This window comes from Ovis canadensis, chromosome 2 (assembly GCF_042477335.2).
Source record: "Ovis canadensis isolate MfBH-ARS-UI-01 breed Bighorn chromosome 2, ARS-UI_OviCan_v2, whole genome shotgun sequence".
In the NCBI taxonomy this organism is placed as follows: domain Eukaryota; kingdom Metazoa; phylum Chordata; class Mammalia; order Artiodactyla; family Bovidae; genus Ovis; species Ovis canadensis.
In genome coordinates this window covers 154,591,125-154,842,661 of record NC_091246.1, presented here as the reverse complement: position 1 = coordinate 154,842,661, position 251,537 = coordinate 154,591,125, and the positions used below count along the sequence as shown (strand labels likewise).

The 251,537-nt window shown below is 40.0% G+C and overlaps 1 protein-coding gene, 2 long non-coding RNA genes and 1 pseudogene across 18 annotated transcripts; 3 read left to right on the top strand and 1 right to left on the bottom strand.

The window, feature by feature from the left end:
- Positions 1-8,325: 8,325 nt before the first annotated feature.
- Positions 8,326-226,211, bottom strand: RBMS1 (RNA binding motif single stranded interacting protein 1). 16 transcript variants are annotated; one of them, XM_069577334.1, is made up of 15 exons: positions 225,588-226,211; positions 102,827-103,002; positions 47,553-47,611; positions 42,570-42,661; positions 33,413-33,570; positions 31,458-31,537; positions 20,370-20,485; positions 19,283-19,332; positions 19,063-19,156; positions 16,562-16,609; positions 15,622-15,672; positions 12,319-12,429; positions 11,307-11,387; positions 9,915-9,999; positions 8,326-9,108 (listed from the first exon to the last, which is right to left on the bottom strand). In XM_069577334.1, exons 1-14 carry the CDS (start codon positions 225,660-225,662, stop codon positions 9,922-9,924), a joined length of 1,269 nt encoding a protein of 422 aa, XP_069433435.1. In that variant the 5' UTR covers positions 225,663-226,211; the 3' UTR covers positions 8,326-9,108; positions 9,915-9,921. The 16 variants fall into 16 exon arrangements, with proteins under 16 accessions (XP_069433435.1, XP_069433437.1, XP_069433436.1 ...); XM_069577336.1 differs by having other exon boundaries at positions 20,379-20,485; XM_069577335.1 differs by having other exon boundaries at positions 102,827-102,999; positions 225,588-226,094.
- On the top strand, positions 51,428-51,688 carry LOC138433912 (dynein light chain 1, cytoplasmic-like; annotated as a pseudogene).
- Positions 157,957-159,563, top strand: LOC138433914 (uncharacterized). Its single transcript, XR_011254513.1, has 3 exons — positions 157,957-158,399; positions 158,518-158,995; positions 159,317-159,563. It is a non-coding gene; the product is annotated as an uncharacterized lncRNA (long non-coding RNA).
- LOC138433913 (uncharacterized) lies at positions 225,742-231,541 on the top strand. Its single transcript, XR_011254512.1, has 2 exons — positions 225,742-226,070; positions 230,931-231,541. It is a non-coding gene; the product is annotated as an uncharacterized lncRNA (long non-coding RNA).
- The last annotated feature ends 19,996 nt before the right edge of the window (positions 231,542-251,537 follow it).

The following is a 251,537-nucleotide window of genomic DNA, read 5'->3' as shown; positions in this document are numbered from 1 at the left end:
AATTGGAAATAGAACTGCCTTATGACCCAGCAATCCCACTGTTGGGCATAAACACTGAGGAAACCAGAATTGAAAGAGACACATGTACCCCAATGTTCATCGCAGCACTGTTTATAATAGCCAGGACATGGAAACAACCTAGATGTCCATCAGCAGATGAATGGATAAGAAAGCTGTGGTACATGTACACAGTGGAGCATTACTCAGCCATTAAAAAGAATACATTTGAATTGGTTCTAAAGAGGTGGATGAAACTGGAGCTGATTATACAGAGTGAAGTAAGCCAGAAAGAAAAACACCAATACAGTATACTAACACATATATATGGAATTTAGAAAGATGGTAATGATAACCCTGTTTATGTGTTTTTTTGTTAATTAATTTAAAAAAGAAAGAATAAAAAATTATGTTTATTTTTGGCTATACTGGGTCTTTGCTGCTCTGTGTGAGCTTTCTCTAGTTGCAACAAACAGGGGTTACACTCTAGTCGTGGTGTGCTGGCTTCTCTTGGTGCAGAGCATGGCCTCTAGGGCACATGGGCTCCATAGTGGTGGTGCATAGGCATAGTTGCTCTGCAGCATGTGATCTTCCCGGGTCGGATCAAACCTGTGTCTCCTGCATCGGCAGGGGGATTCTCAACCACTGAGCCACCAGAGAAGCCCCGATAATCTGCTTTTGAGTAAGTCAGAATAAAAGCTTTTTGGTACTGTACTTGCAATTTTATGTTTCAAAAAAGTTTTTTTTGAAATTAAGAAACAAATTCAATGGCACCACCACTTGGGGGAAAAAGAGACAGATGTGATAAGGTAAACACAAGATTCCCACTGAGAAAACGAGAAATTTTGTGTTCATGGGGGGCCACACAAGGCTGTACTTCGATGTCCTCCGAGTTCCCTATGCTCCCTCCTCAGCTCTCAAGGGTTCTTTGATGAAAAACTAGAGAAGCAGTATTGAGTCTTTGGAAAGTTTCAGTATTAGGTAATGGAACATGCCATGATCCTGCTTCCCAGCTCTCAGGCTTTGCCACCGTGGAGCAGTGAGTGCCTGCCCAAACCAGCCCATCCAGCCACTGCCCCCTGGGTGGGTGGGGTGGGGGGTACTGCTTCCGGCAGAAGGAAGAGACAAGGAAGAAATGGGCATAGGGCCTCAGGCATCACGGGGAGTGCTCAGTAAGAGGCACTTGGGGCCAGCACCTTTTTTTCCACCGAGGGGCTGAATGTGGAAGAGGAAGGAGCACTTGGAACACTTGTGCCGTTGCAAAGCAGAGATTTGTCTTTCAGGAGCAGAGACATTGGCTTGGTGAGAGCGGTGAAATATACTGCATAAGAACATCTGAGAAGAGACCTAGTTGAGAACATTCATTATGTGTCTATAGCCTTCCAGAGTCACTTTCATGGACTGGTGCTTTGGGATGCTGGCCTTGGCATTCATTGAGGGGCCCTACCTGAAACCACCTTGGGAAAGTGCGATTGTATTGGCACAGAAAGGTGGCAGAAAACTCCGCCCAGTGCTTCCTTCAGGCGTTCCTTCTAAATCTAGTAAATACCTTTTCCCAGAGGATCTGGTAGTCTTGTACTCTTTGACTAGATGTGCGTACCTTTCTTCCTTTTCACTCTGGCTGCCAGGAAACTCAAAACCATTGACTTTCAACTATAGGGATGACGGAGGCCTTTTGGCTTGCAGAGCTACATCCTATGCTCTCCTTGTCTCTTTTCACAGTTAATGTCCCAAGCTCTGATTTTTACATTTGTTTTGTTGTGTTTCTGGTAAGTTGTTTCAAACCTTTGTAAAAATAAAAGTTTGTAAAACAAACAGAGACAGACAGAAGAATCACTGGGAGAGTGAAAGTTGAGGGAAACAAAATCTTCTCTATAAAACTGAGTTAAACATTAGGAAGAAAATCATGCATACAGCAAGAACAGAAGTTCCTTTGGTTATTTATTAGGCAAGGAGGCCAGGAATAATACACGTAACTATTCTGCGTATGTCAAAGCAACGTGTAACAAAGTGGATATGATGAGACTGCTGGCTAGATATCTGTGAAAAGTAAAAAGTATGAGTTCTCAAGACAACAATGGACATGGGAGGGATGGCTAGAAAACTACACAGGTGATTACAAATCCGCAGTCTTGTGCGTGCAGAATACTTGACCAAGGTGGGTAAGAGGAGATGACACTATTAGGAAACATGTTACACTTCATTGTTGACCACAAAACAAAACATGATGATACTTTCTTGTTACACATCCCAAGACTTTCAGAGCAGGAGTGATGGAAAGTCCATGCTTAGGACATCTGCTCCCAGTCTCACTCTGCAAGGCCAGAGCTACAACAGACTTCACTTGTCTGCCTGACAATTTCATGTCAGAAGGCAGAGGAACTAGGCTGGAAATGGCTGCTTTCGAGTAAATTCTTATCAGTGAAAAAGGAACTAACTGGTTGGTAATGTGAAAATGACAAGAATCTCAGGAGAGCAAGTTTATGTGCTCATAGAATCCCCAAAGCTCTTTATTTAGATCACACTTTGGTTACTCCTCCTTGAAACAGTGTCACTTACATACCATCTCTCTACAAGAATGTCCCTTGGGGACTGGGACAACATCATGTCATCTTTGTGTCTTCTGATGTCTGGGGCAGTCCTTTTTAATGCAAGAAATTAATCGAATGCACTAAATTGCAATATAATGAACATAGCTATTTGCATAATTTCAGGATAACCTGATAAGATTCTTTTGAAACGTTTCCCCCGATTATAGAATGTTTTTATTGTAGACAACTAGAAGAATTTGGAAAAGTATGAGAAAATACAAACTTTCCCTAGTTTTTTCATCCATATGTCAGCACTTGGAAATACCTCCTTCTCATCTTTTGTAAATACTGCTTCATAATTAAGATCATACTGTATCTACAGTTCTGTGCCTGAATTCTATTTATCTTATATTCTTTTTTAAAAAAACCTTTAAAAAAAGTATCATTTTTGACTGTGTTGGCTCTCCATTGCTTTTTTGCTGGTGTCCTTTTTGCACAGCGAGCAGGGACTGCTCTCGGAGGGTGTGGGCTTCCCATTACGGTGGCCTCTCTTGTTGCGGAGCATCGGCTCTAGGGTGTGTGGGCTTCAGTAAGTAGCACACAGGCTCAGTAGTTGTAATTCATGGGTTCAGTTGCTCCACAGGCATGTGGAATCTTCCTGGACCAGGGATTGAACCTGTGTCCCCTGCATCGGCAGGTGGGTTTTTATTCACTGCACCACCAGGGACGTTCTTTAGATTTTGTATTTCATGCCTTGAAAACGTTTTCATTTAAAAATGACTATGGCATGTCTTTATTCGAATCAATTGTCGTGACATACACAAAACAAGACCCAAGCTTTAACTGGCTGCAAGCTTTAAGAACTGAGATGTCAAGAAGGAAATGATTTCATCTGCAACAGAGGGACAAAGTTTTCCTGGGGTTCTGGATTTTATCCCGAGTCACTGTGGTCCATCTGGAGGGTGAGCTGCTGGTGTGGAGTGTGGAGCCAGAGCTAATGAGGGACAGTTAAAGCTGCAAGGAGTGTTTAACCCAGAGATCTGTGAAGCCAGAGCTGTCCACATTTGAGGGATGACTGACTTGTCTCATTTTTTAAGAAGATTTTTAAAGCAAATGCCATACATTAAAATAGACTTTTTTGGGTGTACAGCACTATGAATTTTAGCACATATATAGATTTGGGTAACCACCACCATCAGGATAAAAACAGGTTCTTCCTCCCCCAAACTCTCCCATGCTATCCCTTCATGGGCACAGCCTCCTGTCCCCATTAACTCTGGCAATCACTGACATGTCCTCTGTCACTATGCTTTCTTCAGAAATGGGAATGACGGACTTAACTCTGTGGCATCTCAGTTGGCAGAACTAAGGCTGATTGATAGGTAGAAATTAACAAAGATGCAAACTTGACTTTTTAAGCAAGTTTGAGAGCTGGCCCAAAAAGATACAGGAAGCCAAGAAAGGTGGGAAGTACCCCGTACCTGTACGTATTCAAGCAGAAGTGATTTCAGGAATCCTAGGGGGTAGGAGATACCTGTAGTCTCCTTTATATGTATCTTGTGCAAATGAGCAGTGGAATAACCTAGATCAAATCTCAAAACACAATAATAATAAAATGGAGCAATAGCATTAGAGCTTGTATTTAATCCAAAGCCACCTGTTTTCAATTCTGAGCAGCCCGGAGACCTGCCAGCACTTTCTTGCACTTGGAGTCATAAGGTCTGGCAAGGTTTTTGGCTCCCTCCCTGACTCCAGCTTCCTTGAATCTTAAGTCATGTAAGTTACTTGCCAGTCTCAGCAACAATGCTCTCAGAAGGGAGCTGCCAGCATTGGGCAACACTTCTTACCATTAACCCCCAGTTCAAGTAGCCTGTAATCCCCAGCGGTGTGCACACCTCAATTTCCACCAGCGGCGCCCCCTCCGAGGCCTCCGAGGCCGGGGTCTCCTGCCTTCGGATCTCACATATGCAGGTGAAGAGTGACAAAGTCCTCCCTCTAGTGGCTTAAGTGGGAACACTCCCGGGCCCTGTTAAGATCCAGAGCATCCTGATGGGAGACAATCTGGAGCCATTCCACAGGACTGAAATTCCATTGCCTGGCCAAGATCACCCACAGGAAGGATGGGCGCACAGCACCACCCCCTAGCTGTGCGCTGGACCCCCTGGGCATTGGCCTGCAGCCTGCCCGGGCTGCCCAGTGGGGACGCCAGTGTCCCCCTACTCCCTTGCTTATCTCATCACATTGCTATTCAAGGGGAAGAAACTGCTCGGCTTTTCTTTAACTCTGGCTCTGAGATTTCCTGCTTTACCTACTTGTCATCTTCTGAAGCTTTTCGTGAATTGTGGGAGGAGGGTGGTGGTGACTAGTCTGTGCTCTTTATCCAAGGCCCCTGGATCTTCTCCTTTTTGGCTATTTCGGTGGAATGAGGCTATTGCGGTCTCATTTGAACATTTTTCAGCCCCTGCTCAGGCTGGGAGGCATGGCCTTTCCGTGTGACTTTTTAAGCAGCATTTATGAAATTTGAGAGGAGGTGGAATGCAGGCTCCAGTGGATATAGCCTGCTCCACTGCCCTTGAAAGGCATGGGAGGAAACGGGGCTCCCATCCACCACTGCTCTCTCATCTTGGCCCATAAAGAGGGAAGGAGGCACACCAGGGAGCTGCTGCCAGTTTCCTCCCTGCCTTCCAAGGCAAGAATTCCACCCCGCTGCTTGGACCCTGGCCCCTGATGATGGCCCGAGGAACCTGGGGTTAATCCCCAGGGGTGCCACAGGTCCTCTTTCTGTGTGTAAGCGATAGCTCCTTTTTTATTCATCAGCAATCTGGCTTGCTCGGCCCTGTTGCTCAGATAGAAAAGGTGCTCTGAAAAAGCATTTATCAGTTTCTGTATGAATGACAGCCTCTGGGTGTCCCAGGACTCCAATGACATGAGCCATCTTAAAAGAATAAAAATGAGGTTAACAAAACCTAAGGAGCGCAGTAGTATTTTTTTCCTGTCTCTGGCCGGTGGTCCTATGAAGAAGCATGGGGACACCAAGAACATGAGATCACACTGTTTACATTCTTGGTAGCTTGCCTTCATCTCAACGAGGCCACACTTTGCTCCGGCCCCGACATCTTCCCCTCTGATGCACTGGTTATCATCAGAGAACCTGGCTTCCTTTACTCAAGGAGCCAGAGAGGACTGGGGCTTTCTCAGCTCTGGCAAGTGAAGTGCTCTAAACCTCTTGTATTTAATTCACATATCACATTGCATTGGAGGCAGACAGAGATGGGAGGCTACGGATATTTTTCTTGCCCATTCCTTTCATCAGGACAGAGTCATTGGGCAGCAGAAAAAGAAACCTTTATAACTACACTAAAATATTTCATTTACCTTGGGTAAAAGTCAAGTTCTTATACTAAGAGTCTCTCATAAAGCATGTCAGCGTGGGAAAGAGAGTCGTGTCTTTCCTCCATGAATGTTGCACCAGAGCCTCCTACTGGGCACAGCCAAACGAGGTCACTAAAGGAGGCCCAAGTCATCAAGGCAGGGGTAAGACCATCTTGAAATCCTTACCTGTGAACCTGCTTATTGAACAGTGACAGTTTTTATTCTGCCCCCCTTGCTGGGCAATGACAGCACCACAGTCAAAAGGTAGCAGGAAGGAAGGAGGAAAGGGATATGGTTCTTTGACCTTTAAGGACAGACCAAAGGTGGAATTTGCTGAGGGGAAACGTGGTGAGCTAATGGTTGTCCTTGCGTCCATGAACTGAAATAGCCAAAAATGAGACAGTGGGATGGTTTTTCCAATTCTTTTAAAGGAAATGTATTTTGAATATGTACTGAATCTAAAATAATTTTCAACTCAATTTCCAACCAATTCACTGAACTAAAGGAAGAGATCAGAAATGAAATGAAATTCTGATATACATGTAATCTAACCTAAAAAGAAACTGACAGGAAAAATAAAATTTCAGATGTTTTTTATTCAAAGGTTTTCAAAAGAAATAAAACAGAAAAAAAGCTAACAATCTGATCAAATGTACAGTTCAAAAATGTCTTTTGGCGTTTAACAACAAGTCCTAGGAAAGAAAACTACAGAGTTATCTTGAACCGGACAAATAAGTTACCACTGGCAAGTTTGTGGCACTAGTAAAACAAAAATAAAAAATTAACTCTCTTGATCATATAGATATCTCTATGAAAATCTTTTTTTTTCAATCTGTACAAAAGGTCTTTCTTCATAAATTAATTTTTTTATAATTTAATGGCTGTCTACTATGTGATGTTTAACTGATTTTTTTTTTCTTTTTTTATGTACAGAGGTTATGTTTCCCAAATCTTACCCAGACGAGTATGGCACTTAGTTCAGACATTTCTAGCAGCAGATTTTCCCTCCTCTCTAACTGAGCTATCAAATTTCTGTCTTAACTAATGCAAAAATATCAAGTAGTGAGAGACCCAGGTTTATAACGTACTAGGTACAAAGAGGGTGCTGCGTTCGGTCTGGACTTTCACAAAGCAGTAATATTCCAGGGAGCATAGAACCAATAATACCACAACTTTAAAAAAAGGAAACAAAAACAAAAACACATTTCTCTTATGACTATGTAATTTTCACTAGAATCTACACTTCTCAGAGCAGCAAGGACTTTTGAAACTATGAAATGTCACTGACATCTATAATCAAATACAAGCATAAATTTTAAGAACTAAAAAACACTCGAAAGAAATAACTGCTTAGGCCTAGCTCCTGAGCTAGGAAGGATTTGGTCTGTGGAAACAGGGAGGGCCAGCAACCTGTCCCAGCACAAAAGAAAATAGACTCTGAGGTAGATAACTGATCACACACAGTTGACCAGACAGGTACACAGTTTTGGAAGACAACTTAATTTACCATTGCTTTTCAAACATACGCAATTGTCTTAATAAAAGAGCTTTAATAACAGTGAATTATCTTCTAGGTACTAAAGTAGAAATAACTGTGTATTTATGAATCAGGAATTTCATAGTTTCAAAATTGGTTTTTCTTTACACTGAACACTTGTAGTGATGATGTAAAGTGTGGCACTGCTTGGATCCAAATCTTCCTTCACGCTTTTTTGTTTGTGTGTGTCCATACATCAATTAAAATTAGAAAACCTAAATGCAAAGGTACAAAAAAGGCACATTCTCCTAACCGCAAACTGGTCCGGCAAAAATAAAGAGCACAGAAGACGTGATGCTGAGACTAGTTGGAGCTACTGGTTACTGGCTCTTCGGTCTTTGGTGAAGTTACCTTTAAAAGTGCCAAGTAATTTCTATTTCTCAAATTTACGTAATAGAGAGAGCTAGTAGCCAATCGTTTTGCTTCTATTCATATCTCAGCTTTATGTTTGAAGATAAATCCTTACTTTTAGCTTTTGCCATTTAGTTGCAATAGCAACATATTTTTCCCCTCGGTTTGCCAGATCTCAGGCGTCATTCTCATTCTAAAGCACTATCATTAGCATAAAGGAAGGACAAAACATTCGGTGACTCCCCTCCCCCACCCCCACCCCCTGCCCCAACGCTACCTACACTAAATCTAGAACATCAAGTTAGTTTTTTTTTTTTCCTGAAAAAAGGCAAAAAAGACTTTACATTGCATCATACAGCAGATCTCCTAAATCAGTCAAACTATCAGAGGAAACTGTTGGCGCACAGCCTTACAAACAATTCACCCTATTAAAAGTTCCCCAGTCAGAAAATGTGTTTCACACAAAACAGTTTTCCCTTCTTGCATTTCACTACCTTACACATTATGTGAAAAATCATTAAAAACACCTACTACATATTTAAAAAAGCCAAAATTTCAGCAACTTTTATTGACTACCTTTTAAAAGCCCTATGCTGCTGTTTTACAAGGCATAATAGACCAGCCCATTTGGTCAAAGCATTCTACATCATTAGTTTGAACTAACTTTTACTGAAACAGCTACAGCATCAAAAGAGTTAAGGCAAATTGGAATTCATAGAAAAGGATAAGACACTTCACACGACGTGGGAAGGGAAACGGAAAGCTAAGAAAAGAGACACTGGCGGTAACACTCTCACTGCAAGCACAGAACACCAGGGGTGAAGTCGGACTATTTAAACGTCAGAAAGCCCATTTCATACAGCGGAAAAAAACACAAACGAAATACAAAATGAACAAAACCACAAGAATCCGGTCATGCACTTGAGTAAGTCTTCATGGTCTTTGTGCATACCCAGAGAATTGAAGTTTTCTTTTCTTTTTTTTTTTTTTCCCTTTTTTCTTTTTTTTTCTTTTTTTTTTGCATCATAACATTTGATAAAAATCTTTTGTTTTTTTTTTTTTTTTTTGCTTATTTTTTTGTTTTTTTTGTTTTTTACTAAAATAAACCTGTTCAGGGGAACAGCTACTAGATGAATTTAAGGGTTTTATGCACCTTATAGAACTTATAGCAAAAATAGTTTTAGTTGATTTCATTATAAATAACGTTTTCAAGAACCTGTGCAAAACTGTCAATAATTTCCTAAAGCACAATTGATCAGAAAAATCCATGATTGTTCAGCCTTCACAACCTTCTTCATATAAGAACACCCTTCTGTACATCTGGAAGAGAAAAATATAAAAAACAAATGCTCTTGTAACAGTTGGTGTAACAGACCATTGAGCTTTGTCATCTCTTTCTTGCTTTAAAGACATATATGTTTGAGAAAGGATCTGCTCATCACTGGTGGTAGGTCAGTAAGTGCAAATTCTGGAACTGAGGGTCCCTGTCTATGTCCCGAGTCCACCTTTTAAATCTGAGACCAGGGCAATCTAGAAACCCCAGTGCTCTATGTTCCACACAGTTGTTCAATGTAATCTGCATGGCAGAGGGACAAGTTTTGAGATATGTGGTTCAAGTGAGAGTGGGGAAGCAATCTATCAGTCTAAGCATATTCACATTTGATTCTGTCAAGATACTGCTAGTGTGTAACACTAGACTAAGCAAAATCTTACACTGTTTCTCCTTCAGTCTGTGAGCATTAAAATAATAGGAAATATACATATATAGGTATATACTCTCTCACACACACATATCTATCTATCTATCTATCTATATACATAAATGTAGGACACATTTGGTACCTGGTATTCTCTGAGTATGTTACTGATTTTGGAGGCAGATAGGGAAGGAGAGACAGCAAACACACATTTGACTTCAATATAAGGCACTGTGCTCTTTTTGGACAGAATACTTAATTTACAAGACCACAAAATCACTGATTTTAAGATTTCAGTAACAGTGGATTCCCCTGCCATGACTGAAGCAGCGTGACCAGACCTGAGTTGTTCTAAGTACCATTCTGATAAAATCATCACAGCCTTTCCTTGACTTGAGCCCTACAGTGATGGAGATTGTTCCCTCATACCTCACAGTTACTTATTGGGTTGAAAGGTATATGGAGAATGGTCATTAGACGTCTCCACAGTCACCTGCTGCTGACCACTCGCCTCCTACAACAAAGCAGAACAGATGAGACATGTGAGCAATGAAATCCAAACTCTACTAACCAGACTGGACTGCGTCCCACATCGTAGAGACAAGCACTGCTTACAGGTGATTTTCTTAATGTCATATAGAGCCTTCAAGGTTAATTACTTCCCTAAGGATTTTAAGTGTCTGATAGACCCAAAGAACCTCTTCCAACTTGTATGAGTTATCTCTTCACATCAAACTACAATTTATTAAACAAATCTCTTATCCTCTGGGGCCAGAAGTGACTTGGACCTCAGTAATTTCAGATTTTACAATCTGAAATATACTACGCATATGCTGTGTATCACCGATGATAGTGGGGTCTCAGATTGTACTTTATGATCAAACACATTAACAGGTCTGTGCTGACAAGTATGAAGATACTTGTGTAAGGGGGCAAAGATCTTGTCTTGGGTCAGTTCAGCTGGGCTTCTGCCACAGGTCAGGTTTTTGCTGAAGTAGTTACAAAGAAAATTCTTAAGATTTGTTTGTTTCAGCACTGCAGATATGGATTGTGGTTTCCAGTAACTGTGGTTGCCAATAACTGCACAAATTTAAATCATTTAGAGGCAAACAAAGCAAAACAAAAAACGCTACCTCCTCTGTAATTCAGCCACAATCCCAGGGCTGTTTTTGGAATTGGAACCTATGGGATGTGACTAGCTGATGGGATCGACTGGGTAGATAAATTTCCTTAGAATTTCAAGGATACTTTGCAGGAAAACACTATGCTTTCTGCCCAACTTGAATTCAAATGTCAGATTTCTTCCATATTAATATCATACCAGTATCTTCCATAACAAGAACTAAGAGTTATTTAGCTCTATAAGTCTTCTACAAAAACAGGTATGGTTTGTTTTTTATCCCTGTTAAATTCTGAAATATTTTTTCCAAGTATTTAATTATAACAGATTTTTATAATGATTATTATTGATATAATCTCTGGTACCAGGACTGCAAACTCCAGCTTTATCTTAATTTGCCTGGAAGTATCATTTTAGAGGAGATAGGATAGAGACTTGAGGGGGTAATGAAATGTGCTACAAGCTTATAAAATATTAAAATATTTCAGGGAGCCCTGTGGGTGTGGCTTGGATATTGCTATGCTAATCTGTATGCAGAGAATTGTATTTCATAGCTGAAAACAACTCTAAGCATACACTTCCTCTAAACTCAGTTCTTTATGTACATGTGTCACTTTTGATTTGATTCTTCCTTGAGTTCCGATTTACCCACTTTTGAGACTACTCATTGCCATAATGGCCACTGGATGGTGTGTACCAACCTCCACAGGAACTGCCGCCGTCTGCACATGTGTGTACTGTGGCAAGTAGGCCCCTTGCATAGCTGATGTGGCAGGCATGTACTGGAAAGAAGAACACGGTCAGGGTGGCCAATGACAAGCCATGGGTGAAGATCATTACAGTTTCTCATCCTCAATAATTCAATATCACTAATGTGCTATTTTAATCTAGAAGATCTCTCCCTCAAAAAACCTCATTCATTTACAGCAGCTGCCTGAATTAGAACTGTTCCCGTAAGTGGAGACCGAAGAAGTAGATGCCTTAGATCTTCAGCAGGTCACTGAAAAATGGGGAAAAATGGAAAATGGACCCTTGCTTTCCTGATGCTGAAAATTATCCTTCTCCAAAGGCAGGAGAGATTTCTCATTTGACCTATGTGGCCCTGTTTTAGCCTTGATGAGCTGCTGCTGTTTGCTGTGAACGTAAGTAAAGAAAATACTACCCTTTGTTCTAGTAAGTCACCACAGATATGGTCTCAATTAAAAGCCTTTGGTCATCTTACCATCTAAATGCTACACATATCAAACCTGGAAATTAATCTGATATCAGCTCAACTCCATACCCAACGGCAACCCTGGACTTGGGGAAAGTCAATACTACGATTGTGATTCAGTGCCCCTAAAACCCATACAAGTGGAAGTAAGTGGGGAAAAATCCCCTGCCTTTATTACCATGTATCACCTTCATCTTTGGCTTCATGGGACCAGGTCTGCCAGTGTGAATGAATGATACCAGTTACTAGGGCTACCAGTGATTTTGTTTGGATGCTATATTCTGATACAGGAGAGACAGATAGCCAGAGGACAGACTTTTAGTTCATCGATTAATCAAGAAATCTCTGAGTATTTACTATGTGGAAGGCAATGTGGGAGGTGAGAGGGGATCAGATATAACCTCTGACATTATAGAGCCTATAACTGATAAGGAAAACCAGGCTACACGAATTTAGCCTCCTCTGTAAGCTGAGACACATGATATTAATTTGCCACCTACTGTTCCGGTGCTGCCAAGTGACAGATGACTCATTTGCTGGGCCAGAGGGCTGATCATAGAAGCAGGCTGTAGTGACATGGTATGCTCCATGGAGGGAGTTAACACGGCACCCTGGGGAGTCAGACAGAGCAAGTGAGACACACTGAGGGCAGAGGGGAATTCTGGAACCACCTTTTCCATAGGAAATGGCTTAGCCTGCTGCAGAACATGAAGCAAAAATAACCTCCCTTCAAACTTGTAAACTGTCATATGCGATTTCTTAAAAATCGTCTAGGTTGTGCTGAGACTTGTAAAATCTTTGTTTAGCAGCATGTGAGATCTAGCTCTCTGGCCAGGGATCAAACCCAGGTCCCCTGCATTGGGAACATGGAGCCTCAGCCACTGGACCACCAGGTAAGTCTCTCCGAGACTTTTCTAAAGAGCACTCACTTCATAGAAATCCCTTTCTATTAAACACCGCTCCCTTTCTCTTCACTTAACTGTAAAGCAAGCTAGTCCATGGGAGGACTATGTGCTGTGACGGGAAACAAACTACTTTGGGCTGGCCAGGGTTACAAAATACTCAATTCATTTTTAAAGTAAATGACAGCTGATGTTTTATGCAGTCACAACACAATATACTATACTGCATATTATAAATACAGCGTCTTATTAAAAAATGTTAAAAAAAAAAAGTCATTTGATTCAAGGTCAGGCTGTTAGGGTCAAGATCACAGTCTTCATTCACTCAGTGTTTCTCAGAACTTGCAACTGTAATTTGGTGCCAGGGGAGGGAAGCATATTCAGATATAATTAATAATCTAATTTCAGAATCTTTGACTTCATTGGAAAAAATTCTGGTCTTCAAAAACAAAATTAAACATAGCTGTAAAGCAATTACCTTCCAATTAAAATTAATAAATAAATAAAATTAAATTAAATATAGTTAAAAACACAGAGGAGGGGTGAAAAAAATCACTCATATAACCCAGCCAGTCTCTAATACATGGCTATTAGCATTGTCTGGGTAGCACTGCATGGATTCTGGCTTCCACATATTTTTACAGAGTTGCAACCAGGTTCATATGAAATACGAAACTACTTCATATCCTGGGTTTTGCTTTTTAACTTAACATTCCATTATCAGTATTTACCTAACTTACTGCCTTGCTCTCATTATCATTTTTAATGATTACTTAATGGCACCCTGATTGTATATGAAATTCAATTAGTTCTATTTCTGGAGTTTTGCATCTTCTCTAATTTATCCCATTGTAACATTCTTACAGATTATCGCATTCCTCTCACTTCTGCAATCATCCAATTACCTGAGGATGCAATTACTCTGATACATCACACAATTATTAATGTTAGGTTTTTGGTATCACTGGGACTGACTCATCATCTCTTAAAAACAGTTATTTATTGATAGTTAGATACACAATTGAGGGTAAAAGCTGATATGCAGGAACTTTAGTGCTAGTCTCAGGAAGTCTAAATCTGGGTGCGGAAAAGGAATGACTCCTCAGGTGGGTCCTTCTGCACACACTACTGCTGTCTCAGCACACACTACAGCTGTCTCAGTGGTGTTCAACTAAGAGATGTGCTGCCTGTCTCTAATAGGTAAGCTCTCCTCCCTCCAGGAGAAGAGTGCCAAAGGATGCAGATTCACGTCAGAGATAGTAGTTGCGTGAAAGTCATTCAGTCGTGTCCGACTCTTTGTGACCCCAAGGACTACACAGTCCACGGAATTCTCCAGGCCAGAAAACTGGAGTGGGTAGCCTTTCCCTTCTCCAGGAGATCTTCCCAACCCAGGGATCGAACCCAGGTCTCCCACATTGCAGGTGGATTCTTTACCAGCTGAGCCACATGGGAAGCCCAAGAATACTGGAGTGGGTAGCCTATCCCTTCTCTAGCGGATCCTCCCAACCAAGGAATCAAACCCGAATCTCCTGCATTGTAGGCCAATTCTTTACCAGCTGAGCTACCAGGGAAGCCCATGTCAGAGATCACTTGATATTAATATATTTCATAAGAATTTTTTCCTTTAAAAATTTTTTAATGTACATCATTCAAAAGTGAGTGGTAACATGAAATGACTCAGAAGGCTATAAAATTCAGGAGTTGCCTGCTGCTCTTCCTCATTCATCTGTAGGAGCTATTGTCCTAGAAAGCCCCCAGATGAAAAGTGAGCTGATCTCTAGCATTCCCGAATAGGACAGCACAGAGTACCTGGGATGTAGACTGCCATGGGCGTTTGTGTGGCTTAGTGGGTGGATGTGCGTAGATGCATGTGTGGGTGTGTAGAAACATATGTGTGCATGTCTATACAGACAATATAACACATATAGATACACCATCAGAGAGCTCCTCTCCTGTGTTATCAACTACACATGCTTTCTCTCCTTCAAAGTCATCTCAGCAACTTCCTGTTCAGAACGTGTCCCTGTTCTGCTGTTTCACATGCCTGGTCTAACACTGTGTAGTGTCCTCTTTCGGAAGTTGTCCTAAAGAAATTCCTGTCTCATTTTAAGGCCAAGAACAATGTGCTTTTCCCTATGCAACTGATCTGTTTTATAAGCACTATGAGCTATACTGCTTATTAAGATTCCCATTTTGCACTGGTTATTAGAAAGCTTAGGCTCACTTTGTGGTGAGCATCCAGATTATTATATTACGCATTCTTAGTCTTTTTTGTGATTTTTGTTTTTTCTCTTTACTTTTAACATTCTAAACTCATGTTCTAATTCGACAAACTGGATTTTATGTATTTTTGAAAAATACATTCAATATACTATCTAACAAGGTGAAGTGAACTCATTCAATTTAAAAAATGTAATATATATGTATGTACAGTACATGCTTGTGTCACTAAAGAAATCACATTTGTTATTTACCCTCAGTAGGTGTTACTTTTAGTATTTAAAATTTCCATGAAGAGCTTAACACTGATGAAAAAACCCTAGGTCAATTTTGAACACTTTATATTTGCATTAAACAGAATGTAGACAAAGAGCTATTTCATCACAAGTATGGTTAAAAATTTAGCAATTTAAAAACTTTAAAATTTAAAAATTCAGTGGAATGATCTCCTATATTTAAATTCTCATGGATTGCAAATCTAACTTAATGTCAACTACCAATCTGTTTTAAGACAAGGTGAGTCAAAGTTTTATAATGAACTTATACATTCTCAGTATTTCATATTTAACATTTCCCAAATACTACACCACCTTTGCACAAATGATTTAAACCCAGAGAATGGTTTTTAACTTATACATAGCTTACTTGAAAACTACAAAGCCATTAAGAGGAAAAACTTACAGGGTGCTGTAGGATATATGGTTGAGGTTGCATCCAGGAAGGACTTTGCACCTGGAAAAGGAAGGATTTTGGAAGAAACATTGATTTCCATAGGAGCGCTACTTATTTCTCTAGAGATCTTTTAATCATGTTAAAATCTACAGGAGGAAAATAAAGAAACAATACTATCAATTGATAAAAAGGATTTAACTTAAGGCAGTTTAGAGTTCTTGACAAACTGGTCACTCTGAATAGGATGAAATGATTATTCAAAACCAAGTTCCATCTGCCCACTGAAAAAGTATTTGAGTATCAAGCACCAAAGAGGTAAAGGCAATAAGACAGGGGCCCCACCCTCAAGAAATTTACTATCTAACCAAGGGAGATAAACAAGTAAACAACTCAAAGAAACAGTGAAAAGTGTTACAATCAACGTAGGAACATAGGTGCTTTAGGAATACAGAGGAATGAGCATTCATTCCAGCACTTCTTACTAGAAACTAACCCTTAAAGTATGTGCTTACTTTAAGAGTAATCAAATTCAACTCCCTTTTGATACCCAGGACATTGTATTTCAAAAATCTTGTCTGGTGGTCAATAATTTCTAGTTAGTGTGAAATATAAAAATCTGAAATTCATAGAAAATTAAACTTTAGTAACTAGATCCTGACATCTACAGGTAAAAGGATATCTATACAGTAGACCCTCTGGACTGAGAAATGACTGAGAGTCAGATTCTGTGGCATGGAAGAAAGCAGGATTGTTTCTGCCACTCTAGAGAAGAGACTATCAGTCCATTTCTTGATACCCAAAGCTTTCCTGAGGTTAGATTTCAGAATAAGCTTGTCTCTTAATTCTTGAGAACAAAACCCTCCTGCATCTCATCCCCTACTGTTAACTTAAGAGGTTCTACAGAGAGGACACGGGGAAGAGTCATGGGGAAGAATGGATTGTGATTTACCTTGATAGCAGAGCCCCGATACTTGCTTTCTCTGGTTTCCTTTGCCACCTAAGGCAGACCAAAGTTAAGTGCTTCTGCCTCGTTAGCATTTCAGTTATCTGGACTGTAGCCTTTCCCCATCGGGATATTGGTGCTTTCTTGCAGATGCCAATTTCTCAAATCCAATTGTATTAATATAAGCATATAGTGGTTTAGTGGAGAAAGGCCCGCTCCAACATGAGCGCCAGGCCTTCACTGAAAACATCACGGGGAGGCGAGCAGCTCCTTGCAGACCCCAATTTGGGCCAGATGCACTCATCCATGGTATATTTCTGTAGTCCTGATAATCTAATAGCTCATATCATCATGGGGTTAGGGAGCCATGACATCTAATCCAATTTTCTTTCGGAAGCAACAAATCTGCTGCTGTCAATTTCTTTTCCTCAATTTTCCCTAACTATAAAATGGGAATAATAATCTATGTTCTTTATTGGTTCTTTATTCTCTTTTGAATCATGAATCCTTTTGAAAACCTGATGAAGGAAACAGACCTTTCCCTCTGCACCTGACTGCATACATTACCAGTGACACTTTGCATTTAAGAGAATCACAGATCACTTAAAGCCCATTTTCTGACCCCATTGAGCCCCTGAACTTATGGGGTTGAGGATCTAACAAGCAATGCCACTGAGGGCCAGGCAATTGGAATAAAATTCCACATGTATCTTAGGGAAACAGATTGCCCAGGAAAAGAAATCAGGCCTTTGCAATGAAATGCTGTTTCCAGTTAGGTCTATCAAATCTGTTAACAACACTGGTCTCCTAATTTTCTTCTACTCCATGAAATAATTCTGTGGCCAAAATGGTCACTGCCATTATAGCAAAGACAGAAAAAGAGGTTGTGAGGAGATACATTCATAGCTGTAAATATCTACAGTGCATACACTGAAATTAATATGCACAATCTTTCATTTGCCTGAGAATATGCTTACTTGTCCCTATTAGAGGTTGAAAAGTTCAAATAGTTAAGAAAGAAAACTATCCTTTAAAATCAGACACAGGAATTGTTAATTAGGGAAAATGCACTGCAGCAGATCTCAGTGAATCTCAGACAGGCAAGGAAAATAAGCAAATCTTGAGTTCAAAATCATTAGAGAGGGATTAAATGAGTGAGTGCTACACCGAGCAGATGAGCAGACTGAAGTAGCAGCGTAAGAAACTTAACAACCCAAGGAGATAAAAGACAATGAGTGATGGCTCAGAGAAAGGAAGTGAAAAGAACCTAGAAGCTGAGAGAGGCGTAAATGCTACTTTACAACTTCAGTTCTAGTGTATTTAAACACTTCTCTTTGTTATTCAGAGCTACTTCAATGCTTTTAGACAGAACCACCTTTGCTATATTGCTTATGTTGACCAATCCATTATTTTAAAAAAGCAGAATGGATATACTCTTACCAGCCAGCTAATCCTGGATGTAAAGTGTAAAGGACAATAATGATAATCATAGCTAACATTTACTGAGTGCTAATCATAGGCCAGATATTGGGTTGAGCTCTTTATACAGAAAATCTCCTTTAGTTATTATCATAAGTCTATGAGATAGAAACTATTATTATCCCCATTTTAAAGATGAGGAAACTGAGGCTTATAGATGTGAAATCACACAGTTATTAGATATTATCCCCTACCACCAGAATCCAGGGTTACAATATCTAATTCAATTGTTTTAAAGACAAGAATACACAAAAGTTTAGTCACACAGGATCTCAACAGTTAACAAAAGTGTATTCCTATGTCTGTAATTGACTCCGTTGGTGTTCCTGTCTGGGTCAATCAAGGTGGTGACCTTGTGAGAGGCACTCCGATATGGGAGGAGAAATACATGTACACCCAGGATTCACGCAGAATAGGAGCTACCTCTCCAATAAAACCACATCATCAGTATAACCACAAGGTGCTGAAGGAGATCTTGGTTCTAAGTTGGGAGTGTAAGGCAAAGCCTCTTCAAAAAATAACCTAAATGGGAAGCCGCCTCCCCTTTTTTGGCCTCAAGTCTCAACGCATTGCTCATTTCATGTTACCTGATAGAGACACATCTTCATTTATTAGCATTATTTACTTGCTCTTTTGTTAGTTTCTGCTGACAAATTAACAAAGGAATAGTGCAGATCTATTCTGTATTTTACCTAACGGCAATTCTCTTCCAGTTTCAATGTCTGGGACACATGGTGTCCAGCGGCAGGGCCTGTTGTAAAGGAAGCATCTGAGTTTGTCCCAATTCTAAAATGCTATAATTTCAAAACTGACAACCATTTCCCTTTGTTGTACAATTCTCCTAAACACAAAAATAAATCACTCTTGTCAAATAAAAAGCAGCTATTTCTAAATTGGGTATCTAAGCTGCCTAGCATTTGACTTAAAATTTCATTATAAATATTCAAAATTTTAAGATACATAAAATCATAGCAATAATTCATGGTTGGCAAGTTGTCATACTCTTGATGAATCCTAAAGGTACAAACCTGGTAGGCAGATACAGGAGACGCAATATAGGGTGTAATAGAAGTTTGAGTAATCATTCGGTTTGTAGCAATACTGTATGGTGAAGGATAAAATCTAGAACAAACACAAAAGCCTTTATTAAGTAATCCTTTAAGCACAATCACTCATGGAATAAACGTCTGATATTTTCCACCTTCACATTTTCCCTCTAGCTATTATGTATTTATCTTAATGACATACCCATTCTGTATAGCAGCTGTGGTTGGGTCATAAGTAAGTGTCATTCCAGCCTATGGGAAAGAAAAAGAAACATTCATCTGCAAAGGTACAAATTAAAAATTCCATTTCTCAGACTCATGGCAACAAAAAGTGGGGATAGTTTAGTATTTGATAAAATTGAGAGTTTATGTTAGACACACGTAATTATAAACTCAACACGAGAATTAAGCTCTAGATTGGAACTGTACAACATAGCAGCCCTTAGTCAAAGACAGCTATTTAAACTTAAACGAAAAGCTGAGTCCCTCTACCATACCAGCTACATTTCAAAGGCGTTACAAGTGACTAGTGGCAATCACTGGACAGTACAGACTGTAGAACATTCTACTGAATGGCAGTTCCTTAGACATTCTTGAACCAATATGTTACTTTAAAAAAAAAAAACAAACAATTTATTTATGGTTAGTATGGGGGAATGGAGGGCCAACATTTTTATTAAGAAATTGAGCTCTTTTTCTTTTTCTAAAGAACATTATTGAAAAGAATTAGGTAAAAAAACCCTGAATGACAAATATACTACTTATTTTAATAATATTTAAAATAATTTCTAAGTAATTAAAACTGTAATTCTAAGAAACCATAACATTAAAGACCACTTGTGTGGTGGGCTGCTGTCCATGGGGTCGCATAGAGTTGGACATGACTGAAGCGACTTAGCACGCATGCATGTGTTGGAGAAGGAAATGGCAACCCACTCCAGTGTTCTTGCCTGGAGAATCCCAGGGACGGAGGAGCCTGGTGGGCTGCACAGAGTCGGACACAACTGAAGCGACTTAACTGTAGCTGTGCATTTCTTACAGCAATTTAAAATGCACTTTTTAAAAAATAAATGTTGCTAAGTGGTAAACCCGGCTGTTTCCACCACCTATTGTCTGTCGGCTCTGTATTCACTGTGAGAAGTCCTCACATGACACTATCTGGATAATGAAGTTTTAACCCTAGCCCCTATTTTAGAAACGCGATAACTGCGTCAAGATGCTGCACGGGTAACTACTCTCATATTTTGTGTGATGACACAGCCCCACAGAAGTTTCAGGAAAGGACTTACAAGTCTCACCTCTCCTTCTCTGTGCCAGGGCCGTCCATTTGGGATGTATTTGTTTGGGTTCTGCCTCTTCTTCTGTCCGCCATCCGCAAATTTACACAATAATGGTTCTGTAGGAGCTGAATAAACAGGGGAAAATAACAGGAAACCAGAATTGCATGTGCCTACAAGTGACGAAATGTAACTGAATTCCTTTAATAGGAGCAATGCTGGTGCTCGAAGGGAACTGAGAGAATACTTCAAGGCAAAAGTTTATTCAGACCCTTAGAAGTGGACCCGCTGGTGAGAAACAGTACACAAAACGTTAGCTGTTTACTTCAAACTGGAGTGCAATAAACATTTAAAGAGCTATTCCGAGGAGGCAAAGGCAGTCTTTGATCCACTCGTGTATTTCTTTAGGTGTGAGCCCTCTGCAGCTCCATCCCGGTAAATCTTCAAATGTAACTAGCATTGTCACTCTCCCCTCCTCCACTTAAAAATGCTCCTGTAATTTTCCATTATAATTCCTCAGAGAGGTCTTCACTTCCTCCAGGAGAAAACAAGTTCCCCTGTATACTGCTCACACTGTACTTTTTTTTTTTTTAAATAGGTGCTTACTATTTATTCATTCGATTAAAAAAAATCTCTTTAATTTTTTAAAAATTGGAGGGTAACTGCTTTACAATGCTGTGTTACAACAACATGAATCAGCCACAGGTATACATACAAACCCTTCCCTCTTAAGCCTTCCTCCCACCCTCCCCTTCCTACCTTTTAGGTCATCACAGAGCACTGAGCTGAGCTCCCTGGGCCATAGAGCAGCTTCCCACTAGCTGTCTGTTTCACAGATGGTACTGCAGATACATCAATGCTACTCTCTCAATTCACACGGCCCCCCCGCCCCGCCCCCACCACACTGCATTTTTATTTGGAGCATCTATAATACTTTGTGAATGTGGCGATCTGTCTGGTGTCCCTCCCCCCTCCAGAGTGTAAGCTCTGTGGGGGCAGTGACTTCTATTCATCCCTGTTACCTCCAGTGCCAAAGTGTCTGGCATACTGCAGGCACTTATTCCCTCTTGGGTGAACCAACGAATGAATACAAACAGGTCTTATTTTATTTTGGGGCTATAGCAGGGAAACAGCTATACCTGCCCACGGTCTTTAAAGGCTTTTTTTGGCCTCTAATTATCCCACTTGGAATTGCTTTACAATATATCTGCCTCATAAAATGATCCCAAAAAACTGTCAAAGAAAAGCAAGAGGTGCCTAAGATGCACAGACTTTTCTCACCAGGGTTAAGTCTTCATTAGCCAAAAAAAAAAAAAAAGGCAACAACACAGTAGGCCACCCATAACGTCTGCTTTTAAAAATGTTTTTTTCTATAATGGAAACAGCGGTGTATTCCTAAAAGTTGCACATGTTTCAGTATGTTTCTGGTTAACACAATAAAGATACGCACACCTTCGTGTCTGGCTCTTGCATCCAGTCCTTTGTCTACCGTGGAATGGTGATTACTACTTTCAAGCTCTGTTTCAAAGTTAAATAACCATGAAGAGAAAAATATTACTTGTGGAAAATTTACTCCTTTCTCCTTTGCCTCTTATTATCCTAATTCATCTCTTATTTTATATCACTATTACCCACCCACTAATGACAGGGTGTGGAAGCAACAGTGTCTCTCAATGCTGCTCTGCCAAAAAAAAACAAAACATAACCAAAACCCCACTGCCACTCCCCCTTGCAGGCTGTCCACTGGCACTCCTTTCCCCTCTCCCTGGCTGAGTTGCTCCAGAGGGATGGGCTGGCACGTGAGCTCAGGTCTGAATGGCAGCTGTACTGCTATGGGTGCCTGGAGGTGAGAGCAAAACCGTCCTGTGTCTGGTGAGGCACGCGTGCCCGCCACTCACAAAGGGGCCCTGAGTTTCCCTTCTGACTCCATTACCTCCCCCAGCTGCTGATTTCCTGAGCGAGGAACTTCCATTCTTCCATTTAAGGCAAGCCGGGTGTGATGGAAGATGGACAGGGGCCAAATCCTACATTCCTAAACCACATTCTCTGTCTCTTCAAACAAACAAAAAAAAGCTACTGACTTTTGGAAATTTCCACCTCCACCAACAATCACTGAAGGTAAAGTAAATGGATGCAGTGAAACCAGGGAGCTTTCTAAATCACTGACAATGCTTTTAATCCTGCAACTGGCCCTTCAGAATCAGATGGAAATGGGACCGAGAAAAGACGACATTCAAGCAGAAGTGAAGAGAGTGCCTGTCGAGGCCGGTGATGCCTCGTCCTTGACTCCTGAGGACAAACTGAGAACTGAGAGAGAAACAAGAGCTCGCTCTCCACTGATCTAGAAAGGTCCTTATAGTAACAAATGTTTCCTCCAATGACATCTGAGGGTTTTAGGATTCTGTATCCCCATAACCTTTTGGAGCAAGAGAGAGTAAACTCTATGGTGCCGGCACTTTGTGGGGCTTCACTTTGTGGAAGTGCTTTTATCTAGAGGCATTATAAAGATCAGCTCTGAGACTGAAAGTAAAATTAAAAACAAAAAAGTAGTTCCCTTCAAAGGGAACAACGCAAATGCACCATTTTTCCTCCATTAGCAGAGAAAGGAGGTGACCAGGTCAGAATCATTCTGGAAGTTCCCCAGGGCTGCCCAGGCAGGCAGGTGCAAATGGAGGCAGCTGGGGAGCCGTTGTCCGGGAGCACCAAGGCTGCGCCTTTGCTGAGAGGCCAAACTGGCCTTCCCTATCTGTGGGAAGGTGCTCCCAACACATTTTCATTCATCTTGATTAAGCTCTGTCAACGAAAAAGCAATTTCAGGCAACAATCAAGCCTGCTAAAGACATGTAATGAGGAGGTAAACATCAAGTGAGCAATGACATGTTTGCAAATATATCATTTAAAATGAAACAAATGGAACAGAATGTAGCTGAATCTTTCAAAGTGAATTACATTTGCTACATGATTCTGCACTGTCATTAAGATATTTTCCTTCCTCTAAAACCAAAAAGGTAAGTCGTTAAAACAGTGTGTCTATTGGCAGGTGTCCCATATCTTAGGAAAACAAATTTCTTATTTCAAAGAACTACACCCCAGTTGGAGAAGGTAATCAATGGCAAACCACTCCAGTACTCTTGCCTGGAGACTCCCATGGATGGAGAAGCCTGGTAGGCTACAGTCCATGGGGTCGCTGAAGGTCGGACACGACTGAGTGACTTCACTTTCACTTTTCACTTTCATGCACTGGAGAAGGAAATGGCAACCCACTCCAGTGTCCTTGCCTGGAGAATCCCAGGGACAGAGGAGCCTGGTGGGCTGCCGTCTATGGGGTCGCACAGAGTCGGACACGACTGAAGCGACTTAGCATCAGCAGCAGCATAACCCAGTAGAAATGACACAGTTTTCAGACAGTTGTTGGGTTGTTGCTTCAGGGAAAGAGGAATGCCCTAGTATTCTGTGTGAGGCAACATACAATTCTAACCACTTCTTTCCTCTATTATTATGTTCTCTGGTCTGTTTGCAGTTGAAATTTTCACCAAGTGCCTGATCTCTGGCATCGACAGTCCCTCCTAAGGGGCTGTGAGCCACGGGGGGATGCCCACGATGGCTTCCTGCACATCTCCACCAAGATGTGTCCTTACCCAGCTTCTGAAGTTCAGACTCTGCAGTGATTTATTTAGGCTCAACTGTCTTTCCTGGACACCTACACTCAACATCATTTCTAGAACGCCTGCTTTGACTAAGCACTGAAGCACGTGATCAGACCTCCCAGACATCCTCCTCACTTATCTAATCCAGCTGCTCAGAGGACTCCAAGCTCTCTTCTATTTCTACCAAAGTGGAGTTTTCCCTTACCATGTTCTAACAGCTGGAGAAACGACTACCCCCCAGCTCCCATTTTTTTTCTAGCTATGCAGCATTTTATCCCAAATAACAGTCTCTAAGACATAAACTGCCTTTGATAGAAGCTTTTCTATCAGTTTTGGAAAAGTAGCCCACTCAACAACTATCGGGGTTTCCCTGGGGGCTCAGATGGTAAAGAATCTGCTTGAAATGTGGGAGACCTGGGTTTGATTCAGGTTTCTCCAGGGTTGGGAAGATCCTCTGGAGAAGGGAATGGCAACCCATTCCATTATTCTTGCCTGGAGAATTCCATGGACAGAGGAGCCTGGTGGGCTACAGTCCATAGCGTTGTACAGAACTGGACAAGACTGAGCGACTTTCACTTCATAGCAACTGTAATCAGCTTTCTTAATGATCACTGTCAGCCACTTTCAAAGTTCCTCAACTAACACCATGCAAGAAACTATCCAAGACTCTTAAAAATTTCTATCTAAGGATCCAATAAATACTATCCTTTTTTTTGTGTTTCCTGTTTCAGTCCCTTCTTTGTTTATAACCAAACCTTGTGGTCCTCTCTACCATGGGGCACAACCCTGGCTTCTCTCCAGATGCATACCCTCCCATACGGGCTCTGTTAGGGTCTGTCTCTGCTTTCCTGACCCTTACAGAGTGGTTCCATATCCCATTCAGCTTTCCTTGTCAGTAAAATAATGGTTAAACAACAGGTTAAAGAGAAACCAAAAACACAATATTTTCCCATCACTCCAACATAAATATTTTAATATTCTATATTTACTACTTTTCTAAGTCTATATTTATTTTTCATTTTTGCAATGATAGGGGCTTTTCTTTTATCATTTACATTGTAGCTCTTTATCTTGCTACAGAATCTTTTTTTTCTAATGGTTACATAATGTTCTATTTGAAAAGGGATCATGTATAGTTTCTTTGTTCTTATAACTGACACTGTGTGAACATCTGTGAGTGTTATATATTTTATCTCTTTGGTCCCAGGGCCAATGTGATGCTAGTGGTCAGAGTCTGTGCTGGTTGGAACAATGGATCTAGATTAGTCTTTCTGGGTTTGAATTTTGGCTTTTCCATTTACTAGCTCGTGATTCCAGGCAGGTCTCTGGTTTCATAATATGTGAAATGGAGACCATTAAGAGTGCTTACTTCAAAACATTGTTATAATATATATAAATATACATAAAACACACAGAACAATTCAATAAGTATTAGTTACTATTATTATCATCACTATGACCACAGGAGGAGCTCAAATTTTGAGCTGTGGCTCCTCCTTTGAACTGTTAAATTCTTGGGAGAGGAACTTCTGGTTCAGAAGTTATAAATGTTTTTAGGGACTGGCCTGTTTTCCTTGGGATTTGATTCTGTGAGATTTAAAGAGCTGGCTACGGTTGCTACGTTGGCTTGATGTAGACTAAAGAAATGTTTAAGTTGTAGTTAGGGATTAAGTTACTGGCAAACGCCTTTTAGAAAACTGTTTCATAGTAACACCTACATTTTTAACTCAAGATCCTTATGCTTTAATAAGATCTTACTTCACTATTTATGAGCTTCCCAGGTGGCCCTAGTGGTAAAGAACTCGCCTGCCAATGCAGAAGACGTAAGAGACATGCGTTTGATCCCTGGGTCACGAAGATCCCCCGCAGGAGGGCATGGCAACCCACTCCAGTATTCTTGCCTGGAGAATCAGATGGACAGAGGAGTCTGGCAGTCCACCGGGTTGCAAAGAGTCAGGAAAGGACTGAAGTGACCTAACATGCACACACCACCATTTACTACTCCTCTCTAGCAGGACCTGACAGTAGAAAGGTGTAAAACTGACTGGAGTGGGCCTGTGGGCTGGGTGTGATCCGCGGTGGTAACACTGCCTGAAGGCAGTCTCCTCCTAAACCTGGCACAACACTCAAAGTGTCTTCAGCTGAAACACAGGCACGTGTCTGGTTGAGGTCCCTTGTCACTTTTTAAAACCCAGACTTCCCTTCTGGTAGAGAATAAGTTTTAGTTTCGGATCTGCAAGACAGTCGTCACCCCAGTGGTCTCCCAGGATGGTTCCTGTGCTTCTGCTTTCTCGGTGATGATTCACTCATGATTTACCTTTGGAGGGAACATCTCAACAGAACGTGCATTCAGACTCTGCTCTATTGTACGCATTGGGTGAGGGATACGGGAACCATCACAATCCCAGAGGTCTGACCACATTGTCCTAAAGGTACCAGGACCATTGCACATGTCTTCAAGTATTTCTTTTGTCCTAGAGTTGCCCAAATTTTCTGTTTTTAACAGAGTAAATGAAGCTTAAGCCAAACGTGCAGGAAACAAAATGGGCAATAAAAGCCCTTGAACGATGTCCAGTCTTTTTACTAGATTTGTAATTTTTCCTCTAAACATCACCTTTTCTGCCTTCTGACACTGAACAAGGCCCAAATAATTTTATCTATATACAGAACATTCCAGAACACGGGTAAAAGCAGTTTTCAAGCCCTGCCGGGCATATACGTAAACTGAAAAGTCAAGGTAACACAGAAAGCAGATGTAAAACAAGCTGGGGTCTTTGGATGGGGCCGGCCAGCAGTCACATATGCACTTCACTGGAGCTCCTTTGCCTGCACAGAAGAAGCCTCAGGCAATGCAGCAGAATGAAGCCAGCGTGAGGCTGGGAATCTAACAAGCAACTGAACATCCAGTGACTAGGCACTTTTTAAAAAAAAAAAAAAAAAAAACAACAAAAAAACTCTCTGCCCCGACCACACTAGGACGTCTTCACATTCCATTAATGTCACAGAGAGGTCCAGAAGGAGGGACGTGATCATACTGCCTTCTGCAGCACTGGATATGCGTGTGGCCTTTGTCCATGGGGTGTGTGTTGTGGGTGCAGGGCAAGCAGCCCTAGGAGAGTTCCAGCTAACATGCCATATGCATTTGCACTCTCTTCCAGGAAGGTACTGGAAGAACATTTTTCAGACAAATCTCTGAATCATGACCATGAGTGACAGTGTCTTTGCCTTGGGTACATCTCCTAATTTGGACCTCAGTTCTACCCATCTCTCGTTTCTAACATTCACTGTGTGGGAAAGCACCACTATACTATTTCTCCATAACGGAATTTTTATCAACCCAATAGGACATACTGCTTTTAAATTTCTATGGAATTCACCTAGACTGTCTCACAAAGAAGTTCTTTTATCCTCATGGTCCTTTCAAGTAAATGTGACTAAGTGCAAACCAGCTAGCACTCAAAACCAAGGTAAATCCAAACAAAAGAAAATGCTTCAGTATTTTCAGAGAAAAGTGAGAGCCTGAGTGCGGAGAAGGATAGATGGAAAGGCATTCTGAGAAATTTCTTTTTCAACATAAATTGTAATGTATGCTTGAAGAATCTGCCATAAGATAAAGCCTTTGTGAAAATATGGTAATATCAGACACAAAAGCACAAGATTTTTTAAAAAGCAGCTTCAGAAAGAAGACTGTATAACATGTTGTGATGTGGTTGAGTGATTTTTATGGAACTCTAAATATGCATTACCAGGCCCCACATAGGGCACCGAGCTACAACACCCTGGCATGAAGACAGTGCTGGCAGACAGATGGGTGGTATTGGAGAAATGACATAGCTGAGCTCCTCTTGCTTTGCCATCTAGAGACTTTCTGTCTAGTGTCACGCAATGAGTTAACTGCTCAGTTTGCTAATTTTCAAAAAGTGTCTTTGGGAGACTGTGTCTAATGTGTGTTTCTTTTCTATACTTGGTTCCAGTGTCACATGCAAATCACCAGTCATGCAAGAATCAGAGTACTCTGACAGAAGCCAACCTGGATAATTCTGCTTATGCCAGCTAAACAACTTGCATCATTAAATAAACCATCCTCTGACTGTATTTATGAAATGTTATGTCTGCCTAGCAATAAGCCTACACTATTTAAACATGAAAGTGGAGGCCCATTCAATTTACCCTTGTCTGACAATATTCTTTCTTTTTCACCTGGTTCTACTGAAAGTAATCATATGAAGAAACTCCATAATCATATGAAGCACTCCATGAAGAAACCCATGTGCAGAGCAGTCAGTCAGGTAATTGGAGGGGAGAGAGAGGCATTAATAAACAGACTGTAAGTCAAAGATAATTCTCGTATTTACATGGACAGAAAACAATCCAGAGATGTTAAAAATGGTTTCAGTTCTGGTGTGGGTTCTCCAGTTCACTGGAGACTTGTTTGGGGAAAGGTTGTTTATTCAACAGTGGGCTTCCCAACCTGCACTGTACATTTCAAACTCCTGCCAAAACAGCAGCTCAACCACTTATAGGCAAAATCTATCCCAAAAGGCCATCAAAGTAGCCAGCCACGAATCTTGTGATAAGCACTCCATCTGAAAAACGCTCTTGAAAACCCTTGGGTAAACCTCTGCTGGTCCAGGGCGATGTATAGGCTTTGGTGCCTCCCGCAAAATTAAAATACAAAACACAGCCCTCGCCACTAAAGAACTTGCAGTCTAGTCGGGAACCAATACTGAAACACAGGAGAGACCATCACCCATCAGAAAACGGCATAAAGTTAAGTCCTGGTTCAAAGAAAGAGAATGGCTTGACCACACAGCTATCCTCCCTAGGGGATGCTCCTCTTGGAGAAGGAACTGATCTGGTTCTTACACACCCCCTCTGACCCTCAGCACTCCTTGGAAGAAACTATTCATCATTAGCTGCAAAGGTGCAGAGAATCCTACAATCATTTATGTGTGGTTTGGAAATCAGGTCTTTTTTGTTTTTTTTTTCCTAGAATGGGTGTGACCCACAATCTTCAAATCTACTTCAAAGAAAACAGTTAAATGACACAACCATGAAGTCCTTTGGAGAAAAAAGGAAACTGGCCAACCTCAATTCGTGACATGCTGAGATCTATTTTACGCAGGGAACTGGCAGATCTTATCTTAGGCTGATACAACATCAAATAAAAGGGTGCTGTGGTGTTTTTCCTTCTTGAAATTCCCCTGTTGCATTCAAGAACAAGCTGACAAAGTAAGGAGGTCATAGGTGTGTGGATGAGCAGCCCTTCGAAGAGACTCATGTACTTCTCTGGGGTCCTGACTATGCAGAGGACGGCAAGGGGAGGGAGTAGGCCACGGGGGCAGCTGTGTGCAGGGGCCTTGCAAGGCCTGCAGGGCAAGGTTGACAGAAGGCTCCCACGTATGAAATCTTTCCCTTGTCTTTACTTAGTTGGAAGGTAAAAACAATCCCTTCTTGTTTTCTTTAATTTCAACTCAAAAGAAAACTGCCTAAGAAAAACAAAAAAGGAAGCTTTTTCACAAGGTTGAGTTCCTTGAAAGAATGTACTACCAGGTCTTGTATTTTATGCTTCAAACTCATGTCAGTAGGCAGTTCAAGCTCCCATACAGCCATGCAAACTGTATCCTATCAGGTTTTGGTGTTAAAGGATGCAATTAATTCATGGGATCACATATACTTATAAGTTCTCTATGAAGTGGGACTCACCCGGATACCGAAACTAAAGTGGATCCCTAACCATAATCATCAGCCATCCAGTTAAAGATGGAGCCTTAGAGCTACAGGAGAATAAATACTAAACACTCGTTACACATGCGCACATAGAAACATCTTCCAGTTTGTGGTCAGCCACTTGCACGCCAGCTTGTAAACAGTGTTGTCTTGGTAAGTTTATGCAAAATAACAAACAGTTGTTGGTGCTTAGTAAGGTTCAAGTACTGAGCTAGGCATGAAAACCGCAAGATGAGAAAACAGGCTCTGCCTTCAAGGAGCTCAGTTTAGTGCACTGACATGTGTAAACCTGCTAAATTAAATGCTGCCCTCCAGGTGGGTGTCCTCAGGGAGCAATGCAGATGGTGACCCAATGGGAGCAGAGAAGGCTGCTGACGTGGGGAGGCAGGCCTTGACCAGAGTCTTGAGGGGTGAGGAGGGAACAGCCAAGTTAAAGGGGATGGAAGCGAAGCCATCTGCTTAGGACTGCGGTGTGGGAGCAGTTTAGGGAGAGGGCTGTGCGAACTGGTGAGCACTGTGAAGAACTACAGTTTAGGGAAGGGTGAGAGGCTGAGTGAGGCCCAGGGATGCTGAGGGTCTGGTCAGGCTGGAGCTCACTGTCTCTCAGAGCAGGTTTAGTGGGAGTCAGAGGAGGTGTGATGTTGGAATGCAATCTCCTGAGGTGTACTGTTCTCAATCAAGACAACACAGGTCAGAGCAATGGCAGGAGGAGGCTGCAGAGGAGCAGATGGAGGGCCATCGCAGCTGAGTCCAGGCACTATAAGCAGGGAGGGCTCACACATGCTGAAATCATCCAGAACAAAGGCAGGAGCTGGGGTAGAAAGTACCATCATCCTCGATGGATATCACTGAATGACAGGATACTTACTGAATGATAAGGTGTGCCAGAGGATGCCTTTAGCATCCAGGGAGGAGAGGTTTCCAATCCTCTGCAAGGCACACAGCTTCCTTACCAGTACGTCTGCTTCCATTCATATATATATTTTCATTTTACACATACATATTCATTTTATTTTTTGAATTAAAAGAAATTCATGAAGGTATAGTGATTTACTGTGTTGTGTTAGTTTCTGCTGTGCAGCAAAGTGTATCAGTTATACACATACACATATCCCCTCTTTTAGATTCTTTTCCCATACAGATCATTACAGAGAACTGAGTAGAGTTCCCTGGGCTAAACTGTAGCTTCTTATTTGTTGCTGTTTTCCAGGTGTGTCCTACTCTTTGACCACCCCATGAACTGTAGCCCACCAGGCTCCTCTGTCCTTGAGGTTTCCCAGGCATGAATACGGACGGGGCTGCCATTTCTTTCTCCAGGGGATCTTCCTGACCCAGGGATCAGAACCGTGTCTCCCGCAGGTCTCCTGCATTGCAGGCAGATTCTTTACTGTGGAGCCACCGGGGGAGTCCAGCTCCTATTCGTCGTCTATCTTATATATGGTATAGTAGTGTGTATCTGTCAGTCTCCCAATTTATCCCTCCCCCTTCTCCTCACTTTCCTCCCTGGTAACCATGAGTTTGTTTTCTACATTTGTGACTCTATGCTTCCATTCACATTTAAACAGCTGGGAGAAATGAATTTTGAAGTCTTTTTGGAGATCCAAAGAAATAACTTTTAAAGAGCTAAATGAGGAGTGTTTTGTTCTTGATATAAGAGTCACCAGATCCTAAAATTAGAAATAACAGAAAAGACTACTAATATAATTTTAGACAAACAACATACCAGAAACTCCGGGTGGTGTCTTAATGAATTTTCCATTAAAATGACCAATAACAGCTTCACACTTTTCTGTTGATTCCATCCTATTTATACATAAAAATAAGACATAAATAATCAAAGATATCTTAATTTTCATTTTGTTCAGTACACATGAATACAATCTTATAGGGTTATTTGATACAAATGAAACCTAACAAAAAGCGAGTGATAAGAAAAAGTGGACTTATTCCGTCTTTAAGTGTTGTTTGTGTGCTTTCATGATAAAATGAAAACTTGATAACCAGATACCTTCAGAATCATAAAAGAAATAAATTGTACCCTTAATCAAGCATACAGAATATTTAATTTTTTTCTTTATTAGTTATGATACTGAAATCAATAACAAAAATACCAGTTTAATGCTGGTATTTAGTGCTGCTAGGATACTGCTCATTTTAGAGATGGTCCTTCCTTTAAAACGACAGACTCAAAAGTCATGAAATGAATTGGGGTTGAACAGAGGATGTGTTTTACAAGTTTTTCACCTTAGCTTCAAGTTTAAAATTAGTGAAGTCAATTATGTTCCTTCTTGGCCTTCTTGGCTTTAGAGGAAGAATTAAAGGATAGAGCCTGACAACTTATTCTACATCTGCAGAAACATTTCAGGGGAACTAAATAATTTTGATTTATTTTTCTTTAATGGAGGAAACACTGAAAAATCTGCTCAAAATGCACTGCACTCCTGGACTACCCAGAATAGTTGCACTTTGATTTTAATGGGTGGTAATAGTGGTAATTAAAAAGCATTAAAATTTAACTGGGTTCCATCTCTGGATACAGAAACGAAAGTCCTTGATCTGCTTTCAGAAGAACACCCACAGAGGGATGATTTTCAGATGGTGCTGGGCCTTTCATTGTTTCACCTGATCTTTTAACCCATGAAGTGCACAATAGGTTCTGGCCTTGGTTACTTCCCACTTGTAGAATATTCTAGTTATTATAAAATCATCTGGTCTAACAGAAAGAGCAATGGGTTGAAAGCCAGAAGAACTAAGTACTAGACCTTGCTTCATTGCTTGGCAACTCCGTGACAATGTCCTTTCTTTAACTCAATTCTTTTTATATGTGAAAGTGTGAACAATGCTTGCTTTGTTGATCTCACAGGCCTGTGGTAGATGCGACTGTCATCAAACGGGATAATGCACAGGAAGGTAAAAAGTTAGCGATTTCCCCCCCAAAATCAAAGTCAATACTTTAAAACATGTAGACATAATTGGTTACTGCACAGAATTAATAGGTTGCTAAGCGCTGTAAAATCAGTTTCTGTATGTGGGCTTTCAGATTTGAATTATGTCAAAATCAAAGGAAGCAAACTAATCACTGCACTGAAGTACCCTTTCTGGGGAGGAAAGAATAAAAGTAAGATGAAAGAATGAGGATGCTTTAGATACGTGCAACATTTTACTTCTTAAAAAATAATTTGAAGCAAAAACTGTAAAGTGTTATAATGTGTATAACAACTGGTGGTCAGGTGTTTGCTGCACTCTTCTCAATGTGTAAAATATTTCATTAAAAAATCTAATTTACTGATTTTATTGATGATGAACCAAAGTTCTACCTAATGAGACAAAAATACCAATTTATTTATGAAATTTAGGAGTCTGAGATTATTTTTTAAAGCAGTTTAGGCAACCTGATTGAATTAGTCAAAATATTAAGGAAACACACTTGCAAAACTATTGCTCATGTGATATTTCCTTACCCCGAGTCTCCAAATATTTAGGGTCCTCAGGCTCAAGAATCCCAGTGAGTTTTCAAAGTGCTGGGGGAGATGCACATTATTTTTTGTGCATAATTTAAGTTCATGGTACAACTGGCTGCTATAACCCTGGCTTAAATTCTCTCTTCTTGCTCAATTTTTATTCTCCAGGAAATGCAGCAGAACTATTGTTGACATGAAGGTAGGGCAGTAAGCTCACCTAGCAAAGCCAACACCACGACTTGTCCCACTGGAATCACGTAGTATCCTTGTAGAAATCACTTGTCCAAATGGTTTCAGCATATTTTCAAGTTCCTGCTCATCCATGGACAGTGGCAAATTAGAAATATACAAGTTGGTAGGATCTTGTTCCTGTTGCTAAAACAGAACAGAGAATTACCTGTTAATTTCTAATAGAAGGTGAGATATTTATAGGAACATACTTTTACTTAGCCACTCTCTGAGTTCAGGTCCCTTTAAAGTACTAGCAAATGAGAGCACTTGCTACAGAACACCCGAGTCACCCTCGACACTCAACAACAGTGTCTGAAGCTTGGACAATCTGGTGAGGTCAGTCACGATCCCACCAAACCATTCTTGGCAGGTTTGGAAGTTGAAGGGCTGGTAGGCGCTGCTAAGTTGGAGAGGATGCCTTCATGGAAGTATAAGTCTCAGCTGTTTGCAGTGTTCTGCAAAATAACTAACCTTGCGTCCACTACTATTTTTAGGAGCCCATTTCGGGCACACTATTGCACAGATGGTGGTTACTGCTAATAATTTGATCCAGAGACACATGATGGATTCTGGACCAAGTCATCCAAATTCAGTGGTGGTTTGCCCAAATTCCCTTCTTTTGCTCTATGGTGGAGTCCTTAACTACCTTGATCTATGATCACCAAAGGAAAATAGAGGGCTCTTAAGCTAATAAAAATAAAAAAACCTACAAAGCCATACAAAATGAAAGACTAGAGGCAGAGCAAATTTTAGAATCTGGATAAAGCTAAACTCAAGTGTAGAAGCAGGTAGGGCATTCTGGGAAATCTTTGCTATTCAAAGAGTGATCCAGGAGCCAGCTGTGGTGGAATTACCTGCAAGCTTACTAGAAATGTAGGATCCCAGGTCCCATCCTAGACTAATGTTATCAGAAACTGCATTTTAACGAGATCTTCAGGAAGTACAAATGCATATGAAAATCTAAGAAACAACAATTAGACCATTTCCCACTCACCCTTCCATTGCGGAAGTAAAATCAGCTGAAATCAAAGATAAGAACTGAGTTTTCTGAGAATCAGTAACTGCTATGTATAATTTTGACTTTTTATACAGTTCATGGGGTTCTCACAGCAAGTATCTTGATTTACGAAGAGTTTGGTGTTAAATCATGAGGAAATAAGCTTACATGACAACTAGAATATTTTCTGAGCAAATAAAAATTCACCATGGCAATTATGAGATTAGGATGGTCTTAACTTTAAAATAGGCTTTCCTTTGATATTATTAACCAACTGTATCTTTACATATTGAATTATGAAAGTTTATGATTTTAACAAGCACTATTGTGCTGTGCTTCAGATGTGTCTGACTTTGTGACCTAGGGACTGTAGCCCACCAGGTTCCTCTGTCCATGGGATTATTCAGGCAACATTAAAGTGGGTTGTTATGCCCTCCTCCAGAGGATCTTCCCAACCCAGGAATTGAACCCATACCTCTGGCATGCTCCTGCACTGCAGGCAGGTTCTTTACCCACTGAGCCACCTGGGAAGCCCAACAAGTACTATTAGCAAAGTCATTAATTGATGTTTTAGTCTTAGGCATCAGAAAAGTGCACTCATCATATTTTAGATTTTCAAAATGTACAGTACTTTTAAAATATATGTGAAGTATACAAATGTTTGGATTTGTACAGTCTCTACTTTCAAATGTTATTCTGGCATTAATTAAACATGAAATAAAACTTCTCCTTTTAAATAATCTGCAAGTAAAAGTGAATACTGATCCTTCACGCTATACCTAAGTTGTAATTTAAAACAGTAATCTGGTATCCCAGAGAAGGATAAAACACCCTGGTATTTCCGATAATTAAAGTTACGACAGACTGACAAACTACGGGCAAAAAGTACTCTCTATGACTTCCTGGTTCTGACAGAGGCAGCCTGTAACCCCCAGTCCCAAAGGAATGGAGCAGAAGCTCCCAGCTTCTCAGAGGTATGCCAGGTGCAGCTGGGTCCAGTAAAAAAAATTTAAAATTTTCAAATGTTCAATAGTAAGCCAAAAACTTAATCTTAGACAGACTAAACAAAAACGGCTACTACCTTTGCTTCTGGCTGAAATTAAAGTCATTGTGGTACCACTGATTACCTTACGCAGAGCAAAAGCTCCCATTGACAATTACATAAAGCGTATCTTTAATATATAAAGATTGCAAAGTGATTTAATAAATGCATAACAATAGATAAAAGGCTTTAAAATAAGGGAGAAAACAATATGTTCTTAGGTATCAAAATTTTCAATACTTTTGAGGTAGGCTAAGAGGTAAAATCTCCATTCCTTATTTCCCCTTCACTCACTACCTCCTCAATTTTGCCCATTTAATTGTACAGCTTCTCAATTAGCTACCGCATGTCAGCTCTAATCTCCTACGTCCCTGAAGCTTTCATGGAGTATACAAGACTGTATTTGTTCCTGTGGAAGTCTGGTCCTTAGCTGGCAAACACAGGTGGGATCCTTTCTTTCTGAAGGTGCGTACTGAGGGGCCCTGTAACCTAACACAGTCCAATAACATTTACAGTGTATCCTGTACATGCCAGACCCTCTTATACAATAATTATGACCCCAGTCCCGTCTTCCAACAGTTTACAGTTGGAGTTGGGGAGATAGAAACACACGAAATGAATGCTGTAATGGAGACGTGAACAAATTAAAATGGGAGGACAAACGGGAGCTTGTCCTTAGTAGGGAACACTTTTCAGGAGGCATGATATTGAGTTGAGACCTGAGAGACACACATAAGGCATGAGGCTAAAAACCAGACTGTAAAAAGCTATCCAAGGAGTTTGACTTTTTTGTCAGTCATCCCTGCTTAAACTTTTCCACTGAAGGAGTGCAGCAGCAAAGAGAATGACTATGTCTCCTGCCAAGTGTGTGGCCAATGGAGAAAAGAGCTTGCTAAGGCTGCACAATTTCCTTGAAGCCTTGTGCTTTATCTGGGAAAAAAAAAAAGTATGTGAATGTTGCAATCTACTCCCTAATTATCTGAATTTGTTTCAGTATAGAGCAATATTTCTGACCTAATACTTTGGAGTCATAATGACACTCCAGGGAGATAAGCCATATTTATCCTGTAATTTCAGGTATTCTGGTGGCTGAGGGGGGAGGACTAGGAAGGGGGAACCACCGCTAGCAAGCCACGCCCTAAAAAGTGGGGAGCTTCCTGAGGCACAGACGCAAGGGAGTGATGTGATCAAACCTATCTTATTAGAAAGGTTTCTGAATCATGCTTAGTCAGATTCAGAGAAGCTGGGAACTCCCTAATTAAGGAGCATTAAAACACTCCCAGGACAAAGATATGGCATCAGAAATGTTATGTAAGAAACGTGTATCATACATATCATGAGCTTTCCTTTTGGGTTACAATTATTAAAATCTAAATGATGAAATTTAAGAGTATTTAAGAATGTTCATAGAATTTGTCATTGGTGAAGTATTTTCAAAAGAACTAACAATGTAAGGTAACTAAGTGCTTTCTAAATCTGTGTTTTACCTGCTATTATTAAAATATCAATTATTATTAAATATAAATATTCAATAAACATTATTAAATATAATTATTAAATTATTAAAATATTATTCTTTAAAATGCTGATTCAGTTTGAAAGTTTACCAGTGAGGAAAAAAAATAATTAAAAGTGCTAAATCAGAATCCAGAAATTGAGCTCCCAACCCACTCTATGATAGGTAGATAAGGTAGATAGGTAGGTATTTCCTATGATTTTAATGCATTTGTTTTCAATAGCAAAAGGTCAGTCAATTAGCTCTTTTCATTGGAATGACCTCCAGGGCTAATGTTATTTATCTTTCCTTTCAAACGGTCAACTTCTTCTGCATACAGTGTAAAAAAAAAACAAAAAACAAAAAACAAAAATGAGAAGCAACTCCAACCTGGCAGCAATGGCCACAAAAATATCTAATCACCAAAAAAGGGTCCCTGTGTTCTAATCATGATACATTTACAGTAAACAGAACATACAGTACTTGTAGCAAGGGGAGTGGTTCTTGAATAAGGGCAATATTGCGCCTTTAAATCAGGGACAACCATAACTCTGTTTTATGACATGCAATGCTATGTCTGAAAAAACAATTACTCTGTAAATTATGGGTGGTCAGACATAAAAATGCGGCCAATAGGCCTCTTTATATCCCAAGGCGTGGAAAAGGTTCAATGGCTTCTCTAACAAGTAGAAAACTAGATCCCACATTGGCCATGAGAGGGATAAATGGCTACTAATGTTCACTTGAGTAGAAAAGTAGGGCTCAGAGGTCCCACATGGTGTAAAGCACTCAGTCATCATCTGAAAGAAATTAACAAAACCTCCCTGTGCGTGTGGAATGGTTCCTAAAATGCAAGAAAGGGACTTGGCAGGAAGACCAGACATCTGTTTTCTCTTGTACTGAATAGGTTCACCAACCAGCAGATAGCTGCTTACGGGCATGTGAATGCAAACTGCTTGAAGCATGGTAGACCTCTGTGTGGAAGGGCGATTAAATTTCTGCTCCTTTGACTGCCTATTTACTGAAAAAAATTGCAAGCATACCAGTAGGCAAATAACGTGGAATGCTGTGCTGACCCCCAGCAGGCTGGAAGAGGTACTGCTGAAAGGCCCACAGAAATCACTCTATTAACCAATGTTGATTTGAGTTTCATATCTTTTCAGCTCGTTGTCTGGGGTTTCTTTCTTCTTTTCATAGATTCTGAGTCTTTTATTTTGAAAAATGCACACATTTGAAACAAATGCCCAGTGTAACATAAATGGGAATGACCCTGAGCCTTTTGGAAAATTTCATCAGGGTACTCAATGGACAGAGCTCAATAAATATGATTTTTAAATGGTCCATTCTTATCGCTCCGTATCTGCCCAAGCTGGGAAGTTTTTCTCGTGCTTAACTGGATTCTTTGATCATCAACAAAACAAACATTTAATATCTACCATATGCCAAGTACTAAGCAAGGCACTGAAATTAAAATACGAGTAAGAAAATCACTGTTGTCCAAGGCTCTCCATTTGTAGTTTTATAATTCAGTTTTGAATATTTGTGGAGTCCTTTTTTAACTCAGGTAGCCAAAATGTCAAACAATATTATATCCCCCCTCACCTACTAGAATGTCCCTGAATTTTTTTGATTATGCAAAAGGGCAAGCCTTTAATATGTGGCAATGTGAATTTTCAAAAACTTTATAGTATCCAGATTAATTAAAGGAAGTAGACAGTGACAGGTCTCTTATCACCCAAACATAGGAGCCAGGCTTAAACTTTTACAAATTGTCTCCACCAAAAGGTACAAGTCAAATAATCCTGTATCCAGACGGCATAAAGGGGCCAAGTTAACTCCCCATACTCACATCCATGGTTCTATGGCATAGAACAATGGACCCCCTTCCATTTAAAATACCTTTTGTAACTTAAATGATATAATAAAAAAGAAATCAGGTCCAGGAAACTCAGTCATTCTATAGAGACCTGAAGAAATTCACGATGTGCAGGATGTTGGCACACTGCCAGTGTCTCTGAACCCCTGCATTGTTCATTCCCCTCAGATGATGGAGGAAGGGATCATTTTTCCTAGCCAATTTACAGTCCTAAGCTGCCTAAGGAGGTCTTTGAACAGTGCTCATTATCAGTCCACGGGAAAGCTGGCATTCAAAGCGCACTGTTGACATGGGACATACAGTGCCAATCTATACCCACTCTGGCTCTGACTAAATGCATTGTAAAGACTTCTTCAAACAGCATATAGTTAATATACTACGCTACTTAATATCACTGGTACTGAAAAGATGCCTAGGTTCATGCTCATGAGGCCTCTCTAAATAAGGCCTCTGCATTAACCCTAGTAGATTGTTAAAATAGGCCTCTTTCTAACTTTGTTTCAGCAGAAGTCACCAAAAAAAGAACCCCAAAAAACAAAAAACGGGTGTCAGGCACACCCACATGCTAGAGCGAGAAACCAGACCTCCTAAACAGAGTCTGCACAGGAACTGGCTGAAGCCTGGTTTTGGATGCTCAGCTGACCACCCACCTCCTGTCTGCCCGGGAGAGCCTGAGGAGGCTGGGAATAAACACGCAGGTGGAGAGAACCACTGATGTGTTCCATGATGTGTTCCACGCTCCAACCAACTAGGCTTCTTCCTGCACCCTCCCTCCCCTGCCCACCACCAGCCAAGCAAGAAGGGCTTCAAGAGACCCCTCATGAGGCCTGGTCTGTGTCCTCTGGAGCTTGGTGGATACAATGGATTAATGTCTGGCTTAAGCCTGAGGAATCTACAAGGCAAAAGGCTGACTGAAGGGGCCTATAAGTGTGATTGGGAGGTAACTAGTTTCCCACAGACAGCTGGCAGCCAGATCAATGTGGGCCACACAAGACGGAGTTGGCGCAGGGTTGTGTTAGATCCACCCAGGAAGGCTGTCCTGAAGGACAAGAAGGTCCAAGGAGAAAAGGACTGAAGGCCGACCCTTGGATCCTCAGGAGCTGAGGACACGTCTTTTCTAGGGTGAAGGAACCACAGGGGAGAGAGCAGAGCATTCTACCAGGGAAAGCATCAGTTTTCTGCCCAGAGAAATCAACACCACATCACATAATTGTCAGGTCAAGAAGCTTTCCCATCCCTTACCACTGTTCCAACCTGGGATGGGTAAGAAACCACAGCTAGCTATGGAAGAGTGAGAAAAACACACATTTGGAAAATAGGAAAGAACGAACCATGTCCCCATCCCAGGACAAGCTTACTAGTTAGAGCAGACCAGAGCCGGCGGGACGGCGGAAGTTTTAGTATTATATGGCACACAAAATTTTGTCAAATAAACAGGACTGGACATCTCAGTTACGGGCATCACACACTTAGCATTGGAAATGAGTTGTTGAAAAATCAGACATTCAGCATCAAAACGTTAACCATGTGTTACACATCTGTGTGTGTGCTTGTAGACACATAATAATAGAAGGTTGTATTGGGATGTATTAATAATATTTCACATTATTTCAAGAAAAAAAGCATAATGCATTATCATTAATCACAACCTCCAATTTCCTAAAATGTCACTAAATACATGTTTTATAAATCTGTGTGTGTATATGTGTGTGTTTGGAAACATGTAAACGACTGTCTTATTGGGATGTAAACTTATAAAATATCACCTCTTGATCATCAAATTATCAGTGTGTGGTTTTTAGCAGACAACTGCTTTGTAAGCTGTGATTTCTCTTAGCACCAGCAACATCCAAGACGCATATCCCTTTTGCTGACTCTCAGAACTGAGTTTTCAAAACCTTTACACAATTCTGAGATTTTATTAACCATATTTGGAATATAACTTGAGATCTCCCCCTTAAATATCTTATTTAAAATATTATATTGGGGTTGGTGTAAATACATAAAGGAATGGCTGAAAATGTATTTAAAGACAATTATATTCCCCAAAGTTTGGACATGAAAAAAATCATGTCCAAAGAAAAAAATTAACCAAAAAGGCCTGAAATGAAAGAAGCAACTGAAGGGACTTTTCAAAATAATAAAGAGTTGCCAGAAAAGTCATGGGATCTGCCCTAGATTTTATCCATGAGAGGAAGAAACTTATCCATGAGAGGAAGAAACAGGAGCTTCACAGAGTAGAGGAAATGGACAGAACAGAGGGAAAAATACAGTTCTTTTCTGATCATGCCTTCAAAGTCCTGCTTAGAAAACGTGGTTACCCACGGTTTACAGATACATATTAAACATTCTGTAAACCATACACAAGTATTGCATATTACAGTTAAACATACTAAAGCCTCATGATCACCGTCTTTCAACAATACCACAAGAAGGTGCTCTATACTATGGACAAATAATTTAAAAATCAGGGTGCCCTTACTGTAGAGAAGATTGGTCCTTAGTGTTTACAGTTTATTTTAGCTTCTTACTCTGGACTTTATCTTACCCCAAAGGTCTAAAAATATTAAAAGCCGAGGATAACTTTAGAAAGGTGATGAAAGTGTTAGTCACTCGGCTGTGTCCGACTCTTTGTGACCCCATGGACTGCAGCCCACCAGGCTCCTCTGTCCGTGGGATTTCCCAGCCAAGAATACTGGAGTGAGTAGCCATTCCCTTCTCCAGGGGATCTTCCTGACCCAGGGATTGAACCTGCCGGCAGATTCTTTACCATCTGAGCCACCAGGAAAGCCCCTTTCATTAACTCCTGAAATCTTGATTCATGTTGATTCTTTTAGTTAAGGGAAATCGCTATTCTGGTAGCTGCATATTTGTCCTTCAACAGCTTTAAGGACTTAGCAGGTAACTTTTTTCACCCAGGGTTCTTTAACTTTCATAAATCTCCTTCCCTTATGGAAATGTGAGTGCTCCTCAGGGAGATATCACAAACTACTCTTCAGAAGAAGCAGAGGACAGCACAAAATTACTTTGTACTTCAAGAAACTGGATAATATAAAAGTATTGATCTTTTGAAAAGAGTAAGTGCACTAGGTATGAAAAAATCCAAGTTTACATTCAGGCAACAAAACCTGGAGCACAAACAACACTTCTATGATAAGAGTTCATTGAAACTGTAGAATTATTAATTTCATTAATAATCAATGTCTAAAAATGTCTCTTTTATACAGAGGAAATATTATCTGTAGCTGACACTGCATTACAACTACTAGTATATTTGTATAAGCCTACATATGTGACAAAGTATATTATTCTTTCAGAACATGACATTCTGAAGTACTTCTAAAATGTATTAATTCCTTAAACACTGAAAATTTAAAATTATTTTTAAAAATAAAGTACAAAAAAATAATAATAAAGTACAGAGCTTTAGTCCACAAGTACCCAATTACCTGAGAAAATCTGATGCTACTTCTCCATTTACTTATGGGGTTACATAATCTGCTATGTAAAATTTTATACAGTTGTAAAATTCTTTTTCACACATAAAATTATGAGGAATTGTCTTTGGCAAAATAGCTGCTACTGAGGATGTGAAGGCAAGGGGCAAATGTCCCCAGGTACCTGTGACTCGCTGGGATGGAAGGAGAACTTGGATGGTGACAGGAAAAGCCATGTGCCCAGATTCAGAACCCAAGCCAGAGACTGGAGGAGTAAGTACTAGCTCTCAACTCACCTTTGCCATTTGAGCTTGAACCCCACTTGCCTTTAGGGCAGACACAGCCTTCTGAGCTGCTGCAGGACTGTCAAAGTCAACAAAACCATAACCTGAAACGCAAAACACAATTAGTGTTTAAGCTGTTATTTTATGATTATGTAAAGAGGGAAAGGATGACTCCTTTTGGTCTCTGAGGCAGGCAACAGAAATCAAAGCCCTGACGTTCTGACAGTCCCAAGCTTTATAGCCGTACTGCAACGTCCTCCCCAAGCTGTCTGTCCCGCCTATCTGGGCTAGGTAAGTTTCCCTTCAAAGTTTAAAAAAAAAGGAAAAAAAGAGAAACCAGTTTATTTCCTTTTTCAGATCTTTTTCTCAAGTATCTGTACTTGCTGGGGTGAGGCAGGGGATTGGGGAGGAAGACATCCAAGTTATCAATCAAGATTGAAAAAAAAAAAGGGGGGGATCAACTTCAGGAAAACAGTAGCATTTTTAATAATTTGGTAAGAAAGATGGAGCTATCCTACAGAGCTTACAAATATTTGTTTATTCTGTAAACTGCATTTTTGAAATAAATTTAGTATAACAATTGGATACTCCAAATATAAAATAATCTACATATTAGAACTTATTTAAAAATATTACTTATTTATCTAAAATACAGCTCACAATCTCTTCAAAATAAATAAAGGGCAGTGGGGATATGGCTCCAGAAACCCTAAGTAGCTGTTTTGGTGTTCCTGGCCTAAAGTCTAAAAACAAAACATAATAAAGCAAACAAATAAACAACATCCTAAGAGAGGCCCTGGTTCAAAGCTTATTTATCCATAGCTTTTCAAACATTTTTAAACAAGCTGGTCAGCTATTTTCCCTGGCTATAACAAATCAAAAGCAGGAAATTAGAGGAAAGAGGGGTCAGGTTGAGGATAGGGCTGCTACAAAATCATATGGATGGTACCTAGTGAAAACTAACAGCAACCAATAAAAGAGGAAAACAATATAAAGAGCAGGCGTTTACAGAGCATCTGAGCAACCGTTCAATGAACCTACCAATCCCATAAGCATCACTGTATTAAATCAGGCCATCACTTTGCCACTGTGATAAGGCTTAAATTATTAAGAAAAGGTGCAACTGTATTTAAAAGCACATCAGTGAAATGATCAGGGTTCCAGGCAAAAATATCAACAGCGATCTACTTGGGACTCAAACCGATTATAAAATTAATGTTAAATGAGTAAGAATATTTTGAAAAAGGAAAGTCTTGTCTGGAAGTTACACAGAAGAGGGGCCAGGCCTATCATTTATTTATAGATATTATAAAGCTACAGTAATTCAGACAGGAAGGAACTAGGGTCAAAACATACACATCAACACGACAAAACAGAAACTTCAGAAGTAGTTCAAAGAGTGTGCAGTATTAGCAACAAAAATATTGCCCTGGTAAAAAATTAGTGAACTAGACTAAGAATTACAGAAATAGGTTATTTTTGAGAGAGGAGTGTCAAAGCTAAAACAAATAGCAGCTTCTTTCTATTACTTGGAATTGCAATGGAATAAGGCTTAATTTGATATTGACAGTGAGTAGAGAAATGCCCAGGTTGGAAAGCAAAAGAGGAGGCTGACCCAGGTAAAAACAGAATGCTCCTCAGCAGCCAGGTTAGAAATTAGGTTAAATATACTTCATTTTTTTTTTTGAAATCTGTTATTAACGCTAATATGCAACCCACTATGAAGATGTATGCAGGCACACACCTATCTCTCACGCTCATACATATTTTATTACCAAGCAGAGCTTAAGCAGGTCATAAACGAACACCCAACTACACAGAAATGATGTAACTTCTGATGGATGTTTAACAGTCCTTCTTTAATTTTACTGTTGTCAATAAATTACAGTAAGATGAAGATCCCAAGTTTGATGTTAATGTAGCTGAAGTTTCTACTCAAGTACTGTTAGTATTATTTTATTTGTTATTTCCTTATTAGGAAAAATCCATAATGGCTGCATCTTAGCTAACTGTTTACATTCTTTTCTGGCCTTGCCCAGTGCCACTACATAGCTGTTTCATAAATATTTGCTTAAAACAAATATAACATGCTTATGCATGCAACTGTGCGCTCTTCCACGTTCCCTGTTATAATACTTTCAAGTAAATATAAGAGTATACAAACGGGTCTCACGGATTCTCTGGGGGTTCATTATTTAAACATGTATACAGATATTTTTGAAGGTGGGAGTCACTAAATAACACAGCATCCTCTCACTGGAACCCCAGGAGGATCCTTCCAGGTCTCGGGACCAGGCATAGTTACGGCATTTCTGCTTCTTGGGTTTTCTTCCACACTTAGATTACTGAATCACGGGAGTAGGTACGTTATTTTTGGTTTGGCAACCAGGAAATATAGGGCCATTTCTGTAGTCATAGGAAGCTTCCTGCTCTTACCCCTATTTTTCCTTTGGTCTGATTTGTCCTCACCCATTTTGTGTGCGTTGTGTTTTCTGGTCTTATATACAACTCTGTAAACACTGAGCACAATCAATCCTTTGTAAGTTTTTCTTGGTCCTGAACTGCCACGTACACTAGAGCTGAAAAGCATTTAAACACCTTTTGTCGGCTAAGAACTGGCAAAAGCTGAAATGCACGGGAGCAACTGAATAATGGACTTTCAAATTTAATAACTACAGCAACATGTTATTCAGAGCCATGTTTCCTTCCGCTTAATTGTGTCTTCTGGAGAAAGGCCCCCAAATATGTTTTGTGACCAAAAAATGTACTATGATCTCTAAGGTCTCTAATTTTCAGGTATGAAATCCTTTGACTGGTTCAATCTCTAAAAATTAGTATACAATACAAGCAGTTTTCATTTATACTGATAATTTCTGAAGCATCACCTATATTCATCTATCCGTCCACCCCACCCCCACCTTCCCAAGTTATCTATAACATGGCTACTAACATGTTACCAGTTTTTATAGTGAGCTATGCTGTTTTTTTTTTTTTTCCCACTTGTCCCCAAATTACTTTTTTTCAGGAGCTCTTTCATTGCCCCTTCCAGAATTTTACAAATCCATTCCTGCTTACTCTCTGTCCTCACTCACTCATCCACACTCCACATATCTATCATTTTTCCTTTCTGAGAGGCCTGTGTGACACACAAAAACCTTATAAGGTTTCTATCACTGCCCCCACATACAAGCCAATCTCTCCTACGACTCAATTTAGGAGAAATTCTCCAGGAGACATGTATTGAAAACTAGTTCTGATTTATACTTATTTAGAAGCCCCACAAATCTCCCCACTAATCTTTGGACTCTTGTCAAATATCATGCGTTTATATTATTATAAGATGTTAGGTTTAGTATTTTTTTTTTTTTAACTAATAGCATTTCTAGATCACGCTAAGCATTTGGGAATTTTGGTTTCTTGGCAATAGGGTCTTGTTGGATAAGAGTGTAAAACAGCAGTGTCCAGTGCAGAGTTGTAATAGAGAATTCACTCAGGGAGGCTGCTGGGTACTCTCTCTCACTTAACTAGGGCAGCTCTGCTTTTTAACACACTGACCTATGTGAAGACTTCTTTTTTGAGGGAGAGGGAATTGGGTGGGGTCAGGAGGAAGAAATGTAGGTAAGGTTGTAAAACTATTGTCTACTGTGATCTCTCTCTTGGTCTGAAACAAATGCTGAGATCAGCTTCCTGGTTTATACCTGCATGAGTCCATCTCTTAGTGATAAAACCAAAAAGTTTTTTCCTGTGTCCCTGCTCATCCAAATCATTTAAAAATATGTTAAACAAGACTAACCTGGTAACTGGGTAAACATTTCAGTCTAAAATTAGACTCTCTCCAGTTTAATTCACTTAAAATATTAATTGAGTATCACTCTACATAGAGCAAATTCAGTGTCCTACGGCAAAACTGCCTGAATGTGCCATGCTGATTAAACATGGGCTCAGATATTTGCCACAATAGCTCCTTTAAATTCAGGAGCTTTGAAGACGAGACAGGAGTACAATGAATCACTTCAAGTCTAGATTAAAGGAAACGGCTGGCTTCTAAGGTGAGGCCCTACCGTACCATAGGCTTCACTGACATTCTTTGCCTTGCTCAGATTGTGCTAAGTCACAACCGTCACCCCTACTTGGAAAACTGGGGTCTAGTTAATGAGGAGATTTGCCTTCTCTGCCTATTCCTGTCAACCTTATTTCAATTCATGGGGTCAGTTGTTAGACTCAAAGTCAGCTGACTCCATTCTTCCCTTTTCCTAGAAATCACATGCCTATTGTTAAGATGCTGGATCATTAAAAGTCAGAGCCACAGAGCATCAGTGCTGCCTACTGTAGACGCCTCCTCTTCCAGCTCATGGAGCTGGATGAGCTCATCCTAATTACACGGAAAACTGAAGGTCAGTGCATCAAATTAATGCAGCAGCATATTTCAAAGGGGCGTATGACCTCCCTTCCCTATTACAATTTGGTCAGTGAAAACGGTTCTCCCCTCCCTGCTGCCAATATTGTCAACAGGCATTCAGCAGAGAACAATTGGGAGTATTGAAACATGTAATTAAGTACTGCTTAAAACTACTCTATTCTAATTAATACAGCCAATTTGCACAATATGTAATCTTTTCAGTTCTTTAGTACAGTCCAATGGTCTTCGGTAAGCAGCTCTAATCTCCTCAGGCTCAGGAAAGAAAAGCTATTTTCTAACTCTACTCCCTCTTAAAAAGCAGGGGATAAATGCCAGCCAGTATTTTGCATGTTAACTCTACTGGCGTCAAATCTGGGATTCTGGCAAGCGGCTCGCTGCTGTTGGGTTTCCAGCCAAAACTCAACCAGGGACCAGCGCAAGCAATATGCTGACGCTGTGCAAGACACAAACTGGTTGACATGTAAGACTTGGGTTTTAATAAATGGAGGTAGTTTTGAAGTCAAAGATCAGGTTTAAAATTCCACTTTTTTTCCCTAAAGCTCTGATTTAGTAAATCATTAGACAAGGAAACATACCTTTGCATTTGTTTGTTGTCTTATCCAAAATTGCCTTTGTGGAAACAATCTTCCCATATCTAAAAATAGAAGGAAAAAAAAAAAGAAGTTATAATTGAGGAATCTTTATTAATATCTAAGTCCAGAGAACACATACACACACTTATCAAACCTCTGCAAACTTTAACGTATAAAATGTTCTTTACTAGGGGACAGAAAATAAGAATTCGAAACTCAAGCTAAACTAAAAAGGAGGAATGGCTGGACCTCTCATTTGGCTCTTTGGATTATATTTTGATACTTAGCTTTGAGAAATCAGGCACTTACCTGGTGATCTTGGGACCACAGAAGTGGAATGTGAGCTTTAGGAAAAATAGTTTCTCTACAAAAAGCAGTTTCTTCTAGTAACACTGTGTGTCTCTGTGTGTGTGTGTGTGCGCTCAGTAATGCCTGACTCTTTGTGACCCCATGGACTGCAGCCCACCAGGCTCCTCTATTCATGAGATTTTCCAGGCAAGGATACTGGAGTGGGTTGCCATTTCCTTCTCCAGGGGATCTCCCCAACCCAGGAATCAAACTCGGGTCTCCTACACTGCAGGCAGATTCTTTACCGACTGAGCTACAAGGGAAGCCCCATAGTAACACCATGTCTGTGGTCAAATACAAAGCCAAAGGCAAGGCTACAGAATTGTTAAGGGAAAGGACTATGATGCATATAGCCTTTATGAACTAACTGAGGCAAGAAAGCTCCCTGAATCACTCTATTCATTTTGCTTTTGCAGGTGATTCTGTGTGGCTCTAGATCATCACAGAAGGGTGTGTTGGAATATGTATCGTTAACACGCTTGATGGGATATTTAAGTATTTTAAATGTAATATTTAAAACAGGTCTTTTTATCTAAGATTTTGATGATTGTTTATAAATATATTTTTAAGACCTCTTTTAATGCCATAATAATAGTTACACAGTGTACTCACTTATGTATGTGTGGGCATGTGTGTGCAAGAAATAGGCAATAAAAAACAAAAATCAATGAACCAGGAATCAACCACTAATTTATGAGAGTTTGTATGAAAAATGTGTTCAAACTCCTTCATGTACAACAGAAGTTGGGGAAAGAAGGAAAACAACTCAGAATGTTAAAACTGAGTGCACTGCTATGGAAAACAAAGGGGGGACTTCCCTGATGCTAAGACTCTGAGCTCCCAAAGCAGGAGGCCCTGGTTCAAACCCTGGCCAGGGAACTAGGTCCTGAATGTCTTAACTAAGACCTGGTATAGAAAAAGAAATAATTTTTTTTTTTTTTTAAAAGAAAGAAAACAAAGGGGCAAGAGAGTTTAAATATATGTACTACCCTATATCCTTTCACAGTGACCAGACTACAATGCAAAGCACTGCTATCTATGTTTATCTTCAAAAAATAGAGAAGACCTTTGAAAAATAATTCTTAAAAATTACTGGGTCTATGGGAAATGCATCTAACATACTTCAGGTATCTGAGACTATTTCCACATTTATACACGGCAAATTCCCAAATGTTAATTTTCTATATATTCACTTTAGAAATTTTCATATTTTCTCTAACATTATTTTCTTGTGATTGCTGCTGAGGACTAAAAAGACTTAAAAGTTTTAGGAAATGGAAGCATCTGTGCAGTACTTTAAAACATTTTCAATGTTGCAGGTTTCTATTTTGTGCATTTGAACAAGCTGAAAGATACTTATCTAGAAGAAACAAATAGTTTGGGCCACCGCTCTCCCTCAGTTAATTTCACTCTGTGTAATCATGTAATCAGATGATTACTAACTGAGCATAAAAGTAAAGATAACTTAAGGTTTAAATGACAATTACATCCAACAGGCATAAGGCTGCATAAACACCTTCAATTCCCTGTAAAGATTTTCAGTATTTGCAACAACCTTAACAGAAGGTCACTAAGCTTACAACGTTTTTTTAAAAAAATCTGCAAACCAGAAAAAAGTAAGTGATTTAAAGACCACCTTTTAGCAACCATTTATCTACCTGAGTTATTGACATGCTTGATATTTATCAGAACTTTCTCCTTTGTACAAGTTTTAGCTGAAAAGGCTTTTAGAGTACATCCCTACCTCAGCCATTTCCAAAAGCAGGGAAGAAAATTGGTGTGACTTCAATGTAGGATAAAGGTATTGGGAGTTACAGAGATTAAGGGACTTTGCTTGAGGTCACAGAGTTCAGGGTCTTTTGTAAACCAAATAGAAGGAAATTTACAGAAGGTCAGGGGCTGGCCTTCTATCTTTCTGGTTCTGCTCTCCACGTTAATAATGAGGAAGAAGATGTGGAGAGAGGAAGGAGCGGGAAGCAGGGAAAGAGAAGAGGCTCCTGGTAGCACTGAACCCAGAGACTCCATCTGTGCCATACTTTCATCTGGTTTGGGTTCTCTTTGATCTTTGCTACATCTGACATTTCTCCTTACGTTCACACCTTGGCTTCTAGGACCCTCATTCTGGGGATCCCATCTCACCTTTCTGCGCTCTCTTTCAGGTTTTGTGTTTTTGTTTTTGTTTTTTTTTTTCTTCCTCATTCAGCTCCCTCCTCTCTCTCCTTAACCAAGTTGTTTCATCACATTTAATAATTAGTCCTCTACCCTTCTCTTCCCTAGGAAATATATCCAATGCCATGGATTTGTTAAATGAATCTTCTCTGATGAAGCCAATTTCTCCTTCCTGGGTTTTTATTTTAATCTGACCAAAGTTTTAGTTTTTGCCTTCCTCTCTTTACTTAACCATCTTAGTATCTTACTGAAATATAAAATACTTAAATATCTAGTTAAATGTTACCTCGTGTCCTCTATTTTCTAAGTCGTATCTCCCAAGAACCCTAGACAAATCTTTCCTTTTCTCCTCTTCGTGTATCTTTTCATTCTATAGCACCATCAGATTCCCAATCTTCCATGAAGTTTGTGGTCCCTTAAGTGAAGTGAAGTCGCTCAGTTGTGTCCGACTCTTTGTGACCCCATGGACTGTAGCTTACAAGGCTTCTCTGTCCATGCAATTTTCCAGGCAAGAGTACTGGAGTGGGTTGCCATTTCCTCCTCCAGGGGATCTTCCAGACCCAGGGATCGAACCCAGGCCTCTCGCATTGCAGGCAGACACTTTACTGTCTGAGCCACCAGGGAAGCTGGTGACGTCCCTGAGACATCATCAACTCGGCCATTCCTGAATCCAGCTAGTCATTAACTCTTTTAACATGTGTCTAATATTAATTTGCCTTAAACATTACTTTGAACAGGGCTCTCTCTGAGACTTCCCTGGTGGTCCAGTGGTTAAGACTCTTGTGTTCCCAATGCAGGGGGCATGGGTTCAATCCCTGGTGGGGAACTAAGATCCCACATGATGCAGAGCATAGCAAATAAAAAAAACGGGGTGGGGGGGGGAGAGGTGGGAGTTCAACATGGTTCCCTCATCTCTCCATTGCCCCCTCCTATCAATCTTTGAATTTAAAGAACCTGTTGTAACACTAGATTTTCCATGAAACCGTCCCTAATCTCCTCAACCATTCAGTGGGTGATTTTATAAGAAACCAGAAAGGGAATTACATTTACTTAGTTTCTACTAAAGTTCTAGGCATTTTCTGTGTATGATCTTATTTAATTTCACAACAACCTTAAGAGGTAGCTGCTATTATCCTCACTTTTGCAAATGGGAAAACAAAAGCTCACAGAAATTCTGGGTCTAAGATCTTGCGTAACACATCAAAACTGAAAAATTGTTAAAGTTCTTACAGCAGTTTCTCTACGAAATGAGAAATGCGCCAAGGCTTCAGTTGCGACCGCCTCTCTACGCAGGTGTGAGCCTCGCCAGCCCCTCGCCCAGGAGACTGTTGCAGTCAGCCAGCCCCTGCTCCTTGGTAACCATGTGTGACTGAAAGGCTGAGATCAAGAACGCCGATGTGTCAAAGACACAACAGGACTCGGTGGAGTGTGCTACTCAGGCATTGGAGAAATATCATATAGAGAAGGACACTGCAGCCCATATCAAGGAGTTCAACAAGAAGCACAACCCCACCTGGCACTGCATCGTGGGGAGGAACTTTGGTAGTTATGTGACACGGGAAACCAAACACTTCATCTACTTCTACTTGGGCCAAGTGGCCATCCTATTCTAATCTGGTTAAAAGCATGGGACTGTGCCACACACCCAGTGATCCATCCAAAAAGAAGGACTGCAGCCTAAATTCCAAATACCAGGGACTGAAGCCTTCAGCCTTGCCTAAGGGAACACCTCCACCTTTGAACCTTTATTGTGTTTTGTACAGGGCATTCTCTGTACTAGTTTGTGGTTATAAAGCAATTAGCAAAACAGCTTACATTTGTATTTATTTTCTATTCCACATCTCTCTGCCCCATGTTTTTTCTCTTCAAAATCCATTCCTTTAAAGAAATACATTCCTTTAAAGAAGTGTGCACTAATTACCATTTGTTCAAATAATCTATTGAAGATGGCTTATTACTTGATCTTGGGTAGGTTGGTGGGGGTGATTCCTTGAAGTTTCTGTGGGATGTAACAGACTAGCCTATTCAACACTCTTGAGTTTCATTCTTGCCCATCCTGTTCCTGTTGTGCACGGAAGAATACCTCTCAGAAGTGCATGTTGAGAAATGCATGGCAGAGAAACTACTGGATTAACTCTTACTCCTAACCTGACAAATACATTACTTAAGTGCTCCTTTGGGATAACTGCTATAGAGTGTTCTGGGCTTTAGGCCTCAAGAGATGATAAATGTGTAGCAGAACTCCTTTAAGCTTTCTATGGCTGTAAAATGGAAATAAACTGGTGAGAGAGCTGGGCTAATGAGAAATTTGTTGGGCTCTAGATATTTCCCCTCCCCTGCCTTGGTCAAAGTATTTAAAGATTAAAGGTGGTCTCAAAGGGAAAAAGCTTTTGAGCAGCGGTCCTCCATGTGATCTAATAAAGTCTGTAGGAATTAAAAAAAAAAAAAGAAATGATTTTGAGAAACAATTTCCTTTATAAACTCAGAGTATGAAAGGTGAAGGGGAAAAAATAGAAGATCTCTTCTATTAAGGCATCAGAATAGATTTATTTTTCAAGCCAAAGCAAGTTTTTTGTTTGTTTTAGACACAAGAAATAAACAGGTGGTTCACAGTTAAAGGAGGGATGGGGGTGTGTATAGAAAAGATATGTCTAACATTGATCAGTTTTACTTTCTATTGTGGTTTTCATCGTGATTTGTGGGTTAACACTGAAAATGACTTCCCAGAAAGTCAAGACAGTTTTCACTCAGTCCGTGGTACTACTGCATACCAGCCTCTCTCCAATCCAGTGTTCAGGAGGCTGCTTCTACGGAGTTACCACATGTGGTGGTGGGGGCAGGGGTCTGAAGGGTTTTCCTTTCCTACAACATCTTTTCTCTGAGCTGTTCACTCAATTATACTGCTCAGAGCACAAGGGGCTCTCACAAAAATACAGATCCCTGGCCTGGAAACAATACTTTTAAACTGCTCAGGCCCAGGGGAAGTTAGTTTCTCAGGGGCTGATGCAGTCATATTGTGGGGATGGAGCACAGAACAAACTCCTCTGATGACATGAGAAAGATCTAGAATATGGGGAAAAGCCACGTGGCAAATGGCACTTCAATGAGCAGGAAAGCGGGCAGCAGGGTTCAGAGTGGTCACTATCCCTCTCTGCTGGTCTTATCTGTAGTTATGATTTAATAATGTGAGGCAAATGATGGAGTGGCTGGGGGAGAAGTAATTACACATGATTAACATTTAGCCTAATTCTATCGTTGATCAGCAGTGCCTGTAAGAGTAACAGATATCTGGGGGGGAAATTCATAAAGCAACCAGATTTTCACCTCCCCTGCTCCTATTTACAACTTAATTTGTAAAACAAAACAGAACAAAAATTCTAGTAACAGGGACATATGATTTATTGGAGAAAACAGGCCTCCTAACTGGGTAGAATTTACACTTTAAGAATACCAAGGAGACGCATGCCCAAGAGAGCAAGCTGCAGAATTTTATGGGGGAAAATATGAAAACAAAGATTCTTTGGGTTTTATCAGCTTCAAAGTAAGAAGACTCAGACTCACAGTTGTAGCTACCCAGAATATAATAGTCTGTGCTAAGAGTAGACGATCCACCCCAGAGGAAACTCTGACAGTAAAAGGATAGAGAGCAATTAAGGGACATGACTATGGAGTACTGAAAATTTCAAAGGGAGAGGATAAACAAGTAAAAACTCAAATTTAAACCTATTGGCTGGAAAAACCTTTTGCTTAGAATCTACCTAAATTTCTTCCCTTTGCACCACAGCTTTCGCCATATCTGCCCATTTCCATTTCTTCTTTCATTGGCTGTAATATAAAATCTAAGTATATTTAGATCACACTTACTAAAATACAGCTGGATTTTTCTCCTCTGTCCCCCATCACTTAGTCGCTTGTAAATTTTACCTTTTTCATAATTTACCATAATTATGACTATGGTATACAAAAGAAATGCATATTTGTTGTGATTTGAAGACACAGAAAAGTAGATTAAAATACTAAAGTCACCTACTGTCCCGGAAACAAATGCTAAACGGATTGTTGAGTATCTTTATAGACTTGTCCAGTGTGCATGTACATGCATGTGCACATTGCATGTGAGTGTACACGCCTGCACACACACACACACACACGTACACTGTGTCTCTCCCCTTCTAGAGAATTTGGAGCTTTTGAACATTGCTGGTTACAAGCCAAGCCTCTGGAGAATGGAGTTTATTCCACCTACTACCAACAGATGGCGGTAAGGGTTGATGAGTTATTTTAATATTGGTCATCCCAGTTAGAGATTCATTTAAGGCCCTATGGGGTCATTAGCAGTGCTTGTGTTAATTTACTTTATAAACATTATCAAACAAACAAAAAAGGCAATATGTGAAAAAAAAACTACAAAAAAGGGTACACATAATGTAAACAAAAACTGATTAAGTGTGAAAAAAGGTGGGATATTCCTCATGCATATAGGATGATGTTTGTTTGCCTTAATAAGTGAACTGCCTCTGAAGGACAAAGAAACTTCCTACCCTGTGAGAGAGACTGTGCCCATGCAAATGACAATAACCAGCAAGAGGGAGCGAGAGGGGGCTGAAATGAGGAAAAACCAAAACTTCTGACCATGTGCTATCGAATTAGCATCCACACTGGAAAGCCTATGACCTAGTGAGTCAATTCAGGGGAATAACAGAAGTAACAGCTTACATTGATACAGCTCTTATCTTATGCCAGATACTGTTTTCAGTGATTTAGGTCAAATATTTGTAATCTTCCCAGCAATCTTTTGAGTAGGTGAAGTTTTATTACACTTTGTAGATGTGAAACTGAGGAGTAGAGAGAGTATGGGACCCACTGAAGGAAGGTTACACTGGAAAAGGTCAGTTTTCATTCCAATCCCAAAGAAAGGTAATGCCAAAGAATGCTCAAACTACCACACAATTGCACTCATCTCACATGCTATTAAAGTGATGCTCAAATTCTCCAAGACAGGCTTCAGCAATATGTGAACTGTGAACTTTCAGAGGTTCAAGCTGGTTTTAGAAAAGGCAGAGGAACCAGAGATCAAATTGCCAACATCTGCTGGATCATTGAAAAAGCAAGAGTTCGAGAAACACATCTATTTCTGCTTTACTGACTATGCCAAAGCCTTTGACTGTGTGGATCACAATAAACTGTGGAAAATTCTAAAAGAGATGGGAATACCAGACCACCTGATCTGCCTCTTGAGAAATCTGTATGCAGGTCAGAAAGCAACACTTAGAACTGGACATGGAACAGACTGGCTCCAAATAGGAAAAGGAGTACGTCAAGACTGTATATTGTCACCCTGCTTATTTAACTTATATGCAGAGTACATCATGATAAATGCTGGGCTGGAAGAAGCAAAGGCTGGAATTAAGATTGCTGGGAGAAATATCAATAACCTCAGATATGCAGATGACATTACCCTTATGGCAGAAAGTGAAGAGGAACTAAAAAGCCTCTTGATGAAAGTGAAGAAGGAGAGTGAAAAAGTTGGCTTAAAGCTCAACATTCAAAAAACTAAGATCATGGCATCTGGTCCTATCACTTTATGGCAAATAGGGGAAACAGTGGAAAGAGTGTCAGACTTTATTTTTCTGGGCTCCAGAATCACTGCAGATGGTGATAGCAGCCATGAAATTAAAAGACACTTACTCCTTGGAACCAAAGTTATGACCAACCTCGATAGCATATTCAAAAGCAGAGATATTACTTTGCCAACAAAGGTCTGTCTAGTCAAGGCTATGGTTTTTCCAGTGGTCATGTATGGATGTGAGAGTTGGACTGTGAAGAAAGCTGAGTGCCAAAGAACTGATGCTTCTGAACAGTGGTGTTGGAGAGGACTCTTGAGAGTCTCTTGGACTGCAAGGAGATCCAACCAGTCCATTCTAAAGGAGATCAGTCCTGGGTGTTCATTGGAAGGACTGATGTCGAAGCTGAAACTCCAATACTTTGGCCACCTCATGGGAAGAGTTGACTTATTGGAAAAGACCTGATGCTGGGAAGGATTGAGGGCAGGAGGAGAAGGGGACGACAGGGGATGAGATGGCGGGATGGCATCACCGACTCAGTGCACGTGAGTTGGGTGAACCCTGGGAGTTGGTGATGGACAGGGAGGCCTAGTGTGCTGTGATTCATGGGGTCGCAAAAAGTTGGACACAACTGAGAGACTGAACCGAACTGAAGGTTACACAGCTGTGCTGTCCTTACTCGCTCAGTCATACCCAACTCTTTGCGACCCCATGGACTGTAGCCAGCCAGGCTCCTCTGTCCATGGGGATTCTCCAGGCAAGAATACTGAAGGGGGTTACCATGCCTTCCTCCAGGGGATCTTCCTGACACAGGGATCGAACCCAGGTCTCCTGCATTGCGGGGGGGGGGGGGGGGGGGTGGTGGTGGTGGTGGTGGTAGGGATTCTTTACCAGCTGAGCTACCAGGGAAGCTGGTAAGTAACAAAGAAGAGAGGCAGAAGATTGCTTTGGTCAACCATGTGGATAACTGCAGATACTTTACTTGCCAACTGCCGAATATTCCAGAGGTTCAAAGCAGTTCCCAGTGTTGAGTCTGCATAGCTCCAGGCAGGTGGCAGAGGGATGAGGGTGGCCTCTATAACTGCTAAGTCTCTGAGACAGATACTGATAACATTCAGAAAGTTGTTACCTGACCTTCTGGGTAGGCAACATTGTTCTATTTGAAATAAGAGGCCCAAGACAACAAATGTATCAGTCAGGAGGAGGTATGGCTGGCTTTAAAGCTTCAACAGAGTAACCACATGTATCTGTTTGGTGGGAATGGATTTATGAATGAGAGTCAAAACTTCCTTATGACTATGGACTTGTGGGAAAAAAGGGAAAAAAATTCACACACATATACGCACACACAGGTGATACTATATATACAGTTCCCTAATTTGCTTTTTTTTTTTTTTAATGCTTCTTTATCTTTTCAAAGACTTCCCAGGAAAGGGGATTTCCTACAATTTGCTTTAGCTCTTCTAAAAATGGTTGAATAGGAGAAGGAAAAGAAAGTATAAATTATATGCATTCTGCTAACAGCAAAGTTTGTTGGACAATGAGACCTAAAATAGAAAAAAGCAGAAGGAGCTGTTTATCCATATTATCTTGAATCCTCACTATTTTGAATAGCTCAACTTGTTCTCTTTTCTTTACTTAGTATAAGTGGTAAGCATTTGAAGATAAGGTATATGTGAAATTTTAAAATTAGGCAATCAGTATCAGACAGGTATTTTAAAACTTTCAGCTTTTAGGCCTTGAAGATTTTCGCTATCTGTATAAGACATCTAAGATACAACAACGGAAGGTATAGAAAGATATTCCGTTTGTAATTCCCGTCACTTTGGCTTGATTCCTTAATGTTCGGTCACCGCGCCTTTCACTTGTGCTGTACAGCTGGGTGTGCTTCGTGAGTACATGATTCTGTGATGGGACAGAAGAGGAAGGCGCATCTGATGCAGCTGGAATGGCAGCCGGGACTTGAAGGTGGACAATATTTGGCAGGCAAAGTTGCTGCAGTCCTAAAGGTCAAAGGCAAACCTGGTCCTGAAGCTGAAAGGAACACGTGAAAGACAAGTACAGTCCAGAAGGAGGTCGGACTAAGAAATCAAGCCACACATATTTACAGCATGTCTCCAGTAGGCCCTTCACCATCCAAGGCCTATGAGAAATATGTAAGATGCCATTCCTGCCATCAAGGGGAACAGTTTTGGGGAGAGGGAATATAGGGATTTTTTAATATTAAAAAAGTAGCTAAGAATGTTGTGATCTTGTATGATGAAAGCTAAATAAAGGAGCATAAACAGGATGAAGGTCAAGTTCAGCAAAAAAGACTTTGGGGAAAAGAAATTCAGGTAGGCCATGGAAGACAATAAACAGAGGATTCTGTCTAATGCAAGCTGTGTGAGGAGTAAGGCAAGCCAAGTCTGAAAAGGCCCGACAGGGCCTTGGGTTCTAGGAAAAGGAGTCAGGGAACAGAATGTGGCTGGAGGTTTTGCAACTGTGGAATGATATGATGAAAGCAGGATTTGGGTTAAGATTAATAAAAACCTTACAGCTAGAATTAGCAGAGAGAAATGTTACATTTTTGTTTCAGTATTACTCTTTTGGGGGGGCGCTCTTTGTACTCAGGCAATAACATTCAAGTTCAAGAAGTTATCATGGAGGGCTCAGGAGAGCTAGGAGATGAATGGGAAGGTTCTAAAGGACAGGAAAGCTTTAAGACAGAGGACTTGCTTTAACTAGCCTTAAATGCTTTGACTTAATATCTGAGAAAAATAGCCTGTGGTATCTGTGTCATAGAAAGCCAACGGTTTGCCTCTGTGAACAAAGAGGAGAGGGAGAAAAGGAACCACCATGGTCTTCTTTTCTGAACTATTCTGGAAAGGACAGTAAATTCCGCCTCCAGTTCCGGACCTGGAGCCTGTAGATTAATGTAGCAGAAGTAAACACCATCCTCGAGTGGTCCAGCCCTCAGCTAGACGGGCTGCTTTACCACATATGAGCTGATGGGGAATAAACTACAGAAGTTTGGGGACAAAGCAGCACATTTTTCAAGAGAAAATATATTGACATATCTAGTTTTTCATAACACTGAAATTTTAAGATGAACATATCTTTTCAGAATACTAAGAAAATTGGTAATTTATACCCAGATTTGGGATGAATATAACTTAGGACTAAATGTAGAACCACTCCTGTTACTCTGCCTTCTCAACACTGATGCTGGCACAGCTAAACTATTATAAATGCTACACAAAAGCAACAACTGATGCTGTTTATTGCATGTATGGCTCAAACTAAATAATTCATATAGAATGAATATTAAAAACCACCTCATTAGAAACGGCTAAGATGTACTTTTTGCCATATTCTGTGAAAAACTTATACCTCTCTTCTAAATAACAAGCACACCATAAAGCATTTGATTTATTACACAGATTTGCTATTAGAGCTTAGTATCCAGTCTATTACGATCTGCAGTCAAGGCAAAGTAGCTTTACACTATTTTATGTTTTTTTAAGAGCACATAGCACACAAAGGGTCACTGACCCTATCTTATGACAATATTTTAGCCAGAAGTCACTGTACTGAAGCACTTATGCATGCAGTCACAGATGGTCAGCCCACATTAGTGTGCCCAAGTACTAATATGTCAGAGTAAAATAGTACTTGCTGAAAATGGAACCCAGAATTTTGCAAGTAAAATGTAGATAGTCTATCATAAAAATGAGTCTCAAAAAGTCTCAACACACTGATTAATGCCTAACATTTAAAACAAAGGCAATTTAATTACATAAAATCGTGTTTTATTTCTGAGTCGAATTTATAATCTGACAATGATAGAGCATTTAAGAAATTTTCTTCCTCTTCCACCAAAATCTGTGATGTATTTTCTTTGCTCTGACAATCTCACCTTCATGTTGATACAGTACTTCACCAGATGAGAAGGAAGACAATGTTACATTGGGAAGCAGATGGAGCTGCCGAGAGAGAGACCTGTCTCCAAGTGCACCTGCGGCCAATAGCCAGCTCTGTGACTTGGGTGTGCATGTCTGGCCTCAGCATCCCCATTTCTGCCAACGAGGATGTGGTAACATCTCCTTCACGGCACTGTTACTAGGGGGTCAGCACAGCGCTGGCCCATGACAGATGCTTGGTAACAAATAAATGTTAACCTTTTCTTCCACCCCTCCTGGAATTATTTGGATTAAGGGCACTTTAATTCTTATCACTGGAGATCACTAAACTTCCCTCCTCACCTTCACAATGATGTGGTCCTTAAGACAGAGAATGTTGAGAAATGTAGACTCAACCATTTTTTATGGTTACTTTTCAGTTCAGATCTTTGCATAATGAAACCCTCTCAATATATATTGCTTGAATGAATAAAACATAAACATGCAATATACATATTTTCCCTTAAAGGGTTTGGTATGGGGAATTGAGGGAGACTGGCAGCCAGAGCAGGGAAATACTCCATTCTGCCTTGAACATGGCCTTGTATCTTTTCCCAATTTAGCTTATAAAAACAAATGAGGGAAGCAAGGTAATTTAGGAGCTTAATATGGAATTAAAAATTGCTACTAAAAGGAAATCTACAAAGGGTTGGTGGCAGGGGAACACAAAAAACTGAGAAGAGTTTTGGTTCCTAGATTGTTTTGGAATATCAAAACTAGAAAGCTTTTACACACAACACACACAGAGTACCAGAAGTCTGTAAAACAATGCATTAAACGTCAACACTCAAACCATAAATGACTGTTTCATTCAAAACAAGAAGAGTGTGACAGAGAGCAAAAGTAAACATGCTCTCTAAAGTAAAACAGAGAGTTATCTGAAACTATTAAAACAGAGTGTGCAAATTACCTAGAAATTTCTCTTGCTTCTGACACAAACTAAAAAAGGACAGGGTCAAATTGGACATTTCCTAGACTGAACCCTAATGTTGGCTTTGATCCAGCACACGGCACCAGCGTATTGATTTCAAAATGCCGTGAGGCCATCTTTTTTTAAAGTAATAAATCCTGACTGCCTCACAACCTTGAAAAGCCCGTTTGAAGAACAGACTGAGAAGGAAAATGGTATCTGTTTTACTCACTTCAGTTCTAAGAAACCTGGGGATATACTATAAATGCTATGATTAGTTAAAAAAAAAAAAAAAGATACACTTGAGTTGGATAGGCAAGGGAATAGCCTGCCAGCACAGTTGATGTTTCTAAACTTAGATATTTCGTTCAAGGGTCACTCGTGACAGTGGTCACGTCTCTTAAGAGCATATCTGATGGATAAACAGGGCTCACACGTGGGTTTCCCACTGGTTTGTTTCTGAAAAAGACTGTCCTTGGACACTGCAGATAAATATAAACAATCATTCCAAAGACAGAATAGTATGGCTCTAAAACTTAAGAACATCAGAGAGGATGATATGCAAAAGAAGGGATGACACCACCCTTATGGCAGAAAGTGAAGAAGAACTAAAGAGCCTCTTGATGAAAGTGAAAGAGGAGAGTGAAAAGGTTGGCTTAAAGCTCAATAGTCAGAAAACTAAGATCATGGCATCTGGTCCCATCACTTCATGGGAAATAGATGGGGAAACAGTGGAAACAGTGGCTGACTTTATTTTTTTGGGCTCCAAAATCACTGCAGTTGGGGATTGCAGCCATGAAATTAAAAGACACTTACTCCTTGGAAGGAAAGTTACGACCAATCTAGACAGCATATTAAAAAGCAGAGACATTACTTTGCCAACAAAGGCCTGTGTAGTCAAGGCTATGATTTTTCCAGTGGTTATGTATGGATGTGAGAGTTGGACTTTAAAGAAAGCTGAGTGCCAAAGAATTGATGCTTTTGAACTGTGGTGTTGGAGAAGACTCTTAAGAGTCCCTTGGACTGCAAGGAGATCCAACCAGTCCATCCTAAGGGAGATCAGTCCTGGGTGTTCACTGGAAGGACTCATGCTGAAGCTGAAACTCCAATACTTTGGCCACCTGATGTGAAGGGCTGACTCATTTGGAAAGACCCTGATGCTGGGAAGGATCGAGGGCAGGAGGAGAAGGGGACGACAGAGGATGAGATGGTTGGATGGCATCACCGACTCAATGGACATGAGTTTGGGTAAACTCTGGGAGTTGGTGATGGACAGGGAGGCCTGGCGTGCTGCAGTCCATGGGGTAGCAAAGAGCCAGAAGGGACTGAGTGAGTGACTGAACTGAACTGAACTGAAAAGAATCCAACCAAAGAGAGCCAGCCAAATGCTGTAAGTTACTTTAGTATCAGTTTCACAAAATTACTATGTTTCAAATGAAGGTAATATGCCTCACTTTCAAGACAGCTTAAATTTACTGCATTTTCCAGAAATAAGGGGGCTGTGAATGAAGTGGTGGTGGTTTACTCGCTAAATTGTATCCAACTCTTGGGACCCCATGGACTGCAGCTCCAGGCTCCTCTGTCCATGGGATTTCCCAGGCTGGGGCCAAAAGTGCTTCTTGTTTACAGGACACCATCAGCAAGGATTTTCCAATCTTGGTTGTTTTGAGAAAACCTGCATAATAGGAGAGGTGGTAATGGAGAGGAAAAATATCATTCTGATTCTTTAAAACAACAGAAAACTAGATTCTAGAAGCAAAAGGCAGGTAAGGCTAATGCTGATCTGAAGTGAAATTCCAGAATGGACTGGTGAACTAGAAGGTTAGCAAGACTGAAAAGAACAGGCATCAGTAAAGTCCTTTGGAGCAACTCAGGAATATTCAAGTTTGCTCTTTCTACTCAGGGGGTGGGTGAGGAAGGTCAGGGTTGCTAGGAAATGCTACAATGTATATTTTGATTTGAGCTAAATAAAAATCATTATTTGCTCAGGGATTAGAGGAGTATATTTGGGAAGAGGAAGTGTGGTTTGGGTGAGTGGGCAACAAGCTAAACAAGTGACTGAGCTAGTCTGATGGTCAGGGTGACGGTCAGCACGGAGGAACCATCTAGTGATGAGCCACAAGGCTCTGTTCTTGGCCAGCATGTATACATTTAAAATTGCTATAAACCAGGTCACTGATAGTGCATTTATTAAATATATAAACATCCCAAACCTGGGGGTGGTGGTGAAAGTAAGATGTCAGAATTATTTCAACAGGCTAGAATGAATTTTTGGCCAAAGCCAACACTGTAATATTTAATAGGGAAAAGTAAGTCTTAATATAAGTTCCAAGGTGGGGGGTGGTGGGGTGGTGGAGGTCAAATGTATAAATTTAGGGAAAGCCTTGGCTTACTCATATGAAAATACCTGGATTTTTTGATTAGGAACAAATTCAAGTTCTCTGAATGAGACAGATTTAGGTTGTACTGAGGAAAATATATGATCCTGACCATAGAAAGAAATTTATGCTTTTGGGCCTCTTTGCTCAACATTCCCCGACACCCACCACTATGGGTTGAATTGTGTCCAACCCCATCTACACCCCCCTCCCGAAAAAAGTACATCCAAGTGCTAAGCTCCAGTACCTGTGCACGTGATTTGGAAATAGTCTTTGTAGATATAATCAAATTAAGATAAGGTCATTAGGGTAGGCCTGCATCCAATGTGACAGGTGTCCTTGTAAGAGGGCAATCTGGACTCAGATGGAGACACAGGGAGAATGCCATGTGATGACGAGACAGAGCTCGGGGGTGAGGGGGCGGATGCAGCTGGAAGCCAGCACACTCAGGACTGCCAGCAAGTCACCATGGGCTGAAGAGGTGGGGAAGGATTCCCCCAAAACTTTCAAAGAGAACATGGTTCTGTTGACACCTAATTTTGGATTTCTACCCCTCAGAGCTGTGAAATAATGATTTTAAGTTAGCCAGTTTACAGTCCCTGTAACAACAGCCTTAGAAATCTCAAACAGCTCCAGATTACCTGTGGATCCTATATAAGCCCTGCTCCATCTTAACTTCCTGATATTTAAGATGTCACTTCACCTGGGAGATTCAGCACCTTTCTGCAGTCTTGGTGTAAAGCTTGTCTCCAGCAGCAGCAAGCCTTCTCTGGCCTCCCCTGACCAGGCTAAGCGCTGCCTCTGCCACTGCCTGAGCTAGTGTGTCCCACCACCTCCCCGGGCAGCCCTGCATCACCTCCACATCTGCATCCCACTAGATGTGTGCCTTTGGATCGCTTCCTCTCTGTATGCCAGGCCCCAGCGTAGTGCCTGACAGTGATCAACAGTCATAACTCAGGAGAAAGGAGTAAAGGAACAAAGGAATAATGACAGCCTGCTTTCAGAGTGCTTTCTCCAGGAAACATGTTTGTCCTAAACATCTCCTTTTTCTTAGTCTGAGCTCTTCTGGGGGAGAGTGGGCACGGTAGGCAAAGGTCTAGAAATCATATCCTACAAGGAGGAAATGGATGACAGCCTTGCAGATGCTCGCCTGGAAAAGAAAAAAAAAAAACTATAAAGAAGTCCTGTCTAAAAACTATCTTAAGAGAGCTTGCCACCACAAGCAGCGTTCAAGTAGGGCTGGGTCAGAGATGCAGATTTCACAAAAACCAGCCCAGGGAGGGATGGTCGCCAAGTGGTAAACAGAAAAACAAATGCAGGGAATTTTTCAAAGAGTTAAATTTAATCTAAATTTATGGGCTTCTCACACTTCTGGCATTAAACAAGTGCGATTCTTTGGGACCCCATGGACTGCAGCTTGCCAGGCTCCTCTGTCCATGGAATTTTCCAGGCAAGAATTCTGGAGTGGGTTGCCATTCCCTTTTCCAGGAGATCTTCCTGACCCAGGGATCAAACTTGTGTCTCTTTCATCTCTTGCATTGGCAGGCAGGTTCTTTACCAGCTGAGCCACCAGGGAACTCCTATTAAACAAGTAGTGGTATTAAAATAAATAACTAAATAAAATACTTTGGGTAATTTTAAGAAATAGTGACAAAAGATGTTGGTTGTTTTAGCTTGTGTCTTCCTGACAAAATAAAAATTTAACAAATATTACTAACTATTTATAACCAGTGTCTCCAGCATTGCAGGCAGATTTTTTTTTATCATCTAGCCACCAGTAGAAGCTTGTTTAGTGTATTGGTTCTTAAATCCCCAAATCTGGAGAGCCACTAAAATATGGTCGGGTGGTAAGTGGGAAGTTGGCATTCCTGCTTTGAAAAGGAGACTGGCCTGGGTGATCAATCAGATTAATGTTGGTAAGGATAATGGTTACATGCACAGAATCATTCCACTCAAGAATAAAGGCAAAAAATATCTTTCAAAAAACAATACCATACACAATTGAATTTATTTTAATTTCAAATTATAAACTGGGACAAAAACAGCTCAATAAAATCCTGTAAAACTGCACATGAATAGACCACGCTCTCCCCCTGAAAAATACACATAAGGCTCTGATTAGCTCTGTTCTCTCTGGTTTTCTCTATTGGATTTGGCTGAGGTGGGCGTGGTGATGACCACTGCTTACAGCAAAAGTGTAAGTCTCCTTACACTTTCGGAGACTCTCCTGCTGAGGAGAACACAGCCTTCAGCTCCCCTGATTTCCTGCTTCATTTGGGGCTTACTTCCATCAGCCTTGGCTTCCCTTGTAGCTTAGGGGGTAAAGAATCTGCCTGCAGTGCAGGAGACTCAAGTTCAATCCCTGGGTTGGGAAGATCCCCTGGAGAAGGAAATGGCAACCCACTCCAGTATCCTTGCCTGGAAAATCTCATGGACAGAAGAGCCTGGTAGGATGCAGTCCATGAGGTCGCACAGAGTCAGGCACGACTGAGCGACTAACACTTACTTCAATCAGTCTCCTATGCTTAAATGGTCAAGGTAAAATGAGTCCTGAAAAACGCAGCATTCTACAGATCATTACAAAGGTCTCATACAACCTGCAAGGGAGCCTCAAAAGGAAGCCGAAATCCCAGTGATAAAAGAGAATCACCGAAGACATGGTGTTAAAGGAAGTCACCAGAAAGTTTATCACATAACACGGTTTTACATATAGAAGCACATACATTATATGTACACACACATCCACATGCACGTACACAAGAGTTCTTTCTAGGTGAGTGTGAAGCTTTTTCTATTTTAAAGAGTAAGCGCAACATCTCTGGCATTAATGTGAGATGCAAATATAAGGCCACCCAGATAGAGGTGAACTCACTCTTCCCAGACCCCACCCCAGGCACCCCTGGGCGGTGATGGGGTGGGAAGGCCAGGTGGGCTTTCTTTGAGCTTGAGCTGAGTGAAACTAGGGAATATGTGAGACTACGGGGGGAGGTTAGGGATATGACATGATCATCTTGCCTGTGCTTATTTGCCAAATACACATTGCATATTATCTATATCATGGTCCTAATGATACAAACTCCCACTAACTTATAAGAAACATGGTGGCTGTTTTAAAACACAGATAAAGACAAAACCCTAAGTAAATATTTAGGGTTTCCCACTACTTAACTGTTCAAAGCTCAGCTTATCAAAATATTTGTTTTTCTTTCACCTGGGTTGGCCCCCACCAGGCCAGCACCAGTTCCAAACTGTATCCAGAGAAAGGTGATAATTGCCCCCTTAACACCCAGGACTTTATGAGCCCATCTTTGCATGAAATGTTCCCTTGGTATCTGATTTTCTTGAAGAGATCTTTAGTCTTTCCCATTCTGTTGTTTTCCTCTATTTCTTTGCATTGATCGCTGAAGAAGGCTTTCTTATCTCTTCTTGCTATTCTTTGGAACTCTGCATTCAGATGCTTATATCTTTCCTTTTCTCCTTTGCTTTTCATTTCTCTTCTTTTCACAGCTATTTGTAAGGCCTCCCCAGACAGCCATTTTGCTTTTTTGCATTTCTTTTCCATGGGGATGGTCTTGATCCCTGTCTTCTGTACAATGTCACAAACCTCATTCCATAGTTCATCAGGCACTCTATCTATGAGATCTAGGCCCTTAAATCTATTTCTTACTTCCACTGTATAATCATAAGGGATTTGATTTAGGTCATACCTGAATGGTCTAGTGGTTTTCCCTACTTTCTTCAATTTGAGTCTGAATTTGGCAATAAGGAGTTCATGATCTGAGCCAGTCAGCTGCTGGTCTTGTTTTTGTTGACTATATAGAGCTTCTCCATCTTTGGCTGCAAAGAATATAATCAATCTGATTTCGGTGTTGACCATCTGCTGATGTCCATGTGTAGCGTCTTCTCCTGTGTTGTTGGAAGAGGATGTTTGCTATGACCAGTGCGTTCTCTTGGCAAAATTCTATTAACCTTTGCCCTGCTTCATTTTGTATTCCAAGGCCAAATTTGCCTGTTACTCCAGGTGTTTCTTGACTTCCTACTTTTGCATTCCAGTCCCCTATAATGAAAAGGACATCTTTTTTGGGTGTTAGTTCTAAAAGGTCTTGTAGGTCTTCATTTATAACCATTCAACTTCAGCTTCTTCAGCGTTACTGGCTGGGGCATAGACTTGGATTACTGTGATATTGAATGGTTTGCCTTGGGAATGAACAGAGATCATTCTGTCGTTTTTTAGATTGCATCCAAGTACTGCATTTCGGATAGATGGGCAAACAGTGGAAACAGTGTTAGACTTTATTTTTCGGGGCTCCAAAATCAGTGCAGATGGTGACTGCAGCCATGAAATTAAAAGACGCTTACTCCTTGGAATGAACGTTCTTACCAACCTAGATAGCATATTCAAAAGCAGAGACATTACTTTGCCAACAAAGGTCTGTCTAGTCAAGGCTATGGTATTTCCTGTGGTCATGTATGGATGCAAGAGTTGGACTGTGAAGAAAGCTGAGTGCCGAAGAATTGATGCTTTTGAACTGTGGTGTTGGAGAAGACTCTTGAGAGTCCCTTGGACTGCAAGGAGATCCAACCAGTCCATTCTGAAGCAGATCAGTCCTGGGTGTTCTTTGGAAGGAATGATGCTAAAGCTGAAACTCCAGTACTTTGGCCACCTCATGTGAAGAGTTGACTCATTGGAAAAGACTCTGATGCTGGGAGGGGTTGGGGGCAGGAGGAGAAGGGGACGACAGAGGATGAGATGGCTGGATGGCATCACCGACTCAGTGGACGTGAGTTTGAGTGAACTCTGGGAGATGGTGATGGACAGGGGGGCCTGGAGTGCTGTGATTCATGGGGTTGCAAAGAGTTAGACACAACTGAACTGAACTGAACTAATACCCAGGCCTACCCTAGGCTCACTAATTGCTCCAAGCTCCTACTTGGGGATCAGAAAGAAAGCAGGGGACGGCTTGAAGTGGCAGCTCTCTTTCTAGAATTGACTCCAGACACTTCCCAAACCACACATCTCATCTACAAAGGTGATCGGATGCAGAGCATGTGAAGTCAGGGATGGCTGGTGGACAGGAACACGCACTTTTAGGTCCAGTAAACAAAAAAGTTTCCTTCTAGTGCCTGGATATAAAGCACAAAAGATAATCAGAAGAATCAGAGAGACGATGCAATGGAAATTCAGGAGACAATGACAAGCCAGGGTCTTTAAAACTGACAAATGAAACCATGCAATTCAAGCGTGAATCCTGAATGGTGAACCTCAAAGAACAGAGAGAGACAGAAAGTGTGGTCAGCTGTATAGCACAGGGACAGCTCAGGGCCCTGCGATGACCTGGAAGGGGTGGGGTGGAGGCTCAAGAGGGACGGGATGTATGTATACTTACAGCTGATTCACACTGTTATACAGCAGAAACCAACACAACATTGTAAGGCAATTATCCTACAGTTAAAAAGTTACCATATAAAAAAAGTGCGGTCATTTTCAGCGGATGAAAACTTGAGGGGTATAGTACCTTTTCTGGCACCATGTGTAATGAGATGCCCCCATTTGTAAATTCATTTTGGCAATGATAATCATTTTGTAGGCTTACTTCTAAAAATATTTTTATCCTGTCCAATGAGGAATCCTCCATTACTACTCACAAGCATCTATCTACAGTACCTAAAGATTTCCATTTTTCTGACACATTCCACAAGGAGATTTTGCAGAAAAGATGTACAAAGGCACTTCAGGTCCTCCAAAACATAGTTTTGAGTAGACAATGAGATAATGAATGGGGAGTTTCTATTTTGTTTAAAAATTTTTAATTGGAAGGTAACTGCTTTATAATATTGCATTAGTTTCTGCCATACAACAACATGAGTCAGCCATAGGAATTTGTATTTCTGATGAGTGGGGAGGCAGTTAGAAAAGAACCAGGAGAGAAGCTATGACAAGTGCCCGATTTCCAGGATTTCCTTGATTTTAAACTTTTTAAAGAATTGTCACATTTGACGTTTTCTAAGGGCTTTCTCCGAAGCCTCATGACAACCCAGCAAGGGAGATCAGTCCTGCACTGCAGAGGAAGGAAACAGACTGGGGGGACAGTGACTCATCTTTCCAGGGCACGCCTATACACAAGAATCAGAAAAGGAAACCAGGCTCTTTGGTAGATACTTGGTTAAAATGAATCTGAGTCAGGCTCCTGCAGCTCACTGAGTAGCCACTTCCAGTGAAAAAAGTGTGTTAAGGAAACTTGTTGGCTAAAAGGGGAAGAGATCATTGCTAAAGAAAGCCAAGACTGGACCTGAGCCATGAAGAGTGTGTTGGGTCAGGGAAATAACAGCATAATCTTCCTTTAGGGAAATAAAACAAAAACATGTAAATCCAAAATTCATCTTTTTTAGTCACCTTTCCAGGCTAAGTTTAAGACACAAGTTGAAAATTTAGGCAAATAAAAGCAGAGACTGGAGATAGATGGTTTGGGAGGTACAGTCTTTCAACCAAATGACATAGCTGTAATGTATATCGAAAACAAAAAGATATTATCTCAGAAAAAAAGGCCAAATCCCTTCAGCTAATCAGGTAACAAAAAGCAAAGTAATGAAGACTAAATTCTATCTTAATTCCCCATGCAGGGGAAAGAGGAAGAAATGTCTCAAGCTTAAAGAATATGACTTACACACCTAAGCTCAGCAAAGAAAAATAGATGCTTTCTGGAGAAATGGCATGTGACCTATCCATCACCCACAAAGGGGAGGTGAGAATGTGTAGGATGTTATTTGGGGGGAGGGGGCATGAAATAGGTTTTCATTTGATATTTTATTATCAAGCTAATCAACCAAGTGAAAAAAACAAAACAAAGGCACATAAGGATGTGCAGTCCTGTCAAGCTTTACACAGAATACAAAGTAACGGGGAGAAAGAAGGCAGCCCAGATGTCTAGAAGCATTCCATTCATCAAGTGGCTGAGGCTCTCTTACTGTTACAGCCACGTAGCAAACCTGAGACATGACAATTATAGGACAGCAACCTCCTAGGGAGCCGTTCCAACTGTTGTGTGTGAAAAATGGTAATGCGCCGGAGAACACAGTGACTATCAATTTCTAGACATAAACCAGTTCTACACGGTTGGCAAATGAAAAGAAGGAAAGCAAAAGTTGTGTGAGTTCAGGGCTCCTTTTCATCTGTTCTCCTCAAGTACATAAGGCACAGGATGCATTTTCATAAACTCCTGGCTAATTGGACTTACAATCCTGATGCAACCGTATCCCAGGCAGCCAGGCCAATTAGAAACTTCCCAGGCAAGAAGGACACTTTCCCCAGGATCTTCATTATGAAACTTGGATAGCTACATGGGATGCTAACTGCTCTTGGCATCCTTTCATTTCCAGGGAACGGCAGTGGGCTGACTCATCCTACCAGGTAGTCCATGCCAGGTTAAATTATTTACTTCTTAGGGTCTTCATGCTGGCATAAAGCCTGAAAAATATAATTTGTGATGGTCACCCAGTCTGATATATTTCTGCAGAGACTACAAATTAATTCAAACCTTTATCCAAAGTGGGTCAGGATATGCTGTCCTTTCTCATTCTTTATGTTACTTTACACTGAGCAGCTCACGTCAGAGTGTAAAATTCAGTTGTTTTCCCTTTTCTAATAGAGATAACACACACTCTCCATCACAACAACAAAAATCCCCAGGATGGAGAGAAAATTGGCAAAAGAGGCATCTACTCTGCTAAGAGCAAACAGGTCATGTTGGGGGGGCAATGTGAAGCAAAGGCTGCAAACCATTTTTCCTGAGGAAACTATTAAGATCAGGTACAAAATTCTGTGACAGAGTGTCTGCAGAATGACTGTAAATAATCTAAATACTAAATAAACTGCAGAATAGCCATGGGATGAAAAACATATTTTATGTCCATGTTATAGAGACAGCTCCTGCCTGTGGGACAGAGGCAACAAAATCTGGTATTTTGTGGAATATAGACAGTGAAGAAACCACAGACACCTCCCCGCACCTTTTCTCCTGAAATACCTAGACCAGCACTGTCCAATATAAATATGTGGAATGCAGACTGCAAATGTGACCCATATATTTCATTTTAAATTTGTAGTAACCACATTAAAAGGCAAAAAGAAACATGAAATTAATTTTAATATTTTCTTTGATTCCATATGTCCAAAATATAATCTATCCAGCACATAATCAATATATTTTTTCTCCTAAGCCGTATCTGAAATCCCACGTGCATTTTATACCCTAGCACATTTCAGTGTGGATTGGGCATGTTTCAAGCACTCAAGAGCCACATATGGTGGCTTCGTGTTGTTTGTGCAGACCTAGATGCTCACGGGCTGCCATGTGTTCTACAGTTTACGATTTTCCTTGCCATGAAAAATAGTATCCTGGCATCATTTAAATCACGGCGACAGCAGTTGGCAGGTACTAGTTTAGACTGCTTGTGGAAACTGCTTTAGAGTGAGCACAAAAGAGAGCAATCACCCAACTTTTGCACTTCTGACATTATTTTTCTAACCCTGGCTATACAGGAGATAATAAGTATTTACCTTTTGGGGTTAACCTTTGAGAATATCTGAACAGCAAGGTATACTTGTATACTTGAAAGGTCCTGACAGAACTGTCTTTTTGACTTACATGGTAAGATTTTGTGGTTTCTCTCACCGTATGAATTAAGACCTAAGGCACATATACAGCAGAACGTTCTACAATTATTCCTTTATCATCCCCAATTCTTGGGGGCTTTAATCATGTACTCTGAGTGGAATGGATAACATATGACAAGACCACATGTCAGAATGCTACATTTGTTTGATGAGCCTCTTTTTAAGAAAAAAAATCTGTGGGGGCAACCACATACTTACTGACTGTTTGAAAACAAGGAACTGCCTAATCTGAAGTCAGTCGGCTTGTCTCAGGCTCGCATTTAGCCATTTGCTACTATAAGGTTAGGGGAGCCACCAGGGCGACCGCCAGCCTTTAAGACAACTTTCTTGCAAAATGAAAAAAGATTCCTCCGTGGTAGGAAGAAATCCCTCAGGCACAGGACGTGTGTCTGACTTTGAGAGGGATTTCAGTCCCATACCCATGCTAACCAGGCATTTCTTATGCAGGTGACAATGTCCCCAATTTTATGGGGGTCCTGGGAACAATTTCCCAGTTGGCACACAAAAGCAGACATGGGTAGCAAGCCCTGGAGACATAGCAATGAGCTCAATGTATAGGTTATATATTCCCTTCAGGAGCATCAGTACCCAAAATGCCATCCTTAAATGCTGAAGAATGGTGACAGGCCTCCTTACAGACAGGTGAGGCAGAAAATACAGAGAAATCCAGGTATTCAAAAATTGAAACTGTTATTATACATATAAAACTTGGAAATTAAAGTTTTCAAGGTTAAAGCAGTTCTTAATATCAAGAAATACATGGTAAATTTAATAAAAATATTTTCCATAAATCTTTATAATATATAATAAACAATCCTGAGAGAATGTTATGGCCATATGGCACAGATAATAGGGTGAGCACAAAAGAATATAAAATAACCACTCCATGCTTAGAAAAGGGAAGGCAAGGGAAAGAACCAGAGAAACCATATTTGCTCCATACCCTACTTGTGCCAAGCCCTGGGGGAGGAACTTTCGGATGTTATCTTACTTAATTCTCTGACTCTATGCCTGAGACACCAAGGCCAGAGTGAAGACCAATTTGCGGATGATCATCCAGCTATTATATAGGAAACCAGGACTGAACTAGGCCTGCCTGTGCCCTCGGCGCAAGGGGAGGACCTGCTACAGAAAATGCAGAGAGGCCGGCTGTACAGACTTGGGAGGAAAACTCTGTGTTGCATTATCCAAGTGGGTAGTTGTCTTTCTTCTTTTTCCTTTACCAGTTACCCATCTCACTGTAGTCTACTGAAATAAGTTTATTTTCACTATGAATAACATTATAATCTGAGTATAAATTCTAAATTGATAACCAAGTTATCTTAGTAATACTCAACATAAAATTCCAGGAGGGCAAATTATTTTGAGCCTCTGAAGTTTACAGTAACAATGATTTTGTTACCCATTGTTTTTAATGTGTTTCTGATGTAGTTGGAAACAAACAGATGTCAAAGCTATGCTGATGCTCTAAAATTATTTGTGGTGATTTAGAAGTTCTGAGAACAGTATCTGTAAATTAATTTCCCCCACAGTGCCAAGAAATGAAACACAAGGGTGTTTTATTATATACTGTGGACTGTCCTAAAATAAAGTTCTTAGTAAAGTGTCCAAAATAGCAAAATAAATATATGCACGTGGTCAGTGTGTGCACATATCGTTATACATAGGTGTGTGTCTGTGCGTGACGCAATTTAAAAAATGTGTTTGTGTGTTTCTGTGTGTGTGAAATAGCCTTTGTGACTAAAGTAAACTGTAATAAGGAATACTTTGAAAAAGTTAGATTAGTTCTTGCTGTGTGTGTCCTAAGTCACTTCAGTCGTGTCTGACTCTTTGTGACCCTATGGACCTTCACCTACCTGGCTTCTCTGTCCACGGGTTTGTCCAGGCAAGAATACTGGGTTGCCGTGCCCTCCTCCCGGGATCTTCCCAACCCAGGCATCAAACCCGAGTTTCTTATATCAACCTGCATTGGCAGGTGGGTTGGGTTCTTTACCACGAGCGCCATCTGGGAAGCCCAGGTTAGTTCTTAGTTCATAGGTATTTTCTTACAACACAGGAACATATTTAAAGGTATTTGTCTTATCCTTGGATTGGTGATGTTGGGACCATTTGCACTCATATACTGTTCACAACACCATTCAGGGTGCCTACCTCACCTGCTGTCCTTCGAAGAGTCATGTCTCAGTCAATCATCTCCCTTGTTCTCTCTCTCATGCAAATTTGTGCTCTATTGTGCAGACCTTAATGAACCAATTTAGGTTAACTACATGGACATATTTTAAGTATCAACTGGAACACTGTGGAGAGGGGTTCTTTAGCAGTGAAATTACATCTGATTCTTAATTTCTTCTCTAGACTTTTGTATACTTTTTCTTCACGAGCTGTATAACTTTTTAAGAAAATACTAAATACGTTACTTCCTTTGCTGTGATTTACTAATGGATCAACACTATTTAAAGAATGTTAGACAAAATAGTAAAATAGCCATATGAGGCAACCATCAGAAAAGATGTCTAATTCTGCTGAATCCCACTGACAGCTTTAAAAAGGGATATCTTCGGGGTATGTTGCTATAGTGGATATGAGATTCTGCCAGACACTGCAAGGAAGAATTTCTCATAATAATACTCCCCTGAGGCCCAACACCGACTTCTGGCTCCTCAAGGAGTAATCTAGTCAGAGCAGAAATACACCAGCTGACCTCAGGGCACATAAGGGAAAAGGAAGAAAGAAAGATCTCTAAGGAAACGACGGCAGAAATTACAGGAGGCCCGAGAGTGTGAGGAATCAACAACTCTTGGAAAAGATCTGAAGCAGGTGCAAATTCAATAATGAAGAAGTGGAGAGAACCAGAATTTTCTGATACAAGTTACAAAAACAGGCAAACTGTTACCACCATGCAGAAAACAAAACAATAAACCTAACTCAGAGCTAATGAAAATAGTTGTATATGTTCATCCCTTGAAGATGAAATATCCACTTGATATCCAACTACCCAATTATCATCAGAGAAGATACTCTGAATGGTGAGTTTTAATTCAATGATTAGGAAAATTTTCATAGTATACTCTCATTTTTATCATTTCTCTCCTGTGAAATGTTCACCCCTCTGTTTTTGCTTATAAAATTGGCAGGTGCTCTTATAAAATTAGGAACAGTATTAACTGTCTTAAAAGAGTTAAAAAAAATAAATGTATGTGAGCGGCTGGATATATGACTAAAAATTTTTAACAAAACTGAGATAGTGTTGAATATATAAGCATTAATTTTTTTCATTTACTATATTGAGAATTTTGAGCATTTCACAAAATATTCTTTAAAAACAAGATCTATTAATATGATTATAACATGTTTTAATGGATACACTATAAATTATTTCAACATTCAGAAAATGAAGACCATGGCATCTGGTCCCATCCCTTCATGGGAAATAGATGGGGAAACAGTGGAAACAGTGTCAGACTTTATTTTTTGGGGCTCCAGAATCACTGCAGATGGTGACTGCAGCCATGAAATTAAAAGACGCTTACTCCTTGGAAAAAAAGTTATAACCAACCTAGACAGCATATTTAAAAGCAGAGACATTATTTTGCCAACAAAGGTCTGTCTAGTCAAGGCTATGGTTTTTCCAGTGGTCATGTATGGATGCGAGAGTTGGACTGTGAAGAAAGCTGAGTGCCGAAGAATTGATGCTTTTGAACTGTGGTGTTGGAGAAGACTCTTGAGAGTCCCTTGGACTGCAAGGAGATCCAACCAGTCCATTCTGAAGGAGATCAGTCCTGGGTGTTCTTTGGAAGGAATGATGCTAAAGCTGAAACTCCAGTACTTTGGCCACCTCATGCGAAGAGCTGACTCATTGGAAAAGACTCTGATGCTGGGAGGGATTGGGGGCAGGAGGAGAAGGGGACGACCGAGGATGAGATGGCTGGATAGCATCACTGACTCGATGGACATGAGTTTGAGTGAACTCCAGGAGTTGGTGATGGACAGGGAGGCCTGGCGTGCTGCGATTCATGGGGTTGCAAAGAGTTGGCACGACTGAGCGACTGAACTGAACTGATAAATTATTTCAGAATATTCAGGTTGTTTCTAAACCTTTATTACTACAAATGGCACCATGATAAATATCCTTTCACTAATACTGTCTTCAGTGCCATAAATTACCTTCCCTCTGCTCAGCAATGAATTCTGAGTCCCAGCACTCTGATGCCAAAGCTGGTAACCTTGTACCACTGTCAGGACTAGAAAGCCTCTCTCTTGACACCACAGACGGAGAGGAGAATCCCATATTTACTATGAAGTAGGGAGGGTTAAGGGTGGAAAAAGAAACCAGAAAAAAAACAACCACCTACAAACCATAAATCTATTTACACTACCACGAGAAGAGACATATTAGATAGTGAAAAGTGTGAAAGTGTTAGCTGCTCAGTCATGTCTGACTCTTTGCAACTCTATGGACTGCATCCTGCCAGGCTCCTCTTCATGGAATTCTCCAGGCAAGAATACTGGAGAGGGTAGCCATTCTATTCTCCAGGGGATCTTCCCAACCCAGGGATCCAACTTGGGTTTCCCACATTGCAGGCAGATTCTTTACCACCTGAGCCAAAGATAGTATCCAGGAACATTTTTCCTGTTCTCAGGGATACCTAGAAGAAGGTATCTCTAAGTGGAGAGGGGATAGGATTGAGTTACACTATCATCTGTTTTCTGTTTTAAATTAAACAAGTAAGGTATACTAAAATGTCCAAATAATTTTACCTCCCATTTCAGTTTCCCTTCCATTACAAATCTCATGGCATTTCAGAGGACAGATGAATCTGAGCAAGATCTAAAGTTGAACTTTTACCTTCAATATAGTTACATGTTTTCAAACAAACAACTAAATTAAAATATTTAACAAAATCTATGAATAATATTGAGAAAATACAAACAAAAACAAAAACAAAAACACCTTCCTCTCCAAAAGAAAAGCTCAGTAAACCTGGTGAGATTGCTCTTAAATCATTTGTTTTATCTAGCAATAATCAATAAGTTCCACTCTACAGTCTTAATGTTTGATCTCGAACCTGGTAAAACTGTCTCTGAAATCAAGTGCCAGAAACAAACTGTTCAAAGGCCTAATTGAGATACCCTGAGTTCTTGGGACTTCCCTGGCAATCCAGTGGTTAGGATGCCATGTTTCCCCTGCAGGGGGCATGGGTTTGATCCCTGGTCGGGCTGAGAAACTAAGATTCCACATGCCACATGCCAAAAAAAAGACACCCTGAGTTCTGAGCAGCTATTTTACGACTGTCATTTATAGAAATTTGTCTTAAATATCTGACCATTTCTCCTTGAAGAAAATGACTTCTATTAATGTTCGGCATAGTATCATGAAATGTTGGGAGTCAAAATCTTCTTCTGAAAGTGGTTAAAAAGTACAAACTTCCAGTTATGAGAAAAATAAGTCCTGGGGATGTAATATGCAGATAGCATGGTGATTATAGTTAACAACATTGAAAGTTACTAAGAGAATAGATCATCAAAGTTCTCAGTCACAGGAAAAAAAAACTATGTGTGGTGATGAATGTTTTTATTGTGATAAGCATTTTGCAATATATATATACATATATATATATCAAATTCTTATGTTGTATACTTCAATGTAATAAATAAGACATTTGTATTTCATTTTTCAAAAGTCATCTGAGAACTATGTTCCTATACATGTTTTCAACATATACATAGACATCCCTTATAGTTACTGAAAGATACAAAATGTGTAAGGTAAAAAAATCCAACCAAAGAGATTATTTTTTAAACTCATCACATTCATAGTCAATAGTGCCAGCTGCCTATTTACTTCAACGCTCACACAATGCTTCCTCTTAAGATTGTGAAATCAGTATTAGAGCAGAAATAGAGCATATTCTTAGGTGTCAGACACTTCTTCCACCTGGAAGCATCTGCACCATTTGTTCACACTGGAGTCCTTAGTGGGCACATACCAAGTTATCACTGCAGAGGGAAACTTTAAGGAAAAATTTTATGTTCTTATGACCCTATTACAATCCAAACTGGAGATCTTCAGTTGATATATGAAAATATGATTATCTCCTAAGAACTCAAGTAAGGGATCTTGGCACCATCCTGGCACCAAACACATCTCATGGAAACTTACTGACCGAACCAAACTAAGATCCCTGGCGACTTTGTCATTACACACCACATCAAGAAGTCTGTTATTGTCTAGATTAAAAATGCTCACTTCAATCAAATGCTATATTCAAGGAGCGACAAACCCCAGCTCTTATTTATGCTGCCTGCTGCTATTGTTCTTGAGTCATGTCCCACTCTTTTGCAACCACATGGACTATAGCCCCCCAGGCTCCTCTGTGTATGGGATTTCCCAGCAAGAATACTGGAGTGGGATTTTTAGAGGCAAGAATTTCTTTCTCCCGGGGATCTCCCTGACCCAAGGCTTAAACCCACGTCTCCTGCATTGGCAGGCGGATTCTCTACCTCTAACCCTTTTTCTACTAGGGTTAGGAATTTCTCTTTTTGCAGAATTTTAGGCAAGACAGATCCTTATTTCCAGTGAATAGTCTTAAAAGTACAATCAAGGGTTTTCATTAAAAAACTTGTTAACTTCAAAAAATGGCTGTTTAGCACTTCAGAAATTGTATCTTTGAAAAAACAGCTTGCACCTTTGAAAAAATGGCTTGTACCTTCAAAAAAATGACTGTTCAGCATTTAAAAAATTCTCCTTGAATGTCATGTATTTAAAATAAAAAAGTAAAATCCACCTTAAAATAACAAACTGACTTTAATTAGCATTAGGCCACATTTTACTGGCTTATTATAGCCAAGTCCTAGCAGTGGTTCCATCCTAGGTCTGCATATGGAAATAGAACAAGTTCAGTGGGGCCTCCGGCTTCGTTAGGAAGCCTATCGGATTACTGGTTCTAATTAAGGGTTGTGTTACTGGCTACCACACAGCTATTAATGTGCATTATTGTCATTATAGGAAGTTCTGACCTCTGCTGTGCGTCACCTGGACTAAAATTTAATTATCAACCAGAGAATATACGAGTAAGAATGATATAAAATGGCTCCTTATGAGGCATCTGTGGTGGTTAAATACAATCTTACAATTTTTGATTTGATATTAGGAAAATGATTACAACTAAACCTCTTTATAAAATCTGAAAATAATTCACCCAGAGTGTGAGACCACAGTATAACTATACTGATTTTCCTGTGTGTTATTAATGTAGCAAATTCTTTTTATATTTTTCAGTGTACAAGAACATGAGCTACAAGAACTGACTGAAATTAGGCTGACATTTAAAAACAATGTTAGAGGACTTGCATGTTCTAAAACTATGTATCTATTTCCTATCCTATCCTTCACTGGCCAAAAGCCAGTGAACCTGAACAACTTTAGAATTAAGGAAACAGTTGTTACCTTTTGCGAGCACATTTTCTTTTTTTGATAACCTTATACTTTTAAAAAGTCAATGAAATCAGTGAAATCGGTCTATTTCTGATATTTTAATTACTAATGATCTCGTATAGTTCTCACAACAGCCAGTAAAGTAGGTAAAATAGGGAACTTATAAGCAGCAATAGTGGGTGGGGCAGCAAGTATTACTAAAACGGCAACTAGTTTGTTTCTTTAGAAATTTTAACTTCAGATCAACACCTTCCTGAGATACATTCAAGGCAGCCTCAGTCAAAGACAGAACAGAGGGAGATAGGTTTTCATATTCCTTTCCATATCTATGATGTTTTGCCTGACTTGATGAGAACATCATGACTCGTAACAATAAATGGAAACATTGATGGGTCTTACAAGGAAGATGCAACATAAGCTATTTAAAAGGAAGAGGTCAGGTTTTAATTTTTCCACCTGCAAGTAGTATATGGGAATGGCAAAATATTTCACAACTATGACATTTCACAACTATTTACTGAGCGTCTACTATCAGATGTTAAGCTACAAAGAACAGAAAAGAAAATCCAGTATAATCATAATACATGTGGGTACGTGTTAGGTGCAGTGGGCTACACGTGTCTCTGCTTGTTCAGCTTAGTATCATCTTTGCTTCCTGTCATTCAGCACAAAGCAGATGCTCAAATAAAAGTTTGTTAAACTGAACCTAGTGTGCAAAGATACCTTGGACTTGGTTATTGATGCATCATTAATTCTTACCTTACAGTATGATGACAACGTTAATATGAACAGAAACTTCCTCTTGGGACTGTACATGGGTTAGATATTCTATATAACAGCTCAGGTATATCTCTAAATCTCCTAAAAAATAAGCTTAGAATGTTAGTATTTCTACTCCTATTTAAAAAAAAGAAAGGATACTAAGTTTCAAATTCATCCAAGATTACACAGTAATTTCAGAACTGAACTTTCCCTTCCCATTGTAAAACCTGCAATGCTGAGTTGAGTAACCTGTAGGACATTCAGGTCTTACAGGCTAGTAAACAGAAACGTAACACAGCAAGTTGCTCAGAAAAGAGGGCTACACTGGAAATAATCAGTTTACAGAGAGAGCAGATAAAAATATGAAAGGGAGGAGAGTTAGTAGTCAGCATGTGAAGAAGGCAGGAAGAGCGGCCCATATGGAAAAGCTAGTCCTGTCTTAGAAGACACAGTGAAGATTTCTTAAGGGAGACCTGAAATTGCTCATTCCTGTGGGAAGTTAGGAAACTTGGGGTAAGGGTTAGAAATTCACATTCCATATGACATCATTTCCACTTTAAGGGTGAAGAAACTGAAACTCAAATATTTAATGCATTCCTAAGGGTTGACTTATAAACAACCCTTGTTAGAAAAGGGTAAGACCAGGGCCTGAAATCAGGTCTTTGGTCTTTTATTAATACATACTCTTTGAGAATACAGCCCACACATATTATATGCTTAAAATCCCCTTAGAAAATTAGAGAAGCTCCCCCGTGAGTGGGCAGAACATACATAAACCAGCTTGCCAGTGCTTATTCTGATTAGTTAAGAGTCTGCTCTAATCGACTCTCACTCACACCTTCACAGATGAAGGTGGTGGGTAGCAGGAACAATCTTCCTTCATAGTGCCATTAAAACTTTAAGGATGGACACCGCTGTCACAGTCTAGGCTATGTCACACATGGTGCCCTAATTAGCATCCTAAGCAGACAGTGACTATTCAGAGTGAAGGACGGTGTTATTAACTTTACCTTGGGCCTCCCAGAACCTAGCATGGTAAGCACTCTCAGCAGACACTGGCTGAATTACCTGATAAATACAGTTCCCCAAATCTGGGAAGCCTTCTTCCCAGGAGAAAGTCTTCCTGGGAAGAAGTCTTTTCAATAGTGAAATATCTCCTAGGCTTGCCTCTTTCAGTGAGGGTCTATACGCTTCTCATCAGAGGTGAGCTACAGCATTGTTCACCACCAGAATGTAGCCTTGAACTCAAGATATGCCAGCACAGACGTGACGCCAAAAGTATTTCACTCTTAATATGACACAGGCACTGACCAATCAGAAAGGGCAGCTGCCAGTGGGCCCTCCTGGTGCTGAGTGCAGCCCTGACCATTCCTGCAGCATAGTGCCCCACTTAGGTTTTCCTAAGATGAAAATTTGGTCAAAATTTTATAAAATGAAAATCAGATCATGTCTTTAAAATATAGACAAATCACAGAAAATGTCCAAATTTTATTTATATCTATTTCCAGATTTCACCTAAGTTGCCCTGTTGTAAAAAGCTGCCATGTTGTAAAACTGGCTTGAGCTTCCATTCTCTGCCTCTTTCTCCTAAAGATATATTAACCAATACAGGAATGGGGTTAGGGTGAAAGCAGCTAGCAGGTAACAGACAGTACACATTAACTGTCTTCACGATAAGTGCTGTGATGGAACATTCCTTTGTTTTAAGCCATTCTTAAAAGTGAAGATTTTAAAGGCAATACAATGAGAAGGAAGGACCAAGGAACAGAAGTTAATGGTTTTGTGTCCAATAACAAACTCCTCTATAAACACTACAGAGTTCTGAACAAAATTTCTTAAAGTTACCTTCAAAAAACACCAGAGAATTCTAATTTTTCATTTAGGTCCCTCAGTTCAAACCAAATGTAATTATTACGGAGAAGTTCTTTTAAAAAAAAAAACCAAACAAAAAACTTTGCAAAAGAACTGGTTAAAAAGGAAATTCATTGCTTCTTTTTCTAGAAAGAAAGAAAGTGAAGTTGCTCAGTCATGTTCGACTCTTACCAGGTTCCTCCGTCCATGGGATTTTCCAGGCAAGAATACTGGAGTGGGTTGCCATTTCCTTCTCCAGGAGATCTTCCCAACCCAGGGATTGAACCCGGATCTCCTGCACTGTAGGTAGACACTTTACTGTCTGAGCCACTCTGATGCTGCTGCTGCTGCTAAGTTGCTTCAGTCGTGTCCGACTCTGTGCGACCCCAAAGACAGCAGCCCACCAGGCTCCGCCATCCCTGGGATTCTCCAGGTAAGAACACTGGAGTGGGTTGCCATTTCCTTCTCCAATGCATGAAAGGGAAAAGTGAAAGTGAAGTTGCTCAGTCGTGTCCGACTCTTCACGACCCCATGGACTGTGGCCCACCAGGCTCCTCTGTTCAAGGGATTTTCCAGGCGGGAGTACTGGAGTGGGGTGCCACTGCCTTCTCCAGAGCCACTCTGTTGGGGTCTCTTTTTCTAGAAGTACTATGAAAAAGAGATCTTTTCTTATCATCAGGGGGAAAAAAAAGCAAAACTACTGTTAGAAAATGCTTGAGCTTTAACTTAAACATAAGACGTATCAGAGAAAAAAAAAATGAATGACTTTGAATGAGGAATAAAACTGCCTTTAATATTAATGCAGAGGTAGAACCGTAGTTGTCTTTTCCTAAGTCCCAACAGTTAATTGTTCAGAAAACTCAAGCAATATTCTACTACCTCGGTGGCTGTAATAATTCACACGGTTTGAAAATTCAATGAAAAACCCAGCATAATGCTCAGAGTATTTCAAACCATCAAACCACCAAAGTGAACATAACCCTGCAAAATGTAATGTTCTTGAACAATTTTCACATAATAGTTATAACACCATGCAGTGCTTATTTATTTAAACATCATTAAAAAATTTTTTTTCCCTTGGCCGCACCATGCAGCATGTGGGATCTTAGTTCCCCAACCAGGGATCAAATCCGTGCCCTTTACATTGGAAATGTGGAGTCTCAACCATTAGACTGTCAGGGAAATCCTATAAACACCATTTTTAAAAAACTTTTTACTCTGTACTGGGGTACAGAGTAAAAAAAAATGTACTGGGGTATAGCCAATTACCAATGTTGTGATAGTTTCAGGTGAACAGTGAAGGGATTCAGCCACAAACACACACACACACACACACACATCCATTCTCTCCAAACTAACCTCCCAGCCAGGCTGCCACGTAACATTGATCAGAGTTCCACATACGACACAGTAGGTCCAGTTTTACATCCAGCAGTGTGTACATGTCAATCCCAAACTCTTAATCCCTCCTCCCTAATCTTCTCCTCTGGTAACCATAAATTCATTCTCTAAACCTGTGAGTCTGTTTCTGTTTTGTAAATAAGTTCATTTGTATCATTTCTTTTTAGATTCCACATATAAGGGATGTCATATGTTACTTTCCCTTTTCGGTCTGTCTTACTTTACTCAGTCTGACAATTTCTAGGTCCATCGATGTTGCTGAAAATGGCATTATTTTGTTCTTTTTAAAGGCTGAGTATTATTCCATTGCATATATATAAACACCACTTTTAAACCTTATTTTAATCCCCACTGTTAGCATCCATGTGATATCCAGTGACAGAAGAGGACAGTCACAGTAATGGAATTCACTGATGCAAGAGACCAAGTTAGACTGAGGAACTGGAAAATTATTTGGAATAGAACAGTGGTGAACTCAAGACAGCAGGAGGACTGATCCATTTCCTCACTGGAGGTCATCAAGTAACTGAATAACCAAGCTCGACACTAATGGGTGAAACCACCTCAGAGCTAGTCCACTGATTCTGTGCACAGAACGCACAGTTTTGACAGTAGCATTTTTACTGATCTCCAAGCACTGTCACCTACATTATCACATAAATCATAGCATTTCTGAAGAATTTTGCTGTGTTTCATGGCAATGTCTCAAATTAGCCCAACAGCACACCAGCAGAGGTCCTGATAACCCTGATCTTCTGTGTGAACAGACTGTTTTATACTTTATAAAGTGCTTTCACATTCATTATCTTAATTTAGAGTTCATCACTGGGAAAGGAAGCTAAAATAAATGATAACAAATTAGATACTGCCAGTCGCATGGAGAATGGTCAGGGGCAGTATTCCTGATCATTGTAGAAGAGAACAATGGCCCACACAGTCATTATCGCTAATTTTATTACCTTTAACAAGTTTTTCTAATTGTGATCCAATTAAAGAATACCATCTACTGCACTGAAAACAGGATATGAAAGGAAACCATTATATAAATCTACTCAAAATCAACTTGAGGCATTTTTTTTTCTTTAAAATACGGTATATATGCATTTGACACTCCAAATATTTCCCATAAGACATTTCAAAAGGTGACTCACCTCAAAATATCCTCTTCACCAGAGGAATGAAAAGATTTCTAGTTGATGCTTTTCATTATTTTCCTCACAAGAGTAGAAGTGACATTTATTCATCTGTTTATGCATTCAAACATGTAAGCCGCTTGTGTGCATGTGTATATAAATACATATATAAACATATACATCTATACATGTATATTGTCTGTCCAGTTCCTGAAAGGACTTCAGGAAGCTGATGAAAAGACATACCCTACCAGATAAAATAAAGGCAAAAATCAATGGTAAGGAACATGAGACGAAGGGAAAATGAGGCAGGAGCGAAATGGCTTACTGAGAGAGGTCAGTTGTTACAAGTGCCCAACTTCTCATCGGTGGGTAAGTCTGAAGAGCTTGTCTAATGACTATCAACCAGTGCTGATCAAACACAGTGAATGACCTGGATATCAAGTGCCTGGTTGACAAGAAATCTATCATAAGCATCTCTTCAGCACAAGCATACTTCAGGAATAATTGGTCCTAATGATAACTCTGCAATGCAAGTGTTAAGTGTAACCTGCATCATGATAAGAAAATGTCTTTCTTTCCTTGCATCCTGCTGCTTTGAAAATTGACAATTCATATAGAATATATTATATTTATATCATAAAATTAATATAACCTATTTCCTGACTAAACTGGAAGACAGCCCAGTTATTGACTTGGAGATACAAGCCCCTGCCTTATTAATATGTTTTGTGCAGGGATATTAAAGGCCCTCAAAAACAGAAACAAGCAAGGTTCAAGGTCCCTAGAAAGGCAAAGAGTAACCCTTTATCTCTCCCTTTCTTAGACCACAGAGCCGGAAGGCATCTATCAAGGGTTTCAAATAGCTTTCCTCTCACATGCCATCCCTGAAGCATCAGTAGGCTTGTGTTGTGCAGGGAAGGATTCTGAGGCCCAGCCAGGCTCAGCAGGAAAGAGTGTTCCCATCTTTGTATTAGAAATGCTGCTGGGGAGGAGGAAATGAGGCGGGGCGCTGCTGCTTACTTGCTCTATTCCTCATCTCAGTTCAATCTGCTCGTGTTTCCAAGGAGGAGCTAGAGTCTTATAGTGCTGGGCTACTTATTTACCATTTCTCTTTAGATTTATTTTAGCTTGCCTTACTATTTGACATGTCTCAGAAATACACAAAGAAACAATAAAGAGACGTGACAAAACAGGATGAAAGATAAAATATATACCTTATGAGGACGATAAAGTTTGTCCTTGCGGCCAATTCTGAAGCCTTCATTTCACCATGGCCTTTCCCAGTGCTAGAGAATACAGATTCACCCATCATCTAGTTGCTGAGTATGAATGCGTATGTGAGTGTGAGTGTGAGTGTGAGTGTGTGCGTGTGTGACAAATATGTACCTCAGGAGCAGGTCCTAAGCTTGGCTGTCAAGAAAACAAGGCCTCAAGAAGCACTGCCCATTTACTTTGCTACTGTACTTTGAATTACTGGCAATAATACATTTCAAAAGGAGATTTTTAATGAATACAGGTACAGGAAAAGTTAGTTCTGTCAGGGCTATCTGGAAGAAATAAATATTTTTCTTTAATAATAAAAAACAGTGGTCAAACTAAAAGAGAAGAAAACAAAGCTTCTGCAGTTAAGAGAGCTGGACTCATACCTCAGCCTTCCTCTGTGCCATATAAAGAAGCATTTTAGTCATTCATTCAAAAATGTTAACTGGTATTTGCTTATAATAATTAAACAAAAATAAGCAAATTACACAGTATGGTAGAAGGTGGTATTAAAACAATTGGAAAGACCAAGGAAAGGGGGACTGAGATATACAACGCCAAGGTGACACAGAGGCAGATTATAATTTTTAGAAAGGTGGCTGTGGCAGGCTTGTTGAGATGACATCTGAGCAGTCTTGAAGGAGGTGAGGAAGTGAGTCAGGATGACCTGGGGAGGAGCAAGGCAGTTACGTGAGGAGGAAAAACCGTCGCAGGGCTGGAAGGCAGAAGCCCTGAGGAGTCCACCACGGCTGGAGTAAAGCGCTAGAGGAGAATAAGGGAAGACAAGGTCAGAAAACAATGTGTGTGTGGAGGGGCAGGTAACATAGGGTCTTGCAGCCATCCTAAGACTTGTAAATGATGAGTCAAGTGAGAAAGTCGCTAGGGGTCAGCCAGCCAGGATGGCTGAGTTCCCTGACTCTGGAGACAGGGCTGACCTACACATTCTGTGCAGTTGTGGGGAGGGGCAGGGCACAGATTTGAGGAACATGCCCAGAGACGTTACCATCATGGCTCACATCATGAGACACATCCTGGCAGCTGTGTCCGTGTGGCAGCAGCGCTCCTAAGGCCATATTCTGAGAAGGTTCAGAGAGCAAGAGCAAGACAAGTGGAGAGCGGAGGACTGTCCCATCTGCTGTATTCTGAGATCACTTATGAAGCATCACCTCATCACTTCTCTTCAACGGGGTATTAAGATTCTTCTTCCTGGATATTTCTGAATGGTGGACCCACAGAGGAAACCGTGGTCTGGCAAGTGCTGGAGGTCAGAAAACCACTATTTATGAATATAGACAGTCCTCGTACTTGACAATGGTTCCTCTTACAGCTGGCTGGTGCTGTGTACATTCAGCAGAAACTGTACTGTGAAAGATGATTCTTCATCTCTTTCTGGGCTAGTGATGAGTGGGTGGATCCTGTCTCGTGATAGGGTACAGCAGCTGAAGTCCCAGGTCAGCCATACAATCACAAGGATAAACATCCAATACGTTTACAACCATTGATTTCCACTTTCAGTGCAATACTGTGACCCCACTGACTGTAGCCCACCAGGCTTTTCTTGTCCTGGGATTTCCCAGGCAAGAATACTGGAATGGGATGTCATTTCCTACTCCATTACATGAGATATTCAATACTTTATTATAAAACAGGCTTTGTGTTAAATGATTTTGCCCACCTGTAGGCTAACATTAAGCGTTCTGAGCACATTTAAGGTAAACTGGGCTCAGCTATGATGCTAGGGAGGTTAGGTGTGTCAAATGCATTTTTGACTTAGGTTATTTTCAGCTTTGTTGTTGTTGTTCAGTTGCTCAGTCATGTCCAACTCTGCGACCCCATGGACTGCAGCATGCCAGGCTTCCCCGTATTTCACCGTTTCCTGGAGCTTGCTCAATCTGATGTCCATTGAGTTGGTGATGCCATCCAACCATCTTGTCCTCTGGCGTCCCCTTCTCTTCCTGCCTCCAATCTTTCCCAGCATCAGGGTCTTTTCCAATGAGTCAGCTCTTTGCATCTTGTGGCCAAAGTACTGGAGTTTCAGCATCGGTCCTTTCAATGAACATTCAGGACTGACTTCCTTTAGGATTGACTGATTCAATCTGCTTGTAGTCCAAGGGACTCTCAAGAGTCTTCTTCAACACCACAGTTGAAATGCATGAATTCTTTGGCATTCAGCCTTCTTTATGGTCCAACTCACACCTGTACATGAATACTGCAAAAACCATAGCTTTGACTATATGGACCTTTGTTAGCAAAGTGATGGCTCTGCTTTTTAATAGACTGTTTAGGTTTGTCATAGTTTTTCTTCCAAGGAGCACGTGTCTTTTAATTTCATGGCTGCAGTCACCATCTGCAGTGGTTTTGGAACCCATTATCAGGATATAACCCCACACTGCAAGTTGAGGAAGATCTATTTTAAGACTGAGATATAAATGAACCAAAAAGAAAACCAATCCTGAAAAACTCAGAACCGATATATCATTACCGTCTACACACACCCAGTTAGGGCTGGTGCTATCACAACAGACATCCAAAGAGAGGAGAAAGCAGAAGAGAGGGAGACAGAAAACTGACTGTTTTATGATGACCTACTTCTGAAAGAAGAATGTTCCTTCAAGCTCAAGAGTAGGAATTTATCACAGAATTTATCAGGAACTTGTAGTAGGTAGAGAATGAAGCAGCTGCGTAGCCCACAGGAGGTTTAGAAGTCAGAAATCAATATTTTAAACTGTGACTTATGAAGCCACCAAAACACAGGTGAAATAAACTTCCACAGCTAAAACATATACCTAAGCAAGTTGCTGGATGTTTTCTGTCTTCAAACACTAAAAAGAGGGACAATTAATTCAAGGTCAAAGGGAATTCCAAGTGAGAATGGGTATAAGAAACGTAGTTTAAAAAAGCCTTCCTTTTCCTTAAAGATGTCAATCAGGTGAAGAGTTGTTGGGAATCAGGATTTTGAGTATTTAATGACTGTAATGTTTACTGACATCCAGGGAACAGTTGTGCACCCACTTATGCCTTTATAGGACCAGAAAGAAGTTTTCCTTTCCAATGGAAATGCCATTGAATATTCAAACATACCGAGCTTCCCAGGTGGCTCAGTGGTAAAGATCCTCCTGCCATTGCAGGAAGCATGAGTTTAATCCCTGGAGGAGGAAATGGCAACTCACTCCAATATTTTTGCCTGAAACATCCCATGGACAGAGGAGCCTGGCAGGCTGCAGTCCATGGGGTTGCAAAGAGCTGGACACAACTGAGCGACTGAGAATGCATGCACGTACTTGAAAATACCAGCATTCCCCAGAGAGCCACTCAAATTGATAAGAACGATGTGGTACAAACTGACAAAAGAAGATGACCCAGTAAAGTTCTGTCTACTGTGAGGTTAAAACGGGTAGTCAAATAGAGAGCATTTATTTATATTTCTTTCCATAAAAGCTTGAGACTGCTGGCAGAAATGTAACTAACACCACAAGATAGAAATAGATACGTAGTTCAAGGTGGAGGGAAAATAAACCCAGGAGTAGAGTTATTACACAGACATGCAAACCAGAAAATGAAGTCCCACAGAGCTGCCAAAAGCGAACGCAAATTTGGCCTAGAACTTCCTAGCAATCAAAATAAGAAGGAAATATAACAATTATGAAACTAGTGTTCATTAGAGTAAAAGCAAGTCTAGGGTTCAGGAGAAGTTCTTTTTGTTCCACCTCTGAAGCCAGAAGGAGCTTATTCCTGTGGGTCTTCCTGAGGCCACAAGTTAGGTGCAAAGCCAGATCGGGTGACCTCATGCCTGGTGGAATTGTGCCTTGTGGTGCCACAAGTGCCCTGGTGCCTTGTGGAATTCTACAAGGGCAAAGGGTTCTGTGGTTACTACAGCATACTCTCTGCTGACTTTGTAGCATCCAGGGATAAAGTCCACACTCCCTGGAACGGTGGTTATCAAGTTGGGTTCTAATGAGGTACTTTCAGAGTTCTACCAATTTTCTTTTGGAGTTCAATTTCCTAGTCTTCAAATACAAACAAAACAACAACCTTCCCCAGCCCACCCCCCAAGAGAAAACACACCAAAAAACCCAAACAGGAAATGCAAGAATATACACAGCACAACACATTTTAACAATGATAACCATCCTCATATTAAGCCTCTTTAAGGGCAGATGCTGGGTCAACATGCGTCCTGCCATTTCTTCTCGTACATTTGAACTTCTTAAAAAATGACTCACTGATTAGGAAAGTTATAATTCTGTGTTGGTATTCTGGAAATTCAAGCCTGTGCATGTCCATTCATATAAAATTATACAAACAACCTACACATATATCACCTTCAAACAAATGACAGGCCAGGAGCAGGTACAACTAGTTGGTGTACGCCCTCATCATGACCTAATAGCCAGCTGCACATTAATAAGCTGCCTACCACGCTCACTGAATCACAAGGTAATATCACTAAGACTGGCCCTAACTGTTGGGTGAAGTGCCCCTGTTCTGACTTTGATATGGACAGCTGTATTAGGATTCAATGACAAAACAAAAAACTTTTTGGTTCTTTCTAGCTTTTGGATCAGATTAATTCAATTCAAGATGATACTAAGAAGATAAAATGAGGGCTTAGAAGATAGATATCTCTGCAGCTACTTATGGATGTAAGTATTTTCCCTAATACTCTACTACTGAATTGGAAAACAGAAATAATCTAGACGTTAAGTCGTTAATATTGTTCTGCAACCGTCAGAAGTCTCCATCTCAAATTTTTGAGTTCATCAAAACTGCCTCATGGCGCTCCCCAATGCTACATTTCATAAATGCTACAAATGCATTTATAAAATATGCACTAAAAAAACTAGTGTGAAATATTTGTATAGGTAGTTCTGTTTCAAATTTCATTTGACTGAAGAACTTTTCTACCAAAAAATTTCAAAATGACCTCTGGCTAGGGTAGTCCTATGACAGACAGGGAGATACTGATCCCATCACCCCTCCCTGCCCCCCCCAACCCAACCCAAGACTGGATGGGGCGCCTCACTAAGCACTGAGCAGTCTTTAAATCTAATGACCTACCAGTCTAATCTAATCTGATACCAATATAATCTAACACAAACACCATCCTCTTCTATGAGTGGTATGACAAGGTTGGGAAGCTCTCTGAAGAACAAAGGAATTACAAATCGTGCTGGCAATTTTTCATAAATCTGATTTCTCCCAACAGCTTTTGACAAGAGCTGCAGTGGAAAGAACAAAGTTAAGTTCTTTGGCAACAAATTGAAGAGCAGATATTGCATACTCATGATAAGGGCAGAGATGAGGATAGAGTTTCATTCACTCATGAAAAGTAAAGAGAGAAATCAAGATAGGTCGGTGACTGGGGAAGACAATGGGATGTATTCCCAGGCCCGCCACTTCCTTATTTTGATTCCAGAATGGTTACCTAACCTTCTCTGAACCTCAGCATTGTCGATTGTAACAGGAAGGGACTAAATCAGTAGCTTTCAACAGGGACTGAACATCAGAACCTCCTGAGAGCCATACAGAATATATCATGTTAGCAATGATATTCATATGTGCCAGGAAATGTGAGCATTCTATGTGTATTAACCCATTTAGTTCCCCACAAGAACTGTTACAGGTATTATTACCCTGATTTTACAGGGGAGGAAACTGGCACCAAGAGGTTGAGAAATCTGCCCAGTTAAGTGGCAGAGATGGGTGGAAGGACCCCAAGCCAGTGCTCTTTAGTACAATTCCATGTTACACTGCCTCTCTCCATGTGTATCTCTGAATCTTCTGACTCAGACTCTACTGAAGGGCCTGTACATGCAAATTTTAATTCTGATGAGTTTCTTTGTTCACAGTCACTTGAACTAGAAGAGATGTAATGTTCTGTGATTCAGCTTGGAGATGAAAAAGGTGACATAAACTTTTTAATTAAATAAATACTCAAGGCCTTCAGAAATCTCAGTCAAAATTAAATGGGTTTGGCTTTCAACAGCTACACTGTATAGTATCAAACAATAACAACAAAGACAATGAATAAAGAAATAGTAGGGAAAATTTAGGGAACAAAATGTTATCTAGCCAGTTAACTAGACGGATTGCACCAGGTTACTTAAGTTGATTGAGTAATGGAGCAAAACTCAAGCCTATATACATGGGCAGTAACAATAATATTTTCATAATTTTTGGCTTAGATTTGGGGGTGAAGATGAAACATTTTGGAAAAACCCTTGGAAAGGATCAGTGCTTCTATCCAAATGGGCCAGGGATCTCTTTGTTTCTAGGATCACAAATAATCACCTCTTTGTTCCATGTTTAAATAAACAATCCTTATGCTACCAAAAAAGAGGCATCTTTGGAAAAGATGGAACTCTGCATGTAAATGCTGATCCTTTAAATAATGTTGGTTTTTTTTCATACAGGTTCCCTCACTGACAGCTGAGTAATAGAATCAGAAAGATGGTATGGCATAAAGAGAAAATGAGAAAGTCAAGTGATCCTGGTCCAAAAAGCCAGTTGAGCCTAGGAGGTAGGTTTAAGCCAGGTCACTGAGGGTACAGATGGCATCCCCTGGCACAGCCCTGAACTTGGTCAGGTTTGTTTGTGTTGTGAATGTACTTCCTCTCTAATTCTAGATACCCCATTTAGGGAAACTTGTCCTCCTCTCCTCCCACTCAATCCCATGGCTCCCTTACAAAATCTCTTCTCAAAAGTCTCCGGTCTGAAGCCAAATGATCCTATCAAGGGAGTTGCATAGCTCGTTATTAAACAAAACGCAACTTAAAAAAAAATTTAAGTTCCTAAGACTGAACTATAAAAATTTACAAAAATAATGACGTTAGAGGAATATACATATCAACGGTGGCTATACAGATGGGAAGTTTCTATTACACAGTATTCCAGCTGACAAACAGGTATAATTACTAGTCACTCTTCTGCACTAAAGTTTCTTCAGTCTGGAATTGACGTATTATTTCTTTCCACTTAATAGCCACACCAAAAGCACACAAACTCATAAAGCAAACAGGTACTCAATTTGAAATTTCCTGAATGTAGATGAGAATTTGCAGGCAAGAATAAAAGTAAGTTCTTCCCCCTGATCCTTATATCTGTTAATGGCACCAAACTCCCAGTTTCCTAGACTCAAAATCTCACCTTCATCTGGAATCATCCTCCTCCTTGAACTTACCCTCTTTTACATGCTGTCAAGGGACAATCCTGAAGATATCGCCTACCTTCTCAGTGAGGTACAGGCCTTCTTTTGGGATTGAAGGCCCCCATGACACGGTCCTAATGAAGCCCAGACAAGGCAGAAGCCAGGCTTCAAACCTGGGCTTAAGCTGCTCACCCAGACTGAAGACTTAATCAAATGCCAAGCTTTTTTTGATGCCTCCGTGCTAAGTCACTTCAATCATGTCTGACTCTTTGCAACTCCATGGACTGTAGCTTGACAGGCTCTTCTGTCCATGGGATTTTCCAGGCAAGAATACTGGAGTGGGCTGCCATGCCCTCCTCCATGGCATCTTTCCCATCCAGGTATCAAACAAACCCACATCTCTTATGTCTCCTGCGTTGACAGGCAGGTTCTTTACCACTAGCACCATTCAAGGACATGTAATCACGCCCTACCTTGTAAGTTCTGAGTACTTTCTACCTCTCACCTGATACACCACATTCTGGTCCATGTCTATGAGTGAAGTTTATTTTCTATGTAAGACAAGAACCTCGCTGAGGGTGGGAAATGGGTCTTATGCAGTGCAGGATCCAGCAAAATCAAAAAGCATGATGCTTAGTAAATAGTGGAATTCACCACCGAATTCTACTTGTTTCATTTCTCCCCAGAAGAGGTTTGGTTTGTATTTTAATCCAGTTGATACTTGTAGCAAAGTTATAATGCTATGTCACGCCATTTTCTAAAGCACTGTTGTTTAGATTTTCTAGATGGGGGTCTGTAAAAGAATGCTCTTTTCCTATGCACTATGCCCCTCAGGCATCAAGCGAATGACAAACTGCATACCTATCTGTGCTGTGTAATCTTGGGCAGCTGCACACTAGACAGCTAACTGGGAGCAGAGTTCTGTATAACTGGCTGCATTAAAAGGGATTACTGTGTTAGATGTCAGGAAAGATGAGTTCCTCCTCTGTCCTCTCGCCTTTGCCTTGAGCTTTTGATTCTACAAACCAGTCAACTGGACTTAAGGGAAGCTGATTTTTCTAACAAAATCTTGTTAAATCTATCCTGACTGAATTTCTCTCTTTCTGGATCCTTAGGAAATGAGTCTTTCTACAGTCTGTGGTAAACAGAGGGCTGTGGGCACTGATGAGGGGAGGGTGAAGACGATGAACTGGCATTCAGAGGATATCTGGGGAAGTAGAAAGCACAGTGGTTCTGAGTATGGACTCTGGAGTCAGACTGTCCAGGCTCACATCCCGGCTCCGCCATCATCAGCTGAATTATCCCGTGCAGTAAGAGAAGGAAATCTCTCTCACTCCCATTTTTAAAATAGGGATGACATTCAGACAGAGAAAGACAAATATCAGATGATCACTTATAAGTGGAATCTAAAAAAAAAAATGATATAAAAGAATGTATTTACTAAACAGAAACAGACTCACAGACACAGAAAACAAGCTTATGGTCACCAAAGGGGAAAGTGAGGGGGAGGGATAAATTGGGGATTTAGAATTAATAAGTACATCCTAACATACATAAAATGGATAAGCAAGGTCTTACTGCATTGAGCAGGGAACTATATTCAGTATCTTGTAATAACCTATAATGGAAAAGAATCTGAAAAAATACTATACATATTTAAATTTAAAATAATTTAAATGTTCATTTTATCAATTAAAAATTAATTTTAATCCATTAAAATTAATTTGTTAAAAATCAGTTGAAAAAAATAGGGATAACAGTACTGCCCATAATGTTGTTCTTAGGATTAAATAATAAAACACCTGCCATACTTACTGGAACAAAGGACATATCTGAAAAGGTTAGCTGTTGCCATTATTGAGGTGTTTACATATTATACCGAAATTGTTCACATATATTTATTACAAAATGCTGATGGGGAAACATGAGGGAGAGGTTGTAAATTTCTTATATTCATGGTAACCCAATAAGGAAATTCTAAGTCAAACTAAGCATAACTGCCAAATAAAGACTTAACGCTTTTATTCTTGATGATACTACGTTCACCTTTATTTAATAATTAAACACTCCTGAGCTGCTGCCACAGAAGATGCCACAGAAATGCAAGGTTCATACAGAGGAACAGGAAATGGACAAACATACAGTAAACTCCATCTGCTCTTACAGAGGAGGAGAGGGTGCTTCAGTAAAAATTCACGTGGCCCAGCCTTTATCTTCAGGGCTGGTTTGCCAATTCTGCTCAGGCTAACACTGAAACTGATCTGCTATCAGCATGTGCAGTATCTGGGTAATACAGGAGAGAAGGCTCTTAATTATGCCCAGGAACAATAAAAAGAAATCCTTAAGAAAAAGGCCAAAGACAATAAGAAGGGTTGGCTAGAGCTCTACATATCCATGTCAACCAGCAAATATCACACAGAGGATAAATTAGAAAACAGACATAACTGAGATTTTTCTGCCAAAGAATCAAATGCATGTATACATCAGGTATGGGGCAATACCTAAAGCTTGAGGTTTCAACTGCTTGTGATGACACTGAATGTCGCTGACCTGTAGTAATTTTCAGTTTTGCTGTGGTATGTATTTGAATCATGGGCACTCCTAGACAGAGGGAAGTGAATCATGTTGCCAGTGAAGAAGTATAGCCCATGACCCAGAGTCCATATTTCAAGAGGGCTTTGCTGTAATTGTGGAGCAGCAATTCTCAAGAAGGGATTCAATATTGTGTTCATTTCTGAAAATTGCCCATTCCCTTTAAAAAAGCCAACTGACATTTCTAATGATAAAAGGGAAGAAAAAGGAGAGCTGTAGGAAAGAGATGGTTCTCTAATGGAAAGCAGGTATTTGTGGGGGATTTTTTTTTTTTTTTGATGCTGAAATTATGTCTGTGAAATTCTGGGATTTCCAAAAGTCTTCTGATTATATCTTAGTGTATCAAAGATCTATTGTACATAAAGTATTTCCTAAAGTGCCAGAATTCTTTCATACCATGAAGCAATTAACATGAACAAGAAAAAAATTCTATATGCTTATCCAAGAGATGAATAGGAGATTTAGTTAAATATACACTGTTCCTCCTAAACTCTGCAATCGGCTGTGACTTCCATTTTTAGAAGAAAAGATCACAAAATGATATGTATCCTGCTCAGTGTCTAAAGCATCGTGCTTTTCTCTTTGACTACACATACCCTTCTAGTCAAGGCTATGGTTTTTCCCGTGGTCATGTATGGATGTGAGAGTTGGACTGTGAAGAAGGCTGAGTGCCTAAGAATTGATGCTTTTGAACTGTGGTGTTGGAGAAGACTCTTGAGAGTCCCTTGGACTGCAAGGAGATCCAACCAGTCCATTCTGAAGGAGATCAGTCCTGGGTGTTCTTTGGAAGGAATGATGCTAAAGCTGAAACTCCAGTACCTCATGCAAAGAGTTGACTCATTGGAAAAGACTCTGATGCTGGGAGGAATTGGGGGCAGGAGGAGAAGGGGACGACAGAGGATGAGATGGCTGGATGGCATCACTGACTCGATGGACGCGAGTCTGAGTGAACTCCAGGAGCTGGTGATGGACAGGGAGGCCTGGCGTGCTGCAGTTCATGGGGTCACAAAGAGTCGGACACAACTGAGCGACTGAACTGAACTAAACCCTTACTAGAATATGGTCCATGAAGAAAGAGTTAAATTACAATTAGTGGCTCAATATTTTTATGCAATAGATTGGCATGCTTTTTTAAAAGCGTGACATAAAGTCTGAAAAACACATCTTAGATCACATTTTTCAGAAAATGTTCAATTTTCTTGGTTTAAGTCCTCACTGAGTTATTATGTGTCATCCTCTTATGCTAGGAATAATAAAAGAAACCAAGTCCCAGAAAGTATTGCTGTTAGTATTTTGTTTTGAGAATCTTCTAGATCGATGAAGAAAGGATCATTGAGAGGATAAAAATCACCTGCGTAAAGAACAAAAACAATTGGAACTTAAAAGAAACCCTGTTATTTATTATATAAATAAAACCTGTATATGGGCAAGGAGCTACACAATAAAGAAAAATGGCATGTATTTTCTATGATTAACTGTGGCAAACTTATCTTGACTTTTGGGGAGAATTTTTTTTAAGTATGCCAGTCAATAACACTTTTTTTTAAGGCACACACTTAATGAGAGAACTACTTTTTTTTTTTTAAATTACTCTATGTTCCTGTTAACTTTTCTTTTTCTGGCTGTCTTTCAAAGGAAAAGACATAAAAAATTGCTAGACATAGTTTCAGTATATTTGTAAAATACAATTTAAAAAAAAAAACTAAAAATTCAAATGGCTTTGGAATACAATACAACTTCAGTATTGAAATAAATTTCAGTTATCCAAGATGCAGTCAATGCCCAAGAAAAAAAAAATGATCTATGGGTCTTTACTGTTGAGGCATGTGAATTAAATACACTGTCACCACCACCAATACCACCGCCACTGCCACTAAGTAGCTGACACCACTTCAACTTGCCTGGAAACATCACTTGAAGGGTAAATTATGCTTCAAAGAGAGAGAGCAGCTTCTCACTTAACCCTGCTTCCAAAGCTCTGGGTTTGTAAGATTCACAAGCCTGACTTGAGAATGATACTGAATGTAGGCAACACAATCTTTTGGCCCATATCTTTGATGTCTGTGCAGTCACCTGAATACTCCAGCATAAACGCATGTGAGGTGTATGTGCTTCTTCTCTAAAGTAACTGCACTAATAGCTCAGGGTATGTTCAGGCTTCTTGGACTGAGTCATTTCGAGATGCCTGCATGGCCTTGGATCATCGGGCTTTAAATTTTCTCATCGATTTGAAAGTGAGTGAGAATCAGATCACTTTTCGGTGATTTTTCCTACTTCATCAGAGGATGTTTGTTTTGTTTCAATTTAAGGTCTTCCCATTTCACAGAGTAAATTCCAAAGGACTTCATATATACCTGGGATTTCCTAATAGTGGGTCTGGTAGACCTATTGTTACTTTCAGAGTTTAACTTCATATTAGGGTTAAAAGTGGATCATTTAAGCATAAAAAACTAAACTTATCTCACTAGAAAAACCTTCACTTCCAAACGTACCCTAAAAATAGCCTAATGATTTTGAAATAAAAGGGATGATCATTTTATTCTTGGGTTGAGAAAAAAGAAAGTTTAGCTGATAGACTGTTTAAGAAATTTTGGTTACAGAGATAGATGGAAATGTATAAAGAATTATTCCTTATAATTTCAAGTTCTCCATTTACCTAATAGTTTTTCAGTCAGAACTTAAAATATTCTTTTAACATCAGTGTTCAACAACAACAACAAAAAACTAGTGGTTTCAGGAGAGTATTTAGTTTCGTGGGGGCTGTTTGTAGGTTGCATGAATGAATAAAAGTATGGCCACATCTGGGGAACACAGGGAAGGCTGGAGTTTAGGGTGTGAGAATCAGCGAGTGTGTATGCGCTTCATGTCTTCTCTCTCAGCTAAGTGCAACTCACATTTTCATTTTATTCAGAGCTAAAACCTTATAGTCATTTTAAATCCTGCTTCAGACCCTGGGTTTCTATCTCTAGGGTGCCCCTCCCCTCCACCTTTCATTACAGCCCCAAATGAGGGTCATGTTAACTTGACTTATGAGAGCCCCCTTCTCCAAGCCAACCTGTTGACTTTTGGCATAATTACCATTTTGAGAAAGAGAGAAAAAGGAAACACAGAATTGTGTTTCTCTTTCACTCCAAGAGCCAGCTTCCCCTCTGTGACTAAAGAATAAACTCCAAAAGTTTTAGCTTATTATTCAGTGCTAACAATATGCTACCAGCCTGCTTCTCTTTGCTCTACACCCACTCTCCCGACTCCGGACACCAGAAGCCCTGGCTAACAAACAACTGCTAAATGACAGTTATGCGCCAGGAAGTGCTCTTTGTGCTTTCTTAAACACCCAAGCATGCTCACATCTCCTGGGTCCTCTCAGAGGCCTGGAGGACACTATTATTTCCATCCTGCATGAAATCTTCCTTCTTTCTGGTTTAGCATCATCTCCTCCCTGGAAACAACCCTAATTCCCTGGCATTGAGGTTAATGAAACCGTCTTCTGACTCCTCCCACAACACTGCACAGATTATAACATTTACTTTATTCTGTCTCAAATTAGGGCTGGCTGTTTATGTCTGCCTCTGTTGATCTGTCCTGCTTTTTCTGCTTTGCCTTTTTAAGAGTTGCACTGTATTCAAAAGAATAAGGAAAACTTGCAGAGAACAGAAAACAAAGGGCTAGGAAATGAAAATATACTGGGTATTACAATCAGGGAATCATACTTAAAAATATTTCCTTTTAATTAGTACTAGGCTATAATAAGCTAAATTAAATTTCACATTTATATAAAAATCATGCTTTATTTCACTGTGAAGTGAATTAGATATCTATTGAATGAAAGGGGAGAAAAAAACAACAACTGGTTGACCAAGGACTGGTTTGGGAATGAGAGCAAGGTTATAGAAGGTAGGAAGAGCAGAAACATCTCATTTTGTTTCAATATCAACGCACTGTTTTTCCTTTGGCTCAATTGGTAAAGAATCTGCCTGCAGTGCAGGAGACCTGGGTTCGATCCCTGGGTAGGGAAAATTCCCTAGAGAAGGAAATGGCAACCCGCTCTAGTGGCCTGGGAAATCCCATAGACAAAGAAGCCTGGTGGGCTATAGCCCATGGGGTCACAAGAGTCAGACACCACTCAGCAACTAAACCACTACCACCATGAAGCTGTTGATACATTGAGTTATGTAGACCCTTCCATGTGATGTCAATACCACAATAATGTCTAGCCTCAGCCAGCAGAGACCCACATATCTGCCTCTACTGCAAACCAGGAAGAACTATGTACCAAACCTTATACCAAATATTGTTTTTAAATTTTCAGAAAAAAATAGTTTGGACACAATAAAGGACTTTACATCATTATGACAAGGACTAAATCATGGATGAGTGGCAACAAGAATAAACCTAGTGTTTACTTTCCCCCTCCTCCAGCTCCCCCAAAAAGCTCCATGGACAGAAGGCTGGTGGTTTTTGTCAATGCAGCCTATGGGCATTTTGTCAAGTGCCCTGGCTTTCTCAGCCTTCAGGATCAGAATCTGGTATTTCCTTCTTACTTTAAGATGTAGAACTATATGTAATTAAAATGTAATCCAGCAGTTGGGACTATGAGGAGGAAGGGCTCAGTCATGGGGAGACAAATATTTGTTCAATTACAAATGAGTTTCGATGGTCCTAGAATGTGGACCAGTTCCTTTGCTTATATTACTCGATTTAGTTCTAATCACCACCTCCTGATATAAGCATCATTTGACCCATTATACAGGCTACTGACAGAATGAAGTACTTGCTTAGCACTGTGGTAGGTAACTCTGGGGTACCAAAAATTTGCCACCTTGACTACCATGATTTTATGCTGTAGGTAAGAAAGTCATGAAGACGAGATGCTGTCAGCTAGGGCTGCCGAGCTGCCTCCATCAAATGCTCTTAGAAGGTGGACCTACTCTTACTCCGAGTCACCTGACCACCATCGCCAGTATCAATCCCTGCTGGTCCTTGAGGCCCGTCTCCTTCAAGTAACCTAAACTGGTGGCCCCCCAGCACGAGCCCCCTTCCTCTTAGCCATGCAGACCTTCTCTTTACGTTGTCCTGAGTCCCTCTGTAACTTGGAAAGAGGCTGCTTTTCCACCGTCATCTTTGTGTTGACATCTGCTTTTTCACCGTCATTTTTTCTAACATTATAGCATCTGTATATTCTACTCCAAACACAGCATTTTAAAAATACTTTTGGTTTCTCTTGCCAGTTTTCACAACCCTCATGTCATTCTTGCCTTTAGGTTTCATGCATTGTTTGTACATTACTGAGTCCCTATTACAAATGCTCCTAGGCATCTTTTTCCATTCATCTGTTAGATAACCCTCTAAAACATACAAGTCCTCTAGAGAGTCAAATTATTTGTTTCTACTGTTGCCCCTCCCATAATTCAGCTCATCAGGTCAATTTGTAAATTACAGTGCTAAATTTTTATTTCTAATATATTTTTCTTTTTTCGAGCTAAGAGTTTACACCTATCTTTTCTGAGAAGCTCCTGAAACTTTTCTAAAAACTCTCTAATTACATCCACTGGGTTTTTTAAGCTCAAGGATGAGTCACTTTCCCATAAGAGTTCTTGTCACTTCCATGTCGCCAACTAGCTATTCTTTACTGGAAACAATCAACTCCAGAACAGGAATGCCCTTTTTTGCTCTCTCTCTACATTCTGAGACACAAAATTGTCAACAAGACAAATCTGGTACTTATTAGATGCTCTGTGTTAAATGGAATGAAGCTCTCAACAGATATTGACATAAGAGTTCTCTATTACTGTGTGTTTTGCCTCTGTATAATACATAAAGAAAACTATCACTGGAGCTAACTATCAAACTTGGGGTTTTGCAAATGATAGGAGAAAGTAAGTGGCAAACTGTTATTGTTGCTATCGATAACAGCAAAGAGACTGATGTTTACACATGCTAAGAAAATCCACATTCGTCAAAGAGGATGAATTATCTAGGACAGATGATCAAATGCTCTTCTGCTGCATTGGGACATGATTTAACTCAGCTAAAAAAAAAAAAACTTCCAGTTTAATTTTTTGAATATAGATTTACTGTACATAAAAAAATGGTATTATTCTATTATGGTTGTTCAATTCTATCTTCTTTGTGTTAAAACTCACCTTACGTGCTTCCAAACTAGCTGAAGGAAAAATTTGTCTTCAGAAATCTTTCTCCCTTCTCTTGGACCTCACACATGTGAGGCTTATCTTCATTCTACTATTCCCTATGAAGTTGTATTTTTAGCTCCTTAGACTTTATGTTGCTCTATCTACCTGTAATTATGCTGCAAAAACATAGGAAGATGCTGGTAAAGGCCAGCAGCAGACAAGATAGCAAAAGGCCTATTTGTGGTCTTGAACAGCTGCAAAAGGGCAGGGCGCGCCTGGCAGAGTTCCTCTGACTCTGGTCAGCAGGACAAACCCCAGGAGCCGGACTTGCTTTCAAAGTCATCCTGAGCACAGGGACATTATTTCACTGCCCTGGAAGCAAAGGCTGCAGTCCAAGTCCAAAGGGGCTGATGAGAAGGGCAACACGGGAAAGGCCCAGGGAGGGTGCTGAGGGCGACGGTCGTCAAAAGGCTCTCTGGATCCTGACAAGTCATCTCTCACCATCCCACACTCCTCTCTAGAAACCAAACAGAGCAAAACCACCACCACTCCTGATGGAAAGCCAGATGTTACTTTTAGTTCCGGTTTGGAAACGCTGCCCAAGTAAGCTTTAAGATTCTTTTTTTTCTTAGAGCAAGAAGTAATAAATTTATATTTTACCCAGGATAATGGAAATAAGATGCTATTAATCAGATGTTTAGAAATGGAAATACTTTTCAGGGAACAGGAAACATTCTTTAGTGGATATCCTTTTCCACAGTTACATAAAATTCCATTTGTGAAGGACCATGATTGTCTTTGGGTAAATAAAAGATGCTGCTGCATATGCAGGATTTTATAGCTTAAAGTGATTAGCGGTTTTTAGTCTTTGCTTCTGGCTCTTTGGTTTAAATTAGTGCTTTCTTAGTGAGTTAATGCAATTGCAGCCAAGTAGCATATTTCTATTCTATTCCTCGACAACATTAGCATAGAATGTACATTTCCTTTGGAACAAAGTAAAACACATGTGTACATCTCTTCCCAGGACACAACAAAGGCGGCAGCAAGAAGAGGAATAGGAACTTGAGGAATAAGAGTGTCCAGAGCCGAGGGTGAGCAACGTGAACCACAAAACTACAGGTGTGAGTGAAGGCGGATCACCGCTGCCCCATTGGAATTAAGTTTATACACATTTAGAGTTAGGTTAGATGGTAACTGCCTTTCTGACAAACAGTAACAACTGAAGTTTCTCTTAAAGATGAGACCTATTGGCCCCCAGACATGCTTCCACAAAAACAAAAGCACTCCTCAAAAGGAACCAGCCGTGTTTCTAAATAATTCACATTTTCCTTCTCATGTGCCAACAAAGGCAAATTCTACTGAGAAAATGTTCCACTTTATTTTGTTATATAGGTACCCTGTTGATGTTAATGCTGACTGAGAAAGTGTCCAAGGACTCAAAACTTAGAAACTCTGTCGACTATGACCATAATGAGGATTCACAGATTTGTACTAAACCTCTCTTAAAACACAATTTATACCACTCTGTAATATGATCAAGGAGGTATTTAGGAGCTAAAAACAAGAACCTCTACTTACGGCTGACACAGCTTCACCAGGTCCTGGTCTGTGGTGTTGGGAGGCAGTCCCCGGATATAGAGGTTCGTTTTGCTCAGCTGATCCCATCCTGAGTTGCTACTGCTACTACTGTTGTTATTACTGCTGGTGGTGCTGGGGCTGGGAGGGGCCATAGGATGGGCTGGGACCAGAGACTGCTGGAAAACAAAGACCACAGCGTTAGAATGCTCCATGGAACTTGTGTTCAGCACCATTCAGAGGTTGCAAGATCTGCAAATCAAGATATATATATACAGATTATCTTCAGCTACTTTACTACATACATTTTAATTTACATCTTAAAAAAGATCTGTTCATTTTGCAAAAGTATTCTCTCCTTCAACATGAAATTAATAATAGGACAACTCATTCTCTACATGCCCTTGAAATAAGACTAAAATTTTGTAAGATTTTCTTCACATACTTTAAGGAATACGTTCAAGACTCAAAGTGAACTTGCATAAAGTTATGCAATAATATTTTAATACACAGTCATTCAGAAATCACTGGACTTTTGAAAAGGTTTTCAAACGCTGAAAAACACTTGATTGAAAGTTGCTGACAATTTTATTAAGATGATTCTTAGTGATCAAAAAAGAAAAAAAGATTACTCTTCAAGTGTCAGAAAGTTAAAGAGTTCAGTCAAGGTGCTCAAATAACGAAGACTTCACCTCGCGCTAAGACAGGCCCACGGCTTCTTTGAGACATCTGGATAAGATTCACAGGTCAGCTGCCTTTCGCTCTGGCTAACCTTGTGAAATTTAACCCCTGTGAGAACGGTGCAGAAGCTGGACACATTCCCAGGCCTGGCAGCAACCAACGTAACTTCTGTAAAGCCTGCAAGCCAGGGCTCAGTGTGGTTTTAGCCACCTAGGAAGACTGTCTGAAAATGTACTCACACCAGATAATTGTTAACCAATTGAAAGAAACCACAGTTCTCTGTCCCTGTGCCATACACATGACCTCTGAAGAAGTGAAATGGTTCAGTGTGAGATGCAAGTGAGCACACCCTGAAGTGTTCTCACGGCAAATGTTCTGCAATTTCACACCAGGACAGGAATTTTTTCACTTCTCATCTTCTAAATAATAAATAAGACTAACCAATACGGTCCTAATAAAGGACATCACTGACACTGAACAACAGTTTGAAGATGTAAAATTAGTCACTAGACATGGATCCAAAATGTCAAACCTTAGGACTTTTACTACCACAAACAAGAAAATAAAGCATATCTAAGACACAATTCAATTCCTCTTTATATCAAAAGGCAGACCTCTGGCAATACATACAACCCTGCTCACCTTGTTGGCCATCTCAACGCCCCAGGATAGACTGTCCCACTTGGCACTGCCTTGGCCATCCTAATGCCACAGGATCCCGGGGGCATGGGGCTCCTCGTGGATCTAGACATGAAACGTATACTATGCAGATTTTTCTTCTCACTCCCCAGGGTCCTTGCTAAAATCACAGCCCAGACACCACTTTATCTCAAAGGATTGTTTTTCAAAAAGGAGTGTTGCCAGAAGAGTTAACAATAGTCAATGTATTAATGAAGGCTGAACTTGAACCAGGAACATCAGCAATGCTTAACCCCAATGAAACCTGCCTGAGCTCATATCCTAGCAAATCTATTTGATTTATGCCCTTAATAAGCAGGTGAACTCAAACCCTTTCCTGTCATCCCCTGTGTTTCTCTAAGAGGTAAAAATTGTTTTCCAGGTATAAACTAAGCCTTGTCTCTTGCACTGTTACTGCTGGCACTGCAGACCCCCATCCGGCCCACAGAGAGGTCTGTGTTCCTGCTCCAAGGTCATCCAATATAACTGCTGGCTGACACCTGCAATCAGCCAGGTGCCCCTCCTTTCTTTCTTCAGTGAAGAGCAGGGGGACTGGGACGTAACCCACACATCTGCCTCCCTGTCCCTAGCTTTCGATTCACACTGACAGCTGCAGATGATTAGGCAAGACTCAAATTTTTCTTAAATCACTTCTGATCAACGTCCAAGAACCTGGTCCTTGCCACAAACACACTGTTTTTCCCAGTAAGACTTGGTGTGTTCAGTGTGGCAGTCGGGGAAGGCAATGTGCTCACCTGGGTAAGCCTTGTAGGGGTGTGACAGAAGCTGTGGATTTCGGGTCAACGCCCACCTCTCAGGGGGAAGCCATGCAAAGCCAGTGAACCGTTAGGTGTTTGAAAGACTGCATTCCAAGCTGGCCTTGGCTCTTGCCTCCGCTTTTCTCTGGGGTGGAAAGTGGAGTGCCAGGCATGGACTTTCTATCGTTAAAAGAAACACCTGGGGGCATGATTTATCAGGAGATTTTTTTGGACAAGAAGTAGGCTTCTATTCACGTATTTGGCAGAAGTAGAACTGTGATTTACATAGCTGATCTAATATATCTTTGACAGGCCTCCCTATTTATGACAGTAATATTTTCCTACTCTGGGAAGTAGGTGGGGAGCAAATACCCTCTGTCCCTCCCCACTTACTCTTCAACTTACTCTCTGGGGGAAAGAAATCTCCTAGTATTCCTGTCCCAGGTGGGAGAAGGGGGTTCCTGAATGCATCTCAAGGAGGATGACTGGTCTCTGGTGAATCCTGGTGACCAAGTTTAAATTCAAATGTATCCTAATAGCAACTGTCACAAATGGCTGATGACTAAAGAGAAGAAGCATTAAATTAGTCCAGGTTGTCAATTTTCTAAAACTTTAGACCAAAGACTGAGTTTTTAGAACTCATCGAAATTAAAAAGTTAAAGACTGGACACATGTTCAGAGAAGAAAATTCAAACACAATAAAGGAGTTTATTCCAAAATATTCAGAATTGGTTAATGATAACTGTAACAGCAGGGTAATAATTACTATCAAATATTGCATGTTTCATATGTAACAGACACTGTGCCGTGTGCTGTGCATGTATTATCTTACTTAACCCAAACGAGACAAATGCATTCTTGTTTTCGCATTTTGAAGATCAGGAAACTGAGTCTCAGGAGACATTAAGTAATGTGTCATAGGTCACACTTTTAGTAGGTGGCAGGACTGGAATTTGAACTCAGGTCTGCTGGACAAAAAAGTCAAAGCCCTTGATCTGTGTCCTAAGTGGCATCCGAAACACTGTCCATATCCTAAATGTGCTATTTGTATTACTTCATTTTTCTGTGCTCATCCTTCCTACAAGTTAAATGACTAAATTCCAGTTTCTCTGAAATATGATACTTAATACCATTGGTGGCTGCACTTTAAAAAAAATGTCAAAAGTGCCTTTAAGTTAATTTAATGATCACAGAAGTCAGCTTGTGTTTTGATTTTTTTTTTAAAGGAAATCTTTTAAAAGGTCAGTTTTAAAGATTCTACCTTATAGATCTTTTCACTAAAAGAATTCTGCGAACAACTTTGGAAAATTACAGCATGTTACAGATGAACAACAGAGTCATCATTTTAGGAAGCCTCCACTCAACAAAAGAATGAAACCCTCACTCCCAGACTGAAATACAAACCCTGACAAGTCTTTACCTTAGTTAGGACCCTGCTGATCAATTCAAAGCAATTAACATTTTACAGTCACATGCCTCAACAGCATGAACAGCAAACTTACGGGGAGGAAAAAAGCTTCTAAGTGGATGATACTTACCAAACTCCATTTTCATTACTGGCTGTCCTTTTACATTTTGCCTCTCAAGATCCCTAAGCTGCCCCCAAATTTGAAAAGACACCCCCCTCCCCCGCCACCAACCTTTCACCCACTGGATGAAGCGTGTAGACAATTTTCACAAATTCAACCTATTTATTTAAGGAACTGGATGGTTGAATGACCACCACTAAGTGACAGCTCATCCTACAAGAGCTGAGAAGTCTATCCCAGTCTTCTCTGGCCTAATCTCACTGCTTCAGTTCAGGCAAACAATATACCTAGCAAACTGTCATCCAAGGGGAAAAACAAGCTAATTCAGTTTTCACAATAACATTCATTAATAACTGGGCTAAATTCTCATGCAGAGGTGATGGTGAATAATTGGGTGGCTGTTAGCAGAGCTTCTCTGCATTCCCTGTAGGAGTGGGTGTGGCATCAGCAGGAAGAGTGCTTCTCAGCACTCAGGGAGGACTTCCTGTGTGGACCACAATCAGGGAGGACTTCCTGTGTGGACAGCTCTGATGCCTCCATCAAAGCAGGAAGGCCCACTCACCTCCTAAACTAAAAGACTCCTGGCACACAACAACTATACATACGGTAAATCTATTTCACTCCCATCACATCAGCCCTATTCCAACGCACACTAAGAAGCCTCTTCTGTATAAATGCATCTAAAAGTATTTTTTCAAGGGATTAGCTGTGTGTGACCTAAAAATATATCGGTAATCATGTACATTGTTGCAGATTTCTATTCAGCAAAGACAATTAAAGACTGGTCACTATAAATTCTATTGTCTTATTTCCTTCCTATTTCTAACAGGCTAAAGAATAGTGCTCTGACCAATTTTACAGTTGAAGTGGTTCTTCCCCCACCCCTACCTCCCCATTTAGTAACTTCCCTAAGAATATATTTTGAAGGGAAAGGAAATCTAGTACCTCCCTTTTAATTACCCTCAAGTCTTCTTTAAGGTTGTCATCCTTATAGTTTAAGATTATAGTCCATAATCCCTGTCTCCACCCTGCCACCCCTACACACACACACAGACACACACACACACACACAGACACACACACACACACAGGGACAGATAGACACCCACTATCAAACAGCAGGGAGGTCTACCACTTCAACTATTTCTTTATCCAATAATCACCACAGTCACTCCTGAGAGCAGACTGGAGTCACAGACATTATCATTTCTCCAGGAAACAGTATAATATCAAGCCTGGCATGAATGGAGTACTATACGAAGGCACTGTCTACCAGACTAGTTCCACACACTGGTTCTTCTCTCTAAACTTTCAATATGTAAAGGGAATTTAATAATTGAATGGGCCAATTTTCACCACCGTCAGGGCATTTTTGTTGGTTTGTTTTCTTTTGGACATCTGAGTGGCTCCAAAAGGGCTAGGAATAATGGCTGAGAAAGAAAGTTTCTGGCACAGGCAGCTGGGAAAGTACACAGCTGAGAAGTGGGAGGTGAGTTAGTGAGAGATGAGAAGCTGGTCAGGAAGCAGATGTTCTTCCGGGTGGGCCTGGAGGCGAAAGGACAGCACCAGCAGTAACTAAGAACAATGGTGCCCCTTCACACAGGCAAGGTCTTACTCCCCATCCACCACGTGGGAAGGAGGACAAATGGGCAGATATCAGTTGATCCCACTGGATGCCAGGATGTCAAAGCTTAAGATCACAAAGCTAATTAGCTAATGAACTGGCTCTCATACTGTCACTGTCCCTTGTTTGGAAATAAGCTTTGCAGCCTCAAACTATGAAAATGAGCAATAGATCATTCAGTATTTTTTGCTGGATTGTGTTTGTTGAAGCAAAGAGGTTCACGTTATTACGGGAGCTAAAAGTAAAAATTTCTAAGACTTCATAATTAATATTCTCTAAGATACCTATCAAATCTGATCCTTAAGTGTAAAGTCGCAATCTCTACCTATAAATCTCTTATGTCCAAAATATCTTTACCTAAGCATCGTTTTCTTAAGCTTTGGGTAAAAAAAAAAAATAAATTTAAGATGTGCACTGAAATTTTAAAATGTACTATTCTGATGATTGCTGTGGACAATGGAGGGAGTAAATGTATGTGTGGCAGCCAGGGCAGGTGGGAAATCTCTCAATCTCCCTCTCAGTTTTGTTGTAAACCTAAAACTGCTTTTAAAAAATGGTCTTTAAAAAGCACGAACATCAACATTAAGATATCAAACTGAAGGTATTAAATATAAGTTATTCACCAGAAAACTGTGAGGGGCCTACAGCAATGGGCTCAAAACTTCCTTACCAGAAAGCACATTCATTAGGAAGGAAAAGCTTTTAACAGTGGGCTCCTGGCCTTCTCTGCCCTTAGCTGCATCACGTTTAATGGTGTGGCATGGTATGGTTTCTAAAAATAGTTATAGTTCAACCAAGGCAAGATCAGGGATGAAAGGGCCTGGGGCACGAAGGCTGAAGAAGGCTTCACCAAGGGGGCAGACGGCTAAGTGAGCTGCATATTAATGGCAAGTCATTAAAACCGGAGGAAGGGCAGTGCTGAAAGGGATGGGTGTGCGGGGAGAGAGGTGCCAACAAAGATACAGATAGGATGGAGCATTTTTCATGAAAGCCGGGGAAAAGCCCAACCTTGGTTGGCTCAAGGGTATACGCCAGAACAGGGTGATGACACTGCTGCGGACGAGAAGGGACAGCGGGATGACACTAGAAAGGCAGCAAGATTACCTAGAAATCAATACAGAATATGGATGGAAAGCCACACGTGACTGTTCAGGCTCACAGGGAGAAAAGAAAATTCAAATGATAAATGAAGAGCATAGCTTGTGGAAGACATAAAACAAAGGAAATTCTTCCCCCTCCTCTCTATAAAAAGGTATACAGGCACGAAAAATGACTGAATGGAAAAATATCTGGATTCCAATCTTGTCTTGGCCAGTAACGGGAATGTCATCTCTCGACCTCACAGTTCCTCACCTGGGAAATGAGCAGATTGGACTGGGTGATTTCTAAGCTCCCCTCCACTTCCAGATTCTAAGGCTGGCTAATGCTTCTTGCTGTCTCCAGCTAAGGTATATCATGACCAAACTCAGCCAGGTTCCTGGTACTCTTACTGACCTGTGCCACTAGCTGAGAAATGGAGTCAGAGGTTGAATCAGTAGACCTGAGAAGCTACAGGTGCAGCTTAAAGACAGACAGGAGTTGCAATGTGGTCCCAACTCCCTACATCACTCAGGCCAAGCACAGAGTCCTATTAGTCACAGACGTTTATGAGGAAATACTATAAACATGGAAGCTATACTAAAATCAAAACTGAAGTTTGAAGAAACAAATTTTAAAAGTTTTTAAAATATCATATTCAGAGCCAGGGTGGTCTTATGGTGAGAATATTATAGCTGAAGTTGCCTTAATAATGTTGACCTCCTGAGACTTTATGTTGGTTAACAGCCTCATATCTCTTTGTTTCAATAGGTAATTAGTAAAAAGCTGCATTTCATATTCTATTTAATCTCACATATAACAAGGACCATGTAATAGCTTCAAAATCACCCTAAAAGAACATTCCTAACAACCAGCTATGTTCCACACGGTAAACAAAAAATCCTGCCAAACTGCAGGTACAAAACGGATTACTCTTCTGGATTCTGAAAGCAGGTGCATGGAGTATTTTTATTCTCATTCTGGGTCTCAAGTGAAGAATTTTCAAATCCACGCCCATTATATTCCTCGACACAGAGCCCTGTGAAGGGACAAGAACAGACTCTTCCTTTTTACTCAAAATAAACTGGGAAAAAAAAGGAAACTTCCTAAGGGAAGTGTGGGGTTACCTTTATCATGACAGCTCAGAACACCTCTGCAAAGCCTGAATTTCCTGCTTCACCCCAATGAAGTGAGCATGCCGGCATGGACAACTTCCTTCCATCTGTTTTTAAAAGTCTATGTACAGTACAGTTTGTATCTCCTAGCATTTCTTGTAAGTAAAGAATTATCACTGAGACTGCAAAGTCCTCAGGGTGGAAACTACCTATTTAAAAATATACTTTCTTCACACTATACAATACTTACTGAAAGTACTGTAAAGTGATTAACTAAACATAAAGTTTAAAAAGTGATTATGAGCCAGCTTACCCAAAAAAAACCCCAAATGAATTTATTCAAGGTATTCTTTTTTTTTTCAAGATGCAAAGGGACATGTGAATAAGCTGGGAGCATTATGGGTTTCACAAATTAGGCCCTGGAGAAAAAAGCATTCTCTCTACTTTCAGGAAACCGAACAAGTATCTGAAATCTTCCCATAATAATCATTAAAAAAAAAAAATGAAATCTTATCTGACAGTGTTGTGATTTGTATACAGTCAAAGTAAAACATCAACAGGAAAAAAAATTGAGTTAATACAACTCAAAAAAATTAACAGTCACACTTATTTCTTTCTCATGGCACGATTCAGCAGTTTACATCTGACGCAATACAGATAATTAGTGTTAAGGACAGCTCTTTATTATGTATCTCTGTGTACATATCTTGACCTATCTGTGAGCAAACAGAGGGAGGAAACAGATGACTGTCTCTGAGATACACTGTCTTGAGACAAAGCACAGGGGCTTCTCCCTACCCACCTTTTGCCTGAGATCCACCTAAAAATTAATTAACTTTTGGCCTGAGATTGAAACCTTGTATACACGTACAGGCGCAGATATTTAAAACTGAAGCAAAAATTCTGTGAAATAGTTATTGTCCTTTACCACAGACGATGTGCCATTAATACTATCTTTTCTTGGCTATTTCCTTGAATAAGAAATGCTGGCAGCAACCTACCAAATTGATTTCAGATCCCACTAATATTGCCACTTGTGGGTTACAAAACAGTGCTCTGCAGCATTTCTCAAACTCTGTTGTGCACAGGAATCATCTGCATTGTTAAAATGCAGATTTTGACTCAGCCGTTTGGGTAGAGCCAAGATTCTGCAGTTCTAGCAAGCTTCTCTCTGGGTGTTGCCCATGCACAAGGCAGGACTCAAGGCAATGTGTCCTCCTGGTGAGAAAGGAGGCATTTTGGAAAGGCCCCTTGCCAGCTTTAAGAAGGAGCAAGCCTTACCTATCCACAAAATAAGATGAAAACCTCTGTTCTTCTGCTTTCCAGAGCTGAGAGAGGCATCAGAGATCATGCAGTCCAGTAATTCTCAACCGGAAGTATATCGGAAACTTAAAAGATGGGTCAGGAGTGGAGACGGGCAGTATTTTTATTTTTATGCAGGAAGACCTGACTGTTAATGTGTTGATAAATGTTGATCTAATTCAATGTTACTTTTCAGGAAACCCCTCTGAGGTCCAGAGAGGTCAAAGCATATGTATGTCCAATGTCATACAGCTAATTCAAGGCAGAACTAAGTCTCTCTTCCCACCACTGCTGTCAAAAGGCACCAGCCTTATCTGCCATAAGTACTGCAGCAATTATGACAGCACATGCCAAGTTTTCTCAATGAGTCTTGTAAAGGAAAACTGATATGCTAGCCCTATTAAGGCATCATAGAAAAAGTGTATATTTTGTACTGCCTCTGATACATCTCATATTTTAAATGGCTTACCTAGCTGTCCGTGTTTCTTACTTACCATCCCCCCCCAAAATCTCACACTATCTATTAAACTTATCATTCAAAAATCCCTAAAAAATTCTATGAATGCTACCATTTTTATTTTCATGTCTACACTAAAAATTTGTGACTAACACAATCTGTATCTGTACCATCTACAAGGAGATAAATCAAATAGATGAATTATAGCAGTTTGCTGCCTTGCTGTCAGAGAAGTACATTCAGAGTCAACTGGCAATTTAATAAGCTTAGATTAAAACCCTCTAAAAAATCACTAGAATTGTCTGCCCACTGTCTAGTCCCCCTGTGTATGTCACTCACTTAAAGCAAACAACTTCAACCTTCAGTTTTCTTACAAAGAAAACAGAGATTTGTGAGATTCTCCTTTCATGTGTTCCAGTGTTTGGTTTTATCCCAAAGCTTCACAATGGTTATACTCATATAATTCTCTAAGATGAGTAGGTTTTCCTTTAGAAGCCCAAGAAGTTAGGATAAACCTGCTCCCAGCAGCTCACCAGTATACTTAAAAGAACTGTATCTCTTTCAACCTGGTAGGCATTTCTCTGCTTTTTTGCAGGGACAATTTTCTTCCACATTGTATTTCTCTTGTATATCTGAATATCTATTGGGCTTCGCTGGTGGCTCACGTAGTTAAAGAATCTGCCTGCAATGCAGGAGACCCAGGTTCAATGGCTGGGTGGAAGAGATCTCTTGGAGAAGGAAGTGGCAACCCACTCCAATATTCTTGCCTGGAAAAACCCATGGACAGAGAAGCTTGGCAGGCTACAGTCGACAGGGTCACAAAGAGTGAGACGACTTAGCCACTAAACCACCACTGCTTCCAGCAGCCTGGAGACTCTCCTCTGTCTTGTGGAGCCAGCCCGTGCACCACTGCTGTCTCATCACTTCAGGACTGATGGTATCAGCCCTGGGGTACTTGGGGGCCTTTGTAGGAAACTGACCCAAATTCTGGCAAGGTTCATACCTCTCTTCATCATTTCTGAAGTGGATAATCTAATCCACATCTTAATTCTGCAGTTAAGTGGAATGTGGGAAATGGTTTCAGTATTTATGTAAACCAGACATGACTCCTTTTTCAAAAGAAAAATTATTTCATAATACTCTTTGTTTAAAGTAGGGAGTTGTTGCTCAAGAAGAAAAAAAGTTAACCTATTAATCTTCCTGAAGACCTTTTTATTTTTTGTTGCTCAAGTTAATCACAAAGCATCCATTCATCTGAAACTGACCGAAAACTGAAAACTTCAGAAGGAGGTTCTTTTCCAAGAAACCTTGGACAGTAGGAATCATGTTCTAATTCTCGGTAGAAACGAGACCTGGAACCTCTGTGAGTTTGAGGGGCCGGGTGTGGGGGTCACCTCTCCCCCAGCAGCACAGGTCTTACTCATTCCATTGCGTCTTCCCATCCCCCTTTCTTCTCGTCTAGTTTCACTATACTAACATATACCCTTTACCTTTGCAGCATAAAACCAAACATGCAACCTTTCATTCTCAATCATAATCCCAGATTAATCTATTAGTGACAAGAACCCAAAGTGGACTATATAAATCTCTGCCCTTTAAATGCACAAGAAAATGACACCATTTCTTCCTACTCATCAACAAAGAAGTATTATTTTAAAATTTTTATGAAGACAATTGTACCTAAATGGAAATTGGCTTCAGAAGACTCCACACTCCAGAAACCAGGAAGGAGGGACCAGCTCTCTGCATCCACCCCATCTAATTCAAAGCAGCCAGTGAGCACTGCCGGCACAGGACAGGGAAGGTGAACCCCTGCCCTGACAGAGCAGACAGGAATGGTTCAGGTGCGACCTGCAGCCACCTAGGATCTCCTAGGCTCTCCGAACTGTGTGAACACAAAGCAGCTAGCTGCAGAGGAACCTCAGAGAACCTGTGCGTTACCAGATCATTTTGTTGAAACAGAAAAAAAAAAAAAAAATGCAGGAGGGGAACACCAACAGCTTTAAAACTTCTATTTCTCCCTATAGACAACATCACAAATCCTTAAATTCAAGTCTTTGGATACTTCCTTTACATTCTGGAATAGATTTAATCCCCAAGCAGTACTCTCTGCCCAATTTAAAAATCAGGGCATAGAACAAAGGAAGAATGGTAGATTTTTATTTTCTTTTTTTCAAAGGTCAGAACCAGGCATTATAACTTCTAGTATGAGGGAAAAAAAATAGGAATGAGTGGGCAAGCTGCCTCCTCTACACTCCCGCCAGGGAAACCAGAGGGGGCTGTTCTAACCTCATGGCACGGAGGGTGCCAGTCAGCCACTGCTCTGCTCATCTCTGCAACCCAGTGGCTGCTCCCAGTTATGTAAGAATTGTTCAAGTTAAAATATCACCCTAGTTTTAGGAGAACTTCCATTACCAAGCAAATTAGGAGGAGACAGAGATCTAAAAAATAATTTAATCCTGCCTGGATACATTTTTCAAAAGGTAATATATAAATTATAAATACTGAAGCCAGAACCTATCCATTAAAATCTTAGACAGGTTATCTCACTCTGCTGTCCCCAGAAATACACATGGAAACTCTGCCTGCATTGGAGCCTCTAACTTCATCTTCATTCTTCTTACAAAATTCAAGTATGTCTTGCAATAATAGCTGATGTGCAAAGGCTCATTAGACAGAATGCCAAGAAGAATATTTTTCTCTTAATTGAGGGGAGGAGGCTTACACATTTGTTTACCTGTTTTAGTTGGGGCTATATTTTATCGTTTTACTGTCAAATTTATCTAGACAATCTTTTGAAACAGCAAAACAAGCAGAAACTAAAGGGAAAACACCATTTTAAACCATGACAACTTATTGCAAACATTTTTTTCTAGAAAACTGAGTGTTATTTACTGTACTGATTCCTAACACTGTTGAACGTTTATTGTGTTTTTTGGTACCACGCTAGATGCTTTGTATGTATTTTTTCATTAAATCACAATTAAGGAGGTATGATTTTCACCATGTTACAGCTGAGAAAACAGAAGTTAAGAGATTTTTCCCAGCATCATGAAGGAGGTAGCAGTCTGGATGTGAAATATGGTCTGCCTGACAACCTCCTTAGGAGTTAAGCAGAGAGAAAATGCGGGTAAGGGAGGGTGTATCCTTGAGTTTCACTGAGTTGGGAGCCTTAAGAAAATGACCTCTGCTGGAATAGTTTGCCTATGTCATATTAAAAATCTTCCTAACGTCCATCAATAAAAGATTAACTGAAGGTTTCTGGCTCAAGAAAGTGGTTACAAGAATGGTGAAACTTAGTGATATGTCCTCCCTTACCGCAATCCCAACAGTACAGCGTGACTCTGAAAGAATATCACTACAAAACACTCAGGCCACATGCTTTCCTTTAGGTCTTCTCAATACACAGTATTTTAATGTTAACAAACCGTTTAACACTTTCTATTTTTAAATATTAAAAATATTTAAAGATATTTCTACCTTTGAATTAAAGAATAAATCTCCTCCCTTGGCCTGTAAGCCCCTTGAGGACATGTAACCACATCCTGCCTGATTATCCCACCCTGCACAGCACAGCGCCTGGACCAAGCGCTTTTTGTGGGTGGAAAGGGAGGAAACACAGACTGACACACGTTAGAAGCCATGGAACCATAGCAGGACTCTAAGTGTGGCGCGCTGAACGCCTCTGGGCTGTAAAGAGGTGAGAGGAGCTGGCCAGGGCTAGATGATGGGCAGAGCTTAACTGTCTGAGAAAGGAGTTTGACATCTGGGACAAAATGCATCCATCACAGCCTTTTCGTAGCTGAAACAAGATCTCTATTTTCACTGAAATCCAGACTTGAAGCATCTCTGGGACAATTTCCCAACTCTGACAGGTGGACTTTTAAAATTCCTAGTTTCGACCTCAAAAACACCAGGGACGCTAGACAAATTATGATTGATAGTAGGAATTATAATTTAGCGAAAAAGATGAGTCCTAATAATCCTAATCTTATTTCCTTTGGATATAGGAGATATGTGGGTATCTGTCTTTTCAAAACAGATTAATCAGAATTACTATAAACCTTCAAGAAGATGTAATCACTCTGGGATCCTCCTGCCTTCGGTAATGGCCACATCTGGTCAGGCAGTTGTTATTCATTCTTGCCAGGATTTGCTTTATTAGACGCTCAATTGAAAAATGACACCTTCACTCCAATCCTTTTAATTGATTTTTAACATGAGAGAAGTGTAAGACAGAGAGTTACTTAGAGGACTAACTTCTTAATGGAATCATCTGAGTAGTTTGATAAAATTCTCTCAGATGAATTCCAAACCGTTCCTGCCATACCTTCAACTGCAGCGTGGCTTTCAAAAAATTAGACAAAGAAAAAGCTACTCCTTGAAATGAACCTCAATTCTTTAAAAAAAAGTTAATTAAATAATAAGTATCACCATCCTAAAACAATTTAAATGTCATTAGTTTCTATCAGGAAATTTAAAACTTACATTTGTGTAGTAACTGAAACATTACATATGGACATTAAGCCATACCAAAGCTAAAGATAAACTATAAATGAAGAGAAAGTGGGAAATGGCTATATTAGTTTCCCAGGGCTTCTATAACAAATCACCACAAACCTAGTAGCTTACATGGTGTTCCTGGTGGCTCAGTGGTGAAAGAATCTGTCTGCCAAGGAGACCCAGGAGGAGACACAGGAGATGTGGGTTCGATGTCTGGGTAGGGAAGAGCCCTTGGAGAAAGGGAATGGCAACCCACTCCAGCATCTTGCCTGGAAAATGCCATGGACAGAGGGGCCTGGTGGGCTACAGTCCATGGGGTCACAAAAGAGTCGGACACAACAGAGCAACTAACAACAGCAACAACAAATGGCTTATAACAATAGACATTTATCCTCTCACTGCTCAGGAGGCCAGAAGTCAGAAACCAAGGGTTAGCAGGGCAGTGCTCCCTCTGGAGGCTCGAAGGCAGACTCCCTCCCTGTCTCTTCTAGTTTTGGGAGGCTCCTACCATTCCTTTTCTCAAGGTAGCATAATTCCAACCTGACTTCACCTTTACACAGCCACCTCTCTGGGTCTCTCTGGGTCCTCTCCTCTTCTTATAAGGACACCGGTCATTGGATTTCAGGCCCACTCTAATTCTATTAACACTTTTTAATCTCAAGATCCTTGACTAATTATATCTGCAAAGACTGTATTTCCAAATTAAGTCACATTTTGGATTTCTGGTTAGACACGCGTTTTGGGAGCCACTATTCAACCCACTGAAGTGACCTTCTCTAAAGGCTGATCTTGACTCTCCTAATCAGACTTCTCTTAAATGTACTTATATAATCAAAACATGTATAGAAAGTTATGTCAGTACCACTATATTGAGGCTTCCTTGGTGGTTCAATGGTAAAGAATCCGCCTGTCAACCTAGCAGACATGGGTTTGATCCCTGGGTGGTGAAGATCCCCTGGAGAAGGAAACGGCAACTGAATCTCATCTCTTCATCTATAAATAAGGATGATACTGGGAATTCGCTGGCAGTGGTTAGGACTTGGCACTTTCACTGCTGAGGGCCTGGGTTCAATCCCTGGTTGGGGAACTAAGATCCTGTAAACCGTACCATGCAGCCAAGAAAAAATTAAGGATTCTACTGTGATACTGTCTATTCTGGCTCACAGAGTAGTTATGAAGACTCACACTAATCACTGCTGGGCCTCCAGTAAAACACCAAGCTTGGAAGACGCGCTTAATGACTTCCAGCTACATTTGACTTCATCTTTCTCAGTGTCTCTCTCTCAACTTGGTACCCAGAGGGTTCTGCCCAGTATAGACACCACCAGTCCTAAGCTTGAAACTGACTTGTATAGGTAAGCAGCTCCTCAATCCCCTCCCCTCCTACTCTGAGGCTCCTTTGCAAAGCTACAGTAAAGAGAATGGAGAAAACTGAAAATGTAAACTACCCTGTGCGTTCAAAAGTGGAAGAAGCTGCCAAAGGAAAGGGGAACTGCTGGAGCTGATTACCCAGGAAAGGCTCCCTGGGAAGGCTGGCCTAACCAAACCTTTCCTACTCCCTGAGCTTCTCCATTTGGGTTAGTTTTATCACTTGAAATTCCAACTAGAGATGCGTTTAGGTTGGGGCCTCTCTTTTAAAATCCCCAAACTTCCTGAATCTGATGTGGTAAAATAGTCGTCATCTAAAACAGTTGAGATGAGCATCAGCAAGGGAACTTAAAGACATACATTTGTTCCATTAGAGGTGCCTAATTTTTGTTATGTTCAACCTTCAGAGAGACAGGTGGGAGAGTGCAAAAGGCCATCCAATTTACATTTTTCACTATGATTATTAGAAGTAAGAAAGGTATTTTCTTCCTCTACTGAAGGTATCATATGACAAGCCTCTGCTCACCAGAGATTCAGAACTGAAGCTGGCACCACCACCAGTTCTCAAACTCCATTAGAAGATTTTGGGCTTTGGGGCTAACCTGGGAATCTAGCTATTGCTAATAACATTTTGACTGGCAAACCTAGGAACCAACTTATCGACTACAATGTTTCTGTGGGGGAAAAAAAAAAGCGTTCTAATTTTTAAAATTTCAAGTTACAGATGAACTTCTGGATGAGAACTTTCAATATCCATGCAACAGGATGATTTCACTTCTCAATTTAAATACTCAAATTTTATTAATTGTAGGTAAAACAACCCTAGTGCTCTAAGCAGTTAAATTAGTTGGCTAATACTCATGTATGGTCAAACCACCACATACTGAGTTGTATTCAATTTCCCTCATTGTTTTTTTTTTTCCACTGAACTGCACGATTTTATGATTACTTATTCCCATCTACGCTCTTTCTGTTAACAGGTACCTATCTTCCAGTGGGCTGGTACTTTTTGCTAATTGATATTCTCTGTAGTGCACCACTCTTCCCAGCTGGATGTCATCAGAAGAATTGAGAAGCATATTTTCTACACGGTGTACAAGTTGCTGTTTTCAACAAATTCATCTCAGGATATTTTCTGTCTGGTTCATCAAATCCTAAGACTAACCCCACCTCTTGTCTTCCCTGGCTGCTTTTTCTCTCTTAGCAAGAGATAGAGCTATGGGTGACTGTCAATATAGAAGTGAAAAATATCAAAATACTGCCAGCAGCTGCAGTAAATGGGGCTGAGGAGGTGGTCATGATAGGGGAACCACTGAGGCAAGCGAGATGAGAGTAACCATTCCTTTTATCTTAATGGTTCTTTTCGCCCTGTTCCCTAAGGAGTAGACTGAATAAGAATTGGGTAAATCTCTAAATTTTATTAGGAAGAGGTTTTAATAACCAACTGTTGTTTACTAAAATTAACAGGAACTGCCAAGTTTTGTGGACTGTGGCTTAGCAAGAAGAAAAGATGCACTTGGGTGATACTGTCTGATGGGCTGACCGATCCTGTACTTGCTTCTGATTGGACAGCTGTCCAGCTGGTGGGGAGAGGCTTAGCAATGGTGTGAGTCCTGGGACCTTTCCTGTCCCTGCTGCCAATGGCAGTCTTGTCCACTCTGTATGCAGAGCAGAGATGTTGAGGAAAAGAGTCAACAAAACAAGAGAAATGGAAGCTCACTCTTCTCACACACACGTACAGCTATGTGGGCTCTGAGATGCTCAGCAATCGCCTCTCCCCAACAAGTACACCTCTGAGATGCTCAGCAATCGCCTCTCCCCGAACAAGTACACACAGCTAGCGGTATACATAACTCCTCCACCCCCTCAATACACATACACACCCTAGGCAGCTACTTAAAAACACATGCGTGGCAAAAATTCAACTAGGGGATAAAAAAAGAAAAAGCTTTCTGTATTCTAGATTTTGAAGATTTTCATCCGGTCCCTGAGGTTTATGCCTGGCCCTGCATCTTGGCTGGCTCAGCACTTCTACAGACTGACCTCTGAAACCATTTCCAGTTTCCTACAGAAACAGAGAATGGCTCATATGCACCAGTCCAGCTGGTCCAGTGCTCTGGACAACCAAGGTTCCAAGGGACAAATGCAGTTAGCTTTTCTGATGTCGGCCTTGAAAGCTACACCTCAGTTTTTCTTTGGACTCGATTTTGACTTAGTTGCTCATATATATGTCATTCTCTTACTTGGCACCCATCTACTGCCTGCATCACCCCTGGACTTAAAAGATCACTGCTTTATAAGCAAGCTCATTCTTCTAAGTCACCTCAGTTCAGTGCAGTTCAGTTCAGTCGCTCAGTCGTGTCTGACTCTTTGCGACCCCATGAACTGCAGCACGCCAGGCCTCCCTGTCCATCACCAACTCCCGGAGTTCACTCAGACTCACGTCCATCAAGTCGCTGATGCCATCCAGCCATCTCATCCTCTGTCGTCCCCTTCTCTTCCTGTCCCCAATCCCTCCCAGCATCAGTCTTTTCCAATGAGTCAACTCTTCGCATGAGGTGGCCAAAGTACTGGAGTTTCAGCTTTAGCACCATTCCTTCCAAAGAACACCCAGGGCTGATTTCCTTCAGAATGGACTGGTTGGATCTCCTTGCAGTCCAAGGGACTCTCAAGAGTCTTCTCCAACATCACACTTCAAAAGCATCCATTCTTCGGCGCTCAACTTTCTTCACAGTCCAACTCTCACATCCATACATGACCACTGGAAAAACCATAGCCTTGACTAGACGGACCTTTGTTGGCAAAGTAATGTCTCTGCTTTTGAATATACTGTCTAGGTTGGTCATAACTTTCCTTCCAAGGAGTAAGCATCTTTTACTTTCATGGCTGCAATCACCATCTGCAGTGATTTTGGAGCCCAAAAAATAAAGTCTGACACTGTTTCCACTATTTCTCATGAAGTGATGGGACCAACAGACCTTAAAATGTCCCTGCAGCATTTGAGAAAGCGAGGCAGTGGGACCCAGTGATTTATCTTTTTAATAAGCACCCCAGGAAACTGATGCATGTGGTCCAGGGACCACACTTGAGGAAATGCCTACATAATGCATAAAACCAAGAGAGCACACTTTTGAAATTCAAAGACCCTCGTGTTCCTCCTACTCTGGAAGGTCAACCCTCTGGTCTCTACAGTTGATCTGAGCCTTCAGGGCACTGAAGCCTCCGCCCACTTAAGCCCCAGCACCCTGGCTGTGATTACCCTACTCACAAAGTAGCTGCCATCTCTCCCCACCAGGTCTCTTTAAACTCTTCCAAATGACACTTGATCCTTTGACTTGCCGGCAGGAAAAGGCGTCTCCCCATTCTAAAACTGCACACTCTCTGGTCACACCCTCTAGATCCTCTTTTGCATCAGCTGATTCAAGCAATTTCTGGTTCCCTGATCTGACACTTGTTACTAACCCTCCCTCAGATGTGAGAGGTTTTTGTGGCTCCTCCTGGACAGACAGGGAGGGAGTTCAATGTTCAGTTCTACATATATTTCACTGGGTACAAAGAAACATCAACTCGCCTGCTGGGAGCCATGCTCTGGAACAAGGCGCTCGACAGGGCACCTCCTACGCAGTTTCAAGACATCTTTCTCTTCCCATTCAGAGTCAGGGAGTCAAGTCCACATCTGTTCATCTTACAAACTGTCTCAATCCTTACCTAAGTTTGTGTGACTACATGTGGTAAAACAAACAAACTTCAGAAAGTGACAGCTTATCAGCAACTTCATATTGGGCAGAAATGTACCTTCCCTGACATAGAGAAGTGCCAGTCACTGATAAATTCTTGCCTAAATAATGATTGATAAGTATCTCTACTTCACACACTGAGGTAGTTCTGAAAAATTCTTCATGAGAATTCATGTCTTGAATGCATTAAGGAAATAAAATGTTTAAAGAAAACCTGACAATGAAATCAGCAAATATTGTGGCCCAAATAACACTATGCTGCAAAGAAATACAGTTTTCACATACACAGAGATCTTAAACAATCTAGTAGGTAATGAGAAACACGCCCAAACAAAAAGTTAGAAAACTCAGAAATTAAGCAACAATTATATATATAATGAGGAATCCTTTGATAAAGAGAAATGATTAATTTAGCCTTTTTTAAAATGGGTGCCATTAAGATACATCCTTAGTATCTGTCAAAAAAAAAAAAAAAGGAGTGAAGTAGTCCTGGAAGGAAGAAAGAAAAAGGTAAAAGAAAGAATAACAAAAGCAAGGAATCTTTAAGAGAATGGATGAACACCTTTAAATCTTTGTATAAGACTCAAGAAGTTCTGATAACGACGCCACATTCTTACAGAACTACAGCTCTATAACAGCTTTGAAAACAAACTTACAAATGGCAAGAATCTCCTTGTTCTGAAGGACTTGCCTAATAACTATAGGCGCTCACGCCCATTCCAAGTCCCTAGGGGTAACCTAATACCTTAATGGGTAATGGTGCAATGCATCCCTTTCTGAATATAAATGGCATTACTGCTTCTCCACGCCACACACACACACATCCCAGCTGAGATGTGGTTGATGGAAAACCATCATATCAGAATTCTGCTCTCATGTAACAGCAGGAACTGCAGGAAAAAAGAGATCACAGAGATCATCATCCTGCAGGAGGGAGAACTTGAACTTGAACTTCCAAAAGATAGGAGAGTGAGCTTGAAGAGGAGAGGACAGAGTTCCATGGCCATTTGTGACAGCCTAACACAAGTGCGGAGGAGAGGAAGGAAAAACACACTTCAGAAAGCATGGGAAGTGTCAATAACTTTGACTGGAATAGCAGGTATGAACTTGAGCAAAGCAGACTGGGGACACAGCAGTTAGTTCCTCAAGGTCCTGGAAGACTGGGGTTGGAAATGGACGTATCCCTCGCCATGCGCATGTTTACACTATTTCTGTAAAGAAGTATCTTTTATCTTACAGGTTAAACACAACAGAACAAAAAAATCATCTATATATGATGCACAAGAGGGCCACCAGGATAACTAACAGTTGTGTTATGGAAGCCAAGGTGACCACCAGTGAGTCACAAAGAAATTCACCTTTATTTTGGGTCCACCAGGGAACCCAACAGGTGAATGCAATTCCAGGTGAATGCAAGCCTGGTATCAGGTTGTTGTGGGTTGAATTTTGTCCTCCCACCAAAAAAAAACCCCTTATACATTGCAGTTCTAACCCCCAGTATCTTAGAATGTGACCTTACTTGAGACAGAGCCTTTACAAAGGTAACTGAGTTAAGATGAGGTCATTAGGGTGGACTCTAATATGGCTAGTATCCTTATTAAAAAGCAAAATCTAGACAAAGAGATAGACATCCACACAGGGAGACTGTTATGTGAGGAAGGGAGGTAGGAGGGAGGCCTGAACAGATTCTTCTCTAACATGTAAGAGGAAATGTGGCCCTGCCAACACCTTGATCTTGGCTTTCTATCTTCCAGACTGTGAGAAAAGAAACTTCTACTGTTTAATAACTCAGGCTGTGGAACTCTGTTATGGCAGCTATAGGAAATTAAGGCAAAAGATATTTTTAAGGGAAAGAAATTAATATTTTACTCCTAGGATGTTACTTCTATTTTATCACAGCTTTCTGTCTCACCATTTCAGAATTATGACTAAGATTTAGGGATTCAAGATATCAAAAAAAAAAAAGACCAAGATAGTATTGATTATACAGATACATGAAAGAAGCCTCCCCAATGGAACCAAATGAAATATCTAGTCAAGATTGAGTCTTTAATCTAAAACCTTCTGATCAAAGCTAAGAATCAAACCTATACTCACTTGGTTTTATTCTCTGTCTACTCTATTTTGATGGTGCTGATAAGTATCATTACTTCTGGTTTGAGTGCCATTTTCTTTCAATTCTTTCTGTGTACCTTTTGGTAAAAGAATCAGTGAATAAAGGATTCTATAAATCAGGGGTCTGCAAACTACTGTCCAGAGGCCTAATATCATTTGCTACTTGCTTTTGTAAATAAAGTTTTATTGGAACACAGCCCATTTGAACACATTCTCTATGGCTGCCTGGCAGCCACAGGCAGTGCTAAGTAATTGTAACAGAGCCCTTACAGCCTTCAAAGCCTAAAATATTTACTGTTAGGCCCTTCACAGAAAACTGTATGTTGACGCTGGCCATAGATACTCTACAAAGTGTATGAGCCACTTTTATGTAAACTTTTATTTATTATTTCCTTGACTGTCAACAATCCTAGCTCTACAAATACTATATTTTCCAAACTTCACACATTCAGTTAGTGAATAATGAAAAGAAGAGCCTTTTAGAAACTGAATTAGTACTATTTTTGCCTGAATTTCTCTTTGTGCTCTCTACCTTTCCCACTCCTCGTTTAGAGAACTAAAACAAATTTGGCAATGAATTAATGTCAAGAATATGAACGATATACTTCTGTATCTTTTCTACTCTACTTTACACCCTAATAAACTGTGTGTGTGTGTCTTAGTCGCTCAGTCATGTGTGACTTGTTGTGACCCCATGGACTGTAGCCCTCGAGGCTCCTCTGTCCATGGAATTCTCCAGGCAGGAACACTGGAGTAAGCAGTCATTCCTTTCTCCAGGGGATCTTCCCAAACTCGGGGACTGAACCCGGGTATCCTGCATTGCAGGTGGATTCTTTACCATCTGAGCCACCAGGGAAGCCCAGTAAGCAGCTTATTAGTCAGTTAAAGGGTACAGTAACTCTAACATGACAACCAACACAATGACAAAATGGGCCAACTGAGAATCTTGTTTCTATCCCAGAATCAAGTCAAATGCATCTAAATGTCAAATAGTCTAAATTCAGGTCAATTAGAGTAAGATATGCCAGCAAATTTGTAAAACTCAGCAGTGACCACAGGACTGGAAAAGGTCATTTTTCATTCCAATTCTAAAGAAAGGCAACGCCAAAGAATGCTCAAACTACTGCACAATTACACTCATCTCACACACTAGTAAAGTAATGCTCAAAATTCTCCAAGCCAGGCTTCAGCAATATGTGAACCGTGAACTTCCAGATGTTCAAGCTGGATTTAGAAAAGGCAGAGGAACCAGAGATCAAATTGCCAACATCCGCTGGATCATCAAAAAGCAAGAGAGTTCCAGAAAAACATTTATTTCTGCTTTATTGACTATGCCAAAGCCTTTGACTGTGTGGATCACAATAAACTGTGGAAAATTCTGAAAGAGATGAGAATACCAGACCACCTGACCTGCCTCTTGAGAAACCTATATGCAGGTCAGGAAGCAACAGTTAGAACTGGACATGGAACAACAGACTGGTTCCAAATAGGAAAAGGAGTATGTCAAGGCTGTATATTGTCACCCTGCTTATTTAACTTATATGCAGAGTACATCATGAGAAACGCTGGGCTGGAAGAAACACAAGCTGGAATCAAGATTGCCAGGAGAAATATCAATAACCTCAGATATGCAGATGATACCACCCTTATGGCAGAAAGTGAATCGGAACTAAACAGCCTCTTGATAAAAGTGAAGGAGGAGAGTGAAAAAGTTGGTTTAAAACTCAACATTCAGAAAACAAAGATCATGGCATCTGGTCCCATCACTTCATGGCAAATAAGATGGGGAAACAGTGGAAACAGTGTCAGACTTTATTTTGGGGGGCTCCAAAATCACTGCAGATGGTGACTGCAGCCATGAAATGAAAAGACACTTACTCCTTGGAAGGAAAGTTATGACCAACCTCGATAGCATATTGAAAAGCAGAGACATTACTTTACCAACAAAGGTCCGTCTAGTCAAGGCTATGGCTTTTCCAGTGGTCATGTATGGACATGAGAGTTGGACTGTAAAGAAAGCTGAGTGCCAAAGAATTGATGCTTTTGAACTGTGGTGCTGGAGAAGACTCTTGAGAGTACCTTGGACTGCAAGGAGATCCAACCAGTCCATCCTACAGGAGACCAGTCCTGGGTGTTCATTAGAAGGACTGATGCTGAGGCTGAAACTCCAATACTTTGGCCACCTCATGCGAAGAGTTGACTCATTGGAAAAGACCCTGATGCTTGGAGGGATTGGGGGCAGGAGGAGAAGGGGACGACAGAGGATGAGATGGCTGGATGGCATCACCGACTCGATGCACACGAGTTTGGGTGAACTCCGGGAGATGGTGACGGACAAGGAGGCCTGGCGTGCTGCGTTTCATGGGGTCGCAAAGAGTCAGACACAACTGAGCCACTGAACTGAACTGAAATGAACTGAGAGCAAGATAGCTACAGGTTACACATGTTCTTACACCATGGACTTAAATAGCTACACCTCTTATGTTACTGATTCATTTCTACCTTATCTAGTTATTTATACCTGCCCCCTAACTCCCATTTCACTATAATGTTGAGAAGTAAAACCATTAATTTCTCATTCCCTTCCGAACTCACACTGCGCTTGGCCCATAAAATACTGATCGAATCAATGATAATCCAAGATGAATTTGTTTGCAAAGGTTCAAACTGCACTGGTAGTCAGGATATACGAGTTCTACTCCTGCTTTGTTACAGATAAGCTGAGTGATGTTGAAATATCCTCACCTCTAAGGTCCTTTACTAATATTCTGTGCTCCTTTTGTGATACATATGATATTACAGACATTATTTCATATCACTTCATCCAGAACACTAGTATCACATTACAGGATTCATTTAGAATAAATTTTCATGTTGCAGACACCAGAAAAAATTAGTGTGGGTCTCTGACAGGGACCCACTCATTTTTCTTTAAACTAAGCAACTACAAACCGTAAGATACATAAAAAGAAACACTTCAAGTGAACTATTAGCACCTAAAATATCATAATGGTAACAAAGGGCAATAACTGGTCATTTAGATTTTTAAAGAGCATATTTTACTGTGTCCTAGATGGGCCTTTAGCACACAGCAGCACTGTAAAGTCTAAACTGTGGTTTCTTCTATACAGGAACTTAACCTAGAAACCACAGAGCAAATTTTGCATGCTGTAATAAGTCAGGCAGGAAGGGGCTAAAAATATGTAAATTTGTCTACCCACAGCCAATTAGGTGAAAAAGACAAAACAAAATTAGAGGGCAAAAGAATGTTCATTAATAACTAGAACCTGTGGGTTTTCTAGATCACTGATATTTAAAACTAGATTGATTTCCCAAGTTAGTAATCTAGATTTCGTAAATGCTGCAAGAAATAATAAAATAGGTGGGAAAACTAAACTTAAAAGAGGAGCAATTAAAAACAAAACAGATAACAGCTGGCAGATACTAATTTACTTTGTCTGAAAGTAACACATAGCATACCATCCCTAAGGACTTGTTCACAGAATAAAAAAACGTCATATGAAAACAATTCTGAAAACACTAGTGCAAGGGTGTGCCACCCTTGGAAAAGCCAAGATTCTGAAGGTAGTTTAATGGAACACTCAGGTCAAAAGATCTAGGCTTTAGAGCTGTGAGATTCTGAACAAACCATTCAGTGTCTCTGGATTCTAATTTCCTTAGTAAATTACATGGGTTGGACTAGACCATCTTTAAAGTCCCTTCCAACTCTAATATGCCAAAGGTTCCTTTAAAAAAGTGTTTCCCAAATTGTTCCACAGAATGTCTAGTAAATATTCTAGGTACCATGATCAAATAGTTTTGGAAACAATGAGAAACAAAATTTGGACAAAAGTCTACACTGTAGGACTTCTCAGACTTTTTAATGCTGATTTCCACTATCACGCTCTAAAACAGTAACACTATATACCATGTAGTGTTTCCCAAGTTTCTTTGAACACTAAATATTTTAATTCCAGAATGCTCTTAACATTTAAAAGAACTCCAGAATCTTAGAGGACACAATTTTGGAAAAGCGGCTTTGAATGATAAGACTTTATAAACTTAGAATCACATGCTGAAGGAAACAAAATACTCATGTAATAGCTGAAGGACACCTGTTTCAGAAGCCATAACAATATCTCTGTACTGTTTCCCTGTTATAAAGTCCGTCATTAATCCCTTGATCTTTTACTATAGGAAGTAAACAGTAATGTAAGAATCATTCCCATTTATCAATGATAACTGAGTTATCCTTCTAGATCTTTCTCCTCAAAAGTATTTTCGACTAATGAACAGAATGATCACAATCTCTCACTACTATTATCACTTTGTGATCCATCCACTGAGATCCTCTTGCGTAAAGTAACTTGTTAGGTGATATCCCATGAAGGAAGACAGAGCACCTGGTCAGATAATGGGGTCAAGTGCTGTCATGCCTATGACTTCACTGAATCATCTCAATAACATTAAGTAACTATTTTACCTCGTTTTGCCACTGAGGAAATCAAGACGCAGGAAGTTTAAGTAATGAGTTCACAGTAACAGAATAAATGATGAAGTTGGGATCCACACCCATGTCCACCTTTTTTTCTTTAAAAGCAACTTAAGATGTTTTGCAATAGTTTGATGGTATGTTTTAAAACTTAATTTCAGCTTGTGGTTCAGTTGAAAACATGTATTATTTTGGTTTGTGGTTCATGATTGAAGTCTGTTTGATATATGCTTTGATTTACACAAATATCTGAACAGTGGTTTTAGGGAGGTAAAAACTATACAAGAGCCACATCTTAATGATTATAACCATCTGAGCATTTCTGGCATGCCAGGCAGACACACCGGTATCACCTTATTTATTTCTCCCAATAACTCTACAAGATTAAGATCTTGGGACTACGACTTCTTCAAGATCGTGATCAAGGAGCTTCTGATCACTCCCGTTCCCTGACTCCCAGGGCCTTTCCTTTTTATCTTACCAGGATCCCCAAGACATTCCCTGTTCTCAAAGTGCAGTGTCTCTCTCGATCTCACCTGTCTCCTTTAACCTTCACAAAAATACTCTCAATTTCCACACCTAATCCCTTTTGTCGTTGTTATTTAGCCGCTCAGTCGTGGCTGACCCTTTGTGACTCCACGGACTCTAGCACGCTAGGCTTCCCTGTCCCCTACCATCTCCCAGAGCTTGCTCAACTTATGTCCACTGAGTCGGCGATGCCGTCCAACCATCTCGTTCTCTGTCACCCCCTCTCCTTCGGCCTTCGATCTTTCCCAGCACCAGGGTCTTTTCTAACAAGTAGGCTCTTAGGTGGCATCAGGTGGACAAAGAACTGGAGCTCCAGCATCAGTCCTTCCAGTGAATATCCAGGGTTGATTTCCTTTAGGATTGACTGGTCGATCTCCTTGCAGTGCCATTACCCAGATGCTTTCCCTCATTTCTTGCTGGAGAAGGGTCAAAATACCCTGCCAACTCAGACCCCTGCATTCCCAGGGGCCCTCACTATAGCTCAGTCATCCTTTTACCCATCTCTATTTGAACACTCACCAAATTCTCAAGAGCAATTATTCTAAATCTTCTGTTGCACTCCTTAGGCCTACAATCTCTCTCTCTCTCTCTTTTTTTTTCAGTCATAACAGATGACCAAGCCTCTTTACTGAGGTGCAATCTTTTGAAAGGTTGTGCTTCACTGGCCTCCTTACTCCTCCTAACGTCTCTAGCATCACCAATCTCCTCTTTCCTATATCACTGTCAGGCAATTCTCTCAGATCCCTTTCCCATAAGACTAACCTTAAAAAATAACAAAGAAAATAAGACCTAGTTCCAACTATTCCATGTTTTCTATTACCTTGCTCTACTTACAACCAGTCAGATACTAAGATAATCTTGCCTCCATATTGTCTGAAGGGACTCTTTCCTTTGGACATCCGATTTTTCTAAAGACACACCCTCTTCACTTATGCATTCCTTAAACTCTGGCATGCACTTCTTCCATGCTCACCCCTGCTCCCCTTGCCTGTCTACCACACACAAACTACTCTATTGAGGCTTCCATCTTGAGTGCTTTCAAAGACCTTCCAGCGGACATTCCCAATGCCCTCTACTACGTCTTTGTCTTCTAGGCAACACTTAAGAGAGCTGACCAGCTATTCTAGAGACTCCGCTCTTCTTGGGCTTCTGTGATAATCTCTTGATTCTCTCAACATTTTGCCGTTTCTTTCCCCCGCTTTGCCTAACGCTCATCCTTCCTCCCACAGGTTCTCCCACAGAATCTAGGTCTGTCCAGATTCTTCTGGACACCTTCTCTTCCTGAACTGCTTTAACCTGTTCCAATGTGCCTTCTATTAAGTTTCAGGAGGTCCTGAGCTTCCTGCCCAGAACTCTAGTTCTAAATTTCTTGTTGGAAATTTCTGACTACAGTTGGCAGGTGGGAAGGGTGGTAATGTGTGATTCGTGTGGCCAAATTAAAATGGGCAAACCAAGCTTACAGTCTTTCCTCAGAAACTAATTTATTGTGGCAGGATTAATTCTCTAACCCCTTTGCCACCCAACCTGCCATCTTCCATACTTCTGTAGAGGTGGGAATATTTAGTATAACCAAACGCACTTGTTTATTCTACAGATGTTATAGATGACATGTACTATCAAGAAACAATTGCTGGATAAGTACTCTACTCCAAAGAATGTGAGGATCCAGGCCAAACATGAAATGAGCACACCCATGTGACAAAGCCTCTATACTAACTTTAAGACAATCTCAGGGAAGCAGTAAAAATATTTACAACCATCTCTTGGATCCAAAATGAGTTCTTGAAGTGGTTTGCACAAGGTGCCACTAGCCTTTTAGCCTGGATGATTCTTCCTTAAGAGACTGACACGGACACAGAAGGACCTGCTTGCATCTCTGGTGTCTGGACTTTGAATCATGTCACTAGAATTTAGCACCTAACGCCCCTCCTCAATTTACTTTTGTGCCTTAAAAAAATGTAGACAATCCTTGAAAGAGAATGGCTGGATTCTATCTTATCACTGAGCCCAGAGCAAGTAATGGAGCAGAAACTTCATTTCCCCATTCATTTAAGACAAGAGACCTAAGATTCTTTTTTCACTAATACCATCATCCAACCAGTCACCAGCTAAATCCTGTCAGTTCTCTCTGTGCAATAAATTGAATCCACTCCATCTATTATCTTCACACAGCCGTTACTCCATTTTACAGCTTTGTCTCAACTGTCGCCAATACTTTTGAGCTAAGGGCTCTCCTCTCATCTGGGCTTCCCAGGTGGCAACGTGGTAAAGAATGTGCCTGCCAAATGCAGGAGACAAGAGATAGCTTCGATGCCTGGGTCAGGAAGATCCCCTGGAGGAGGAAAGGCAACTCACTCCAGCAGTCTTGCCTGGAAAATCCCACGGACAGAGGGGCCTGGCGGGCTACATTGGACACAACTGAGCACAGCCCAGCAGCTCCTCTCACACCTTAGCAAGCTTGACTCTATCCCTGCTCCACCCCCCAACCTCTACTCTGCAGTCCAGCTCACCTAGATTACTCACTCTTCCCCTAAAAGAGCTCAGGTATTCAACCAAACAACAAAACGAGGCAATACTGCTTTCCTTCTATTTCTCCCTGAGACCCAACACCTCTTCCTTCCATCCGCCAGTGCTCTTTCCTTTCTCTCTGAAGTCCTGTAGCCTCTATGGAGTTCACCTCAAATATCCTGATAAACTGAAAATCCCCCTGGATTACAAAGTAACAGCTTTAATGATTCTTACAGAAACCCTCACTGCCCCATTATATATTAGAGCTATCTGTGAGGAAGCTGTAATATATACTTCTCCCACCCTACTGCCCTTTCAAAAAGCTATACTGAAAAAAAAGTGTGTGATGAAGATAACCATAAGTATTCATGATAAAATAAATCCAAAGGATTATGACATGAGCAGTAGAGCAGTCTTGGTTCATGTTTAGTACAGAAATTAAATGTGAGGGAATTTGTCCACAAAACAGCTGTACTGAAATGCAGTTATAAGTCAAATGACAATAAGAGAAAACAGAGGTAATTCCTCAATATTTTGAATAGCTCCTTTCCTGAAAAGTGATCTAGCAAATGAAATTCCATACATATAACTATATTTTCTCCTTGCTGACTCATATAAAGTAGTGTCCTAAAAATGATTTTTAAAATGCACAGAAGTATTGTTGAGCAGGTATAAAACAGGAAAATACTGAGTTCATAAATATAAAAACTATGTGTCAGAAATAGGTGATTTCCAAAAACGTGATACAGGAATTCGCAGTAAAAATAAGAATACACAGAAACCTGTAAAGAATAGGAAAGGACCACATCTCAAAGGTCAGACATAGCAACAAGTATTATCTACACGCTAGGCTGAAATTCTCATTGACTTGAAAACTGAACTTTCACTGCAATTTTTAAACCTTAAAAATAGTATAATTTTCTAGATTTTTCTTTTCACTTTATCTTTTTCTTGGTAACCAGAGGACTGTATGTTCATGTGGAGACCAAGGGGGACTGGAAGGTTGAAAAACAAATGTAGAGAGAATCATGAAAAGTAAATCATTCATGATTCCATCTACCAACAGAGGAAAACACTTGTTAATATTTTTGGCATATTTCCTTTCAGCCTCTTTTTTAAAATGCATTTTTGAAGCTGTATTATATGCACAATTAACAAGTATAAATACGATTTCCCCAGTTTACATTACATTGCTTTGTATATTCATATACTTAAATAAAGTGGAGCCAAGATATATTTCTATTTATTAGAGCACTACTATATTTACAAGTTTTGTTGTAGCTGCTATTTAATAAGTGTTAAAAAACAATAGTTACATTGATTCATTATTTTAATATAGAATTTAGTTTGCTCCATTTAATGTTTCCACCCTGTCCTAACTTCAGGAAAAGCTTATTACTTCCTTCCTCATGTTATGTCTATCTTATTTTAAAATTTACCAAGCTTTTAGAATGTATTAAGCAAAGCATTCTCTACAGACTCGAGTTTAAAAACAAACACCCACTGAACACCTACAGATGTCCAAGGAGAAAAAAATGTTTATTTTTCTGAGAAAGGCAAAGATGGCACCTTTGAAAACCAAATATACAAACAAGACAAAGGAAAGGATTCAGGAAATCATCATGCATATACTAATAAGCAAATCTGTCTGCTTTTGAGCAAATTAAAAGGCAGTATTTTTCATCAACAACAGTCACTAATGCTTTTTTCCCCCTTCTCCAATCATACATTTGCATAAAGAACGGAGAATTGAAAGGCTTTCTTTCCCCAAAGACACGGCAAATTCTGCTAACAAGAGCATAACACAGGACCACTGTCTTAAAATATGGTGGGATGTTCTTTTCTACATCTTTTTTGGATTTTTTTTTTTTTTAATGTGGTTGAGTCTTGTTTTCAAGCTCCAGATCCTTACCCTTTGGGAGGTTGCCCCTACTTTCTAAACAAAATCCATTCTTACAGGCTGTGTCAAGGTCCCCCAGGATCACACAGTGCCTCCCAGGACCACCCACTGTTGCTTGCTTGGTAGGGACATTAATAATAATAACACCTGAGAAGGATTAACAACAACAACCCTGTGGAGTGTGCACTATTACTTTTATTTAACAGAAACTGAGGCTTTGTGAGGTTGACTGAAAAAGCATGCAAGTGACAGAGCCAGAACTTAAGCTGGGGGTCTTTCAGTGAGGTTGAGTGATGGTTAATGAAGTTAAGATGTGAAATCTGCATTACCAGGGCTCAAGGAATATCCTAAGAGGCAAGATTTTAGGAGGAAAACATGGAAATAATTTTGTTTACGATTATCATTTCTTTTATAACTTGTTTTAAAAAGTGAGTTGGGTTCCCCAGAAATAGATAGGATTATTGGATTTGGCAAATAAAAACCACAGTACTGTGCAATATTCAAGACGTACTTACACTGAAATATTATTCACTGTTTATCTGAAATTCCAGTTTAACTTGATGTCCTGTATGTTATCTGACAACCCTAGAGCAAAGGCCTTTATGACAACAAACAAAAAACACTAATAAATTACAGAGCTAGAATTCCCAAAGCCGAAATCTGGGGTGCTCTGTGTGCCACATGTCTTTGGGAGGCCAAGGAAAGGGAAGTGTCGTGAGGGCTACAGCTGTTCTTGACTGAGCTTCCTTCTTTTTCCTGGTAGCAGACAGAGCTTTTGACTCCAGAGACCAAGCTTTCACCAGCCAGGCCGTTTAAATTCACTACCTCAAAATTCCTGACCTTTTCCTACTTTACATGGCCGTTGTGAAGATTAAATATAGCTGAGGTTGGGAAGGGGATATCATATATATCTTTAAATATTTATTGGCAGAGTGCTTTGGAAATACATTCTCAGAAACTTAGACGAGACAGTCTCCCCGCCACTCCTCCAAGAAAGGGCTTGAAAAGTATTACCAATATATGGTGAGCCCAGTTAACAGAAGACTCTAAAAGGAAGGAAAGAGCAAAAACAAGAAACATGTTTAAAACCTGACGTGAACTATGGAAAATGTAGTGAGATGCCAAAAGGGATACCTAGAGGAAAAACTGGATATCACTAATGATGAATTCCATACTTTCCAAATGGCTATGGATTCTTATTTCAAACATTACCTTGACACATAAGGACTACTGAATCACAAACACATCGGAATAGCCTAGTAGAGAACCAGGAATTGGTATCTTCTAGATACCAATTTAACTATCTGCTAACTTAAAAAAAAAACACCTCCAGTATCAGTGGCTTGAGGAGGTTTACTTTCTTTAAAACAAACAAAAAACACAATAAATTGAAACTGGCTCAGTCAGTGTTCATTTAAACATTTCTCTGAACAACTTTAATCTTCAAACTTTAACAAAAATCCAATCTACTACACATAAATTGCTGTGAACAGAAACTGCTTGAAGAGGATTAATCACCAGCTTTGTATGTCATCCTCTAACAAGGCCAACCACTGAATCACTGTTGAATTCTTCACGTGCAGCTACACCCAGTTAATCTTCAAGAAAGCAGCAAACTATGTAAATCTATTTAAACTGAGGAGATAAGTACTTCACTCATCAAAAGTTAGCAACTCTTATCAAGTACAGCTATTGGTTGGCAAGATCATTTGGAAAGAAAAGAAATACATACACACAAATTTTTATATTCACTCCTCTACCCCAAAAGACCCAACTGCAAACCACCGGGCAAAAAAAGAGGACTTGCTCAAAACCCTAAACAAGGACATGCCTCAATTTGTAAAAAACCAAGCATATGGCATAACTGAGTCAACCTCAAGAAAGCAGTTCCATAATGGAAGTTAAGGAAACACGAAGGGGGAAGTACCTAATAAAACAGTTGAAAATAAAATGGAAATATTTATTTTCTCTAATTAAGACCTTTTCAGCACAAAGCACTTTTTCTACGGAAACATACTAAAATATTTTCACAATTACAGAAGCGGTTTTCATTTTGGTTGTGGGGTGTTCTCATATAATCAGACTAGGTTTGCTTAATATCCTATATCTGAAAGTCACAGTTAACAATAATTGGACACACAGGCTTTTCCACTGAGACTAGAGCCAGCAGTCTTTGCCTAGATACTGTCTCCTGGGTTATCACTCCACTCAAAGCATCTTACTCTGACGAGAGCCGAGCAGGTGTATTTCTAACAAGCTCATAGGCCTGTGATACAGGAAAATCCTGTTTATTCTGGATGATGCCAGAGATCGGTGCTCCTTGGTGCCCTCCACACACAACACGGAGTAGGAGGAGGATGAGCATCACCCACTTCTGCTTTAACTGAAACTGGCTGACTCTGATATTTGCAAAGTTGTAAGAAGAAATCGTACAATCATTCCATAAAGCAATCCTTTGACATTGCTGCCAATCCTCAATATCCTTAACTCACTATCCAAGTCATCCACGTCATCATTCTTCACCTTCAACTCCCTTACCATCCCTCCACCCTGTACCCCAGCCCCCAGTCCAGAAAGGTGGGAGGAATCCCTAAACCAGACTTTCTGAGACTAGAAGGGTGATGGGCAGTGATGTGGAGAAGCTCTCTGCCAGTTTTCATTGAAATGTGCACGTAATAAGCAGGCTGCCGAGGTGTGGTAGTTTAAAGAGCTTGGCTGCCAGGGTCCAAATCCTGGCTCCGCACTTTGGGTCATACAGACTGAGCACGGAACTTAAACTATGTCTCGGTTTCCTCAACTGTAAAACATAAAGATATTATTACCTGCCCTGTAAGACTGTCAAGATGACTAAATGAGTTAATCCACCTAAAGCACTGAGAACAGCAATCCACAGGCCGCAAGATGCTCAATGATGGTTTGCCACTAATATATATGTATAATGCAAATATGACTCTGGCTTATTTTTTCCAAAGGTGATTTTCAAGTATTCCTCACATTCAGTGTTTTCCTCAGGCAAATTATCTTAAATCAGCTCTAACAGCTTACTATATATTAAAATCAAACTGCACTATACACCTAAAACGTACCTATTCTTTCATCTAAATGAACAGAGTATTGTGAACTGAAAGGTGCAAGCTTGATATCACAAAATCTTCTAAGAAGCATTAATTAGACTTCCCATTTAGACTATGCCAGGATGAGATCACAAAGTCACTCATGGTAACCAGGTCCCCGCGCTGGAAGTGTGTTTTCCCAGTGAATGGCTAAATACTAACAAAAGAAACCTTTGACTCAAAATACCACTGGTACCCAGGGTCTTGTGTCTGTATAATGCCTACACATTCATTTCTTTCTTCGCCTATAGAAAAAAAGAGTCTGTTTGTTTTTCTGATTCAGTCAGCCCTTTTAGTCTCTGAATCTAAGGAGAGCCCAGTGAAAAGAAGAGCATCTTATCAGCGTGCTCCAGACCAGCAGGCTGTCCCCCTCCACACACAAAACCTCCAGCCCCTCACAGCAAAAGGCCTCGCCCTCAGAGCTTTTTCCCCATTTCAGAGCTAACACCCCGCTGGGTTTTGACAACAAATAAATGAATACACAAGGCCCTTACATAATTAGCCATCTTTTCAGGTAGAGGGAGGTGGGGGGGGGGGGAGGAGGGTTCAGGAGAATATTCATTGTAAACTGGCTTGGTTTATGAAGTTGATGTAAGTGTACTGGATCCCAGGTATTTCTTTTAAATGAGGCCACAGGAAGAGAGTTCAGAGATGCCGGCTTCTGAATCTTGACAATTTTAGTATATACTTCAACCAAGCCACAAATGTAGATTTTTTTTTTTTTTTTAATTAAAAGGAGGGACTTTTCTTAAGCCAGGTAAAAGTTTCATTTACTTGGGCAGGAAGGGAACACAGACTAGGTGTGTTTACTGTCTTTTTAAGGGGAAGCTAACAAGTGAAAGACACAAGGGCCAGAAAACAATACTTTTGGACGCTGTCACTGTGTTCAGAAAATTAGGACCACTTTCAGACATATTTATGCTAAGACATGCTTTCCCTCCCCCAAAATGAGTCTGAGAACAAAAAGGACTAAACATAATCAGTAACCCTGTGAACGCCTTTAGGAAAGCCACCAGGCATCGCTGTCATCTGTCATGATCTTAACAGAGCCATGGTCTGCATGGAAGCATACAGTTTGATTGAATCATTATGGGGGTAATAACTTAATTGATTTGTCTCAGTGGCTAAGGATGTAGACAAGAGATATATTATGGAAGAAAAATATCTGCAATCGTGTTTTTGTTTTCTCAACAAGCATCTTGCCACTGACCTCTAAATCAGTTTAACCTTTTCTAAACAGACCTGCACATTTTTTACATAATTTAAGGCTACGTTTTGTTTTTGCTGCTGCTGAAAGGCTCTGTGAGATTTATCACAACATGGCTTCAGTAACCTTCTTTTAAAAACAAAGATGAAAAACAAAACAAAAGGCTATGAATATAAGCTTCCAGCTCCACTCATTTTCCCGGCAGGGGATTTTGATCTAACCACTAAAGTGCCTTTGGAGTTCAATCTGTTAAAAAATGTATGAAACGGTATTAAAATAGGAAAAGGCATGTGTATGACTCAGGCTTATCCAAGTATCTCTGCAACTAGATGTCACAGGATTCCCCTTTGCTGCTGGAAACTGAAAACCTTGAGAAAGTGACAGCACAAGTTCCTGTTTCTTTTTCTTTCTTTCTTTCTTTTTTTTTAAATATATAAATGGGAGGGGGGAGCGCGCGCGAACACACACACACACACACACACACACACACACACACACACACACACACACATTGGTCTTCCGGGTTTAGTACGAATCGGGTAGGTTCTTTGAGGTTCCAAGTGAAGACTGTTGTAGCCCAGTGTTACGACTTATTATCTTACTCTTACACACACAAAGGTTTCCAGAAAAAAACCCAAACTTGTTGCAGAGCTAGGCGAAGCCCCCAGCCCGGAGCGCTCCTGCTCTCGCCGCGCCGCCGCCCCTTCCCCTTCCTCCGCGTCCTGCCCAGCCCGGCCGGCGGGAGCGAGGGCATCTCCCCAGCTAAGGTCAACGGCCCGAGCCGTCCCCGCGGGCCGCCTCCTGCGAAACAAGGTCACCGCCCAGCCCGGTCCCTCCGAGGAGGACAGCGGAGTCTGGCCGGGCGCTGCCGCCTTTTGTAGATCGGGGTGGCCGGCCTCCGCGCGGCATCCCCGCCGCCGCCTCACCTGCTTGCGATAGGGCGTCCTGCAGCTGCTGCTGCCCCCGGGGTTGCCGCTGCTGCTGGGGAAGATCATCGCGGCGGGCGCGGGCGGCGGGCGCGGGGCAGCCTCGCCGCGAGGGGGGAGGGCGCAGGGAGGGGGCCGGCCGGGGCCGCGGCCGCTCCGGGAACTCCCTCTCGCCGCGCGGCGGCGGCCGGCGGGGGCTGCAGCTCCGGGCTGACTTCTCCTCCACCCTCGACCTCCCGAGTAGCCTAAAAGTGCGGCGCGGCGGCGGCGGGCAGGACTCGGGCAGCTCGGGCGGCCGCCGCCCTGCGTGCCATGGACGGGAGTTCGCGCGCAGAGCTGGCGGCGCCGCGGACTCTCCCGGCGGCAGCGGAGGAGCAGCGCCGCCGCGTCCCCACCTACCGCGGCCTCAACCACCGCCCCGAGAGCGCGCCCGCCGGGGGCGGGGAGGCGGCCGCGCACCGCCTCGCGCCGCGCCCAGGCCCACCCGCGCCTCCCCGCCCTCCCGCCCGGCGCCGCGCCCGCCGCCCCGCCGGCCCGCCGGCCGGCCCCCAGGCGCTCCCTCCCGGGCTCGGGGCCGGGGCGGGGGCCACGCGGCCGGGGAAGCCGCCGGCGCCCCCGCTCCGGTGCAATGGTTGGGTCTGGCTCCCCGCATGCCGCACATTCCTTGGAGTAGCCACCCCCCCTCCTCTTTTTTTTTTCCTCCTAGATTCTTGGCCTCAGCACCCGCTGCAGCTTTGCACCCCGGCTCGAAGCCCCTTTTCAGGGCACCGCGTCGGGGATCACGCTAACACCTGAGTAGGAAGCCAGCTGGTCCCAGTTCTATCTTTTCTTTCATCCTTCCAAATTACCCCCCCCACACACACCCCCTCTACCGTCCACCCTCCCAGAAAAGGTGCGGGCGATCACACCTACTTCAGTGAACACACCAGCCTTCCATCAAACCTCTGCAAATCCCCGTTCCCCCAATTCTCACGTGAAAATGTTAGAAGAGAAAATAAGTCTCCACTCCTCACCCCCTCACCGCAAACACGCACAGTAAAGTTCGTGCTTCATTCCTATGCCAAAGTTTGGCAAGCTTACCTTCGAGATGCCAAAATCAAATAGCGAAAATCATTTCAAGCCATCGGTTTAGCAAGCATTCTCGAAAACTGGAGTACGATCCTTCTATATTTAATTATTAGATACGACACAAATGTGTTCCACTGAAGGGACACAGAAACTGCAAAACAGGGACAAAGGGAGGAGGTAGTTTCCTTTGTTTTTCAACTGAAATTATTTAAGGCGATTCAAGATGCCCCCACTTTTTTTTTTTTTTTTCTGATCAGCTTTGCATTCGTTAGCATATCAAGCCCAGATAGAACCTGAGCAATGCAGATGGCCTCTAGAGCAAGTTCCACAGGCAGTGTGTGGATGGGCCACTGGGACAGTTGGCCTGTTCAGCAGAGACTATCAGGGATAATATTACCACACTAAGCGGTCAATATTACAGCGTTCTTCCTTGGCCTCTGGCCTCTAACGCCTCCCTGGAAAGGGCCATCTGCCATGATAATGAAAAATCCTAACTCGGCTATGAAGTGAAGGCACTCAACTTCTGGCTGCCCTAAGAAAAACAAAGTGGCCCCTATGGAAATCGAATCTTCTAGCAAAGCTGTGACCATTCAAGGGTGTTACCAGCAGCAAGGAGCTGAAAAATATCCAACCTAGATACCCTTCCCACTGCTGACCTCAGGAACCACCTCGGTATACAGAGGGGCTCCGAACATTCTCTGACAAAAGTGATGAGAACTAGCAAGTGTCACCTACTTAAAAACTATATACACAAACTATACATATAATTTCTAATTCTTCTTGTTAAAAAAAGAAAAAGCAGCAGTAGTAAACTTACTCTAAGCACAGCACTAGGTGAACAGTTTGGCAAGTAAGAACTTGCTAGATAACATTCAGAGAAACTATCTGTTATTTTAATTGATTGAATAAAAACAATGCAACTAACATTCAGTTCTGTGTTAATATATATACTATTTAGGACTACTCCATGCCATTTTGGCTGCTCCTTTGCTGTCTCCAGGCACTAGGTCCTTTTACCACAAGTCATCAAACACCGGTATAAAATAGAAGGCTTTAGGTAGAACTGTTCAAGTCATAGATGCCTTTTGCTGAGAACTTAATGCCCAAGACCCCAGCAGTTCAAACCTGTCATCTATGGAAAAAATTCCATGTACAACCTCAGTTGTCATGACTGGTCTCTTAGGAAACCACAGTCTAAACCACAAAAGAATAGCATAGATTAATTTTTCTATGGTTCTGCTCTAAGGTCATGATGCTTTGGATACTGTGCTCTTCTAGAACGGGAAGACTTGATTTGATACCCTGCAGTTGTTTTACAGGGTTAAGACAAGATTTTAAATGGTAATACAATTTAAATTGGACTACAAGAGCCATTCTAATAACTAGGTAAGTAAAATATACTAAGAGCATTAAAAATATTTCAAGGACTATTTTTAAGAATAAAAATGATACCTAAATAGCAACAAAACAAAATGTTCTATATGGTGGATGGCATAAAAGGAAACAAGGAAAGGTGTATATTTATACAATGTCTACAAGCCAGGGTTCAAAAGTTCCAGACTCAGGAAGGTACTACACATTTAACTAAGCACTGCAAAGAAAGGAGAAGATAGATTTTCCACCCTCAATGACTATAAATGTAAAATAAACAAAGTCACTAAAACCCAAATAATTTCAACCTAAAAGAAATAACAAATATTAAACCATATATATATAATATATACATATATAATCAATTATAAATATTCACAAGTGATTATTTATGAATGGCTATAAATAGAGACATTAGTGAGATTCATCTAGGAAAGTATATTTGACCTTTGAAAAAACTGTATTTTAGGACAAAGCAAGGAAGCACTCCAGAGAAACTCTAAGTTATCGTGGTCAAAATTAGAGCTTTGGAATCTGCCCAGTAGATGCTCATCTTCCTGAAAGGGAAACTGAGACTTTGTTGAGTGGGCAGACAATATCCTCCACAGCCCAGCTCAGTTGGTGGGTAAAGCTGTGGGAATCTGACCCAAGAGCAGTCAATCCACAGATAGGCCAGTGACCTATGACATGGCTGGGACTGAAAAAATGAGCAGAGCCAATCAGATCCTCACCCCCGGGGAATCTGATTCAGAAAACTGAACCAGTTAGGGAAGGGGCAGAAACTGCAACAGTGCCAGGGGTAGAACTGAGGCCACAAAAAGCCAAAACCATACGCAAGCCAAGGTTATGAGGAAGCAGAAACTATGAGTAACAGGAAGCTGACTGGCAGCAAACGGAGAGGCAAGCAGATGCCAGGAGCGGGTGAGCACTTGGCGGGGACATGATGGAGTCCCTGAAGCTGCTCTGGCTCTTCAGACTGACAACAGCCCCTCTGTGTGTATGGGTAACCAGCCCCACCCCTCGTTCTTCAGATAGCTTAAGTGAATCTGGACTTTGCAATCCAAGGGACAAAATTAAACAGCCAAACCGATCTGGCTCCACATTTCAGCTTTCCACTGACTAGCCACATGGCTTTGGGCAAGCCAGTTAACCTCTCTGAGTCTCAGACTCCTCGCTGACTGTCCTAAGTATATCTATGGTACTCCAACCAAAGTGCCCCACTCAATAAATGGCAGCTATTATTATTGTTTTCCCAGGTTTTATAGTGGTGGTTTGTAGACTTCAGCAGGTATACTGTGTAAATAACTGCTATTAGTAAGGCTGGCTGATCATCAAAGAGAAGGAGCAAGGGAGCAGGTTGAATGGACAAGCAAAAAAGACCAAATTTAGGTAAGGAGAGCCTGTGTCTTTGAGGACTGTTTGCTGAATGGCTGAATGAAGATGCTTTCCAAGGCTTAATCCTAAGAGGTTAAAAAAAATGTCTCACAGAAGGTCTGTTTCAAGAGCCTAGGTGAACTCAAGGTTTTCTCCCACGTTTGTTTTTGTCCTGTTTCCTTTAAAGAGGTTGTATGTTGGACCAGGGCCATTTCTGTATGAATGGGAAGACTGTGCGTGCTATCAGAGATCACACTGCGAGGCAAGAGGAGGCTATGAATGAGGCTAATAAGGACAGTGCCATCAGGACATGCAGGAGCCTGCAGCCTCACAGAGGAGATGAGATTTCGCGACTCCCAAGTGTTTGTAAAGCCACAATTTGAGAATCTGAATTGAGAAGATATCTGTCCCATAGAAATATTTTGAAAATGAGACTTTCATTTATAAATTTCACATCTCATTTCACTTTCACAACAACCCTATGAAGTTGGAAGGGTTATTAGGCTTCATTTACTAATGAGAGGAAAACAAGTGAAGACTCACTGACTTATCCATAGAGTTAGGAAGTAGCAAGCAAATGTTCAAACCCAGACTGAGTGAGGGTTAAAAGATCCTGTCCTGTGCTCCTTCAACACTATAAAGCTGGGACTCAAAAAAGCCTTATAAATAATGCTCCAATTCCCAGGTGAGTACTTGTAACCCCTACAGCACTGAGTTGCTGGACACGAATAATGCAAGGCATTAAGTAATAAGTGCCAGCCAAGTGGTACAATTACGCACTGTGCAAGTCCACTGCAGGGTGAGATCAATACAGGATATAACAAGGGCGTGGGGAGCTCAGCTGTATAAATGTTTTTGTTTGAGGGACATTCAGAAAGAAGCATTCTGCAGATGAGGAAAACAAAAATGTGTGTGTGTGTCTGTGTGTGTCTGTATAAGAGAGAGAGAGGGGTGGCATGAGAGAGAATGTAGATGTGGGGTGACTGCAATTGAAATCATCACTTACCAATAAACTCCTTAAGGCAGAAGGAAAATCAAAAAAAGGTAGGGGAGGCTCCCATTCCGACACGTGTTGCTGAGCCTCATATAGGAAAGAAAGAAGCCCTTGAATAAAATTACTCAAAGAAAGTGTGGTGGGAGAGCTAAACTTTGAAAGAAGCCAGGAATCAGCAGCGGGGGGCGGGGGGGGGGGGCGCCGCACATTGAGGGGTGTAGAGATGTCCAATGAGATAAGAATAGAATACCTCTGCCAACAAGAGAGCAGACCTGTGATAGGTTCTAACCCTCGATTGGTGCTAAGGCATTTCAAGCACCCTTTTTTATCTGAGTCACATTAAAAACAGAAAATAAGAGGGGGGAAAAGTTATCCAACATTACCTTACATTATAATATTTAAGGAATAAGATGTAACCACATAGTAGGTGTTAGTGTAAGCAGTTCAAACTTAAAAAAATGTGTTTACATTTGAGAGTCTCTATGTCTAAAATATAACAAAAGCCTCTAGCTCCCAGCAAAGCAGGAAAAAAAGAAAAAAAAAATGAGGTCAGCAGATTCTTCAAATTTCTGTTCTTTCTTGATACAAAATAGAGTTGATAAAATATCCTATTTCTAAAGGAGCAGCAATATTTTCTATTATTTACTATTTTGCTTTTTAAAAATTCTACAATCTTATTCTAGACCTAAAGTCTCCCAGGACACATATAAAATCACATGTGTATAAAAATGAAACTGCTATAATAAAATAAAACTATAGCTCTATAGCTATAATCCTGGAAGACATATAGAACAACATAAACATGGCCAAATTCTGATGAGTCTTATCAGAAGCAATATTCTAATGATTCTTAAATTTATCCTGGTGAACAAAACAGAAGAAATGGGCTTTGCCCTACTGCAGCTTCTCTGTATGGACTAATAAATGTCATTTATTGAGTAACTACTATATTCTAGGCATTTTTCTCAGCAAGTTCCTCTCTCCTGCCCTCATTCTCTCTCTTTCTCTCTCTCTCTCTCTCACACACACACACACCATGAGAGAATAATAATTAGCCCATTTTACTAAAGGGGAAACTGAGGCTCACTGTTAGCCTTCCCTGATGGTTCAGGCTTAAATAACCTTTCCAAGGCCACAGATCCAATATGATAGAGCTGAGGTTTGAACTTAGGTCTTTCTGAATCCAAATTGCCTACCCCCAATGATAGTCCTGATGACTATGATTACTGTGATCTACAGTTCAAATCCAAACCCTGTGGGGAAAAACCTAAGAGCCCAAGCCTGGGTGTGCATCTAAGCTTCACCGATTACCAACTACATGACTTGGGCAAATCACTCTTTAAAAGATAAGAAATTACACTGAATTTCCATTCAGTTTATTACAAAGACAAAGTTTCCAATATTAGATTACATACTTAATAGTACAAATACACATTCTGACCCAACCTAGCTCCTGTATCTTATTCAATTAATGTTTGCTAAGATGTAACTCCTCTTGCAACCACTAGTCTTATTCTCAGGGATAGCTGGTAGAATGGAGTTGGGAGAGAAGCAGAAAAGAACCTGGGATGGTGATTACATAAAAGGTATTTCCAAAATCCTGAACTGAAACTGAGAATCGAATTTCCCTCACAAACTAGTGGGAGACCATATTCGAGATTAGCTTCATTATGGGACTCATAAATGCTTATCAGACAACTAACATCCTAATCATCATTTGGGATATTTATTTCTGTGGCACAACATCCTCTAAATTTCAAACAAATAATTTATACTTAATTTTATGTATAGCCTATCATAAATTAGTTACTTCCTTGCTCTTGCAGATTAGTTAATAAAATCAAAGCTCACTCAAATTCCTGGCATAGGTTCTCTGTAAGTTAAATTTCTTTCCTATGTTTTTCTAACTTGGGAACAGACAGAAAGTACTTAGGAAGTCAACAGAATTTGTGAAAAACTAGAGCCAAAAAAAAAAAAAAAATCTCTAAATCATGAAAAACAGAACTCATCACCTTTCCATAGGTAAAAGTCAACTGTTTGAATGAAAATTTGGAGAGTACAGACTGAACAACTACCTTGGACAAACAAAACCCTCATATAAGCCAAGAATGACAAAAGGCATAAGACATTCCTAAATGCTGGGAGACAAACAATGTCTATGCAAAACCTGGGATCCACAGCACAGATTAGGGTTTAAAGCATTCAAAATACAGAAGAAAAAAAACAATAAAAGTTTCCTTTCTCTTTAGTTGCTAAGAAGACCATTAAGTTAATTTTACCTGAAGAGGAGGACAACAGAATAATAAGTGAGAATGCTAAAAAGCTTTCTATTCTCCACTAAATTATAAATGTTAAGGTTCACATAAGAAAATATGAAATTAGAAGTAAATTTCTATTCAGAGGGGGTAGATGAAGACAAACTTTCAAGTAATAGCATATTTAGTTAAGAGTACTGCAATGGGCTACATAAGGAGCTTATAAAAATTCCCTACCCTGAGTGTCTTTAAGAAATGACTAGTTCTGGTTCTCTAATACACTTAACATATGGGACAAACAGATGACAGACCTGTGGCAAACTGATACTCCCCAAGCGAAGAAAAGGCAAGGGAGGAAACTCTGATATCGTCATGACAATATGACTGATCATGACGTCAGCAGTTCCTAGTTCCAAACTATAAAGAACACTCCCAGAATGCTGACAGCACCCTAAAAAGATCCTCCCAGAACCACCCTTCCTTCACCTCCCAATCTAATATGTAATCTACTGGCAGATTTGCTGAAGTTTCAACTAAAGGATTATTAAACGTTAAAATCCTGTGAAAAATTCTTCTAAATTGGAGGAAGCACTAGGAGGAAGACGTAGATAATTTCTGAGGACATTTTTCAGACCTGTATGTTATAATGGGCTTCCCCAGTGGTTTAGCAATAAATGACCTACTTGCAATGCAGGAGCCTGAGAAGATGAGTTAAGATCCCTGGAGGAGGGCATGGCAACTCACTCCAACATTCTTGCCTGGAGAATCTCATGGACAGAGGAGCCTGGTGGGCTACAGTCCATAGGGTTGCAAGAAGTCAGACATGACTGAAGTGACTTGGCAGGCAGGCAGGCATATATTATATTATTTTGTTATATTTTATTATATTATTAAAATGTTATAATTTACAAAATGCTTTATTGTACATCTCGTTAAAGTCTCAGGGAAGGTGGCAGGGCAGGCATGATCCACTTTTTTTGAACAGCAGAGTGAGCCTCAGGTAGGGTTAAACAATTTGACTTAGGTCATGAAGCAGGACCTCAAGGTTGGAAAGTATAATTAAATGCTAGTTCCCATGCCTGACGTATAATAATCACTCAAGAAATAAATCAATATAGAATAATGCAACTGTCTCTCCTTCAGTTCAGTTCAGTTCAGTTCAGTGGCTTAGTCGTGTCCGACTCTTTGCGACCCCATGAATTGCAGCACGCCAGGCCTCCCTTCCCATCACCAACTCCCAGAGTTCACTCAGACTCACGTCCATCAAGTCGCTGATGCCATCCAGCCATCTCATCCTCTGTCGTCCCCTTCTCCTCCTGCCCCCAATCCCTCCCAGCATCAGAGTCTTTTCCAATGAGTCAACTCTTCACATGAGGTGGCCAAAGTACTGGAGTTTCAGCTTCAGCATCATTCCTTCCAAAGAAATCCCAGAGCTGATCTCCTTCAGAATGGACTGGTTGGATCTCCTTGCAGCTCAAGGAACTCTCAAGAGTCTTCTCCAACACCACAGTTCAAAATCATCAATTCTTTGGCGCTCAGCCTTCTTCACAGTCCAACTCTCACATCCATACATGACCACAGGAAAAACCATAGTCTTGACTAGACGGACCTTTGTTGGCAAAGTAATGTCTCTGCTTTTCAATATGCTATCTAGGTTGGTCATAACTTTCCTTCCAAGGAGTAAGCATCTTTTAATTTCATGGCTGCAATCACCATCTGCAGTGATTTTGGAGCCCAGAAAAATAAAGTCTGACACTATTTCCACTGTTTCCCCATCTGTTTCCCATGGAGTGATGGGACCGGATGCCATGGTCTTAGTTTTCTGAATGTTGAGCTTTAAGCCAACTTTTTCACTCTCCTCTTTCCCTTTCATCAAGAGGCTTTTTAGTTCCTCTTCACTTTCTGCCATAAGGATGGTGTCATCTGTATATCTGAGGTTATTGATATTTCTCCAGGCAATCTTCATTCCAGCTTGTGCTTCTTTCCTTGGACACCATGAAAATGAAAGTGAAAGTTGCTCAGTCGTGTCCAATTCTTTGGGACTCCATGGACTATACAGTTTATGGAAGTCTCCAGGCCAGAATATTGGAGTGGGTAGCCTTTCCCTTCTCCAGGAGACCTTCCCAACCCAGGGACCGAACCCAGGTCTCCCACATTGCAGACAGATTCTTTACCTGCTGAGCCACCAGGGAAGCCCAGAAATACTGGAGTGAGTAGCCTATCCCTTCTCCAGCAGATCTTCCTGATCCAGGAATCAAACTGGGGTCTCCTGCATTGCAGAAGGATTCTTTAGCAACTGAGCTATCAGGCAAGCCCTTGGACACCATGACTGATAATAAATTAAATCTATCCATATTTAGCCATTTCTTTTAGAAGGTTCTTTGTTAAACAGCCTCCAAATCTGAATCTATTCATTATATTCCTACCCCAGGACTTGAATCTGTGTCTTCTATAGATTGTATACAGCTTTTTTCTGTATTCTACAGTGTCTGACCCATAAAAGTGAGGGTGGAGTCATCTTACTTTGAATCTTAACAATCTTGTAAGATTGCTTAAATAGTCTGTAAATCTCTAATGAGTTCCTTAACCCACTGTCCTGCACACAGTCCGTCCTGCTGGAGGTGTGAATGAATGAGGAACAATAGCTTTCTTACATAGTCACACACAGGGAGAGACACACAGAAACACACACACAAATGACAAAAGATGAATTTCATCCTCTTTTGAAAATGATCATGAGGTGAAACTAGAAAGAGCTGAATGTGAGAAATGGCGGGATCAAAGTTTAAAGAGTACATTTCACAGGTTATATTAAGCATGATAAATTTGCATCCTAATCTTTCGATCACTTGGGATTCTAAGAGAATGTTGCATTTTGCATTTGTATGTTACTTATTAAGGAAATGGGATACCACGATCAAATGGTTTCTCTCTTAACCTCAACTACTACTGTCAGAATAAATCTTGCTTTACTTTTGAAGGGAAAGTGAAATGTCCGACAAATCTCTGAGATCAGTTTCCTATAAATATTTGGATATAAACTGTATATCATGCAATCTAAGATGCCACTGATTATAATATGCTTAACGACTACTGAGATATTAACATTTGAAAAAAATGGACAACAGCAATTACAGAACACCGTGAATTAGAAGATGCATCCTGATTTCAGCTATGCTGAAATGTGAAAAAAGTGAGCACTAGAATCTGTTCAGAATGGCACACAGGTGTGTGAAGACAGTGCATGGATACCGTGCACACACATGTTCATCTTACAGCTTAACTCCAGAAATACATTTTTTCAAACACTCATTTTTAACCTTCACAAGAACCCAGAGCTACTAGGTGACTGCAAGCAAATGACTCACACAGTCAGTTTTTCCAAGACCTGACTGTGTCTTACTAGTGAGCACAGCCTCCGCGAGTCAGAATGAGAAACTTTACCCTAATCTCACAAAGGAACAAACAGCTGTCAGCTTCCCTCTCAGCCACCCCACCTCCTATCACCTCAACTTCTACCCCTAGTGCTTTAGAGACGCAGCACATTTATATAAGAAAAGTGAAAGGAGATGAGCTTAATCTGTAGACATTTATCAGACTTCTCCACTCCACGTCTTGTTATCAGTGCTCTAAAGCTGTCAATTACAAACAAAACTTAAGAACATTCATCCCAGATGTTACTTCTTTACCAAGTTTAAGGCACACAAATGCATGCAAGTGGACACATGCACTCAAAAGATTGTTCAGGGCTGTTCTGGCACTTAGCATCAATTCCAATCTAAGAGTCTACCTTTTAGCAAAGCCTGGAGTAGTAATTCTCAGTCGTCCAGCACTTCCATTTGGAAAAGTAATTTTTATGTGAATCAGGTAAATCGGATAGAAAGACATATCTAAAATGATTATTACAACTCTTAAAATTGATATGAAATTACAAAGTGAATCAAAAGCAATAACTTAGCAGGTGAGATGACTCAGTTATAGAAAAATATATAAATGGTTCACACTTAGAGCAATGACTTAGTAGCTGTTGGTATCCTAGGGCTCAATTTGTTCAGGAATCAACCAAGTCCCATTTCCTCCTCCTTCCTCATGCACCTTTCCTTTTAGTCATTTCATTGCTGATGTGAAGATAAAACCGATAGGAAAAAGTGAAACAACTGGTCAACTTATTAATTCACTTGAGGTTGGCCAAAATGTTGGTTACAGATAAATGAATTTCATTTATCTGTAATGTCTCCCTTGTTATAAGAGAAAATTATAATTGATTTCACACTGAATATTACCTTATAGAAATTATTAACACATCCACCCACCAATATATTCTAAGCCCCTAACTCAGGACCTGGCACACACTAGGCATTCAAATATTGGTTTAATGAATAAATAAGCAATATGTTTAAAGTGCATGAGAGTCCTTTTGAAACAGATATTATTATGTCCTAAAGTACAACCAGCTTATGATTTTAAGATATGCTAATTCAATGACAGATTATAAATTTGAATTTACTAGCTCAACTTCTTCAGTATTAAAGAATATCATTCCAGCTTCTGTAATGCATGATTTCTCGAGTGATTTGAAAATATATTCTATTTAGGGGCTCTTTTAAGAAGTTTTAGACTTCATTTAAGCTATTTACCAGGGACATCATTTAAGTAAATCAGGGTACAAAATATTGCAAATCATGGTAGAGACTTTTTCCCATTTCTATACCCTGTCTCCTTCCTTTTTTAAAAAATATATAATTTAAGTTTTGATAATTACCAAATTTTTAAAAAGCAGATATACAAACTCTTATAATTGAAAATCATGTAGAATGTTTCATTCTATCACATGACACTTAAATTATATCACTAAATAAGAATAGGCAAACTGTTCATAATTGTTGAAGATATTGCCTCTACTGCTGCTGCTAAGTCGCTTCAGTTGTGTCCGACTCTGTGCGACCCCATAGAAGGCAGCCCACCAGGCTCCTCCATCCCTGGGATTCTCCAGGCAAGAACACTGGAGTGGGTTGCCATTTCCTTCTCCAACGCATGAAAGTGAAAAGTGAAAGTGAAGTCACTCAGTCGTGTCCGCCTCTTAGCAACCCCATGGACTGCAGCCTACCAGTCTCCTCCGTCCATGGGATTTTCCAGGCAAGAGCACTGGAATGGGTTGCCATTGCCTTCTCCAAGATATTCCCTCTACTTGAGTGTATATTTGAAATTTTTCATAATTAAAGTATTTTGAGATGATACAGTGTACTAAACGCCTCGTGAGGTTGGTTTTCAGAGGACTGCAGAAACCAAGGCAAATTGATTCTTGGTGCTCCAACATCTAGGAAGTTTTCTTTTAAATAACTACTCTGTCTCTCCACTTTGCTCTTTTCTCCTAAAAAGAGAAAAACATTTATAAAGTTGATATATGAGACTACAGTCTGAATAGTACAAGAGTGACAGCAAACCCGCTGGAAAATGCTATCTAATTCCAAGTGATGAAACATATCAGGATTCAGTCAGTTTCTACGGTCGACAGTGAAAATGCCCATCTTCTAATTCAGCAGTCCCTCTATGGTCCTTACCGATTCTCTTTTCATTTTCATCCTTACTGATTCTCTCTTCATTTTCGATATCTTATATCCATTAGTTTCCTCAATCTAGAACTGCTGGAATCTCTTCTGTTTCTCCCTCTAACCAGTCCTTATTTGTTCCCATTGATGTCTACATTGCTTCTAAAATACTTTGTTATGACCTCTTTGGCCATATCCCTGTACTTCCTAACACGCCCACATCAAGTGCAATTTCTGACCATCCCCGGTAAAGCACTCTTTCTAACTCCTTTCCTCCTTTACCTCTCTTCCGGCTACTATTTGTGTTTTGGCTGCAGATGAACTCACTCTTTTCTGGCTCTGAGTTTTGCCAGGAAACAGCCTCTGTTTTTCCATCAGCCAAACCACATTCATCCCTCCCTCTGTTTGCTCTGTTGAAATCACAGCTCATGGTCCACCCCCTCTGAGTTTTTCCTACTTTCATCTATTTTCCAAGACCTCTCGCTATATTTTCTAAGGACTGTATTAAATAAATGCCTAAGTTAGGTCAACCTGATGTCTTTACATTGTAAACTCCTCTACTGATGAAACCATGACCAAGATTTACCATGTACTCTCCACTATTTACTATGTTAAAAGGCATCCTGTGAGCACTCAGCAAGTACTTATTGGCCTGGCTTCACCATAAATCAGTTGTTCTTAGTCTCTTTTCCAGTCCAGCACACCTGAGGAATACTGTATATTCTCATCAGTCACTGTGGCTTACTTCTATATGATTCTGTGTCAAAAAGGATGAGGATATACACTCCCATCCTTATCTGAAAAACACTTACAAATAATGAACCAGAGAGTAAGTTATAGGAACCCCCAAAAAACAAGCATTTAACTTCAGCTCTACTTATACAGATAGAGATAAAAGAGAGGGGCTTCCCTGGTGACTCAACAGTAAAGAATTCTGCAGTGCAGGAGTTGCAGGAGACACGAGTTTGATCCTTGGTTTGGGAAGATTCTCTGGAGAAGGGCATGGCAACTCACTCCAGCATTCTTGCTTGAAAAATCCCATGGACCGAGGAGCCTGGAAGGCTAGTCCATAGGGTTGCAAAGAGTCAGACACAACTGAAGCAACTTAGCATGCATGCAGACATAAGACATATGTCTATAACTAGTATGTTACAGAATATAATGTTTTGTTCTTTTTTGTAAAAAAAAAAAGTGCATAAAAATTATAGCCTCTTGACATAAGAGGCTTTGGTACTGATGAAATGTTTTCTCAGGTAAGGATTTATTTTATTATAACCCAAGATGGTACCGAAATGTATTTCAGAATGACTAAAGCAGCTGAGAATTACTTTCTCCTCATGACACAATTTCCCTTGAAATTCCAGTGGTTAATTCTGTCTTCCCCACATCAAGAGGCATCTGCTTTTTCCATGTTCCTCTTCAATGCAAAACAGCACAGCCCTTGAAACGCACTCTGTCTCATATCACCTCCAGATCGTCACTGCTGTTTATAGTGTGGAGTAATGAGCAAGGCATGGGCTTTCAATAAAAACTGCCAGGTTCAAAAGAAAATTCTAACACTTGATAACTTAGGAATCTTCACCTAAATCTGTTTAACTGTAAAAAGGGAAAAAACAACAACACCTCTGTTATGGGGTTTGGGGAAGAAAGAAGCAAATAAGACAGTTCAGTTTGTTAAATTACAAGTCATTTTCATATATTCACCTTCAATATAATTTTGCTCATAGCTAAGATTTTCCTAGGTAATATCATGTCATCTAAAATCCCAGCTTTACAGGTTGGTGCTTGAACTCCACTTCAAGAAAACTTGCATATTTGCTTGACTTCAATGACCAACACTGCTGCATGCCATCAAGTCCTGAAATGCCCATTTTTCTATCTTTTCTGTGCTCTTATTAATAAAGACAATAGTTTGAGGTAACATTTTTCAGTGCATAATATGTGCCAGAAATTGTTGTTAAGTACTTTACAGGCATTGCTTCATTAATCTGACACCATCGTTATTCTTCCCATTCCAGATGTAGAAATGTAAGCTTCCCCTTCATTCTCTTTATCCTTTCATTCTTCTGCTCCATCAGGTCATACTGCCACCACCATTACCAACAGCACCCCCACCACACACACACATTTCACTTACTAACTAATCTAAAGCCCCAAATCAGGGACACCACGTTTGTTCTGTCCAGTGTTCGGCATCCACAGCTGTTTCATCCTGTCTTACACACAAGCAGTTCTGACCTTCAGATTTTTCTGTTCCTCCTCCTGCATTGCTGACAGTTGTAAGTCATAACCATGCTCATTGGCTTCATGAAAAATTCACTTAAGCATAATGCTCACTTTACTCATTTCCAAGTGACTTCCTATCCCATCCCCCACAGAATTCCAAACCTTTCATTTTTCTCCCTCAAACTGGAAATCTCACTCTTCATTGCCAAATGATAACATAGAGATCAACAGACATTATTTATGTGATGATCAAATGTATATTTTTTATTGGCATTCTTCACTACCAAGTAGTAGAGATGGTCCCTGTTCTTCTCGAGATGTAAATTTCCATCTAAATCCTTGATTTCAAATGAATGTCCCTATTACTTCCTCTCCCATCCCCCACACCTATCTCCCCAAGGCAACTTCTACACCTTCCTTTCTCTTTCTTTCTTTTCCTATGAAAGTAATACATGAATATATTTTCCTTTTAGAAATAACAGAAGATGCAATGGCTTTTTCTTCCTGTAAACTAACTTATTTAAATCTTCTCTAGCCCCAAAGAAGGAAAATTGCTTCTCTGCTTCTTAAGCTATTTTATTCTTTCTCTTATGCATTGGCAAAGTTCTTAAAAGATCACTCATCAGTGGATGTTATACCTTCTCTTTCCCTTCTAGCTACAGACCACTGTGATCTAGATTCTGCCCCTACCACTTACCCACAGCTGCCTCTTGGCCTGCATTTAACATGATTTAGTTCTGTAACTCACCTTCATGGAAGTCTTCATAAATGTCTATTCTTTCAGTTGTCCTCCTTTGCATTCATTTTCTTCTCTGTTCTAGATTCTACTCTATATATGAGTTCACCCATGACTAGCACTTCAGGAATCACCCTAAATGAAGGAGTCCACATTTAGAGAGCCAATCCTGGCTTTTCTCTAGGGGTCCCATCCCATGGTCCTAACTGCCTTGAGCCTCTGTTTCCCTGCTCAGCATTCCCTGTGTTATCTGTCTCTCTCTCTCATTACCACTGAAATCTATTTGCTCCCTATCATGGCCATTTGTATTATACTTTGCTTATATCCAACTGTGTATTTCACTGGAATCTGTAGGCTTGTTAAGATCTAGGGCTTTAACTCAATGCCTTGCACACAGTTGCAACTCTACAAACAAAAGTTATTTTAAATTTATTGGTATATGAGTCCAAGGGGAAAAAATCTACCATTTTCATAAAATTAAAGAGGAAATTTTCCTCATGCTCATGTAGTACTTTTATTATCTATTTTCTTTTTGTTTTCATATAGAAAGTCCTCAGAATTGGAAAAGCACTTTTTCTCTAATGAGGGAAAACACTCTCAAATGCCTTTGGGAATGCTGATCATTTCCAAAGTACAGAAAAAATGAAAGCCCCATTAACTGGCAACTTTGGATAGTCATGCTCTAACAGGGAAATTTGAGCAACTGAATCTTTTTTTTTTTTTAATGTATTTTATTGAATATTGAACTGCTCTTCAGGTTCTTCAACTCAAGTTTTGGATGAAAACTTTTAAATGAAAAACATAATTGCCCATTTGGATCTAATCATGCCTACCATCTCCTCATAAACTATTATAAAAGTTGCAGAATCTGGGAAAGATTTTTACAAAATAAACTTTAGAACCTCCCTTTCACCTTTATTAAAAAAAAAAATACAGGACAAGGAATAAAGAATTGAGAACTCTGACCTGGTGTTAATTTTTATATCCCAAGCAACCAAAAGCTAAAAGATTAGCAGCTACTGGAAGGTAGAGGACTTACAAAATAAGCATAAAAGGGGATGGTTGCCTTAAGACAATGAGGAATTGATTATCTCTCGTTGTTGTTGTTTAGTCACTAAGTCATGTCTGACTCTTTGCAGGTCAACCCCACAGACTGTAGCCCTCCAGGCTCCTCTGTCCATGACATTCTCCAGGCAAAAATCCTGGAGTGGGTTGCCATTTCCTACTCCAGGGGATCTTCCTGACACAACTATCAAACCCATGTCTCCTGTGCCTCCTGCATTTCAGGCAGATTATATCTTACCAGCTCCTTAAAAATTTGATTGAAAGAAAAGATAAAGTAATACCCTAACTAACAATATTCCTCATCTATTCATTAGACCAATATTTAGAGGGAGTTTACTGTAGTCAAACCTTTGGGAGCTGTGCACAGAGAGGGAAGCCATGGGGCAGTCGAGGGGCCATGACTAAGCTGAAGCTGGGAGGAAACAGAAACAATGAGACAGAGGAGTCATCGCTTCTAATAGTGACTCACAGGGCAAGGATTTCCAACAACATCGAGACTCAGAGGGATGGAGGAATGAGCTTCCAGGAGACAGCAAGAAGCAAAGAAGCCAGACACTGAAAGCAGCTAAACAAAGAGCAACTGGGGGGCAGAAATGAAGGGCACTCAAGAAGGAAAACTTAAAACTCCTGTTCTTCGATTGGTGCCTTGAACTGAAACCAGTCTTCCAGTTGGTTTAACAAGGCCCACAGCCACTATGAAGTGAAGTGAAGTGCAGTTGCTCGGTCGTGTCCGACTCTTGGCAACCCCACGAACTGTAGCCTACCAGGCTCCTCAGTCCATGGAATTTTCCAGGAAAGAATACTGGAGTGGGTTGCCATTTCCTTCTCCAGGGGATCTTCCCAACCCAGGGATCGAACCCTGATCGCATTGTAGGCAGACGCTTCACCATCTGAGCCACCAGGGAAGCCCAACAGCCACTATGGTCCCTGCCAATCCCAAGGCCTGGTAAGGCAGTCTTCCTGGGTTCCCTTGAGGTCTGGTCTCATAAGAGAGACTCATGATTCCCATTCATACGTTCTTAGAACAACCCCACCCCCATTAATTAGCACAATCAGTAGAGGGTCTCTATTACTTGTGATCAAAAGCATCTTGCTAAACAATACTAACACAGTTACATAAGAAACTGCTTCTTGAAAGTTAGAACTTAGCAACAGCAAGTCATTTCAAGAGGGAAATAATTTGATGTCGGGCAGTACCACCTGCTTATTAAGTTACTAAATTATCTCCATTTCTTTCAAATCTTTATTATTAACAAAATTGCCCTAATTGCACCTACATGATCAGCTGGTATCTTATCATCCCAATTAAAGTGTTGCTACTTTCTGTATATGAGAAAACCAAGGTTCTTACTTACAATCTGAGCTGTCTCAAATTCTTTAAAAGGAATGGCAAGTTATAGGTTTATCTCCCCACAAAAACAACAAAAACCAAAAACACACACACAATTTAGACTATCCTCCATGAAATTCCAAATATATAATTAATGCTTATGTATTTCAATGTCTCTAAAATGACCATTTAATATACCATTTAATATATGAGATGATGTTATTTGTTTCGAATTCTTCTAAAAAGTTTTCATATGCTAGATTGTCTAAATAAGTTTTAGAGATTCTATTTTGGGTTTAAGTGTATATCTTCTAAATCAAAGGAAGCACTTTTTTTTTTTTGCTATTAGAAGCCAATAGATTTTTGATAAGATGGTCTTAAGGGTTGTGTTATATTTTAGGAATGAGCACTTCTGGTCTAGATTTGCCCTGCTGCCTCATTCCTGGTGACTTTTAAACCATGTGGGGTCACAGTGGCCTCTCTTTAATTAGTATCTCACTGGAGGGAGTGGAGCATGTCAAAAAGAAAAGAATGCATGAAGACATTATAAACAAACGTCTTCAAGGCAACTTGGGAAATTTCGTCTAGGAGTGAAGAAAGCCTAGCTCCCTCCTTTGTTACCAAAGTAAGCAGGAAATGGTTTTGATTTCTACAAATTGAGAAGGCTGGAATTTTTATATATGTTTGTTAATTCTGGCTTAACATGTCAGACTTTCTCTTTGTTTCAGTTTGATGGTTTGATTGAAAACCATGCAATCACTATTCAGACATCAGAAGAGTGATATATAAACAAAATAACTGATTCAGTAAAAACTTTTCTATCTAAAGCATGATTCCATTAACAATGTCCAAATTATACTGATACACATTTGTTTCTTTAAAATAAATAAGTACAATATTTAGGACAGTAAAAGTTAGTAATATCTATCTAAAAGATATTTTTAAAATAGATGTTAAATGGCTAAAACTGTACTTCTCGTATCTCTATGTGTAATCAACTAACCTTATGAGGCCAGGAACAAAAACTCTATTTAAATTAGGTTCATTATAGTAAATGAGTGAATGAATTAAAAAAATCAAAAACAAACTTGCCTGAAACTAAGAATGACAATTTAAAAAATCTGAAAAGCTTAAATATATATAAACATATACAAACATATGTGTCTATATCTATCTATCTAAAGATACAGATTCCATACAAATATAATTTCAGAAGGGAATTATATTTTCAAAATACCAAAGAGTAAAATTCTTGCAAATGAAAATGGTTTTGTATATAAGCAATGCTTTTAGATGATTAAATCCTCAGTTCAAAGCACTGGCACTGATTAACGGTTTCTGTTGGGTACTATTTACAAGAAATCACCTCAGCAGGGTGCCCATGTCCAGTTTCATAATCACATAGTACACCCGCCCCACAGGATTACGTTCCGGGCAAGTTTGAATGTTAAGTTGAATTTCATTCTCTTCAGGAAGTGACTTTTACTCAAGATTGAATACAGCTGTTAGTACAGACCACTGTTCCAAAAACACTTCTATGAGAACTGGAAGAAAACACCATTTTAAGAATTGCAAATTCACTTTCATTATTCCAGATCCTCGCAATTACACAGGAGGGGCCTCTTTGGTCCCTGATAGTTGAATTACATTTTTATATATATTCAAAAGAAAACATACTGGATGGTTAAAAGATGGCTATAAGACTTTCCCAGTACTTTTGTAGCCTATATATTTTTCATAAACGAAGGATCAGTTTGTAACAGATTTAGTGCTGGTTTTTTGTTTCAAAAATCAATGTTATCTTAACACTTGATTTTTTTCTTAAATTCCACTGTCTCATACAACTTGGTTTTCTCTTTATATTCACAGAAATGAAGTCTGGCAAATCAAGTGGGGCCTCAACAGAGGAAATGCTGCCAGCTAAAAACACCGGATGTAATCGAGACCACAAGAGACGCATACTTGGTTATACACATCGAACTGAAAAGAGGTATTGGAAAGAAAAACTCAATTTTCATTGGATGGTTTAATTAATTTCATGAAATCTTAACTAGTTCATAGTTTACTCCCAAACAAAAAATATCCTGACATTATTTGGATAATCCTAGGTTCTACTTTCTGGAAATTTTAAAAAGAAAAAAGGAAAAAAAAATCTCTGAATTTCCATCTATCAACCCTGGTCATCCTGCTATCTCTGCGGGAAGGAGAAGAGAGGGATGAGGACCTCAGCCTACCAGGAAAGACAATGCAGGATAAGTAACTTGGATCAGCTTCAGTAAATAGTTGAAAAAACAGCATTTGTAAGAATGTTTTTGTCTGACAGCATTACAGAAAATGTCCTTTCTTAAAGAATTAGAATAGATCTGCCTGTAAATGAACAGACAACAGGACTAAGTTAACTCTATTTGGTGGTGGGGTGGAGACAAGAAAGCTTCCTTTACAAATTCTATTGTCCCTGTTTTTCTATTCCCACCCTTTGACGTGTGGTGCTTCCTTTTGCACAATGATGGTGATGGCTATGATGAATATTGTTCTCCACTGGCTAAGAAAATCTGAACTCGAACTTTTTTGAGAGGAAAGCAGAAGGTTTGGGTACCTCTATTTTTATTTTTTATTTTTGATTGGCAATTAGTGTTTCCCAAGTTTCACATTTCAGTAATTACCTATTGCTCTCTTTCTAAATACTTTTGCAGTCAAATACATTTATCTGCTCCAAAAATAATTCTTCAGACAAAAACTAAAAATTCAGTTTATTTTTCAGTGAAGGAGCAATCTATTTTAATTGTCCAAATATAATCATTTTCACTTAAGACCTTGATTCATGGGTCTCAAGTTTTTATATTTAAAAGTTAAAAAATGATATCTCTTTTTAATTTTTTTTCATATAATATGATCATTGTTTCTTAGGAAGGTGACCATTTCTCGGAAGAGATGAAAGAACCTACCATAACTCACACAGGAGAAAGCACCCCTCTCAGTGAGAACCAGTGATTTTTGAAACTACGTTCTGTTACATATGTCAGCCATCTTAGTATTTCAAGCAAGCTCTTTGAAAAAAACCACAAAAGAAAACCTACTGCCACTAGAGGGAGCTCCACATTCCCTTTGTATCAATAAACGTGTAGAGCGCATTTAACTTCTGAAACAACAAAAAGTGTGATCACTGTACATTTTGTCGTTGCTAATAAAACCAAATCAGGAATTAGGCTTTCAGGGGACAACATTTTCCCCTTCAACTAGCATAACTACTAAGAATATATTTGATGGTTATTATGCACAGATACAAATTAAAAATGACAAACCTTTTTAATTTCTAGAAGTAGTATAGGTTAAGAGTTTCTTTCTGATATTCATTGAGAGTGGAACCTTTTATCTATCAAGCTTTACCTAGTAACTGTCCGTACAATGTTTCAAAGATGGCTGCCACAATCCCTCCCAGTCTGCATACACTTTCCCAATGCGTGTTTGCTCTCCTCAGTCAAGACTTGCAACCTATTTTTCCACCTGCTGTATGTGGGATGGTCTTGTGATGGATCAGAAGAATATAAACATATTGCTGAGTAACTTGCTGGTCTAGGTCTTAAAAAAGTGAAAGTGAAGTCGCTCAGTCGTGTCCAACTCTTTGCGACCCCGACTGTAGCCCTCCAGGCTCCTCCATCCATGGGATTCTCCAGGCAAGAATACTGGAGTGGGTTGCCATTTCCTTCTCCAGGGGATCTTCCCGACCCAGTGGATCGAACCCAGGTCTCCTGTATTGCAGGCAGACGCTTTAACCTCTGAGCCACCAGGGAAGCCCAGGCTTAAAAAGCCTTCAGTCAAATGTCACATAAAGAAGCCTGGGCTCCTCTGTGTTCAGGTAGAGAGCCCACATGGAGAGAGAGGTCCGACCGAATGGGAAGCAGGTGGAGGGGAAGAGAGGCCCTCCAGCCAAGAGCCACACACCTGTGAGGCACGCAAGTGCACTCATTTGAAGACCTTCTATCCATAGCTCTGCTCCCAGCTGCATGCAGCTACATGAGTGACCCAAAGTCACACTGGTGCCATCCAGCAGATCCCAGCTAACTCAGGGTATTGTGCAAAATAATAAATCATTGGTTTAAGTTTGAGATGGTTTATTCCTCAGTAATAAGTGAAGTGAAGTCGCTCAGTCGTGTCCGACTCTTTGCGACCCCATGGACTGTAGCCTACCAGGCTCTTCTGTTCATGGGATTTTCCAGGCAATAGTACTGGAGTGGATTGCCATTTCTTTCTCCAGCAGATCTTCCCAACCCAGGGATCAAACCCAGGTCTCCCGCATTGTAGACAGACGCTTTTACCGTCTGAGCCACCAGGGAAGTCCGTAGATAAAGCCCTTTCACATCCACAAGCTCCTATAGCCCTACAACCCAGTAGGAAACCGGGTCAGAGGTAAAATACCTTATCCAAGAGTTGAGAATGCTTAAAAGCAAATGCAAAGTTAACATTTAAAAGAGATATGTTTCTCCTAAGAAAATGCTGCATCTCTATTTGTTTCTATTTTGTACCTAGTATAGTTGTTGCTTTTGTTCAGTTGCTCAGTCGTGTTCAATTCAACAACTATAGTAAGGATCATCAAATAATCAAGCAATTGACTAAAAATTACTCTTTCTTGTGCTTTTTAAAAAAAATTAGAACTGGTTAAACAATTTTTTTCATTTCTACTAGTCTTAAGGATTCAAAACGTACTAAACAACTTTTTGAACCTATGATGATTTATGCACACTTCTAGTTTTGTTTTGATATTTAAGAACTGTTGGTCACCTAAAGTTTCTATGCACAAAGCACTGGCATCTTCAAACAATTTAAAATTTGAGAATATCCATTAAAAATTCTTACCTTCTGGGAATCACTTTGTCACATATAGAGTTACTGAATAAGCATGTTGTGCACCTGGAACTAACATAGTACTGTAGGTCAATTATACTTTCAAAAAAAAAAAAAAAGTTCTTGCCTTCCTTATTTTCAATGCATTCACAAATTTTGCAACCTCCTATCTGTCTGAGCCCCAGTTCACCAAAGTAATGATTGGACGCCTAGTCCCAGGCCCTTTACATTTTGATGCCCCTCCCCCTTTCCTTCCTCCAAGCTTTCCATGAGACTGCTTATAATTGAAATGGACACACGACTCCAGCTAGAGAAAAATCACTGGGGTTCTTCCCTTTAAGGCTAAGTTTTCCTGAGGGGTGGCAGGGTGAATGGTCTCAGAACTCAAGAATGGTCTAATTCACTGAGACAATAGAACCAGAAAAAATTGAGAGGAAGATCACTAGCTTATCAGAATAAACCAAGTGGCCCACATCAATTACTAAAAATTCAAAAGCCTTAGATCCAGACTGATAGTTTTTTCTCTTCTGAGGAGGCACCTTATTATCAATATACTTTGGTAAAGTATATTCCAATTACCTGTCTAAGTTATACTACTTCTTTTCCCCAGAGACTAAAAAGTACAAATGAGCACAATGAGTGCAACTGTAAATTCCAGGAGCTGGAGGCTGTTAGGGTTTAATTAAATAAATATGTGGATTAAGCATCTTCTGCTGTATACCTTGTGGTGGTGATTTCTTGATTTTAGGGTAAAGAACCAAATCTTCCACGCATGACCCACAAATCCTTGCAAGAGCTGATGCCTGTCTGCCCCTCCAGCACCACTCTCTTCCCACTCACTGTGTTTCAAGTACACTGGTCTTTCAGCTCTTCATATCTTCAAGGTAACCTATCCAGCAACATGCTTTACACACTTGTTCCCTCTGCATGGAATGCTCTTCCTCTGCCTCCACCTGGTTAACTCCTACTTACCCTCCAAGCTTCAGCTGACACCACAGACAGCACTTGACCCAGAAAATCTTCCCTCCCATGCCCCAGAAGAGGCAAGGTCCTCCTCCTGTGTCATCTCACATGGAGCACTCAGCACATCTCCTTTTCTAGACTCATCAGGCTACAGTTTAAATTTCTGTTTAACGTCTATCCTCTGATGAAAGCTCCTTGAAAGAAAGGGTCATACCTGTTTTGTTCTTTGTTTTGGCACTAGTGTCTCGTACAACATAGAGTAACCACTCAATACTTTATATTGAATATGAATCTGTTACATTTAAGGAACTTAATATATATCTATATATAAACATGTTATTTTATGTTGTATATTATCATATCATATCATATTGTATTATAGGTGCTTCTGAAGAACAATCTAACCATTTCAATAAGAGACAGGCGCAAATGACCAAGGGACAAAGCAGAACCCGACCAGTAGTAATATGATGGAGATCTAAATAACACCCAGTAGGGGAATGGGGAGAAGGAGACTGACCCAAATGGTAACTACAGGCAGCTTTGTGGAAAATATTCCAAAAGGGCGTGCAAGAAAGGGCAAGGCTGAAACAAATACATTTCTCTGGCCCACAAGAAACAGTCAAGTTCACAAGTGTTCATCAAACCAACACTCTTCTTTCTTCACCCTTCCTTTTCACCTGGTGTCTCAAATTCTTTCCCAATTCTAGGAAATAAAAGAAATGGTGGTTTCATAGGACACTGGCAATGATTGTCACTCAAAGAAATGTCATTTGAATGATAAACTATTAGACTTATGTGTAGAGACTGACTTAACCCCTTGCAGCAACAACTTGGCATCTGTGAAGAAATTCAGACTAGGACCTGAAAACCAAGCCTGGCCAAGAAAAGACTTCGGCTAAATCCAGACATAAAGACTGTAAAATGCTTGGGAGTAGGGAGAGAATGTGCAGACCATGCTGGTAGCCTGGTGGCAATAAGCCTAAGAAGGAACCAGAGCTTTGAGGAAAGCGGGGCTGCTGCGACAGTGCGGGGAAATGTTTGTGACACGTTGCTGTGTCATGACAGAGCGACTGGGAAACAAGCATCTCTTTAATGATTTGGAATTCTGGACAGATATGCTAAGTATCCTCCCTGACTGCCTAAAACAAAGCCGATTCACACATGGTATATCACCCTCCTTACCCAATCCTCAAGCAGTGCATATCATGTAAGTCCAATGAGAGGAGCTATGAACTATCTTCTCTTCTGAGTTCATGCTCCTAGTTAACTGGCTGAATCTCCTGGGAAGGAACCTATTCTCACTGGCTTGGATATAAAGTTAAGAAAGTAAAACAAGTCTGGTTACAGAATTCAAGTTTTCGGCAGCAAACATTATTTTTAGCTTCACAATTAAAAACTGACTGAAATTTGGTCCATGTAGCAAACATTAAGTGACATGAAGATATAATTTTGTTGCCTGGCTTTGCATAAATAACATCAAAGTTAAGGTTGAAAAATGGGCTTCCATTACTGGAAATTCATTTGGTAAATATACTGCTTACACAAATTTTTCTGGTTCTGATCCAAAGAAATGTGAGTTGGTTTTGAAGACCTCTTTTTTTACACCATGTCTCCACAGTGCTATCTTACAGCTTTTTAAACAACTATTCATCAAAAGTGAATTTTAATTCCCAAGTATATTTTAATATCAATCTCTCAACACAAAGCACTATAATTTAAAAGCAATCTGGAGTATCCAGGAACATGCCTGTACAGCAGAGCTGCACCACTTAAGTACGGAATTGTGCAATCTGAGTTTACTTTGGGTTATGTGATAAGGACTCAACTCCTAATCATTTTAATCACATATTTTTTATGACCTCTTTGTTTAAAGTCAATATTTTAATTGGCATATATCAAGATCCAAACACATCTTGGATCAGAAATTTGTTTAAACTGAGAAAAAGCCTAGAGCATGGTGGCCTAATTTTCACTTACTAAAGGAGTTTGTAATAAACGACATTTTTAGAGATAATGAAACAACACTCAATAGGAAAAGTGTAATCACTAGCTCAAGAGATGTGTTTAACAAAGAAGACATGAGTTTAGTCCATTTAAAAACTAAACACAGCCACCTCTACACCACTATTTTGGGTGATACATATAAACTAAATTCAGATATTTCCAAAATCTTATTCTAGTCAATAGTTACAGCCCATCCAGTTACCAACTATTTCATTAGCACTACTAAAACACAGAAACACTGGACATGAGTTTGATCTCTTTTTTCCCATTGTGTACCCGAAACAAACAAGCATGAAAAAGGAAGCCTTTGAGGGAGAGATAGAGAGCAGGGGGAAAAAAAAAAAAAACAGCAGTAAATGGGTTAGAAAATAGACTATACCAGTGCCATCCATGAGAGTCTTCTGTAATGATGAAAATGTTCCACATGTTTACTGTCCAAAATGGCACCTGGTGAGCACTTGAAATATAGCTGAGGGTTGACTGAGGAAGTGAATTTTATTTTAATTAACTTAAACTTAAATTCAAACAATCACAGGCAGTTAGTGGCTACCATATTTGATAGCATAGGCCTATAATTTAGTGGATCCTGAAAACTGAAGAAATAAACTATTATATATGCTTGGAGACACTTGGGGAAGAAACAAACTTGGAGACACTGATTTGGCTCCAGACCACCACAATAAACTGAATATTCATTTTATTCATTTATTTATTCATTTATATAATGAATATATATAAAGGCTATATTTATACTATACAGTAATCTATGAAATGTGTGATATTATTATGTCTAAAAAAACCAATGTACATACCTTATTCTAAAAACACTTCATTGCTAAAAAAATGCTAACCGTTATCTAAGCCTTCAGTGAGTCATAATCTTTTTGCTGGTGGAGGGTCTTCCTCAGTGTTATTGGCTGCAGAATGATCAGGGTAGTGGATGCTGAAGGCTGGGGTGGCTATGGCAATTTTCTAGATGAAGACAACGATGAAGCCTGCCACATCGACTGGCTTTTCCTTTCACAAATGATTTTTCTCTAGTATGCAGTGCTATTTGATAGCACTCTGCCCACAGCAAAATTTCTTCCAAAATGGAGTGAACCCTTCCAAACTTTGCTGTTGCTTTATCAGCTATTAATATTCTAAATTTTTGCTGTCATTTCAACAATCTTTACAGCATCTTCATCTAGAATAGATTTCATCTCCAGAAACCACTTTCTTTGCTCATCCGTAAACAACTGCTCGACAATTAAAATGTTATTGTGAAATTGCGGCAGAGCAGACACATCTTCAGGCTCCACTTCTTCTTCTGGTTTTCTGGCTATTTCTACCACATCTGCAGTTACTTCCTCCACTGAGGTCTTGAATTTCTCCAAGTCATCCATGAGAGTTGGAATCAACTTCTTCCAATATCCTGTTAAATGTTGATATTTTGACCTTTTCCAATGAATCACATGATGAATCCTTTCCAGAAGATTTTCATTTGACTTTGCTCAGATCCACCAGAGCAATCAGTACAGCAACTACAGTTTTCCAAAATGTACTTCTTAAGTAGTAAGACTCGAAAGTCAAAATTACTCCTTGATGCATGGGCTGCAAAATGAACGTTGTGCTGGCAGGCATGAAAATGACATTAACTTCATTTTACATCTCCATCAGAGCTCTTGGGTGACAGAGACACTGCCAACAGGTAGTACTATTTTGAAGGAGTCTTTTTTCTGAGCAGCAGATCTCAACAGTTGGAGAAGGAAATGGCAACCCACTGCAGTGTCCTTGCCTGGAGAATTCCGTGGATGGAGAAGCCGTCTATGGGATCGCACAGAGTCGTACACGACTGAAGCGACTTAGTAGTAGTAGCAGCAGCAGCAGCAGATCTCAACAGTGGGCTTAAAATATTCAGTAGATCATGTTGTAAAGAGATGTGCTGTCATTCAGGCTTTGTTATTCCATTTATAGAGCATATGAACAGCAAATTTAACATAATTTTTATGCTAGGACTTTCAAAATGGTAAATGAACACTGGCATCAATTTAAAATCACTAGCTGCATTAGCTCCTAACAAGAGAATCAGTCCATCTTTTGAAGCTTTGAAGCCAGGCATTGACTTCTCCTCTCTAGCTATGAAGTCCTAGATGGCATCTTCTTCCAATAAAAGGCTGTTTTGTGTACACTAAAAAATCTGTTTAGTGTAGCCATCTTCATTAATTATCTTAGCCAGATCTTCTGGGTAGCTTGCTACAACATTAGCACTTTCTGCTTCACCTTGCAATCTGATGTTATCAAGATGGCTTCAACTTCTTTCCTTCAACCTCATGAACCAACCTCTGCTAGCTTTGAACTGTTCTCCAGCAGCTTTCTCACCTCTCTCAGCCTTCACAGAGTTGAACACAGTTAGCCTTGCTCTGCATTAGTCTTTGGCTTAAGGGAATATTGTTGCTGGTCTGATCTTCTATCCAGACCACTAAGATTTTCATTATCAGCAGTAAGGATGCTTGCTTTCTTATCATCTATGTGTTCACTGGAGTGTGCTTTTAATTTCCTTCAAGAACTTTTCATTTACACTCACAACCTGGCTACCTGTTTGGCCAAAGGAGGCAACTTTCACCCTCTCTTGACTTATGACATGCCTTCTTCACTAAGCTTAATCATTTCCAGTTTCTGACTTAATATAAAAGATGTGTGACACTTTCCTTCACTTGAACACTCTTAGGTCACTGTAGGTTTATTAATTGGCTTAATTTCAAAATTGTTTTATCTAACAGGGAGGCCTGAGGAGCAGGAGGGAACCAGGGAAGAGCATGTTGGTGGAGCAGTCAGATCACACACGATTAAGTTCGTCATCTTATATGGGCAAAATAATTAAAACAGTAACATCAAAGATCACACATCACAGATCACCATAACAAACATAATAATAACAAAAAGTTTGAAATACTGCAGGTATTACCAAAGTGTGACAAAGAGACATGAAATAAGCAAAATGCTGGGAAAATGGCTTGCTCAGTGCCAGTTACCTTCAACTGGTAAAAAGCACAATATCTGCCTAGTGCAATAAAGCCAAATGCAATAAAACAAAGTATGTCTGTATACAGTTAGTTAAGTGGCTCAACTACTCTGTGGTCAGCAGGTATCTAGAATTATTTTTATCTGGTAATTATCTGATGATGTTTTAAAATCCTTGTTAAATTGACCATGAAAAAGATCTTCAACCATAGATAAGGACTGTCAAGGAAGGACAGAAATGACAGAATGTCAGGGCAGAAAGGACAAGCCCAATCCTGATTCCTGTAGTTAAGCATTCTGCCATGTTACCCAGTTTTTACAAGAAATTAAACATTTAAAGGGACTGGTATTTTGGCTAAGGCAGTTCAGCCTGACCCAAACTGTCTACACAGCTAGGAGAGACAAGCAGAATGACAACAACAAAAAGTCTTACTAACTCTCTCTGGAAATCACTGAGATTATCTGAAACTATTTCTATGCTTTAACTAGACACTCTACTGAAAAGACTCTCTCATGAGACTTGAGCCCCTTTGGGGGAATACACACACAGACACACGTATGTATTTTCTAAATTCAGTTCTTTCTCAGTTTTTGTATCCCAACATTTTTCTTATCACCAGTTACCATATCTTCTGTGTGGTCCTGAAAACATTTATTTATTTAAATCTCACACTCTCTGAGGAAGGAAGAGTAGGAATTATTCTCCTCAATTTATACATTGTGAAAAAGCCTTATATATCTGAAGAAAACTCTAATTCAAAAAGATACATTCAGTCCAATGTTCACTGCAGCACTATTTACAACAGCTAAGACATGGAAGCAATATAAATGATCACTGACAGAGAAATGGATAAAGTAGATGTGGTACGTACATACAATGGAAGATTATTTAGCCCATAAAAAGTGAAATAATGCCATTGGCAGCAACATGCATAGACCTAGAGATTAGCATACTAAGTGAAGTAAATTGGACAGAGAAAGCCAAATACATGAGATATCACTTATATGTAGATCTTAAAAAAAGATATAAATGAACTTATTTACAAAACAGAAAGAGTCCCAGACATAGAAAACAAACTGATGGTTACCAAAGAGTATAGTGGGGATGGGGCTAGGCAGAGATAAATTAGGAGTTTGGGATTAACAACTACATACTGCTGTACATAAAACAGATAAGTATATAGCACAGGGAACTGTATTCAATATACTATAATAGATGGAAAAGAATCTGAAAAAGAATATACACCTGAAACTAACACAATATTCTATACTAACTATACCTCAATTTTTTAAATGATTTTTTTTTAAAAGAAAAAGAACTGGGATAAAAAGACAAAAAGAGAAAGCCTTAAAGTTAAGTGACTTGCCAAAGGCAATGAGAACATCAATCTTTTTATTCCTATTCCAAGGCTCTTTCTTCAGAATACTTAGTATACACTAATCACGCAATATATTTTATTATCTAATAATTAGAATGCAACAGGAATAGGTTTTTATATTCACCAAGCCATAGACTAGTTTTCATATTTGGGAGGATTTTTACATTAGAATTGCAGCCTTAGTTTTTCTTTTTTACAAAAAGCATTTATTTTTAAGATTACCTCTGGCTGTGAGAAAATGGACATATACTTCTCCCTCCAAGAAGTAAGAGGAAAAACAAGAAGTATTGTCCATTGAAGTACAATAATGGGAAATCTAAATCTAGAATTATTTTCAGATCCAGACTAAATTGAACTTCTTTGTCCAAATTTCCTAAGAACCAAGAATGCATTCATTACAGCATTCTGAGGTTTAGTTATAGTATGAAAATAAATGTTCCATCACATAGTCAAGTTATGACTTAATTAAGCATTGATAAATTGAGAAGGAAATGAAGCAGGGAAGGAGTTCTGATCAACATTATTGGATTTATAAAGTCATCTCTATGAAACAATCCATCAAGAAAGGTTTCATAACCTTCATTGCAGCAGTCCACCTTAGTGGAACAAATAAAATTGTCAATTTTTCTAAAACTGTCCCTTCTATTTAATTTACATCAGTAAATAATGTTGGCCAATAAGCTCCAAACAGCCACCATCAATTCCTCGCCTTCCTGTACTCAAGTGGCCCTCCTCCCATCAAGAGATGCAATCTCTTTCAATTCACCTGGAATGTGGGCTGACATGTAACTTGCTTTGACCAACAAAATGTGGTGGAAGTGATGCTGTTTTTGGCAGTTTCCACCTTTCCTTCTGGAAGACAGCCACCATATAAGATAAGCACAACTATCTTGAGAATACTGTCCCATGAGAAAGGGCAAGCTACTCAGGCGGAGAAGAAAGAATAAGAACAAAGCAAGAAGCACCAGCCCTGAGAAAGTGAAGCCTTGACAACTTTCCAGTCCACTGAAGCCACCAGCTGAAATACAGCCCAATGCCCCACCTCAGCTGATAGCACCTGGAGTTACCAACCCTGTCTACATTCCCATATCACAGAATCAGGAGGAAAAATACATCACTGTTGTCTTAAGCAATGCAGTTTTGGGTTGATTTATGATGTTATCTCTTCCATATTTTACTACCAAATTTGCTTCCTTACTTCTTATTCTGAACAAAGGAAATAACTTGGAAGTATAGTTGACCATTTTCACCCAAGCTCAAATATGACTGAATGAGAGTATCTCTGAAGGTATTACTACCATGGAAAAGGCTCACCCAAACAGAAAGCTCATCCCCGAGGTTTCCTGATACACTGGTCTCGTGATTATTACCACCACTGAACAAAAAGAAAGTAAACGAAAGGAGCTAACAGAGTAACGGGTTCCTGGAAAACTACAGCATACATTTTTACCCTGATCTGAGAGAATGAGTTTAGCAAAAGAATCCTCAGCTGAAGCCTTTCAACTGAAAAGGATAATGAAGAAAAGTAGCCAGATTAACTGAAATTAAGCAGCCGGGTTGTCTGTCTTTGAAGGACATCCTAGAATCTCACCCCTCCTCCCACTCTATTTCTTGTCTTTCTTTTTTTACCATGAATATTTAATTCGACGATGAGATAAGAACTTTAAATCATTACAAAACATTAGCAGATAAGTGCTAAGTTTGCACATTAATCGATTGTAGAAGACTGCTTCGTTTCCCTGGAATGAAATGATGCTGGGAAAATATTTTTAATAGGTAAAATAAATATGAATGACATGAAAAAAAAAAACCTGGGTAGCTAGATAAGTCTAAAATGTTAAAGGGGCACTTTCTAAGGTAAAACCTGCTTTAGCTTTCTCAATCCACTTTAGACTGAACCCTGAGTGATATTAAAGGTGAAAAGAAATTACATAAAACTACAAGAGCATACTGGCAACTACTATCCTAAAGGCCATCAATTGAACCTTCATGGTTACCCTTAGTGACATTGATTTAGCTCCACCACTGCCACCTGAGTTTTCTGTCTAGTTTGTGGCTCCCATCTGAGCCCTCCTAAAGGCCCTCTGAGGGAGGGAGAGGTGTAAAACATGAACTGTTCTCATTTCTCTTGCAATTGCTCCCAGTATGGCACAATTAGCAAGCATAGTATACAATCCATAATTCAAAGTGTACCCAATGCCTCAGCCAATCTGAAAAGTTGCCAGTTCTGTCAGAAATGCCAACACTCCAATTCAGTACTCACTACACAGAATCTTCATCTCCTGTATGCACAGGAGCCACAGATGTTGAAACATGACCAATTTTATGACCAACAAATGAATCTTGAAATGTCTATAACCATAAGAACACAGGCAGTCTATGAATATGATGCTTCCTTCTAAGTCAGCCTCCCAAGTGCTTGATGGATGTTGGCTTGTGACACTTTTTAATCTTTAAAGCATGCAACCTAAGAAGTATTCAAACTGTGAGAAGTACAGGTACGAAGGAACAGTCTGCATCACATGCAATATGTATTTCTGTCATTCAGGAAAAATCGGAGGCACTGATTATTAAGGGACTGAAGTCATACTTACCAGTTTTTCTAAAACAAATTTCCAATTACAGCCATATTCTATACTTCTCCATATAAGGGGTTAATGATAAATTTCTCTAAACCAGTTTTCAAGAGCCTGACTCCAAAAATGCAGGAGAATCACCCTGTTCATACCACTTTTCCTCCTGTGATCAGCTGAGATTTTTGACAGGACCTGGACAAGAAATAAGAAATGCCTTAGGGCCCTGCTGTTCCTACCGCTGCAGGAACAGAAGAAGTGACTTTGATGCTGATGTCCTTTCTGACTCCCCAGCAAGTCCTTTTTGCTTTTCAGCAGCATTCAAAGCATTCAGAAGTCAGGAATACTCTTTGAAGGGACTCCATAGGGGAATCAAGTTATATAAAACCTATTGTTTATGCAGACAAAAGGCAATCTTTGGAGGATCAATGCTTTCCAGTAACTGAGAACTTAAAGGAATTCTCCTTCTCCATCATGAAAATTGACCAAATGGATCCAGCTTCCTCCCTGAGATGGGACTCAACAGGCCTGGCCTCAAAAACCATGTCTAGGTACGATTCTGACACCTAAACTAATCCGGCATCCCTGACTTCAGGGTGCTTCCACCTTAGCTCCATCTTCAACATAGACTGATTGACTGGTCTTTCGGTCAGTTAATTCCCAAGCCAAAGACCATCAGGAGTATCCTTGGAAGTATCTCCACTTACCACCTTATCCTCTAGGGGAAGCATGAGAGTCGCCACCTTTACTGCTGGCAAAACCCCCTACACCCCATCCCTACCCACCTCACCAAACGTGTTCGCTCTAAAATGGCCTTTTTAGTGATGTCCCTAGCATCCGCTGGTACTGAAGCTGTGCTTTCCATTACCTCAGTAGGTTGCTGACTCCAAGACCTCCTCTCTAACATTCTTTTGAGGGGTTCAGATAGCACAGACATATTTGTACACATGGGAGGCAGCCAATTTCTTCTTCTTCCAAGAAATCTCACATATAACATTTTCTCACATTCTCTAGGATCCCATCTTGGATTATTCATCAGTATGCAAATGTTTCGACAGAGGAAGACAGATTCTTATTGTTGTTTTATTTTTTAAAACAAGATTGAGATATAATACACAGATCTTAAATGTTTAGTCCATGAATTCTGACAACTGTATACAGTTGTGTAACCACCATTCAAAACACGACTTACGTCATTTCCATCTCTCAGGAGTTCCACCATGCCCCTCTCTTTTAACCTCCCTCTTCATCCACTTTCTGAAGTCTATCAACATAAGTTAAATTTACCTTGGATTTCAGGTAAATGAAATCATAGAAACAAGGCTTTTTTTTTTTTTTTTTGCATCAGGCTTCTTTCATTCAAACTGCCTGAGATTCATCAGTGTGGTTGCTTAAATTGGTAGTTTGTTCTTTTTTACTGATGAGTAGTATTTTATTGATGAGTAGACCCCATTATAAAAGAATTTGTTTATCCATTTTCCACGGACATTTGGACTGTTTCTAGTGTCTGGCTTTATGAATATGACTGCTATAAAGATTCTTATGCAATTCTTTCTGTAGGAATATATTTTTATTTCTCATTGGTAAACACCTAGGAGTGGAACTGCTACATCATATGATGTCTGTTTAGCATTTTAAGAAGCTGTTCAGCAGTTCTCCAATGTGGTTAGACCATTTTATACTCCCACTATTGACTGAGAATTGCAGGTGCTCCACGTCCTCCCCAGCATTTGTCATTGGTAGCCTCTCATATTTCAGCTATTCTAGTGGATGTGAAATGGCATCTCACTGTGGCTATAATTTGCGTTTCCCTGATGTCTAATAATGTTGATCATCTTTTCTGAGCATGTTGGCCATCCATATACCTTAATTTATGCAGTACCTGTTCAGTCTTTGAGTTGGCATTTTCTTATGGATTTGTAAAAATTCTCTATGTACTTTGGATTTAAGTCCTTTGTCAGATACACGTGTTGTGATTGTTTTACCTGTCTATTCATTTTCTTCAAGGTATATTTTGGCAAACAAAAATGCTTAATTTTGATAATGTCCAATTAGTCAGTTTTTAAAGCTGACTATGTGCTTTTTGTGTGGTATCCAAGAAATCTTTGTCTACTTTGAGGTCATAGAGATATCCTCCATGTCTTCCAGAAGATTTAAGGTTCTGAGTTTACATATGGGTCTGCAATCCGTTCAAATTAATTCTATAGAGATGGGTGTGAAAGTTCACTTTTTTTCCCAAAGGGTCTGTTTCTTGACAATATATTTGCCCACAGTTTGCGAAATAACTGCATCCCAATACAAATGAAAAATAATTTATAAATGCCTTAATTTGCATGTGAATGGTACATGCCCACACCATGCTGATTTTATTTTCTATTGCATTCAGTATTCTAGTAGGACTGGCCATCTTAACACTGAAAAGTATTACAAGGACAGATTACTCAAACTGCACATCCTACAGCAGCTACAAATTGCACTACATAAATATTTTACTTTTAGTTTTTGAAGCAAGAGCTCAGATATAACAAGACTCTGAGGTTTCCTAATTTTAGTGAAAGTTTTATAATTTGACTCATAAGTACAACTGTTTAGAATGAAACATTTATAAGGATAAAGTGACTTGTTCATGTCCTTATAACAGGAGAGGGAGAGGAGCCATAGGTCCAACGCCTGCAACGCAGACTCAGAAGGCAGGAGAAGTGAATGGCTAGGGAGGAAGGGCCCAAAGAGAATTCATGGGCACGGTCTGTCTTGCTTCTTCTCCTTCTCTTGTTTAAGCCTGCCTGCCAAATAGGAATGACTGATGCTGACAGAAAACACAGCTCCAGAAAGAGCCAGGAAGGATTGTAGACTGTCTGATGGCATGTGTTGCTAATCTTGAAAAATAATAAATTATTTGAGCATCAGTTAAGTGCACTTTCTCTACTCTTTTAATTCAATTCAAATTCCAGCCAGTGTTCAGTCTAACACAGGAAATGGAATATCAGCCACCGAATCAGGCAACCGTATCTTACCTATAGAGCTACTGGTAAGCTGTCATTTGTCTTCTGCTTAGCTTTCCAAGACAACAACTAAATGAGGATGCTTTTACCCCAAACTCCCTTTGGGTAGTCCAAAGATTATTGAATTTCTTGTTATGGATAAATATCTTGATTTCCACAGCAATAAAGTATGCAACCGTATGCTCTGCTTTTTAACTGCACAAGTAGGAGAGTGAATGTGTGTGTGCGCGCTCACGCGCATGGCAAGTATGTGTAAAAGGGTTAAGCGGAAAAATAGGAAAAGGAGAGAATTCTTCTTTCAGTCACCAGGAAAGTTACTCTGCCCTTGCTATTTGTGTACAATGTCATCCTGAAAACTTTAGGTTATAGACAGAGAAGGTCCAGAGTCTGTCTGGAGAGCATTCTCTAGCCCTGGGAGACAGGATAAGATAGGGAGAAGGAGGGTGACTAGATCAACACTGATGAGAACAATTTCTTTATAAGTACTTTATAAAATAAGATATACTTTATCTTCTTACAATTAAGTACCCACCAAATTTCAGAAGGAAAATTTTTTAGGCATGCTCTGAATTTCCAGTGCTAGTAATCATTTGATATATAAACACAAATACTTGGAGAACACATATATAAACTCACAAAAGTCTTATTAGCTAAGATAAAAATACATAGTTATTCAACAATAATAACTAACATTTATTGAATATTTCATATATGCCATACACTAAGTACTTTGCATGTTTTAACTCATTTATTCAACATGATAAAGCCTTGAAAACATTACTGTTTATTATCAGTTTATACAAAACTGAGAAACAGACAAGAGTAAGTAAGTTGTTCCAGGTCACATTTAAACACAAGCAGTCTGACTCCAGAGTTCACTGCCAATGTGATATGGAGTGAATTTTGTCCTCCTAAATTCTTATACTGAAGTCCTAACTTCCAGTGTAGCTGTATTTGGAGATAGAGCTTTTAGGAAGAAATTAAGATTAAATGAGGTTATAAAGGTAGAATCTTAATCCGATAGAACTGGTGGCTTTACCCTCCATGCCTTGTGAGCACCAAGGATCGCCCATGAGAGCACACAGCAAGGAGGCAGACGTCTGCAAATCAAGAAAAGAACTCTTAACTATTCACAATAACCAAGACATGGAAACCACCTAAATGTCCACTGGCAGATAAACAGATAAAGAAGATGTGGTACATATATAAGATGGAATATTACTCTACCACAAAAAAGAAAGAAATAACACCATTTGCAGTAACATGAATGGACCTAGAGATTAACATACTAAACAAGCCAGAAAGACAAAGATCATACGATATCACTTACATGTGTATTCTAAAAATATGACACAAATGAACTTATCTACAAAACAGAAATAAACTTACAGACATAGAGAACAGATCTGTGGCTGCCATGGGGGAAGGAGGCTGGGGAGGAAGGAACTGGGAGTTTGTGATTAACAGGTGCAAACTATCATATAGAAAGTTGATAAACAGCAAAGTCCTACTGTATAATACAGGGAACTATATTCAGCAGTGGAAAAGAATATGAAAAAATATACATATAACACTTAATCACTTTGCTGCACACTAGAGACTAATGCAACATTGTAAATCATCTATCCTTCAATAAAATAAATTTTAAAAAGAAAAGAGGTCTTGCCAGAACACAGCCATATTAGCACCCTGACCTCTGACTTGCAGCCTCCAAGCGCTGTGAGAAAATAAACTTCTGGCTTTTAAGCTACCCAGTCTACAGTATTTTGTTATGGCAGTCCACACAGACTAAAACACTGTGGAAATCATCTTCCCAGAAACTTCCAAGTAAGGGGACAATTGAACAAAAGATCTAAATTTGGCTTCACCTATAATTTCTTCTCATACCAGTTAATTTGCCCCTCTTTCATAGGGTACTAAAAGCATCTGAGAAGCTACAATCGTGCTGGATTTTATCACAATAAATATTCATAGATTTTAAAATACATGCATCAACACAGGCAGGTTAAGACATGTTTAATATATTGATCTTTACAAAAGAAACATAAAGGCTTCTGATCAATATAAATGTAAAAGTTTTGGGTCAGATTTTTAGCATAACTAGATTTTTAGGCAATGACTCTGGGAACCAAATGGAATAAGAATGAAGACCTTAAATGGCTACTGTTACAATATTCCTTGATTTATTAAAAATAAACAAAGACCATTATTAGTAATGCCAAATCTCTAGCATTCCCATCTAGTGAAAGGAATTATCAGTGTCTAAAAGATCTTTGTCAACCCTAACATCTATAAACATTTAAGTGGTACTGAGCAGATTCCAGAATCCGATCTGCTCTTAACTGTGGAAATCAATGCAGTTATTAAAGAGCTGTTTGAATAATTCATGTTGTAAGAGAAGGCCTTCAGAGTAGCTATAAAGTGTTTGCATCTTAATGGTATTTTAAATAAAGTTGTGTCTTGCTGCAATGCACATGTGGTAAGCAAGATCCATCAATCCCCATCCATCAGTTCAGAGGCAGCAATGAGAGAAAGCCTGACAGGTTCAGAGGAACAGCTGAGCTATCTGGGTTTGATAAATAAAGGAGTTAAGGGAAACTTTCTCCCCCAATATCTCAGAGGAAGATAGCATCTGCCTTTTCCTTCATCCCACTGCCTTGTTGTTGGGGGCTGACATTTTAACGGAGATACCATTCAGTGATAGCTAGGCAAGGTCATTTAGCCATGTGAAGCAGACAAAATGCCTATTCATCAGCCCCAACAAAAAGTATGTATTAACTGCCAAATGGTTAGCTCTGGGTAAAGACATTTGTGCACATAGAGTTCTCTCTCTCTCTGGAAGTTTTTTAAAACCTTATATCGTACATTTCCTCAACCTTAAAACGAGGGCAAATGTAAGTAGTTAGCTTTCATAAAATTTTAAATTTCAGATCAATATCACAGAATATGAGACTATGCAAAGACTTCAAAATGTATCTCATCCCAGTCTTATCCAACAGTTGAATAACCTGGACGGCAAATCTCCAAGCTGTGAAACCAGTTTATTCCAATCCTTTCTGTTCATAAGACTTACTGCCATCTTTTCCAGGACTGAATGACTGATTTTCAGGCAGTTATAGCAAAAAGTTCTTCCTTATACTGATCCCAAATCTGTCTCCACACCCATCCACTATCTGTCTTAAGTAGACTTTGGGGCTACTCAGTCAACCCTCTTCCACCTGCTGAAGGCAATGATTACGGCCTCTCCAAGTTCTCTCTCCTTCAGGCTAAACATCCCCAGTTCTGTCACTTGGACATCTATCGATGTCCAGGCCCCCATTAGCATCAGTGGAGGGGTCTATAATCACAGACTTTTAGAGACCGCACTCCTTGGAAGGAAAGGTATGACAAACCTAGACAGTATTAAAAAGCAAAGACATCACTTTGCTAACAAAAGTTCATTTAGTCAAAGCTATGGTTTTTTCCAGTAATGATATATGGATGTGAGAGCTGGACCATAAAGAAGGCTGAAGGCCAAAGAATTGATGCTTTTCAATCAGTTCTTGGAGAGTCCCTTGGACTGCAAAGAGATCAAACCAGTCAATCCTAAAGGAAATCAACCCTGAATATTCATCGGAAGGACTGATGCTGAAGCTGAAGCTCCAATACTCTGGCCACCTGATGCAAAGAGTTGACTCATTTGAAAAGGCCCTGATGTTGGGAAACACTGAAGGCCAAAGGCAAAGAGGGCAGCAGAGGATGAGATGGTTAGATAGCATCACCGACTCAATGCACATGAGTTTGAGCAAACTCTGGGAGATAGCAGAGGACAGGGAAGCCTGGTGTACTGCAGTTCAAGGGATCACAAAGAGTCAAGAAACGACTTAGCAATTGAACAACATGTGGGAAAACCCACTAAGCATGACCATGACTAAAATTTATCTCTATTGTGAGAAGCTGTTTCTATTATTAAACTATTTTCCAAAGCTAGGTTAGCTCTTTTTTACTGCCCGAACACCCCACCCCATACTCTATCCCTGAGGCTGCCTTCCCTCAGGTCTCAGGAGTTCTCCTCCCTTAGGTTGGCCCACAAAGTTTTCCAAGATCTGTCCTTGACTTTCCTCTCCAGTCCCATCCATAAACACTGCCCTCCACTTCCACTACACCCCTGACCACACCAAACTACTTACTGTTCCCTGAAAGTTCCAAGCTTTCTTCCTTCCCCTGCCATGCTCCTCCTGAGACCCTCTTCCTCCCCTTCCTCACTAACACTTACTAGGGGGAGGTATCCTGACTGTGGACAGAGAGTACATTAATCAGTATAGATTAACTACTATAAAAAATAACCTTCAAACTTTAGGGATTTAACACAATGAAAATCTATTTTTCATTTATATTACAGTTCAGTATTTTTTGGGAGGGGCACTGTTTACCTCCAGATTCCTTCTGTCTGCCATCATCTACACTTGGTCTCCAAGGTCATCTCAGAAAGAGAAGGAAGAGTGTAAGGATTTTATACCCAGGCAAGATGTGGTATATATCACTTCTGCTTACCACGATTCAGTCATAGGGCTCCATCCCTACTGCAAAAGAAGCTGAGAGGTATAGCTGCTGGAGGAAAATGCAACAGTGTTGTTGAATCCACATCTCTGACTCTAGATGACTCTACTGTTATATCCATGGAAGTCTATGGTTACTGATCCCATCACACTGGGTTTGTGTTGACTTTGCATATTGACTTGTTCATTTCCCCAGCTGTGTCACAAGCTTCTTGAGGACAGCAGTGTGCTTTCCATTTTTATAGTGCTAAAACACAGCACAGGACATTCCTGCCACAAACAACCACTTATGCTTGTGAGTGAACAGATTAATGAAGGAGCTTTGGCCCACTCTTCCCATTACTGCTTAGCTTGCTAAATGGTACTTGAAGACTCCAAAAATCCATATATACTGGAGCCTGGCTCTTTTGAGCGCTCTGGGGTCAAGAGATGCTACAGTGGCTTTGACAATGGTTGGGATGATGCCCTTGATAACCATGGAGAAGATTAAACCATCTCCTTCCACCCAGACTATGAGTTCTGCAAAAGCAAGAGCTAGGTCTTACTTATCTCTGAATTCTTAACATTCAGCACTCTTAGAAATTGTCTGCTAAATGAATGAATGTAAAATATTTTTTAAAAAGGGTAATCAGAACACAGGCTCTATTAAGTTTAGTTTCATGCCAAAAGTAACAAAATTTTATATCACAATCAGTCGTGAAATGTCAACAAAGTTAGTTTTACTATAGCTTACTATCTTTATCTCCTTTTACAATATTGCTGATTCTTACATATTTTAATTCCAGCTTTAATATATCATAGGGCTAAGAATTTTTTTAGAAAGTTGTGTTAACTTTTAAATAAAGTAAAAAGGTGGAAATTGCTAAACCGCTTGAATCTGACAGCCCCGACTCCAGCTTCTCACAGAGCTGGTTTCTTCTGTAGATACAGAAAGAATGCCTTCTTCCTCTGGATTAATTCAGTACAAACTGAGATATCATCATTAGGAAACTGAAAAAGCAGGAAAGGCTGTCTTCCTTTTCCAGTCTATAAATAAACAGGAAGACAAAGATAAAGACTGAAGTAGTTCCCAAGACAATATTTTGAAATTCAAGTTGACCTGCCTTAAATGCCTTACTGTGACCAATTTTTGTTAAGTCGGGGGGCGGGGGGGGTGGGGGGGTAAAAAAACAAAACAAAAAGAACTCAACTAAATATGTAAAACTAGGGGAAAAATTCATAATGTATGCTGCTTTTCTTGACACTGAATGAACTGCTAAAGAAGTAGTTGGGATCTTTAAATTTATTTATGTCAAAACTAATTTAATCGTTTGCCCTGTGGATGTTGGCTTCTGTGATCAAAATACCTGAGAGATTAACTTCCTGAGAGTATTCAGCTTCTAGTGTCTTCATAGTTCTTATCGCTTGATAAACAGAATAAAGAGCAGGAGGTTCAAAATTCATCCCAAAACTATTTTCTTAAAATGTACAGTGCGACCAACATTTGAATTAAAATGTAAAAAATCAATAATTTACCTTCTTTGTACTAAATAAACCTCAGTTTCTTTAGTGGTGAGTTTCACATCTATTTAAATTCAACCCATCAAACAAAATAGGAAAATGAAACTTTTACTGCAGCATTATCTTGAAAAATCATCTTTCCATAATTTCCACCTAATTTATTATTTTTTAATTATAAAGTATGAAAAGTGCAGTGAGGTTCACATGCATAAACCTGAATAAAAGCAAATTTGAATATTAATGCATATAAATGGAATCTGGAAAAATGGTACTGATGAACCTATTTGCAGGGAACAAATGGAGATGCAGATGAGAGAACAGACTTGTAGACACCGTGGGGGAAGGTGGGGGTGGGATGAGAAAGAACATTTTCCTTTGACTCTGCTTTCCCTTCCATAAGCATATTATAATCTTTGCTTTCTTTTTTTATAACTTTCTGCATTTTCCAAATTCTATTAAGCATGAGATACTTTCATAATTTTTTTAAAAGAAAGATTTAAAAAAGAGATCCCATCATTATTTTCCCTCCCCTTATAACCTAGCTTCTGCAAACCTGGCTATTACTCATCGTCCTCTTCTGTTCCTCTCCACCCACTCAGCTTTGCATTGTCATCACTCTTCTGCAACAGCTCTCTGGAAAAGGTCTTCAGAAAGAAGCATTCTGTTCCTAAAATACAGATCTGCTCTCTCACTCACCTGCTTCAAACATTTTATAGCCCCTTATGGCCTATAGAATACTATCCAAACCTCTTCGCAAAATCACCCCAATGATCCAGGACCGATGCCCAATCTATCCTTCCAGCCTCATTTCCTGCCACTCTCCTCCAATACTCACCCTTCTCCACACAGAACCTCTCACAGCATGGACTTTGATGCTCTCTGCCTTAGCCCATTTTAGTTTTCCCATCAAGAAGAGCCTTTCAACATTCTCCACCTATAAACATTCTACTACTTCTTCCAAACTCAGTGAGCTTCAATGTCACCTCCTTTATGAAAGTCTTTTCCACCCTCTCCACAATTACCCAAAACACAAACCCTTGGGAACCCTCCCATATTGCCCACCAAAGAGCTAGATAAATGTTTACCTCTCTGCTTATATTATGAATTTCGTTAACATAGAAGCTACATCTAATTTACCTTTGCGTGTAGAAGCACCCAGCCTGTAACTCAATAAACATTTGCGTCATTGCTACTCAAATTAAAATAATTTTATAATGGTTTCTTTAAGAGAATCTCATGAGAGGTAGAATGTTTACAGCAAACTAGAGATAGAAAAGCAAAGATGACCCATGAAAACCATTTCAATGATTTATCCTTCTCTTGCAGTCCTACATATTTATCAATTCAGCTCACAGTTATCCAGGGCTCACTATCTACCAGACACTGGGGTAGGTACCATGTACCGTGAAGGAGACAGAATTCTTGTCCTCATGAGGTTTACAATCTAATTGTGAGATAGAAGGTAAAGAATCACACAAAAAAATAACAATTACACTGTGGTATGTGCCATAAGGGGAAAGAGCAGGAAGCCATGGAAGATGGCAACTTTGAGGCTCTAATTTAAATCAGGGAACCAGGGAAGCCTGCTCTCAGAAAGCAACTGTTACAATGAGAACTGAAGGCAGAGAAAGAATCAACCATATAAAGAATGGAAGAGAGAGTATTCCAAAAGGGGAAGTGTCCTGGAAGGTTCTGAGGCAGGAGGGAGTGTGGAGCATTTGCAAAAGTGAAGGATTGTTAGGAAGCTGGTGAAACAGGAACTCAATGGGCCAGCTCCTCTAGGCTGTGCTGCTGTTCCACCAAACAGAGTGGACCGTCTTCTAAGGGGATCCAAAAGCCACTGAGAATTTTAGGCAGTGTTGGGAGGAGAGTGGTGGTGATGGATCAGATTTACATTTTAAAAATATAACTCAGAAGCGAGGAATTAAAATTCCTTTAGGGAGAATTACTCGTGAGAGGGAAAAGTTCTCGTTTATTTAATTTTCTAGTACATTTAGGATAATAGTTATTTGAATACCCGTCAGTCAAATATTATATTCATCAGTCAAATATTTGTCTCTTATCATCCTCAGCAGTTAAACCCCAGCCACCCCCTGTAGCTCTTGTTTCTCTGAAAATACACTTCAGGTATACAAAGTCACAGCACAGATTGTGGATCCTGGAATGTCACTCTGTACGTGCCAACAAGTGTTTAATCAGAGTTATCTTTCCAAAGTATTCAAAGCCTCTGGTCAAGATAAAGACTAGTATCTGATGTTGACTGAAACTCAAACTTTTCATTTTAACTTCAATTAAAGACTCGGCCTTTTCCACTTAAGCTTCTGCTTTACATACGGCATATATGTGTGCATGCTCAGTTGTGTCAGACTTTTTGCAACCCTTTGGACTGTAGCCCACCAGGCTCCTCTGTGCATGGAATTTTGCGAAGCAAAATACTGGAGTGGGTTGCCATTTCCTCCTCCAGGGGAATCTTCCCGGATCTTCAGGGATCTCCTGCACTGCAGGCTGATTCTTTAACTTCAGAGCTACTGGGAAAGCCCAAGAATGGCATATAAGAAGCAGTAAAGGCTGTTACTTTTGTTTGTTTAGAAATATCATAAGCCTTCTCTCTGTTGTAAACAAATTCACTCAAGTTACAGTTATGGCGCAAAAAGTAGATAAAGCACAGTATCATTTCCAGAATGTTCTTGTGACATTCCGTTAAACCAAAAGAACTATTATGACCAGAAAGAGGGAGACAAAGGATGAAGAGAAATACAGTTGCAGGATGAACAGAGGCTAACCGGAACACACTTTAGTATATGGATTTTGGCTGACAAACTGCAGTGTCATATAGGTACTACTTAAGCTTGGAAAGGAAAACTATGAACATGCTTGGAGAGGACACCAAAGAAATATCCAACATCCAGCCAAGACCAGAGAAGAAAGAAAGCAGAAGGAAAATTATAACCAGCACACACAGTGTAATGTAAGCTCTTTTCCCAAGCTTTTAACGGCATTGATTTATCTAGTATCAATACAATGTTCGGAAAAATCAATGAAAGAAAAGGAAATCCAGACCAAGCAAGGGAGTACAAAGGACAGAATTCCAGCTAATGTAAAAGAAGTGAGTCTTAGTAGTTTCCAGAAATAGAATCTTGAAATAGTAAAACAGTGATTGTAACATTTGTAGTAAGAACACCAGTCATAAAAGCTAACCTCTATTTAGCACAGACTTTGTGTTAGGTACTGTGCTCAGTGCTTTCCAAGGGTTATCTGATTTTAAACCTCTTACCAGCTCTAAGCGGGCAGTAATTTTACTTTCATTTGAAAGATGAGGAAATTGTTGCTAAATTCAGTATCACAAAGCTAAAATGTGAATGAAAGGTCATCTCCATCTGACTGGAGCTTTTTGTAAATGCATTCCCTGTAAATTTTGTTGTTCTTTTCAATCTAGACAATTCAGACTTTAAGTAAGATACACTATAGAGTTTAATATTGACTCTTTTAATGAAAATTTTTCTAGGTCATATTTTAGATTTTGTGAATTTTCTTAAACACAATATCCTGCATATAATTTAAAATTCTCTTAATAATTCACAATATATTGAGCATAATTTGAACATTAGCTATCATGTTCTGTCTTAATAGCAAACCTCAGGAGACACTAAAAAACATAGGACTGTTTGTTTCTATACCAAATGGGAGCTGAAGTTGCTTTGAGTTGTTTCTGCTTTTTCTATTGTGATTGTCTGGCCCCTCCCTGCCAAGTTGTCAACTCTAACTTTTAGATGGTGTCAAGATACCAAGCTCTAGTAGGAATCTGTCTCCTGTACTCCCTCTCTACCAACTTGGCTGCTTCTTGCTTCTCCAACCTCCTTCTGAGTCTCCACTTGGCCTCCATGGGTTATTTCTGCAACAATAATGGAGATCCTGGGCCAAACCAAGACAACTTCACTTCCTTTCCAGCTCCCCTTCAGCTGTCCAGTTCCAAGGGAACTCTGTGTAACTCAACAGAGGCTGAGAAGAGTAGACCCATTTTACAGAGAGGTCAACTGAGGCTAAGAAATATTGTATGTTTATAATAGAATTATTAGCCTTTCACAGCAAATAAGTAACAGAGCTTTGATATGAACATGGTCTTATTTTTAAGCTTCACTGTCACAAACAGCAAGGAAAAAACACAACCTTTCCTGCAGTACTAATGGCCACAAGAAATAGCCACAATTGGTTTTATGTCTTGAAGGTATGCTAAATATTGAGTAATATCAAAAGTACACATTGAAATCGTAAGACATGGTTCAGAGCACAAACCAGAGGTTACTAAATAGGCAACACACAACCGCTGATCAGCTAGCTGGGCAGTGCTGCCTGTGCATTAATCGGTGCTGGCCTGAATGTCACGCTCTCACACATCGTGTGACTTCCTCAGTGATTTCCTGGCACTTCTGGGCACAACCCACCACTTTTGAGCAACTCACTGCATAAGAGTAAAACAACTATGAGGGCTTCCCACGTGGTTCTGAGGCAAAGAATCTGCCTGCCAATACAGGAGATACAAAAGATGCGAGTTTGATATCTGAGTCAGAAGGTCCCTGGAGGAGGAAAACAGCAACCCACTCCAGTATTCGTGCCTGGAAAATCCCATGGAAAGAGGAGCCTGGCAAGCTACAGTTCTTGGGGTCACGAAGAGTCAGACACAACTGAGCCACTGAACACACACAAATACACACACATACGAAACAACTATGCAAAGAAATATAGGTTTCTATATTAAACATCAAACATCTTTTAGAATAAAAACACAGTCAGCATCAATTTTTGAATATCATCCCACTAAAGCATTATTGATGACCTTATTCAGACCCCTTATTTGGATGCTACACATGGCACTTATCTCTCCTATTTAGAACTAATTCTGGTTGTCTGAATTCATTTATTTCTTTAACCAATATTTATTAAATAGATACTCTGCTTAAGAGACTCTGTGCTACATATTATACTAGATGGCAGGGTAGAGGTACCTCTTTTTATAGCACATAACCCTGGACATTTACTTAGGTACAGTGATTGTCACTGGATTAACATGTACCTTCATTTACTCACCATTAAAATTGTCAGTATTTTAAAAGTGGATCAAGAAACTTTTCATTGAACTTGTTTCACACATGAAATTACACTGAAGAATACACCGATTCACTTACATTTAAAGTTACCAGAACCAGTGGAGAGGTCTTCACATGGCCGCGACATCTCAAGAGCTTCCTTACAAGCGAGGATGAAAGAACTGTTGGCCACATCTTGTGGTCCTGGATCTCAGAACACACACAGAGAAAGAAATCTGCAGAGAAATGTTTTAAGCACAAGGCCAATAATAGATACTACATGCACAGAGTTACGGAGAAACAGCTTCCTGGCTGGGACAGATCCTTGAGCTTCATTCACTTTAGACTCACTCAGCCTGTATGTGCTGCTGTGACCCTTTTCTAACCACCAGTCAGAGGCACCACACAGTTCCTTAGCAATTTAGGCAGCACCTTTAAGAGGCTGTATCAGGGGTAAGACCTAATGCCTACCATGTCCAGTTGCTTTAGGATGCAATTACATTTTGAGATTATTTTGGCTTACAGTTGGTCTGCATTCATGATCCAAACAATCCTGTTAACAGAGTGTCTATGGCATTTTAGACAGTTTCCTCTCATGTATGTAGATTCGCGCTTTCTTGGTCTCCTTTCTAATTGGTATATTTATTTCAATTTACCATAAGTATCCAGCCTCCTATATGGTTACGAAGTCGTTGTCTCCCTAAGAAAAAAAGGTAGTGGGCTCCCCAAATACATGACATTTAATTTCCTCTTAGAAAAATATACAGTACAATACTCAAAGTGCTGCATTCTTCCTTCTTATAAGATTTCCATTTAACATGCTTCCACTTGATCCTCCACGGTTTTTGTAATAGCACAAACGCTTAAAAGATTAAATGCATTTATGGGAAACCTTAAATCCATAATTCTTAATGGCATATTTCAAATAATTGAAAATGATACATTTACTGATTTTAAAATTTTCAAACAAAAACACGACCCAACATAAGCACTACATGTCTGACCTATTTTACAACATTCTCCTCTTTCTTCTACTCATTAATCATTATTAGCTGTGGACCAACTTGTATATTATTTCACATGTTATACTGTTATATAGCTAACCCTACTGCTTCAGGAGTGTGTGTGCTAGGTCACTTCAGTTGTGTCTGACTCTTTGCAACCCTATGGACTGCAGCCCACCAGGCTCCTTTGCCCATGGGAGTCTCCAGGGAAGAATTCTTCAGTGGGTTGCTATTTCTTCCTCCAGGGGATCTTCCCAACCTAAGAATCGAACCCACATCCCTTACATCTCCTGCGCTGGCAGGCAGGTTCTTTACTACTAGCGCCACCTGGGAAGCCCAAGAAATCAGGGCATTTCATGACCAAAGTTCTCAACAAATAATGTATTCCACTTTTCCATTACTTTGAAAGTAAAGTTTCAGAAGAGTGCCTGATACTAACACTGGAAGCACAGCAACTGACTCACCGGATAGACACGATAAAGTCTAAAGCACTTATCTTCTTTCTAAGACACCAGTTCGTCAATAGTGATTGAACTCAACATGCACAAAAGCATATATTAGGAGAAGGGAACTTCCCCCAAAACACTATTTTATTTCAAGCCTGAGTTGGCTGAGCCATGGGAGAATTTATGGCTTCTCCTACACCAGCATCATTAATTGGGACGAATCCTTAATTACAATCTAACACACAATTAAATCCATTAACCTTGTAGATAAGTTAAAACAAATATCTGGACCCAAAGAAGGCAGAATCTCCCTGAGGCAGTTGATGACCCTGACCTGCCCCAACTGTTCCATCCTTGAACTAAGGCAAGGCAACGAAGGCCAATGTCCTGCTTCCAATCATCACTTTGGGGACACATTAGCTTTTCTGTGCAGGAAGAAGTTGAAGCCACTTAATGACTCTAAGAGACAGAAAATGAGAGGGCTAGGAGGAGAAATTGGTGACCAGAGATGGGGCCCTTCATCACTCAGCATATCACCAGGATATAAGGTGATCAACAGCCAGGGCTCCATAAAGGACAACTCATTGATAAAGATACTGCAGTTCACAGAGGCTGAGGCTGGGTTAAGGTCACTGGGGTTTGGCCACAGGTCACAGGCTGGAGAGATACCAGGAGAAGGGGGTCTGAGAGCTGCTGCTGCAAGAGGGCTCACTCCCCTTCCTAACACAGGGCATCAGACACCCTGATACTTTATATATATTTTTTTCTTTGGCTATTTTGCTCCTTGAAACTCCCTGAAGCTCCAATACCATTTTGCTACTTTTGCTCTAATATTGATGTAAAGAGTTGACTCACTGGAAAAGATCTTGATGCTGGGAAAGACGGAAAGCAAAAGAAGAAGGTGGCAGAGGATGAAATGGTTAGATAGCATCACTGACTCAGTGGAGATGAATTTGAGCAAACTCTGGGAGATAGTGAAAGACAGGGAAGCTGGCATGCTGCAGTCCATGGGGTCACAAAGAGTCAGCCATGACTTAGCGACTGAAAAGCAACAACTATTTTGCTGCATGAAGGCTGCCCTTGTAGGTCAAGCTTATTCTCATTTTACTAATATGACAACCACATTGATGGGAGAGGAAGGAGGTACGTTTTCTCTCTGATTTCTAAGCTCCCTGAAGAATGACCATCCCCATCCCCTTCTCATGACCTTGTGGAACTTGTCTATAGACATGTAGCATCCTCTTATTTTTTGCACTTCATCCAGTCTGCTACAGTCAGAGTGAGATGAACAATGAAGGTTCACATTATCTCTTTTAGAAAATGTGCTTTTTCTGAACCAAAGTCAATGTTCTGATGGAAGGAATAAAGTGTAAATGATGGCATTGTGTGTGTGCTCAGTTAGTTAATCACACCCACCTCTTTGCCACCCTTCCAACTGTAGCTCTCTGCTCCTGGAATTGTCCAGGCAAGAATACTAGACTGGATTGCCATTTCCTACTCCAGGGGATCTTCCAGACCCAGGGACCAAACCCTTGTCTCTTGCATCTCCTGCACTGACAAGTGGATTTTTTTTTTTACCACTGGGCCACCTGGGGTTCCATATCGTAGCATTACAAATATCAGAGGGAAGCAGAGTGGCCTGTGACCTCGTCTGCAGTTCCAGAACTGCATTCCAGTTCAAGGGAGTGTGGGGTAGGGTGTGACTTCCTGTCCCTTTCCTTTCACTTCTGTAAAGTCAGCACACTGGTCATCGAAGGGCCATAGAGTGCACCTCCACTGCCCCTGGAAGGAGAGCCCCTGTGGCTGGTGTTGCTTCATGAGAGCTTTGGGGCTGTGACAAGTGCCTCGAAGACACCCTGCCCTAGTTCACATCCATCACACCACTGTCCGCCTTCCTCCCTGAATGATAACTCTGTTTTCACTGCTCTATATAGTCCATTAAGTCCACGCAAGTATTAGCCTACAGCAAATGACTCAGAAATCCTTCACAGATACACATTTCCCATAGAATATAATAGAAAGGGAGCTGGCGAAAGGAGAGAGTTTAATTTCCCTTGGACCTACTGCTCATTTTCTTAGAGGCATTAGCCGCATAACTATTTGCTTAGCTGTGAAAGTATCCCTCAGGTTTATAGGCAGCTGAATGGAATCACCATTGTCGTCTTCTTGATTTAATAAATTGAATCAATTTTCAGTTTTCTGTGACAGTGAAAGGCAAGGGGCAGGGCAGATGACCCTGAACAGTTAGTATTATTGTTAGTATTATTGTTTCATCTCTTTTTATTGTTCTTTGTACCCCACCCCCACCAATTCCTTCCCCCTCTCTCTTCTGCTTAGCCCAAAGGGATGCAAACTTGGACGTATACCAAATCCATTTGGGGGCAATATTCAAGTGGCCTTGAAAGCATACTGTGCGGTGAGAAAAACCAATCTGTTCTGTGCCATTTATTACAGACAACTGGTAAGTAGACACTAAAGCATTTGTGCTTCAGACTTTCTAACTTCACAACGAGCCAAGTCCTGCAGAGGGATAGCCAGCACACGACTCCTGTCCTCTGCTCCTTCTCATGTCTTTGGTCCAGGCATCTCAAGGTAGCAGCCTTAAAGAGACCTTTTTTAACCTACAATTTAACATTTCACGCCAATCAGATTGGGATAGGAAGTGTTAGTCGCTCAACTGTGGCCGACTCTTTGCAACCCCATGGACTGTAGACCGCTAGGTTCCCCTGTCCATGGAATTTTCCAGGCAAGAAAACTAGAGTGCGTTGCCATTCCCTTCTCCAGGGGATCTTCCGGACCCAGGAATCAAACTCAGGTCTCCTGCACTGCAGGCAGATTCTTTACTGTCTAAGCAACCAGGGAAGCCGTGAGACAGGAAAGGAACAAATGACCAAATGCTGATTTTCTGATGGCAAGGGCAGTGAGCGGTACCCAGGAGGACTTCATAATCAGGAGATTGTGGAGACTCTGGAGCTGGGTAAGGAGAAACATACTCTCAACAATAAAAATATTTGGCAAGAGAAACGGAGAATTTGGGCAAAAGATAAAGAACGTATTAGCCACGGTCACTTGCCAGATTGAGCAGGTCGTTTCAGTTGAAGAATGAGAACCTGAGACGAATGGAAGAGATTTGAGGTAAAGCCCGTCTAACACTTGCTATTTATACATGAAAGGCAAAGACCATGGCAAGGAAACGCGCTCCTCCTGCAGAAATGAGAAGAAAACAGGACCCATTGTCAGGAGCTAAGAGAAAGAAACCCAATCCATAAAGTTAGTTATAAAGCTTTTTTTTTTTTTTCTTTCTGACAAAACCAGGGTTTCATTTCTGCTAATAGTAGTTTCCACATAAAAGAGATGATATCTTTTTTAGAAAAAAAGAGGTTCTAAAAGATGTTCAGATTGGTCAAGATGGTTAATCTAATAACTGCAAAAGCTGATTCTTACTCACTTAAGCTATTTAATCCAGAACTTCTCATTAGATATCTACTTGCATTTTATAACAGGCCTCTCAGAAGCATCAGTTCAGGCTGCTACAAGACCAAGTACTTAGAACTGAGAAATGATTGTTACGGAGTCTATTCAGCCAGGACTGTAGTGGGAGGCTGGGAGGGGATTAGTCACCATCCATTTGATAATGAGACACACTTCAGTGTGGTTCCGAAGAAACTCTCAATGGAGGGCAACCAAAGGATTTTTAACTTAATGGTTCCTATTTTATTCCATGACTATTCCATCTTTTCATTCACAAGTGTTTTGTTCACTATGCTATTTTCCCTTCCAAACTTTAAGGTTATGAAAAAGAATTTGAATTTTGCAGAATTCAGTAACAGTTAAGCCATCTACTATGAACTTTAAAATCTATTTTGCATATTTTACTAATTAAATACTAAAGCCTATTTGAAAGACTATGGAGGAAAGGTACTCCCCTGCACCGGTCTCAGAATAAATTAAGATCACCCTTGCAGAGAGCACAGGACAGCCTTCCACTCCCTGCCAGGAACAGGCCTCAGAGAAGCTCCCACACATGCACACAAAGGGACCCTAGGCAGATACTCATGGAGACATTTCCAGAATAGCGAACAAACCTGCAACAATCTGTGTGTCAAAAAATGGGTAGACAAACGTACGGTATAGGACAGAAGACTACTAAACAATAAAACGAATACAATTCATCTATATGTAACCAGGGCTTCCCTGGTGGCTCAGATGGTAAAGAATCCGCTTGCAATGTGGGAGACCTGGGTTGGGAAGATCCCCTGGAGGAGAGCATGGCAACCTACTTCAGTATTCTTGCCTGGAGAATCCCCATGGACAGAGGAGCCTGGCGGGCCACAGCCCAAGGGGTCGCAAAGGGTCAGAAACGACTGAGCGACTAAGCACAGAACGTATGTAATCAACATGGATAGTTCTCATAAATGTACCTTGTAATTTGTGAGCAAAATTGCAGAATGAGACCCTATCATACACATAGGATGATATAAATGTAAATGTAGAAACACAAAATAATCCTCTACTATATATTGCTTTATTGATACACATAAATGTACTGGAAGTATAGAATATGAACATAAGAAATAGTCTCAAAATTTACGATGAGAGGTGCCTCTAAGGAAGGCGCGAAGATACTATTTTATTTTGATTAAAAAGAAAAAAGGAGATAAACGATATGTGACAATTTTAATAACTATTAATATTTTAAGGTAGATATATAGACTTACGTTGTTCTCTGCAGCTTTTTGGGTGTTGATATTTTTAAATAGTGTATCTTTGAAGACCTTTTATTTAAGTCATGTAGGTTCTCTAAAATCGTTCAATTGCCCATTTACTCGTTTATTCAACAAATATTTGTTGAGTGTGTCATTAATCCTGGGATATGAAGAACAAGAAAAGATCCTTGCTCCTGTAAGGCTCACACGAATGGACTAATCTTATTTGATAGGAATAGTATCACATTCTACTGTGTGCGTTTCTATATACAATAAGGAAGGATTTCCATCAGGTTTGAACTTTCCCGAGAGTAACTGCAGTATACTTATTTACAGAATAGCATAGTACTAGAGTTGAAATTGTCATAGCACTACAAATATAATTGTCAATATTTATCTTTAATTATCTTCTTGCCAAGAGTTTTTTAAAGGGCATTGAAACAAATGAGTTTTGAAGATGTTCCAAAGTTATTATCAGACAGACAATCATAATGACAAAAAGACAAATTAGCTAATCTTTCTTTGAAAGTTTTCCAAAGAGACTGATTAATTGGTCAACCTGTCACTAACAAGGACAACAGTATGTGATACAGCAAAACTTAAATTTGACATAGTCACAGCAATACTACAATAGCGCTTCCAACATCTCATGACTCAATTCTGTAGAAATTCAAAACTCAAAGCCTTGTCTCTTCTATTTTCCCCAAAGTAACTATGTAATCTCTGTATAACAAACATATATCACCACCTACACTGAAAAAAGTCAGGCCCCAATATTGTTGACTACTCCAATATTATTACTCTTGTCAAACTCAATACTACATTTCTCATTCAACTCTTTTACTTGATAAAGATGAGAAAGGTGCCACTTTTTCATTCATCATCTGTCAGCCCTCACGCCTGTAGTCAGGCAACCCTATTATTTCCTTTCAGAGAGGAACCAGGTCTGAGGGTGAGAAAAAGTCAGATACTGACCCATCACAGTCAGGATCAGCATGAAATCATGAAAGCAGGCATGACTCAGGAACCAAGTGTGAGGACTGTGGGACAGAATTCTCTTCTCTCCCATGTCTTCTGACACTGCTCTTCTATCATGAAGGTTCATGGTAGAACTCATCAGATTAGATGCCTAGTTCAGATTACCCAAGTTATGTTAGGTCTGATCAAACAGCAGAAAATAAGAGGACAGATAAGTAAATTAGGCCTTGGTGGAGCTATAGGTATGTGTACACACACACACACACACACACACACACATACACACACTTGAATTTCAGTCTTTACCTAGCAATTATAAATGTCATCTAGCTAACATAAATCCTCCCTCTCAGAGTAATTTTGACAATTATCAGGAAAGTTTGTGTTAGCTCAAAGCATATTCATATATTATTATCATATGGTACATACACACCGAAAGTGTTTTGATTATAATCTTATTGTAATTTATTGTCATTCCCAGGGAGTTACATTATGTCTGTCGATCATACCTTTAAAAACAAAAGTTCCTAGAAAAAGAAAAGTATAAAAACGAAAGTTTCTAATAATTTTCTTTTATAAATTAAATTCACTCAAATTATATAGTAGTACGTTCTAGGGAGTCTGAGAATATAATTAAATGTAAACAAAAAATATTACTTATTTGCAATCAATGCTTTGCCAAATCTGAATTAAGGAGGAAAAGTTCTAAACAAGTTATCTATGTGAAAAATGAGATATTGAAGCAGATATCAGACTAATTTTAAGATTTTTAAATTTGCTAATTGGATTAGTGAGGCCTCGGCTTTTGTTTTTATCTGATTTCTCAAATGTTAACACAGTAGCCAAAAGTGCAAATTTCAAATGTCAAGGCCTACACCTATGATAAAACCAGATGCATCATCTGCTTTAGTCGAATTCTATGTATGTGCTGAATCTCTAATGTGAATGAATCACTTACATGAGCTTAAGAAAACTTTAAAAAACCTATGTGAAGCTTTGCCCTCAAGTGAAATGATGAACATAGCCTGGCTTTGAAGTCTGACACAGGTTTCAAACTCTGGCTCACCTCCTTACCTACGTATGGCCTTGGGCAGGTGCTTCACCTCTGTGAACCTCAGTCTTCTCTTATGTAAAATGGGATAATAATAATTATCTGCTATAAGCTGTTGTCAGGATTAAATAAAATAATTTCATAGCATACCTGACAACAATAGGCAATCAATGAATATTAACTCTCCTCCTGTCTCTTTTCCCAAAGAGGAAGAGAATCACCCAAGAAAGAAGCATTAAGAAAGGGCTGGTAACACTCATAAAGGAGAAAATGAATAATATACTAACAAGTAGAGGTTACAATTTAGGAGGATGTTCCAGTACGCATACATGATAGCAAAGAGACAGGCAAGAATCAATTGCTAGAGAAATACAAAACAGACGCAACAGACCAGTAAGTTCGTAAAGTAGAAACTTAGCCATAAATCTAAAGAAAGAGTAGGTAGTGAGAACTAATGAGAAACATGAAGACTTTTGATTAAAATACTTCTTGAATTTTAGACTGGAACACATAAGTGCTGTCTCAAAGTGAACCTTAAGCACAGCAAGGAACCATGAGGAAGTCACTACAGTGAGACTTGGTTTCCCAAACCCCAAACAGGCTTAGCAGAATTAACACCATTACTTGTCACCCACCATTAGCTCATAACATGAGATCCACGAAGGTTTCATAACCATCCTCTACACAAAATCAGGTTTCTGGTCCCACTGGCAGCCAATCAGGAGAACCTCTGTCTGGGCTTTCAAGTGCTCTGGATCAGCTGGATAACTGCAACCTGAACAAATATTGTATTTCATCACATCTAAGATACCATCCACAACAGGATACACCACTATTCTATGTACCACTTGGAAATAAAAAATGAGGGATCTGATAGAAGAACTCTAGAGAAAATAAGGAGAGCAAGGGGTTCCATTATTCAGAAAAGAGCAAACAAGAAACAAACTGACTGCAATAAAACACACAGCAAGGAAATGTGTGTGCTTGTGACTGGGTGAAGAAAAGAAAAAATTCTCCGCCAAGAATGTGAACTACCAGCTGGCACTAGATCCGTATAACCAGTGTGGCACGACAAAACTTCAAGCAGATTTCATTTCAAGTGGGCTCAGATTGGTAGTGTCCCCAGGTGGCTATCACAAGTAAACAAAAATCCACAAATCCCCTCCAGAAGAACTGGACTTTGAAGCAGGCTGACAGTCCCTTAAATATGCCACCAACCAGGCGATGCACTCTGATTTCAGAGAAGGTAAAGTATGGGGGTGGGGGATAGGAATTTGTGCACTTGGAATAGGAAATGCAGTGGTTGTTTTCTTTAAAAGAATGGGATGACATTATGTATGGATCTGGGTCACTCGACAAGTATTTATTCGTATGTACCCACTATGTGCATAATAGACTTTTCAAAGCAATTTGAAGGCACGACCCTTGCTTGCAAACATCTTACTAACAGTCTCTCTGGGAACACAGATTCATGTTCCTATCTGATTTACTTTGGGACTGTTTTGCGAGCATGGTTATAGTGCTGGCACAAAATGATTAGAGGAGTAAATACACAGCCTCCCCCCACACCCACAGCCCACAACTTGGGTTGGCTTTTTTATGGTCTAACACTGAAAGGTTGGTTGTCTTCAGTCAGTATTTTTGCCATATACCTGCTGCTGCTGCTGCTGCTGCTAAGTCACTTCAGTCATGTCCGACTCTGTGCGACCCCATAGACAGCAGCCCACCAGGCTCCCTGGTCCCTGGGATTCTCCAGGCAAGAACAATGGAGTGGGTTGCCATTTCCTTCTCCAATGCATGAAAGTGAAAAATGAAAGTGAAGTCGCTCAGTCATGTCCGACTCCCAGCGACCCCATGGACTGCAGCCCACCAAGTTCCTCTGTCCATGGGATTCTCCAGGCAAGAGTGCTGGAGTGGGGTGCCATTGCCTTCTCTGCCATATACCTAGAACACTGTAAATCAGTTATACTTCAATAAAAAAACAAATAGCTTTAAAAGAAGTAAACTTATTTTCATTTCTGCAGTTTTAACCACAAACATATAAGCTACTTTCTGATCACTTTGATTAGTTTTCATTCAAAGTAACAGTATTACATACAGCATGTGGGACATGCAATTTTGATTATTTGGTTAAAATTTATAGCACAAATTTTAAGTAAGTAAATACGATTAACTTCTATCTTAGGCAGTAAAGTTGGAGAGAACTTTATCCTTATGGCTCCTAAAAAAAAAAAACTGTAAAAAATCATTCAAGCAACTTTTATTCATGAATTCAGCTTTGAAAAGTGAACACCTAAAGTATCTGTCACAAGAAATTCAAACTCTTTTAAGAAAAGAGGTAGCAGGGCTAGCTTAGTAACAACTCACTGAAAAAATTATTTGTTAGCATTGGTTCTGCCCTTACCCAGGACAGAGTCAGTATTTACCAGCAGTGGGTTTATCACACGTATACCTGCTGAAATGCAAACCCAGGAGACTCTTAAACAAATGGCCTCTGTTTGATGCCACTTCTCGGGAAATGTTCTGTCACCATCATCCCAAGGAACACCAGTTTCTCTGAAGACAGAGCCACTTGCTTTCATGCCTTTGTACTCTTCTTAAAATGCCCTCAGTCCCCACTCTGAAGTATTCATGTTCGGAAAGTCATTTAAAATAGACAAAATGATTGGCTTGGTAACTGTACACTAGCAAACAGTAAAGGAATTTCAGGGAATAAACTACATACAAATTAGACATAGGTACATCCTCTCAAGTGCCACATGGTCTGGCTCATGTTTACACATTAAATCATTCTTTTATTTTAACTGAAATATAGTCAATTTACAATGCTTTAGGTATATAGTAAAGTGAATCAGTTATTCATATATACAAACATATTCTTTTCAAATTCTTTTTTTATTATAGGTTACTACAAGACACTGAATATAGTTCTCTGTGCTATATAGTAAGGTCCTTGTTTTCTATTTATCTATAGTAGTGTGAATCTATTGATCCTGAATCCCTAATATATCTCCCTCCAAATACCCTACTTTTCACTGATAACCATAATTTTGTTTTCTATGTCTGTCAAGTGTATTTCAGTTTTGTAAATAAGCTCCTTTGTATCATTTTTTAAACATTCCACACATAAATGATATCTACAGAGATATTAATCATTCTTCCATTGCATTCTCTCTTTTCCAAATTTACCTTCATTCTCAACCTTAACCCAAAGCAGAGTCTTCTCTATCTCCTTGGACATGAAAGAACCAGAGGCTCTTGCCTGGTCTGGTTCTCATCTCCTGGGTCCTTGCTGCCACCACAGCCCTGACTCCAGGCTTCCTTGGACTCTGTGCATTCAAGTTACGTGGCTCCAGACGGCTGCTCAGGGCTGTGGGGCCCCAAGAACTTTCAGCACTTTCTAAACTTGTCATTTCTCTAGTAGGTTCCAGCTTCTTTGAGGTTGGACAACCATCCACCAGAATCACCATCCACAGTTTTCTAACTGTCCTCATTGGTACCCACCTCGCTACAGAGCATTTTCCTTCAGGGAGTCACTATCTCAGCATTTACACCTGATCCTTCTGTTTTCTCTCAGGACCTTACTGATATCCCTATGACTAACTCTCATCAAGTCACAGGATTATGCAAACAACCCGGAAATTATTCTTGGGAAGCATCATGAGAGTTGTCACAAGATATATAATTACAGGAGATACACATTCTGTAATGTAACTCCACAAGTGAGTAAAAGAGAGATTTCAAAAAACAGAATAAAGTTAAGGAGACAAAAAGTTGACCTCATAGTGAATAGATAAAACAATGAGGGGTGTGGGGCTATACATTTCTGAAAGGTGGAATCAGAAAGAAGATTTGTAATGAAAGATGCGCAGGCAGCATCGGCATCGGAAGCCTAATGCAGATAACTATGATTCTCCCTGAGTGCAGTGCTCCAGAGCCAAGACGATAAAACTGCACAGATATATTTTTAAATCCATGCGGCTGTTGTGCGGGTGTAGATGTAAAAGAAAAACAAATCCAAGCTGGTGTTCTGCTTGGAATAGCTCCACATCACACTCCCCAAATATTATTCTGTATACCCAATTTATTTTTACTTTCTAGCATATGTTAATTAACTATATAATAGACTATTTCAAATGTCAGTATAAAACAGTGACATCATTCATTTCCCACAGGGCCTACGACATAGGTGCTTTCTCAATTTCATGAAAGAAGACGTTTATAGATTAAATTTGTTCTATCTATCAAGCACGTCGATTTGTTGTTCTCCCGTTTTTCCACTGCCTACTCTAACATGAGATCCATTCATACTTAGCTATGTATTTTAACAACAGTGATTTGCATACACATGAACTTCTTGGAAGAGTGCCTGGCATATAGTAAACGTTCAATAAATGTTAGCTGTAATCATTATTGTTATTTTTGTTATTGTTGTTCAAAACCATTTACCTTACTATGATGAATTCTTTCATAGCCTATACCTGCAGTTGTGCAGGATAGATTTACATAGTACTTTAGTCTTATAAAGTGGGATTCCAAATTCAAATAATTAAGAAAAAAACATAGAATCACTGTGCCTAGATGTCTTTTGTACATATTACAAGCACGTTTGATTTTGTACTCAAATATTTTTGTGGTCAGTAGTGGAAAGAGCTGTTTAACACTAACTGAAAGAATATTTGAAGGAATACAGACAGTGCCCTGGGGCTTCCCTGGTATCAGACAGTAAAGAATCTGCCTGCAATGCACAAGACCCCAGTTCCATCCCTGGGTCAGGAAGATCCTCTGGGGGAGGAAATAGCAACCCACTCCAGTATGCTTGCCTGGAAAATCCCATGGACAGAGGAGCCTGGTGGGCTACAGTCCATGGGATCACAAAGAGTCAAACATGACTGAACGATTAACACTGACTTTCAGACAGTACCTCAGTTAGGAGTTTTCAAGAAATTTCTGACACAGTTCCCACAGAGAATCCACTTTAAAATACATACAGAAAAAGACATATAATGCTTAGACTTCCCCTTGCCTCCATCCCATTTACCTTGCATCTGTTCGATTAATCTCCCTGAAACACTGTCATTCCTCAGCTTAAAACCTTTAATGGCTCCCCACTGCCCAAAAGAAAAAGCAAGAACTTTTCATTTGCCTTGTCTTCTTGCATGGACCCCAAACTATCTGCATGGCTCTTCTTGCCCCCTTAAACATACTAGGGTTATTCTGTCACCAACACCACACATCATCATCATCTTTCACAGCTGAGCACAGGTGTTGCCCCATCCACAGAGCTCTCCTGATTTATCCTGAAGAGAAGTCAAGTCCATTTCTCCATTCCCTTCACACCAGCCACAGCCCTCATCTCAGGCTGTTAGGGGCATATGTTATACACTACATATGAGGTTTCTAAACTACAAATTTCAGAGTATAACGCATACCTAGCTTTGTTACACTCTCTCCAAGAGTGCGGCTATGTCTTGTGACCTCTGAATCCTCCATATGCCTAGGTAGGTGCCATGAACACTAGAATGGAAGGGAATGTCACAAGAAACCAACAAGAGAATCAAGACATCATTCTTTTAAATTCCAAGAATGAACTTTCTCAGATTGGTGCCTGGCCTAACTTAACATTTGTATATAAAATTTAAAGAAGCGGAACACACTGAAATGCCATGTCTGCATATATCACTCTAGCCTTTCATCACAACACATACTGTTCTGATGAGGCTGACAAATGGGAAAGTAGGTCAAAAGGTGACAGACGGTCTTCACTATCCACGAGTAGGACTAACACAACCTCTAAACTAGCAGCTACAACTGGAGCAGTGTTTGGGGGTCACTTTGGATCACTTGAAAGGCAGCAGCTCAACATGAGCCATAACCCAGGAGAGCAATTAACACTCAGCGTGGCAAGTTATTTAATGGAAATAAAATCGAAAATCTACTATTATGTTGCAACACTATGCAAAAAACTCAAGTGCATCAAGGTCATTCTAGGAAGTTGTAATTATTGTCCTTCCAAACAACTAAACTGACATATCAACTAAAATCATTCAAAGAAAAGAGATATAAAATTAGGATTGCCCATTCTGGAAAAATATTAATTTGAAAGAAATACTTTCAAAGTTTATAATCACAACCAAACCTAGTTCTCAAATTATGAAAAGTAAAGAACAGAGGAAACATTCGAAATACGTATTTTCTTGAAAAAAGGAATCCAGTAGTACTTCATAAGTGTATGTGGATACCATTGCTCTCAATGTCTTTAAACACACAAATGGGTCCAAGGACTATCTAGTCCTATGATTGATTCATTGGTTATTTAAAGGATTCTTAGGGCATTCAGTTCACCTTGTCCAAATAGGCTCAAAATCACGTTTGGGAAATCCTTGGTCTAACTCAATATAACCTTTCATTTATTCTGATTATAAGTGGAGGCCTGCCGGGTATTTTGGGAAGTCGGGACAAGGATTTATACTACAAGAAAAAATAAAGGACAAAAAGTTGTCTATAATGAGGGCTCTAAACTACAGATTTCAGGCCAAGATTAGGGAGAGGCAAACATTTCATTTTTTGTTGAAAAAACTGTATCTCAGATACCCTTTTAATGCTGAGGTACTCTAATACTCAGTCATTAAAATATCCTGTGAACTTTTCATATATCAAATTGACAGTCCTTTTTTTTGGCCACATAACAGATCAACTTTCTATCAAGCAATTCAAATCTCTCTGTAAACATGCTTAACAAATCCCCAAATTTTCGACAACAGACTGGAAAACAGAGACAAAAACTGCTGGGGTGGCTCCAGTGACCTAAAAGTGAGATCAAATCTTCCTGTCAGTAGCAAGTTGTGTGATTATAGCCATGCTTTATTTTGGTCTCAACGTAAACTAATTTTTGGAATCATAATGCCAAACATTCTAGGGAAAACTACAGGGAAAAAAATATTACTGGGAAAATCCAATGCACATACTAAAAAAATATATTACTAAAGGAAACAACTATAAATCAATGTCTTACATATTCCACTTCCCAAAAACAAGAAATTGCTTTGATTGTATATCTTTTGCTCTTATGGTTCCTATAGCACTGAAGGAGCAACGCTTCTGGTCCAGCTGTGACTATTAAATTGACCTAATCTAACTTCAAGGAAACAAGATGTGGATTAAACACTTAGACTACGTGTGGTTTCATTTTAATCTACGAAACTCTGTGGCGTCTTTACATTTGTTATTTTTGATAAATGTATGAGAAAGGGAACCAGGAAGTGCATTTTGTATCAATTTCTAGTGTAAAGATATCTTCAAACAAATAAAATTCACTCTGTAATAAATTTAAACACAATATCCCTTGTTTATAGAAGCTTACATAAAAGTCCAAAGACCTGAGTACTTGGGCTCAGTTACAAACAAAAGTATGACATTCTTTGACAGTCAAAGGAATAATTCTCATTCGACGATCCCTTTATTATTGCTATCTTTAGTTACCATGGGGGCTTATGTGAATAAAATAAAATCCTGCGTGCACTGGGATAGAATTACAAGTGAATGTTCTCTATTCCTGTTTATGTTAAGAGTTCCAAGAATGACTATCATGTGAGTATAATGGCGGTCTTTTAGCAGTGCTGACATAAAAGGGCCGTTCCACTGTGTTGTTTAATTGTATATATTCCAATGCTAGGCAACTCTCCAAACCTTATTGTAAACATTGTATAAGGTCTGTAAGTTCACCAAAATAATGGAGTTCAGGCTTTTTCAGTTAATCCAAGTGACAGTTGACTTCTCTTTAGGATTTGATATATTGTTTGCCATGATTAGTGTAGATTGCTTTGTCACATAAAACAAGCTGACATTTGGAAACTCAGCCTAACGTTATGCTCTAAGGGTGTCATTTTTCTCCCCATGAAACTGACTTGGGGCAATGTTTTGTTTTCCAGGTCTAGAGAAAAAGGTAATCTATTATAGTTTGTTGGGTTAAGGTTGGAGATACAGAAATATATAATCAACAGCTATACTAAACCGTTATTACTGTTTATTATATTATAGCAACAGAGAGATTTTTATTAGTTTGATAGAAATTATACTTTAAAGGAATTTCTAGTGAAAATTCCCATTTTTGTACACTCACAAGTAGACACGAGTTTCTGTGCAATGATTAAGAAAGAAGGAAAGGCAAAGAATCATAGAATAAAAGGTAGTACATTCTTACCCTTGAGTTTTATAAGAATGAGGCTCATTTACTGTTCAAAGGACATTGTTTATACATTCCAGACTTCCATCTTATAATTGCGCCAGGATTTGTAAAAAAGGAAATCTCAGCAGGGCAGCAAAATTTATTCAAAGCAATAGCTGCACATAATTGGTATAAAATACCAGAAACAGTCTGCTCTGAAAACTCTTTTCTCAGCAGTACAGACTCCTACCCCTTCAACTCTCTTTCTATATTCAAATAAAGTTTGACTTCTCCTCCATTACGTAGATCTTTCCTTTCCCTATCTAGATAACATATTTGTTAAGAGGTACTATGAAGCATTTTCAATGCAAATGATGGTGAGAAACTTTTTTGATGTCCATTTAGTTATATTAGTTAGTGTTTACCTGGTTACTATGGCAATAGATAAGCAGGCAGAACCAATGTTGTGGAAGAAAGCTGATTTTATCTTTTATAATTTCCAAAAACATTATGTCAATTATGCATTTTATCACACATAAAAGTGAGTTAAAATTTCACTGTTGTGTTAGTATCACCTTAAGAACTCAATTAAATGAATAAAAGAAAGAAAGCTTAAGTATGGACATTACTATACAAACTTGAAAAACACATTAAAGGAAGGTGAGTCACAAAGTGTGATATATTCCATACATGAAACCACACCTTCCTTCAGCACATACCATATCATCAGTTTATACTGTTTATTGGGTTTCTGACAAAATTACTTCAGAAATGAAATGGAAAGAGGCAAAATAACTGCATCTTTCTATTTAAAGAGCCATTTCATTCTAAAAGTTACTTCAACATTCTTGAGTTTGTAGAGCAAGATCATTTTAAAAATTTGTCATAATCATCTTAGACCTTATCTTGTTCATTTCAAAAAGCACAGTCTCATATATAATTATTATGGCCTATTAAAGGCCAGTGAAATAAAGCATAACACGGAAAAGGTCAGCCTGAGTAGAAGAATAATAATCAGAAAACAAACATCCGTGAACTTATGCTCTGGAAAGTATTTTCAGTTGCATTACAGGTAACATGTCATATCCGTGATGTAATCATCTGTTTTCCCTTATGCAATAATTATGAATTTCAAGTGAATGTTTTTTCAGACTCTGGACTTAGTTTGAGGTCTAAAGACAGGCTAAAAAGAAGAATACTTTATTTAAAATGCCAAGAGAACTCTCAGATTTCACCATAAAGCTGAATATATATATCACATATATATTATATATAATATACACAATAAAAACAAGGAAATAACCAAAAAATGAATGAAGACATTAAATATCAAGACCTTAAGAGAAGATATACGATATACCTTTAATATATCACCATTAGTCATATTTTCTTCTGAGTACATACTAGAATTCTTAACTTCCATCTTTGAATATCTTTGTAATCAACTGCCTAAGCATGGAAGCAACTATTAATAAGTTAGTACAAAATATCTCCTTTGCTTTTCGTATCTCTTCTTTTCACAGCTATTTGTAAGGCCTCCTCAGATAGCCATTTTGCTTTTCCGCATATCTTTCTCTTGGGGAGGTTCTTGATCCCTGTCTCCTGTACAATGTCACAAACCTCTGTCCATAGTTCTTCAGGCATTCTGTCAGATCTAATCCTATTTCTCACTTCCACTGTATAATCGTAAGTGATTTGATTTAGGTCATACCTGAAAAGAAGAGAAGTGAAAAAAAGCAAAGGAGAAAAGGGAAAATATACCCATTTGAATGCAGAGTTCCAAAGAATAGCAAGGAGAGATAAGAAAGCCTTCTTCAGTGATCAGTGCAAAGAAATAGAGGAAAACAATAGAATGGGAAAGACTAGAGATCTCTTCAAGAAAATTAGAGATACCAAGGGAACATTTCATGCAAAGATGGGCTCAACAAAGGACAGAAATGGTATGGACTTAACAGAAGCAGAAGATATTAAGAAGAGGTGGCAAGAATACACAGAAGAACTGTACAAAAAAGATCTTCATGACCCAGACAATCATGATGGTGTGATCACTCATCTAGAGCCAGACATTCTGGAATGCAAAGTCAAGTGGGCCTTAGGAAGCATCACTACAAACAAAGCTAGTAGAAGTGATGGAATTCCAGTTGAGCTATTTCAAATCCTAAAACATGATGCTGTGAAAGTGCTGCACTCAATATGCCAGCAAATTTCAAAAACTCAGCAGTGGCCACAGGACTGGAAAAGGTCAGTTTTCATTCCAATCCCAAAGAAAGGCAATGCCAAAGAATGCTCAAACTTCTGCACAATTGCACTCATCTCACATGCTAGTAAAGTAATGCTCAAAATTCTCCAAGCCAGGCTTCAACAGTACGTGAACCGTGAGCTTCCAGATGTTCAGGTTGGATTTAGAAAAGGCAGAGGAACCAGAGATCAAATTGCCAACATCCGCTGGATCATCAAAAAAGCAAGAGAGTTCCAGAAAAACATCTATTTCTGCTTTATTGACTATGCCAAAGCCTTTGACTGTGTGGATCACAACAAACTGTGGAAAATTCTGAAAGAGATGGGAATATCAGACCACCTGATCTACCTCTTGAGAAATCTGTATGCAGGTCAGGAAGCAACAGTTAGAACTGGACATGGAACAACAGACTGGTTCCAAATCAAGAAAGGAGTACGTCAAGGCTGTATACTGTCATCCTGCTTATTTAACTTATATTCAGAGTACATCATGAGAAATGCTTGGCTAAATGAAGCCCAAGCTGGAATCTGATTGCTGGGAGAAATATCATTAACCTCAGATATGCAGATGACACCACCCTTATGGCAGAAAGTGAAGAAGAGCTAAAGAGCCTCTTGATGCAAGTGAAAGAGGAGAGTGAAAAAGTTGGCTTAATACTCAACATTCAGAAAACTAAGACCATGGGATCTGGTCCCATCACTTCATGGCAAATAAGATGTGGAAACAGTGTCAGACTTTATTTTGGGGGCTCAAAAATCACTGCAGGTGGTGACTGTAGCCATGATATTAAAAGACGCTTACTCCTTGAAAGAAAAGCAATGACCAACCTAGACAGCATATTAAAAAGCAGAGACATTACTTTGCCAACGAAGGTCTGTCTAATCAAGGCTATTGTTTTTCCAGTAGGCATGGATGGATGTGAGAGTTGGACTATAAAGAAAGCTGAGATCCGAAGAATTGATGCTTTTGAACTGTGGTGTTGGAGAAGACTCTTGAGAATCCCTTGGACTGGAAGGAGATCCAACCAGTTCATTCTAAAGGAAATTAGCCCTGAATATTCATTGGAAGGACTGATTTTGAAGCTGAAATTCCAATACTTTGGCCATGTGATGCAAAGAACTGACTCATTTGAAAAGATCCTGATGCTGGGAAAGACTGAAGGTGGGAGGAGAAGGGGACGACACAGGATGAGATGGTTGGATGGCATCACCAACTCGATGGACATGAGTTTGAGTAAACTCTAGGAGTTTGTAATGGACAGGGAGGCCTGGTGTGCTGCAGTCCATGGGGTTGCAAAGAGTTGGATATGACTGAGCGGCTGAACTGAACTGAACAGAATATCTACATCATAAAAATAAATGTATTGTTTTTTAATTGAAGTAGAGTTTTTAATGATGAGAAATCCAGGCATAATGATCTATATTTAAATATAACTTGGTCTAAATAAATATAACCTACCTTTGAAAAACATATACTATATAACATAAGAGCATTCTTGTATGTTTTGCTTTGCTTTTACTAGCCAAAAACTATAGGACCCACTCCTCTTTGGGTGCATTTAACTTCTTTTCCGTTTATATTCTGGTCACCAGTATTTGCAGGGTTCCTATATGTGGAGGCCAGCAATCTTAAAAAAAAAATCTACAAATGCAAGATTCAACTTCTTACTTTAAAATGGATTTCACACAAAAATTAAATCAGGTAACCTATATTCCTTTAACAGTTTACTACAGCTGTCTTGCCCAATTACAACAGTCACTGGCCACCTGTGGCTAAAATTTTCAACTCAGTGTCTCAAGTCACATATGCCAAATTTCAGGTGCTCAATAGCCTCCATGGGGCCAGTGGCCACTGCTTCAGACAGCGCCAATATAGACGATTCCTGTAGTTGTGGAAAGTCCTACTGGAGAGTGGCACCGAAGGACTGCTTTAAGGAGCGAGCTTCCCAAATCTATCTTGAAATGAGGTGCTTTTGATTACTTTATAATGTCATTTCAAAGGATTTAATTATTGTGTGAAGCAAGGTACAACTCCACTAGTAGTGAGTTTTCTTAGAAAGTTATATGCTGTTGATAGCAACAGGCCTGGCAAAATGTTTTGTACATAGTAGGCACTCTACTAAATATGGCTCATCTCATTCAAGAAAAAACAAAGATTTTTTTAAGAAGGCAATAAGTAGCGCTGCTAACTGAAAGAAAAAAAAACTATTCATTAAGAAAAGTAGTAAGCAGCCATTTATTTATTTGACGAATATTTACTGCTCCCCGTTCTTCAGGCTGCCTTGCCACCTTCTCCATCCTACTCTGCACCCTAGATGTGGACCCATAATGCCTTGCATCGGAGGGATTCTCCTGCCTCTGGCTTCTTATGGATTCCAACTGGAGAGACTCACGGGAGATGTGAAAGTGGGAGGAAAGTGAGACATGTCTGCCTAACCCGGGTGGGCCTTGGTCCTCAGCCAAAGGTCACTGCTCCTCTCAGGCAGTCCTCTTTGCAGGGTACCCTTCTGGGAACTGCTCCCTCCTCTAGTCCTTCAGACCCTGTGGAGTAAAAATACTCATCTTTTGCTAGCCTTGGAACATGTCATTATCCCTTTTTTGTTTCCCTAAGTCCTGCCAACACATTGGTAAATAGCCTTGTTTATTAAACATCCCTTAAATACCAACTTTAAGTATGCCATATGTTTCCTGTCAAAACCCTGACAACTATAATCACAAATCTGTCCAGACACAGTCCTAGGCCCTAGAGACCTCCAGCTAATCCTAGGAAATACAGTTCTTAGAAAGGTAGCCCTTTTAAAACGTTTAATTGCTTTTCAATAATAATGCCTCATTCATACGTTATTCAAAAGTTACAAGTAAAATTTTCATTTTAATGGGCCTCTCATTTCTACATACATTGTATTTGTTATATTCAACTTGAATATTTTGTTTCTGTACTTCATGAACTGCTTATATGACAGTGACAAACTAGCTTAATAGTAGTGATGGCCTTCTAGGCATGAACAAGGAGTCTAATGGTAAAGCAACAGACTGGGAAAATTATGTGGGTAATTTAGACTAAAAGCCCCCTTTTATCCTAATCATGTATTTTAAACAAGAGCATTTCATCCCTAAAGAATTCTGGCTGTGTTTCATACTTCTCTTTATCATATTAGAAAACAAAAGACATGGATTCAATTTAATATGCATTTATTTAACTACTCACTATGTGCAAAACATTGCAATAGGCACAAAAAAGAACAAGACATATTTCCTGATTCTTAACGTATTAACACATTCTTATAAAGGTGATCACATACAAATTACTGTTAGCAAAATGCTACATTAAACTGTTAAATGCAGTTTAAATAATTTCAGACTATGCTTTTTCTTTCCTGATAAACTCTGACTTTTTCCATATTTTCTCCTAACATGTAAACTGTATTATATTATAATGTTAATTTACTATATATTATTTTCACCTTATATAATTTTCACTAAATTCCACTCAGTAAAAGTTAACATGTAATAAGGAATGAGGAAAGATAAGATTAGTAAACTCTTATGTCCCTATATTTTAAACATCCCAAACATGAGATTTTATCAGCTACCCAACAATGAGCATATAACCAACGCAAGACTGGATATATCTGCCTTAATATGCCTGTACATTCTTTAAAATGTGAGTAATCTTTGCTCTAAAGCTTCGTTACATTTTGGAAAAGTTAAATGAAAGGTACTAAAATCAGAAACATTTAGTTAGGAAGTAAACTTGGATCAGAAAAGAAATTCCATCTTTCTAAGGATAATAATTATTCCTGTACTTATTGGAACCCTAACTTTCCTCTAAGTTACTCTGATGGAATACATATGTTTTTAACTTAAATAATGCACAAGATTTCTAAAATGTCAAGCAGGCCTATCTTTCTTGCAATGATTAAATAAGTGAAGGAAAGTAAAATATGAAGTTACTGCTTTGTTTTGGGAGAGACTCAGCAATTTACACATACCCATCTGTTGTTGTTTAGTCCTTAAGTCATGTTCCACTCTTTGGCAACCCCATAGACTTGTAGCCCACCCGGTTCCTCTGTCCATGGGATTTCCCAGGCAAGAATACTTGGAGTGGGTTGCCATTCTTTCCAGGGGATATTTCTGAATCAGGGATTGAACCTACATCTCCTACATTGGCAGGCGGGTTCTTTACCACTGAGCCACCAGGGAGGCCCACACACGCACTATTATTATTAGCCAAATACATTAGAACAACATTTTTTTTTTTTTTTTGCTACATATTTTTTAACTTGATTCACTCAACCCACCTGAGAGAACTTTCTGGCCCAAGAAGTCAACTGCTCTGTAAATAGCACCCTGAGATGTTTTTAAAAGGCACATCTCTCCTCAATCTTTAAACACCCCCACCTCCTGGAAACTTCCTTGATGGTGATGCTTATCAACAAATAATGGTCCACACACAGCTTGTTTTCCTTACAGACAATGTAGAGGCCCTAACATGATGATTTTAAATCACCCACCGGCCTTTCGGTCATTTCCTTCTGTGCATGCCATGGCTTCCAGAGTTCACCCGTCATGATTACACACTCTTGGAGGAAGAAAACCAAAAGCTTTAAACCAATCAGCACTGACACAGTGAGAACAAAACAAAACAAACACAAAAAGCTACTACAGCCATACCTTTGCTCAGTCATGCATTCCTCAGAAGTCAGCTGGAAATCTAATATGACAGAAAAACTCATCCTTTCCAACTGACCTAAGCAATTATTTCACAAACTGTTTTTCGTAATATCGAATTACTCTTTTTAATACACACCCTTTCTCCTGATGGCTCAACTTTAAATTATACTTTCTGTCCAATACTTAGAAATATGTAAATGAACTTAGGAGGCATTTTCACTGGCGAACATTTTATAAACTGGGGGAAAATCAGTCTCTTTTTTTTCTTAATATATCCCAATTTCTCTGGTATTTGATCTCCCTAAAGTGAGGTGTATAGCCAGGCATGATCTTTTCAGCTAATGTATTTAAATGAATATATGATCCAAACAGCATGAGGGCAATGCTGTGTCCAAGGAGCACACAGGCTGGTGGATGCCTCCTACTGCGTGTTTTCTTTCTCCGAGGTTTTCCACATAATTGACTAAAATGGAGCTCCTGAAACCTGACCCTGTATAAATGCAGAAGGCTGTCAACTATGTTCAAACAACTCATGAAAAAAAAAAAAAGAAAAGAAATACTAAAGCCTAAAGTGGAGTGCTCGGCATTAAGAAGAAAGTGGTTCCCATCGGAGTGGTGAATGAGGGCGTTTGGCTTCAACAAACACAGGGGGTGCTTAAGCGGAGCCTCCCTGGGCTGTGCTGTTGTTGTTTTGGTGACCAAACAGGTTACAGCAGGTAGTGATGGCAGGACAGAGAAAGTTTAGTAAGAATCAAGTCGTCTGGAGTGTATCCTGCTACTATGGGAAAGCTTCAGGAGTGCTAAAAAAGCGAGAGGGTTTTGGCCCCAAACCCATGACTGTAGGAATGCGGTAAAGGAAGAATCCAGAAGGGGGACAAGGCTGTGAAGAGGCCAGGAGCCATGGAGGATAAGCAGGGCCCAGCTATGGGAGCGGCACCCAGAGCATCTTTATGGTTAGAAACAGGACGACAAAGCAGAATCAGATTTGGACAATGTTCTGGCAAACCAGCAGAAGCGGCCGTGCTTGGGGAAGGCAGTGCATAAGTCTGGCCGGCCCCACCTGATAGGGTGACCTCTGACAGGTGACCACTACTAGTTTCCAACCTGAAACCAGCTGGTGACACCAGCCCCATCCACAGCCCGGTCCAAACCTCTGATAGGTTTCCTGGAATAATTAATTGCTAAGGCTGTGTGTGGCCTGCCTTCTTCCTTCCTTCCCTCCTTCAGGTCACAGCACGGACCAGTCATGTGAGGTCTGGCCTTCCTGCCACTCCCACCCCCCCATCCCTCTCCCCCACTTCCCCCAGCTCTGGAACTCTACTCCTGTCTCTTCACTTTGGGTAGATTTCCTCACTGGTAAAGTGAGTGGCTTGGACCAGATCATCTTAAAGTTCCTTCCAGTTCTAAGACTGTGTGATTCTTGGATGTTATAAATTCCCAGAATCATAAAATTTAGAGTTGAAAGGGACTTCAGAAGTCTTCTATTCAACCTCCTACTCAACCCAAGCTAACCTAGCCAGAACTAATAAGCTCTGAAAGTTCTATGTAGTTGTTTTTGGCTTGCTGAAGCTGGCAGTAATCAAAGCTTAAAATCCTTAAATATAAAGCATGAAAAAAATACATATGAGATTTTCAGAACATCTAAGAAAGAGTTCGAAGGGGCAAAGGGCCATAGAGCAGCATATCCTATTGCTCAGAAGTTAGTATCTAAGCACAGCTATTCCCAGCCTTTGTTTTCACAATATCCAGGTAATACTAAAAAAATAAAATCACAGGGGATGTCAAAAAATTCTCCAAACACAACTAATTTTCAAATGATAATCATGCTTATATAAGACAAGGTGACTGGATGACATGTCATTAAATAAACGAAGCCTAGAAAGGAAACTAAAGAATATAAAGGAGAAACAGCAGTACTTTGGGATGCATTCAAGAGAAACCAAAAAGAACGTCCCATATGTTTTTAAGGGAAAAACTTCAGTTATAAACTACTTTTCAAAATTAATTTTTATCTGATAATGAATATTCTCTCTCCCCCTTGAAAAGAATTATTTTCTTAGGATCTATGCCAACTCTCCTACTACAGATTTTGAAGGAATCATTGACTATATTTAAGAAATAAGCATCTAAAACAGTAATTTTCCATTGTTTTATTATCAATTACTTAAAAGTGGTAAGTTCATAAATAAATGAGAAGAGATATCCTTACAGTTAGGAAACTATCAGTTCTTCCAATACAGATGTATAGTCTTAACGTCAGTCCAATATTCTATCAGATTTCTTTTTTTAATAAAAATAATTTCTAAAATTTACTTTAAAAGGTAGAAGATCTAGAATACTTAGGTCCACCTTGAGGAACATACCAATAATATATTGCTTTGGCAATTAAGACCATGTAGTACTGACACAGGAATACATATGAAGCCAAACAAAGAGTCCAGAAAAAGAAACACATAAATGTGGTCCTCTGATATATAACCAAAATGGCGCTAAAATTCAAAGGAGAAAATGCAAATGTCTTTTCAACAAATGCTGCTGGATCAATAAGATATTCATATGCGGGGGCTTCCCTTGTGGCTCAGCTGGTAAAGAATCTGCCAGCAATGCAGGAGACCTGAGTTCGATCCCTAGGTTGGGAAGATCCCCTGGTGAAGGAAATGACTACCCACTCCAGTATTCTTGTCTGGAGAATTCCATGGACAAAGAAACCTGGTCAGCTACAGTCATGGGATCACAAAGAATCAGACATGACTGAGCGACTAACACACACGTATCAGGGGAAAATGAATCTTGACCTCATCCACATACACAAACATTAATTAGAAATAGAGTGCAGACCTAATGTGAAAGATAAAATACAGCTCCTGGAAGAAAATATAGGCATATATCTTCATGACCTTAAAGTAAGCAAAGATTTCTTAAACAGACACAAAAAGCAATGATCATAAATCATAAATGGAACTTAAAATTAAAAACTTCTATTTATTAAAAGATAGTAATCAGATAGTGAAAGAGAAAACTGAAAATTGGGAGCAGAAACTTTCACACACACATACGTGTGTGTGTGTGTGTGTGTATACACAAATCATTCGTCAGATATATATCTGACGAATGATTTGTATCCAGACTTTATTAAAAAACCTACAACTAATAAAAAGGACAATCCAATATAAAAAAGTGAGGAAAAAGGTTGAGTTTTATGTTATGTGACTTATAAAGCTGTTATGTTTAAGAAGTGAGCAAAATACTTGAAAGACACTTCACAAAAGAGGATATCCAACTGACCGATAAAGACATGAAAACGTGCTCAACATCATTAATCATCACAGAAAAGCAAATGAAAACCATACTGAGATACCACCAACCAGAAGGGCTAAAATTGAAAAGACTAGCAATACCAAGTGTTAGTGACATGTAGAATAATTAGCTTTCTCACACTTTGCCAATAGGAACAGAAAATGGTTAGCATCGACCACTTTAGGTGAACACACATACATTCTATGACCTACCAGTTCCTCTCTTGTGAGTAAATGGGTATGCTGACCAAATGGTATAAACAAGAATAATTACAGCAATTTTACTCATAATAGCTCCACAGTGAAATAATCCAAACGCTCATTAATAGTAGAACAGATAAAAGCTGTGATATATTCGGTGATAGAATACTACACAGCATTAAAAAAAAGAATCGATGGTTACCCTTAACCGCATGAATGAATGAAATCAAAGTAATGATGAGCTAAAGAGACCAGACACAAAAGGATACATCCCTTTGTATCCTGTAGGATTTCATTTGTATGACATACAAGAATGCGCTTAGTCGCTCAGTCGTGTCTGACTCTTTGCGGCCCCACGTACTGTAGCCCACCAGGCTCCTCTGTCCATGGGGATTCTCCAGGCAGGAATACTGGAGTGGGTTGCCATGTCTCCCTCCAGGGGATCATCCCAAACCAGGAATCAAACCCAGGTCTCCCACATTGCAGGCGGATTCTTCACCATCTGAGCCACCAGGAATTCATTTTTATGACATACAAGAACAGGCAAAAACCAATCTACAAGGCTAGAAGTAAGGCTAGCAGACACCTTTGGGGAGGACACACTGAGAAGGGCATGAAGGTGCTTTGTGGGTGCTGGAAATGTCAGACAATGACCTGGGTATCTGTTATATGAGCATATTATATTTAAAATATGTGTGCTATATTTTTTTTTGTGTGTGTGTTCTACCTCAAATAAAAATTTTAAATAAACAGGAAAGTAAATAAAATGATCTCATTGTGCTCCATGATGGCAGGAATCATGCCTTATTTACATATTTGCACCTTCCAGGGTCTAATACAATGCCTGCTCAGTGTTTGCTGAATTTAATTAAATTGCCCACCAGGCAGCTCCAACTCTATGATCTTCGCTAGATGATTTTTGTCCATGTCTGAGTGGTCAAGAGAAGAACTAGAGTTGTGCGTGCGCTTCCTGCAGACTCTCTTTAAACTCCCAAAGCGTTCATGTTTAAAATATCTGGCGCTTTTTTTTTTCTCTTTTCCAAAAAGGGAAATAGGAGTATTTGCATATTGAAAAACAACCCCATTTGCAGGGTTTAACTAGATTCAAATCAAAAAGGCAAAGGAAAAGGAAACAAAGAAAGGTGCTCCTGTGGCGCCCTAGAAAGCAGATGTTCATTAGGGCCCAGACACACGGATGACGATCACCATGTGCTTATCTGAAAGAGCTATCTTCAGAACACACAGTCAAATCAAATTTTGAAGGCTCAAAGGGTATTCACTGAAGAATATCCCGAATTGCTGAGACATGAATTTGAATTTGGTGACAGAGACAGAGGGGTAGAAAAGAACACCAGATATCACTCTCTGTCACTTGAAATCCTATTTGTATGCTAAGATATAATCTGTTCTTTTAAAAAATAAGCAGTCGAAGTCAACATTTAATATTTCTGCTATTAAAATTAAAATCTGAGGAACTATTACCAAGTAAGAAACACACATTTATGCCAATTAAAAAAATACTTTCGTGATTATTTTTAGATAAATAACAATTTAGTGAAATATTCAAGAAACTGAAAAAAATGGTTATATACGATTTTAAACTTTACTATGGGTGAACAAAAAAATGTATGCAGCTTACCATTTCACTATGTCATATTTAAGTTCCAGTCTTCTTTGGAGTACACACTTGGCATCAAAACACGTTTTATTATGCTAATTATGTTATCTTTTGCTCAAAGTCTTACATCATGTCTGTGCTTCTATAACACTTGTTGTTATTTAGCCAGTAAGTCGAGTTTGACTCTCTGTGACCGCATGAACTGTAGCTTATTTAACTTCTATGCAGAGTACATCATGAGAAACGCTGGACTGGAAGAAACACAAGCTGGAATCAAGATTGCCGGGAGAAATATCAATAACCTCAGATATGCAGATGACACCACCCTTATGGCAGAAAGTGAAGAGGAACTAAAAAGCCTCTTCATGAAAGTGAAAGTGGAGAGTGAAAAAGTTGGCTTAAAGCTCAACATTCAGAAAACAAAGATCATAGTATCTGGTCTCATCACTTCATGGGAAATAGATGGGGAAACAGTGGAAACAGTGTCAGACTTTATTTTGGGGGGCTCCAAACTGCAGATGGTGACTGCAGCCATGAAATTAAAAGACGCTTACTCCTTGAAAGAAAAGTTATGACCAACCTAGATAGCATATTGAAAAGCAGAGACATTACTTTGCCAACAAAGGTCCATCTAGTCAAGGCTATGGTTTTTCCAGTGGTCATGTATGGATGTGAGAGTTGGACTGTGAAGAAGGCTGAGCAACGAAGAATTGATGCTTTTGAACTGTGGTGTTGGAGAAGACTCTTGAGAGTCCCTTGGACTGCAAGGAAATCCAACCAGTCCATTCTGAAGGAGATCAGCCCTGGGATTTCTTTGGAAGGAATGATGCTAAAGCTGAAACTCCAGTACTTTGGCCACCTCATGGGAAGAGTTGACTCATTGGAAAAGACTCTGATGCTGGGAGGGATTGGGGGCAGGAGGAGAAGGGGATGACCGAGGATGAGATGGCTGGATGGCATCACTGACTCGATGGACGTGAGTCTGAGTGAACTCCGGGAGTTGGTGATGGACAGGGAGGCCTGGCTTGCTGCGATTCATGGGGTCACAAAGAGTCGAACATGAGTGAGCGACTGAACTGAACTGAACTGTAGTTCACCAGGTTCCTCTGCTCATGAGCTTTCCCAGGCAAGAATACTTGAGTGAGTTGCCATTCCCTTCTCCAGGGGATTTTCCCAACCCAGGGATTGAACCCTGCTTGGCAGAATTCTTTACCATCAAGTCACCACCAAATACAATTTTATTAAAATTTTCCCTATAAAATTGGATAAGGAATCAGAAAGAAAATCTGATTCAAAGAGGGAACTGAAGTTAGCAAATTCTTAATCATAGTCTCTAAAGCAAAGATTTTTTTTTTTTAACCCAAATTAAGTCAGACCCACTTGGTCCCTTATTTGGGCAGATGCAGGGGGAGTAGCTAGGAAGCACCCATCACCCTGGCAGATCCACCAGGAGCACACAAACCTCTGGCTGCTCAGAAGTCAGTGCAGAGTGAGACTACTGTCACTGTGCAGGAAGAAAAGGTAAAAGTAGAAATGGAGGAGAAAAGGCAGGAGGGAGTGTGGGAAAAGGAGATGAGAGAGAAGAAGCACACTTGGGAGATCACCCAAACCCATGGACTTCATCCCTCCTTTGCAGGCTCTTGGACCATGTCGAGCTCTTCATCCCAGAGTCAAGCCACAAACCACAAACAAGTACCAAAGGATCCATGGTCCGAGTTGTCTTCTTAAGCACAGACTGGTTCCATTTTTGTCCTCTTTTCAAGGTAGGATTCTTAACCAGTGCCCCGTAGGTTGAGTCTCAGTAAAAATCTGAGGTTAATGGGACTGTGCCATCGTCAGATGCTCAAAGTTTGGTCCATCTAATCAAAGCTACAGTTTTCCCAGTAGTCACGTATGGATGTGAGAGTTGGACTATAAAGAAAGCTGAGCACCAAATAATTGGTGCTTTTGACCTGTGATGTTGGAGAAGACTCTTGAGAGTCCCTTGGACTGCAAGGAGACCCAACCAGTCCATCCTAAAGGAAATCAGTCCTGAATATTCCTTGGAAGGACTGATGCTGAAGCTGAAACTCCAATACTTTGGCCACCTGATGTGAAAAACTGACTCATTTGAAAAGACCCTGATGCTGGGAAAGATTGAAGGCAGGAGGAGAAGGGGATGACAGAGGATGAGATGGTTGGATGGCATCATCGACTCAATGGACATGAGTGTGAGTAAGCTCTGGGAGTTGGTGATGGACAGGAAAGCCTGGTGTGCTACAGTATATGGGGTTGCAAAGAGTCGAACACAACTGAGCAACTGACCTGAACTGAAGAGTTATGAAGCACTGTTGGACCAGGACTTGGTGGAAATAGAAGTGATGGCAGTGGACGATGATTTATTTGTGTTTTGGTTTCCTTCTTGTTACCAGCCTCAAGAGCTGTTTGCCTGATTCAGTGAGTGCTACAGAAGAGGAGAGAAGTTGGCAAGGCTGTAGTAATCTAGCCAGTGATGAGCTAGGGATACAAAACCCTACTTCTTAGAATCTAGCCTTGGACTGCTTTATAAAATTGAGGTTGGGCTAGGAGGCAGGAGTGGAGAAGGCAATGGCACCCCACTCCAGTACTCTTGCCTGGAAAATCCCATGGATGGAGGAGCCTGGTAGGCTGCAGTCCATGGGGTTGCGAAGAGTCAGACACAACTGAGCGACTTCACTTTCCCTTTTCATTTTCACGCATTGGAGAGGGAAATGGCAACCCACTCCAGTGTTCTTGCCTGGAGAATCCCAGGGATGGGGGATGGGGTCACACAGAGTCGGACACGACTGAAGCGACTTAGCAGCAGCAGCAGCAGCAGGAGGAGGAGGAAGGAGAACAAGAGATTATCTGTGAGGCAAGCACAGGAAAAGAAAACAAGTATGTGGGGAGCTAGTCTTAGGAGTGAGGAGTGAGCAGGGCCCCTAAGGCTTAAACCACTGAGAAGCTCCAGTGCCCACAAGTCCCACTTTCACAAATCCCTGCCCCTTGTGACTTCACAAGCCACACCTCCCTCCTCTTCTTAAAACCCAGTTCCCAGTCCGGTAAGCTCAAAAGCCCTGTTGAGGGACTGCGGGGAGCTTCAGTCTTCCCACTGCCCCTCAGGTGAATTAAGAAAAACTTCTCACTCCCCACTAAAAGGAGCAAAGAAGGGTACTGGAGTTCCAACTCTGAATACTTACCCTCCTCCTCCAAGAAACATTATTCCTTATGATGATTTGGTTCCATGCATGAGTACATGCTAAAGTTGCTTCAGTTGTGTCAGACTCTGTGCAACGCTATGGATTGCATTCTGCCAGGCTCTCGGTCCATGGGATTCTCCAGGAAAGAATACTGGAGTGAGTTGCCATGTCCTTCCCAGGGAACCTTGGCAGGTGGGTTCTTTACCACTAGCACCACCTGGGAAGCACATGTGGTAGGACCAATACGTAACAACTATATGTGAATTCTAAAGTGGGTTACTTTCACAGGCCCATATTGGTTGGCTGGGAACCCTTTAATGAAAGGTAACAATTTACACATGAAATATACTAGATGAATTTCAAGTACTAAGTAAGTGATATGTGAACTTTGGGGAACAAAACTTGTTGTAAACAAAATTCATTTTTAAGATAAGCTATACCCAATCACAGAAAAATCACACAGCGTTCTAAAAAATATCATTTGCCTAGCAATAGAATTTCTGTTAGAGAAGTTTCTCTTCTAGCCAGTTCTTTTTGTGTGTTGCTGTTGTTGTTAATAAAAGTATGCAAATAATCATGTAGAATAAAACCCAAGAACTGATTGAGACTAGGAACTTTCTTTCTTAAGGCTTTCATTTTTTAAATAATGAAATTAATCAAAGTTGTGCTCTGTAGGTGGCAGAGGGGACTTTGGGAGTATTTCAGTTAAACACCTGAAAATAAAAAGTGGCAAATTTTCCTTTCTATAAATGTCTGCATTTGTCAAAAGCCTGTTTGGTAATGAATCTAAATTACTGTTGAAAAGACAAAGGTAAAGTTGGTGGTATTACAAATTTCTGACATGATGTACTTCTTGTAGCCAAATATTTTATGAGACTTTATTTCAAACTGTGAAAATATTTCACTGTTATCCCACATACGAAGAAGGGTTTAGAGGTTTTTCAGCCCAAATATTCTCTCAATTACAACTCTCAAAATCACCATTTAAAAAAGTGTTAAATAGGGGGAATAGTATATTGGCATTTGAGGAGCTTAAGTACAACAGAAATGTAGGTTTATGATCTAAAATTCTTTTTTGGCAATTTTGATTTCCCGCCCAAAAAACTCAAGTTCAGAAAAAGTACAGAATTCCATGATGTATCCATCGAACTCTGTCCATTCCAATTCGTAGTTTTCAACTTATAAAACACAAAATCAATATCATATAAAGTGGATCTACCCACTTGGGAGAGCTGGGAAGATGATGTATTTTTTTCTTCAAGATTGGTAAAAATTATTCATGATATCTATGAAATCATCTTCTTTTGTTGCACAAAAACTCTTCCTGAAACCATCTTTTTTTTTTCCTTGACCCAGCAGCCCAATAGCACGTGTTGTTCAAAGGGTAGTCGGGAGGGTGGGCTCAGTGTCCCACACTGAGGCCAGAGGATAATACGCCTCCTGAAGGACTCAGACCCACTGCAGAGCTCATTTTAAAAAAATTAAAGCTAGAAAATGACCAAATAAAGAGAATAAAAAGCTATAATCCTAAAAGATCAGGAATAATTTTTTTTTAAATCTGTTATTTTCTGAAGAAATGTCAACTCATATTAAACACATTATCACCATGTAGATTGCAGGTACACAGTGACACCTAACAACTCCAAACAACACTAACAAATTAGAAGAAATAAACATCACTTCAAATGATAAAAGTAAAAGAATAAAAGTAAAAGTTCCATATCACAATTATGTCATCATTCAAGGATTATATTTCCAGCCTGTCACAACCCTAATAGGTGGGCTTAATAGCACATTTGTAAGCATAAAACTGGAAATATAATAATGTAAAATAAGGTAATTGAACATGAAACTTTGAGGAGAAGGAGTTAAGATAAAGTATGAAAAAGTGATATTCTTTAAAATTCTAAGTAGTCATAAGAGGATTACAGAGCAGAAAATATATAAAACAAGGGTGATTATCAGTTTAAGAAATTTTCATTCATTAATCTAAAGCCCATTTCTCTATAAAACCCCCAGGTTCGTTGTAATTTTTATTAGCACTTTACCTTTTCTCACAATACACATGACAGTTTTTAATCCCACATGTGGATCAGAGAGCCTTCCTCTCATTCAGACCCTTGGTTGGTATGCTGTCTTCCCGGGTGAACTATTTTGAAAACATTCTTTGCTTATGTCTTAAAATGTGTCTATTCTGTCTTTGCTGGCAGCTGGACAGCAGGGACCAGATATGACACCCCCTTACCCTTCCCAATACCCAAAGCAGACAATGGTGCTGTAGGGTGACTAAGGAAATACAATCACTTCGTTAGTATTATAGCCCTTCAAGAGCCTCAGCAATTTCCCACAAGCACCAGCTTAAAATTTAGCCTAATTCCAGAACAGAGTCATTGCAGGCAATCATCCACCAGACGTTGATTTTGTGTGTTTACAGTGAAAGTGTTAGTCGATCAGTTATGTCCGACTTTCTGCAACCTCATGGACTGTAGTCCACCCAAGTTCCTCTGCCCATGGGATTCTCCAGGCAAGCATACAGAAGTGGGTAGTCATTCCCTTCTCCAGATAATCTTCGCAACCCAGGGATTGAACCCGAGTCTCCCACATTGTAGGCAGATTCTTTACCATCTGAGCCACTAGGAAAGCCACAGTATCAGATTTACAAGCAAGTTAATTGTTCATATTAGTATCTAACCTCTTTTATAGAATCTAGGTTTTCACATATATCATCCAGAAGACTGTTCTCCCTCAATGGCAAATGCATGCATTTAAGAATTAGCTAGAAGACAATATACGGAGAACAAGAATGTTCAGTTTTAGACTGAACAGTTTCTCCTCTTGGAGGTCTAGATGTTGATTTTTGCTCCCCTTTTCTTTCTCACCATCTTTGATACACTTTTTTTCCAATGCTTATTTGAAAATGTTAAATATTCATATAACTATTTTAAGGATACTAGGTGCATTAAGCAAAAATAAGGAATTCAATTATGTAAGATACATGTTTAGCTTGCTAGCTTGGCTGTCACCATTCTCTCTCTTTACACCTTCCCCCACAGATCTACCTGATTAGGAAATGACTTAGTTTCTGTTCTCAAATCTGTGTGTGTGTGCTCAAGTCTGCATGTGTGTTTGACACACACACTGTATAAGAAGGCATTTTGCTGTGTATCATCGGACCAAACTCTGGGTGGTAAATGTTTGTGTCATCCAACTGCTGCTTCTCCCAAAGCACCAGGTTTTACCACTTGTTAAAATGATACAGCAGAGAAATCAGGATATTTACATTCATTCCACATAAAATCCCCAAGCCCAATGCTCAATTTTGAATATACAGCTTAATTGTGTACCAAATATTATGGCACTGCATTTAAATCACTGACATATCATTACAACATTTCTTTAAGCAACGTTACATTGAATAAAACACCTCCAGTTAAGAACAACTGAGTATGTTCCTGTTTATTCCTGTAATATCCCAATGAATGGGATAAAAAACTAGGTAGCTAAATGTCATATTTAGGGCAATACACCCCTCAGTAACACAGATAATTATAATTCTGAACCACTTGAGGCTAGTTTATATTTTAGTTATTATTCATTAAATGAATAAATGTTTTTACCACATCTGAAATATACCAAAAAAAAAAAAGGATTTTCTTGAAAATTAAGCAGAAAAAGTTTGAATTGTGTTGGTGGGGGCCAGTAGTAAGAGGCAAATACATGCTGAGTAACCAATTCATCACATATAACATTTCCCTCTTTGCTATAACACTATGAGATCTTTCTTTCTGGTGCCATAGTCTTTAATAAAGACTGTAAAAAAAAAGGCACTTTGATTTCATAAATTAAGCATGGACCAATTGATATGTAGTTCACCTTAGTGATCTTCATAAAATGAAAGTTTTCATTACAGGAACAAGATAAATTAAAATTCAAATCAAACTATATTGAGATTTCATTAGAAAATTAGGCTGGGTTATTATATTTGTAGATTTTGGTCTATAATTTTTTTCTGGTCTAAGAAAATTTTGCATGTACTTATTCAGAATATAATAGTAACAAGCATTTACTTAGCACCTAGTGCTCTGCAAATCAAATAAGAAATATGGACAGCTGATAGCCTTTGAAAAGAGATTCAACGTAGGATAAGGAGACCATACTAGGGGAAAATAAACTTTAGGGAACTGAGAATCCAATAAAAAACAAACTAGATAAGAAATCCCTCATCTTTAAAAAAAAATGAATGATATTTAGATGTCCATATCATTTTAACTTCCATTCTAGATCTTCCTCACATAATTTTTATTGGTTAAGAAGATATAGGGGAAAAAAGGAATTTTCATTTCTAGCAAATCCTTCTTTAGTAAAAAGAAAGGGGAAAAGGTCCTGCTGTCTAGCATAAAGACCTAGAACTTAAAATTTCAGTCTTCATTAAGTAAGCTGGGGTAATTAATAGTTCCAAGAAACTATTAAGCAAAGCACAAAGACTCATCAATATATCAAAAAGCTTAAAACTTTTTGTCATGAACGTGTATTACATGGGAATTGCCATATTTTAATTTAAATCTGAAGCCAAGATCACCATATATGTAAAGTATATCTGGCTATACTGATACTAAATAATTGATTACTTTCCTCCTTTTCTTCACTTATCTTTTCCCTGATCCATTCTAATAGTGTAAGATTTGGCTCCCAACATATAAAAAATAATAGATATTATGGAAATTTAAACGAAATGGCTATCCAATGGGAAGGAGCCTATAATATTTCATTATAATGCATCTTCACTTTAGCATTTCCATGACCCCAAGTCTTCCAACACTACTTCCAAACAGCCACAATATCTCGGCCACTTATGAAAAGAAAGTGTATTCTTCATATAAAATATTGTATTAATGTATTGATGCATTTAAACAAACTTTATTCATTTCCCAAATACAGTTACTTCTCAGGACACAAAGCACCCCAAGTCTTAACATCATGCCACTGTACCTCCAATCCACCTTAATATACTCAGTAGTTCCATGTATCAAATCATGGCCCCTAATTCCTAAAGAAACAGACTGATACAATATTCATGTGGTTATAACTAAGGAAAAATTAAGAAATTCAACAAAGCATTAATGTACCCACAAATTCAATTCAGAAAAAGCTTTTTTCCTAGTAGTTTCATTAATAGAATACCAAATTATATCGCTCAATATTTTTCAGATTTTTAGGCTAGGTTCAGGTATCTTCTCTGGCATACACTTACACAAAAATAGTTTTAAAACAAACATTTGTTTTAGAAACAAACATTTTTCTAGTGTAGGTCATCTCTTACACAAAGCAATCTATGAATAAAGATCACAAATGAGTCAAGTTGCTTGTAGATGGTACAAAATATCAACTAACCATTAAAGAACGTTTTGTGCTTCCCTTTCTCCAAAATAACTAGAATAAGTGTTTCAATTCCCATAAACATTTGTATATACATATTGGTAGTAATACACATCATGGTATTTTTGAAACAAACAGAATTCAAGGGTTTCCTTTATGATAAGTGAAAATGTCTACATACAAAATTTTAATTAAAATATATCAAATTGTCAGAATGTTTCCTGTGTATCTGAAAAGTAGATACCAAATTTAATTTTCAATAATACACAATGTCTCTTAATAATTTAGAAAATCCTTCAAAACAATACATGCTTATACTTAGGAAGCTACATCAGCCTATATCTTAGAATGGATGTGTCAAGTGATAGAGAGACTCCTGCTGTGATAAGACCATCCTTACAGAGAAATACAAAAAACTCAACAAGCGTGTAAAATCAGGTTACTTGCAATCTCTGTTACTCTGCACTAAGGTATTATAAAAATTTTGGAGTCCTTCATTTCCACCCCATGTCTAGTCCTTCCATAATATCCTCTATTTTACTTTATGTTTATCGCATCTGCGTTACTTTTCTTTTTCTGTCAAAGCATAACACACACAAATATGGTCACAGGCTGTAATACAGCTCCATAATTTTTTGGTTACTAATTGTTAATAGAAATGTAGGAGTAACTAATACGTTTCTATAGAGAAACATTACTAAATAAATTTTTCAAAACAGACTGATTGGATGATTAACATAAGAAAAATTATTTGACACATGATAACTTTTTAAATAAAGCATGGTAACAAAACTGATTTTCAAGTGCCATTTTCATTGGTGTATCTATTCCTTTTGAGGAAAAGAAATCCCACCCATTTATTCTTTCTCGATTCAAAACAATCACATCCATCTCTTGATGACAAGTCTAAGTCAAATATCACTTGGTAAACGACCACACCATTCTTCAGTTTTCGATACCGCTTCCAAACAGAAGTTTCAAAACAACTCTGTCTAGCAAACACATCACTGTACTTTAAACGGTGATGCTACCTATCGCGTATTTCAGGAGGATCAGAACACAAACACACAGAGGCAAGGATCATCACTGTAGACCACAGATACTACAGCAGTTTATTAACTCTTTAGGGAGAATAGGTAACACTTGTTTTTCAACTAACTACAGATCAAATCAGGTCTCTATTTTTTAAAAATGATTTACAATACCATGTTACAAGAGATGGATTAGATAAGGGAGAAAAAAACGGCTATGTGTACTGAATTATGCTTACCTAAAATCTGCATCTAGTCGCTTTACATTTTAGGAGATGCCTCTTCTTGAGATAATCAAGATTCTTTACAACAGGGAATTTAGATTTAATTATCAAACTTTAATACCATGTTATATAGGTCAAGTGAGTATGTCTGTCTTTCTCCGGAAACAAAGAGATTCAGAGTAATAGGATTTCAGATTTCAGAGTAGAAACAGCAAGATATGTTTTGAGACTGTCATTTACTGTAACACAAATCAATATTAAATGCTTTATGCAGGAAGCACACTTTCAGAAAATGGGCCCTAAAGCTTTCTGGGATCTGACCCTAATTACTAGAGCAGGCTCTTGCCGTTTGTCTCTCTCTTCAATTATTTACGGGGCAAAAAGAGCCAAATGGCATTGCATTAGCTATATTAAATGCTATGTACTTGGTTTCTAACTTACTAATGGTACATAAAAATTACTAAGGTGAATGTGCCTGTAGAAACATGGTCTTTTTTTCTTCACCTGAGTATATGTTATTTATTATTCATAAAGTTAAGTGTTGAACAGGCTGTCCTTTAGGTACCCAATGCTGCATAATTTAAACAAATGCATTAAACATATATGATATCTAAAAGGTAGTGCATTGATTACACCTCAAAATTTCTCTGAACAACTTATATTTACAATGTAGTTCACCAAAATACGGGTACCGCCCTCCAATCCCTGAAAACAAATACAGAGGCCACCACACAAAAATGAGTAATGGGTATCCTTACTGCTACCATCTTGCTGCTTTCTGGCGATTATTGGGTAGGGGGTGAAAATGAGGTCCTTCAGGGCTAAGAAATTTCAGGTCTCTATGCGGAAGAGTGTCATTGATGTAGGTACATAACATGGACCAAACACACTGTAAGAAAGAAAGGCTTATCGAAGTTGAATCAGAGATTCTCTGCACCAGGCCTGAAATGCCCTCTGCCAGCAAGCAGGGCATGATAACAACCTTCCAGAAAAAGTTCAGAGGCTGTATCAACACTTGATTCTTTTGTAATCTGGAAGGGCACCAGAAGTCCAGATAGGAGATGCTAACAGCTAACAAAATCTTTTGCATCCAACTTTCGCCCTCCCAAACTGGAAAAAAAGCTTCCAAAGCAGCGAAACCCTCACTTTTCATGGACCCAATAATTTTTTTAAATGAGTTCAGAAGGCATCAAATTATTATAGTAAAAATAAGATAGGCCCACTAACAACGTACCCAGGGTCCCTAGAAAGCCAGGCGCAATTTGTATGACTACATGTCATCTGCTGTTTTACTTAAGCGTGTACCAAGGCCACTTCTGAGAAAGCACCACTGAAAATCGATCTGTAGGTAAACATGTAAGGTAGCATTTTTCAAAACTAAATACGAAGTCACTTCTTTCTCTGCATCGAAATCTGCCCATTGTCCCTCTTTTGCAGAAGCTACAGGGAAGATTAAAAGGGACATCAATGAACGCTGAGTGAACTTTGGCCACTTTCCTACCCAAAACACCAGCGTAAAAGTAGAAATCAGTAACCAGGTAAAGTGCCACAGCGCACAAAGATCAAGGCGAGGGGCGGGCGCGCAGGGCCGGAGGCGGGGAGGGAAAAGTCCCGTCCCCCCCTGGAGCCCCAGTCATCGCGCGCGCGGGAGACTGAGGGGCGTCCCCGGGGGGCGGGAGGTTCGGCGCCACTCCGAGGGAAGCCGAGAGTTGCCGCTCGCCCGGCGAGGCCCAGGAGAAGGGGTCGAAGATCTGCGCCGCCGGCGGGACCCGCGACCGCGCAGCCAACGCTCGGCGAGGGGCGCCGCTCGGCCCGCGACCCTCCCCGCCTCCCGGGCCAGGAAGGGGCCGGCGGCTCTTTCCTGTCTAGTCTTCCCCCCCGAGGCTTTCTGTAACCCGATCCCCGCACTCAGTTCCGCGGGCAGCAGCCGCCCAGCGCGCCGCCCGGCTGCGCCCAGGCCAGCGCTATAGTTAGCAACCTTCCATCAACTCCACCGGGGGCGGCGGGAGCTCGGCGCTCGCCCCTCCCGGGCCCGAGCAGCGCGCGCCCCGGGCGCCCCCCATCCCCGGCGCCCCTTTACCTTCGCTTGAAGATACTGGGGGTAGTAGTAGGTGGCGTACTGAGGGTACATCTGCTGTTTCCACACTTTGCCCATGAAGCTGGAAGGGAGCCTGCCGTGCAGGGTCGCGGGCACTTTGGGGTTTCCAAGTCTCGATCTCTCCTGCCTCTCCCTTTCCGGCGGCGGCGGCGGCGGCGGCGGCCGCTGCTCCACCTCCCAGCCCGGACCAGACGTCCTCCTCCTCCTTCTCCTCCTCCTCCTCCTCCTTCTCCTCCCAGACAGAGAGAAAGACACTGCAGAGCGCAGAGGGCACCCTGGACAGGGCGCTCCCAAGGAGTTGCCTCCCGGAGCCCGACTGCTCCGGGGCTGCCAAGGGCTGGCGCGCTGGCCGCGCTCCGCTCCGGCGAGCAGGCTGAGCGGGGCCGGGAGGTGATCAATACAAGTGGAAAGTGCTGCGGCGGCGGCGGCAGCGGCGGCAGCGCTCGGTGCCAGGCGGCATCTGGGGTGGGTGCGCCCGATTGGGAGAGGGGAGAGGGGCTGGCGTGCCGAGGCCGTGGGGGAAGGGCGGCGGGGGCGGGGCTTGGGCGCCGCGGATCCGGGACCCGCTGGAGGTGAGGGCTGAGTTTTAACCACTCCTCACCTCCCGGGCTCCGCGTAGGACGGACCGAAACCTTGGGAGCCCGGATTGCTTTGTGTTGGGGGTGGAGTGTGGGGGTAGACTGCAGGGACCCAGCTTAAGAACTGCGGAGTGGACACCTTGTTTGATTTCATGAGTTTTATCTCCTTTAGGAGGAGGGGAGGAAAGGGAAGAAAGAGGAAGAAATCTGATTAATCTCTCACCCCCACCCAATGATTTTTTTTTTTCCCCCACAAGAGAAGAAAAATGATTTAGTGCCCAACCACAAAGCTGCAGTGGGGACACCTGGGTTCGGTTCCCCCCATCCCCCCTCCCCAGGCCTAATTTTCTAGTTGACCTTGGGAGGGTTAGTGTCCTTCGATTTGGTTTTCCCAGATGTGAGAGGTGAAACCCTGCCCTCTGCACTGGAGGAGGCAAAACGCGCGGGGGCGGGGGGAGGGGGGCTTCGCGTGCGCGCGTACACACACACACACACACACACACACACTCACACCAAATATACGGATCCTTCTAAGGGGGAGATGTCGCAAAGAGGCAGAATGTTATTAGAGGACACAATATAGACATCAGCTTTTCTCTGCCTGTTTCTAATGCTGCCAGACAGTCTGTCAACTCCCACTCAGGAGCAAGGAAACTCCCTGAGTTTGGAATATTTTAAGGCCATTTTGAAAGTCACGCTGGCATATTGTTGCAGTGTGCTTCGGTGACATATTAAAATCAATCTCTCCTTTTCTGCCTCTCTCCATCTCCTGATTGTCACAGCTCCAGACAGCCCCAGACAGCCGTGGTTCAGTTCACTACGTAACTGGATATAATTTAATGGAGTTAATTGGTCCCTGAAGCTGCCTGTAGAAGACTTTTCACATTCTAGCTCAACAAGAGATAATACCAAAATGTACAAATAGGATAAGTAAGAAAGCACCTTCAAGTTGAAGTTGTTGCACATCTAATAAAGGGTAATGAAAAATTAATATGTTAGTAAATAGACTTTGATTACTGTTTTGTCATTTTGGATTTCCAAGAGTCTGTTTTCATAATAGCCCAAAGGTAAATCAAGCTGAAATGAAATGCTTGATTTTGTCAAACAATTACATTTTTGTCTGATTACATTTCAAACGGTTTAGTAAGATACTTTAAAACAATGCAAAGGTGAAGTAAAGCCTTTATTATCTTTATATGATTTAGACAAATTTCTAGGTTAAACATTTTGAGAAAAACAATATAAGTTCATATGAGAATATTTTGGATATGCCAGGAGGCAATCACACTCTCATAAAAAATAATAACAGTTAACCCATGTGAAACCCTATAGGGAAACTAGCATTTACTGAGCTTCTGCTATATGGTGGATCCTGTGGCGGTTAATAACAGTCTGAAGAGTGGGGTAGTTCATTGTCTAGCTAGGGGTTAAAAATAGTTCTTTATACTATTATGTGGGACCTTTTAATGTATTTGATAAGGGAATGGACATGAACTAACCAGCATTAAGAGCCTAGCAGGACTAGGAATGGTTTAGCAGAGTGACTGAAGGAAGAGGACAGATTAAGAACAATTTCAGGGGTTCTAGGCATCAGTTGATAAAAGAAATGACCAAACTTAGACTGCTCTAGTTTCTTCTGGATGATGAAAATTCAGTCTGTTTTACAGAGCCCAGCAGTACACCCACAATTATGCAGACACTTGATTTATGACTGTGTTAGCATTGCAGAGCAGTGGAGAAAGAATGAGCTTTTCAATAAATGGTTTTGGGTCAATTGGCTGTCCATATGGAAAAATGAAATTGGAGTCCTGTTTCACAAAAGGAGAAGAAAGAAGTTTAAGTGAATTAAAGGCCTAGATGTAAAAAAATAAAACTGTAAAGCTGTTAGAAGACAATATAGAAAATATCTTTATCACAATGAAGTAGGGAATATTTCTTTAATAAAGTAACCAAGACTGCAAAATTGATCAGTTTGACTATATTGATTAAAATTCAAAAATTGATTAAATTTGATTCATCAAAGGATTCTATAAAGAAAGTAAAAATGCAAGCCACATAATAGTTATTTGCAATCCATATGAACTATAAAAGGCTAACAGGATATATAAAGAACTTTCTGAAATCAGTTTAAAACAGAGAAATGTTAAAATGTGAGCAAAAGAATGAATGTGTCTATTTCATAGAAGAGGAAGCACAAATGTCACTATAACACTTGAAGAGACAGTCATGCATGTATGCATGCTAAGTCACTTCAACCATGTCTGACTGTTTAAGACCCTATGGACGATAGCCCGCCAGGCTTCTCTGTCCATGGGATTCTCCAGGCAAGAATAGTGGAATGAGTTGCTTATGTCCTCCAGGGTATCGTCCCAACCCAGGGATAGAAACCATGTCTCCTGCGGCTCCTGCATTGTAGGTGGATTCTTTATCCCTGAGCCACGGGGTAAGCCAAGTAATAAAGGAAAATGCAAATTTAGATAACAAGATACCATTTCACAATCACCAGATTGGCCAAAATTAAGAATTCTGAAAATATTAAGAGTAGGTAAAGATGTATAAAAGGGGAATATCTCAAGAACACTGCTTACTGGAAGAAATGTAAACTGGTACATCTGCTGCTTTAGAAAACATTTTGACATTTCCCAATTTATTTGCATACATCTGATGACACAGTAATTTGGTTTGTGAGTGTCCATCTCTTTGTCTATCTGTGTACCAAGAGAAATGTACAGGAATGTTCATCATATACTAAAAATAAGTCAAATGTCTACCACCTGTAGAATGGATAAAAAAAGGCTGTGGTACATGCCTACAATGGAACACTTTGCAGTAGTGAAAATGAATAAACAGTTAAAAACAGCAACACAGATCATTTCAAAAAAGGTGTTGCACGAGGTTAGTCAACATAAAGCATGATTCCATTTGTATGAAGTTGAAAAACAGAAAAAATAAATGAATAGTATGTTGTGTAAGAATAAGTACAAAAGTAGTGTTTTTAAAACTATGAAGACAAACAAGGGGATTATAATATAAAATTCATAACAATGGTTTTCTCTGTGTGATGTTCAGGGATGGACACAAGGGGACTTGCAGAGATGGCAATCGTTCGTGTTGGCACTGTGTTGTGGACATACAACAATATATTTCAACACTTTTCTTTAAGTGATTCCTAGACACTTTTGTATGTATACTGTATTTCATACTAAATCATTTTAAAAACAAAATTCAACATTTAATGTTGTTTATGATCTTTTCCAAACACATACAGAAAGAATAGACCAATGATCCCTTTGTTCCTAACAGCCTGCTCCAACATTTATCAACATTTTGTCATTCTTGTTTCTCTCTCTCTGCCTCCCTCAAACCCTCTCTCTCACACACATACCCACAGCCATTTTAATTTTTCTGCATTGTTTCTGCAAATCCCAAACATTGTATCACTTCACCTGCAACACTTTTGGTATCTACCTCTAACAAATAAGAACTTTTAAGAACACAGTATCAGATCCTCTCTAACAAAGGTGATAATAGACACTTTGTTAAGATTGTCTACTACTCAGTTCCTGCTCATTTTTCTCCAGTTATCTAAAAAAAAATCACTTCTTGTAGTTCATTTGCTTGTCCTTGTTCAGTCTCTAAGTTGTGTCCTTGGAAACCTCATAAACAGTTTTAAAAAGTTCATTGGCTTAAATCAGAATGAAACAATGCTTGTACATTACATTTGGTTGATATGTCTCTTTACTATATAAAAGTTCACCCCTACTCACTTTCTAAATTAATGTTTATTTGTTAAAGAAATTGAGTCATTTGTCCTATAGAATTTCCTACATGGCTTATTGCAACCTCATGGTGTCATTTATGGAGAAGGCAATGGCACCCCATTCCAGTACTCTAGCCTGGAAAATCCCATGAACGGAGGAGCCTGGTAGGCTGCAGTCCACGGGGTCGCAAGAGTCGGATATGACTGAGTGACTTCACTTTCGCTTTTCACTTTCATGCATTGGAGAAGGAAATGGCAACCCACTCCAGTGTTCTTACCTGGAGAATCCCAGGGACGGGGGAGCCTGGTGGGCTGCCGTCAATGGGGTCGCACAGAGTTGGACACGACTGAAGCGACTTAGCAGTAGCAGGTGTCATTTAAGTTTACAGAGGTTTAATTACATGCAGGTTCACTTTTTTGGGCAGCAAAGAGCAGTTCATAGGTGGTGCTAAATACACATAGGTGATGTGATGTATATCACATCAACAGAGACATATAATGTCTGGCTGTCTCACTTTTAGTGATATTAAGATCAATCAGAAGTTCAGGTATTATCAGTTTTATTTTTCGATTAAAAAGTTCCACAGTTTTAGTAGTCATTCATGGGCGTTACCTCAATCCATTATTTCAGTAGGAGTTATAGAACTGTGGGTTTTATAGTTTTTCCATTCCTTCTGTACTTATTAGTTGGAAATAGTCTATGGAGAAGAATTTTCTCTCTTCAATTCTTTGGTTAACTTGAAATACAGTTAGCACAGGAAGAGCAGGATAAATTTCCCTTTATTCACCAAGTTTCAGAATAATACGTTGATGCTGTAAGAAACTCCAAAGCTTACCAGTTTTAAGTAACAACATTCTGAACTTACGGATTTTTATGTTTGATTTGTTTCAATCCATCACAATCATTCCTCTTGTTATGCTCAAAGTGTTCCATTTTTCAGCCAATGGAAAACCCTGGCTTACTTTTTTTTTTTTTTTTTTTACCAGATCGCAATAGCCTTTGACGTGGGTTCAGAGAACAAGATGGTTGCATGGCATCATTGACTCAATGCACATGAATCTGAGCAAACTCTGGGAGACAGTGAACAACAAGAAAGCCTGGCATGCTACAATCCATGGAGTCACAAAGAATCAGACACAACTGAAAGAGTGAATGACAACAAATAGTCTTTGATAGATTTTTTTGCTTTCTAGCATATGATTGTCCTAGGTTCCTGTACAGCTCATGCCTAAACCTGGATCAGCCAGTTCTCTTTAAAAAAAAAAAAAAAAAAGAGCCCACATCAGCTTGCTCTTAATAATTTTTTATTATGAAAATTTTTTTGAATGTGTTTTATCCTTATTACATTTGGGGGGCAGGAGCTCACGAGCTATTCTTTATGAAATTTGTGCCAAGATGATCCTTAGGAGAGCATGAGCTATTGAGTGATTTTCCTCAAGAGAAGTTATGTATTTATACCTTCACCAACATTTAAGAAGCGTCCTTTATGAGCAGGACACGGGATACGGTATTCACCTGCATGGAGTGTACAGCCCAGTGAGACAGACAGAAATAAAATGATAATAAATCGTGATAAAGTCTATGAAGAAACCAACAAGCTAATGGGAGCAGAGTAACTTTGTGGGAGTTGGGTTAGGAATTTCAAGTAGTCAGGGAGAACCACTTAGAGGAGACATGATGAATGAGACTGGGCCAGCCATAAGAAACTTGTAGGAGGTGAAAGGTGTGGGTGATGTCCTTGTAGAAACAACCCCAATTTAAAGATTTTGAGGCATGCAGTGTCCCATCCAAGCTCTCCAATCTGGTTTCACTTATAACCAAAGGTAAACTTTTTCTTTTTTAAACAGTTAATCAGAAGTGAACCAAACAAATGGGCGCTGATGAATGCCTTTGTTCTAATGCGGTCTGTCAGAGAGTATTGAAATAATTGTTGGATAAAATTGGAAATTTTGTTACAAAAAGTCCCTGTGCTAGAGCATCAGTAAATTGGAAATGGGTTTTAGATTCGTTAGAAGGACTTCATGTAGAGCTTGGAGAATTTGCTTCCACACTAGGTGACTAGGTGATGTCTGTAACACATTTACTGAACACTTAAGACAGAAAGGTCATATAGCTTTTGCAAGGTGAAAGTGTAACTGACCTACATGTTAGAGTTCTTAGAGGGTAAAACAAACAGGAGAGTAGATAAAAGGGAACCAGTGGTAATAATGTACAATAGAGTTTTGTCTTGAATAGAGAATTGTTTTACAGTCTTCAGGGAAGGTATGTTTAAATCATTGTCTAGCCTGATGTTCCTCAGGTGTTTATCCAAAGACCTTGTTTTGTGGAGTCCTGTCTTAAGAAACTAAAGTTTTGCTACTTTTTAAAGTGGGAATATACTTTAACATTTCTTCCATCAAAGTTAAACACAAATTTAGAAATTCACAGAATACATCCTTTATACTCCACCAGAGTTTGAGAAGCATTGCTAAGTTCACAGTTTTCTTTTTTAAATCGCAGCTCAAAATTCCCTCCCTGACTAGACCTTCCCATTTTCCCAGATTCATTTTCCTCTACCACATTGCCTTGTGGCTTGTAGTTCTTTCCTCGCCTCCATGCCTGCGCCTTCTAAACTCACCAAATTGTTGTACATCTCCAACCAACTTTTTCTGATCCACCTGCCTGGAGGGTCTTTCACCTTTCTTCATGTGGTCTCCTCTTACCCTTTGTTTAAGACAGCTCCATCATGACTTCCTTCAACCACCAGGTTGGACTGAATGCCTTTCCCATGGTACCTCTCTCTGAACAGCAATTATCCAATTAACATGCACGTTCATTGGAGGCAATTTCCAGAACTTGTGATAAGAAAAGTTCTTTAAATACTCAACGGTCCCTTCCAATTTAGAAATTCAGTGATTTTGTGATTTGCAAGAGTGGCTGTGTAAACAGTCACTTCCTGATATGTTACAACCCACACATCCCTTCCTTGCCCCAGTGTATTTTAGACCAATAAAAGGAACACAAACATTTCCAACAGTAGGAGCAAAACTTCAGGAAGACCTTCCTTCAAGAACTGAAATAGACAAAAATTATATATGAATTTAAAATAATTTGATAAATTTATTAATAAGGGCTAAAACTGGGCACAACTGAGGGACTCAGTTATAGTAAATATTGAATAATGTTGATGATGGCAAACTACTAATTTTAAATTTAGCAATAATACATGTAATTGGATGCTGCTATACAAGAATGTGGTAGAACTAAGGACTTAGTGGATCATCAGGGACATACACTCCCCCAATCAGCCCTGCTGAGTGCTCTATAAACAAGTGTTCTCCTCTTTATTACCATAAGCCAGATAATCATCTCCACAAAAAGGTGGATGAAATAATTAATAGTGAATTAATTCATTAAGTAAGCAGTTAGTGAGCACCATTAGTATGCAATGGTTGGCCTCTAGAGGCAAGTCGAGACTTGGACCCCATCCTCAAAGATCAAGATTTCATAATTTGCATTCCCTAGCTGATTCTGTGAATGTGTTTGTAAACAGGTTGCTGATAAGTATTAATATAGCCTTTGGTGATATTAAAGTCCCAAGTAAGTAGACATTTTCAAAAGTTCAGGGAGTAAGCCAGCTGAATGGGAAGGGGAAATTTTTAAATTCACCTTATGGTCTGTTTTCTTTCTGAGTAAGCTAGCCGTCGTCAAGCTGCTATTGGCTAGAAATTTGGATTTTTGTGGAGGCCAATATTTCCTAAAGATAGATTTTTATATTTATGCCTTGCTTTCCAAATTTGTTAAATGATTTAGATAAAAGTCATTTAGTGACATGATTTTTTAAAAATGTTTTACAAGGACCAACAAAATCATGTTATTAAGCATCTGTCAACTGAGGGTTATTTTTTTCAACTGTAATTTCACTTTTTAAAATAGCCTGACCCTCGCAGCCATATGTCTAGATGCCTGTGTGAGGTAGGCTGTGGTTTCATGATTTCATCATCAGAAGAGGTCAAGAAAGAGTGGCTGTGCTCCTAATATTTTAAGGCTCTCTTTTAACCAGAGGATATTTCAAGTGTTTTAATAGGAGAACTTCTGAGGAAGTATCAGAAAAGAGTGAGAAGAAAATTTTTGCCTTTCCCTAATTCTTTCTTCCTTTCTCCCTCCCTCCCTCCCTCTCTCCTCTTTCTCTTTCTCCACTATTTAGTAGTTTCAGACCTTCTGTCTTTGAGATTTTTTTTTAAAGCATTTTAAAATGAGATGGTATGATGTCCTAAAAGTTGAGATGTAACCAGTGTATATATGTATTATATATGTATACACACATGTACACTTTTCAATTCAGTTCTGAAAATATATAGCATGTATTTCAATATTACATGGAAGTATTTGATAAAAATAGATGCCTAAGACTATAAATTCTATCAATATTTATCTCCAGAGTATGGGCTCTCTGAGTATAGCTGATCAGTGAGGCAAGGCGGAAGGCACTGCTGCTGCTGTTTACTTGAAGGCGCTGTGGAATTACAAAACTGGGGAAGAAAGAACACATAGTGGAAGCATCATTAGCTTCTTTGTGTGTTAGTAGCTCAGTTCAGTTCAGTTCAGTTCAGTCGCTCAGTTATGTCCGACTCTTTGCGACCCCATGAATTGCAGCACGTCAGGCCTCCCTGTCCATCACCAACTCCCGGAGTTCACTCAGACTCACGTCCATTGGGTCAGTGATGCCATCCAGCCATCTCATCCTCTGTCGTCCCCTTCTCCTCCTGCCCCCAATCCCTCCCAGCATCAGAGTCTTTTCCAATGAGTCAACTTCACATGAGGTGGCCAAAGTACTGGAGCTTCAGCTTTAGCATCACTCCTTCCAAAGAACACCCAGGGCTGATCTCCTTCAGAATGGACTGGTTGGATCTCCTTGCAGTCCAAGGGACTCTCAAGAGTCTTCTCCAACACTACAGTCCAAAAGCATCAATTCTTAGGCACTCAGCCTTCTTCACAGTCCAACTCTCACATCCATACATGACTGCTGGAAAAACCACAGCCGTGACTAGATGGACCTTTGTTGACAAAGTAATGTCTCTGCTTTTGAATATGCTGTCTAGTTTGGTCATAACTTTTCTTCCAAGGAGTAAGCGTCTTTTAATTTCATGGCTGCAATCACCATCTGCAGTGATTTTGGGGCCCAAAAAACTGAAGTCTGACACTGTTTCCACTGTTTCCCCATCTATTTCCCATGAAGTGGTGGAACCGGATGCCATGATCTTCGTTTTCTGAATGTTGAGCTTTAAGCCAACTTTTTCACTCTCCTCTTTTACTTTCATGAAGAGGCTTTTTAGTTCTTCTTCACTTTCTGCCATAAGGGTGGTGTCATCTGCATATCTGAGGTTATTGATATTTCTCCCGGCAATCTTGATTCCAGCTTGTGTTTCTTCCAGTCCAGCGTTTCTCATGATGTACTCTGCATATAAGTTAAATAAGCAGGGTGACAATATACAGCCTTGACGTAGTCCTTTTCCTATTTGGAACCAGTCTGTTGTTCCGTGTCCAGTTCTAACTGTTGCTTCCTGGCCTGCTTAGTCGTGTCCAACTCTTTGTGACCCCATGGACTGTAGCTGGCCATGGAATTCTGTCCATGGAATTCTCCAGGCAGAAATTCTGGAGTGGGTAACCATGTCTTTTTCCAGGAGATCTCCCTGACCCAGGGATCAAACCTGGGTCTCCCACATTGCAGGCAGGTTCTTCACCATCTGAGCCACTAAGAAAGCCCTTAACTTCTTTAACACTTGTAAATTTTCCAAATCTAAGTTACAGTTGAATTCTCAGCAATACTTTGCTTTCTTTCTAAAGAATTGTTATCTCGATTTTATCACCATCATTGCTGTCACACTTATTTTGGAATTATTTTAACATTATATTTACTTTTAGATTTACTTTTGGCTGCACCATGTGGCTTGTGAGATCTTAGTACCCCAACCAGAGATTGAACTTGGGCCTTTGGCAGTAAAAGTGCAGAGTCCTAACCATTGGACCTGCATGGACTTTCCCATAATTACTTTTTAATTTACAAAACCCCCACACATTAGTTACCTCATTTGATCCTCACTGAAATCCTTCCAGGTAGACCTTGTTATTAAAAAGCACAGTTTTCAGAGTCAGACTGCCCAGGTTTAGAGCTGACTGTTCCCCTCCCTGGCTTGTGAAAGGAGGTTGTTGAGAGGACTCAGTTCAGTTCAGTTCAGTCTCTCAGTCGTGTCCAACTCTTTGCGACCCCATGGATCACAGCACGTCAGGCCTCCCTGTCCATCACCAACTCCCGGAGTTCACTCAGACTCACGTCCATTGGGTCAGTGATGCCATCCAGCCATCTCATCCTCTGTCATCCCCTTCTCCTCCTGCCCCCAATCCCTTCCAGCATCAGAGTCTTTTCCAATGAGTCAACTCTTCCCATGAGGTGGCCAAAGTACTGGAGTTTCAGCCTTAGCATCATTCCTTCCAAAGAACACCCAGGACTGATCTCCTTCAGAATGAACTGGTTGGATCTCCTTGCAGTCCAAGGGACTCTCAAGAGTCTTCTCCAACATCACAGTTCAAAAGCATCAATTCTTCGTTGCTCAGCCTTCTTCACCGTCCAACTCTCACATCCATACATGACCACAGGAAAAACCATAGCCTTGACTAGATGGACTTAGTCGGCAAAGTAATGTCTCTGCTTTTGAATATACTATCTAGGTTGGTCATAACTTTTCTTTCAAGGAGTAAGCGTCTTTTAATTTCATGGCTGCAATCACCATCTGCAGTGATTTGGGGGCCCAAAAAACTAAAGTCTGACACTGTTTCCACCGTTTCCCCATCTATTTCCCTTGAAGTGATGGGACCGGATGCCATGATCTTTGTTTTCTGAATGTTGAGCTTTAAGCCAACTTTTTCGCTCTCCTACGTGAGTTAATATTCAAAAAGCATTTGGACTAGTACCTGGTAAAAAGTAAGCACTATAAAAGTATTCATTACTATTAGTTCTTTTATATATTAAAAAAATCTCAGAGATATTAAATAATTGTCCTAAGGTAGTTATTTATGGTAAGTTAAAAATCTAGGGTAAAATCCCAGATTTTTGAAGTATTGTTAAAAGCCCTACTTTTAAGTATTGTTCAGTACTAGCTTGTTACTTAGATCACTTTTCCTTTAAGATTTCTTTCCTCCTTCCCCTCTTTCTCTTTTTCATCCCATTCTTTCTCTCATCTTTTCCTTCCCCTTCATCTTCTCCTTTCTCTCTGTTTTCTCTTCCTTCTCATAGTCCTACCATTACCCTAATCACCACTGCTGCCCCCAACGTTATCACCAGAAACACTAGCGTGATGAACTAGACTGGCAATGAATTTGAAAGGAACTCATGCTGGTAAATGTCTTTTTAATGGGCTGATGGAGAATGAAAGAAGGAAAGAGAAGAAAGGCAGGAAGAAAAATGTAATTTTAGTTGATAATCGTACTATGCTATATATTTAACTTGTAGTTATGGTCTCTACTTATTTATAAAAAACAATGCCTGAGGTGAAAAACATTCTTGAAAAGATTAACAGCAGTTTAGACACTGAAGAAGAAAAGATTAGTGAACTTGAACAGTTAATAGAAGCTATCCAAAATGAAAAATATTCATAAATGCAGAACACTAAACTGTGCTAATGCTAAGAATATAAATGGACAATTTATATAAAATTGTTATCTAGAAAAATATGGAAATGCTTGTGTAAAAATTATACTAGTATGTGAGTGGGGGTATTGCAATAGTGGGTAGTTTTTGCTGCTGCTGTTGCTTTAATTTTCAATGTTTATTCATTCCATTATTTATCACATGCCTAGAGGGTGGCTTGACACTGTGTTAATCAACAGGGAACTAAAGGAAAATTAAAATAAATAGAGTTCCTGTCCTTGAGAGATTCTCAGTCTAGTAGTAAAAACAAACATGTAAACATATTTGCTATAGAGTGTGGTGAGCTGGTTAAGGAGGAAGCACTTTATTTGGATGAGGATGTCCAATGAAGCTTCTTCAAGAAGCGATATCTTTAACTATAGTTTATGGAGAGAAAAAAAAAAAAAGAATTCACGAAGTAAGGATACAACTAGAATGTAGTAGGAGTAAATTTAAAGGAGAATTGGAAAATTCTGCACAAAAGATAAGTTTATGCAAAAGTGTTGGAGAACTGCAAATCTTTCATTATGATTTAAGCTCCAAGTGCATGCAGAGGTGAGTAGATATTTGACGCTGAAAAGGCTAAGTAGGGGCTGCTGAAGCTGCTGCTGCTAAGTCACTGAGTCACTGCAGTTGTGTCCGACTCTGTGCTAACCCACAGACAGCAGCCCACCAGGCTCCCCCATCCCTGGGATTCTCCAGGCAAGAACAGTGGAGTCGGTTGCCATTTCCTTCTCCAGTGCATGAAAGTGAAAAGTGAAGTCGCTCAGTCATGTCTGACTCTTCGCGGCCCCATGGACTACAGCCCACCAGGCTCCGCCAACCATGGGATTTTCTAGGAAAAAGTACTGGAGTGGGTTGCCATTGCCTTCTCTGAAGTAGGGGATAGATCATGACAATCTTATTAGAATACTACTGTCCAATAAGTGGAAATTTCCAATATTTCCTGCATAGACAACATGAATTTGTGAATCACTTGGGCTTTATTCTCTAGGTATAAGGGAGTTATTAGGGGTTTTATGCAGTCTGTATTGCAGTCTGAGTTACAAGGTCAGATTTAAGATTAGAAAGATTACATTGTCATCAATATGGTAGATAGATTCATTGGCAATGGGGAGATTAGAATCAGAAACTTCAGTTATTTCAGGGAAGAGATGACAATGGCTTAATCTAGAGTCAGGATATATATAAGCAATGGGAGCTGTCCATTCTGGGTGTAGGCAGTAAGAAAGTGTGATGATAATGATGAAACACTCCTCCCTGAAAAAAATCTTTCGTTGGTCTAAGTTCTAAATAATTGCCATGGTTATTGCTGTTTTCAGTTCAGTTCAGTCACTCACTTGCATCTGACTCTTTGCAAACCCATGGACTGCAGCATGTCAGACCTTCCTGTCCATCACCAACTTCCAGAGTTTACTCAAATTCATGTCCAATGAATCGGTGATGCCATCCAACCATCTCATCCTCTGTCGTCTCCTTCTCCTCTCACCTTCAATCTTTCCCAGCATCAGGATCTTTTCCAATGAGTCAGGGCTTTGCATCAGGTAGCCAAAGTTTTGGAGTTTCAGCTTCAACATCAGTCCTTCCAATGAATATTCCAGACTGATTTCCTTTAGGATTGACTGGTTGGATCTCCTTGCAGTCCAAGGGACTCTCAAGAGTCTTCTCCAACACCACGGTTCAAAAGCGTTAATTCTTCGGTGCTCAGCTTTCTTTCTAGTCCAACTCTCACATCCATACATACCTACTAGAAAAACCATAGCCTTGACTAGATGGACCTTTGTTGGCAAATTAATGTCTCTGCTTTTTAATATACTGTCTGGGTTGGTCATAACTTTCCTTCCAAGGAGTAAGTGCCTTTTCATTTCATGCTTGCAGTCACCATCTGCAGTGATTTTGGAGCTGCCAAAAATAAAGTCTCTCATATTTCCATTGTTTCCCCATCTATTTGCCATGAAAAGGCAGAGGAACCAAATTGCCAACATCTGCTGGATCATCAAAAAAGCAAGAGAGTTCCGGAAAAAACATCTATTTCTGCTTTATTGACTATGCCAAAGCCTTTGACTGTGTGGATCACAACAAACTGTGGAAAATTCTGAAAGAGATGGGAATACCAGACCACCTGACCTGCCTCTTGAGAAATCTGTATGCAAGTCAGGAAGCAACAGTTAGAACTGGACATGGAACAACAGACTGGTTCCAAATAGGAAAAGGACTACATCAAGGCTGCATATTGTCACCCTGCTTATTTAACTTATATGCAGAGTACATCATGAGAAACGTTGGACTGGAAGAAACACAAGCTGGAATCAAGATTGCCAGGAGAAATATCAATCACCTCAGATACGCAGATACCACCCTTATGGCAGAAAGTGAAGAGGAACTAAAAAGCCTCTTCATGAAAGTGAAAGAGGAGAGTGAAAAGGTTTGCTTAAAGCTCAGCATTCAGAAATCTAAGATCATGGCATCTGGTCCCATCACTTCATGGGAAATAGATGGGGAAACGGTAGAAACAGTGTCAGATTTTATTTTGGGGGGCTCCAAAATCACTGCAGATGGTGACTGAGTCATGAAATTAAAGGACACTTACTCCTTGAAAGAAAAGCTATACCTAGATAGTATATTCAAAAGCAGAGACATTACTTTGCAAACAAAGGTCCGTCTAGTCAAGGCTATGGTTTTTCCAGTGGTCATGTATGGATGTGAGAGTTGGATTGTGAAGAAAACTGAGTGCTGAAGAATTGATGCTTTTGAACTGTGGTATTGGAGAAGACTCATGATAGTCCCTTGAACTGCAAGGAGATCCAACCAGTCCATTCTGAAGGAGATCAGTCCTGGGATTTCTTTGGAAGGAATGATGCTAAAGCTGAAGCTCCAGTACTTTGGCCACCTCATGAGAAGAGTTGACTCATTGGAAAAGACTCTGATGCTGGGAGGGATTGGGGGCAGGAGGAGAAGGGGATGACAGAGGATGAGATGGCTGGATGACATCAGTGATCCAATGGACGTGAGTCTGAGTGAACTCCGGGAGTTGGTGATGGACAGGGAGGCCTGGAGTGCTGTGATTCACGGAGTTGCAAAGAGTTAGACACTACTGAGCGACTGAACTGAACTGAACTGAACTGATGGGACCAGATGCTATGATCTTAGTTTTCTGAATGCTGAACTTTAAGCAAAGCTTTCACTCTCCTCTTTCACTTTCATCAAGAAGTTCTTTAGCTCTTCGCTTTCTGCCATAAGGGTGGTGTTATTAGAGTATCCGAGGTTATCGATATTTTGCCCAGCAATCTTGATTCCAGCTTGTGCTTCATCCAGCCCAGCATTTCTCATGATGTACGCTGCATATAAGTTAAGTAAGCAGGGTGACAATATACAGCTTTGATATACTCCCTTCCTTGTTTGGAACCAGTCTGTTTTCCATGTCCAGTTCTAACTGTTGCTTCCTGACCTGCATACAGATTTCCCAAGAGGCAGGTCAGGTGGTCTGGTATTCCCATCTCTTTCAGAATTTTCCACAGTTTGTTGTGATCCACACAGTCAAAGGCTTTGGCATAGTCAATAAAGCAGAAATAGATGTTTTTTTCTGGAACTTCCTTGGTTTTTTGATGATCCAATAGAAGCTGGCAATTTGATCTCTGGTTCCTCTGCCTTTTCTAAATCCAGCTTGAACATCTGGAAGTTCATGGTTCAGTATTGCTGAAGTCTGGCTTGGAGAATTTTGTGCATTACTTTACTAGCATATGAAATGAATACAACTGTGCAGAAATTTGGGCATTCTTTTGCATTGCCTTTCTTTGGGATTGGAATGAAAACTGACCTTTTCCAGTCCTGTGGCCACTGTTGAGTTTTCCAAATTTGCTGGCATATTTCGTGCAACACTTTCACAGTATCATCTTTTAGGATTTGAAATAGCTCAACTGGAATTCCATCACCTCCACCAGCTTTGTTTCTAGTGATGCTTCCTAAGGCCCACTTGACTTCATATTCCAAGATGTCTGGCTCTTGGTATGAGTGATCATACCATCGTGATTATCTGGGTCATGAAGATCTTTTTTGTAGAGTTCTTCTGTGTATTCTTGCCACCTCTTCTTAATATCTTCTGCTTCTGTTAGGTCCATACAATTTCTGTCCTTTATTGAGCCCATCTTTGCATGAAATGTTCCCTTGTTATCTCTAATTTTCTTGAAGAGATCTCTAGTCTTCCCCATTCTGTTATTTTCCTCTATTTCTTTGCACTGATCACTGAGGAAGACTTTCTTATCTCTCCTTGCTATTCTCTGGAACTCTACATTCACATGGGTATATTTTTCCTTTTCTCCTTTGCTTTTCACTTCTCTTCTTTTCACAGCTATTTGTAAGGTCTCCTCAGACAGCCATTTTGCTTTTTTGCATTTTTTTTTTCTTTCTGGGGAATGGTCTTTAACCCTGTCTCCTGTACGATGTCATTAACTTCTGTCCATAGTTCATCGGGTACTCTATCTATCAGATCTAATCCCGTGAATCTATTTCTCACTTCCCCTGTATAATTGTAAGGGAGTTGATTCAGGTCATACCTGAATGGTCTAGTGGTTTTCCCTACTTTCTTCAATTTCAGTCTGAATTTGGTAATAAGGAGTTCATGATCTGAGCCACAGTCAGCTCCTGGTCTTGTTTTTGTTGACTGTATAGAGCTTCTCCATCTTTGGCTGCAAAGAATATAATCAATGTGATTTCGGTGTTGACCATCTGGTGATGTCCATGTGTAGAGTCTTCTCTTGTGCTGTTGAAAGAGGGTGTTTGCTATGACCAGTGCATTCTCTTGGCAAAATTCTATTAGCCTTTGCCTTGTTTCATTCTGTACTCCAAGGTCAAAATTGGTTACTCCGGGTGTTTCTTGACTTCCCATTTTTGCATTCCAGTCTCCTATAATGAAAAAGACATCTTTTTTGGGTGTTAGTTCTCTAAGGTCTTGTAGGTCTTCACAGAGCCATTCAACTTCAGCTTTTTCAGCATTGCTGGTTGGGGCATAGACTTGGATTACCATGATATTGAATGGTTTGCCTTGGAAACGAACAGAGATCATTCTGTCATTTTTGAGATTGCCTACAAATACTGCATTTCAGACTCTTTTGTTGACTGTGATGGCTACTCCATTTCCTCTGAGGAATTCTTGCCCACAGTAGTAGATATAATGGTCATCTGGGTTAAATTTACCCATTCCAGTCCATTTTAGTTTGCTGATTCCTAAGATGTCGATATTCACTCTTGCTATCTCCTGTTTGACCACTTCCAATTTGCCTTGATTCGTGGACCTGACATTCCAGGTTCCTATGCATTATTGTCCTTTATAGGATTGGAATTTGCTGAGTTTTAATCATTGTATTTGTTATATATTGCTGCTTAACAAAGTACCCCAACTTTAGCAATTTAAACAACATACAGTCATTATTTCACATGATTTCTGATGGTCAAGAATTTGGGAGGGGCTTATCAGTTCTTCCCACTTCCATAGTAGCTCAGATGGTAAAGCGTCTGCCTGCATTGCAGGAGACTTGGGTTCAATCACTGGGTCGGGAAGATCCCCTGGAGAAGGAAATGGCAACCGCTCCAGTAGTCTTGCCTGGAAAATTCCATGGACGAAGGAGCCTGGTAGGCTACCATGGGGTCACAAAGTGTCAGACACGACTGAGTGACTTCACTTTCTTTCTTTCTATCAGTATCTTTAAACTTGTGCTCCATTGTAATCTCAAACCCCTTTATTAATGGTTTGTCTAGATTATTTCTCCTGTTACATCAGCAGAGTGTTTCAGTTTCAGGGCATGTGTTAATTAATGTTACTTTGTACTTTTCTCAGAATTTTTTGTTTATGAAAGTGAAAGTGAAGTCACTCAGTTGTGTCCGACTCTTTGCAACCCCATGGACTGTAACCTATCAGGCTCCTCTGTCCATGGGATTTTCCAGGCAATAGCACTGGAGTGGATTGCCATTTTCTTCTCCAGTGGATCTTCCCGACCCAGGGATCAAACCCAGGTCTCCTGCATTGTAGACAGACACTTTACCATCTTAGCCACCAGGGAAGTCTCTAATTTACAAAGAACACTTTCAATTTTCTTCCTGTATTGTGTGTGTGTGTGTGTGTGTGTGTGTGTGTGAATCATGTCATATTCGCAACCACACCAGAACTGAGAATTTTCTCAATTCCATTTTGTTACTGATAAGGAATGTTGACAACATTGGAAAACTGAAATTCACCTCAGTGTGGTAGTTTACTATTAGACTGACACTAAGTTGAGCACCTGCACTTTGGTGGGTTGGGGGTGGGGGGTGGGGAGGCATTCAGTTCAGTTCAGTTCAGTCTCTCAGTCGTGTCCAACTCTTTGGGACCCCATGAATCGCAGCACGCCAGGCCTCCCTGTCCATCATCAACTCCCGGAGTTCACTCAGACTCACGTCCATCAAGTCCGTGATGCCATCCAGCCATCTCATCCTCTGTCGTCCCCTTCTCCTCCTGCCCCCAATCCCTCCCAGCATCAGAGTCTTTTCCAATGAGTCAACTCTTCGCATGAGGTGGCCAAAGTACTGGAGTTTCAGCTTTAGCATCATTCCTTCCAAAGAAATCCCAGGACTGATCTCCTTCAGAATGCACTGGTTGGATCTCCTTGCAGTCATTACTCCCTATCAAATTACATTTCTAGGATGGTATGAACCTTTGTATGTTTGCAACTTTCCCACTTTAATGGATAGTGGAGCAAAGGTAAGACTTGTCTGGTAGACTAAATCCCAGTTCAGGGAAACCTTAGTAATTTGCATTTCCTGCAGGTACAGTGCAGAATGCAGTGATTGTAAGCCTTCTAGTCTTTGTCAAGCCTTTCTCTGTTTGGTATATATTGTGATTGACACAGCAACAATAATGAAATGCGAGTAATCCTGTGCTGTCAAGATACTTTAGATGGATTTCTCTGTGTTTGGGAGATGTCTGGCCTAGTGAGAGGAGGAAATCTAATCTAGCGTTCAGAAGGACTATACCTGCACCCTGATGTCTAGAAGGAAGTAGGTTAGACTTCTGGGTAATGCAATTACATGGGAATGGTGTTTACTTCTGTGGAATCATTAGACTATTCCAACTCTTTGAAAGATATGTCTCTTATGTAGTTGAAGGGTAGTTAACACTCTTTAATGAATGCCGTGCAAGGAGTCAAGATTATGTGTGTGTTCAATCGCTCAATTGTGTCTGACTCTTTGCGAGGCTCCTCTGCCAAGGAATTTTCCAGGCAATAATACTGGAGTGGGTTGCCATTTCCTACTCCAGGGATCTTCCTGACACACGGATTGAACCTGAGTCTCTTGTGTCTCCTGTGTTGGCAGCCAAATTCTTTGTCACTGTGCCACCAGGGAAGCGCAGAGTCAAGATTACTTGGTGGGCTATTGGCATTGATGAGCAAAGTGTAGTTTGATCAGGGCACCCCTGACTAACCAGGATCCAGCCTGAAAAATAGCCATTTTCTATGACTTCCTGAAGGTCCAGCTTGCATTTAATTTCCGTGGATCTTTCACACTTCATAGCTCTTGTACAATGTCAACCACTTTTGAAATGTTTCCTTACCTAATCCTCTCTCAGTCACCCACTTTGTAGGTTACTATCTTGCATTTCAGATGAGAAGCCAAAGACTGTGTGAGTAGCCTCTTGCCCAAAGGTTCAGAATGGAGGAATCAGGATTTGAACTGAGTTTCTACTCAATGCATTATGCGTCAATATTTCACTTTAAGCAAACAGCCAATGGAACATACAAATGGTTCAGTCAATTTTATAATTAATCTTGAAATTAATAAGCATGATTATGTAAGTACCATGGGGCATGTGCAGGATCTTGGTTCCCTGACCAGTGATTGAACCCAATGTTCCCTGTATAGGGAGCATGAAGTCTTAACCACTGGATTGCAGGAAAGTTCCTCAAGCCTTAGCTTATAAAAGCATATTCTGGTCTTAATTCAGATATACTTATAATTTTTATATAGTAGTAGAACCTTTGGCAAATGCACAATTTCCAGTTCTACTTTTCTCATATAACTTTTCATTTATATTTCCCCAAGTTGTATAGTTTTTACATTTATAATTTTAGTAGCTACACGATACAGTTAATAAATACAGAAACATTAAAAAATTCTTAATGTAGTAGTGAAAATTAAGACAATATCACACAGATACACCTCATTTTGGGCTTGGCTGGTGTCTCAGATGGTGGGGAATCCACCTGCAGGGCAGGAGACCTGGGTTCGATCCCTGGGTCAGGAAGATTCTCCTGGAGAAAGGAATGGCTACCCACTCCCAGTATTCTTGCCTGGAGAATCCATGGACAGAGGAGCCTGGTGGGCTACAGTCCATGGGGTCATAAAGAGTTGGACATGACTGAGCGACTCTCACTCATGACGAGTGTGACACTCACTTGTACACCTCCTTTTGGGAGAACCAGAATTCTGGACAAACAAAAAAAGCAAAACAGAGGGTGAGTATTTTCGTGAGGAAAGGACTCAATATAGAATTCCTTTAAATAGTAACGTTCCCCTGGGTCCCCAGGAGATTTGGTATCCTAAAATTAAAAGTTACACACTTTTGTGAAGGGCTACCTAAGACTGGATAATTTCTGAGCTCGTTTCTAGCACATGATGACTAATGCATTGATTGAGTAAAACGAGGCCACCCATTTATTCTAGGGGTTTTCAGTTGAAGAAAGCTACAGGAATGAAGGATCTGTTTACTTCTCAGGCTCTGGTGGGTCAATAAAAACTCAGAACGGTTTTTCTCTCATTTACTCCCACAATGCCGAATCCAAGGGCTTCTTGGCTCCTGGTGTCCTCAGTTTGTCAGGGATGGTGTGCGGTAGTCTATTCTCGTCCATTCTCCTGCCTCCAGTCGGACCACACCCAAACCCGCCCAGACAGAGAAGAGCCTGCCCTATTTTTAACAAGACCCAGACACTGAGAGCATTTCTCCTTCCTCAATAACGCCATTCCAAATCCTGTCCACACTTCCAGTGTACTTTTAGCAATTAACAGAGGGCCTTCATACCCTTCTTATACATTTCCATCTCATACAAGAGATAGTTTCCAAAAATTTAAAATTAAGGAAATAATAAATATGCATCAGGTAGAAAACAAGGTGTATTTTAGATTGTCTGTGACTTTAAATATACTAGTATAATGTCCTATTATGTTGTAGGATTGGATGTGTGTATGTATGCACGTATGCTCAGTGGAGTCTGACTCTTTGTGACCCCATGGACTGTAGCCTACCAGGCTCCTCTGTCCATGGAATTTTCCAAGCAAGAATACTGGAATGGGTTGCTGCTCCCTTCTCCAGGCATCTTCCCGACCCAGGGATTGAGCCCGCATCTCCTGCACCTCCTGCATTGGCAGGCAGATTCTTTACCACTGTGCCCCCTGATTAGGATATGCAATAGCAGATATCTTTTCCTGAAATCCTGATTTCTGTAGGTGTAAATACATATCTTAAAAATCTTAAGACATTCGACTGGGAATACATAACTATATCTATGAGAGAAGATGCTATACCTTTCGCCTAAAGCCTACCCCCGCCCCCGCCAAAGATTTCACTTTTTGCTTAGTGAGATTCGATTATATTTAAGTAAGATTTATTTGAACAAGGTTATATTTAAGATACATAATAATGAAAACCACTCTACCCTCTTCCACATGCAAACTATCTTTGTTCAATGAGGTCACATTGCTTTGGGGGAATAATCACTATTAACCGCTCTGCTGGTGTTTTGTTAATTGTCTCCCATCAGATTTTATTTAATTTTTACACATATTAGGAAGCTGAAAATTTTGAGGAGTTGTAAAAAGACAAAGATTAGTCAAGGATAGAAGTCACCGCTTTAACTCATACCTGATCAACATCCATTTTTTGAAATATTTTCCATCCAGCCTCCTCCCAAAATAAAATGCTTGTTTGATATTGCAGGGGAATCTTTCTTTATAGGTGAGGACATACTTTCTTAAGGCTTCCTGCATTATTGTTATAGTTTCAGCTAATTTATTTTATAAATTTATTCTATCAAAGTTGATCTGTTGTCTTCCTTTGATATCAACATTCTGACAGGCCTGGTTTCCTCATTTTATTTTTCTTAGATAATTTCTATTTTGAAGAATGTAAACAAGACCAAATACTTTTCCTCGATCCTGTCTGCTTTTGTCTGTATTCTTTTTTCCTTTAGACTGGGGCAAATATGTGGCCACATGTGCTAGATAAGAATTCTTTATCAGATTTAGCCATTCCTCACTTGATTAATTTTGCTATGAGTAAAACAGAATGTGATTTCTAGGTTCCTCTGGCAGTCGCAGTATAAAGCTTCTCCTGCTCTTGCTGCTGCTGCTGCTGCTAAGTTGCTTCAGTCGTGTCCGACTCTGTGCGACCCCGTAGATGGCCTCCTACCAGGTTCCTCTGTCCCTGGGATTCTCCAGGCAAGAACACTGGAGTGGGTTGCCATTTCCTTCTCCAATGCATAAAAGTGAAAAGTCAAAGTGAAGTCACTCAGTCGTGTCTGATTCATAGCGACCCCATGGACTGCAGCCTACCAGGCTCCTCCATCCATGGGATTTTCCAGGCAAGAATACTGGAGCGGGGTGCTATTTCCTTCTCCGTCTCCTGTCCTTAAATAACCTTAATTTGTGTATAGTAAAGTGGAGTATGTCCTGGTTGAAATTATTATTATTTTTTTTTAAACCATTTATGCCGCAGTGTTTCCTGTCTTTTTAGGGTCGTATTTTCATATTTGGGCTCCTCCAGTGACTCTAGTACTTTGGCCACCTCATGCGAAGAGTTGACTCATTGGAAAAGACTCTGATGCTGAGAGGGATTGGGGGCAGGAGGAGAAGGGGACGACAGAGGATGAGACGGCTGGATGGCATCACTGACTCGATGGACGTGAGTCTGAGTGAACTCTGGGAGTTGGTGATGGACAGGGAGGCCTGGCGTGCTGCGATTCATGGGGTCACAAAGAGTCGGCACGACTGAGCAACTGAACTGAACTGAACTGAACTGAGTGATTCAGCGGTAAAGAACCTGCCTGCAATGCAGGAATTGCAGGAGCCACGGGTTTGATCCCTGGGTCAGGAAGATCCTCTGGAGGAGGGAGTGGTTATCCACTCCAGTGTTCTTACTTGGAGAATCCCATGGACAGAGGACCCTGGTGAGCTACCATCCATAGGGTCACAAAGAATTGGAAACATTTGAAGTGATTTAGCACACATACAATTCATATTTTTGAAAAATGGTTAATATCACTTTGGCAGAGTGTCTTTTCTCATGAATTATATCAATAAAACCCTCACGACAAAGGCACAATTTTATTTTTCATGTTATAGCAATTTTGATCCAAATAGCATTAGTGAGAAAAAGGAGGAAATAGTCTGAATCAGATAGCATTTTTTTAAAAGTAGAAAATACGATATCTTTCTTATCAGGTGCTGCTATGAAATTTTGTATTTTATCAGCTCTCAGTAGGTCTATGACCAATAAATATTACTGAGTGGTTAATATGTCTACTGACTCAGAAAATTTACCCCCAAATACATTTGCTGATCATTTCAAACTACAGTGAAGTCTCTTTATATTGTATATGCAGATGGGTGGGAGTTAGGAAATAGATTTGGACCCTTGTTCTTTTATTTATTTGCTATGTGACCCTTGGCAAAATATTTGACCTCTGTGTGCCTCAGTTTCCTCATTACAAAATGAGGGAAGATAAAATTATTATGCTATACACCTTAAACTTATACAGTGGTATGTGTCAATTATATCTCGATGAAACTAGAAAAATGAGGCTAATACCTTCCTACTTAAAAGTTGTGATATTAATGAATTTAAATAAATATATATCATTCATATCATATGAACATTATAATATCACTTATTTCATAAGTCTATATCACTGAGTATTATTTACCTGGTAAATAAAAATATATTAGCTATTATTACTAATTTTAAAATGTAAGATTTCATTGCTGCAATTATTATACTGATCTTGGACATAGACAAAAATTACAGTGTTTGGAAGTGATTGCCCAGAGAATAGGAGTTCTTCATAGAAATTCCAAACAGCACAAAAACTCTAGAAGATGTGCAAATACAAAGAAAAGAATTTCTCTTTTACTGAGCAGAGTTACCACTATTTTGTGATTAAATGAATCTTAAGTTAACTCTCATGAAGAGTCACAGAACAAACTCTGACTTTTCTGAGATGCCCAGAGTTGGCGTGACCTCACCAATCAGCAGAAGTCAGGATATATGGGGATTCATAATCCAAACTCACTTTAATTTAAGGGATCCTGAAAACTGCCTTAAAAATCACACTTATCTTCTCTACTTGCTCCATGCTGCTGCTGCTGCTAAGTTGCTTCAGTCGTGTCTGACTTGTGTGATCCCATAGACGGCAGCCCACCAGGCTCCTCTGTCCCAGGGAGTCTCCAGGCAAGAATACTGGAGTGGGTTGCCATTTCCTTCTCCAATGCATGCATGCATGCTAAGTCGCTTCAGCTGTGTCCGACTCTGTGCTACCCCATGGACAGCAGCCCACCAGGCTCCTCTGTCCACAGGATTCTCCAGGCAAGAATACTGGAGTGGGTTGCCATTTCCTTCTCCACTTGCTCCACGGTGCATCTGCAAATTCTATAGTGACCTCCACAATTGAATTGTTGTAACACTGAAAACCAAAGAAATTTACAGACATTTTAACTAGGGTCAAGAAAATGTTAAACCTGGCTAGTGTTTTATTATAAATACATATGTTAATAATTATTTACAAGACATATATACACTTGTATATAAAATTATGTTATGTAATAATATATTATTGTGCATATATATATATAATGTCTTTAAACAGAAACACACATAAAACAAGAATATGAATTGATTTTGTCTGCTCATAGGAACCTGAGCCAATCTGGGACATTTGGGAATGTGTGGAGCTGTTCTGATGGTCTTGAATTTGGTGAAGAGTGAGCTGTGATGGAGGGTATATGGCATATACCCCCAAGACTACTAGCCTTGGTTAAAGAACAAGGATGCTCTTATACTTCCTAGCATACACAGGACAGTTCCCCACAACAAAGAATTATCCGGTCAAAAATATCAGTGCCAAAGCTGAGAAACTGTGCCCTATATTGAGTCTTCAAACTTGTCTCTGCAAGGACTGGATAGTTAATATCTTCCTCTTTGTGAGTCATGCGGTCTCCATTACAACTGCTTGCCTTTGCTTGTGTAGAATGAAAGCAGCTACTGACAATATACCGGCTGACAGTGGGTGCATCTGTTTCACAATAACCTTTATTTACAAAAACAGTCAGCCTGCTTGATGCTGGCCTGGGCTATCGTTTGTGGACTCCTCCATAACAGTAATTCTCAATCTCAGATGCTCATTAGAAGAACTCAAGAGCTTTTAAACATGGTATTACCTGGACTCCCCTTCCCCCAATTCTGATTTGATTGGTCTGGGAGGGGCCTCCCGTGTTGGTGTTAGTTAAAAACATCCCATGGATGAAAATGTATAGCCAGTGTTGACAGCCATCGCTCTGAGATAGTTGCTGTTTTTGTGTTTGAAAGTTGACCCAGCCCAGGAGACCCTTATCAGCAGTCAGCAGAGCCTTCTCTTGCAATCTGGCTTTTGTCCCAGGGACTCTCCTGAAAGTCCACAAATTAATGGGCTTTTATTAGTGTCTGTTCCTCTGAATCCCTGAGACTGAGATTTAGAAACACTCCATGATTTCCGGTACCTTGAAACTCCTCACTCTCCAAGTTTTCCTCCTATGCTTATAACTACCCTTCTGCCTCTTCTTCAACTTTTTGCACATTAAATATAGATGCTCCCCAAAGAGCTGTCCTCAGGGTTCTTCTCTGATTAATTTTTCCTGGCCTTTGTCATGGCCT

What these genes read in the sequence shown, in the direction of transcription:
- RBMS1 (XM_069577334.1), bottom strand. Translation starts at nt 225,662, where the DNA reads ATGGGCAAAGTGTGGAAACAGCAGATGTACCCTCAGTACGCCACCTAC. An exon ending in CTGGTGAAGCTGTGTCAGCC is followed by an intron (nt 47,612 to 102,826) that starts GTAAGTAGAGGT and finishes TTCTATTTTTAG; the next exon opens with ATATGGGAAGATTGTTTCCA. An exon ending in CGGCGGCAGTTCCTGTGGAG is followed by an intron (nt 10,000 to 11,306) that starts GTTGGTACACAC and finishes GCTTTGTTGTAG; the next exon opens with GAGGCGAGTGGTCAGCAGCA.